This window comes from Macaca nemestrina, chromosome 12 (assembly GCF_043159975.1).
Source record: "Macaca nemestrina isolate mMacNem1 chromosome 12, mMacNem.hap1, whole genome shotgun sequence".
Classification (NCBI taxonomy): domain Eukaryota; kingdom Metazoa; phylum Chordata; class Mammalia; order Primates; family Cercopithecidae; genus Macaca; species Macaca nemestrina.
Genome location: NC_092136.1, coordinates 133,154,301 through 133,439,694, shown reverse-complemented (window position 1 = coordinate 133,439,694; position 285,394 = coordinate 133,154,301). Strand labels below are relative to the sequence as shown.

The 285,394-nt window shown below is 48.4% G+C and overlaps 3 protein-coding genes, 3 long non-coding RNA genes and 1 pseudogene across 21 annotated transcripts in view; 4 read left to right on the top strand and 3 right to left on the bottom strand.

Moving 5' to 3' along the window:
• Nucleotides 1-48,280: 48,280 nt before the first annotated feature.
• LOC139357631 (uncharacterized) lies at nucleotides 48,281-61,776 on the bottom strand. 2 transcript variants are annotated; one of them, XR_011611208.1, is made up of 4 exons: nucleotides 61,736-61,776; nucleotides 58,770-59,126; nucleotides 49,045-50,872; nucleotides 48,281-48,496 (listed from the first exon to the last, which is right to left on the bottom strand). It is a non-coding gene; the product is annotated as an uncharacterized lncRNA (long non-coding RNA). The 2 variants fall into 2 exon arrangements; XR_011611209.1 differs by lacking the exons at nucleotides 48,281-48,496; nucleotides 49,045-50,872 and adding an exon at nucleotides 55,682-56,395.
• A 19,866-nt stretch (nucleotides 61,777-81,642) lies between these two features.
• Nucleotides 81,643-147,599, top strand: LOC105476160 (immunoglobulin superfamily member 9B). 11 transcript variants are annotated; one of them, XR_011611202.1, is made up of 22 exons: nucleotides 81,643-81,904; nucleotides 92,611-92,808; nucleotides 94,507-94,653; nucleotides 100,512-100,663; nucleotides 100,970-101,087; nucleotides 102,266-102,407; nucleotides 102,698-102,843; nucleotides 105,441-105,583; nucleotides 105,874-106,014; nucleotides 106,100-106,216; nucleotides 106,465-106,615; nucleotides 107,783-107,906; nucleotides 110,470-110,645; nucleotides 111,608-111,834; nucleotides 112,670-112,754; nucleotides 114,859-115,020; nucleotides 116,010-116,055; nucleotides 116,772-118,427; nucleotides 125,984-126,105; nucleotides 142,080-142,237; nucleotides 142,566-142,600; nucleotides 142,918-147,599. XR_011611202.1 is itself a non-coding variant. In XM_071075856.1 (20 exons), the coding sequence occupies exons 1-19, from the start codon at nucleotides 81,841-81,843 to the stop codon at nucleotides 119,924-119,926; spliced, it is 4,041 nt and encodes a 1,346-aa protein (XP_070931957.1). In that variant the 5' UTR covers nucleotides 81,740-81,840; the 3' UTR covers nucleotides 125,984-126,105. The 11 variants fall into 11 exon arrangements, 6 of the variants coding, with proteins under 6 accessions (XP_070931957.1, XP_070931958.1, XP_011730127.1 ...); XR_011611204.1 differs by lacking the exons at nucleotides 142,080-142,237; nucleotides 142,566-142,600; nucleotides 142,918-147,599 and adding exons at nucleotides 119,881-119,926; nucleotides 124,196-124,618; nucleotides 128,964-128,981 and having other exon boundaries at nucleotides 81,740-81,904; nucleotides 124,963-126,105; XR_011611203.1 differs by lacking the exons at nucleotides 142,080-142,237; nucleotides 142,566-142,600; nucleotides 142,918-147,599 and adding exons at nucleotides 119,881-119,926; nucleotides 128,964-128,981 and having other exon boundaries at nucleotides 81,740-81,904; nucleotides 124,196-126,105.
• Nucleotides 143,317-172,921, bottom strand: LOC139357630 (uncharacterized). Its single transcript, XR_011611207.1, has 3 exons — nucleotides 172,602-172,921; nucleotides 158,013-158,075; nucleotides 143,317-143,454 (listed from the first exon to the last, which is right to left on the bottom strand). It is a non-coding gene; the product is annotated as an uncharacterized lncRNA (long non-coding RNA).
• LOC139357629 (calponin-2 pseudogene) lies at nucleotides 153,325-162,925 on the top strand (annotated as a pseudogene).
• A 6,796-nt stretch (nucleotides 172,922-179,717) lies between the features above and the next one.
• Nucleotides 179,718-184,878, top strand: LOC105476161 (spermatogenesis associated 19). 2 transcript variants are annotated; one of them, XM_011731833.2, is made up of 8 exons: nucleotides 179,718-179,735; nucleotides 179,997-180,137; nucleotides 180,316-180,372; nucleotides 180,866-180,997; nucleotides 181,169-181,260; nucleotides 182,940-183,006; nucleotides 183,397-183,472; nucleotides 184,698-184,878. In XM_011731833.2, the coding sequence occupies exons 2-8, from the start codon at nucleotides 180,060-180,062 to the stop codon at nucleotides 184,760-184,762; spliced, it is 567 nt and encodes a 188-aa protein (XP_011730135.1). In that variant the 5' UTR covers nucleotides 179,718-179,735; nucleotides 179,997-180,059; the 3' UTR covers nucleotides 184,763-184,878. The 2 variants fall into 2 exon arrangements, with proteins under 2 accessions (XP_011730135.1, XP_011730137.1); XM_011731835.2 differs by lacking the exon at nucleotides 179,718-179,735 and having other exon boundaries at nucleotides 179,993-180,137; nucleotides 182,940-183,017.
• A 6,419-nt stretch (nucleotides 184,879-191,297) lies between these two features.
• LOC105476165 (opioid binding protein/cell adhesion molecule like) overlaps nucleotides 191,298-285,394 on the top strand; it is a 1,438,816-nt gene continuing 1,344,719 nt past the window's right edge. For 3 of the 4 annotated variants that reach the window (XM_071076069.1, XM_071076066.1, XM_071076068.1), the window contains exons 1-2: nucleotides 191,298-191,447; nucleotides 204,585-204,679. The gene's annotated coding sequence lies outside the window, so the exon portion shown is untranslated. Of the gene's footprint in view, nucleotides 191,448-197,745; nucleotides 197,869-204,584; nucleotides 204,680-285,394 lie in introns of all 4 variants that reach the window. The other variant, XM_071076067.1, reaches the window with a different exon arrangement.
• LOC139357669 (uncharacterized) lies at nucleotides 238,202-273,212 on the bottom strand. The gene is made up of 5 exons (XR_011611288.1): nucleotides 273,129-273,212; nucleotides 268,702-268,768; nucleotides 260,210-260,374; nucleotides 259,729-259,896; nucleotides 238,202-238,339 (listed from the first exon to the last, which is right to left on the bottom strand). It is a non-coding gene; the product is annotated as an uncharacterized lncRNA (long non-coding RNA).

Below are 285,394 nucleotides of genomic sequence, written 5' to 3'. Positions count from 1 at the left end.
GGGCCTCCTCAGCACCTCCAGGCCAGAATTTGAATGTATTAGCGGCAATTGATCTGCTGGGGACTGAGGTTTCGGGTCTTCTGCGGAACTGGGAGGAGCGTGGATGGAGAAGGCGGTGCTGCACCGTGGCACAGGCTTGGCCGGGGCTGCCTGGCTCTGAGCAGGCTCTTGGGACGGCCCTGTGAGAACCCCACTGCAAGAAGAGCGCAGAAGCACCTGAGTTGGCGTCTCAGCAGGGACCCCCCCCAGGAAATGCCCTTCTACAGTTGGTGCTCAAGCCTCTTTACACACTTAGCCATCGCTATACACAGTCCACGCTACCCACACCCACAAGCTTATGCTCACGTGCACAGATTTTGTGTTTTTTTTTTTTTTTGAGACAGAGTTTCGCTCTTGTCGCCGAGGCTGGAGTGCAATGGCGCCATCTCAGCTCACCGCAACCTCCGCCTCCTGGGTTCAAGAGATTCTCCTCCCTCAGCCTCTCGAGTAGCTGGGATTACAGGAGCACGCCACCACACCTGGTTAATTTTTGTATTCTTAGTAGAGATGGAGTTTCACCACGTTGGTCAGGCTGGTCTCGAACTCCTGACCTCAAATGACTCGCCCACCTTGGCTTCCCAAAGTGCTGGGATTATAGGCATGAGCCACTGAGCTCGGCCTCACCTGCAGATTCTTGAATCTATGTGTATAATGCTTCTCTTACAGTCATCTGGCAAACATGTACAGACCCTGCTCACATTTCCACATAACCATCCTCGTCTTCCTTTTCTTTGTTTCTTTTCTTTTTTCTTTTTTTTTTTTTTTTTTGAGACAGAGTCTGACTCTGTCGCCCAGGCTGGAGTGCAATGGCCGGATCTCAGCTCACTGCAAGCTCTGCCTCTCGGGTTTAAGCCATTCTCCTGCCTCAGCCTCCCGAGTAGCTGGGACTACAGGCGCCCGCCACCTCACCCGGCTAGTTTTTTGTATTTTTTTAGTAGAGACGGGGTTTCACCGTGTTAGCCAGGATGGTCTCAATCTCTTGACCTCGTGATCCGCCCGTCTCGGCCTCCCAAAGTGCTGGGGTTACAGGCTTGAGCCACCGCGCCCGGCCCTCCTCTTCCTTTTCTATCCTTTGGGTCCGCGCATTTGCCATCCATACATGTTACCGGATACAGTTAGCTGACACATAATGATACACCTTTTCCTAGCACATCCATGTAAACACACACAATGGATCTACATAGGTACAGGCCTAAAAACAGAACACACATCCTACATGACATGTACACATGTGCACACAGAAACGACAGCCTTCACAGGGTCTGCATGTGCAGGCCATGCCCCGGTCCTAGGCACATAGGCCAGGCAACAGTCCACTTCATCACACAATTGCCTGCTCTCTTTTCCTCACTCCTTCCTCAAGCAGCTGTCCGTGGGGGAGAACCTCTGCCCCTAGCCACTACCGTGTCTCTTCATTCTGAGTTGAGCATGGGAAACCGTGTGATGTAGGGAAGGATGGTGATACCAGGCCTCTGGGAGTCTGGGCTGTCAGCTTAGCTGGCTTCATAACACACTATTTTGCTCATTTATTTTTGTATACCTTCACATGCCTTGTGAAGCCTTCCAGAAATAGATGTTCAAATCCTACCTCAGTTTCCTCATCCATAAAATGGATTAAAATACTATCTGCTTTATCTCCATTATGGCAATGTTATGGGAGTACAATTCAACATCTAAGAAAGCAGCCTGCAAAGTGTAATATGCATGATGCTGTAGGCTATCAGGGTGTGTCAAGAGCTGGCAAAGTCGGGGCAGCATTTTCCTGCTGTGAATCAGGCCTGTGCTGGTCAGTCTTGCTGAGACCCTAGACCAGGGCTTTATGATTCGCTGCAGGAATCTCACCCTCTCCTTTCCTCCGCCAGTGTCACCCTCATCCTCACTTTTGTCTGTCCCAGACATGTGGCTACAGAGCCAACAGCTTGGGGAGGGCTAAGAGGGCCTTAGCACTGAGCGGAGCATCTGCCCTGGGCACGTGGGCACACAGAGACTTGGCTCCCAGGCTTTTCTGAGCGCTTGCACCTGGGAAAGCTCCTCTCTGCTCCTGGGCACTGGGCCTGTGCCAAGCAGCTGAGTCCAAACAAGAGGCCCTGTGGTGTGGTGAGTTCCACAGACCGGCTGGGGCTGGTTCCTGCACGTGTATTACCCTGGGCAGGCACAGGGCTGTCGGAGGAAACCCCCAATAGCACCTACACATCTATGATGGCAGAGGAGGACCACATTTTTGCCTAGTCCGGAGACCTCAATGCTCCACGCCATGGTGGCTGGTACATGTGAGGGTAGCCCCGGAGGAGGGGAGGCAGGAAGCTGGGGCCAATGCCAGCATCGGAGGGAGGCCAGCAGTTGGCACGGGGCTGGCTTGTGTCCAGCAGGAGCATGTGAGAGGTGAAGGCGCCATTCTGCAGGAGGGCTGGCTGGCCTTGGGGCTTAGAACAGGCTCCAGTTCAGCGCAGAGCCTTTATTCCTTTAGCTTAGCATGAACAAACCCAGGGTGGTGCTTACCTCCCTCAGTTTTACTCCTCCCTGGAGTGGCATTCAGAGAAGAAATTCCACTGGGACGCCTGGTACTTGGTACTGCAGATGAACATTTCTGGACATGCTAGGTGAGGGGAGAGGCTGAGGCTGGGGTCCCAGGACCCTGGGTTCCTGTAAAACCTCAGGGCTCCTTGAAGTGAATGTGGGAACAAGCGTGGATGGGTGGAAGAGGGCCTATCCCCTGCCAGGCCCTGCTCTCTGCAGAGGTGACTCTGAGTGACCCCCTCCCTCCTCCAGCTCTGCAGCAGCTCCCGGTTTCCAGCAGGGCTGGCCAGGAAGCCGTGGCCAAGAGGGAGCTGGGAAGACAGGGCCCAGAAGTCAGACCAGTCGGGGGTGGAGCCTGCAAACTCTGCAAAGCTCTAGTCTGGCTCCACCCCTTCCCTGCCTGAAGCTCAAAAGGATGACATCACCCAGACTGAGGGCTCCAGCCTAGATGGGCTTCATTAGCAGGGAAAGCCGGCACCTGCGGGGCTCAAGGACTTCCCGGGTTTGCGGGAGGCAGTCCTCCGCTCCCCTTCTGAGTCTGGTTCAGCTTGAGGGGTCTCTGCTCTGAGACTTGGAGACAGCACCTGGCTATTCAGGCTTCCAGGTCTAGGGCGATGTTTCTTCTACCAGAGACCAATCTCTCGGGCACCAGCATAAGCACTCTTCCTTCCACCCTGCCAAGTGCTGCTTCTCCTTGCCAGCACTAGCTGCAGCTCCATTTCTCTGAGGCTCCGTGGAGAAGGATTAGATCACTGATTCTAACCAGGCAGAGTCAGCCCACAGCAAACCTAATGTCCCCCTCCCTGTGGGCTCATGTACCCTCCCCACCCCCCAAACCCTACTGGGTGCTTGTGTTGCCTGCTTGCAAAGCATATGCTTGGCTGCTTGCTTGGTGTCTGCTGTTTATCCGTCTCTTCCTACTGAACTTCTGTTTCTTCTTGGCCCATCTGGCTCTTGTGGTGCCTGTCTTTTGCTCGGATTGCGCCTGCAATCGACGCTGTACTCCCCACCCGCTTCCCCTCTACCCTCTTCCCTCTCAGGGCTTGCCTCTTGTCCACTTTGAGGCCACTGGCAGGCACCCCTGACCTTGGGTGTGGGACCAGGGAGGACTATCCCAGGCACAGTGGGGAGCCTGATGTCGGGGTGTCCCTGTAGTGTTCTGGGGATGTCCTTTGTGGAGGGGCTTGAGGGGGTGTGGAGGGCAGTGTGGGAGTTGCCTTTGGACTGGGGCGAAGGCTAGGTCCTGGTGGGAAACTCCCTCTCCCGGCCCTCTGAGCTTCTTGGGGTGGGGACACTGCTCACCCCAGACTGTTGCAGAGTGATGGGGAAATGGCCTGTGGGTAGCAGCTGGAGAGAATGAGGTCAAGGAAGCCCCAAGGCTCCTCTGACCCAAAACCCAGGGTCCACTCAGATCCTTTCCGCTCAGAGGAGGCTGTGGCAGTCTGGGGGCATGGGTGGCGGCAAGGGGCTGCCGATGCTGACATCCAGGCAACGGGGAGGAGAGGGGTCTGGGCACGGCAGCTGTGCCAGCAGCGCTGCCGGGGATTTGTCCCCACCCCACCTTGTCCTAGCCTCTTGGTGCTAGTTCCCACCCAGCCCAGACATTTCTCCCCCCTCGCCCCTCCCACAGCGTGCACACCCCTGCACATGCTCCCACCCGAGGAAGAGCGAAGCACACTGCAGAGGTTCACACTCACCCTCCAACGCAGCCTGCTTCCGGGCGTGATGTGGCAGCTCATGGCTTCCCTGGGATTCACGAGGCCCTGGGATGCAGACGGAGCAGGTGGGTGGAGCCTGGAGGAGGATGGAGGAGAAGAAGTGGAGCCCCCGTGGGGCAGGGTCGCCATTCGTCTGCCTCTCTGGACCAGGGTTGCTCCTCCAGGCTAAGGCTGGCTGCCCAGGAGGCTGTGCTGGGCCTGGAGTCAACAAGGATGCACGTGCTGGGGGCCATCAGCTGCTGCTCCCATATAAGCATCTGCTCCCACCAAACCCACAGGGCTTGGCTGCCAGGCCTTGCTGTGTGCCCACTCCGTGGCTCTGTTCTTTGTCTCTGTTGTTCCATCTGCCTGCTCCACCGGCTGCCTGGCTCAGCTCCTCTCGGCCTCTTTATTTCTCTCGGAATCTTCTTCCTGCTCCTCATGTCGCCTCATCCTTCTCCCTGTCTCTGTCCCTGGCACATTCATGCCCTGGTGTCCGAGACCTTCTTTCCTCCTCTGCCTTTATCAGTCATGCCTCTGTGTGCTTCTCTGCGTTCACCCCATGTTCATTCTCCTGCTCTCTCTCTTGCTTCCTCTCATGCATATTCAGTAGCTCCTTGAAAACCCACCTAGCTTATTCTGCGTGTTAAATGCCTAGATCTGCTTCAGGCGTGAGACTTTTTAGCCTCTAGCTCTAGGACGCCACCTCAGATCACAGTCTGTACTAATTGTGTAGAGGATGTTGGGGAGCCCACCTACCTTCCACCCAAGCGTGGCTCACTCTGCATGGTCTCCTCTTCTGACTTGAGACAAGGCAGCCCCGAGGTGCGTCAGGCCCACAGCATAAGCCATGGCGCATAGGAGGACGAGGACGAGGACAAGGATGAGGACGTCTCCCCTTAAAGATCCCAGGGCTTCAGTCCTGGAAATAAACATAGGATCCAAAATGTCTTCATCCTTTGGTGCTTTTACGGTCCTCTTACATCCGCTCTATTATCCCCTTACCACTCCGTGGGAGGGTATCAACGAAACAGCTGTGGTGTTCAGACTAGCAGGCACTCCACCAGTGCTGCCCAGCGTTTGAGGAACAGAGCTGGCATCAGAAACTTGGCTTCTGAATTTTCAACCCTTGTCTTTGGCAGGTGAATGGACAGAAAGAGTCTGGAAAAACGCAGAAAGTGGCAACTGAGGGACAAGAGGACTGAGAAGCAGAGCAGAGCCTGGGCTCAGCCCCCAGGGGAGGGTACAGAGATGAGGGAGATGCAGGAAGGCAGGAGAGGGCATGAGTGGCAGGCATCCGGCACCTTCCGCCACCTGTTTCCACCAGCTTTTAGTTCCATGCCGACCACCAGTGTTAGGAAGAGAGGACTGGCGTGCTTGCCCTCACAGGTGAACTCACGTGTGGTGTCACTCCCCAAGCCCCTGTGGCTTCTCCATCTCCGTTCTCCGCCCGGTTACCTGGCCTCATGGTCTCTTCTCTGCTTCCGTCTTCTCTCTCCTTCCCACCTGCAGGTCACCTGCCTACCTTTCCCCCTCATCCTTGGGGCCCAGTCCTTTCCTCTGCCCCAGTCCCCTCCCGTCTTTCCCGTCCACTGGCCTCTCATGCTCCCCGCCTGCCTCCTCCTAAGCCCCGCCTGGCATTTGTCTTCTCCCTGCCGAAGGAGCCAGTGTAGGCCCGAGGGAGCAGGGTGGTCACAGTTCTTCACAGCTCCTGACTGTGGTCTGAGCCCCCAGGGAGCTCCCACGCACCTCTCCCTTACGAACACTGGGGGCGCTGTAGGCTCGGCCCCCACCCCACGCATACCTGCCGCAGGCTGCTTTCCAGCCCTTGCAGACTCACGAGGGGCCTCATTCTGGGACACTTTGGCAGCTGTGGGGTCGACACACCTCCTCTTCTGCAGGGAGGGCTCCCGACACTTCCGTCCTCTACCTGCACAGCCAGCCTCCATTAACCACACCCCACAGCCAGACTGGAGACTCCACTTCTGTCTCCCTGACGTGGTTTTTCCTCCACCGCCAGCTGCTTCCTAGTTTTTACTTGAGGCTCCTGGGACATTGTCCTAATTTTGTCTTCATTTTTCTTTGTATTTGTCCAGGAAAAAAAAAAAAAAAAACAACCCTAAGAAACTCTTGAAACTACACTATGTGTTTTAAATCCTTGATCCCACCACAGAGGACTCTAACGTTGGCCTGGGCCACTTTGCCTGGTCCCCAGGTCAGGAGTGAACAGCAGGTGCCCTTGGCTCTCTTTTATCTGTTCTCCTTCCCCTTCTTTTGTGGAACCCCCTCTTGTGTCTGGAGCTCTGGGCTCTGTGAAGTAGAACGAGTCCAGGGGAGAGCTTGAGATGGGAGCCTCCCAGAACACCAGGTGCAGGGGATGTGACATGTTAGGGGAGCAGAGAACTCAGTGGGGAGAAGCAGTTTCTCCCTCTAATTTCATGTAGAAGCCGAAAGAGCTTGGTTAAGTCCCAGCTTAGTTCAGCTGGGTCCAGCTGTGAGGCTTTGGGCCCCTCACTAAATCTCCCTGAGCTTCAGGTTCTTATCTGTAAAGAAGGAGCAATAATAACCCTATCCCGCAGGATTGTTGAGAAGATTAAATGAGAAACTATGGGTGCAAGCCCTTCGTAAATTATAAAGAGCTCTAGAGAAGTTATTATTTGTGGAGCAGATGTGGAGTATTTAGGCATCGAGACTAAAGAAAGAGAGGATATGGCAAGCAGCATTTAGTCTCTAAGAGGTTTAGGAGGGAATTCTGAGAAAGAACTCAGGAGCATGAAGACCGCTCGAAGCCCAGGGGCCTCAGGAGAGGGGGAAGGCACAGCTCCACTGCCCCACGCCCTCCATCTGCTGTGAATGCCATCGTGTGCTTGTACAGACACTGCTGGCATGTTCCAGCCCTTGCACTGAGACTCTTGCGTTGGGGTACGGAAATGCAGGAGCCAGGTTGGCACATCCAGGTGCAAAGCTGAGGTTCCCACAGGAGAGGGCATATGAGTGGTGAGTCTGTGAATCGGAGTGCCGATGTCTGGAGCAGCTTGACTTCCTCCCTGGATGAGAAGACAGAAGACAGTCTCGCCACAGAAAGACACCAGAAACATGATGTAACTATAAAATTAACAACTGAGGTAGGTATAAGAAACTTTAAAACATTAAAAGGCATTAAAAAATCCTTTATATTTCCCCCCTGCATGAGGGCAGTGGGCTGCATTTAAAGCTCCCATCTGTGCTGGATCCTTGTGGAATTGTTACGTTCCTCTTGGACAGGGACCTTGTCATTTTGGATTACATTTCTGCACAGTGCCTTGCAGACACATCCACTTAATAGATATGACTTGACTGAGTGATTGGAAAAGAGCAGAAAAAAGAGACAGAGAAGTGAGAGGTGAGCTGTTTTTTGTAAGCCATTGTATCAGAGACTTGAGCATTCCAGCTTCAGTGCCGATTGGGGCACAATTTAAATTCAACTTCTTGCCTGAAAAGAAAAGAAGTCATAACACCAACAAACCCACTACCTTGTACTCTTTCCATTTTGGCGGGGTCTGGATAGGATAGAAACATTGGGCTGTCGGGGTTGGAAGGCATTGTCAGTAGGGGCAGGGATGTGGAATACATTTAAGGAAGTTCCAGAGCTCAGAGAAGCAATTTAGAGAATCTGAGTGGACTAGTTGGCCCAATTACTACAGAAGAGGAAACTGAGGCCCAGAAAGGCAAACTGTCATATACCAACCCACCTTGCTTGTTGGTGGCAGAAATGGGAACAGAATATAAGTCTTCTGACTCCTAATCCTGAGCCCTTCCAATTACTGCAAATTACCTCCCAAGAACTGATCTCAAAGAGGGGCGTAGCACCCAAACCAGGCTGAGCCTGGGTCTCCTTCTGGCCTAGAGAGGAAAAGTCAGATGGAGACAGAGAGCCCATCCCACAGAATGAGAATAGCCTCTAGGGGCATGTGCTTCCCCAACCCCACCTTCTCCACGATCCTGGCAAGGGCTGTGGATGTCAGAGCTTCCGCTGGGGACTTGGAGATCAGAGAGGAAAGTTTGGAGAGGGCTCACCCTGCACTGGGGCCAGGCTAGGGACCGAGACCCCCTCTGCAGGCTTTCCTGATGACTCCTCCTTGGCTCTTAGCGTCGGTGGGAACCCCACTGTCTCCTCTCCTGCCTGCCCTTGGAGGAAGACATGGGCTGACAGCCTTGTTCTGGCTTCTGGCTCTGACTCCTGCTCTCCTGCTTGGACTGAGCCAGGCGGGTGAGAAGAATGGGAAAAGAGAAATAAAAATAGCTGCAGGATGAAAGATGCCCATCTGTTGTGTGGGTGAGGGAGCCCTGAGGAGGAAGGTGGACTACTTGGACACCCAGCGAAGAGGCTGAATTGGGGATTCCTGACTTTAACAGGCCATGAGGAGCAGACAGTGTTGGGGAGGCCAGAGGGTAGAATAGAAATGATAGAGATGTTGGAGCTTAAGTTTGGGCTTAAGTGCTTTATGGGCTGATTCAAGTTACCTAACCTCTCTGAACTCAGTTCCTTACACCATAACATGGGGCGAAAACACTATCAACCCAATAGAGCTATTCTGAAGGCTACACAGATAAATGCACCAGAATTTCTGGAACACAGTAGGTGCTTCTAAGTGCTAGTTCCCGTTCTTTCCATTATTCTAGCTGGGCCTGTCACCCCCGTTTGCCCTCCAAGCTTCTGAGAGCAGAGCTGACCGAGCAGGTTCCAGGAGGCGCTTCCCTGCCTGTTTTGGCAGCAGAGGGTCCAGTGTGTGTTTTGAGGGGCTTCTTGGGAGTCACCACCGGGCACAGAGAACTCTGGGTCGCAGATGAGATCCTTCTGTTATCGTCATATGTTTTTAAAGCAGCTACGCAGAGTGATCACCATAGTAGATGTGGGGTTCTAAAGAAAGGCGGCTTCTTGAAGGACAGGTGTGGCAGGAAGTGCGGCTCGGGAGGGGCCCCACACTGAGGGGCTTGCTCTAGACTTGAGAGGCTGATAGGCCACATCCACACAGCCTCGGGCCCTTCTGCTGTCTGCTGGCACAACAGGAAGAGATGGGATTTGCAGGCAGACAGGCGCAAGTTCAAATCTCAGCTTTACCACTTTCTGCTGGATGTCTCCATACAAGGGGTTTGACCTCGAAGCCTCCATTTCCTCATCTGTGCAAAGAGGACAATGCTTCATACAAGTACTTAATCTCACTTTGAAGATGACGCTGAGATAGGTACAACGTTTAATCTCCACTCAGTAAATGGTCCCACGGACAGTCCTTTCAGATGGCAATAGTGTTAAACCTACAACCAGCTGGGTGGTCTTGAGCTGAAGGCAAGACCTTAACCTGCTTCATTCACCTCTGACTTCATCTGTCTTTTAGCTTTGTTTAAATTAGGCCCAGGAGGCCGGGCGCGGTGGCTCAAGCCTGTAATCCCAGCACTTTGGGAGGCCGAGACGGGCGGATCATGAGTTCAGGAGATCGAGACCATCCTGGCTAACACGGTGAAACCCCGTCTCTACTAAAATACAAAAAAAATTAGCCGGGCGAGGTGGCGGGCGCCTGTAGTCCCAGCTACTCGGGAGGCTGAGGCAGGAGAATGGCGTGAACCCGGGAGGCGGGGCTTGCAGTGAGCTGAGATCCGGCCACTGCACTCCAGCTTGGGCAACAGAGCTAGACTCCGTCTCAAAAAAAAAAAAAAAAAAAAAAAAAAAAAAAAAAAAAAATTAGGCCCAGGAGTCATTCACTCCCAATCTCTCACCCTTAGGAACCCTCCCATTCACTCCCAATCTCTCACCCTTAGGAAACCTCCCTGTCAGCCTGAGGAAAAATCCGGTTAGTTACCACATCTAGAAGTGACCAAGTGTCACCCGGCTGCTGGCTTACCTGGGACATAACCAGTACTTCTCCTTTCTAGGATGGCTCTTGGGCAAGTAGCTGAGGCTCACAGGAGGAGGCCTTTGGGAGAGACATGACCATCTCCATGTTCTGAGCTGCTTCTCCCACATCCAGGCCCTCTGTCCAGGAGCCGGCCCAGACCCCCTCCCTGGTCTCAGCACCCCCAGGGTGCCTGCTCAGCGTGGGGCACGTGACCCACCTTTTGCCCTTTGTGCTCCTTTGTCCACTCACCACAGACCCCTTCACACCTTGGTTAGCCACTTAGGGAGACAAAGCCCTAGCGCAGGCAGGGGAAGCTGTCCAGACCGAGATGAATGGCTCTGAAGCCTGCCGTTGCCATGGCAGCCAGCTGGGAACACCGTTTCCAGGGCCCAAGGCACTCAGACATGCATGGGGGGTGCTGCCCTGCTGGGTTGCTGCCCACTCTCCTGCCCCCACCCTGGCTTCTCAGCTCCCTTAGCAACAGCCGTTGCTGTTGCCACCACCGCTGCAGCTTCTGCCCTGGCCTGGGGCAGTGTGAGGGAAGCCAGGGTGGGGGGCTGGCGTAGGAGTGTGTGGGAGGGCAGAGCCTAGGTATGAAGTTGGAGAGGAAAAGGAAAGGAAAGACTCGGCAGTTTTCTCCATGACACTAGTGATAAGATTATAAGGATGTTTCCTAATTATACAGAAAAGAGGCTCATACACTTAGGCTCCAACGGGCCCCTTTGTGAACTTCTAAGAGCATGCCTGTGTACCCGGCTATATGTGGATTTTTCTGAAACAATGGTTTACAGTTTTTATCAGATTTTTCAAAGATGAGTAAGGTCCCCAATAGTTAAGAATCTTAATTACAGACATTTTGCTTTTTAGAATCAGAACGATCTCAGGGACTGGTTGGCCAGGCCGGTTTGAGAGATCTGCTTAGGAAGAGAAATGAGTATGACACAGGGTGGGGAGTGGGGCAGGTGGCTGTGGGGAGTGGGGCAGGTGGCTGTGGGGAGTGGGGCAGGTGGCATACTTCCCTGTGCCTGCCCTAACCCAGAGTCCCCAGGATCTAGCATCTGCCTTGCTGTGGACCTCTAGGACTAGGGGACGGGGAATCTTCCTCCTAACACGGTCCGTCCTTCGCAGCCCCCATCCTCTTGCAGCTTTGTCCTGGGAGCTGAGTGTGCTGTTAGCTCGTGCTCCCTCCATGCTGGGCCAGAGCTCGGTGTTTTATATACTCTGTCCTCGTGATCCCATCTAACCCCCACACGGCACTATGGGGAGGCTGTTTTCACCACTGCCATCGAAAAGACGAGAATATTGGAACAATAAGAAAACTTCTGTGACTTGTCCAAATTCGTGCCATTAGAAGTTGGAGAAGCCCCAGGCAGCTTAGAGGAGAGGTGAAGAGTTCAGCCCTGGGCAGAGTCAGGTGACAGCTGCAGTCCTTACTAGCTAGGGGACCCGGCCTCTACTCTCAAAGCTGCAAAATTAAGGATCCTGATAATTCCTGCCGCAGCGGACAGCGGTGGCAGTGAAATGAGTTGAAACTGTTTGGGAAGTGCATAGGACAGTGTCTACCACTAAATAAGAAGTGGAATTAGAGGAGCGTTCAGCCATGAGTCTGCCTCATTCTAAAGCTCATACAGAGAGGACTTTTGTGGGGGAGGGGTTCTGACCCTAATGCCAGAGCTGGGTTATGACGTAATAGTCATGCATTGCCACTTACTAATTGAGTGTGGGTGGGCTACGGTTTTCTTATCTCCAGGGAACACCACGTTCTGTAGAGGATGATTGTATAGTGAGCACTATTGATTATGTAAAGATCAAATGAAACAACGTCGGGAAAGTTCTTAGTAAACTGTGCCATATATACTACAGCAATGCACTCAGTACCCTGGCACTGAGGCCCGGCTCGTGCCCCACGGGGCTGTGTGCCCTTCTCTTGGCTGGCAGCTCAGGGCAGGGAGCCCAGTGTGATACCCGCTGAGGAGGGAGATGGCATAATGCCCTTGGGTGCCCATGTGCCCGGGTCAGCAGCCAAGAGCAGGATGCTTAGGAATTCCACTGAGGCAGCTGGGTCCCGGCTTCATTGGCAGGGGCAGAAGGGAGGCAGGTGTGAGGGAGGCCAGAGGGGGGCATGAGGAAAAGAGGTTGGGTGGGCCATGGAACACTCTCCAAGGGGTGTTACAGAGCCACGCCAAGTGTGTGTCACCCTTCTCTGTGAGGATGTGTGATTAGTGGAAATGAGAACAAGCTTTATTAGTCACTGCCTAGGAGAAACACCACGAGGAATGATCCAACCCGCTAATGAAGGGTGCACAGGCCTCCGTAGGCTGCTGGAAGGGAGGAGTTTCATGTCCTCTTTTCTTTTTGCCCCCAGAAGACTCATGTTGCTGAGAGCAGATGGTGAGGGGGAAGAGGGTGGGTCCTCATCCTTGAGTCACTTGCTGCCGGGGTACCTTTTTGGGGCTCTGGGAAGTACAGCAAGCATCTTGGACAGATAGGCAGCCTGTTTGCAGGGGGCGAGGGTCAGCCCGAGGAGGCGCCACTGGGAACGACGCGTGCCCAGTCAGAAGCTGTAATTGGAGGTGATTAATCTGTGGAGGGCAGCGTGGGGAGTCAGCGCTGACTCAGGACCCAGGCGAGCCGCTCCCCTCTCCCACTTCACCTGCCTCAGGCGGCAGAGGGAGGCTGCTTGGAAAGGCTAATGATTCAGAGGCCCTTAAAACAGAAGGATGAGCAGCTGAGGCTCCGATCAAAGATGTTTTAACCCTTCAATGGTCCAGTTGTAATGGGAAGAGGTTGAGGGTTTTCTCTGGGAGTCGGTTCCCTGGACACGCGAAGCACTTATTTTATTTATTTATTTTTTTGAGACAAAGTCTCACTCTGTAGCCCAGGCTGGAGTGCAGCGGTACAATCTCAGTTCACTGCAACATCTGCCTCCCAGGTTCAAGCAATTCTCATGCCTCAGCCTCCTGAGTAGCTGGGACTAGAGGCGTGCGCCACCACGCCCAGCTAATTTTTGTATTTTTAGTAGAGATGGGATTTTGCCATGTTGGCCAGGCTGGTCTCGAACGCCTGACCTCAGGGATCCACCCACCTCGGCGTCCCAAAGTGCTGAGATTACAGGTGTGAGTCGCTGTGCCCAGCCCCTCTCAACAAAGCCTTTCCAATGCACCCCATCAGAAGTGGGGGTCGGGAGCTCCTCCACTGCAGGATGCTAAGCCAACGCTTTCTAGCTAAGGGGACCTAGATTTCAGCCCCAAAAGGCCCTCCCCAGCTCTGACAAGCGGCTCAACCTCTCCAAGTCTGTACAATGAGGACAAAACTGCCTACTTCATGGGGACTCAAAGAGATAGTGTTTGTGAAATGTTAGCAGAGCTGGGACTAGACCTGGGATGGGAGCAACCAACGCCTCATCCTGGGAGAGGCCACACTGAGCATGTGTTTTAAAAGAAACTGTATTAACATTTTTCACCTTTCTTCTTTATTCCAAGAATAAGCAAGAAGACCTGAGGGTCAGAAGAGCCAGCGTGGGTCATGCATGGCTGTCACAAGGGACAGTAAGACGGGTGAAATGAAGATGCAAATCACCAAATACTATTTTACATATATGCACACACATACACAGGCAGTATAAAATTTTACACAATATACACAGCAAATATTTAATTAAAGAGACCGTTTTCTTATTGGCAACTGACCTTGCACCTTGGGGGAAGACGCCCAAGTACGCATACCTTGAAAACGCCCAGTGGCTTTTGAGGAGACCTCGGTGGCACTACTTTGTTTTGAGTGCAGGATCTTAGCAGAAGTCAGGACACAGTGGGCTTTTGGAGGAGCTGAGTCTGGAACAGTAAAGATGCACTAGTCCAGCGGCTTTTGTGTGGTCACTGTGGGGGAGGCAGAGTGGACTGCATCATGAGGCTGGGGCTAGATCTTGGATGGGTTCATCCAACCCAACACCATGCATGTGCCTTCAAAGAAGTTCTAGTTCTTTTTCAACCTTTTTCTACCTCAAAGGAGAAATAAGAACACTAGACCAGTAAGAAGAGTGAGGATTAGATTTTGCACAGTTGCCAGAATGTGAAGTCGAGATGATGGATATGAAATGCAAACGGGCAAAGTTAGGCATGTTCCTTCTTTATCCTGAAGGACGCGGAGCCAGAGGCTGCAGCACGCTCCCAGACAGAGCACAGCTCCCGGGTTCCCCAGCTTCTCTGAGGACCCACAGCTGGGGTGGTCCACACAGAGACTGGGATTCCGCCAGCCTCGCCCAGAGATGCTCCCTCTCCATTCTCGTGTTCTTGTTTGTTCTCTGCTGCCTGGTACCATGCCTGACCACCTGACCCTTCCAGGGACTCTTGCCACAAGCTGGCCTGTTCACCAGGTGCAAACAATTTATGCAGTGCTTCCTATCCATTCCCCAGCGTTTGTGGTGAAACTGGGAAATGCAGAGGTTATTTTTCTCAGGAGCATCCTGCAGCGGGTCTGGGATTCAGACCTGTCAAAATTCTCCCCTGCAGATACATCTGGAACATTCCGTTAGCAGCAGGAACTCTGACAATCAGGATGGTTTAACTGTCAGATTGGGGAGCCAGGTAACCAAGACCTTTGCCATGGAGATCATTAGAAATAAAACCCCAACTTTCACATCTCCCTAGAGGTATGTTCCTCCCTGGTGGGAGGAGCTGAAGGCCTATAAGCACCCATCTCAGCCCTAAGGAGCCCAGTTCTTCCAACATCCTTCAGCCTCTACCAGCTGCAGAACAATAAACAAACTCTGTCCTGGGATGCTTCCTGCACACTTAGCATTCGTGGGCTGCAGTCTCTTGCCATTTGATGTGTGGACAACAAAAATCAGCATATAGATTGAGCTGCCACTATACAGAAGGCAAAACGAAAAAGGAGAAGACAGTGTTTCATTATTTATTTATTTATTTATTTTGAGAAGGAGTTTTGTTCTTGTTGCCCAGGCTGGAGTGCAATGGTGCGATCTCGGCTCATTGAAACCTCCACCTCGCGGGTTCAAGCGATTCTCCTGCCTCAGCCTCCTGAGTAGCTGGGATTACAGGCACGCGCCACCACGCCTGGCTAATTTTGTATTTTTAGTAGAGATGGGGTTTCTCCATGTTGGTTAGGCTGGTCTCAAACTCCTGACCTCAGGTAATCCGCCCACCTCGGCCTCCCAAAGTGCTGGGGTTACAGGCATGAGCCACTGTGCCCGGCCAAGACAATGTTTTAGAGTCCAGTTGGCTTCTCTTAGGGAGAAGATCGCTTTTCAGAGGAGGGATTAGCCAGCTACCTCCGCCGCTTAGTGAAGGGGAGGGAAGAGTCTTACTAGTAGGTTTGATCAGAGAGTTCTCTTCCCCACCACCCCCAACATACACATAGGGGCAGAAAGGAAAGGGGAAGGAAGGACCCAGGTGGCCTCGGCTGCTAGCCTTGTTCTGTTTCCTCCCTGGACCCACTGGTCAGCAGGTGCTGAGCCCAAGATCTGTGCTCCTGGCTGAGGGATTTCCCCTGTACGTCCTCCATTTACAAATTTGGGTCTTGGTCCTCCTGCAATCCACCTACTTTGAATTCCTGGCACAACCAGATGTTTGCTGAGTCTTGTTAGTACAAGGCATTTACGATTCAGTGTCAGTCCCCGGTTGTGGGGGCGCAGAACCGCACTCGGCCAGGGGCTTGAGGGGCAGGTGACTGTGGAAGCATAGATTTAGGATATACCTTTGGGATTCCAGAATAGCAAACGGACTGAGATGAAATGGTTCATCAAAGATCTTGCTTGTTGGTAGAAGAGCAGGAATAAGACTCAGGCTGTCTAACTCCTATCTCTTCCTGTTGTGGCTGGAGCCTTCTCCAGGCAGGGAGCTCTGCTGACAGTAGGCTGCACAGCTCTGGTAACCGAATCCAATCCTGCCCCCACCCTTTGCTAGGAACCCCCTGCGTGGCTCCAGGGCCATACGCATTCTGGGTCTGGGGTAGCCCCTTGGCCTGGGGAACACACAGAGGGATGGTGGGCCCGTCACCCTGGGGCATGAAGCCTGGGGAAGCACCACCTTGCTTCTTGCCACAGCCGTTGTGATGGTCACAAAGTTCTGAAGGAAGTCGCAGAAGACAAACCAGTCATTTTCTCTCTGTCTCCTTGATTTCTCCTGCATCCAGGGTGGCTCCTGATTTTCCTGGTGACTTAGCGTTTCCTTACACTTGGACTCATCATTGTCACTACTCCCACCACTGATCCGGAACGTGTGGCCTCCCTCCCCCACCGCCACCGCCTCCAAGGGGCCTCCTCCACTCCACCTGTGGCTCCTTCCCATGTGCTGCACAGCTGTTCTCACCCCCATCAGAGGTGCTCTCCTAACCCCGCGGCGGAGGAGAGCATGGGAAGGCTCAGGGAAACTGGAAGCCTTGCTAGTTCCCAGGGGTGGGGGAGACATGCCTCAGCAGGCCAGACACCTGCTGCAAGGTGAGCAATTCTGTATCCGCCCAACGAACATCACTGTGCACCTGCCTGCCAGGGACTATGCCAGATGCCATGGCCTTGTCACTTAAAGCAGGGGCCCTGCCCTCAGAGGAATGCTCATGCAAGTGGGCACATCAGTGGCTTCACTACAATCTGATGGACCCATGTCAGCTGCAATGGTCCCAAGTACAGGAGCTTTAGGGAGGGAATGGAGCAAGGTCAAGTCAAGCAGGGGAGCAGGAAGCCCTTGGAGGTGGTGCCTGAGTGGGTGTTGGAGGGTGGCGAGGGATGAAGTGGGCAGCTAAGGTTGAGGGAAGGGCAGGAAGGAGGCCACCCGGTTTCCACCTGGGAGATCAAGAGGACAGCACGGGGCAGGTGCTGGGCTGCCTTGGATCTGTTAGAAATCTCCCCAGATGGATGGATGGGCTCTGAGGCAGCCGCCCTCTCTCTGGGATGAGCATGCTGTGGTGGAAAGAGTGATCCAACAAGGACAGTCAGAAGGCAGGTGTGGTCCTGGGCCCGCCATGAAAGAGTTTGATGACCTTGGCAAGCCGCTGACCCTAACCTCATGGAAAAAGAGATAATTGGACAAGATAACCTCTGACATCCCTTCCAGTTCCAAAACTATCCTCTCCCTTCCAAACACACAAGAAAACCAAACAAAAGTAAATATGGTTCATGGATGCCAAGACCTCCTCCTAGACAGTCAGATTCGGGGTTGGTCAAGGTGGTGGTGAGAGAACCTGCCCTATCCTGGTACGTGGAGTGAGTTGAGGGTGAAGAAAGCCCATTCCCCTTCCCCTCGGTCGGGTCAGGATTCCCCCCGCCTATGAGCAACAGGACATCAGGGCCAAAAATAAAAAAAAAATAAAATCGATTGCAATGCCAGTGGGAACTCTTCTTGTCACGATGTTTCACTCCAGCGCCTCCATTTCTATTATTATACCAAGTGATTTATTCCAAAAACATAAACCCAGCAGCAAAAGAGTAACCAGCTCCCCAGGGAGAGGTCCCTTCCTCTTCCTCCTGCCCTGCAAGCTGTTGCCTGGCTCAAGGTGCTTGCCTCTTGTCCAGCTTCAGCCCACTCTCCGTGGGAAGGGTTGCAGGCTGGGGGGAAGACAGCACCTCCGAGAGCTTCCCTGGGTCTGCCCAGCTACTTGGCCTTCACCAGCAGTATTCACTACAAGTTTCTACTCAAATTTCTTTGAAACCTGGGTCAACGTCTTTTTCTACTTCATGCTTTAGTTTTCTCATCTTTGAAATGGGGAGAAAAATTCTTGATGGTTTGTCCTTACAAGCCCAGGGAGGTGCCAAGACTTGGATTCTGGCCAGATGCTTGTTAGGTCAAAGCTATGCCAGCTGGGCGTGGTGGCACATGCCTGTGGTCCCAGCTACTCGGGAGGCTGAGGCAGGAGGATCGCTTGAGCCCAGGAGTTTCAGGTTACTGTGAGCTATGATTGCACCACTGCACTCCAGCCTAAGCAAAAAAGCTAGACCCTGTGTCTAAAGAAAAAGGAAAAACATAGAAAAATAAAAGCCGCCTTTTCCTCTGTTTGCTGGCATTCCCATCTGAATGCAGCTCTGAGCCAGGCCCCTTCCCCTGTGGGGCCAACATGACATTGTTTTGCTGACATTGCTTCCTAAATTGGGGCAGGGGAGAGCAGCTCATTCATGGAAGGCTCGAGGGTGACCTGACGTGTCCTTTGAAAACTGAAATCTTCGAGTTTTTAAAATCCTCCTAATAACCCATTTTGCTTGTCCTCTTCTGCCTGAAATGGAAATTGGTTAGAGTCCAGTGGAGCCTTGAGTCGGTGGAGGACGGGATGGATGGAGCACGCTCCCATGGCATCTGGGATAGTCACATCCTCCTGGACTCCAGGGGTACGTGTTGCTTGTGCAACTCCATCATTTGCCACTTAGCATATGCTATCTTATATTTTAGTGATTAAAAATATATAGCCCATCTCTATTTTCAGGCTTTAAAGGGAAAAAGTAGAATGATACACAGTAGCTTTCAACAAATGACCGGTTTTGTAATTGCTGCTGATTGTAACCCTAGCTACAGGATCTATGAGTCTATGTAGGAGTTAGTATTGGGAACTGTTGGAACAGAGGGGTCGGTCTGAAAGTCTCAGGCCAGCCTCCTCACAGACTCACAAGCAACAGGTTACATATTCTCTTTCAAATCCACTTTCCCGTCCCTAGAAAAATATGTATGTGTAAGTGGGAGACTTAATATCTTTTATCATTTGGTCTTCGTTCTAAGATGGGGAAACTGAGGTTGGGGAGGTTAAGCAGCTTGCCTCCGTCACTCAGTTGGAGGGACAGAGCCAGGGTTAGCATGCAGCCTGATTTTAAGGCTCATGTTCAGTCCACCACATCATAATGCTTCGTGAACGGAAAAGGCGATGATTTCCCGACAGCTTGTGAACTCCGTCGTGGATCAGCAGGCTGAGAAGGGAACTGCCCACAGTGACGCGGCCAGAAAGAGGCAGAGCTGGGCATGGGGCACCTGGCTCTGCTCTCCAGGCTGTCCCTTGTGCAGGCTGGGTAGCCCGCACACCCACCAGCATCTCAAAAGAGAGTTGTGTTCTCTTTTTGCCGAGTTCAAATGTGTGCAGAAGAATATGCCCAGCTCTGCAAACATGAAGCAGATATTCCAGCAAGAGGGCGGTCGGGCTTGTGTGGGTTTGAGAGCGGGGACTGGCTGCCCTGAGCTCCTGTTGCTGGCACGCCTCCTTCCCCCAGGAGGCAGGATGGTCACAGCCGTGCCATGTTGGCAATGAGGGTCCACTGGACTCCCTCTTGGGAGCAGCCATCGTGTAGCTAGAGGTGGGAAAGTAGAGGGGTTAAAGGCTGCCTTCTTTTGTCTCGCCAAAGGGAAATCCCTGTAAAGCAATAAAATTGTGATGAGCTTTGAAGAGGGCTTCTACCCACTACGAAGCCAGTCCTGAATTTTGATGCGATGTCACTTAGCACAGTTCCTTCCCACCAACTGTTTGCTCGACACCATGGAGCTAAATGGCAGAGCTGCCGAAATAACAGTTGAGAGAGAGAAGTAAGAGGCATTAGCAAGGGAAAAAGATTTTTTAAGCGAGGAAGGGAATGAGACAGCAACCAATGAAACAGACAGAAGCAAGATGTCTGTTCCAGGTGGCCAGAGGCAGACATGTCTTTCGTGTGACAGAGGAGTCTAGGATGCCAGCCATGCACTTGACAGAGGGCAATGATCATGACCGTCTGCGTTTGAGACTTCTCAGAAACATCCACTTCTTCCATCACGTTACCTTCTTATGAGAAGGGGCAGACATTAGCATCATTTTATATGTGAGAAATAGCAGAAAGTTTTCACACGTGAGCGCAAATACACATCTGGCACCTAACCACAATGCTTCCTGGCTCGGCTGTGCGGCTCTACCAGTGCCGCTGCATTTGAGAGAAGAAGATGCACTGGGTTTTCTGGACATTGGAGGGCAATGCCGACAGGTAGTTGGCACAAATATTTGAAACGGGAACGGCTGTGACAAGATCCTGCCACGCTGCAGTGCCACTCAACATCCATCACTGTGAGGGAGCAGGCGGGTCCACCGCCCTGTCACCTGCCTTGTGTGTAAGAAGGATACAGAAGATCTGGATGTGAGGACAGCAATAGGGTTGGCACCTCCCTGTTCACCTTGTGATTGGTCTAGGTGCATGAATAAATATGCAGGGATAGCTATGTATTTCTATGACATAATCTCCTTTCTTCTTTGGACAGGAGAGGTCTCCTCCAACAGTGGAGCTTTCTGAGAGTCTTGGTTCTCCTGCTATATTTTCTTCTCTCTCTCTCCCCTACAGCCCCACTCTCTCCATGCTCATCAAGTGAAAAGGTTTCCATTTAATTCAAGCAAGGGATTTTCTGTGAGCCTGCATCCTGCCAGGGACATCATCTATTCTTTTCTGTGGCATCAGAGGAGTCCAAGACTCTACCACAAGTAATTGAGAAAGTTGACCTGCCAGTGACTAGTGATGTAACTTTACAAATCCTGGGATTCACCATTTGGAATGACATTCTTCTCAAACTGGACAAGACCTCCAGTATCATACAATGTCAGAGCTTGAAAGCTAAGGACGTTCACTTCAGCTCCTTATTAAATAGAAGAGGAAACCGAGGTCCAGGAGTGCTGAGTGGCTTGCTACTTAGAGTCACTCCTTCCTCGATGCTCTTCCCATTACTCCAACTCATCTTTAGCTCACCCCACGCCACTGCTGGTATACTTGTGTTTGAGCTGTCTCTCTTCTTCCTAAACATCTTATCAGGGAAAGTGCTTTTAAGCCTGTATGGAGGAGATGACTAGCGTCTCTCAAGCCTTTAAGACAGAACATGACACCCCAACATCAACAAAGTTTTCTTTCCATCTAAATTTGCTGCTGTACTTCCTCAACTTTTTCAGTGAAGAGAGACAAAAGGGATCTCCATGCTTACTTATTTTTCCATAGGTGTCAAATGGGCAAATTTGCCCTCCCTGTGGTCCCGTTTCCCTCCTCTGGTGTAGCATTCTCTTGTTGAAGTTAAAGAATCACAACTTCCAAGCTCATAAGCCATGTGCTTAGAGTCCTAAAGTCAAATAGAGGTTAGTCCATTGGAGAACTGACACTTTGCTTAATGACCAAAAAAGTAATATCTTTAAGAGCCTTCCTTTTCATTTCATGCCAAAGTTATTGGGCTAGATCCAGCCTAGGTTTCTGGCACCAGGCATGCCAGAGAGCAAAACTGGGACAGAGAGCAAGACAGGGACCCTCTTGAGGGGGGCTGTAGGACAAAGGTACAGTGAGCAGATTTCAGGGGAGCTCCCCAGTTTTCTACCATTTTCTCAGTACATGCCCATAAGCATCTTGAAAAGCATTTGTGAAACTGCCAAGAAGCCAGGCTAAAAATACCCACAGAACAGTCTGGATCAAGGAGAAATGCAGAGCTGGGCATGAGGGCTCCATGGAAGGTGTGAGACTCAGTGCAGGAGCCAGACTGCAGCGCCCACCTCAGGCTCCTGCTCCAGGCAACGAAGCCATAATGGACTGGACATTGTTGGGGAGGAATGGATGCATCTGGGTTTAGACCTTTGTTTTATTTTTGAATTGGTCCAGTCCAACAATGCAGCAAGGGTGTCTAATGACACACTAAGGACACCTACCGTGTGCTCTTATAGTTCCAAGTCCAAGAACTCACCTGCTTCTTGGGAAAATAGCATTCTTTATGAATTTTTTTTCATACATCTAAGGAGAAAGTCATGTTTGAAAGATGAACCAGGCCGGACGCGGTGGCTCATGCCTGTAATCCCGCCAACGTGGGAGGATCACCTGAGGTTGGGAGTTCGAGACCAGCCTGACCAACATGGAGAAACCCCATCTCTACTAAAAATACAAAATTAGCCGGTCATGGTGGCTTATTGCATTATTAAAGATTAGCCATTAAGAATGAATACTTCTTCCTTAAATATTCCACACCCTTTTCTTTTTAACTTTATTTTAAAAAGTATTAATTTGATTGACAAAAATTGCATGTGTTTTTGATGTACAACATGATGGGGTTTTTTGTTCTGTTTTGTTTTTGAGATAGAGTCTTACTTTGTCGCCCAGGCTGGAGTGAAGCGGTGCAATCACGGCTCACTGCGACCTCTGCCTCCTGAGTAGCTGGGACGATAGGTATGCGCCACCATGCCCGGCTAATTTTTGTGCTTTTTTAGTAGAGATGGGGTTTTGCCATGTTCAAGTGATTCACCTGCCTCGGCCTCCCAAAGTGCTGGAATTACAGGCGTGAGCCATCACATCCGGCCTGTGATATTTTGATACATTATGGAATGGCTAAACAGAGCTAATTAACATACACATTACCTCATGTATTTATCATTGTGTGTTGTGAACACTTAAAATCTCTTAGCAACCCCCAAGGCTGCAGTGCATGGTTATTAACTGCAGTCCCCGTGTTGTGAGGCAGGCCCTGCGCTTGTTCCTCCTGCCTCACTGAGGTCTTGGACCCCTCGGCCAGCACCTCTCCAGTGTCCCCATGTGAGGTGTTCGGGGCTTTGCAGGGGCTCCCAGTGCCCTTTATAATGGCTGTAACCTGGCTCTATCCGCTTATGGTTCTCTGTGTATCCCATTTTTAGGCTCCTCCTTCTAACATTTAATCTAATCATGTGCCCCTGACAAATATTATCAATAGTCTGCTTTTTCCAGTGTTTTGTTCTTAGTTATCAGGAACATTTGACATCAGAACGCTCCTGCCTCTCTCCCAGGGCTGCCAGCAGCAGTTCCATCATGCTTAGGCTCTCGCTCTTAGGCAGGGTATACACTTCCTGGGGTGTTTCCAAACTTCTTTTTGAGACAGCACCTTGCTCTGTCACCCAGGCTGGAGTGCAGTGGAGCAATCATGGCTCACCACAGCCTTGAACTCCTGGGATCAAGCGATCCTCCCACCTCAGCTTCCCAAGTAGTTGGGACTACAGACGTGTGAAATCATGCCTGGCTAGTTTTTGTATTTTTTTGTAGAGACAGGATCTCACTATGTTGCCCAGGTTGCTCTCAAACTCCTAGGCTCAAGTGATCCTCCTGCCTTGGCCTCCCAAAGTGCAGGGATTACAGGCATGAGCCATAGCACCTGTCCTCGTTCATGTTTTTAAATAAAAATTATTGTTTGAGACAAAGACCTGTCTTTGAGGAATCAAGTCTAAAGACGGACAGCATGATATGGGCAACCATCCACAGGACACAGAAAACAAAGTTAAGAAAAGAAAAATGAGACATTCAGTACTTATATAATGCATAGATCAAGGTAAGTGTGTTTGTCACCCTGGTGTAATTTGGTTAATCTGTCCCTGGTTGTCCCCTCAGGAAACTCTTCTTCCCCTGAACCCTCAATTATTTTCCTAAGTCTGTTTCTTTTAGAGGACGGAAGGGCAGGCCTGCGTAACCTTCCGATGGCAGAACCGTGCGGCTGGCTGTGACTTCTGAAAGACGGATGGAGCCGGATGTCATGAGGTGACTTCAGAGAACTGAGTGTTATTGATAAACTTTTGGGCAGTTTGTCAAAAATGTGACAAACCTGTTCTCCTTTTGTTTGGCTTGGGTCCATTCGTATAGTTTTCATTTTGAGGACTCTATGGAAATAGCCTCTGTGGAGAGTGAATGTAGTTATTATAAAAAAGCCGAAACACAAGTTTACTTGGGGGTGCATACGCTTTGCTTTATCCAGAAACTCTGGGCTGCCTCACCTTCTCTGAGTGGAGAAATGGTAAATTCATTGGCGGCTGGAATCCAAGGAAGGGGAAGCAGAAATACTCTTCCCGCAGCCGGGACTGCCCTGTGGCCCCAGCACCCCATTCCTGTGAGGACTGAGGGCAGAGAGCCCTTGCTCCAGGGGCCTGGGTTCAACCACCACCTCGTCTTTGCAGAGCAGAGCTGCCTCCTCGTGTGAAGGAGCCGTCAGCTGGGCTGGGCAGTTCCTAAAGCCCCCGTGGGAGAGCGGCATTCAATCCGATCTCCAGCGCCTCATTGCTGGTGGGTTCTAAATCCCTGAGAGAGGGAAATCACGGTTTCTAGATCCACATTCCTTCGACTCTCTTTCCCAGGGTTGCTGGTCAGACCTGGTGCAGATCCCCCTGCACCGCTGGGCTCCACCCAACTCTGGCCTTGATGTTTTCTATAAATTCAGAAAAGGCCTGTGCCTCGACTTCCTGCAGTGGCGCCCCAACCTCATCTCACACTCAACTACGCTACCCTTGTACCTCAGCCATGTCAGGAATCACAGACCCTCGCTGGACATTTACCAGAGCAAGACTTTGTCCACAGCAGTGCTCCCCTGGGCTGCTGGTGTGGGTAGTATCTGGAGGAGACCCCTTTCGGAGGCAGTGAAGACCCCCACTTGTTTGTTTGTGCTTGTTTGTGCACAGTAGGTATTTAATAAATATCCGTTGCATGAATGAATGAGCAAACGGGCTCTCCCCACAGTAACAGAAGTGCCTCGGCGAAGATTGTACGCCTCCCTGAACTTGGCCAGAGAAGATGAATGGTTTAATTGAGGTGTTTATTTCAGCCACTGAGATATGCTTCTTTGGTGATCTCTGAGATTTATGTTCTTTTTCTTCTGAAAACTAAAAATAAACAAAAAATCCAAATACCCATGAAACGCGGACACTATACTAAGTGATCCCATCAACACTTTCTCATTGAATTTCTTCAGTCCCTTTGTCAAGGAGGCCTCATTTTCCTCCTCTTTACAGATAAGGAAACACCTCTCAGAGAACAGGCAGTGTATCCCACGCCCCTCAAATAGGAGGCAGAAGCAGGATTTGGACTCAGGCAATTCGAGGTTCTTCCCACTGTACGTGCCTGGCCCATCCTTTCCAGAGGCAGCCATACGGCTGAGATTCCGGGAAGGAGGCTATCTCCATAGGAAGCATGTGGGGCACCTAGGAACGATCTTAGGAGGGACAGGACCAGAGCCCAACACCATGGGGTTGAATATCATGCCAGGCAGAAACGATACTAAAAGCTAACATTCATTGAGCTGTTCACCATGCACCACACTCCTTCCGACAGAGCCCGTGGAGGCAGTACTAGATAATGACCCTCAGCTTACCAACGAGGAGTCCGAGACACAGGAACTTTAAGTAGCTTCCACAGGGTAAGTGGCAGAGTCAGAATTTGAACCCAGACAGAACTCAACCATGATGAAAGGCTGCTTATAATGTCGGAGGAATGGCTTCCAGAATTCACACACAATCTTAGTGTTCATGGTAAACTGAACACTAAAAGATGGGGCAAATTCTATGCCCCCATCCCTGAATCTGGGCATGTATGTGACTACTTTAACCAATGAATTATGGCTTCATTTATGAATTATGACTTCCAAAGCTAGGTCACAAAAAACAATGCAGCTTCTACCTTGCCCGCTGGGATACTCACTTCCAGAGGCTTGGGATCACCTGTTGTGAGGAAGCTCAGACCAAAGGCAGAGCCAGTAGCTCCAAGTGAGCTTTCAGCCAAAAGCCAGCAGCAACCACCAAGCACCTGAGCCAGCCTCTTGGAGACCCAGCTGGGCTGAGTCTTCACTGACTGCAGCTTCAGTCAACATCTGAATGCATCCTCGTGAGAGACCCTCAGTAAGAACTGCTTAGCTGAACCTGCCTTTCTTGTGGCTGTAAGTACAAGAAAATTGTTGTTTTAGGCCGGGCGCGGTGGCTCACGCCTGTAATCCCAGCACTTTGGGAGGCCGAGGTGGGCGGATCACAAGGTCAGGAGATCGAGACCATGGTGAAACCCCGTCTCTACTAAAAATAGAAAAAATTAGCCGGGCGCAGGGGCGGGCGCCTGTAGTCCCAGCTACTCGGGAGGCTGAGGCAGGAGAATGGCGTGAACCCGGGAGGTGGAGCTTGCAGTGAGCCGAGATTGCGCCACTGCACTCCAGCCTGGGCGACAGAGCGAGACTCCGTCTCAAAAAAAAAAAAAAAAAAAAAAAGAAAATTGTTGTTTTGAACCAGTAGATTGTAGGATAATATGAATGCTATGTAGCGATACATAACCAGAACAGCAGCTCACAGCCTCTGGGTCCGGTCTTCCTTCCTATAGTGCCTCACTATTTGAGTCCTAAGTTAAACAACAATACCACCATCACCACCACCACCACCATCACCACCACCACCACCACCAACTATTGCTACTACTAGGGGAACAAATTTTGGATATCTAGCGTGTGCCAAACACGTTCCCATGTTCATTGATTTAATCCTCATAAGAACCATCTACAATAGGTATCATCACACTTTAAAGATAGAATCACTGAATCTTAAAGAAGGAAAATAACTTTCTTGATGTAATTCCAGATTCATAGTACTTTCTGCCATCTCGAAGTTTAGGCTGAACTGATCGAGGTAACTAAGGGAAAGCAAGAAGCACAATTGCTACCACTCTGACTATCCACACCTACATTTTTTTTTTTTTTTTTTTTTTTTTTTTTTTTTTTTTTTGTTGAGACAGAGTCTCGCTTTGTCGCCCAGACTGGAGTGCAGTGGCCGGATCTCAGCTCACTGCAAGCTCCGCCTCCCGGGTTCACGGCCATTCTCCTGCCTCAGCCTCCCGAGTAGCTGGGACTACAGACGCCCGCCACCTCGCCCAGCTAGGTTTTTTTGTATTTTTTGGTAGAGACGGGGTTTCACCGTGTTAGCCAGGATGGTCTCGATCTCCTGACCTTGTGATCCACCCGTCTCGGCCTCCCAAAGTGCTGGGATTACAGGCTTGAGCCACCGCGCCCGGCCTTTTTTTTTTTTTTTTGAGACAGAGTCTTGCTCTGCTCTTCAGGCTGGAGTGCAGTGGCATGAATATGGCTCCCTGCAGACTTGAAATCCCGGGCTCAAGCAATCCTCCCATCTCAGACGCCTAAGAAGCTGAGACCACTGGTGCACACTACCATGCCTGGCTACTTAATTTTTTTTGTAGAGATAGGGTCTCACTATGTCGCCCAGGCTGGCCACAATCTCCTGGGCCTCAAGTGATCCTCTCGTCTTGGCCTCCCAAAGTGTAGGATTACAAGCGTGAGCCACTGCACCCAGTCAGTTACTGTTTTTATTGCTGAATATATGCTCAAACAAAAAAAAATGCACAATAAAAATGTACAGGTCAATGAATTATCATAGAGCAAATTCCTGTATATCTACCACCCAAGGTCAAGAAAACAACATCGCCAATACCCTAGTAGCTTCTCTCTCCACAACTGGCCCCAATCACCACCCCTCCCATTGCCCTGAAGGTGAACACGATCATTTCTCTTATGAAAACCAACATAGTTTTACTACCTAAACTTTCATTACTAAAAACTAGTAGTCTTGCCCTTTGTAAATTGTATATAAATGGATCACATGGTATGTATTCCTTGTGTTTACTTTCTTTTATTAGAGATTATGTTTAAAGGTTATGTTCTGAGATTTAGCCATGTTGTTCTGTAGAACTGTAGTTCATTAATTTTTATTGGTTATTCTACTATATGAATATACCACAATTTATTTGTTTCATTGGTGGTGGACATTTGGCTTGTTTTCAATCCTTTTCATTATACAAATCATGCTGCTGCTGTGAAATTCTAACATGTGTCCTTTGGGGGACAGGTGCATGCATTCTGTAGGGTATGTGTCTAGCAGTAAGGTTGTTAAGTCATGGGGGGTGCATTTGTTCAACTGTAATGGGTATTGACAGTCTTCTGTAGCGATTACACCATTTCCAGCTGCGACCGGGAACACAAGAGAGAGCCTGTTGCTCTGCAGCATTGGAACATGTTGTATTATCGGTCCTTTTTTTTTTTTTTTTTTTTTGAGACAGAGTCTCACTCTGTCGCCCAGGCTGGAGTGCAGTGGCACCATCTCATCTCATTGCAACCTCCGCCTCCCAGGTTTGATTACAGATGCCCCCCACCACACCCAGCTAATTTTTGCATTTTTAGTAGAGACAGGGTTTCACCGTGGTGGTCAGGCTGGTCTCGAACTCCTGACCTCAAGTGATCCGCCTGCCTCAGCCTCCCAAAGTGCTGGGATGACAGGCATGAGACATTGCCCCCATCTGTATTATCAGTTCTTTTAATTTTAGCTACTCTGATGGGTGTGTAGTGGTAACTCATTATAGTTTTAAGTTGCATTTTCTTGACCACTGAGAAATTCTCTTGTACTGAATGGCCATTTGGATATTCTCTGCTGTAAACTGCTTTTACAGGTTTTCTGTCAATTTTTCTTCTGGGGTATTTGCCTTTTTCTAAATACTCTAAGAAATGTATAATATTATTTACATATACATTCTCTAACATTTGTTTTATTAGAGTATATGTGTATACATAAGTTTGTGTATGTATGTGTACGTCTGTGTGTGTGTGTGTGTGTGTGTGTGTGTACTAAAGTCCTTTGTCAGGTAAAGATGCCTTGGCGTGGCCATGTGGATAGGGATTAGGGACTCAGATCTTCCTTTCCAATTAAAGGGGAAAATGTACAGATGCCTCTCTTTCTGAGCATGCGCTGGAAAAAGCAAAGAATGCATATTTGGGACAAGAAGGCTCTAAAACAGGGAACAATATGAACTCAGATTTGAAACAATTTATGCAAAACAACTAGACTAGAGCTAGGCACACTCTCGCAGCTCCTAGGAAGAGTAAGATGGTTCTGAGCCTGCGTTTGGATCTGTCTTGGATGTGGAGGCCACTGTAGAAGGGAAAGGACTTGGAGGTCGCGGGCTCTGCTGTGCCTTCTTTCTAGCTGTAGGGTAGTGATCAGAGGCAGGGAGGTTGGGAAGGGGTTGGGTGGCTTCTCCAGGCAGCTCAGAAGCTCCCGACTGCTGTGGAAGGTGAACTGTCTTTCTGCTGAGCCAAGGGCTCAGGAAATGCTGTTATCTCTGCCCTCAGTATTTGCATCTCAACTCACCCTTGGCAGCTCTGCTGTTTGCATAATGTGCCTTGGGACAGATCTGCTTCCTCCTTGCAGAGGTCCTGACACCTACCTTGAGTCCTGCAGTGTGTGGAGGCCGGTGGAGTGGTTCTCCTTCACTCTGCAGGTTTCTCTTGTCAGATGACGTCATTCTCACAGGCTACAAAGTCCCAGCTGCCTTCCAGCTCAGGGCCAGCGTGTCTCTGTCCTGTGTTCTCCCTAGATGGCCCCAGCCGGGTGGTTCTGAGCAGATCGGCCCTAATTTTATTATTCACCAGGTTAAACAGTGTCAGCAGAACCCGCCAACCTCTAAGATCAGGCTCACTTCCCAGAGTGCTGCAGGCCCAGGAGTCACATCAGCCCTGTCTGTCAGCGCAGCCTCAAAGCAGAGCAGCTCACCGATGGGCAGATTTCTGATGCCTTCCTCACCTTCCTTCCACTTTGTGTCTTCAGGGCCTAACAGAACAGGGAGAGGGGAGGTGGCTTCAGCTTCAACACTAGTCAGCCTCTCACAGGGCAGCGGGGACAGATAATCTCTGCTCAAGGGGCTAAATGGAGCTGCATTTACTTGGGGGCAGAGGCTGTGGGTACTCAGCACTAGCAAATACCCAGGAGGCACTCCCCCAAGGACATGCCTCAGGCAATGCAATGGAGCCTTAGGAAGCCACAGTTATCTGCCTGGTGCAAACCGGGAGCCTTGCAATGGTGCCTTATAGAATAACACTTGTCAACGTAACTGAGGCTCATTCTCTGATATTAGTATTATTGATTTAATTTTTGTTTTAAGAGACAGCGTCTTGCTCTGTCGCCCAGGCTGGAGTGCAGTGCTACGATCATAGCTCACTGGAAGCAGGAATCCCTGAGCTCAAGTGATCCTCTCACCTCAGCCTCCCAGAGTAGCTGGGACCACAGACATGTGCCACCAAGCATGGCTAATTTTTATATGTTTTGTAGAGACAGCGTTTTGCTATGTTGACCAGGTTGTTCTCCAACTCCTGAGCACCAGCGCTCTGCCTGCCTCAGCTTCCCAAAGTGCTAGGATTATAGGCATGAGCCACCACGCTTGGCCTTTCTGTCCAAATATGTGTGGTGGCCAACCCCCTGTATGGCCCCTGACCATTTTCGCCTCCTGGCGTCCCCATTCTTTGTAACCCCCTCCCGTACTGAGTGGACTTGGCCTGTGTGACCAATAGGAAATTGCAGAAGTAACAAAATGTGAATTCCAAAGACTGGGTCATAAAAGCCACTGCGGCTCATGCTGGCTTTCTCCTGGATCACTCTCTCTAGGGGAAGCCAGCTACCATGTCACGAGGCCACTCTAACATCCCCATGAGAGAGCACCACCAGGGGAGGAACGAGGCCTCCTGCCAGCAGCCAGAGCTGCCCTTCCAGGTGTGTGCATGGCCACCTTGGACGCAGATCCTCCAGCCCCGGTCAAACCTTCAGATGACTTCCGTCTCACCTACAGCCTCGAGAGGCTCCCTGAGCCAGAACCATCCAGCTGAGCTTATTCCTCCTCGAGTCTAGAAACTGTGTGAAATAATACATGTTTATTGTTTTAAGCTGCAAAGTTTTGGAGTGATTTGTTAAATAGCAATAGATAACTAACACGACGTGCTCTTCTGTTTCTCTAGGAGGTAGACTTCTTTCATTATGTTCTCTCCAATACCGTATTTTAATGTAGCCAAACCTGCTGATAAAGGAGAGTTCCCTCATCCTATCAACAGCAAATAAATGGACCAGGAACAGCGGCTCCCACCTGTAATCCCAGCACTTTGGGAGGCCAAGGTGGGCTGATCACTTGAGGTCAGGAGTTTGAGACCAGCCTGGCCACATGGTGAAACCCTGTCTCTATTAAAAACACAAAAATTAGATGGGTGTGGTGGCACATGCCTGTAATCCCAGCTACTCAGGAGGCTGAGGCTGGAGAATCACTTGAACCCAGGAGACAGAGGTTGCAGTGAGCTGAGATCATGCCACAACACTCCAGCCTGGGTGACATGGCGAGACCCTGTCTTAAACAAAACAAAACAAAACAAAAACGAAGAAATGTTCCTCTTGTTTACTCTGTGCTTAGCATAGTACTTGGTACATAGTAGGTCTCAGTATTAAAAAATATGGCACAATTGCCAGTGGAATCAACTGATTGAATTAAGCAGATTAAAAAATTTCAGGGTCTATGTCAAGTAGGGGGGAAAAGTATTACAGACAAACTTAAAACAAGCAGAATTCATTTATAGGCCTGCACACTGGCTCATGCCTGTAGTTCCAACACTTTAGGAGACCAAGGCAGAAGGATTGCTTGAGCTCAGGAGTTTGAGACCAACCCAGGCAATATAGCAAGACTCCATCTCTACAAAAAATAAAAAAATAATTAGCTAGGCATCATGTCTCATGCCTGTAATCCTGGCTATGTGGGAGGTCTGAGCACAGAATTTGAGGTTACAGTGAGCTATGGTTGCATCACTGCACCCCAGCCATACAACAAGAAACTAATTTCTATATCTTTCTGTGATTTAAGAGGCCAGGAGGAGTCAGATAGTAAAGTTCACCCTTTATTGCCAGAATCGTATTAAAAATAAATTTGTATTCACTAAATACATGCTAGTTGATGATGGCAGGACATGTTCAGAAGTACATTTGGCATCAGGGAACGGCCAATTAGAAATCAAAAAGTGCCATAAATGGTCTTTCAATTAAGTGGCTAGTCCCATGTATGACTGGGCCTGAATGCAGACCTTCAAAGTTTATTGCAGTGGGCCTGAAAATGGTATGGATGAGGTTAGCCTTGCAGGCGTACAGTCATGATATTTGGTTCTCAGCATGATTTGTCTGGTTGTGTTCTTTGGCTTCCATCACAAAGGGGAAGAAATTATAAGAAACAGGGAGTAGGCCAAGTGCGATGGCTCATGCCTGTAACCCCAGCACTTTGGGAGGCTGAGGTGGGCGGATCACCTGAGGTCAGCAGTTTGAGACCAGCCTGGCCAACATGGTGAAACCCTGTCTCCCTCCTTCTTTTTTTTTCTTTTTTTTTTGAGATGGAGTCTTCACTCTGTCGCCCAGGTTGGAGTGCAGTGGCCGGATCTCAGCTCACTGCAAGCTCCGCCTCCCGGGTTTAGGCCATTCTCCTGCCTCAGCCTCCTGAGTAGCTGGGACTACAGGCGCCTGCCACCTCGCCCGGCTGGTTTTTATTTTTATTTTTGTATTTTTTTAGTAGATCTAAAAATACAACTAAAAATACAAAAATTAGCTGGATGTGGTGGCGGGCACCTGTAATTCCAGCTACTTGGGAGGCTGAGGCAGGAGAATCACTTGAACCTGGGAGGTGGAGGTTGCAGTGAGCCAGGATTGTGGCACCACACTCCAGCCTGGGTGACAGAGCAAGACTCTGTCATAAAACAAACAAACAAACAAACAAACAAGAGACAGGGAGTAATAGCAGAATTCAACCTACGTCAAATGTTTTCCTGACATCATTGCAGTGAAACTTTTCAGCAGCCTTGTGAGCCAGGTGCTATTGTCCTTGTTCTACACAGGAGAAGCCTCAGTTGACGATTCCAAACAAGCTGCCCAAGTTCAGGAAGCGGGTCAATAACAAAACTATGATTTAAACGCAGGTTCATCAGATTCTTCTTTTTCTACTCCAGTCTTTCATAGACCCCGAGATCTGGAAGGTGGCTTTGGAATCCTCTGGACTAACTCCCCTCGAGAGCATCTCTAAGAGGTTAAGTCACTGATCAGAATAACTCCGCTATTAACGGTCTGAGCCCGATTGACTCAGGCGTTCTGGTTTGCTTTTCTTTTCACTTCACCTTCCGCGATGGTAGGGCTGACTTTGCTCATTCCCTCACAGCTCCAAGAAAATGAACTCAAAGTTTGTGTGAAGGCTGGTGATCGTTTAACAGAATTTTAATCCAGATATTTAGAGGAACATACACTGCACTGTGGAAAACGGGGTGAAGACAGTGGTCTGGCTTTCCTGCCTCGCTCCCCTCCCTGTCCTTTGTGCCAAGGGCATTTCTGTGAGGCTGACGATGAGGCTCACGTCCGGGGCTGCAAATCCAGCTCTGTCATCGTGCAGGTGCTGGAGACTGGGTGACATGTCTGGTGACTTCAGCAGTAACGAGAGACCCTTGCAGCAAATCGTGGCGAATTCTGTGCTTTTCTCTGATAATAGCACCAGTTTAATTATAATCCAGAAGTGTAAATTCCAGTTTGCTTTCATCTCCAGTATGTTTCGTTTCAAATGTGACTTTGCAGCTCCTTCTCTCTTTTTTTCTCTCTTCGTGCCATAAAATATTTGCATATTTGAATGTCAGATTTTCCAAGTGCTGGAAGCAACAGGCTTTGGTATGTTCTTGAGTTATTTTGTAAAGCAGCATCTGTCTCCTTTCAGCAGCCACCAGAGCTGAGAAGTGACCCAAGAGCGGCCTGGCAGGAAGAAAAAATGTGGGATCTAAGGGAGTTTCCTTATAATACCGAGCCCAGCAAAGCCTGGGGGTGGGGGCTTCGGTCCCAGGCAGCTTCCAAACAGATGTTTTCCCCGGCTGATTTTTTTTTTTTTTTTTTTTTAAGAAAGGCAGATTACCAAAAGAAACAAATACTGAATGATGACTACAGAATGTGTCTTTGGAACTTGCTAGACTAATTACTGAGGCTCCAAAATCACTTTAAAAGCAACACATTTTGTTTTGCAATATACATTCATCTTGCCAAATTTTTTTTTTTTTATAATTTCAATCAGAATCCACCTCAAACTGGATAGTTGATTGTGGTGGCAGTGGGGTTTGGAAGGAACACCCTCATTAAGACAGCAGTTTTCAAGGAATTTCCTGACTTTTTTCTGTCTATAGAATGACGTCAGGAAAATTCTCCTACAAAATATCTTCAGAGCTTTAAACAGCTTCCTTTTGAAATGATACCTTCTGTTTAAACAATTATAATAATAGCTGCTTGTTGTGTGCCAGATAACATTGAGTTTAATCCTTCAGTTCCCCTGTGTGGTCGGTATTTTTATCATCTACATTTATAGATGAATAAACTGAGGCTCAGGAAAGACACTTTTCCAAAGAACTGTGACCCAAGTGCGGATACTGGACTTGAATGGAAATTGTTTGTGTTTACTGTGTGGATTATGTCACTGTTCTTTGTAGAGGGACAAAGGCAGCGAGATCTGCCACTTTGATATCCTGATGTTCGAATGCTCAGGCCCTGACCTAGCTAAGTATCACATTTTTCAGGGAGCTTCCAGGTAATTTCCAGAGAATATGGTTTTCCAGTTAATATTCGATCAACAAAATAGGATTCCAGCTTAAATACAGAAACGTGACTGCATTGAAGTCACACCTGCTGGCGACATTTATTCATTTAACAAAAACACATCAGGCCCCTGCTGTGTGCTGTGGTCATCCCTGGGGATGTCATAGTGAGCCACAGAGCAGGTCTCTGTCCTTGACACTGTGGTGGCAGCAGCTTGGCTGGAAACCCCGAACATGACGTTGAGCCCTCTAAGCAGACCCAGGTCCTTTGGTTGATGCTTTCATATAGGTATCATCAGAAATACTCTTTTACCCCATTCGGTGGTACTCTGACAATCCAAACAAGTGACCTAGGTAACCCAGGCATACCTATGCTATTTCTCATTCACTCATCCATTTGAGAGTCATGCAATTCTTATTTATTTAGCACCTAGTATGTGCCACAGATGGTAATAAATCAGGTGCACTTCCTGCCCTCGTGGAGTCTAGAGGGGGCTGGCAGATACTGACGGATGAACACACAAACATCCAGTCACGACTGCAGCCAGTGCGAGGCAGGACAGAGTGGGAGCCATGGCAGAGTCCCAGTGAGCAGCGGCAGCTCAGGGAGCCTCTCAAGGGCATCTGGGCCTGGGGCCTGTTGGGCACTGTTGTGAGACTGTGCCCTGCACTAAGGGCTCACTCAGGGGGCATGATTGCCTGACGGGCTGCTGGCCCGTGAGATGGGGCCAGCCAGGTGCATGGCAGGGTGAGGAGCTCTCGGAGTAGGGGGCAGGAAGTGTGAAGACACTGAGAAATGAGAGATCCAGAACACGTGAGGCCTGAGGAGGTCAGGGAAGGCAGCAGAGGATGGCTTGGAGCAGGGCTCGTCGGCTACCAGACACTGGAACTTCAGTCTTGGCACACTGAGCGGCTGGGGAGGCTGCACGCGGGGTGGCATTCTTACAAGCAGTCACTGTGGCTCTGAATACCCACCTTTGCCCCTCTGGCCCTGCCCTGCCCTGACCCCCAGTCTCCCCATGACTTCTCTAAGCCTATTTCCTGATCTGTCAAACAGGGATTAATACCATCTGTCTCAAGGCTTTAAAAAATTTATTTTTAATTAGACAAGGTGACACATGTAAGTCCCTATGAGAACCTCTCTCATGTTCTCTGTGCATAGTAATAGCAATCGCCAGGATTTATGTGGCGTTTGCTGTGAGCCAGCGCTCTGTTAAGAGGTTGACCCATTTTCACTCATCTGTTCCTCAGGACGATTCTGCTACTACAAAGTGGTGTTATTAGGATTCCCACTTTACAGATGTAGCGAGCTGAGGCACGAAGTTGCATGCCAAGGCAACCCACCTGGTAAGAGGGGGAAGGGTGGGGCTTGGCAAGTGAGGATCGAGTTCCAGGGACACACTCTCCAGGTTGCCCTCAACGGTTGCATTTTCCGTTCTTTCGGGGCTGGTGGAGGCACTGCCAGGGGATGGCTGGAGAGTTTCGTAGAGCGTGGCAAATTTGAGAGAGGAGGCTGGTTTAGAATCACAAGGTCGCCCATCCTGGTGCTGAGCGCCTGCTCGCAGGACTCCGAAGAGCAACTCATCCTGGTGTGCTGAGAACTGTCTTGGTTTTAGTGCTGGACGTCCCAGGACGCCAGGATGGATGTGCCTTAGGAGGACCCTCGTGATGCCTGTCGCAGGCCTCCCACCAGCAGATCGCCTTGTCGCAAAGCCTTTTCTGGTAGATGTAGGGTAGCCCCCTATGCTCTTCAGGGCTTTGGAACGGGAAGAGCAGAAGTGCACAGGTGGATGTCATGGGACCTCATCTGTGTTCCTTGCAGCAGCTCAGCCCGTCTGCAATTTACCGTCAGCGCCGCTCCTCACCAAGCAAATACACACATTCATGGTCCTGAAAATAAATCCAGGAACCTCTAGCCTTGAAGACCCCTGCCAAGGGCGCCCCAGCTTCAGAGAGGTTGGTCCTGGGCGTGAACAGCAGCTGCCACTGCCCGGCTGTGGGCAGGTGGCTCAGGGAAGCATGCAGCGGCCATCTGCTGCCCCAGGGACTCTGCGGCTCCCTCTGCGGCTCCCTCTCCGACTCCTGGGAGGAAGGACAGGCTCCTCCGCCCCAGAGCAAGTTCTGTCCCCTGGGCTCTTCCTCTGCTGCCTGCAAGGCTGGATCATGTGTTCATGATGGAAACCACAGCTCAGATGCAGGGACAGAGTCGGAGGTGGGCACTCATCACTGTCCTGGCCATGGAGGCTGGACTGTCCCCCATCACATCACTGGAGGCGCGGCTCTGCACGGCGGGGTGGGCGTGGTAAGCAGAGGTCATTGTTGTCAGGGTTGGAGGCGGGACCCAGGAAGGAGCTCAGCCCGTGTGCACAGCATCTTGCATGACCCTCAAAAGTCTCCCAGGATGTGTTATTCCACTTCACAGATGAAACATGGGGTCCGCAGAGGTTAAGTGGTTTGCTCCAGACACACAGCGAGCTAGCAGCAGACCTGAAACTAGAAACAGGTCTCGCAATTCCCAGCCTGCGCCTCAGCTTTCCTGTGGGCCTCTGAGACTTCCCTCTACCCGAAGACCATGACACACCTTCATCCGCTGGTGACGTCTCCACTGTTGCAGAGTCTAGAGGTGGACCACGGTCTGCCAGTGTTTTGTCCGGAGAGACTGGCGTGGCTTGCCTGGGTCCCGCATCCTTGTTGCCCGGGCCCCGCCTCCTCTCTTCCCGCACTGGGTTCTGAGGGCTGCTGTCATGTAGGAGGAGCTCTAAGGTCCTCATCACCGACTCCGTGTCCATGGCCTGCCACTGCCGTCCTTCGCTGCCCCATCTCCAGGTGCCGTATCGTGGCAGGCCCTCTACTTTGAAAGAGAGTTGGCCGGGCATGGTGTCTCAGGCCGGGCGGCGGCTCACACCTGTAATCCCAGCACTTTGGGAGGCTGAGGTGGGCGGATCACCTGAGGTCAGGAGTTCGAGATCAGCCTGACCAACATGGCAAAACCCCGTCTCTAGTAAAAATACAAAAATTAGCTGGGCATGGTTGTGGGTGTCTGTAATCCCAGCTACGTGGGAGGCTGAGGCAGGAGAATCGCTTGAACCTGGGAGGCAGAGGATCGTGCCACTGCACTTCAGCCTGGGCGACAAGAGCAAAACTCTGTCTCAAAAAAAAAAAAATAAAAAGAGTCTTTCCTCCAGGGTTTCAAGATCACTGTCAGTGGTGAATGGTGTGAAAAATCTCTAATCATACCTTCTCGGAACTCCAGGGGCAGCTTTACCTCCCTCATTGTTTAAGGTTCCCTGTGTCAAGCCTCGTATCAAATGTCCTTGGAGGCAGGCCGGAGGGCACACGTGGAGGGAGAGAATGTGGTGCACCATCAGAGGCCAGGCCTGTGACTCCCGACGGTGGTCCCAGTACGGAAGGCAGAGTTGGCTCCGTCTCCGCACCAGCGTCCTGCCTTCCAGAGGTGGTCGCCTCCCACCCGTCCAGACTCACAATTGGCAGTCTTGCCCGGCTCCCACTTTCAGACTCAGAGCAGCCCCTGCTATGGGCCAGGCCAGGCAGTTCTCGTTTGGAAATGTTACTCAGGAAGCTGCAGATGCTGTCTTTTTTTTTTTTTTTTTTAATCATGCCTCCTAGTTAGCCACTTTCCTTTGGATAATAGATTTCTGGGGTCCTTTCCTGCTATTCCAAACATGTCCAGCATCCCAAACTGGAGTACGCAGACACAGACTTCCCTGATCTCCCTCACTTTGCATAGATGGGATAAATGGGGCCCAGTCCTCCTCGTCCCCCTTCCCACCTCAGTGTCTTGCTTCTATGGGGCTAATGAGGAAGGCAAGTGGGGAGAAGGCACTGGGGGCAGAAGGGACAGTGAATTTCCCAGAAGGAAGCCCAAAAGGAACTGTGAAATGAGATGAGGTGGGTATCCATCTCTATAGGCAAGGGCAGGACGTTGTCCCAGCGGCTCTCCCGCCCTCTGCCTCAGGGACCTCTGAGGTATCCGTCTCTATACACAAGGGCAGGACGTTGTCCCAGCGGCTCTCCCGCCCTCTGCCTCAGGGACCTCTGAGGTATCCATCTCTATACACAAGGGCAGGACGTTGTCCAGTGGCTCTCCCGCCCTCTGCCTCAGGGACCTCTGACATCTGGAGGCTGGGAGTAAGGAGAGTGCTTCCTGCTTTTGTTCCTGGAGACAAGCCTTCTCCTGACATCCAGCATCTGTTCAGCCCAGGAGGCTCTGCAATATTTAACAGACCCAAGCTCGGCAAGGAGGCACTTGAGTCGACATTTGGAAGATCACAGCTGCAGCCTGCGTGGGAAGGGGAGGACAAAGAGGGAGAGGTGGGTTGCAGTGCGCAGCGTGCAACCCTCTGCACCTCCGGCCCTCTCACCTCTTCACACGGCATTTGTTTCGTTCACTCAGCAACAATTCTGTGCCCCTTATACATGCCGGGTACTGCTCTAGGCCCTGGAGACAATGAGGAGAAGAAACTTCCTACCTTCATGGAGCTTATTTGCTAGTGGGGACCGCAGGTGATAAACAGATAGATGAAGTGCCAAGTAATGATAAGGAACATGTGTGTGTGTGTGTGTGTGTGTGTGCGCATAATTACATGCAGGGTAACTAGGGAAGGCTTCCTTGGGAAAGTTTTTTTTATATTTTAGCAGAGACCTGGATAAAGGGAGGAAGTACACCATATGGAACCTGGGGGAAGAGAATTCCAAGTGAAATGAGCAGCCAGTGGGGGTGGGAGCTGAGATGGGCCTGTGCTTGACACATTTAAGGGGGGCAGAGAAGCTGGTTAACTTGGGTGTCCTAAGGAAGGAGGAGAACAGGAAAGTTAGGTCCGAGCCAGGTGCAGTGGGTGGCTCACACCTGTAATCCCAGTACTTTGGGAGGCTGAGGTGGGAAGATAGCTTGATCCCAGGAGTTCAACACCAGCCTGGGCAAAGGAAGTTAAGTCCGAGAGATCACCTGCCAGGGCCAGATGACAGAGGGCTCTTTACTGTCTTGGCCGGGTGACGGCGAGCCATTGGAGGGATGGGGGCAGCGTGCGGCATTGTGAGTGTGTGCTTGTGGGAATCACCTAGCTGCCATGTGTGACCCTCCTCCCATGGGGGCAGCTGCTGCAGGGTGAGCACCGCTAGGAGATAATGCCTGGGAACATCCTTCTTAAATTCTCGAATGCTTTACCAGGTGTGTGATTGTGTCCCCCTCTCTGGGGACAGCTGTGTGGTGTGGTGGAAAGACGAGGGCGTGTGAAGACAGGAGAACAGTCCTGTGACCCTGGGCAATTGCTTCATTTTTCAATCCAGTCGCCAAATTTGTAAAATAGAGATTGTAGCGTACCCCACAACAAGCCTGTTGCGGGGATCAGGCAGGATGATGGGGGCGAAATTGCTTTGACGGTGTGAGGTGCACGCCAGGCCACAACTTTTAATAACCATCGAGGGGGCGGGCTTGCTTTGAGCTGTAGCCACCTCCCTTCACCCAGCCTTCGCCTCTGAGAGTGGCCCTTCCATTACAGTCTCTTCATTTGGACCAACCAAGATGATTTTTTTTCTGCCAGGATCCTGGCTGATAACAACTCTAATGAATATTCATCTATTTCCATGTTCGGGCATATGTTGAGGGCCCCTAACTCTAAATCCCCAGTTGTCTCTTCTTAAAGACCCAGACTGGCATGAAGTGTCGATTGCCTGTGGGTCTCGTGTTTTGGCACATTTGGGAGCAGAGGCAAGGACTCCTCTTTTTCAAAGGATCTTTTTTTTTTTTTTTTTTTTTTCCCCAGACAGGGTCTCGCTCTGTCACACAGGCTGGAGTGCGATGGTGCAGTCTCAGCTCACTGCAACCTTCACCTCCTGGGCTCAAGTGATCCTCCCACCTCAGCCTTCCAAGTACCTGAGACTACAGGTGCGTGCCACCATGCCTAGCTAATTTTTGTAGAGATGGCGTCTCACTATGTTACCCAGGCTGGTCTTGAACTCCTGAGCTCCAGCAATCCTCCCGCCTCGGCCTCCCAAAGTGCTGGGATTAGAGGTGTGAGCCACCGCACCCGGCCAGTTCACATCTCTTAGATTCCACGTAGGAGTGAGATCCTGTGGCATTTTCTCCCTGTGCCTGACTTATTTCACTTAGCATAATGTCCTCCAGGTTCATCCAGGCCATGCAAATACAGGATTTTCTTCATTTTAAGTCTGAATGCTATTCAGTTATGTTATATGCCACATTTCCTTTATCTACGTACCCACCGATGGACTCCTAGGTCGTTTCAAGTTGTGGCTGTGGTGAGCAGTGCTACGATGCACGTGGCGGGTCGGGGAGCATGTCTGTTTGACACACTGATTCATTTCCTTTGGGTAGACACCCAGCAGCAGGATTGCTGGATTGTATGGTAGTTCCATTTTTAATTTTTTGAGAATGTCTGTACAGTGTTCCATAAAGACTGTACTAATTCACATTCCCACCAGCAGTGCGCAAGGCCGGCCTCTCCTCCACTTCCTTGCCAGCACGTATCTTTCCCTTTGATAACAGCCATTCTGACAGGTGCGACTGGTGTCTCCTTGTGGTTTTGATTTGCATTTCCCTGATGATTAGTAATGGAGCATGTTTTCATGTGGCTATTAGCACTTGACAATTTCAAAACATGGTCACATACATTCTCTCAAACATGTGAATGAATATGGCCCTCACTAGGGGTGTTCAGATGGTTAATTTTATGTGTCAACTTGGCTGGGCCTCAGGGTTCCCAGCTGTTTGGTCGAACAATATTCTGGGTGTTTGTGTGAGGATGTGTTGGATGAGTTTAACGTTTTAGTTGGTGGACTTGGAGTAAAAGAAATTGTCCTTTAGAATATGGGCCGGCTTCATCCAATCAGCTGAAGGCCTAAATGCAGTAAAAGGCTGACCTCCCCTGAGCAAGAAGGAATTCTGACAGCCTTTGGACTTAAACCATGACATGGGCTCTTCCTTGGGTCTCCACCTGCTGGCCCACTCTACAAATTTTGGACTCGTCAGCCTCCATAATTACATAAGACAGTTCCTTAAATCCTGGTCTCTCTCTCTCTCTATATATATATATATGCACACACACACACACACTCTCTCTCTATATATATATACACACATTGTGTGTATATACATACAATGTATATATATACACAATCTATATCTATATATCTATATCTATCTATCTATACATCCATATTTTATTGACTCAGTTTGTCTGCAGAATCCTAACTAATACAGGTGGGTACTATCCCTATTTTACAGACAAAGAAATTGAGGCTCAGAAATGTGAGCTATGAAAAAGATACTTCTTCATAGCTAGTGAAGAGAACCAAATCCAATGCTTCCAGACTTTCAACCTCGCAGGCTTCCTTCACTGTCTGCTACCTTTGCTACCCCTCTGCTCTATAATCTTCAAGGATGTTTCACTGCTTAAGGCATCACACCCGAGCTCCTGTCCTTGGTGTTTAGGTGACGCACAGTGTGACTGCGTTTTCTCCTCTCCACTCAGGTATTTCTTCTCAGCCCCCCCGTGGCACCCACAAGGGAGAAGTACAGACCTCCTAGTGGTGGCAGAGTCCATTATCCAACCTGGAGAGAAACAGATCATTGCAGAGGCTAACGCTATAATTAAAGGTTAAAGGAATAAATCTACTGTGCAGATATGATGAAAAGAAGGCATCTTTTAGACTAGGTAGGGCTTTAAATGTAAACTCCAAGGTGCATGTTCCTGCAGCCTGGAGGGACTGGTGCATAAGTTCCTGACAGACGCCACGTGCCTCTGGTGACGGTGGTGCCCATGTTGCCACTCACCAGGGCTGCACTGTCTGGTGTGGTAGCCACTAGCATATCTGGCTCTTTACTTTTTTTTTTTTTTTTTTTTTTTTTGAGACGGAGTCTCGCTCTGTTGTCCAGGTTGGAGTGCAGTGGCGTGATCTTGGCTGCAACCTCCATCTCATGGGTTCAAGCAATTCTCCTGCCTCCCAAGTAGTTGGGATTATAGGCACATGCCACCATGCCTGGCTGATTTTGTATTTTTAGTAGAGACGGGCTTTCACTATGTTGGTCAGGCTAGTCTTGAACTTGTGACCTCAGGTGATTCACCCCTCTCAGCTTCCCAAAGTGCGGGGATTACAGACATGAGCCACCATGTCCTGCCTTTTACATTTAAATTAATGATGATGAAATAGAATTCAAACCTCAGTTCCTCAGGCACGTTAGCCACATCGTAAGTGCTCAAAGCCACCTCTGCTTGGCTAGTGGCTACCATATTGCATGTCTCCATTACTGCAGAAAGTCAAACTGGAAAGCACTGAAGTAGAGAAAGCAGTCCCAAGTGTGAATCCCAAAGCCCTTGGTAACAGCTGGTTAGTGACAGAGAGAGGACTATGACAGAGAAGGCTGAGGCGAGAGGAGGCTGACAGCCACAGACCCTTCCAGAAGGACAAAGAAAGGGTCCTCGTGGTTCATGGTGATTGTCTGCAATGCGTGGGGGCCAGAAAGAGTAGCCCCCGCTTCAGCTGGGAGGGGCGACCCAGGCCATGGCTCCAGCAGCCTGGGCTGCAGGCAGAAGTTCGGCTCTGCCCGCATACCCCTGGAGCCCCATCCCAGGAAGGCACAGTGGCAACACCACACTGAAGCTGCCACTTCAGTCTGAGGTCCAGGCGAACCTCCGCTCCCAGCTTCCAAGTGGTTTCAGCAAATATATTAGATATGCTTGATCAAAATGTGTAAATCAAATGAAAATACGTGATATTAGAAAGTTTGACTGCAATCTATACTGCAATTTGTATTATTGTAGTGTACTGCTTCTGCGAAAATAAGTTATAATAAAGCTTGCTTAACTTGAAGAAAAAACAAAACACTTATGGATTTGATACGATTTTGTTGAACAGAAGTCTTAAATTCTGAGGACACTTGGAAATCCCAGCAGCCAGCAGGGCCATTTGCAGAGATACACTGTGTTAGGAGAAAACAGTTGTCTGAATTTTCTGCTTTCTTGTATTTCTGCTTCATATTTTAAGAATTCCCTTTGAATAATTTCAACCTCGTATCAACTGATCTAAGAAAAAAATGTTCACACTTTGCAGAGACGGTTTAGTGATCAGATTAGCATCTCTAAAGCGGGGAGAGGGTGGCAGTGGTTCTTCTGACTCTGAAGGAGCCAGGGCAAGGCTGAGGCCGAGGGTGATGCCAGCTGGGACTGACACTCGGTGGTCCTTTCCTGCCTGGGGTGCTCCCTTCCAGACAGCAGCACGAAGGCGTGGCCTCAGGCAAAATTGTGAAACAAAAACTTTGTCTCAAGGACTTCCTTCCCCTCCTTCTTCCTCGATACCCTGTTCTGGCTTTTTCTCCTCAGGTATTTGATCTCCTAGGGTGATAAAACGGTAGTGTGGAAATACTAATGTTTTACTCCTCCCAGGTTGAGTATGAATAATAACATTTACATTTTTAACGCAAGGCTCGGGAGACAGCGCCAGAATCAAAGGCAGGAGCAGATATCTCGAGTCTCAGCAAGTGGGTGTTTACCTGTGGTGCCAGCCGGGCCAGCTCGCTGCCATTTCTGAATGCATTTTCTTTTCTTTCTTTTTTCAAATTTCTAATTTTTATTTTAAGTTCAGAGGTACATGGGCAGGATGTTCAGGTTTGTCACACAGGTAAAGGTGTGCCATGGAGGTTTGCAGCAGAGGTCATCGAATCACCCAGGGATGAAGCCCAGCATGCATTGGGATTCTTCCTGATACGCTCCCTCCCCCGACCCCACTGCCCTCCGACAGGCCCCAGTGTGTGCTGGCCCCTATGAGTCCATGCATCCTCCGAGTGCATTCTCTTCCCACAGCATCGGTTGTCTTGCTCAAGCCCACTGCTCTCTGCAGACAGCCTGTGAAGCCTGTTCCCAGATGTGCCATCAAACGCGAGATTTGCCAAGAAGCCCCAGAGCTTGACCCACCTGAAGTCCCATGGAGTCAGCAAGGAGACATTTGGGATCAAGTTGAAGGTCAGGCAGTTTTTGAAGCATTCTCCTTAAGACCAAGTCCTGGTCAGGGTGGGTCCGTCCTGAACCTGAGTGGGTTTGTGCCCGAGACAAGCTGGGATTCTGGAAGCTAAATCACAGGTGGTCTGGAGAGGGGGGGAGATGTGGGGAATGTTCCCACGTCCAGTGGCTGCTTCCTGTGCTGACAGCCACACTGATGACGTGCTCAGGGTGGCAAGGGTTGGGCAGAGGGGCCCAGCATGGGGCTAGCTGCAGAGCCCTGCTGGGGGGCTGCATACTCTCAGACTTCTAGATTCCGGAGACAGGACGTGGTAAGTGGGATGGGATCCCGGGAGGGTTGGGAGATGACAGGGCAAGGGCCGTGGGGCATGTCTCTGATTAAGCAGGCTGGAAGTTGAGAGGGGCCCAGCACCCTTGTGGACTGAGGCAGCAGCCTGGTCATAGGAATAATGTTTTGGTGACTGTGTTGGTGGCCAGCACTTTCCCCTAGGAATGCCAGAAGCCAAGGGGGGCTTTTGCCCAACAAATTCCAGAGACACCTCTCCCTGTAGTGGGAGGAGCTTGTTCTACCTTGCATCTTTCAGCGCCCAGCACAGCATCTGGCACATTGCAGGTTCCAAATCTAGGTCTAATAAACACTGACTAAACTCCTACTGTGTTCTGGGAATACGGGGGTGAGCAGCCCAGAGCTCCTGTCGTTGTGGGGCACACGCTCTGGTGGGGATAGAGAGACAACAGGGAAGCGGAGGCAGAGCACACTGCCCTTCCACAGGGGAAGGAGTGCTCTGCAGAAGGAAAGGCAGGTGGAATAAAGAGTGTCTTGGGGTGGGGGGACCCCTTTGGATCGAGTGATCAAGAAACACCTCTCTCAGGTGGTGCCGTCACAGCCGAGACCGGGTGGACAAGAAGGAACCAGCATTTAACCTTTGGCAGTGGGCAGGGGAGATTGCTCCAAGAGAGAAGACTGCCAGTGTGAAACATTTAGGCAGCAACCAGCTTGGTATGTTTAAGAAACAGAAAAGGAAGCCAGGGCTGCTTGTGTGGCTCTGGTGGTGGCCAGAGTAGAGGACAGGGACTTGGAAAGGTTGGCAGAGCCTCAATCCAGAATGTCCAAAAGGACAAGCATGGGTTTTAGGTGACCTTTGGTGTCTCGTACCCTCAACCCCAAATGTTGGTAGTGCCTCCTCTCCTAAACCATCTGACAACCCCCAAATCCCCCAACACGTTTCCATTTGACACACAGCCTGATGAAGACCACTGGAAGATCGCTGTATTGGGTTTTCCAGAGAAACAGAAGCAACAGCACGGGTGTGTGTGTGTGTGTGTGTGTGAGAGTGTGTGTCTGTGTCTGTCTGTGTGTTATTGGCTCATACAATTACGGAGGCTAAGTCTGAAGATCTGCAGTCAGCAAACTGCAGACCCAGAGGAGCTGACGGTGTAGTTCTCATCTGAAGACCAGCAGGCTTGAGACCCAGGAGAACCAATGTTTCTGTTCAAGTCTGAAGGCAGAGACAAGCTGCCATCCCAGTTTGAAGGCTGTCAGGCGGGAGGAATTCTCCTTCCTCGAGGGAGGGTCAAACTTCTTGTTCTACTTAGGTCTTCAGTGGGTTGGATGAGGCCAACCACACCGGGGAGGGCCATCTGCTTTACTCAGTCTACAGATTCACTGGCTCATCTCATCCAGAGACATGTTACAGGCACACCCAGAACAGTGCTTGGCCGAATATCTGGGCACGTGTGGCCCACACAAGTTGACAGGTAAAATCACCCACCACGACCGTGAGGAGTCTTCACCTGCTTCCTGTGGCCTCAGCTTGCTGGGCTGAGCTATGAGTGACTCCTGCAGAATCTAGCTGGGGACGGAGGAGGTGTCCCTAGGTATGAAGTGTTTGCATAATGCAGCTGTAAGATGATCAGCTTTGGGGCAGGTCGTAATATAGGAATCGGAATAATAAGAACTCTGTCTTGGAACCTTATAGTGCTTTGGGATTTGCAAAGCTCTTCCACACCCATGTCCTGGTTTTCCCTTCCCCGCAGTCCTGTGCCTTATTACTGCCATTCTACAGAGGAGAGGACAGGTGCGAAAGGGGTAAGAGGTTCGCCAAGGTTACACGCGTAGCCAGACACAGTCAGCTCTCCCCAGGTGATGGGGAGCTTGGGTGGGAAGAACAGTACGGCTGCAGAGTGTGGGCAGAGCTGCAGCGGGCGAGGGGACAGCCTGGTGTGCACCACAGGCAGGAGACAGCCAAGGACACAGCGTGGTGCCGCCTGGCCACAGTGACAAGCAGGGCTGTCACTTAGGCGTGGAGACGGCTGTGGCCAGTGGAGCCTGCTGGCAGTGGCAGCTGAGGTCAGAAACCCAGGGCTAGCAGGGATGCAGCCAGACGGTGGGTGAGGAGCAGCCAAATCTGTCACTCAGTCAAGGGCAGGCCTGATGCTTCGGGGAGGAGGTCAGAGAGGCTAGCGGGTGGCAGCCCCGGCTCCACGGCCCTGTCCTAGAGGCCCGCGCTGAGTGCTTGCCCACGGGACGCTGCTCCTGGGCCTTTCCTTACTGACCGTGGAGGGACAGAGAAGGCGGGTGAGCTCAGGACTGCTTCTTCTGCCGATGCATCTTTTGGCTGTCCATTGGCTAGGGTCTGAGTGGTTTCATACTGGAAGTCCTCCTTCCTAGCACTGTGCCCAGTGCATGGGAGACCCCTGATGCAGGTTTGTGGAGGGAAGGGACCAGAACACCCTACCGGAGGGCATGTGCCTGATGCCCGGTGGAAAGTATAGGAGGGAGAAGATGCCGACAGACACCAGTTGCCACCTCGGGGGCAGGTGAGCAGGGCCAGAGGCAGACAGCACTGTGAACCGAGGGCCCATGAGGACTCCCAGGAGCAGGGACAGCAGAGCAGGCCCGGGGGAGACTCCGGTAAACAGAGAAGAGGGGCCAGAGGGAAAAGAGGGAGAGCAGAGGAGGGACACACTCAGCAGGAGAGGTGGGCAGCACGAACCCGGCCTCGGGGCTGGGTAAGGGAGATGAGACGAGGCCAGAGCCGCAGAGCGGGACAAGGGGAGAGGTGGCTGCAGGAGTCCTGAGTGTCGGGCGAAGTCCTTGCCCAGGGAAACACAGTCACAGGGAGAATAAGGGATTCAGGAAATGATGGAAACAATGGGCTTTTCCCCTGCCTTATGTGGAGGCCCCAGGGTCTGACCTGGAGTGGGGACAGGGTTCCACTGGGCCTGTGTCTCATGGTGCTGAACCCACCGGTGCCCAGTGCCCGGGTGCTGGCGAGAGGGCTTCTCCCTCCACGGTCTCCTGTGCCCCAGACCCTGAAGCTCCCTTACTCCTGCCCTCTGGCGCTCTTTGCTCACCCTCAAATCTTCCTGATCCTCTGCTCACACGTGGGCACCCTCTTCTCCTTGCCAGTTTTGCTGACACCAGCTGCTCGGGGCCCCTCCCTGGGGCTGTCACTCTACCAGCCATTCTCGCTGACCTCAGACCTTTGAGCAAGACACAGGCGCTTTTCCTCCTTCGCAGTGCCTCGGTGCCCGTATTGGCTCACAGCTGACCCCCAGCCCTTGGGGCAGGTTTTTATTTTTTTCACTGCTGGAGAAATGCTTTCCTTTTAAATACCTGGAAGGACAAGCCTGCAGGAAATCTCAAGAGTATATAATATCTGACTCACGATGACATTTCGTTCTGTGGAAGCTCATGCTTAGAAATTGGAAGGCCTACCAAACCTTTGAAAGAAAGAACAGAAAGGAAAAACTATGTAACCTATACACATCTATATACACACAAATAAATATGTTTCCTTTGTATATGTATGTGTGTGCATGCATGTATATTTATATTTTTATATATACACATACACACACATATATATTCTAGGGTTCTACGTGAACTTCAACATCAAATATTTCAAGTAACTTTCAGCAAGAAACGAAACCTTTTTCTTGAAAGAGGAAGTTACGAATTGGTAGAGGACAAAGGAGATACACAGATTGTTTTAGAGTAACATGTTCTTTCCCCCACCCAGCTTTATGGAAGTGTAATTGGCAAATAAAAATTATATCTATTTAGGCATGATGCTTTGACAGTGTGTGCATTGTACAACGATCACACAGTCGAGCTGAGGAAGGTACACATCACCATCATCCCCTTTGGAGAATTTTGACCAAGGTACACACATAAAGGTGTCCAGACGCTTCCCGACGGCCCCAGTCACTACTCACTCTTCCTCCTGTAGACAGGGAAACGGAGGCTTAGACCGAGGGGGGACCGGTTGGGTCAGTTCAGTGGAGACTTGGCCCCCAGGTTATTCCTGGGGTTTTGAATATTAGGGTTGTGTGAGTGTATCAGTCAGAGCTATTCAGAGAAATAAACCAACAGGCTATGTGTATGTGTATGTTTATTTACATATATACGGAAATTTATTATGATCTCACATTTGTTATGAGCCTCACATCACTCTGCAGGCTGAGAAGCCCCACAGTGTGCTGTCTGCAAGATGGGGACCAGAAGGGCCCATGGTGTAATCCCAGTGTGAATGCGAAGGCCTGTGGACCAGGCGGAGCTGGGGAAGACGCAAGGAGATGTCCCAAGCAGGCAGGCAGGAAGGACGGACCCCCCTCTGCTGCCTTCACGTTCGACCCAGGCCCTCATTGAACAGGATGAGGCCCCCTACATTGGAGGGCAGTCTACTGCGTCCACTGATTCAAATGCGAATCCCAGAAATACCCTCAGGCACCCCCAGAAATAATGTTGAGTGTGGACGCAGCCCTCCCTCACCTGCACTGGTGGTGGGACTTCAGTCCTGCCTTCCTCTCCAGAGGAAACCTCCCAGCCTCGAGAGGACTTAGCTGCTGGCCCACTCAAAAGGACCTGCGGCTGGGCTGGGCAGAGTGGTGTGGTGGTGGCAGGTCTGCCTGGCAAGGGGTGCAGAGCAAGGACGGTCACCCCGGCCCTCGCTCACTTGCTGGGTCTCAGGCGTGAGGAGAGAGGTCTTACTTAGCTGCCTGTTGCTGGTGACCATGGCTGTTCTGTAAAGCAGGAGGATTAATCAAACACACCCTTCATCAGGGGGTCCTTATGGGCATTTCTCCCGATTCTAATGCTCAGTTTTTATTTTCTAAATAGACATTTACTACTCTTCCCTCTCTGTTATTTCTATGATAATAAAATAACATTGGGGCTGTGAACTTGAAGTACGTTTGAGCTCAGATAAGCTCATAAATAACAGAGAGAGTCACTCCGAAGGGGCTCACATACTGCCCCGCGCTGTTCGTTTCACGCCTGGTCCTATTTTAGCAAATCTCAAAGTGGAAAAGGTGTGATTGTATTCTGTCTTCTAAGGTAACATCAATAACATAGCAGACATTTTTCAAAGGATCCAAGTCATCTTTTACTATACTCTTTCCTTTAAAGGTGATGTTTCTTTCTGTCTGCAGGGCAGGGAAATTAAACCAGTAGCCTGGAGTTTCCCCCAACTTCTGAGTGTCGTTCAGTGCTTCAGGTTCACGTACACCTTGTGACGTGCCCTCCCAGGATGGAGAAGAGCTGGTTCCAGAGAACACACCGGGAGGTTTAGAGCACCCGCGGTGCCCCCTGCTAAAGGCCATTTGGTCCCGTGATTACCACTAATATTCCACTGTCTGCCGAGGGCAAGGCATCAGGCTAGGCGTGAAGCCTCCTTCCACCTCTGTGGCTGGCAAACATCCTCATTCCGTTTTGCTCCTTGCCTCCCCGGTCTCAGAAATCCTGAAGTGCGGAAAAGACAAAGCCCTCCCAGCCCTCTCTTCATTAATCCCACTCCTGGTGATGTGGAACGAGCCTGGACAGACCACCCGGTCCAATCTCCTGCTTCTGGGCTGCACAAACCAACGACAGAGCAAGCTCCCCTTGGTCTCATCTACTGACTGGCTTGCTCTCCCCTGCACATTAACAGCCAGCAAGAGAGGAAAGAAACTCTGGAAAGAACCCAAAGTGGCCATTAGATGATTGTTATTATGTTGGTGCCTGTTGCAATGATATACATCTGGGGTCTTAATAAAATCCAACATTTTTCCAATTAGCTCTTGCTTAATTAGCATCATGAATATTCAGCGTCCTCGTGCTCTTTTGAATGCCCCGCCCCGCCCAGCCTCTCCCAAGGAGGCTGCTCTGTCAGTGCACTGGTGACCCCTTTTGGGGTGGGGATGGAGACCCATGGAGCTCAGACTCCTCTCATCTTGCCTGGCCTCCTGGGAGGCTGGGATGGACTTAGGCCTGAGGCCACTGTTCTCACGACTGCCGGCCACCATCCAGGGGCCGAAGGGCTTGGCGGTCAGATCATCTCGTCTGAGATGCAGGACGCACAGATGCGCGGTGGATTTTCTGCACTTGCTGCGAAGGCTATGAGGATGATTTTGCTTCTGGAAAGGCCCACCCTGAGCACTAGAATATGGAACTCTTTCCACAGACTATGGGAGCAATTAGAAGTCTAGAGGTTTCCTCCCTCCCTTCTTCCTTCCTGCCTTCCTGCCTTCATCTCTTCCTTTTTTCCTCTTCTTCCTTTTTGAAAAAAGAAATTAGCAACAGAACCGTTCCTTCAAAGGCATCTTCCCTGGAGCCTCAGTAGCTGTAACAGATGGAAACAGCACAGTTCTAGCTCATCTGCAATTGAGGGTGTAAAACGCTCTGCTTCTCTACCCCACCCTCCCATCGGGTCACCTCTGGGACACCTTCTGAAAATCTAACGAACACAGTTTTAAAAACTTCCCTCCCACCCCCCAGGAAAGAAAATGAATGGCCAGGGAGGGGAGGTAAATCGCCCAAAATAGACAAGCTCATTAGAAGCGGAAGCCTCCCACCTGGGGCATTTCCCAGGCCACTAAATGGGGAGGCGAGACCGAAATGCAAGCTCCGGGCTCCCAGCCAGAGGGAAGGGGAAACTCCCGGCTGACGGCACAAACACCCATTTTGCGTCCCTCTCTCTACTCCTGATTGAGGGAGGAGAGGAGAGGAAAATGTTCATTCTTTGCCCTCCAAGCCTTTTTCCGGGCCTCTTCTCACCCTACCAAGGTTTGACTGTGTTGCACTGGCTATAATTTGGGCTTAGCTTGGAGGTAATTTCCTGGTGGTGTCTGCAGCTTCGTAATGCAGGCTGTCAAAATGATGTAGAGTTGTGCTCTGCCAGCCGCCTGGCTGACTTTATTCAGATACATCTAATGTGACAATTTTGTCAAAGCCTGTTTTACAGAGCTGTTTTGACTGGATGTGAATGTGGCCTTCCTCATCAGCCGATGCTGCAGCTGATCCCCCCATACCAGGAATGAGAGGATGATAATCTTTCTGTAGGTAAATGTTTCTGGCCTTGTCTCCCTTGTGTTGGGGTGAACTGGCCCACCACAGGGGTGGGTGGTGGGACAGTAGGCTGAGCCCGGCCCAGCCCGGCCACCCTGTCCTGCGCTGGCTGTAATGACAGCACCAGGGAGCCAGTCAGGCCCTCAGGCTCAAGAGCTGAGTGGAGAAGAGCAAGCTGCAAGCTGAGGGTGTGCGTGCGGAAAGAGGTGCAGGAGCTTGTGCTAATGAGGGTGAGCGGTGGGACCTCAGAGAAGCTACAGCAAGGGCACAGTCAGGAGAGGCCACGCGCTGGGCAGTGCAGTGAGTTAGGGAATCCCAGACTCTTGGGCTGAGAGGTCCCGTGCTCAGGCTGAGGGTCCTCCTGATAGCAAGCCTGGGAAGGAAGGGCGAGAACGGGCTCTGGGCTGACAGATGCCGGTCGGAATCCCGGACCCTCCCTGAGCCCCACTGGTTCATCTGCGAGTATTGATCCTTGTAGGGCAGCTGTGGGAATTAAACACGATATCATAAGAGCAGCAGGTCCCCCCCACCATCTTGCCCTCGATTCTGGGCAGGAAGGGCTGGAAGCCAGACGGTGAGATGTACGTGGAGGTAGACGACACAGTTTCCGGCAGCTTCTTACGCCCCTCATGCTCCATGGACTGTTTATAAACGCCCTTGCGAGATTTTTAAGCTCTGTGTGGGTGGGAGTTGGGAATTTATTATTTCATATATATTGCAAGGGCCTCACATATTTCTGCATATTCCTGTAGAATCCTTGGTACCTGATTTAGTATGAGAAAGTTCTCATGCTTGGTGTTTAATCAAGATTTTTATTTTTGCGACTTAAACCGATTTCTCTAACCATTGGATTTTGCTTCAGAGGGAAACAGAAAATGCAGGACTAGATACCTACTCTTTGAGTGTCTGCACACACCAGGCCTCCTCAGGTCGAGCCACATCAACCCCTTGAACTGAGGTGCAGCAGGAGTGAGCCGGCAAGCTCGGATGTGAGCTCACCTCTTCTACCGCCAAGGCTCAGGTCTGCCCGTCACACTGCTGCTACGGAGGTGTCACGTGTGCGAAGCCATCCCAGTTTTGGCACTGACAGACTAGCAGCTGACACCTGTACCTGGTCCTGAGAGGTGTGGAGGTGGGGGTGGCTGTGGGTTGGGGGGGTCTCCAAATTGTCTGCAGGCCACGTGTGCTCAGGCATGCAGGGGGTTGGGACTCTCCTTGCCTGGCTTTGGGACTTCCCACTTCATTTGCATCTCAAAATGTCACCTCTTTTCTTCAGCCGCTGGTTATTGATGTTTATTTTTAACTCGCATGTGATTAAGATGAATCAGAGCTGTCTCTGTCAGCTGCAGATGGGCCTAATTGGGGCGTTGGAGGTTCGGGCCTCTCTGTCCTCTTTGAGGGTCCTCCCTGTTTATGATAGTTGGAAGGCTGGGACACATCTGACTTCCTATCTCGCTCCCAGAACCTGCTGACGGAGCCCCAAGAGATTCTTTGAGCCTGTCTGAATACCCGTTTCTCCGGCCCCTACTTCCTTTGCACCCCTGGGAACATCTGTGCTGCCGAAGGCACTTTATTTGTCTTCATAAGACAAGAGTTAAAAATAAAAATCAATAATGACCAGATTACCAAGGGAAGATTAATTCCACTTTTGTAAATGCTAATGAGATTTGGAACCCTAGCCGGTGGAAGGAGCGCGGATTAGTGCCCTTCTGCTGCTTCCAGGAGAAGGGCTTGACGGGAGCGCTTGTGGGGGACTCGCATCCCTATCTCCTTAGCCCCTTGAGGCTGTGCCCCAGGACTAAGGCCTGAGCCCTGGTACCTCCTCCATGGCCCCCTCCAGGCTGTTGCTGGCAGAGTTTGGCCAGAATGCCAACTACCTGGGAGGAGAATGAAGGTGTGGAGTCAGGGCCTGGAGTCCTCCGCTGTGAGGCTGCAAGGGCACTGCAGTTCCCGTAGGGCTGGGGAAGCCTGTGGCGGGCTCTCCCCGCGCATCAGCCTGGGCCGGCTTCAGGGACCTCTCCCGGGCCTGGCTACCGAGAGCCGAGTCAGAGGCAGCGGTCCTGGGTGCCCTGAGATGTCGTCTCAGCCAGAAGGCACGGGGGCAGCACTGGGCGGCCTGGGCTTGGAGAAGCACATTCTGCCCCGAAATGCACCTTAAATAGTTGACTTTGCTCCGGCCAAGTCTGCCCAGCCTTTCCCTTCCAGTGCTTCCCCTGCTAGGTAGGCTTCCCTTCCGCGGCCCGCCAGGAGGCTAACACCCTTCAAGTCTTTGCACGAAGGTCCCCTTTTCAAAGAGGCTTCTCTGCCTCCTGCCCCCGCCGTTCCTAAGCACGGCCTCTTGCCCACATTTCTGACTCCTCTCCCTCTTCTCTATTTTCCCAGTAGCACCCCCCCTTGACACACCACACCACTTATTTAGTACATACATCCTTCACCACCCCTCTCCTCCCGCAAGAAGGGAAGCCCCATGAGGGCAAGAACTGCAGCCTGCTTTGTTCGCACGTGCATCCCAGTCCCCTAAAGTGAAAACACGGAGGACACTCAATCCTTTCTTACACAATGAAGGAAGAGGGACAGTCACTGTGTCTTCCCTTCTTTCTTTCTTGGCCCCCTCTGTGAGGAAGGTGCTAAGCTTTGATGAAGTAGACCCAGAGGGCAGGGGCGCAAACTGTGGTCCACCCACACCACAGGGCACAGTTCCAGAGAAAAGAGCACACGCGATGGCGAGAGGTAACGGCTTGGGTAGGCAACAGCTTGGGCAGATCTCAGACACTGTGCTGAGTGAAAGAAGCCAGTCTCAAAAGGTTGTGTACTGTAAGCTTCCATTTGTTTGCTATAGTAGAAAAGACAACATTATAGTGATAGAAAACAAATCGGTGATTGTAGGGGTTATGGACTGAGTGAGGGTTGGAGGATAAGGGGGGGGCAGCTTGAGGGAGTGTTTTGGGTGATGGAGCTGCTATGCATGCTGATTGAGTGGTGGCCACACGACTCTAGACACGGGGAGAAATTCACATGGTCTATAGGGCTACAGACCAACAGAAAAAAGCGTTAATTTTTCCATACAGTAATTTTAAAATAAATAAAAAACTATTTTAAAAAGGAAAGGGTGGAGTTTATGCAGATGCACAGGCTCCAGGATGGTCCCTAAGTGGAGTATCAGCCGCGCTTCTGGGAGAGGTGTCTACGCTGCGGAAGCGACTCCCCCGCCACCGTGATCAGCACAGGTGCGGCCCCGCGTTATGAATGGGAGCCGCGGATCAGTTTCTCTCTTTATGTACACACAGCAGATAGAATGCACCGGTGTCTGTGCTGTTTTAAAAGGACAGCATATTTTTAATACACAGCAATACATTTTAGCAGCCCATTTACTGCGATAAGAGGGAAATACACCCTGAATAGAATTTTCTTTGCAAATCCCTTTTCCTGGTCTCAGACCCAGTGATGGATTTCTTGCTGTTAATAGAATCCAGTCCTTTCACTGTCTTCTTCTTGTCGGTTCTACCGCTTTCGCTGTGCCCTCTGCCTCCCAATGGCTCCCATTCCACTCTAGGATTTGCAGTTCTCACTCACCATTGGGCCCAAGCTTTCCATTTAGCCTCAAAGCCAGACAGAGCAGGAGCAAGCGGCAGTTCACCCCAGTGAGAAACCTCTCCCTCCAGGATGCTGTGTGTGACGTGCCCTTTGGTGAAATGCAGCTGTGCCTGGGCGGACAGGCACTGGGAGAGCTTACCATACATTTCCTTTGCTATTGCTATGCGCTTATTTTTCTGCCCATTCAACCTACACGTGTGATCCAGTACCTTCTTTTTTTTTTTTTTTTTTTTTTGAGACGGAGTCTGGCTCTGTCGCCCAGGCTGGAGTGCAGTGGCCGGATCTCAGCTCACTGCAAGCTCCGCCTCCCGGGTTTACGCCATTCTCCTCCCTCAGCCTCCCGAGTAGCTGGGACTACAGGCGCCTGTCACCTCGCCCGGCTGTTTTTTTGTATTTTTTAGTAGAGACGGGGTTTCACGGTGTTCGCCAGGATGGTCTCGATCTCCTGACCTCGTGATCCGCCCTCGGCCTCCCAAAGTGCTGGGATTACAGGCTTGAGCCACCGCGCCCGGCACGATCTAGTACCTTCTAAGCGTTAGTCACTGCACTAAGGCTAGAATGAGCCACAGCTTGCCCTGCCTGCCCTGGGCTCACATCCAGGACCTTTCTCCTCCAAGTCAGACACCTGGGGGTGATCTGTCCCTGAATCCACCATCCACCCCGTCCAGCCATCCCCCTGGCCTTGGTATCCGCCTGAAACCTTCCTCTCATCTGCCCTCTCTTCCCTGTCCTCACTGCTTTGCCTTAGAAGGGGCTGGCAACACCTTGCCCCTGGACCACTGACCTGGACTCCTGCAGTGGCCTACGTTCCCTCTTCACAATCTGTCTCCAACTCACCCCAAACCATCGCCTGCTGATACCTGGGGACCCCTCCCTCACCACAGCCTGCCTTCTGGTCAGCACCCAGGAAGCCCCTGGAAACACGCACCGTGTGACCTGCTGTGTTACCAGCCCTTGTAACATCCCCGCACTCCCAGGGGTCACATGTCACCTTCTCTGACAAAGCTGCCGTCCCCGCCAGCCCCTGGGCAGAATTAAGCGTTCCTCTTCTGTGCCCTTGTTGTACTTTATTCGTATGAGTGCCCTTGTTGTACTTTATTCGTACGAGTGGTATACCGGCGATCATGCCATAACCATGGATAAGCTTACAGAGGGCAGGGCTGCATTTTATTTCTGTTGGCATTTCCAGCACCTGGCAGAGCACCTAGCAAGGAGAAGTACATTTAATGCACACCGGTTTGTTGTGCTGAATTGATTTCAATTTCCCCGATACCATCTTCTCTGAGGGTGTTGTGTGTGTGCAGTGTGAGGGGGGAGGGAAGGAAAGGCGAGGGGCAGAAACGAGGTCTCTCCATGGCTTTCTGGCCTGGAGCCAGCCCCATCCTCCCCTGCAGCAGGTCCGGCTTAAGCTCCCTGTCCTTAGGGAGGGGACTGGGTGTGGGCTTACTTCTTCCCCCTCCAACTTTCCTACTTCAGGTCCACAGTGGCTCAGGCACAGGAGGCCAGTGCTCCTTCCTGCCTCTCCCTCTCCTGGTGCATGGTCACCATGGCCTCCAATCTCTCTGGGGCAGGGGCGGGGGCGGGGGGAGCTCCCAGGGCCTGGCTGCAGATTGGTGCTGGGCTGCCGCAGGTCTCCTGGTAGCTTCCTCTCCAGGGAGTGCTGGGCTCCTGCCGCTGAGCTGGTGTGAGTAGAGAGACACCTTTCGCCTTTCCCACAGGCTTTCACATCCAAGTTGGATGTATTGGGAAGGAGAAGTCTGACAGCCCGGGGAGAAAATTTCTCTCATTTTTGTCAGGAAATTAGTGAATTCTCCTGAATCAGAGAGTTCTAAGAATTGGAGATTTCCTGCTTCTTCTCCCTTCATCCCCTCTCCTCACCCCCAATCCTACCTCAAGAGCCTGGCTGGGAGTGGGATGTGGGGAGCAGCTGCTGTTTCTGTGGCTGTTTGAATTTTTGAGAAATTAATTTTTGGTCTATTTATATTCCCCCCCCGCCGCCACCCGCCTGCACCCTTTTCCAAGAAAGCATCCAGGTCTTCTCTGTTCTCTTGCTTACGCAGACGAGACATGTTCCTCATAGACACGCCTTCTTCCTGGCTCTTGTTTTCTAAGGCTGGGCTCCTGGGAGGAATTGGGCTGGGGGGGGTGGAAGGGGAACTTCCAAGGGGATTGTTGGCAGTGGTGGGGATGGGGTGGAGGGTCTCGGGCTTGGGAGCAGGGGCAGGTCCTTCCCTCTGGTGAGAGGGTCTTTGTAGTCCTGTTTGCTCTGCCTCAAGGTTCTTTCCCCCAGGTATTTGCATGACTTCTTCACTTAAGCGAGGGGTTATTTCTCGAGATCTTCCTGACCAATCTATCTAAAATGGCAACCTTCATTAGTTTCCTTCACGTAACCTAATTGGTGTTTCTTCTTAGTACGATAGCTACCTAACATACGATATATGTATTTGATTATGGTTTATTATTATTTTTCCCACTCCTAGAATGTAAAAGTCCCAGATTTTTGCCCGTGTTGGTTCACTGCTCTATCCCCAGTGCCTACATCACTTAATGGCATCTTACGATGATGAATGTTATGTGTCAGCTTGGCTAGGCCATGGTACCCGGATATTTAGTCAAACATGAATCTGGATGTTACCGTGAAGGCACCTTTTAGATGAGATTAACATTTAAATTCGTCAACTTTGAGTAGAGCCCTCAGTAAGGTGGATGGGTCTCATCCAATCAGTTGAAGGCCTTAAGATAAAAAAGACTTGACCTCTCCTGAAGGAAAGAAAATTCTGATGGCCTTTGGACTTGAGCGGCAACATCAGCCGTTGCCTGGGTCTCCAGCCTGTTGGCATATGCTGAGGACTTTGGGCTTGCCAGCTCTAAACACAGGACCAATTCCTTAAAATCAATCTCTCTCTCTCCACCCTCTCGTACTTGTTCTGTTTATCTAGAGAACCGTAACTAGTAGAGCACCCAGTAAATATTTGTTGAAGGTCTGAATGAGGTGTGAGACCTCAGAAGAGAATGGCTTTCCTGAGTGTCTAAGAGACTGTATTGTAGACACTGGGACTCCCAAGACAGTCCTGATAGCTGTAGCATAACTTGCCTTTAAGGAATCATGGTGTGTGAGGTTTGAAGGTATCACAAATGGCCATCATAGACTTGGGGAGTAGAGGCTTTTCTCCCCACAGTGAATTTTTTCCCAGATCCTTGGGTGAGGTTGAGGTGGGGTAGAGAGGGGTTTTGGGTAACAATAATGACTTGGGGTCAATTTATTCAGATTTGAAGAAAATACAGTATTATGACATTTCTTGAATTCCCAAGTTTATGAGCTAAGTTTTATCTTTCCAAGTTTGGAACATGAGTTCTCCTGGCCATGACCACCAATTCCCTCTTCTCATCAGTAGTCATAATGTTTGACTGATAGCCCCTCTACTAGAAGCTTCATTCATTAATCCGTGAAACATTTCCTGAGCACCTGCTGTGTTCTAGGAACTACATTATTACTAGGGATATGTGTTAGTTATTTCTGCTCCAATGCTTATTGTCTTAAAACCTAGCAGTTTAAAGCAACCATCTCTATTTCTTACCTCTCATAGTGTGTATGAGTCAGGAATTCAGGAGTGGCTTGGCTGGGTGGTCCTGGCCTGGGGTCTCTCATGGGACTGTAATTGGATGTCCAGCCTGGGCTATCATCATCTGAAGGCTTGACTGAGGCTAGAGGCCCCTCTTCCTCACTCTCCGATGACAAACTAGGAGGCACAACAAAGCCCAGAAGAGAGGAAGGACCTGCTTCCAAGGAGGTTCACTCATGTGGCTGGCAGTTGATGCTGACACTTGGCTGGAGTCCTCAGTGAGGACCCTCCCCAGGGCTGCTGATGCATCCTCATGGCATAACAATGACTTCTCACCAAGTGAGTCATCCAGGAGACCAAGGCACAATGCCTCTGTGATAAAGCAATGGAAGTTACACATCATCACTTCCCTGTGATTCTATTGGTGAGTAACACAAGTCAGCCCTAGGGAAGGGGACTGTAGAAAAACATGTGAACATCAGGAGGCCTGGAGCACTGGGAGCCACAGGAGGCATGAATTATTTGTAGTGCTCATATCTTGCAAATACATTGTTGTGGCTTGGGCTCAGCATATGCCCACATCATCTCCAGGTGACCAGTTCTCCCGCCTAGGAGCCCTTTTGTTCCTCAGCATCATCACCATACCAGCCTCTGTTGGTACCTCTCATCATGGTACCCACTAATACTATTAAGTCTGGGCATTGTACCCCAAGTCTGGGCATATTCTATGCCCTGCTCATATTGTGGGTGAGCATATACAAATGACCTCATGCCACTGAAGGACTCCTAAAAAAATGAACAGGCCTATAAAGGCAAAGTATAAATCACCGGTGAGGGGTTTGACTCCTGAAACAGACACAGATACACAAAGTGGTATCGTCTGTGAAGCTCCATCAGCTCCGTGGCATGTTCCCTGGTTCCTTGGTCCTGATGTGAGACACTGCATTCATCTGTACTCCTTTCCTGCTAGACTCTGTTCCTGGGGTCAGGGAGTGAGGCTTCGTCCTCTGGGTCCTCTCTCTCTTTCTTCTAAAGCCAGTGCACCACTGAGGACTCAGACCACACCCTGAAGTGACTGGTTTGAACTGTCCTCACCAGATGGTCAAGGACCAAGGCCCTTCACTGCAGCAGCCCGAGGCCTGACAGCGTACCACTGTCGGGAGTGAAGTTCCGGGAGTTAGGAACTTTCCTGTTCACTTTGCTGAAAACAGCACTCGCCACATAAAGACTTAAATGCTATTGAATGAACCAATTCCCCAGGACCAAGTCAAGTTCACTCAGCACTTGGGGGAGTTCACAGGTCCCAGAGAGCCAAAGCCTGTCTCATTCTCCTGGACCCAAGAAAAACATCAGAACGACTTTCCTGTCCTCTGGGCTTTGTTTTGCCTCCTGGTTCTTTGCCGTCGGAGAGTGAGGAAGAGGGGCTAATGCATCACAAAGGTTTGTGGGTGCCAAACCCCGGCTTTAGATATCGTTAATTGGATGCGGACACAAGAAATGACCTCCTTTGAGTTTATCTGTAGGCAAGGGGGCCGAACCCAGGGCTGGCCCTGAGGGTGGGTTGGGGGTGCAGGTACAGGAGAGCCTGTGGTGCTGTGGGATCTGGGCGGGATCCTGTACAGCCTGGAGAGAGGAGTGGGGCGGAGTGCCTCATTAGCCTATGATTAATATATCATAATATAGTAATCACCAGGCAGAGCCATGTGAACACACCATTAGGCTGGAAATAACAGCCGCAGGAAACACCGTCTGAAGCCTCCCACGGCATCGCAGTTTGGCCTCTCATTCTGTGTTGGCTCAGGTGAGAGCTGGGGCCCCTGAGAGCCCTGGAAACACAGGCAGCTTCCTAACTGCTTCATGTAGGAAGCACTGCTCAGCTGAGGGACCACACCCAGCCTGGGACACCAGCTCCTGGGGAAGCTTCGGGCCTTCCCTGCCCATTATTCCCTCCCTCAGCTCATGCCTAAGTGGGAAGAGGCTGGATTTCCATGGGCTGAGGGCAAGGGTGGTTTGGGGCCACCTTGCAGGTCTGGTCCCTCTCCCTGGGGATTCTGTGCCTAGGACTGTCCTTTTCCCTACTGGTGGGCCGTCCGGACCTATGCGTGCCTGGTTGGGGCTCTACGCCTGCACAAGGAGGAAGTGCTTCTGCTTTCAATCCTGCTTTGAGGTGGCTCCCCTCCCCTCTCTGGTCAAGTGGGTATAGACCTGGAGACAAGAAAGAACAAAGGACACCTGCCTCTGGTCTTGACCAGAGGAGACGTTTGTGTCCAGGCTGCCCTCCAAGACCACTGTGGAGTTTTCAGCACAAACTTTAAGAGTGTGCTTTGACCTGCCTTTGTCCTCCCCACCACTATCTCTGCAGGAGAGCCACAGGGCCATGGAGGGGGACCAGAGCAAGTGGCACAGCCTGAATTCAGGTGTGCAGGGACTGGGGTCCCTGGCCAAGGTTTGCCTTCCACATTCACATAACTTATGCATAGGAACAGGAGAGCACCTGATGTTCTGGGGCATGTGCACCTCTGGAGGCAGGGAATGGGCAGTTTGACTCCGCACAACCCCAGAATTCATAAGGCTTTTGCGTTTCCAGTATGTAGCAATTGCTCAAGAGAGAAGGAAACAGTATTTCCGAGCAGCCTTTGGCGCAGAGCTGATGGTGTGTTTGCCATGCAAGGAGCAGCATCCCAAAGGTGAGTGGAGAGAGACGTCCCGGTGAACATAAAAGTAGTAAGGGTGGGGTTCAGCCCAAGAGGCTGACCAGGGCCAACCAGTTGGTTCAGGCAGACTATATGCTCGACTCTGCTCTGTCCCCCAACAACACCCCCATCGACATCTCCCTTAATTCCCTGGTGCTTGAGTCCCATCTTCCTGGCTAAGCCTATTTTCAGCAGTTTCTCACTGCAAGGAGAATGCTCCCAGCTCTACTGTAAAATGTGACCCTTTCTTTACTGCCCCAGCTCAGTGTTCACCATGCAAATACCTACCAATGTGGGTGTTGCTCGTACAGTAAATTAAGACAATGTACCACCCCAGCCTAGTAAGCAGGGAGCCACCAGTGTCATCTTCTCGGGACAGGAGGGGACGCCCAGCGGGGACTCCAGCTGGTGGCGTCTGGTGCAGGCTTTTCTGCTCTGGCATCTGATGTGTCCAGATATAGACAGGTTCTCTGGGACCTGTTGCTGTCACTTTTTCTTCTTGGCCAGGGGAAATATTTTCTTAGGCCAATTCCACCCTAAGAAGGATCACCACCTGCTCCATTAGGACAGGAAGAAAAGTCAGGGATAGGAAGCAGAAGGAAAAGTCGTGAGACTGAGCACAAGTTAAAAGAGGCTTGTGCAGAATTTTCCCAGAGTGCTTCTTTTGTTGGTTTGGTGATGCTGGCCCCCACTGAAGTCTATTGTAGGGGGTATAGAATTCACGATTTCTGGCTTACATGAAAACTGAGGCATCAGGTCACTGTGGCGTTGTCCCTCCTTGCCAAAGTACAAGGTATCCAGGTCACCTTGCAGGCTCTGGGGCTGTGTCTCCTCTCTCTGGGCAAGGCTGGCTTTGACCGGCTCTGCCCTTTCTTTCTGGGCTCAGGCGACACGTTCCCTGTTCACTGTGTCTTTACAGGGCTGCATTGCTCCCCTGACACAGCTGTTCCTGCCTGTCCTGGCTTCTGGGTGGAACAGCACCACCTTCTAGCTAGAGAGAAGGAGATCTCCCTACAGGCTGGTCACAAGAGGGGGTGCCAGAAGCTGTCACCTTCTGAGGAGGTACTCAGAAGATATGCAAAGCTTTCAGGCAGAGTGGGACATCTTCCCTGTGCCATGCCCTGGTGTCCATTGTCAGTACACAGGTCCCACCACACAGGGCAGAATTCACTGGCATCTAAACAACAGCTCTGTTTGTGGCAGGGTAAAAACGTGCCCTGCAGCTTTATGTCACTCTTTTAATAAGCTCATTATGAATCCCCAAACACCGCAAGCACAACCAGTTCTTTGTTGTGGCCATGTGCTGTCTTGCTGGGAATCAACCTGGCCCACCTCTGGCTTGGCTGGTGGGGAGAAAGGCAACTGGATTAGGAACCTGCTACCTTTCCCTTGACCCCATTCTGTCCAGTTCTTATTCTCTAGGAATCCTGCAGTGCATTTGCTGTGTTATACTTTTTGCAGTCGGTGCACCTCCCAGGTCTCCTTCCTGGGCTGCCACAGCCTGCCCTTCTGCCTCTCTCTGAGTGTGGGCTGCTGTTGCTCAGAGCTGCACCCTTTCTTGCAGGGAGATGCTGAGGAGGCCACGCCCCACACCAGGGTGACGAGCAGCCACGAGGGACTGGTGCAGGTTACAAAAGGCCAGCACTTTCCCCAACGTGGGACAAGTCTGTCGTGCCCGGGACTCTGGGGGTGGGCAGTTGGAAGAGATACTTCAGATGAAACCATGTTCTTTTCTTGGCTTCTTCCCCTGCCATTCTGCTTTCCTCTCTTCCTTAAGGCTCCTCCTAGGAGCCCTCCCTCCACAACTCCCTGGCACAGAATCCCCAATCTCAGACTTGGCATCTGGGGAACCCCACCCAAGACAAACAGCTTACTCTAGCGGTGAGTGTGTGTGTGTGTGAGTGTGTGAGAGTGTGCACGTGTGTGCGTTCAGGAAAGAAGAAATGCTGGGCTGGGAATCAGATGAATTCAATTCATTGAACACTTTCTATGAAGCATGGACCAGAGGCACTGAGGGAGGGCCAGGAAGACCCGCAGGGGAGAGCACATCCCCTGAGTCTGGAGGATGAGGGATAAAAGTGCAAAGAGGAAGAGGAGCGGTGGCAGTGAAGCAAAGCAACTGAGCCCTAGAGAGAGGGTTAGCCACCACCTGCATCTGGGGGGAGCACTGGAACTGGGCGGAGCTCAACCCAGCCTTTCTGAAGCCAGGGCTGCCCTACTCCCACTCACCTCGCTCCCTTGAGCTGGGCTGACTGGGTGAAGACTGGATACGGACCCCTCGCCCTGCCTATTGCCACCATATCAGGACACGGTGCACCTGCTTGCATGATGTCGCTGTGCCTGGCACAGCACCAGGTGAAATGGTTTGCATTCATTAAATGTCTGTTGAACGAAGTTGACACCATAACTGCTCTTACCCCAGCTTGCATCTTGTATGTCAAGGTTCAGTAAAGGAAAAAGTCCCCACTCTACGTAGTTCAAGCCAAAAGGGATTGCGTACAGGAATTTGGGAGCTTACACAATCATTGGAAGGGCAGAAGAAGCAGATTCAGGATTGAGGCTACTACAGTGACTCCCAGAACAACACAGAATTACTGAAGCCATGACTCAGAGGCACCATTGAGGGTATGCTCTTGGACGTCAGAGCTGCCACTGGCCCTAGAGAAGCCTCTGGAGACCTGCAGATGAGAGAAGAGACAGTGGATTTCAGGGAGCAGGCAGTCAGATGGAGAGGCTGTGCAGGCTAACATTCTGCATCTTGGAAAATGAAGCATGAACACTGGAAACTCCCGCAAGCCTGTTATGAGCTTGATAGCCACCAACAGCTAGGGCTGCAGGAAGAGCACCCCTCTCCCGTCGGTCTGCCAAATCTTCTGCAAGTGCACGCAATTGGTGGCATCTAATCCACACACAGAAACATAGTGCAAGGTGTTTTGGGAAATGCTTTCCAACCTTTTGGCACAGATGGTGGGGTGGTGGGAGTAAAATGGTGGATGAGAGAGCCGGCCACAGGGATCTTCCACAGGCTTCTCTCCATTACTCTGACCTGCAAGGGACCACCGAATGGCAAATTCCTCTCAGTCCACGCGGCTGTTACTGGTGGGGTATGGGGGCCCAGGGGTGGCGGGGCAGAGTTGATGGTCCTTAAACCCTCATGGATGGTTGGAAAAGCTCTGTGTGATAGAGGACAGGAAGCAGGTTACACAGAGCAGGTTCAGACCACGGACACATGGATGGTTGGAAAAGCTCTGTGTGATAGAGGACAGGAAGCAGGTTACACAGAGCAGGTTCAGACCACGGACACATGGATGGTTGGAAAAGCTCTGTGTGATAGAGGACAGGAAGCAGGTTACACAGAGCAGGTTCAGACCACGGACACATGGATGGTTGGAAAAGCTCTGTGTGATAGAGGACAGGAAGCAGGTTACACAGAGCAGGTTCAGACCACGGACACATGGATGGTTGGAAAAGCTCTGTGTGATAGAGGACAGGAAGCAGGTTACACAGAGCAGGTTCAGACCACGGACACATGGATGGTTGGAAAAGCTCTGTGTGATAGAGGACAGGAAGCAGGTTACACAGAGCAGGTTCAGACCACGGACACATGGATGGTTGGAAAAGCTCTGTGTGATAGAGGACAGGAAGCAGGTTACACAGAGCAGGTTCAGACCACGGACACATGGATGGTTGGAAAAGCTCTGTGTGATAGAGGACAGGAAGCAGGTTACACAGAGCAGGTTCAGACCACGGACACATGGATGGTTGGAAAAGCTCTGTGTGATAGAGGACAGGAAGCAGGTTACACAGAGCAGGTTCAGACCACGGACACATGGATGGTTGGAAAAGCTCTGTGTGATAGAGGACAGGAAGCAGGTTACACAGAGCAGGTTCAGACCACGGACATGGGGACAGAAACTTCGGCTTTACATGCCAGGCTTCTGATTCCAGTGATGGCGCCGAGGCCCGAGGTGTTGATGGGGAACGCACAGCACTGAAGATGTCCTCCCCAGATCGTACACATCTATCTTCGGCTGCTGTAAGCCTGCAAATGCAGCTTATCTGGGGGGAGGCGAAGGCCAAGAACTCACTAGGAATATTAGTAGTATATTAGTATAATAAAGGGAAATTAGTAGACAAAATTAGAGACAAAACTCACATAAGCCTTATTCCATAGATTGGCAGATATCTGACTTTTTCAAGATCTTCCTTTTGCATAGGGGAGGCCTCGGTGCCCTTCACCTTCTTTTGAGGGTCAGATCACTCCCAGGTCTCGCCCTCAGCCTCTGCAGAGCCTCGCACTGAGAACTATGAGTAGAAATGCCCAACAGTGGCCGTTCCTTCAGACAAGCTGCAGACCAACCGTTCGTTACTGAAATGGCTTTCCTTCTACTTCATGCCAACCAGTGAACATTCTGGGGAGGGAGATTTTACTCTATTTAGAGGGAATTTTAGAACTGTTCGGCAGAGAACCGGCTGCGTGATGAGAGGCCTCTGCTCCTCCGGTGTCCTTGGGTGCCATATGTTCGGTGTGAGGGACAGTCCCTTGCTGGGAATGTCATTAAGGAGAGTTGGGCACCAAGAGAATGTGGGCCGGAGGGACTCGAGGATCTCCCAGAGCTTTTCTCCTTCTGACGTTCTGTGTTTCTATGACTTAACCTGGAGATGTGCCTGGCAGGAAGCCATTGGCCATTGGCGGGGAGTAGAGAACTTGGCCATAAGGAAAGAGGCAGTGGAGTCTGAGGCCTTGGGTGTCTGCTTGGGCTGTATTGGATGGCCAGTCCTACTCTGTCTCCTCTCTCCTCTGTACTTGCCATTCATGTTTCCATTCTGTGCGGGAAGGGAGTGAGCTGGTGGCTGTCACTCTGTGTTGGCATCTGTAGGAACTGGCACCTCCTTTCCAATGGTTTGGGGCCTCAGGTGCAGACGCACTCCAAGCTCCTCTGAGGACTGAGGTGTAGAGAGAGCCCAGCTGAGTTATAATGGGCTTTGTCTGGTGGAGAAGCGGCTGGGCATTTCTCCAACACCCCAAAGGGATGAGGAGGCAGGGTCCATTGCAGGGGAGGGCACACCACAGGCCTCTGCAACAGTAGAGGAGTTTCTGCTTGGAGGTGTGTGTTGCAGGCGTGCCGGACCCCTCCCACCGTAACTGTTGGTGGGTGTGCTCACACGTGGAGCTAGGAGGGCAGCCGGGGAGGGGGCCGGGATGGGCTAGAATCCAGCTCCTCACAGGCCCATGCTTCCTGTGGGCCTCAGAGCATTCTCTTCTCTAGCCAATGGCATGTGTCCGTACCCCTGCGTATGAGCGGGCGTGTGTGCTTTTTGTGTACATGCATGTAGACTTGCATGAAAGTGTCCGTCTATATCAAGCTATGTATGTGTCTACATGTGGATACCGATATGTGGCCCGGTGCATTTTGTGTACATACTGATCCATGTACTTCTTGGGCAAGGGGATGAATGCATGTGTGTGCATGCGTGTGCACACATGTGTGCAGGTACATTCCAAGTTTGCACCAGCAGGTCTCTCGCCGGGCTTTGCCTTGAGCCATTGGTTCCTAGAGGGTGAGTTTGGGTTTGTCCTCCCTGCTCCAGGGTCGATGGCATTGATCCAAGAGGAGGGAAGAATCAATTGTAATTTGGTTGGAGGGCCTGGCGCCAGAGTGTGTGAAGAGTAATTAGAGGGAGACGAGCGATGCAGAGGGCTGGGCCCACTGCTCTTGGTAGGGGCTGCAGGCCTGTGGGCAGATGCGGGCAGCGTGGGTGGAGCAAAACCTCATTCGGCAGGTTCCGGGACTCTTCCTGCGAGTGCTTGACGCACCCCCACAGCCTCCTTTCCTCTCCTGGGCTCAGGACACGCTGAGAAAAGCCCACAGGGAGTGTCGGGGTGGCCACGCTGCTTGTCTGTTTGCTGGTCTACTGCGTGATGGGAACGGCGTCTCCTGACAGACACCATGTCTTTCACCACCAGGCATCTCTTACATGATAAAGAATCACACATCATTTATTCAACTTGCCTTTCAACAAATTTCCACCTTTCTTTTCTCCTTTGAACCTTATATCATAATCATAAGACGAGATAACAAGTATCAAGCCCATTTTGTGGCTACAGAAATGGAGGCACACGTGCAAGGTAACTTGCTAGTGTTCCCATAACGAGCGATTGGCAGAGCCTGGTTCACAGCCCAGGCCCAGCTCAGCCAGCACAGGGCTTCCTCTAGCAACAGGTCACAGAGCTTGTGTGTGTCTGAGGACACCTGGTCATCTGGAGAGAAGGTTGGTGGTTTGGAGGATGGTCCCTGCCCCTACAAGGACAGTGGCTCCCCAAGCTGTGCCTGAGCTCCAGGGGCTCTGCAGAGGCACCACTCTCAGGCCCTGCTTCCAGGCTCCGACTCAGCAGGTCTGGGGGCATCTGAGGTGAATTTCGGAAGCTGAGTTCTTATCATGTGCTCCAGGTGATCCTGACACCGGTGATCCATGAGCCTGGTTTGGGAGAACAGAAACAGCTTTAGGGAGTGGAAAGCAAAGAGATGTCAGGAAGCAGGTGGTACCAGCTCAGGGCAGGGGCTGCTACAGGGAAGCCTGAGTGCCTGACATCCCGCCTGCCTGAGGAGACAAGTGCGGCCGTCCCTGCTGTGAGTGAAGAGTGAAGAGTGAAGATGGAAGGACTGAATGACCGTTCTGAAAACCCGGGCTGTTCTGAGACTCCTTAAGACTTGTTCTGTGGGCTTTGGAAGAGAAGCAGCTGCATCTTTCTTAGGCAGTGGAGGGTCGGGGCGGGGCGGGGTGGGAGGGGTTGAGGTGGGGGCGCGGGTTCAGGAAACAGGAGGGGAACATGACAGGAGACAGAAAAGGAGTAAGAACAAAACAGAGAGCAGAGTGCTTGGGGCCTTCACTGACCGCTAATGGTGACAGATTCCCAGCCATTGCTGTTAAACGCCTGAGATCATTTGCCAGCGTGAGGAGCACAAGGAAAGGACTCTGTCCTAACAGATTCATCAGCAAGGAGGGGAAGGAAGGGGGACCAGCTCAGGGCTGGGAAGACTGCCTGGGATTCTGGGAAGAAAAGGAAGATTGGGACAGCGTAGGAGACGGGGCAGTGTGAGTGTCTGAAAGCCCCTCCGTCCCTGGCCAGTGACTGTTCTGCCCTGCACAGCATCCAACCAAGCACGAGAGGTATGGGGCTTCCAGAAAGATGGGGTTGTGCTTTTGTAAGTGAAATGATTCCATTCTGAGCATCAGAGAACCTTCTACAGAAAGTGGCAGATCATAGGATGAGGCTGATCGGGGACCTAGCAGTGTCCAGAGGTCTCCTTTGCCTAAAGTAATCTGCAAAGTAGTTCTCGGTCTCCACGTCCTATCCTTTGAAACATCAGAAGTACCTTCTTGAATCCACAGAACCCTCCTGACTGTCCTTCTGGGACCTGTCCTAGGATGACTCGGCTTAACACCGGTTCTCCTGGCATAGTGATTCTCAGAGAGGTCACAGACCTGGTGGCGGGTTTCACATGAGGGAAGGTGGTTGGGGGTGGTAATGCGAGGAGCAGAGGGATAAATGGACTGCATACAGCTTTAGGGGTTGGAAGAAGAGAGATGTCAGGTGAGACAAAGGTTATAATTAAGAGAAGGATTAGAAGGATTTTGGGGTGAGTTGAAATTATCTTCTTGATTTTCTAGAAACTATTTTGACCTCTTACCTAGTCATGGACTAAGGAGAGAGTCAAAAGCCATGCGAGGGTGCATATGGCTGCCCACCCCTCTTGGCCCATCTTCTACCCATTTCTCCTTTCTTGGTGTGATGCGCCAGTCCCAGATGGCACCCGTCCCCACCCGGTTTCCTGTATTCATTTCGGCTCTCATTCCTTGCACAATTACTCATACATGAGCCAGGCTAGGATGCATAACAATATACCCTAACATTCGTATAATGCTGTGCAGTCCTCAAGCTCCTTTTAGACCCATGACGTCATCGGATGCACACGGCCTGCCACGAAGGAGGTCACACTGTGTCATGGCTGAGAATACAGATTCTGGAGGCGGGCTGCCTGGGTTCCAATCCAGTTTCTACTCCTACCATTGGTGTGATCTTAGGCAAGTGCTTTCATTTATTCTTCTATACAGTGAGGATAGTAACAGATCATTCCATTTAATGTCATGAGGATTCAAGGATTTAATCTTTGTAAAGTGCTTAAAACAGGGCTTGGCATTCAGGAAGCTCAGTCCGTGTTAGTATTATTATTGTGATTATTCCAAGTTAGTAGACAGGAAACAGAGACTCAGATGGGGTGAGTGACCTGCCTAGGTCTCAGAAATTTGGCAAGACTGGGGCATGAACCCAGATATCCTGGCTCATGGTCCCGCAACATGGCAATGCTGTGTCACCAAGGAAATCAATATGTTTTGCACAGACTATTCATCTCTTGGCCTGGAAGTGCCTGGGGCTGGGAGCCAGAGTGGTTGTTAGCGACATTGACAGTGTTCTCTAGTACACGTCAGGCACAGTGCTGGGTGCTGTATGGTCTCCAGTCATTTGATCCTCCTGACAGCCCTGAGAGGTAGGTATTTTCAACCCCTGTTTATAAGACTCCTGGGTCAACAGGGTTGGACTTGAGTGTATCTGACTTAGCTGGTCTTCTGGATGCACGTAAGCGGCCTCTGGTGTCCCGCGCCTCTGAGAACTGCTCCGGGCTTCACCGTCCTGCTACGGAGGCGCTGTCCACAGTGCTGAGGGACTCGGCTGGACCACCACTGCCCCCAGCCTGGGGCACATGGGTGTGTTTGTAGAAGGCTCTCTGTTCATTCCCCTGCGCCCCTATCCTCAGACAAGGGGCTTTCTGATGCCACACGTCTCTCTGATCTCCAGAGGCTCAGAAACCGGGGTGCTTTACAGGATGAGAGTCACCTTTCTGCCCTGAACCTCTTTCTTTCCCTTTCTTGGGCGTGCGGGGCACTAAGGATCTACAGGTACAGCGCAGCATGTGTGTGAGTGCACACGCGTGCAGGTGCACACACAGCCGGTGTGCCGTTGCTGTATCTATATGTATCTCTAGGTTCTCTACCGGCCTGCGTGTATGTGAGAAAGTGTGTGGGTGGCAGGTCTCTATGGGGTGGCACAGCACCTGTCTGTGTGGGTGGTGTGCGAGTGTGTGTCCCTGGAGTGTGCGTGGTGTGGGGAGTGTGTGGAGGAGGCTAACGACTGTGATCTGTGGGGTGCTGACCATACTGCAGTTGTGAGGTCTAGTTTGCTTGACTTCATCTTTACCTTCTCCCTGAGTCTCCCTGCATGCAGCAGAATGTGCAGACACGCATGGACTTATGCACACACACACACGCGTGTGCAAACACACACACCTGTGTCCTCAAAGCTTTTCAAACCTCCTTCTTCCATATCCACGGACACACGGGTAGCGCCCTGCATTTTAGTGCAGCGCTCACATATGCATGCAGACACTGAGCCAGGTGCACACGGAACAGGAGCACACACACCCGGACCCCCAGCTGACCCCGCAGAAGGGGCTTGTTGCTCCCCTCCACTTTCCTGTCCCTGGTCTTCCGCTTCCCGTCTCCTCCAAGGGGCGGGATCCTGTCCTTTCTCTCTTCTCTCTTGGGAGTGGCTTTCTTTGGCCTGGTGGTCTTGCACAGCAAGGCGGAAACGCGGATTTGTCCTCCAGCTAGTCTTGGTTCCAGGGGCTCCCGTCGGCGCCACCTGCTGGCGGTCGTTCCCTAGAGCCTGTAGCGTGCGGGTGGGAGCCAGGTGCCCCAGAGGGCAGGACTGCGTGAAGCATGGGCAGCCTGGACGCTGGGCCCGGGGCAGGGGTGGAGAAGGTGGATTTCAGGCGGACAAGTCTCCTTGGGACCTGATTTAGGCAAGACGAGAAGGGTGTTCTGGGGACGTCTATGCCAGGAGTTCTGGTGTGGGAGAGCATGAGGCCCACCTGCACATGTGTTCACGTGTCCTACTTGCACACAGCCCACGTTAGCCTCGCGATGCGTGAGGATGTGGCACACACTTGCACACATGAGCAGCTCCAGAGGGAGCAGACGGTGTAGATAACATATGTGTGGTTATCTGAAGAGATTCTGCATGTGAGTGTGTGCACGGGAGGGTCCACATCGGTGTGTGGGCCTCTGTACATGTCATTTTGCATACGTGTGTGTGTTCCTACAAGGGCTGTGTGTGCAGCATGTTGCTTGTGTGTGTGTCTGCAGAAACACGTGGGTTTTAGTTGTGTTAACACACCATATGGTAAAAGCCTGGGCATTTCTGATTATGCCAAACCCTTCAACCTAGACACAGGTCTCTGAAAAATTGTCAACATTTTCTTCTACACTGCCAACTCCTGATCCCCCTAAGGGCACTGCCTGTCCTTCAGCTGATACTCAGCCTCCTCCCCTTCTCTTCCTTCATGCCCTTCTCTTCCTTCATGCCCTTCTCTAAATACCCATAATTCATGTTAGAGTCAGACTCGGTGGAATTCCGTGTACAGAGATTTCCCAGCTACCATCATCTCAGGGCCGAGGGCGGCTGAACCAGCCACTGACCCGTTCTTCTCTGCCAAGAGCAGCCCGTTGGCCTGGACGATGAATGGTGAACCATCCACCCCAGCCCCTCCTCACTCCCTGCTTTTTCACAGGGCTCATGCCTCAAAGAACCTCCACAAAGGGACGGCAGCCCAGGGCAGAGAAAGGCCCCTTCTCCCCACAGCAAATGCTCTTTTCAAACCAGCCTCCCTCTTGTTGGAATGTCGCAGAGGCTGCTCCGTGCCCCTCAATTAACCTTGGGAAGCTGCCAGGAGAGCAGCCCTCGCAGAGCCAGCCCCTCCATCCCCTTCTTCCCATATTCCCCCTTCCATCAGCTCATTGTCCGGGATTCCCCATGAGACTCTCTTTTCAGTGCCTCCACTGGCCACCTCCCACACTCCCCCTCCCCACTGCCCCAGGCTCCCCTGGCAGCTGTGCCCACCACCAAGGCCCAGGCTCTGCTTTTCCAAGTTGCTTTCCTAGAAAGGGAGTGGGGAGGGAGTCCAGCTTCCGAGCCCTCCCCAGTCAGGGCTCTGGATCAACTCTCCTTTCCCAAACAGATCCCGTTATTATGTTTATTCCTCCCACCCTGCCCCCAGGAACACACCCTTCTCATTCATACACACCAAATATCATTGACAGTTGGGCCTCCCTAGGTTGGGCAGTCCTCTCTATCCTCTATCTCATGTTTTCCCCTGGTCTTTAACCACCTAGAACAGACACTAGGCTGCAGACAAGGTCAGAGGTTAAGCACCATCCTCTAATTCTAGCCAGGGCCATTGCAGCCACATCCCACAGGGTAGAGGTCCGGCTGCACTCTCCTTGCTGGGCTTCTGGTAGACCTGTGCACAGCATCTCTTGAGCACTTGCTGTGGACTGGCCGCCATACTAACCTCTTCTGAGCAACCCTATTGTCTCTTAGCTGTACGTTCTGTGAGGGCAAGAACCATGTTTGTGTTACTTGTCTTGCACCTAGTAAAGTGCTCGGCTCCCAGTAGGTGCCTGGCACACGATGGTGGGTTCAGACAGCTGATTAAATGGTTGGACATTTGCAAAAAAAATGAGGCTTGGGCAGGTTATGCAACTTGCTTAAGGATGCACTGGTGGTGAGGAGAGGCAGGGACAGCACCCAGGTCCTCTGACTCGGAGTCCAGGAATCTCTCCTCTATGCCATATTTGCCTTGTGTCCAAGCACCATGGAAACTTGTTGCTGTGGTACCCTCTGCCATGGACGTGTTTTCCAAGAATAAATCCGGATCTGTCTCTAGGCTGTCCATACCACTCTGAAGCCCAGCGAGGGGAGGGACAGAGAGGAGAGGAGAGAAACAGAGAAGGAAGGGTTAGGAGAGAAGGCTGTGGAAAAGGGCGGGCAGAGGGCAGCAGGGGAGGGAGGGGTTAGGAGAGAAGGCTGTGGAAAAGGGCGGGCAGAGGGCAGCAGGGGAGGGAGGCAGGCTGATGTTTCCATCTGACCTCTGGCCTGTCTGGTCCCCAGCCCCTCTCTTCCTGTCCCCTGCACCTGCTGGGGCAATGTGCATGCCAAGGCTCCCGGCAAGGGTGGGGGCAGTGAGATAAAGCTGCATTGGGCATCTCCAGTAATACCACACAAGGCCCTTTTGTGTGGGTGTTGAGAGCTCAGTGTGGAGAGGTCCGGGAATGAGAGGTCTGGGGGTCGAATGGGTACAAGAATAGACCCCCTAGAGCCCTCCAGCTGTGGCTCCAGGGCCCAGTCTCCTCCCCCACCCCCAGCCTATCCAACTGTAGGCCCAAAGCAGAAGCCCAGGCTCCCCACACCCCTGCAAGGGCCTCTTTCCTCTCCCCAGCCCCCACTTCTGTGCCCTCAGCTTCAGTTTGGTTTTGACCAAGAGAGGTACTTTCTCCTTCTCCTCAGCCTTTCCTTCCACCCAGACCTGTTTCTCACTGCCTCCCTCCAAATTAACCTACAATTCGCCCCATTTGCCTATGCCTCCTTTCCACCTTTCTGAGTGGACCTATTTCCTCGTTCTGTTCTAAACACGGAAGCCTGTTCCTTGTGCCACACTGACCAGCCGGGCCACGTCCTTGCCACTTCTGCATGCTTGGCTGCCAGGCATCCTTAGGGAATGCCAACTTGGGGCTAGGTGCTGCACAGACCAGCCCCTTGACCTTAGCAAGTTTCAGAGCAGCAGCTTTCCTGGCTGGCAGTCTCTTATTCTTCCATCCCATCTCTCCCTCTCCTTTCTTGAAGACTGAGCTCAGACCTCACTTCCTTTACTCAGCCCTCACCATCTGCGCCATCTTCATTTTCTTTTCTTTTCTTTTTTTTTTAATTTTTGAGATGGAGTTTCCATCTTGTTGCCCAGGCTGGAGTACAATGGTGCAATCTCGGCTCACTGCCACCTCCACCTCCCAGGTTCAAGTGATTCTCCTGCCTCAACTTCCCGAGTAGCTAGGATTACAGGCGCCTGCCACCACGCCAGGCTGATTTTTTGTATTTTTTTTTAGAGGTGGGGTTTCACCATGTTGGCCAGGCTGGTCTCGAACTCCTGACCTCAGGTGATCCGTCTGCCTCGGTCTCCCAAAGTGCTGGGATGACAGGTGTGAGCCACTGTGCCATTGTCCTGTTCTACTGCAATTCAAGTCTGGGCCATCCTCACTCTTGAGACAGTGTAGACAGAGTTTAGTAAGTGCCATTCATGTGGTCAGCCTTGTTTTTCCATCCAGGTGCTGAGGTCCTGAGTGACTGAGACTGTGGCTGGTCACTTTGGTGTTCTCCGTAGGGCCCAGCACAGTGCTGACTGCAGGCTGGTGTCCAGGTGCTACTCATTCATTGTGGAATCCCTTCTGCTGGCGCTTCTTGAGCGTCGGCCCTGGGCCTGTCTGTTTCTGGCATTCTGGCATGGCTTGCTCCTTGGCTGACTCCTCAAAGCTTCTTGAGCCACTGCTCGAGTCCACCTTTTGGCAGTTTCAAGGTTGTCATTTGCCTGAGTCCAGGACTCCATGTGCCCCTGTGGAAGCGTCTATGCTGTACTAGAATGCCTTGGGGAGAAAGCCAGGTCCCATTTTCTTCCTGTATCATGTCACAGGGGCATGACATTGGGCTGTTGGAGAGTCTGTGACAAACTGCCCATTAGATTCTTCAGATCCTTCTCCCCTGGGCCTTAGTTCCCACTACCTTCTATGGTCCCTTTTCCAGATGGAGGAAGTAGAACTCAGACAAAGAGAATGACCCTCACCTTCGGGCTGCTGGGGCCAGAGCTGGATGGTGCAGTGGAGCCCTGATTCTAGTTATCTTCCAGACTTCTGGATGCCAAGAGTTTGAGTGAGGTTCGCTGCTGCCCGTCTGTCACTGTGCTTTGCAGCTGGGGCCTGTGGCCATGGACAGACAAGGGCATACTCAGGTGGGCCAGAGTAGCCCCAGGAGGCCTGAGAACAACATTTTTAATGATGCAGTCATTGGCAAGGTGAGGAATTGCAGAACAGTGAGGGTGACATGTTCCTGGGGGGCAGTTCACAAGCATGGCTATCTATATAGGGCTCCTGAGTTCTATGGGACAAATTTCATGCAGGTTGATGAACTTCCTTTCTGTAGTCCTACCTTAAGTCACACAACAATGAAATATGTCTTCTCTGAGATTGTTCAGAGCTGGCCTGGAACACCAAGAAGAAAGAGGAGAGGGATTAATAAGGCTGAGGGTGCTGTCCACCTAGCTTTCAAATAAACTTATCCTAAATTATAGGTCTACTTTCTACCTTGAGCAAGGACTCCTCCCTTCTCAGCTAGGCAAGAAATGAATACAGTTCAGCTAAAATTCTAGTTTCTTTATCATTAACTTCTACTACATTGCCACAAACAAATCTTTAAGAATTTGGACTTCGGGCTCAGCATGAGAGAATTCTGCTCTGTAGAGATGCATGTTTACACCTGTGCACACACAAACGACCAGGACAGGTTGTGAGAGAGTGTCATCTGCTGTCCACTTGCATATGTGGGCAGCAGTTGGCATACATGCTACCTCTGCCATATGCGTGGGATGGTGAGAGCACAGGGAAGCAACGTTAGGATGCATCCTTGCAATGCATGGGATTTGGGTTGACCCTCTTGCTGGGCTGTGGACTCATCTAGATGAAATACAAAATGACGCTATGGTGGTTGGAAAGGGTATCTTAAGCTAGGAAGGGCTAGATCACTCTCTGGGTCAGTTACCACCACCTAACCAAGCTGTGGCCTTCAGAGGAAATTGCACCTCAACAGAACTCTGGACATTGTAGCAATTTTTTAAAAAAATGCGATCTTATTCTATCGCCTGGCCTGGAGTAGAGCGGTGCAATCATAGCTCACTGCAGCCGAGAATTCCTGGGGTCAAACGATCCTCACACCTCAGCCTCCCAAGTAGCTGGGACGACAGGAGCATGCCACCGTGCTGGCTAATTTTTTAACTTTTTTTGTAGAGATGAGATCTTGCTTTGTTACCCAGGCTGGTCTTGATTTCCTGACTTCAAGCAATCCTCTTGCCTCAGCCACCCGAAGGGCTGGGATTAGAGGGGTGAGTCACCGTGCCCAACCTGGTAAATTTGACTCATAATGAAGTTTGCGTTTGAATAAGACAAAGTCTTCAGGAATTTATGTTGGGAGAGGGCAAGATGGATGGCTGCAATATCTACTTGGGTCCAGAAAAACAACTTAAGACCAGAGGCCACCCACCCAAGAGACAAGCAGGGAGCCAGGAGAGACGAACGCCATGTGAGGTGCTTGCAATGTTCTGGGAGGATTTTGAGCCTAGATGAAAAATTCTTATGGTGAGAGGGCTTGAGACCCTTGCAAAGCTTTTCTCTACTTCCCCTACATCAGATCTTAAGATTATATACTTATATTTTAGAAATGTAATTTTATTTATTTTATTCTCTCCTCCAAGTTCTTTTAAAATATGCTGACTGGTCTCTGGTATATTAAAAGAAAGCAAGGTGAAAGGATTTGCTTCACAAACAGGCTAGTCTTCTGCAAGGATGAAGGGCACATCTCTGACACCTGGGACTGGCAGCGGTAGCTTGAATCAAAGGGAGAAAACTCTGAGATCGGATACTATATGCCAAGCCCTTTTGTGTTGGTCAATTTTAGATGTTGACTAGGGTAAGGGCTGCCCAGATACCGCATAAAACCTTTCTGGGTGTGTCTGTGAGGGTGCTTCTGGAAGAGGTTGGCAACGGAATTGGGAGGCTGAGTTAAGATGGTCTGTCCTCACTAGTGCAGGCAGCCATCATCCTACCCTCCGTCAAGGCCCCACATAGAGCACCGAAGGCTGAGGGTGGGCAAATTGCTCTCCTCTGGAGCTGGGGTAGCTTCTCCTGTCCCTTGGACATCAGAATAGGTTCTCAGGTCTTTGGACACAGACTGAATTACACCACCAGCTCCTCTGGTTCTCCAGCATTCAGATGGCGTATCATTGGACTTCTCAGCCTCCATAATTGCATGTGCCAATTTCTATAATACATCCCATTATATCTCTATATGTATATTTGATATAAATATTGATGTCTATATCAACCCTATTAGTTATATTTTTTTCCGGAGAACTCTAATATATACCTTCCTTTCTAGTTATTTCTTCTAGCAGTCATTTTTTTTGCTTCAATTTTGAAGACTGTTTTCATTGCAAACTGTATCATCCAAAAACGGCTGCAACACTCTCTCCCATCCCATAAGTTCTTCTTAAAATGTGACGGGGGCCAGGTGCGGTGGCTCACGCCTGTAATCCTAGCACTTTGGGAGGCCGAGGTGGGTGGATCACGAGGTCAGGAGTTCGAGACCATCCTAGCCAATATGGTGAAACCCTGTCTCTACTAAAAATACAAAAATTAGCCGGGCGTGGTGGCGTGTGCCTGTAGTCCCAGCTACTCAGGAGGCTGAGGCAGAAGAATCGCTTGAACCTGGGAGGTGGAGGTTGCAGTGAGCCGAGATCACGCCACTGCACTCCAGCCTGGGTGACAGAGTGAGGTTCTGTCTCCAAAAAAAAAAAAAAAAGTAACAGGGACACTGTTCTATTGCGAGCTGGGGAACTGTGTCCTCTCCCTTTGAATTGGGGCAGGTTTTTGACCCTGATGGAAGTGACGCTATTTGTCTTCCAAGGCTAGGATATAAAGGGGAATATGCCTTTCACCTGGTTCTACTGGGACGCCAGCTTTTGGAACCTAGCCACCATGCCTTGAGGAAGCCCAGGCAGCCTGCAGAGAGGCCCACTTGAGGAAGAATCACAGCCCTTTGCTGGTAGCCCAGGCTAACAGCCAGCGTCAACCTATAGCCACGTGAGTGAGCCATCCTGGCCATCCTGAAAGAAGAAAGATCCACACCCCACTGGAGCTGATGCAACATGAAGTAGAGAAGAGCCGTCCTCACCTACCAGTGTCCAAATTGCAGATTCATGAGCAAATGAATGAGCCTTATTGCTTTAAGCCATGATATTTTGGGCTGGTTTTACATGGCGACAACTGATACAGTTCCGTATTTATGTAAACACTAAACATGCTCTTTGGTGTTTGTGTTGAGTAAATTGCTTTTATTTAGAGCTGGCTCTCCTTTTCACAAGCAGCTGTCCCAACAATTGTTCTACCCTGGATTCTGCAGTGAGGTCTGGAACCACTGAGGAAGGTGAGAAGTGACAGGCAAGTGAACTATTGTTTTTGAGTCCTCCTTGTTCAATGACTGTGAAGAGGGAATGAGGATAGTTTCCTCTTCTCCCACACTTGAAGCCTCTTTCAGCCCCTTTTCTCATATGTCCTCCAAAGGCCTCTGGGGATGTGTAGGTAGGTGGCTGCATGTGGCTTTTTTTCATAGACACACTGATGGGATTATTGTTTTGTATTTCCAACAAGTCAATGCCTCTTAAAAGACGACGACAGACACTCCCATATCTGATATACATAGCATCCCTGGATATATTACTGCATTTATTAGTGACATCGATGACATTCAGGTACACCTATGAACTGCTCAGGGAAGTGGCTCATGTTCCTCCCTCATGTCCCTCTTGGACATCTGGGGTCCATGCTCCCCTTGAACACTCAACTGGATGTGTCTACGCTAGGAAGGGGCAGCCATCCGTTCTGGGTCCAAAGCTCAGCCATATGCCAGGAGGAAAAGATTTGATCAGACTCACTCCCCACTGTAAGCTCATACAGTATATCTCTCTTTAGCTGATCTGAAACCCAGTTGAGATATGTCTAATGATGATGATGATGATGAACTTTTCCCTTTCTATCTTAATTTTCTTCCCCTTCCTCTCTGCCTTCATCCCTTGTTCCACCGTTGCCAGTAGAATTATCCAGAAGAAATTTATTCTCCTCTTTAGATAGATCTTTTAAACCCCTTCCCAACCCAATTCATGTTCTAAAGCTTGTTATGTGTTTTTTCTTTCCAATTTGACGGACACTTTTGTTGTTGTTGTTGTTGTCTGTTTTTTAACAGGGTCTCATTCTGTCACCCAGGCTGGAGTGCAGTGGCATGATTACAGCAGCCTAGAACTCCTGGGCTCAAGCAACACTACTGCTTCAGCCTCCTGAGTAGCTGAGACTACTGGCATGAGCCTCCACGCCCGTCATCCATTCTGATAGACAACTCTACTTTTTTTTAGCAGAAGCTACAACCCTGGGTAGGACAAATGGATGGCCAAAGAAAGCAGTCAAGATGGGTGGTGAGAGTGGCTCCATCTTCTTCCTTGCCCCACAAGCCCCTAGGAGAGGGTTTCTCTGAGACCTGTTGTTTCCCGCTCCATACCTAACAATGGTGAGGAATTGGGGCCAGCCTTTGCAGATCCAGCACTTTTCTCTAGGCCACAGTTAGCTGCTTAGAGGTTTTGGGAGGAGAAGGATCCAGTTATGACCAATTCTGCAAATGGATTCCAATATGTCTTTACAGTCCTGGGGCCCTGGGAAAGTGTGTAAGAGTGTGTGTGTGTGTGTGTGTGTGTTGGGGGTGGAGTTATTCCGGGTCATGCCACCTGGAAATCACTGCATCAATGAGACCTGGAGCAGCTCACTTAATTGTCCCCAGAAAGGCATCTTTGCCCAAGAAGATAACCAAAATCATGGCTCAGGGAGAGCTGGCCCCAGGTTATGCATCTTGAGTGTGTTTGCACGGGTGGAGGGGTGGGTAGGTAGAAGGTTATTCAAGAGTCCTGGTTCTCCACATCTATCCAGGCCCTCAACCTTTATTAATGTGCTCACTGACTGCTCTGTTGGGGGCCTCTTTCCGCCTCCGGGCTGGTGGTGAGCTAAGAGGCTTCCGGTGTCAGGGAAGGCTCCACCTTCGGTATTCAAGGCCACTTTCTGTGCATGTGTGTGCACCTGTGCGCACGCTTTCCCAGAAGCAAGTCTCTTTGCTGTTTTGGGAGCTTCATGTCCTGGAGCCAGGGCTTTGTGCTAATGAGTGCTTTGAGAGGATGAAATTCCTGAGCTCTGGCTCGCTGACCCTCTGCCTTCCTTCCTTGGCCAACAGCCCGTCCCAGGGAGCCGGTGTGATTCTTACCACTGCCTTCACTCCTTGAAAGAACAAACATCTTCACTGCAGCCTGTGAGCGCTGGTGTGAGGTGATTGTTTATAGTAGATGTTTCCATGACACTCATTTATTTCTTCTGCAAATACAACTGTATTGGGGGAGGGGACAGAGACAGGATAGGGTAGGGAGACTGGAACATATGAAGACCTTCCAGTTTCCTATTTACATTCCTCTGTAGGATGAGAAGCCCCTTCCCTTCCCCTGGGTCTCCACCATCCCAGACTCCTAAAGCGTCCCCCAAACCCATCTTGGTTTCGTGCGGTAGAGACGGGGCTGGGCTCCGAGTAAGGTGGGGAGGGGAGGAACCATGTGCGTGAGGAAGCAGCTTTTATCAGGAGAAGTGGGAAAAAGCCCCAACTTTGACTGCTCGGAGTCGGGATTCAGTAATGACGAGCAGCAGTGACCAGCACCGGGGGTGGAGTGTGTGTGCACGAGTGTTCCTGAGGGGTCTGTGGCACTTCGCAGCTGAGCCAATGACTCACTCTAAATCTGAGCGACTTTGAGAGGTCATTTTAGTCATCCCCCGGTCTGCATCACGTTTGGAGGGGGTGGTGCGCTGCTCTGGGGACGTGTCTGGGTGCGGAGGGAGTGGGGGTGGGGAGGCGGCGCGTGACCTCTTTGAAAAGATCTCCGGCGAAGGACGTTCCCCAGCTCTCCCGGGCCGCCGGCTCCTGGGTTTCCCCATCATAGAATCAGCATGGTCCTCTCGGGAACTGCTGTTTGCAGGATGGAAACCGGATGTTGGCTTCCATGAGTGGGCGGGGGCTCCACTTCCCTCAGACCTGTCCGGGGTAATTGCGACCCGTCAGGGTCCCGTTAGAAGCTACCATTTCCTTCACTCACCAGAAACTTGCCACGCAGTGTGAGCCGAGAGAGAAGCGAGCAGAGACGCTACACCGCCTTCTCCCCGGCAATGCGCATGATTCTGCGGCTCTGTGCTCGCCACACTTCAACGCACCTTGAAATGGGCTCGCCTCCTTCGCTCCGCGACGGGCGGACGGCTGAGCCAATCGGACCCCGGGATTGAGGGAGGCGCCCAATAGGCGGGCGGCGGGGGCGGTTCCGGAGGCCCGGCCCGGCTAGGCTTCACCGTGGACCTGGCTGCGCTCCGCCCGGGCGAGTAGTGCAGGTGCCGCTGCGCCGGGGCCGGGGAGGCGCGCGCCGAGCCGAGCGGAGCCTAGGAGGGATGGAGAGCTGGCCGCCCGGGCTGCAGGAGCACCGGCGCGGGGCGTAGGCGGCGCGAGGCGGGCGCGAGGCGGGCGCGAGGCGGGCGCTCGGGCGCGAGGCGCGTGCGGGCGCGGGAGCACTTTGCGATAGGATGAGGCTCCGGGCTGGCGCGGTAGTACTATGATTTGGTATGTGGCCACTTTCATAGCAAGTGTGATCGGCACCCGAGGGCTTGCGGCTCAAGGTGAGTTGAAGTGCGGCGTTTCTCCCCTGCCCCTCCCAGCGCCCTCGGCCCCTCGCGCTCGGCCCCCTCGGTTTCCCGGTTCCTCGGTCCCCCGGTTCCCCAGCTCCCCAGCGCGCCTTCCCGCGGGCGAGGCTCGGGCTCCGGCGCGGGCCAGGCGCGCCGGGGAGCATTGCCGGGGAGGGCCTGCGGGCCGTGGGCTGGAGGGGCGGGCGGGAAGGGGCCAGAGCCCACGGGCTGCCGGGCACTCGGGGAAAGGACGCAGTGGAACCCAGGTCGACTTCGCCCACCACGGGCCCCGCGGTGCACCCCGGCGCGCCGAGCCCGTCGCCTCCTACCCGGCGGCCGCCTCCCAGAGCTGCGGGAAACTCTAGCTGCGGGAGTTCGCGGTCTCCGGGCAGGCTGCAGCACGCTCGAGCCCCGCGCCGCGAGGAGCGCCTGCGGGGAGGCGCGACCCGGAGGATCCCTGGGACTCGCGGCGCACGAGTCTAAGGCCCCGGGTTCGCGGCCCTGCGGGCGCCCACCGTTTCGCTCGCGCCCCTCCTGCCCACACATCTTGGCAGCTGGAGGTTGGAGCCCCCTAACAGGGGCGCCTGGTGAGAGGAGGACTGATGAGGCCGGCTTCGAGGTGTGTCCGCTTTTGGCCAGACCCGGCCGGCGCCCGCGCCTCTCAGCCGCACCTGGGCCCAGGCCAGGCAAAAGTTCCCCGGGAGCGCGCCGCAGCCGCGCGGGCCCCACGCCGCCCTCCCCGGCTGCGAGGCAGAGCTGGATGGGGGCTGGAGGGAGGCGCGGGGGAGAGGGGTCCCCACGCTGTGAATCCGAGCGGAGGGGGATTTTCTCTTTCCGCTTTCCTGGGTCTGAGCTGGGGGAGACGCGAGGGGGAAACCGCCGAGTTGGGTGATGCGTGCGTGAGCGCGCGGGCTTTTGCTTTGGCGATGGGCAGAGCGACCTACAAGCCTCTGGGTGGCACCCCCGGCTCTCGGCCCTTGTATGGAAGTGGGAGCGGAGCCTGGAGGGAGCCGGGACTGTGAGCTCAGGGCTGTCAGCGCGCAGACACGACCCGGCTGCGGGCAAGTTCACCAAGCCCGAGGAGATGGCGGCGGGAGAGAACCCGCTGTGGGGGGAGTCAGCAGGCAGGACTCGCCGACGGAGCACCCTCTCCCAGCGGCGTGGGGCATCGGGTGGGCTGGAGGCGCCTCTCGCGGGGTCCCTCGTCACCGGTCTGTGCAGGGGGGAGTGCTTCAAGAAACTTTCTGGAATGGAATGAATATGTCGCCTCTGCTTCTGGGGAGGGTGGTGGTGTCTGAAAACAGAATGAGCAGAGGGCGAAGGGAAGGGTGATTACAGTGTTAACTGACATGTTGGTCCGGGCGGTTTTAAAACTCTTCGTTTGTCAGGTGGGAACACTGAGGCAAGGGTGATGGCGGAAGCTTACGGAACGCGGGGTGGATGTGAGGTGGGTCGGGCTGCGCTTGACAGTCTGCCTGTAGCCTCATCCTCTCCCCCATTTCCTTGCCGTCTTCCAATGCCCGCATCCTCCTCCCCTCCCGTTTTTGGTATGTTCCTGCTATGGGACTGTCCCTGAAAGCACAAAAGGATGAGCTGGGATCTTTGAATAGAACAGAGACGCTGAAGGAAGGCTCTGAAATAGCCTACAAACCTAAGTCAGGGTGGGCAATGGACTTCTTTGCAAGTTTAAGCCCAGAATAAAGGAAAATGAGTTTATACTGCAACAACACACAGAATCGCAAGATAGAAGGAAAGGCTTCCCAAAATTGAAGGTTGCCCGGCATGAAGGTTATGCCCTCTTTCAGGGTGCAGAGGGGTCCTTCTGTCTGGAATGGCTGGACATGTACCCCTGTCTGGAAGCAGAGGGTGACCTTACTGGTCTTGGGGTCTTTTTTAGCCTCAAGTGCTCTGTGTGTGGTTAGTTAAGGACCTAGGTCTAGAGCCATATGACTGGGATTTGAATTCTGGCTCTGCCACCTGCTGACCCTGTGACCTTGGGCAAATTCTCAACCTCTCTAAATGTCACTTGCCTCAATAGAAAATATGCTAACGGTATGCGCTTTTAGGGTTTTTAGGTGGACATGAGTGTTATAAGGAAACAAACAACTACCTGTTATATAGTATGTGCTCAGGAAATATTAACATCATTTTCTCAGTGTCCCTGGGATTCCAGGATCCTCCTCAATTTCTTTCCCTTGGGCCATTCAGGGCACTAGGAGCTGGGAATATGTTGCAGGGAAGTTCAGAAGGCTGCCCATGTCAGGAAGTAAGACCCCTTTCTGGGCTGACCTTGTCTGGGCAGAACCTCTTGTCCCTGGCATCCCAGGGACGTGCGCAGGGTGTGCAGGCCTCAAAGCTGCTCGGAAGTCCTTTGCAAGGTCTCCAAAGCTGGAATGTTGTCAGTGGCCAGAGGTTTATGGAAGGACACAGCCCGGGAGGTGAGAGCTTATAGCACACAGCCTCTGGAGGGAGCGGGTGGGTGCCCGCTCGTGTGAGCAGCACCAGCCAGTGTTCACATGCTAGTGAGGCTCCCTGCGAGAGCTCAGCTGTTCCCTGACTGGCAGAGGTGACTTCTGGGGAAGTCCCTCAGCAGGAGGGACTTTGAGATGCCACCCTTGGGAACTGGCCATAGCAGGGGCTGCTCCGGCAGAGGGGAAAAAGGGATGATGTTGTGTTGGGACCCAACTCCATCAGCCCTCGGGTGCGGCACAGAGGTTGGAATGGGCTCTTCCTTTTTTTTTTTTTTTTGAGACGGAGTCTTGCTCTGTAGCCCGGGCTGGAGTGCAGTGGCCAGATCTCAGCTCACTGCAAGCTCCGCCTCCCGGGTTTACGCCATTCTCCTGCCTCAGCCTCCGGAGTAGCTGGGACTACAGGCGCCCGCCACCTCGCCCGGCTAGTTTTTTGTATTTTTAGTAGAGACGGGGTTTCACTGTGTTCGCCAGGATGGTCTCGATCTCCTGACCTCGTGATCCGCCCGTCTCGGCCTCCCAAAGTGCTGGGATTACAGGCTTGAGCCACCGCGCCCGGCCGGGCTCTTCCTTTTGACTTTGAGTGTGTGTGCCTGGGAGGTGATTAAGGTCAGTGGACAGGTTGGGGGAGTTTGGAGAAGAGAGGGGCTGAAGTGGTACACAGAACCTGGAAGACGGTGATTGGTGTAGACTCAGTATCTCAGACGGCTGCTGAGCCCGCCCAGGGGAGTTCCTACTCTGTGGGAGGACCCTGGGCCGTGCTTAGCTGACTGTGGACCTTGGATAGGGGAGGCAAGTCTGGGACTTTCCTCCCACGCCTGCCTTCTCTGTCTGCCACAGATTCTGTGGTTGCATTATCCCTGACTACAGTGTCCCCAAATACAATGAGGTTCTGACTCAGATCCTGCTACTAGTTGGACCATTGCCCTCTACTTTCTACCTGGCCTTGACCTACCCTTCTTCCTTTTGGTAATGAAGATGGGAGGGTGGAGGTTTGGACTCAGAGGTTGCTATCAAGACCCCGTGGTGAGCCTATCAGCTAAGAAGGACTTAACTCAGGAAGTGGTCAGTGGATGGATGGATGTGTGTGTGTGTCCTCAGCACACATACGCTGGGGACAGGAGTGTGTCTGGCAGCCTGTGCCCTGGGGGATGTGAAAAGGGCTTGGCTGAGGGTAGTGGGAAAATCAGCTTTCAGCTGCGGGCCTGTGGCCCTGCACGTGCTGGTCTTGGAGTTGCAGGGTTCCAGACCTGGAATGGTTTCGTGTTTATGGCTCTGAGACAGAAAGCTGGGATCTGGTTACAAAAGAGCAGAGGCTGCCTGGCTGGAAGATTCTGAGCCCCAGCATCACTCTGGCCCTCACTCCAACCTCCTGTGCCTTTGCCCTCTCCCCGGCCCGGGTGCTGGCTTGTGTCTTCTTCCTTGGCCCTCTCTTCCTTAGCCCTGCTGGCTGCTCCCTGCTGGGTGCTTCAAGATGTGGGGGTGGGAGATAAGCTCTAAAGAGGGCTGGGCCTGAGGTTTGAGGTAGCCCTCTTCTCCACATCCTGTGGCCTTCTCAGGCTGGGGTGTAGGGTACTTAGGGAGCGGTCCCCTTCCACCTGCTTCCTAGAAGAGGTGAAGTAGCTTGTGTGAAGAGTGGATCTGAACGGTCAAAGGGCTGCAACTGTTGACAGCTTCCAGCTGTCCAGAAGTGTGTGTGTGCCCATGCATACGTGTGCACTTGTGTGTGTGCATACACACATGTTCCTATATGTGTGTACATATGTGTGCCCCTGCATGTGTGCATATATGTGCCCCTGTGTGTGTATGCATGCCAGCATGTATATGCATTGCATATGTGTGCACACCTGTATGTGTGTGCATGTGTGCCCATACGTGTGCATGCACATGCATGTATGCCTGTGTGCCCATACATGTGAAACCTGTATGTGTGCATGCTCACAAGTGCTTGAGTGCCTGTGTGTCTGTGTGCACGTGCGTGGAGTGGCAGGGTGGGGAGTTTAGTGTGCAGACACGAGGTGGGGGCCACTCCTCTCCGTGCTGCAGCCCTGAGAGCAGAGAGACCCTCGGAGCCAACTTCTTCCTTCGTATCCCCTCCCACTATGCCGAGGTGCCCTTGGTGCTGGAGTCTAGGCAGCACGGAGGTTATCAGGAGCCCAGGGCCTGTCTGTCTCCCTGAGGGTGTGGCTGTGGTCTCAGTTGCTCACTCCAGAGGACTCTGGGGTTGGACAGGCAGCTTATGCCCATTCCCCACAAGACGCTGCCCATGGGTGTGAGCCCAGTCTGCTGGAGGCAGCTGACCTATTTTTCTTGGGAATCTTCCTGCTTTTCTGTTCTCTCTTGCGTGAATAAGCAGGAGATGGGGCCTCCAAGAGGGCTCTGGAGAAAGAGTCCATGTGCGCCAGGGCTGGGAGGAGTCTCAGCCGGCCTGACTGTCCTTTCTGAGAAGGCCCCGCTCAGCCTGGCTTTCGGTCCCCCGTGGCCCCTTGCCTCCCTCCCAGTCGTGTATGCCACCGAGATGGAGCGGGGGCCTGTGACTTGCACACAGGCACAGACTGTATGAGGTGAGTCACTGTCTTCATTTTCTGGCTTCGGAGTAGGAATGTTGATGTTGCCCAGGGAGTAAACATGGGACTTCGGCTTCCCACGGACTTACTGCCTCTATCTGGCACCTTACCACGGAGCCCAGCCTCCTGGGGGCTGAGCCCACGGTGCCCTCAGTTGGCCAGACTGCCTGCTGGCTGCAGGGGTGCGTGTACCTGGGCCCTGCGAGTGCCAGGCAGGCCTCTGCCCAGGTAGGGAGGGGGCAGTGGGGGTGTGGCTTTGCCTCTGCTGAGGAGCCATTAAAGGAGTGGAGCTGAGATTGAATTACTGACTTCCTTCCTGCCAGTGGCTCCTGGGGAAAGGACTCTTGGAAATACAATCTAGCTGAGAGCAAATTAAGGTTGCTAATAGCATCCCGGCCTCACAGCTGCTGGGGGAACCCAACCGAGAAGGGTCAGGGCAGTGCGGCCCCTGCATAGGAAGGAGCCTGGTGACCTTGCACCTCCCCAGCGCCTCTCTCTCCTTAAGGAGCGGCTAGGGCTCCCTGACCCCTGGCTTCCGAACCGAGAGGTTTGGTGGCGAGTGGGGGCCGGGAGGGCTGTGAGGGCACTAAGGGGCGATCACTGAAGGGTGGAGACGCTCTGAGGTGCTGTCGGGTTTTGTGGGGGCTTTCCTGCAGGCAGAAGGGTGTCCAGAACAGCCTGTACCTGCTTGCCTTCCTGTAGCGAGAACAGGACGCTGTCGGCGTTTTGGGCCAGGTCTCTCCCCCGCCGCCTCGTCCTTTCTGGGTGTTCGCTGTGCTTTGGGTCCCGCCTTCCTCCTGCCTTCCTCTGGGCGTGTGCCTCCCACTTTGTGAGAGCCCCGGGTCTGCCGGCTTCCTGGAATTTCCTGGAGCCTCCTGGCTTGTCAGGGAGGAGGGGTTGGGGGACTATTGGGGGCTGTGCCTTTTTTGGACTCAGCAGGGATTATTTTTAGGCTGGCAGATGGAGGTGGCGGTGGCTGTCGCTGGTATTATTAGACAACAGGCCTGTGGTTTGGAAGTCTGGTGCCCAGAGGAGGAGGAGGAGGAGGAGGAGGAGGAGGCTGCAATAAGGACTTGTACTAATGAGCAACGGAGGCTGGTGCTGGCTCCATTCCCCACTTCCCCAGCCACCAGCCATACCTAGTGAGGGGTCTCAGAGTCTCAGGCAGAAGGCCGGGCTCCTCAGAGTGGGTCAGAGCCCACCCGGCTGCCTTCTGAGACAGGCCCACCCTATGGTCCTAGGCTTCAGGGTCTGGACTGGCAAAACCTGTCCTAAGTGTGGTATGGGAGTTGCCGACCTCTGGCTCAGGCCCTAAGAAAGGGAAAAGTGAGGGACTGGGTGAAAGGCCTTGGTCCCGGGGCCTGGGTCGGGCCAGGATGACCTTTGCGCCACCTGCTTTCTGAGAAGGACAGGGACCCCATCCGTGCATCAGGAACAGCTGGAACCGAGTAACTTTGGGTGAGCAGCGCAACTCCCCATTTGCTCATTTTTCAGTGGGAGACAGCAGTGCTTGTGTCAGGAGGCCATTGTGGGCAGGGATTGAGATTCCCTGCGTTCCCAGCACAGAGCCTACTGTGCAGCAGGCACTCACAGCGTGAGAGGCTTGCATGCCAGCTGATGCTCGCCCGGCCCTGCTCCTCACACCTTGCCCTGCACTCCTTCCTCTGTGTTTAGAGCAGTCCTGCTCTCAGGTACCCTCCTCCCCCCAGCCCTCCCCCGGCGGAGCAGCTCCAGGTTGTGAGTGCTGGGCATGGGCTGTGCCAGGCCCTGGATGCCTCATGGTTCTGCACAGGGGGTCCAACGGCAGCCCTGGACTCAGCCAGCCACTGGGTACCACCTGGCCCAGAGAGCGGGAGATTTGTACCCTGTGGGCTTCAAAAAGGTCAGCCAGACCTCCAGGGGCTACCTCATCTTTCCTTGCCCTCCTACTTTCTCTTCCCCGCCATAACTACTCCAAAGGGAGCTGGGCACACCCCCAAGATACAGATTTACTAGGTTCTGGGCACTGCTATTTCTGGCCTTCTCTAAAAAGAGTGAGACCTATGGCACCACATGGGTGCCTTTCACTGTACCCACCCCTGACAATGCCAGTTTTCCCCCTTTGAGGGAGGAGCCTGGTCCCTCTGGGCTGCTGTGATGGGAGAGGGGTTCAGCACGCTCCACTCTCCCCTTCCTCTCTTCCTCCTGTTCCTCCCCTTTCTCCCCTCTCTCTTCAGGAGCCAGCCCCTCCCCCTTCCACTCTCCGATCTGCCCCCACCCAGGCTCTGGGGTATTCTGACAGTCTGTGTCTGTATCCAGCTGGCCTGAACTCACCCTCCCAGGGATGGGCTCTGCACCTGGCCCTTCCTCCCCTCTCCTCTTTGCTCTCTTCTTTGCACCTCTTTCGCTCCTGGATGTGGGTTTGGTTTCCTCCTATATTTGGGTTTCTCTATCTCTCCTCCATCTTCCCTCTTTACTGCCAGCCTGATTACTTTTTTTCACATTGAGCTTTTCTGGAGAGAGTGTGTTATTAGACATACTTTGGCTCAGAAACGATCAGGCTTAGGGAGAAGTGCTTGTGGGTGATGGAGTGAGAGAACATGCCGTGCGTGTGTGTGTGCGTGCGCATGTGTGTGTGAAGGAGATGACAGAAAACCGATAAATATTTTAGGATCCAGAAAAGCAAGAGGGCTTGGACCGAGGGTGGAGGCCAGGACATGGGCGCCCACACCACTGCTTTATTCTGGGGAAGCTCCCTCTCATTTTGTCTTGCTTCTCCTCTTTGGGATGTGTCCTCTCTGCAGCTGCCTCTGCCTGGTTGAAAGGGTCTTTGGGAAGAGATGCTGGGAGGGGACTGCCTGCCTGCCTTGGGGGTAGGCCTTGGGTTGGGTGCTCAGCGCTTCGCCCAGGGGCTGGCTGGGGCTGGGGTGGGAGCCCAGCGCTGGGGAAGGTTTGAAGAGCCTGCCTCATTGCTATGCAGTGAGAATGAGGCAGGCTAGGCGCAAATGAGCAGCCTCACAGCGGGAACCCATGTCAAAGCCAACCCACCTCCTGGCGTTGTCCCCTAGAGCCCTTCACCTGGAAGCCAGCTCACCAGAGCAAAACTTCACTGTTGGAGGTGCCCGCTGTCCCCTTAGGCCTCTGTTCCTCCTGCCTGGGCCCTAGGGCCAAAGCTCTGGGGAGGAACCACCTTCTATTGCCCACTCTGCCCTCCTCTAGGTAACATGGCACCTGGGAATAACTCCCTCCTCTTCCCCTAGGCTCCTGTAGTTTCTTATCTCCTCACAGGTCTGTGCTGTAGACACACACACACACACACACACACACACACTGCTTCTCTGCAAGCTCACTGCGCTCATTATTCACCCATTCCTCTTGGTCCAGCATCTGCCTTTGTGGTCCTGGCTGCTGGGAGGCAGGCTCTCCTGCTGAGGGCCCCTGGGGCTGTGGGGGAGGCGAGGCTGCAGCTGGGCACTCTCCCTGCTTTCCCTGAGAGGCTGGGATGCAAACTTAGCCTGAAGCAAGGTTGGGGGTGGGGAACTGGGAAACCTGCTGGGGCCTCAGGCAGGTGAGTGCAGTGCTCTGCTCTGCTCCAAAAATACTCTGTGATCTTAGCTCTTTCTCTAGAAAACAGTGATGTCACCAGGAGCCAATCAGCTTCTGGAAGGGCTTGCCTCCTCCCTCTTCCGCAACTTGCAGGGGAGGGGGAGGGGGAGAACAAGACACACAGAGATGACATACAGACAGACACGGAGAGCCACAGACAGGGAAGTACACACATGCAGAGACAGAGCCCTTGCATACAGAGAAGCAGGCAGAACCCCTCCCCTTGCATGAGCCAACCAGAACACACACACACACACACACACACACACACACACACACACACACACACACAGGCTGGTAGACAGAAACAAGGAGAGAGATAGGCAGGTAGACACAGTCACCCACATAGAGCAAGAGCTAGAGAGAGACAGACAGAGACACAGAAAGACATGGAGAAGGAGCAGGAGCCAGAGAGAGATGGACAGATAGACACACACGCAGAGATGGAGCCAGCAAGACAAATAGGCAGCAGACAGACAGAAGGAGCCAGAGAGAGACAGACACACAGAGGAGCCAGCAAGGCAGACAGAGATCCAGAGAAGGAGCCAGAGAGAGACAGAGGAGCCAGTAAGACAGACAAACAGAGATCCAGAGATGCGAGAGAGAGAGAGAGAGAGAGAGAGAGAGAACAAACACACACAGAGGAACCCGGCATGTGTGTGCGTGTGCACAGACACACAGAGGTGGCCAGACACAGACATGAAGGGATAAGAGACAGCAAGGTGCACACAGGGGTCTGAGATGCAGAGAGAGTCAGACCCAGGCACCAGAATGGGGAATGGCAGGGACTGGTGCTGCCCTCCTCTGGGCATCCTCCCCTGCAGGAGTCCCAGCTGGCTCTCTGTCTGTAAGCTGCCGCTTCAGTACTGCAGCTGCTGTCCTAGGTGCTGCCCTGGAGAGTCGGGTGCCCGGCCTGGGACCAGAAGGGTCTGGGGCTGGGGAAAGCTGTGGTCAGTTGGGAGTAGGGGGTAGTACCAGGGAATGAAGGGGGTGAGGCTTCCCCTCAGGCATCCTTTTCCCTGGGACGTTGCTGGACAAGGTGACTTTGTGGCCTCCCTGGCCCTGCCTGGCAGTGGAGCCTGGCGTGGGAGGAGGGCTGCACGCCTTGTTTGGGCCCGGGAATGGTGCTGCGGCGCTTGGGGTGCGTGGCTCTTCCTCTCTGCAGCGTCCTCTGGCTTGCGGTGGGGTGGAGGCCGGGGTGGTCCTCCCTCCTGCTGCCTTGCTCGCCCCCTCTGCTGCCAGCCAGGGTGGGTGTGCCCTATCCCACCGTCTGATTTCGTTTTCCTCTGCCCAAGATGAGGATGGCCCTGGGATCTCCCTCCTCCATCCCCAGCATGCTGCTCTCCTAACGGTGATGTCTGGGGCTTGGGCCCTTCCCACTCCCCCTCTGCAGCAGGGCTGGCACACGCTGCTGGGCAGGGCTGGCACACGCTGCTGGGAGGAGGGGCCGGAGAGGCCGGCTCAGCCTGCGGGGCTTTCCTTCTGGTGTTGCCACGAGCAGCCTCAGCTGAGCGTGTTCGGGATTTCCCTGCTCCTGCATGGAGTACCCTTGTGTTGTGCCGTGCACATCAGGCTGAGCTGGGGGTGGGGTGGAGGAGGAAGGCTGGCTCTGTCGTTTCCCACCAGGCTGTAGTGGCAGGCGTCTTGGTGCAGAAAGAATGTTTCATGTGCACAGGCAGCCACAACTGGGCAGCGCTGTGGGCCTCCAGAGGGGGCCAGGCCCCTCACCTCCATGTCCTGGACTCCTTGTAATTTGTGCGGCGGGATGACGCCTACGGCTCTTTGAGACTGGGGAGGGAAGAGCTGGCGTGTAGGACTGAAGAGAATGGCTTCCCTCTCCTTTCCTCTCCCTTCCTTTCCCCCAAGTTGTGGATGTTTGGGGACCCCAGGACAGAGGGAGGTATGAGCAGCGAGGGGGAGAGAGATGGAAGGTGCACGTGAGACCCTCCTGGGAGGGCACGTTAGCCCATGGAGGGCAGCTGGTGGGAGGCGGGGCCACCCTGTGACACGGGCATGGGGCTGCTGGGGCAGGATCTCTTTGTCACCTGCTTTCTGTGTCCAACCTGGCTGTCCCCATCAGGCGCCCACGGCCTGCGAGAGGAGCCCGAGTTTGTGACGGCAAGAGCTGGGGAGAGCGTGGTCCTACGATGCGACGTGATCCACCCAGTGACGGGACAGCCCCCACCCTATGTCGTAGAGTGGTTCAAGTTCGGGGTCCCCATCCCTATCTTCATCAAGTTTGGCTACTACCCCCCGCACGTGGACCCTGAGTATGCAGGTAAGGTCTGGGCACCCTGTTTCCCGCACCTTCTCCATCTGGAGTCAGCTCCTCCATGGTTCCCCTCTGGCCCCTGCCTTTTCCTGACCACTCTTTATCTCAGTTTCCCCGTCTCTGCCTGGTTCCTCCCATCCTTTGTCCTCTGGTAGGTTCTAATTAAGCGGTGGGAGGAGAGGGAAGTGGAGGTGATGCAGGGTAAAGCCCTTCTAAACAGCCTAAAAACCCGCCTAGGGTGTGGAGAGGGCTGGGAGCCATAGGGGAAGCTGGAGAGGCCTGGGTGGGAGAGGGGATGGAGTGGACAGGAAGCTGAGTCAGGCAGCCCTGGGCCAGCGTGGCTTCCCTGCTTGGCTGCACCCACCCCTTCCCTCTTGGCTCTGAAGTCGGGGCTCCTTCCCATCCTGAATGTATGGATGAATCTTCGGCCCCCCACCATTTGCGGGTGCCTGGTCTCTGCTTCCTCTGTCATGCTGTCCTCTCCTCCTCCTGTGTCCTGCTTGGCAGTTACTCCTGCCACCAAAGGCCTCATGACTCACTGCCACTGCCTGCCCCCCAGCCTGCGGGAGAGGAGGGCGTGGGTGTGTGTGTGCGTGCGTGTGCGTGTCATTGAGCGAGCGTGTTGGGGTTGAAAGGAAGGGAGGAAGCAGGCAGGGCACTGCCTTCACTTTCATCTTTGCTGGTGGCTTCTGAGGTCTGCCCTGCCTTTCTCAGAATGCTTCCGTCCCTGTCTCTTTCGCTCCTGTGCCTATGTCTCATGCTCTCTTTTTGGCCAGGGATGGCTTTGAGAGTCTAGTTTTTAGGCAGATTGCCAGCGTCAGGACAAGGAGGAGAGCAGAGGTGCTGTGATATTGGCTGGGGTGAGGGGTGAGCTAAGAGTGGGGGAGGTGGGGGGCTGACCTTGAGGGCTGCTTCCCCCTGCCGGCGTCATGGAAGGGGCCTCTGCACCTCTGGCCTCCTCATTGCCGCATGTGAGACACAGATGGCTTCCTACTGGGCTGGGGGATTGGAGCTGAGGAAGGGTGCCTCCAGGATGTTTGCTCTGAGGGTCAACCCATTCCTTGTTCTCAGGCTTCTGGGCCCTGCCACCCTCATCTCCTGGGGTCACTGGGCTTTGGAAGGATACGTAGTCTCTCTGGCACTGACAGCAGGACCGGGAGGGGACCCTAGCATCCTGGTCCCCAGCCTGCCTTCCCTCTGCTCTAGAGAGGGAAGCTGGGTGAGCCAGTCCTGGGAACCCTACTGGGATAGGCATACTGCTCAACTGAATGGAGGTGCTCCCGGGTGCGCTGGAGACCCCCCACCCATCCTCTTCTGTTGGCACTTTTTCATTCTCTCTTTCTGTCTCTTTCATCTCTTCTCATCTCTGTATCCATCATGACTTACTTTTGTCCCAGGAGACCTCCAAAAGAATGAGAGTATTCTAAGGAACTGAGGCTGCTCTCAGTGCCAAGTGCATTGAGTTGCCTTACAGGCTGGGGCAGGGCCAGCTGGGGCGGGAGAGTGGCTCTGTGGCCAAGGTGCTAGGCCCTTTCCTTTGCCACCTGCTGCTGGAGGTGGGTCCAGCTGTTGTTCTGGGGCCCTGCCATAGGGAATGCTATGAAGATTGTGAGGGGTCCCCTGTCTTTAGCTGGGGCAGAGGGTGGGGAGCTGCTGGCCTTCCCTGATGGCCTGTGGGGCTTTTTGTCTGCTCTATTCCCCCAGGCCGGGCCAGTCTTCATGATAAGGCATCTCTGCGGCTGGAACAAGTTCGCTCTGAGGACCAGGGCTGGTACGAGTGCAAAGTGCTCATGCTGGACCAGCAGTATGACACCTTCCACAACGGCAGCTGGGTCCACCTCACCATCAACGGTGAGTGAGGGCTCCTTCCGGGGTGGGTCCACCTCACCATCAACGGTGAGTGAGGGCTCCTTCCGGGGTGGGTCCACCTCACCATCAGTGGTGCCTGAGGCTTGTTTCTGGGGTGGGCCTGGAGGACTGCCCCGAGGGCCTGCCCCAGGGGAAGCCCTTCTCCCAACCGCACCCCACCCCATGGCCCTCTCCTTGTTGCTGTGGTTCCATGAGACATCAGCTTGCTCCTGCAGTGTCCCTCTGCTATCTTCCCGAAACCTCTGCAGGCAGTGCAGGTGCCCTGGAGCAGCAGCTCCCTGCACATGCGGTGCTGTCAGAGTCCTTAGAGGGACGTGGGAAGCTGCTGCTTCAAATCAGAGGGCTGAAGCTTTAAGGTGGCAAAATTGGTCACTGCTGGGATTATTTCTCAGCCTTGGGAAGACCCTGCTACTCCAATTCTGGTGGAATTCCTGAGGTCTCAGAGTTAGTCTTTCTTTTTAGATTGATATTTTGGTTCTCTTTAACCACATTTGATTAGTATGTACCAAGGGTATAGTGTGTGTCCAGCTCTGCAGCTGACGATAGAGAAACACTGACAAACAGTCCCTGCTTGTGTGGGGTTTACCAGGTAGTAAAATGCAAGCATCCTGGGAAGAGTCACAGTTTTAATGGGCATCAGTTACTTACAACTCAGGTTAAATGACTTGTGCTGGAGAAGATGCTTTTCAAGGGTCTGGGTAAGGGCAAGGAAGCCCCAAGACCTTGCTGAGCTCCGGGAGTTGGGCTAGACGGGGGCCTGAGTCCCCGGCAGTGACAGCACTAGGGGCTGGGTCCTCGGGGTCTCCCTGGAGGGAGAGTCTCCTCTTTGTGTCCCTGGAAGGAGGTCCTCTGGAGGAGCTAGAAGACTGGAACCACGGAGAAAAGATGAAGAAGTGGTCCCCGTGGTGGGAGGGGAGCGGGTTTTAAAAAACGTTTCCTTTCGTTTTTTGGCCAAAAAATTAGTAATATATCCTTCATTATTCCATTGATGACAAAATTTGTATCTAGCCATCGTTGTGTTGCAGATACTGTACTAGTTATTGAGGCTTCAACAGCGTGGGTGCTTGGGTGTGCCACATACAGCTTACGGTCATTGAGACCGTAGATGCTGTGGTTAGAATAGAGAAATTGATGTTCCTGGCTAGGAAGCTTCTCTCAGTATTGATCTGCCCTGAAGGATGGCTCTGTCTGCCCTGCCTAGGGGGGCTGGGGCAGACCTGTATTCCTTTTGGGCCTGAGAACTTGTCTGGGGTCCTGGAAGAACAGAGTATGTTATGTTTTAGCAAGATCACTGGCTTTGGGGAAAGAAACCTTAAAGCTTGTGGCCCTAGGCTGGTGTGCGTCCAGCCTGCCTAGCCCAGCCCTCCTTGTGGGAGGTGGCTGGCTCCTGTCAATCAGTCCCAAGAGACTGATTGAAGCATATTTGAAATCTTTGGGGGGATTGTTCCGACCACCTGCCAAACTTTTGAGTCACCCCCTTTTGGTGCCAGCTGTTGCGTGAGCAAAGAATAGGAACCCAAGCAAAGTGTAATTAGAAAGGCAAATCTGCTGCTAAAATCTTGCCTCGATGAACACCAGGCTGAGGGTCCCCACATTGCTTCCCTTCTCTCCTGTGCTCTGTTCTGAATGGTGGGGTGAAACCATCTTGGGGCATTGCCTCCGTTCTTTTGCATATCCTGGTTGGCAGTGTTCATTTCAGGAATCTGAGACACCAGGCATTCAGTGGACGTGTGTATGACTGGAAAGTAGAATCTCACTTCAATTTTATGTTCTAGAGCGTATCTGTGTTAGTTTGCATGAGTGGGAGTGGGTTCTTTGGGAATTCATAATTGCTTTGAGTGGAATAAGCATGGAGCAAGACCTTTAAAAGATGAGGTTCATTTCATAGACCCACTGTGTGCTAGCTGTGTGCTCTGGGCAAGGTTACTTAACCTGTCGGACTTCCGGCTCCTCAGTGACAAAAGCAGTGACTACGATTTGCAGGGTTGTTGTGAGGACTAAGTGAAATGCTGGATCTTGCACAGTGTCTGGAGTGTTAATTACATGTGGGTAATTATGTGTGAGATGCTGGCCATCCTCCTTCTCAAGAGGAAACAAACAAAGTCAGATGAAAATCTAGTAGCAGGGATATCAGGCCGGAAGGTGTAGAGGACTTTGGTAGTTCTGCGAATCTACCAACAATTATCTATTCGAAACATAGTTTTGGACGTGCACTCTGTGGCAGGCTCTGGGAATACAGCAGGAGGCATGACCCTGTCCTGGGTCTTGAGGAGACTTCAAGAGACTGTCACATCCAGAGATTACTGCAATATGGCTTTGGGAGCACAAAGGAGGGAGAGCTTCTCTGAAGAAATGGCCTGTCTTCAGAGACCTGGCTAGGGAGGGAAGGTCGTCATGTGCAGGTGGAAAGTGGGGTAGGGTCCTCCAGGCAGAGGAGACAAGCGTGCTCGGAAGCCCAGAGCAGGAAGAGCGGCTCATTCAGGGAACGCGGGTAGGCTGCTCATAGGGAAGTGCTGGGCGGGAAAGCTGGGGATGGTGCACCATCTGCTCCAGGCTTGAGAACCAGGGCTGGCGATAAACGATGCTTTTCCATAATCAAGGCACCTACCTGCACACGGGCAGAACAGAACCAACCCTTCCGAGGTGAGAGATCTCCTTTCTCCTCTTCTGCCTTTCTCTTCTTCCCAAGTTCGAGGCTCCTTCCAGCATAAATAGTTCCGTTATTGAAGGAAGGAATCCAAGCACCAGCATTCCGTTGCTTTAAAACTAGAATGTTTAATGTCAGGCGTTTTCTGACAGGGATCACCTTTGTTAAATGAAAGGCCAGTGAACAATTAGAATTACAAATTGTCTCATTTTCCTTCTGTGTTTTCTTTGAAGACCAGTTGGGTGGAAACAGACCCAATTATTTCTTTATCACATATAAAATACCCCAAAAGCCTGAGCCAAGCCTTCCTTTAGGTTGGTGAATTACGTGGAGGAGAGGGCAGCCTATTACTAACCTGCACTATTAATTACAGGGCACTTGTAAAAAAGAATTAAGCCTGGAAATGCAGCTGGCAAGCTAACATCTAATTCAGTAAATAATTGAGAGTCAAACCATTATTTTCCTGAAAACTAGAAATTGTTCAACGTACTTTCCTGATTAGCACCTAAATAATAAAGTAATTATGTAGTTAGTAAGTAATTTGTCACTTCAGGATGTAAATTTAATTTATTATCTTTTCTTTTAAGCTTGGCACCAGGCGTAATAGAGGCAGTGTCTGTGTTAACTGTATTTCAAGGGGCAGGCTGGGCAGGGAGAGGCTGTGTCGGAGATGGACACACACTCTCAGTGGGAAGAGGCCTGCAAGTGAGGATCCCAGGACCCCTTTACAAGGACTTTGACTTTTTGCCATTATTTTTAGTATATTCTTAGGCACTGGATAAGAATTGATTTTTTTGAGGACGTGCGAGGCGTAAAATATTGCATGTGGTGACGTGTGCGAGGACGTGCGAGGCGTATGTTTTTGCATGTGAGGACGTGCGAGGACGTGCGAGGCGTATGTTTTTGCATGTGGTGACGTGTGCGAGGACGTGCGAGGCGTATGTTTTTGCTTGTGACGTGTGCGAGGACGTGCAAGGCGTATGTTTTTGCATGTGGTGACGTGTGCGAGGATGTGCGAGGCGTATGTTTTTGCATGTGATGACGTGTGCGAGGACGTGCGAGGCGTATGTTTTTGCATGTGGTGACGTGTGCGAGGACGTGCGAGGCGCATGTTTTTGCATGTGACGTGCGAGGACGTGCGAGGCGTATGTTTTTGCTTGTGATTACATGTGCGAGGACGTGCGAGGCGTATGTTTTTGCATGTGGTGATGTGTGCGAGGACGTGAGAGGCGAATGTTATTGCATGTGGTGACGTGTGCGAGGACGTGCGAGGCGTATGTTTTTGCATGTGGTGACGTGTGCGAGGACGTGCGAGGCGTATGTTTTTGCATGTGGTGACGTGTGCGAGGACGTGCGAGGCGTATGTTTTTGCATGTGATGATGTGTGCAGGGACGTGCGAGGCGCATGTTTTTGCTTGTGATAACGCGTGCTCCTGCATTCATTCAGTGGCCACCCCCTGTGTGCCCCTGATGTGCTTGCACTGAGCTGCAGGCTTCGGAGATGGGAGATGAAAGTGGTGTAACTATGGTCTTGCTCTTAAGAAGTGTTTTGTGTTTGCACTGGTGCTGGCCTGTAGGTCTGTGCATGTGTGAACACCACTCATTTGTTTGTTTCATTCTTTCATTCATTCGACAAATGTTTGCTGAGCCCTTGGCTACTACATCCAGGAACTATGCTAAAAGCTGGGCATGTGGTGACCTATATGCAAAACGGGGCTGCCCTTAAGGAGCCACCATCCTAATAAAGGGGACAGGTAAGAAACAGGTAAACACACAGAGAGAGAGAGACAGAGACTTGTAAGTGACATGTGCTTTGAAGGAAATGAAACAGCACCAGGGAGCAGAGAATGCTGGAAGTGCCATCTGAGATGGGATGGGCTGCCCAGGTCAGGCAGCATTTTAGCAAAGACTTGCATGAACCAAAGGAGGGAGATCCAGGTACGTAGTTCTGGGCAGGTAGAGCCGCACGTGCAAAGGGCCTGAGGTCAGAAGTTCTTGGCGCATTTGAGGAAGACAAAGACAGCCAGTGTGGTTAGAGTGCGCTGGGAGGGAGAGGAGGCTGGTGCTACAGGCAGGACCAGATCCTATAGCACCGTGACTAGTTCTCGGGGCAGGGCTGTGTGGGGAGGAGCGACTCCTCCCAAAGCTTCCCGTGAGTGTCTCAGCGGCTCCGGAAGAGATGATAGTGATGGCGGTGTTACTGGCAATTTGTACATTTTACAAGCTCCTTTTTACATGTTTATTCCTCACATCATTTCTGGAGGGTGGGGGATTTAGGTATTTAGGTAAGACCCAGAGAGGCCAAGTAACTTGTCAAGGCTACCAGAAGTGGCAGGCTAGTGCTTGAACTTGGGTTCTGAGCTTCACGTACCTTGAGATGAGCTCAGCTTGACCTGCGCCAGCCTAGTGCTGTGGGCCTCAGGGCCGGAGTTCAGAACTGGGGGCCTCCTTGCCATCTCAGAAGACTGTGGAACTGATAGTCCAAGGGGTTAAGATTGACCGGATTGCTTCTACAAGCAGCTCAGGCAAATGGGACTGAGTCTGTTAAAAGCCGATTATCCAAACAGGATGGAGTTTTAATCAAATCTCCAACGCAGGGGGGAAGATGACCTGGCATAATCAGAGGAAAATGAAGAAGGGAGTGGCCTTTGGGTGGGCTGTCCACCTTCACCCGTGGAAGCCAGAGAGGGAGGAAGCAGAATGATTTTCTCAGCAGAATCTGGGAAAATGTGGCTCCGCATAGCCTTGGCCTGCATCTGTGTTAGGCCTTGGTGGGGCTCAGACGGCAAGTGTCCTGGAAATGGGGGGCCTGGCTGAGCTGGGATTCAAGAAGTAGAAGCTCCTGAGTGTCATGGATCATCATAAAGGGAAAGACTGAAGGATGGTAGGAAAGCCTGAGGAGCTGGGAGCAGACAGTGTTTGAAGGGCCACCCTGGAGTAGATGCTCAGTAAACAGCGGTGAACTGGGAATAAGCTACAGTGCAGAATTTGGATCCCACCAGACTGAGTTTGGATGCACGTCTCCCTGCCAGTAATGGTGGTTCGCAGAACGTTTTGCCCATCCCCACCTTCCTTCCTTTGTCCTTGCGTTCCGCAGAGCTGCAGTGAGGGTGATGTGTGGGGCAGGCACTGTTGTTGCAGGGCAGTGACTTGGCTGATGGCGTGTCCTTCACCTTTGTGGTCTCCTTTGCAGCCCCTCCCACCTTTACAGAAACACCCCCCCAGTACATCGAGGCCAAGGAGGGTGGTAGTATCACCATGACCTGCACAGCTTTTGGGAACCCCAAGCCCATTGTCACCTGGCTCAAGGAGGGGACACTCCTCGGTGCTAATGGGAAATACCAGGTGAGTGTGGTTCTAGGTTGGGGCCGCTGAAGTCTGTTTTCCAGGGCAGCCTCCCACTGCAGCTGACCCCTGATGCTACGTGCACAAGCACAGAGGAGGCTGGAAAGCCATGGCCTGGCTCAACTGCAGGCGTCTCTGTGTCACTGGCGGGAGGTGGGCAAGGGGGCATCTGCCCTTCGTGTCCCCCAGATGCATGTGTCCCTGCGGTCATCTCCACCTTAGCATCTCTGACTGCATCTCCCTGTTGGAGGGTAGCAGCGGTGGGTGCGAGCGTGGGTGCTGAGCTCCATCTGTTTCTGGCCCCAGGTGAGTGATGGCAGCCTGACAGTGACATCGGTCAGTCGGGAGGACAGAGGTGCCTACACCTGTCGAGCGTATAGCATTCAGGGGGAGGCTGTCCACACCACCCACCTGCTTGTCCAAGGTAGGAGCCATTTCCTCCGCCTCTCCACTCCCGGACGCGTGCGGGGATGTCCAGCCTGGCTGAGCTACGAAGGGCATTTTCCCAGGGCTCATCTGGGGCTAGGTGGAGGTGCAGGTGGCCATGAGGACCTGTGTGGGGCCCCTGTGTGCCGCCTGCTATCCTGGTCAGAGCTCCCGCACTGGCTGCCTGGGAGAGGGCCAGGCCCACAGGCCGTGGCCGGGCACCACATGGCGTGGCAGAGAGGCCCCTGCTGTGTGGGTTTCTGGTTTCTCCTTCTGTTCAGATAGCATCTCTACCATATCTCCGCCTCCCTGGGAGAGGAGACCTCCCTCGGGTCGTCTATCCATTAGTGACGGCATCAATAAATAAAGATAGAAACTCAATCCAAGCCCCAGACGTTTAAATAACACAGTGGGCGTTTGGCAGAGCTGGGGTCTGTATAGTCAGCACAGGGAGATGCCAGTCTGCCCTGCCTGGAGCCTCAGAGTCCCCCAAGAGGGGCCAGGAACTGAGCAGGATGGGGCAGCGTCCAGGTCGGGGGGGTCTCCACCCTGTGCTGAGCTCGGCCCCCTGCTTAGCCTCCCCAGCCCTGCCTCCTGGAGGAACTCTGGGGTTGGGGGGTTGGTGGCGGCTGCATGCTCCTCCTGCCTATGAGTGTCGAGCAGCAGCCAGGGCCAGAGGTCCCTCAGCAGCCTGGATGGAAGCTGTTCCCTCTCAGGGGAGACTTGGCCACAGCTGCCCTCTCTGTGCAGCCAGCACCAGGACTGTTGGACTTTCACCCTCTGCTTACTCCTCAGCCCCTGCACCCCCAGCTGCCCTCTTGATTTCTGATTGGGGAGCAGCATACGGCCCTGACTCCTTGAGACTGGAGTATTCCTTGCTCTAGATTTGAAAAGAGTTGCCTTTCTCCCTGCTGCATCTCTGGCTTGGGCTCTGCTGGGAGAAGGCGGGCAGGAAAGGGGTGTGTGTGGCGGCTGGTCTGGGGAGCTAGGTGCAGGGGCAGGGGCAGTGGACAGGATGCCTGAGCACAGACAGCATCTGGAAGCGTCTCCATGACAGCCGCCCCCATTGCAGGGTTCAGGACACCCCTTACTGAGGCACTGAGGGCTCCCAGGAGGCCTGGGTGCTGCTGCCATCCCTGATCAGGCAAGGTGAGGTTTGTTCCCTGCTCTCCCCAGGGCCCCCTTTCATCGTCTCCCCTCCTGAGAACATCACCGTCAACATCTCCCAGGATGCTCTGCTCACCTGCCGGGCAGAGGCGTATCCGGGCAACCTCACCTACACCTGGTACTGGCAGGACGAGAACGTCTACTTTCAGAAGTGAGCGCCCTGCTCTGGCTTTTCAATGAGGTCGCCACCCTGGTCCCCACGGGCAGGGCCCCTGAGCAGAAATTGCATGGGCAGGCTGCCCACGGCTCCTGGAGCTGGGGGAGGTGGGCGATCTGGTTCGTGTGTCTCACATGCCAAGGCCAGGGTCTGCATGGAGGGGCCCTGGGGATGCCAGGGGCATGGGGTCTCCATGCCACATCTGGGGCAGTGATGGTGACTGTGTGTCTGTGGCAAGACCCCCTTCTGCTCACCCAAACCCCTGTCCCCGTGCCGCTTTGCAGTGACCTGAAGCTGAGGGTGCGCATCCTAATCGATGGGACCCTGATCATCTTCCGGGTGAAGCCGGAGGATGCCGGGAAGTACACCTGTGTGCCCAGCAACAGCCTGGGGCGCTCCCCCTCCGCCTCAGCGTACCTGACGGTGCAGTGTGAGTAGGGGTGTGGAGGAGCCTGGGTGGTGGGGCTTCCAGAAGGTTCTGGTGTTAGCCAGACTGTAGGCTGGAGGGTAGAAAAGACCAAGCATCATTTGGGGGTATGTGGGTGGAGGAACGAATGAGGGAAAAAGGAGGGACGGCTGGAGACGAGGCCGAGGCCCTGGCCAGTCGGGGTGGACCAGCTCCTACTTCGTTGGCCAGGCGTCGCTGTTCAACCAGTGCATCTCATCAGCTCAGTGCAGGCTGCACTCAGGAAGACACCTTCGAGCAGTTCCTTCTGAATGGCGTTCCTCGGGCTGAAGGCTGGCCTGCACCTCTGTGGCCAGAACCAATTGCTCTCTGATGCTCTTTTCTCAGGTGTCTTACGGAGCATAGCCCAGGTCCACGCAGGGTTAGGTTTCTCCTAGCCTTACTCCCTGCCTTTCCACACCGTGTCTATGTCGGGGGTGATGTGCTGCAGCTCCTATGCCCACTCACTCTGGCTTCTGCGGCCTCTCCTCTTGGGTGGCTGGAGATCCAGATGAATGAGCTGCTCCTCACCCAGATGTTCGAGGGCTTTTGTGCAAGTACCACCATTCAGCTTGCTGATCTTTAATACTGAGCAGCCAGTTGCTTTCCCGCCCCCTGGCAAGCTGAGCCCTGAGACAGAGAAGGATGAGTAATGAGGAGTAATGTCCTCCTTTTGATTTGTGGATGGCCCTGTCACTCAGGCAACAAAGGCTGGCATTGTTGCTGTAGACAACAGACTCTCCCTCATTTGCCGGCTGGTGTGGGCGGATTGCTCACACCCAGTGACAGGGAGTGGCAGGGGTGAGAAGTGTAACAGTCTGGAGATGAGACTGGGGTCAGTGTATGAGCTGAGGACAAGTGGAGAATGGCTGGTGGCCCTGGAGGTGGAGCTGGTCCGACTGCTGCCCAGAGCTGGATGTGGACGTTCCACTATTGGCTGCGCCTGCTGAGCCCCGTTGGACCCCTAACCTTGCAGTCTCACCCTTTCCTCTCTATGGAGTGCATCGCCTCTCTGCTTCTGCCGTCAGCCACTTAAAGGACTTTTGGTGTGCTGTATCCCCAGGCCCAAGCTTTAGAGAGCCGTGAGGCCCAGGACAACAGATCTCGCTCCCCAGACCTGCAGCGGGAAAAAGCGAGTCGAGAAGTTATTCATACGTGACTTAGGATGTGCCCAAGCTGTGCTGGGGTGGGCAAGAACTGCAGGAAGGAGAGACCCGTCCACCACAAAGGTGCGCCCTGTCCCTCTGTGCTGGACGCAGGCTGTGCCACCTGGCACGGAGGTGGCCATGGTGGGGCAGGAGGAGCCAACAGGAGGTGGCCTTTGGAAGACGAGCTGGCCAGGATGAAGGCCCCTCCTCGAAGCCATAGGCCATCTGTCTTTCTGGAGACATGTTTTGGTTTTCCCTGTCTCTCCCCAGCGCCAGCGTCACCACCCACTCCCCCTTGTCCTTTTTCACCTCCTTCCTGTCTTCAAAGAAAATCCAGGGGGTTGAGATTTACAGGTGGGTGAGACAAGGATTTTTATTTCTGCTAAAAAGCAGTGTTGAGAGTATTTCCCATTCATAAACCCTTTGAAAACCTTGGAGAAAAAAAAAAAAAACTCTACCATACAAAAGTAGGAAGCTATGTCTAAATATATAACTCGGCCTGGTATTTATGTAATGCTGTTCTCTGAAGAGCTCAAAATGCTTAAAAGATACCAGCTCATTCATCCTCACTGCCTTCCTAGTTCTGGATCCTTCTCCTCCGTAGCCCTCAGGGGAAATAGGGGAGTACTGAGAGGAGGTGACTCAGCCTGCATCACAAGAGGTGTGAGGTTCTTCTTGCTCCTCCAAGAGCCAGGGTCTTGCTCTGTCATCAAAGTTGGAGTGCAGTGGTGCCATCACGGCTTACTGCAGCCTCAAACTCTTGGGCTCAAGTGATCCCCCTGCCTCAACTTCCAGAGTAGCTGGGACCACAGGTGTGTGCCACCATGCCCAGATAATTCAAATTTTTTTTTTGGTAGAGTTGGAGTCTCACTAAATTGCCCAGGCTGGTCTTAAATTCCTAGCCTCAAGCAGTCCTCCCACCCCTGCCTCCAAAAGTGTTGAGATTACAGGTGTGGGCCACTGCACCTGGCCTGATTCTGCATTTCAACTGCAGAATCAGATGGGGAAACTGAATCTAAGGAAGGCTGGACAACCAGCAGAATGGGGAGGAAAAATATCCCCTTTGTGGTTAAGCCTATGATAGTGTTCTTCTTTTGGCTTAGGATGTAGAGAGGAGGTACTGCTTGTTGCTCAGAAGACTTTGGGATAAGGAGCTGTTGGGAAAGGGTGTGGGCAAATGCTGGCTTTGAGGCTCGGGGTCTAGGAACTGGGGGAAATGGGCACTGAGAGACCTCATTCAGTGGGTGAGGTCCATGGCAGAAGCATGATGGGCACTGAGGATGGGAGCAGGCTCAGACGTGCCTTTGAGTGCCTCCAGACATTCAGAACCGAAGTTCCGAGTACCTGGGCTGGTGCATGGGCTGCCTCCGGCCTGGATTCTCACCTTTCTTCCCTGTGTCTGTCTGCTTTCCCACCTGTGCTTCCTCTGTGCAGACCCAGCCCGTGTCCTCAACATGCCCCCTGTAATTTATGTGCCCGTGGGGATCCATGGCTACATCCGCTGCCCTGTGGATGCAGAACCACCAGCCACCGTGGTCAAGTGGAACAAGGACGGCCGCCCCCTGCAGGTCGAGAAGGTGCTAGAGAGATGCGTGTTGGGGGATGGAGTGAGGGCTCCCCCCAGTACTGTGATGCCACCTTGGGCTGTGGATTTCTGTCAGGACTCACCGCCCCTTCCAAAAGCCCTGGGCAAACAGAGAGCTGCTTCCGTAGGGGTCTCTGGTCTCTGGGGGTCTGTGGGTACCGCCCACCCCAGGCTGGAGCTGCATGCCATCCCACGTGCTGCCTGGCCCAGCTGGGACCCAGCCTGGGATGGAGCATGGAGTCTCTGACCAGCGTTCCCTGCTCTATCATCTGTGTCTGGCAGAACCTGGGTTGGACCCTGATGGAGGATGGCTCCATTCGAATTGAGGAGGCCACAGAGGAGGCTCTTGGCACTTACACCTGTGTGCCTTACAACACCCTGGGGACCATGGGCCAGTCTGCCCCTGCGAGGCTTGTCCTGAAGGTGAGGTCCTGGGGCTGTGACCGCCTCCATGAGCTGGGCCCCTGGATCCCCGGCCTCATGAGGGTGCCTGTGCTTTCCTCCCCAGGACCCCCCCTATTTCACGGTGCTACCAGGCTGGGAGTACAGGCAGGAGGCCGGCCGGGAGCTGCTTATCCCCTGCGCGGCCGCGGGGGACCCCTTTCCTGTCATCACGTGGAGAAAGGTAGCTGGGCCCTGGAGCTCCTGGGGCTGCGGGGAGGTGTGAGGACACAGCGAGCAGTTCTATTCTGGGCCTGCCCTGACCAGGCTGGATGCCGAGCAGTGAGCTGACCCTGAAGAGCAGCAGGCACTCAGGAGGAGGGGCAGCATGGGTGGGCTGGGGTCTCAGGCGCGTCCTTCCCATCCACTTCGGGCTTCTCTCCTCACCCCCATTTCTGTTCCTGCCCTCTTCCCTGCCCCTTGTTCACCAAGGTAGGGAAGCCCAGCAGAAGCAAGCACAGTGCCCTGCCCAGTGGGAGCCTGCAGTTCCGTGCCCTGAGTAAGGAGGACCACGGGGAGTGGGAATGTGTTGCCACCAACGTGGTCACGAGCATCACTGCCAGCACCCACCTCACCGTCATCGGTACGTGTCTGACAGGGCAGTGGGGCCAGAACAGGCTGGCTGGGGGTGGGGTGCTGGACGCTGGGGGCATCCCCTGGTGGCCACCGTACTCTTTGGGCATCCTTCCTAAGTCCGTCCAGCCCTGAGCCCCGAGTCTAGCACCTGCAACCTTTGCCCCTGTGGGCTCTGTCAGGGAAGGGCAGCATGGCTCCTGTCCTCGGGGAGGTCTTTTTGGGGACAGGCCTGATGTCCACAGCAGCCTACCTGGGAAAGAGGTGGCTGTGTGGCTGGAAGGGACTGCAGAGCCTTTAAGGGCCTTAGGGAAAGCTGGAGGACTGGAATGAGGGAGACGGGGACTGTGCAGCATCTCAGATGAGGGCAGAGCTGAGACCTGCAGGCCAGGCCTGGCGTGCGGAGGCTGGGCAGGAGGAGGTTGCTGGTGTTCTGTGTCTGGGCGTTCCTGTTTCTGATTGCCCAAGGCGCGTGTCCCAGGACCTTCGCCTGGACCCTCTCAGCCTGTCCTGGGTCCTGATGGCTACAATCACAGTCACAGGCAACGCCTTTTGAGCCTTTACCACCAGTTTTAGGTTCCGTTCTAAGTGGTCTGCACAGCTCGTCCTTCACAACTCGGGAGGTGCGAGCTGAGCTTTCCCTAGTGTATGTTCCTCGAAGCAGAGGTTGGCGTGACCCGAACGCTTTCTCCGGTGTCACATGGTTAAGAAGTAGTGGATCCGGGAATTGAAGCCAGGATGAGGCTCCTGACTGCTGTGCTGTGCTGCCCACACGCCGGCATTGGGGTGTCTCCTGAGGCCAGAGAACCTTAACAGGAGGGGACTCTGTGGCTGTGCCTGCGACCTTAGGAGTGTTTCTGTGCTTACCAGAGAAGCACACGATTTGGGCCAGGACGAGGAGGGCTCTGGTTTCTACTGGACCCATTCCTGATGCTATGTGATCTCCTAGTTGGACTAGACCGCACAGTGGGACAGACTTCCTGCTCCAACCCCACTAACCAGTAGGGTCAGGGGAGTCAGCACCTAAGAGCACCCCGTTGCCCCTATCCCTTCACTTGCAATATTGCGCTCCGCTGCCATGCGCTTCAGCCTCTCAGGTTCCCCACAGCGAGACGGTGGGCACCTAGCCACATGGCTGAGTTCTTTTCAGTCTGAGAGGTCTCCACTTGATCTCCAGGCACCAGCCCCCATGCCCCGGGCAGTGTCCGGGTCCAGGTCTCCATGACAACTGCCAACGTGTCCTGGGAACCAGGCTATGATGGAGGCTACGAGCAGACATTCTCAGTTTGGTACGGACCTCTGTGAGTCACCCCGGCATGCTTTGCTCTCTGCTTCTCCCCTCCCACATCTGCCTGCAGGCCATCCTGGGTGGGGGGAGGTAGGAGAAGGCTGCAGTTCCTGGCCCTGCATAGAGTGAGGTGGGTTGAGACAGTGATGAGGTCCTTGAGGGTGACGGGAGGGGTCTGAAGGGACTCTGGGCATGGCTGTGTCCCTGTGGCCTGAGGGGTCTGGGCCTCTCTGTGCCTTCTCCCTGCTCATCTACTGCCTCATTTTGTGTCCTGCTTCATCCTCTGGATTCCTCTGGATTCCTCTGGATTCCTCTGGAGCCTGGAAGAGACTTCTGCCCTTCAAGGGCTTTGTGAAATTGCCCAGCCTTAAGTGTAGAGTCTAGTTTTTAGAGCTTAAATTTTTTGTTGTATTTTTGTATTTGTAGTTTTTGTGGGTACATGGTACATATATTTATAGGTATGGGGTACATGAGATATTTTGATACAGGCAGGCAATGTGTAATAATCGCATCGAGGTAAAGGGGTATCCACCCCTCAAACATTTGTCCTCTGTGTTCCAACAATCCAGTTATACTCATAGTGATTGAAGAATGTATGATACATTATTGTTGATTGTAATCCTCTGTTGTGCTGGCAAATACCAGGTCTTACTGGTTCTTTCTCACTATGTTTTGTACGTGTTCACCCTCCCCACCTCCTGTGGTCTGGTTTTTATTCTGTCTCTTCCCCAGTGGCCACAGAAACTGGTGTGGAGAGGTGATGCTCACTTCCCGGCCTTGGGGTCAGCCCCTGCATTTTCTCCCTAGGACCATGTGTTTCTCGATTGTTTTCATTCCTCTGTTGTCAGTTTAGCCAGATGCAGTGATTTGAGATCTTTGCGCAAACCTTACGGTAGAGAGAGATCTCAAAAATGTGCCAAGCGGGGTGAGGGCAGGAGGCACAGGAGGGGAGGAGACAGAAGCCTGGCTGACTCCTCCCATCCCCCCAGGGCTGCCCCTCCCCACACTCCTGTCTGAGTCAAGAGTGGCAGCCACCTACCCTGCCCCGGGTGTGACAGCCTTGAGCTAGGAGGGTGAGCCCCTCAGTGCCTTCTTTTAGACCTGTCTCACCTGCACGTGTCTCTCCAGCCAAGCTAACTCGAGCCTGGGGAGGAGGAAAAGGCAGGTGCCAGAGGCAGCTCAGGGGGTTCAGGGAGACCCCTTTATCCACTTCTCAGCAGCAGGGGAAGTTGAGAGGGGAACCCGCCCTGTCTCCCATCACGGTGGTTCGGTGGCTACTTCTCAGACAGTGTCCTGGGTGTCTTGATTCTGAGTTGGAGAACTGCACCTAGATGATGGGAGTTGCAGCAGCTCACCTCCTATCCCTTTACTCTGTTCCTCCCGCAGCAGCGTGGGGGCCCTAACCAGCCTGCCCGGTGGCTGCTGCGAGACTGGTGCTGCTCAGTGCCTTGGTGGCCAGGGTGGGACATTTGGTGTGGCCAAGCTGTCATTGGAGATGCCTGGGTGGGAGGTCTGGACATCCGACGGGGGGCTCAGGCGTGGACTGGGGCTCCCCTGCTGCCTGCGGCGCTGCTCCACGCTGCTGTTCGTCTGCACTGCTTTTCCACACGTGGCTCCGCTGCTTTGTTGCCTGGGGCAGGGAAGGGCGGGGCCGAGGTGGGGATGTCTCCTTTCTTTCTGCCTGCCTCTAACTCTGTGTACTGACTCCGACGTTTGGCGCCGGCTTCTTTTTGTTCTGCTTTCTGCTGCCTCAGTTCACCCTCCTGGGTTAGTGAGCCAGGAGCCTGGGAGCGGGTCCTGGAGGGCACCCACCAGGTTACAGCTCAGGGCTGCAAGGAGAGGGCCAGTCCCACAGGACCATGTCTCCTCCTTGTGGTGACGTGGCGGCACTGCACCCATAGCCCACCGGCTTTGCTGGGAGTTGGGAGCTTGTGGAACAAGGGAACACCCTCGGCCCTGTCTTCCTACTCTCCATGCATAGTGTGACCTTCCTGATGTGACTTCCAACCCTTATGGCCTTAGGGATCCTGGCCCCACTGTGGGGAAACCCCTGGTCATTGTGGTCTTATACCCCGGACATCTCAGATGACTCAAGTCTGATTAGATGAATGAGCCCTGTGGGTTACCCGAGGCCCTACTTTGGCTGTCCCTGGGGGTGTGTGCAGCCAGGTCCCCCGGGCTCCTTCCCTCATTCCACCACTGTTGAACTGCTTCTCCCCACACCCCAGTGTCCTTACTGTCCCCAGGCAGAGCTTGTTCTTAGGGTTTTGACCAGGGTGGGATTCTGCTAGTGCAGCTGGTAATCAATTGGACCAGTGTGCTGAGCATGACTTGCACCTAAAGGCCCCTTTGGTAGAAAAGGTGCCAGCTGCGGTTGGTCACCCGGCATCAGGAGGATTGGCACAGTCAAAGCTGGGCAGGTCATCCACTCTGGGCCATGCCCTCTTCTTGCCCTTGAACCTGGGAACGCCAGGCCCACCAGTTCCTTCTCCCTGAGCACCCTGCATGCACCCTCTTCTCTCCAGTGTAACCCACCCCGCCCCTCGTCCCCTATCCTGTCTCTCTCTTTTGGCCAGGATGAAGCGGGCACAGTTTGGGCCCCATGACTGGCTGTCCTTGCCAGTGCCGCCAGGACCCAGCTGGTTGCTGGTGGATACCCTAGAGCCTGAGACAGCGTACCAGTTCAGCGTCCTGGCCCAGAACAAGCTGGGAACCAGCGCCTTCAGTGAGGTGGTCACTGTGAACACTTTAGGTGAGGGCCCGGGTGGGATGTTGGGAGCCGGGGTTGTAGAGGTGGTGGGGGCAGTGGCCCAGGCAGCTAGCAGTTGGTTTCCTGCGTGCCGGGTACCTTGCTGAGTGTTCCACGGAGCCATGCTGTCTGATCTCCCCGTGAGGATTTGTTGTGGCCTCTGTGGGGTTTGCTGGCCCCACATCAGAGTGCTGTTGGCCGAGTTCCTGTTGCTTTTTCAGATGGAAGAAAGACACTTAGAATTTTCTCTTTCCTTGTCAGGCCACGTGTTTGCCACTTCTGTGGCTTTCAGGGGAGATTGGGCATCCTCCCTCCTTGACAGCGCCTGCTGGTTCTTGCCTTTGGCCCCAGCCTCACTGGGCGGTAGGCATGTGGCTGCCTCCCACTGTGGAGTCTTCCCAGTCACCTTCCTGGAGGCAGTCTCATACTCCTCCTTGCCTGGCAACAGTTGTGTTTGCTCTGCTCTGGAGCCAGAGAAAGGGCCGCTGTGAACAGGCTTTTCCTAGGTGGTGTGGGTGGCCCGACTCCAGCCCCTTTCCCAGAATTCGCTCCTGAGCTTCCGCCAAGGTAGACAGCAGTCTGGGATGCTCACCTCCAGTCCTTGGCACCTCTGTGGGGCCTCATGTTGACCCCAAGCCCCGGCCAAGAAGGGAATGGAAGGAGCGACTGCTGTGCTGTGAGAAAGAAGATATCCCTAGCTCCCTGGAAGAGCACAGGAGATACTTTGATAACATTTAATTATTCCTCCTTCTCCATAGTTCCCATTTCTCTTCCCTTTCGCAGTACACGATTCCTTCATGTATGCTCTTTAGACGTACTCTGAAGACAGAACCCTGAAGCCCTGGGCCCCCAGGCCCTGACTCTGCTTCCCTCTGGGCCCTGACGTGTGCACGGGAATGTGGGAGTGTGGCAGCCGCCCTGGGCCTTGCTGATGCGCTATGGTTCTTCTCCCTCCCCTGCCGCAGCATTCCCTATTACAACTCCAGAACCCCTGGTGCTGGTCACCCCACCGAGGTGCCTCATAGCCAATCGGACTCAGCAGGGTGTGCTCCTGTCCTGGCTTCCGCCTGCCAACCACAGCTTTCCCATCGACCGCTACATCATGGAGTTCCGCGTCGGGGAGCGCTGGGAGATGCTGGACGATGCCATCCCCGGCACTGATGGAGAGTTCTTTGCCAAGGATCTGTCACAGGTGAGGGCCTTGCTCTTCCTTGCTGCTGCTTCCCAAATCCTGGAAGTGACAAGACTCCAGAGGCACTGGAAGCTTTGAGTGACCAACTTTGGGTGTGTGAGGCCAGTCACATACTGTACCTCCTCACCACTGGTCCTGGGTTCTCCCAGACTCGCTACCAAGGCCTGGACTCCTCAGATCATGATCCACAGGCTTGGGGCCAGCTCCGGGGCAGCAGGGACCTGTGTTCTATTGAGGGCCTCAGCACCGCCACAAACTGGGCAGGGCAGGCTGAGAGGCCAGCAGGCATAATCAGAGCACTGACCCCAGCCCCTTGCTAAGCCTAACCTGGGATGGGCAGAGAAATTCCAAGAAGAATTCTCTTCTAGGTTTGTCCAAGGAAGGACCCCATCTCCAATAATTTAGAGTCCCTGGAGGAAAGTGCATTATCCGTTTTTCCAGTAGCCCTGTTAAACTTGGATATCTAGCTGGGGAGAGGAAGCAGCTGGTTTCGTAAGATACAATCTCATCTATCTTTCTGTCTTCCTTCCTGGACACTTATTTATTAATAGTGGTTGCTGGAGTGGGCTCCCAGTGGCCCTGGAGAGCCTGTTGTACATATCTCTTCCCAGCGCTTTTGGTGACCTCACATTCGTAGCTTGAAGTCAGCCGTTGTAAGAGTGTTTACACCACAGCAATTGGCCAGTGCTACCATCACTTAGCATTAGACGCTTAGCAGTCCTCTCGTGCTTTGGGCACCCTGCCCTTTGCAAGGCTGTGTGCAGGATGAGTGTTTGTGGGGATAGTGGTCATCTCAGGTCCCTCGGCTGACTGGGTATTGTCCCTGGTGCTGTAGGACACGTGGTACGAGTTCCGGGTTCTGGCCGTCATGCAGGATCTGATCAGCGAGCCCAGCAACATCGCCGGCGTCTCCAGCACAGGTATTTTGGGTTGAGGGTGCTCTTGCAACTCTAGGGACGTAAGCCCCAGAGCTGCATGGGGGTCGTTTTGTGAAATAGCGACTCCACAAGGAGAGGCTGGATTGGAAACTAAGGAGGTGCCTGGTTGCAGCAGCTGTGTGAGTCGTAGCCTTTCTTAAGCCCACCAAACCCATATTTCCATGATGCGTGCTATTTCGTGAAGCTCAGAAGCTGAGTTTCTGACACTTGTATAAGACAGCCACAGAAATAAATTCAACTAATCGTCTCATTATAGTAGTCAAAAAGGACTTGATTGAAGTGCTATTTGCTGTACATTTTCAGTTTCCTCTTGTGGGGGAGGGGCTGTGAATCGGAGGAAACAACAGGTCAACCATGTTTATCGAATGCTTGTGATAGACTTCTTTCTAATTATGTGGGTTTTATTGGGAAAATTGTTGTTTGGTGTTTTCCTCCCTTCCTTCCTCTCTCTAGATTTTTAAGGCTAAACAAAGCCAACCCCCTAGCATTTTCTCCATTTATCTTTCTTTCTCTTGGCCGTGGTTCCATTTCTACACATCTTCTCTCCAGCTATAGTTCCTAAGACATAGCAGGGTTCCTCTGCCAGTGAAGGGGTGTCCTTGGTACGGAAAAAGGCTCTTGCTTATAAGCAAGTGATGGCATCATTTCCTCGGGCACTGCTCACCCAGAGACTCCTGGGAACAGGTGGCAGCAACCTCGTCTGAGGAGCTCATGCGGCAGGACTTGTAGAGTTGGGGAAGTGCTGGTGTGGACACACTGCAGGGAGCATGGGAGCAGGGGTGGGTGTGGAGTGCGATTTCTGCTTTATACATTAGGCACCAACGGGCTTTAAAAAAACAAAGTTGTGTCCTACAGGTAGCAGAACCCACAGTCCTTCATGACTTCTCTCCGGGGAATAGACCCAGAGTTGGAGGAACAGGGATGAGAGCTTGCAGCTAAGGCTGGAGCTGAAGAAGGGGTGTTGTGTGGGCCCACCCCTGACAATTCTCTGCTCAGTAGCTCTCTGCCAGTTCCTGGCAGGAAATGTGCCTCATCAGACCCTTCCACATGGGAGAAGGAGGAGGCAGCAGCCTCAGCATTCCCTGTATTAGGTCCCCCATTTCCAAAGGCTGTAGCTTTCATTTTCCCCTCAGACAATCAGCATCATCTGGATTATTTTTATCCATTATTACTATCAATGCAGCAATGAATTCTGGCCAAATACATTACAATCTATTGATTTTGCCTTTGCTGAACCTAAGCAGTGGCACTTACATAACTTTCCAATGAGTATAAGAAGGTAGGCTGGGGTCTGGTCTTGGCTCCGTCATAACGAGCTCTGTGGACTTGGGCAGGAAAGGAGGACGTTCAGTTCTTTACAGTGAAACAAGAGATTTGGCTCCATCTCTGCTGTCCATGCCAGCTCTAGGGTACTTCCGTACCTGAGATGACCAGGGTGCGAATCTTCAGGACATTGCATGCCTGTGCTAGAAGGGGTTAAATACATTTGGATCTGAATTTTGTAGTAATAATCCCTCTTCCTGCGGTAGTATTTTATCCTCAAGTTGCCTTCACACCTGGGCTCTCCTTTTGTAGAGACAGACAGCGTGGTGTGAGGCAGGAAATCCCAGACTGGGAGCAGGCAGCTGCATTCTGGTTTGGGCACTGATAGCAATATTCACATAAGCAGGTCTCTCCAACTCAGCGGATCAGAGCCCTTTCATTTAGAGAATGAGAACAGTATGTGTGCTCTGTGTACCTCATGGGGTTAACATGAGAAGAGCTGATAACGTGCGTGAAGGTACTTTGCAGAAGGCAGAACCCTAGATAAGTATAGATTACTCTTGAAGTCATCATCCCCATGGGGGTAGGCATAGATGTTTTCTTCTTTATACCCTCTGGAGAGATTGACTTCTGTAGTCTCTCCTATCTTCTTCCTCTTCGTGACACCATCCAGACCTCCTCAGTGCTAGAGTTCAGCTTGGAGCCTGAGCCTTGATACTGTCTGTTCTACAAAGGCAGGGTGAAACACTTGGGGACTGAAGGTCGGAGCAGGTGAGGTCCCGGGGAAGGATGGGCTCATGAGTGCTCCCCACCTTCCCTGCAGACATCTTCCCGCAGCCGGACCTGACCGAGGACGGGCTGGCGCGGCCTGTGCTGGCGGGAATCGTAGCTACCATCTGCTTCTTGGCAGCTGCCATCCTGTTCAGCACCCTGGCTGCCTGCTTTGTCAACAAGCAGCGCAAGCGTAAGCTCAAGCGCAAAAAAGGTGGGTGTCTGTCCCCTTCCCCTGCTCTCCCTGGTCCGGTTTCAAAAGCTCCCCATCAAGAGAGATGGACCAATTTTAGCATGCCCCCCCCCCTTGGAAATAGGGACGTTGAGATCTTGTGGGTAGAGCTGCCAGTGAGGCTTGATTTGAAGGTGGGAGTAAGAAGCAGGGGTGTCGGGGAGAGGCTGCTGGGGCCCAAGCTAACATGAAGGCAGGGGCCAAAGGTGCCCCCTGTGAGCAGCTCCTTCCCCGCGCGGCGGCGCTCCGGGGCCCTGTCAGCTCCTTCCCCGCGCGGCGGCGCTCCGGGGCCCTGTCAGCTCCTTCCCCGCGCGGCGGCGCTCCGGGGCCCTGTCAGCTCCTTCCCCGCGCGGCGGCGCTCCGGGGCCCTGTCAGCTCTTTCCCCGCGCGGCGGCGCTCCGGGGCCCTGTCAGCTCTTTCCCCGCGCGGCGGCGCTCCGGGGCCCTGTCAGCTCCTTCCCCGCGCGGCGGCGCTCCGGGGCCCTGTCAGCGGCGGCGCTCCGGGGCCCTGTCAGCTCCTTCCCCGCGCGGCGGCGCTCCGGGGCCCTGTCAGCGGCGGCGCTCCGGGGCCCTGTCAGCTCCTTCCCCGCGCGGCGGCGCTCCGGGGCCCTGTCAGCGGCGGCGCTCCGGGGCCCTGTCACCTCCTTCCCCGCGCGGCGGCGCTTCGGGGCCCTGTCAGCTCCTTCCCGGCGGCGCTGCGGGGCCCTGTCAGCTCCTTCCCCGCGCGGCGGCGCTCCGGGGCCCTGTCAGCTCCTTCCCCGCGCGGCGGCGCTCCGGGGCCCTGTCAGCTCCTTCCCCGCGCGGCGGCGCTCGGGGGCCCTGTCAGCTCCTTCCCCGCGCGGCGGCGCTGCGGGGCCCTGTCAGCTCCTTCCCCGCGCGGCGGTGCTCCCGCCCTGTCAGCTCCTGCGGATGAGCGTGCTGCGTGGTTGCTGGCTTGGCCTCAGCAGCCTCTCCCCTTCTCTTTCCTTCTAGACCCTCCACTCTCTATCACCCACTGCAGGAAGAGCCTGGAGTCTCCGTAAGTGTCTCTGATCCTGGGAGAACTGTGCTGTTCATGGCAGGGGGCACATAGGTAGACGGCTTGCCTCACCCAGCCCATCTCAGTGTTTCTAAGCCATTTCTTCTTGATTGCCCTGTGTGTTAATTGTAAGTTGTCCACACTGGTAGAGGGAGTGGCAGTGTAGATGATCCAAATTAGCCAGTAATCAGTTTCTCTTCAGCCTTGGAATGTATTTCTCTAGTGTTTTCCCACCCTAGCAGATTTGCCTCCTTAATATGTATTGCTTAAGTTGATATTAAAGTGAGCTTGCTTGCCTTGAAAAGGGGGGAATGAAGCTGGAGGTATGCTTAGAGCACACCAGAGAGGGGGCAGGCCAGCACAAAAGTGGAGAGGTGGGTGTTCACTGGAAAGATGGATGATGCGGTGGGGGCCAGGTGCGGTGGCTCACACCTGTAATCCTGGTGCTTTGGGAGGCTGAGGCGGGAGGATTGCTTGAGGCCGGGAGTTCAAGACCAGTCTGGGCAACATAGCAAGACCCCGTCTTTTAAAAATAAAAAAAGGATGCACATCCAGACAGTGGAGAGTTGACCAAAGCATTTCACACCACGATACGCAGCCAGTTTTCTTTAGCATGAGGATCCTGGGTGCTGGGTGGTTGCCAAGAGAGGGAAAGGAAGTCCTGGCCAGCACACTCCCCCACCTCATCCCCTCCTGGCTCTCACTCCTCCCTGCAGCTTGTCCTCTGGCAAGGTGAGCCCTGAGAGCATCCGCACGCTCCGGGCGCCGTCAGAATCCTCGGATGACCAGGGCCAGCCTGCGGCCAAGAGGATGCTGAGCCCCACCCGCGAGAAGGAGCTGTCGCTGTACAAGAAGACCAAGCGGGCCATCAGCAGCAAGAAGTACAGCGTGGCCAAAGCGGAGGCCGAGGCGGAGGCCACCACGCCCATCGAACTCATCAGCAGAGGCCCTGATGGCCGCTTCGTGATGGACCCTGCCGAAATGGAGCCCTCACTGAAGAGTAGGCGCATCGAGGGCTTCCCCTTCGCCGAGGAGACGGACATGTACCCCGAGTTCCGCCAGTCGGACGAGGAGAATGAGGACCCACTGGTGCCCACATCTGTGGCCGCCCTGAAGTCCCAGCTCACCCCTCTGTCATCCAGCCAGGAGTCCTACCTGCCACCACCAGCATACAGCCCTCGGTTCCAGCCCCGCGGGCTGGAGGGCCCCGGTGGCCTGGAAGGTCGGCTTCAGGCCACAGGCCAGGCCCGGCCCCCTGCCCCCCGGCCCTTCCACCACGGCCAGTATTATGGGTACCTCAGCAGCAGCAGCCCTGGGGAGGTGGAGCCGCCCCCATTCTACGTGCCAGAAGTGGGCAGCCCCCTGAGCTCCGTCATGTCATCCCCGCCCCTGCACACCGAGGGGCCCTTTGGCCACCCTACCATCCCCGAGGAGAATGGAGAGAATGCATCCAACAGCACGCTGCCCTTGACTCAGACACCTACAGGAGGGCGCTCCCCTGAGCCCTGGGGCCGGCCAGAATTCCCCTTCGGGGGGCTGGAGACCCCAGCAATGATGTTCCCCCACCAGCTGCCACCCTGTGATGTGCCCGAGAGTCTGCAGCCCAAGGCCGGCCTCCCCCGAGGACTGCCCCCCACCTCCCTGCAGGTGCCCGCAGCCTACCCGGGCATCCTGTCTCTGGAGGCACCAAAGGGTTGGGCAGGCAAGTCGCCTGGCAGGGGCCCTGTCCCAGCGCCCCCCGCCGCCAAGTGGCAGGACAGACCTATGCAACCTCTGGTAAGCCAAGGGCAGCTGCGACATACAAGCCAAGGCATGGGCATACCCGTGCTGCCTTACCCCGAGCCGGCTGAGCCGGGGGCGCACGGCGGCCCCAGCACATTTGGCCTGGACACCCGGTGGTATGAGCCCCAGCCCCGGCCCCGGCCCAGCCCCCGGCAGGCCAGGCGCGCCGAGCCCAGTTTACATCAAGTGGTGCTACAGCCCTCCCGGCTCTCACCTCTGACCCAAAGCCCCCTCAGCTCCCGCACTGGCTCCCCTGAGCTCGCCGCCCGTGCCCGGCCTCGCCCGGGCCTCCTGCAGCAGACAGAGATGTCAGAGATCACCCTGCAGCCTCCTGCTGCAGTCAGCTTTTCTCGAAAGTCCACACCATCCACGGGCTCCCCGACCCAGAGCAGCCGCAGCGGGAGTCCCAGCTACCGGCCCGCCATGGGCTTCACCACACTGGCCACAGGCTACCCTTCCCCTCCACCTGGCCCCGCCCCTGCTGGGCCTGGGGACAGCTTGGACGTGTTTGGACAGACGCCTTCCCCTCGAAGGATGGGGGAGGAACTGCTCCGACCAGAGCCCCCACCACCCACGTTACCTACTTCAGGGTGAGTGCGCTGCCTCTTCCACCATCCGCACCTGGTCAACTTCCTTCCCCACCCGCCTCGCCCTGCCCTCCACCCCGTCCATCCGCCCGGCGACAGGGCTTGTGTGGACATGCTGCACCAGCATCCCTCGGGAGAGGAGTTCTGGCCGCCGCGGCATTGGCAGGGTGCAGTCGCTGGGGTGGAGCGGGCCCACCTGCCCAGGTGCCCTGCCAGGAGCATGAGGCATCTTCTCCAGCAAGCCCTGAGCTCTCAGCGGGCGCACCACCTACCAGGGAGCAGCGGATCACAGCGAGTGCCCTTGCGGGGGTGGACCCCGTCCCTCTTGGAGTTGATGGCTCTCCGTGTCCCTGTGGTCCTGGCATCATGCGGTGGTCCTGGGGGTTGCCCACACACCTCGTGTCTAGCCTCCTTTTCTTCCCCGGCCCCTCCTCCTTGTTAAGCAGGACCCCGGAGCCTGACTTCTCCAGACCACCAGGCCAGGGGCCTCCTGTTTCCAAACTCCTGGCCCTTAGCAGCCCTAGTGAGCGCCGGACTCCAGCCCCCTCCTCAGCCTATCCTGGAGGCCCAGAGAAAAGTGTCAGGCCTTGTGATCATGTGCAGGACACGTCCCCCACCCCCACCTGTATACCTCGCAGGAAGCTGCAGAGACAGACAAGCTCCGGCTATCAGCCCGCCTGAGAGAGCACTCTCTAAACTGTAGCAGCTGGTATTCCAGGTACCAGAGCCTGGACACCTGTCTATGCCTCTTCTTCTCTCATCCTTCTCCCCTGCCGTCCCCCCTCCTCCTCCCCCTGCCCCTCCTTCCTTCTCCAGTCAGTCTTTCTCTCTGCCTATCTTCCTTCCTCACCATCGTCTTTGGGTTGACCCGACTTGCTCAGAAGAACTGGCCACGCCTCTGTAGTGCCCCTGGATACCCCGTCCCCCCGCCCTCTTCTCTCTCTCTTTCTCTCTCTGGCTCCGTCCTTTGGTCTCTCTTCTTGATGTAGCCGCCTGTGGAGGGAGCAGAGAGTTCCAGAGGAGGCTGGCCTGGTGGTAGGCAGGATGGGAGGTGGTCGAGGAGGAGGGAGCCCAGCGCCCTCCCCCTGCCCCGTCCCCCACCCTCCCTGGTACCTGGAAGTACAAGGTCACCTCCCAGCCCCAGCCCCACCGCGGGCTGCTCCGGGGCGGTGAAGGGGGTGCGGAGCTTAGGGCGCAGGGAGGTGGAGGAGCCGCAGCCGCCGCCTCTGTCTGCGCGGGAGGTGCCGCGGCAGCCCTGTCTCTGTGCTTTGTGCGCGCTCAGCTCATCTGCTTCCTTCCATCGTGTCTGGGTCTCTGTCTCTCTCCTCGTCCCTCCCCCGCGCTCCGGCCTCGCCTGTCCGGTGCTCGCTGTGCCCCCCCCTGCTTCCCTCTGGGTGTGCGTGGGCGGTGCCCCCCGGCCGGTGTTGATAACTGCTTTGTTTCTGATTGATCTCAGCTATCTGGGCAGTGTTGTCGAGACAAGCCTCTCCTCAGCTCAATAGGTAAGGGAGCTCCTCGGCTGGGCGGGCGGGGGCGGGCAGGCGGACGGGGCTTCGGCCGGGCCATTGCTTCCTGGACAGGGGATCCAAACCATGTCCCCTCACCGCCCCGTGGGGTGGCTGCTGCCGCTCCTCGATCCCCACGGCTTCTGGGTTCCCCACATCGAGCCACGCTCGGCACCGCCTAGCTGCAGCTTCTGCCCCCCATCCCCATGTCCAGCCCCTCTAGAGCCCCCTGCGGCTCTCCTCACTCCGACGCCTTGCCAGCCTGCTGCCAGTACACCCAGGGCCTCCCACAGAAGCCCTGGGGCCCTGCATGCACCCCGAAGGGGCCCAGAACGCCCGAGATCTGCTTTGCATCTCTGCACCCTTGGGGACCTCTGTGGGGCCCCTCTGGTATCCAGGAAGAACCTCCCGCACCCTATTCTCCCAGCAGCCCCAGGCAGAGCATCCCTTCTCCTGGGGTGGTTGGCCCCTCACCAGCTTCTTGGGATCTTCGTGGTATTAGGCTCTCTCGAGGAGCACAAGGTTGGGATGAGCCCCACTTCTTCCCTGACAGTGGGGTCCTCCGCAGGGTCAGGTCCCTGCAGTCATGCTGTAGGGAAAGGGTCTTGGGAGGACCCCCCCAAGGGGAGGGGGCAGGCTTCCCCTGGGCAGACAGGCATTGAGCTGGCAAGAAGTGAAACCCCCCAGGGACCAGCACTGTGTCCCTCCCTCTGCCCCTGCAGTCGACCTCTCCTTGAGTGTCCTTCCAGGTGGAAGCCAAAGGAACTTGGGCATTCAGGGAGCCTTTGAGTCCCTCACAGAGACTCAGGGCCACCCGAAGCTCGCTCCCTCTCACAGTAGCCTAACAAGGTGCTGCCTGTCGCCACGGACCCTCTGCCCCGTGCCTGGGCACACACAGGCATTGGGCACCTGCATGGGAGACAGCGAGCCTCCCGTCCAGGTGCTTCTGGCTTCCCAGGCGAGGAGACAGGTACCTTCCCCACCTAGAGATGTCAAGGGAGGCTCATTTTCCTAACCAGGGCTATAATTCTCATTCAGTCCGAAGAGTGGCCTCCATAAAGAGGACTGCCCTGACATTTCTTTACCATCTGTAGCTATAAAATTGTCAGCAGCCCAGAGGCCCCGGAATTGTGGGTGAGGCTGTCTGGCATAGGGTGAGTGTGAGGAGAGCTGTCCAGCGTTTACGAGCTCACCTGTTCCAGGGCCCTCTTGCGGCCATAGACCCATTGGTCTTCCACCTTCCCCATCTCCTTCCCTCTCCCAGCTGTGACTCCTCCATGGCCCCCGGAGGTGTGGGAGCCCTAGACTAGCTCTCACCCCAGCTCCTGGAAATTCCTAGACTCCGCTCTCATGTGTTACTTCCTCGCCCCTTCACTCAACTCCATTGACCCTCCCCTTTCCCAGTGTCCCCACTGTGCCAGATCCAAGAGAAGCCCACTCTCTTTTCACTGCTGTGGCAAACCCAGAAACCAGGGGCATCGATGAGGGACCATCGTTTCTCTCCCGGGCCTGGCCAGCATCCCCAGCCTAGGAGAAGGAGACCCTCCCCATCCTGAGTCAGCCCCTCAGTGCTGGGCTCTCCTGCCTGCTGGGAGCCTTCCCGGTACGGCTGCTGGGCCCTGGGGAGATGCAGGCTCTGTTCAGATGCTGTCTCCATGCTGCACCTTTGCATGCGTGCCCTCTCGGTCTTGCTTGGAGAAGTTGTGACAGCTCTTGTCCACGTGCGTTCTCGCTGTTTCTTTTCCCTTCAGTTCCTCTCCTGTTCCTTTGGCCCATATGTAGTTGTTGCCCCTGCCTCTCCTCTTTTCTCTCTCCCTTTTTTTCTCCTCTTCCCAACTCCCTTCTCAACATGGGGAGTTGTATTGTGTGGACCTGTCCTTTCTGTGGACTGTGGGGAGGCTGAGCCAATTCTTAGCTTCCGTCTGAGCCTAGTGATGCCCTGTCCTCACCTCTCCTTCCACTCGCTTTCCCGTTCAGGCTGTCACTGCAGGGAGGCAGGTGGGTCTGGAGCATGGAGTGGCCCCTGTCCTGGGTCAGCCGTAGGAAGGAGCCCTTTGGGAAACAAGCCTCTGTCAGGTTCTGAGGCAGAGCACTGGTCTGAGCCCGGCCCCACAGAAGGGTTCCATCTTGCAGTCAGTGGGGTGGGTTCAGACCTCCAGACTCCTGCAGTGGGCCCACCCTTTCCCTTGCTATGGCCCATCTGTGAGTGGCTTTCCTCTGCCTCCATCAGGGTATAATCAGGCAGGTGGTGTTTGCTCTCAGATGATTAGAAGAGGAAGAAAATGCCCATCAAGCCACTGATTCAGCCTGTTGGCCAGGGAACACCTGAACAGTGTCGTAATGGTCAGCTGATGGGCGCTGAGCTAAGGAAATATGCAGGGGGTTTTGACTTTCCCTGTCCTGAGGCCTCCACTTTGACGTGGCTGCATCTTTCCTCAGCTCTTCTGGGTAAGCTGAGAGCTAAGCAAATAAGACCTCCTGGGCTACCTGGTCGTGATTTGGGTTGCGTATGGATTTTTTGAAAAGAGAGAAAAAGTATTGGCTGGGTGTGGTGGCTCATGCCTATAATTCTAGCACTTTGGGAAGCCAAGGAGGGCAGATCTCTTGAGTCCAGGAGATCGACGCCAGCCTGGGCAACATAGTGAAGCCCTATCTCTACAAAAAAATACAAAAAATAGGTGGGCATAGTGGCACATGCCTATAGTCCCAGCTCCTTCGGGGGCTGAGGTGGAAAGATCATCTGAGATGGGGAGGTTGAGGCAGCAGTGAGATGAGATTGTGCCACTCCACTCCAGCCTGGGCAACAGAGACCCTGTCTCAAAAAAAAAAAAAAAAAAAAAAAAAAGAGAGAGAAGTAAGTTCCAGGCAATTGTTGGTAGTCCTGTACTGTAAAAATCCCCTCTGTGCCAAGGCTTTGAGGCTCTCATCTTACAGTAATCCCGTGACTTCCTGGAAGAAGAGGAGCCCCAGGGTTCGTAGTATTCCTGCATGCTTTAGAACAGTATAGACTGTTTGGGAAGAGAGCTGTGACCTTAAATTCTTGGAAAGCCCAGGACTGGCTTCTGGTGTAATGGGATCATCTATGGATCAAACTTAGATTTACCTGACAGCTGAATTCCAGGGATAGGATGGAGTTGCTTCACTGAAGCTTCCCATCTGAGACATTGGCACCAGGAGCTCCATGACCAAAGGGTCCCAGGTGGGGCTGGCATTGGCAGCAAACATGGTCACCTTTCCTAAAACAGGGAGGCAATTTGATTGCATAGGGCTTTACATGCAGTTCGTAAAGTCTGTTAGGTCATGTTCTATGCGTCTTTTCTGTACCATGTGCCAAAAATAGACTCGTTTTGCCTGCCCCGCTTCCTCCCTCCTGTTCTGCCAGACACTAGCTTTTGTTTTTTCCTCCTGCATTGGGTGAGGGTCTTGGTGTGTCCAGAGCCTTCTTTGTCCTGTGGCCATGCTTCCGTGCTGAGCCCAGAGCTAAACAGGTGGACAGCAGGTGTCCTGGAAGGGCTGGAGCTTGGCTGTTCCTCAAGGGAAAATCGGCTGCTTCTGGTTACTGGATCATTACTGTTTGGGAATTTTTGTCTGAAGATACAACTTAAGCAGGCTCCTCTACAGCCCTGGTCTGTCTTACCGGGCTGTTCCACCAAAGCACAGAATGTCAGTGCTAGCCTCAAGTACGTTGCAAGGCATATCTATTTCTCAGGTGTGGTGGGGATGCCATGCTTTTCTTCTTTGTAGCTGCTATACCTGTGTTGATTGGGAAGACGTTGGAAGGGCAGTTGAGAGGTGAGCCTAACGTTAAGAGTCTTGGCTCTGTCCCACGATGACTGGATTATTCGACAGGTTGCTTACCTCTCTAAACTTCAGTGTCTCCATCTGAAAAATGGGGGCATTGTAGTATTTACCTCTTAGGTTTGCTGTAGAGATTATAGGCAATTACTGTACAGCAGTGCCTGCTGTGGTAAGTGGTAAATCAATGCTAGATAAAAATGACAACAGTGATAAGATGTGGATTCTAACCATCGTATCACCCCTGGAAGTTTCACCTGGCTTGAAGAATCCCTAACAGTTTTCAGGGCACCCTGTACCCGTTTCTCTCGTGCTCCTGCAGTCTCCCTGGATGACGTTGGAGACTACTGTTCTTGCTGGTCATGTGCCTCCCTGACCACACGTTGCTCTCCCTGTGTGGTCCTCCTGAAGAGGCCGGCCAGGAGACAGAGATCGACTGAATAGGTGGATTCACATTGACTTTCCTTGTAGGCAGCATGAAGAAGCCTCAGTCAAGGATGAGAAGGGGTGAGGATGTGCCTTCCACACTGGCAAGGTGTGCTCCCTCCCGCCCGGGCACCTGCACCCTTTGTCTGCCTTCCCGCTTCCTTCCCAGCTGCTGCTGTGCTGTAGGATCTCTCTGGGTAGACTGGCATGTTGGGTCACTTCTTCACGAGAGGGCTGTGTGTGCCTGTGTGTGCACGTAAGGGACCCTGTGTGTCCTCCTCAGCTCTGCTGTCAGGGGCTATGGAAAGTCAAGAGGTTGATCCTGACCTAAACTTTTGAGGGAGCCTTTTGAAACTCTATGGACTAAAGTACTAGAGAACGATGACATCCCCCAGGAAGATAGAGGTCACTGCATTGCCAGTGCATGCAGGAAACCCCAGAGACCAGAGGCTTATCTTCATTTAGTGTGTAAGTCTCCTCTTCCTGCCTTGCTGCCAAGATATTTGATGTTTTGGAGAAGAGGCTGCAGGTTTCCTATCCCTGTTAACATTTTTTTAAACCTCAGACCTCTTGACCTTTGGGGTCTTCTTTTGCCCTCACAGCATTGTCTGTCCTACCTCTTTTAATCAGGACTTTCTAAAAACTGTTTGCGATGGAGATAGGGGAGGGAGTTGGGGGGTCCAGGAGAAGAGCGAGGCACGCCCATCCGCCGTAGCTCCAGAGCGTCCCTGCTTCTCTGATCGCGTGCTAATGCCAGTGCTGGTGGGAAGACAGAGTGACCTGTCTCTTTCTGTTTCCCCTTCATTCCTCAGGCTCCGAGTTGGGTTACTTTGAGAAGAAATGGCATTGAGAACATGTCTTTTAGGTTTTCCTCTTTTATGACTCTTGAAAGATTCTCTCCAATATGCATCGAGTGTCACAGACTGCCTGTCCTCTCAGCTCTTCTGGCTCCCTTGTGTACCTGGGCTGCTGCACGGGTGTGGCCAGACTGTGGAACCTGTCCTAACTGTGCAGTTGATCCACCAGGCAAGTGGCAATCAGGATGCAGGAAGAGAGGCCAGTACACTTCTGTTCCAACAACCCCGTTTCTCTGTCGAATCCTAAAATACAGAGGTTCACCACGTTCTTGTTACAGACAGTAAGGGCTCTGGGAGGCTACCAGATTTGGTTGTTCTGCCGTCATCTCCTGTCACCTTCTCCTGTTTTCTTACATGGCCGAGGAGAGCTGAGCCTCATCTGCAGAGTTGAGGAGACACTGCCCTGAAAATGTTGGTATATGACAAGAATTCGTTGCTGTAAGCTGCTGCTGTTCTGTGGGAATCTTGCAGCTGCAGGAGAAGAAGCTGGGGTCCGGGTTTCTCACTTAGCACCCCCTTTTCTGGAGATGGAGGATGGTTCACTGGGATGGGAGTTGCTTGCCCCCTGCTCTAATATGCCCTTTTACTTTCCATGCAAAGGTCTTGATTGTGGTGATTTCTAGGAACTCCAGACGTTGAGCCTACTTCTGTCTCTGACACTGAATACATCCCAGCTTGAGTTACATGGGAAGGGGCTTACTATTAAAGTCTCTCTCTCCCTTTGCTAGGGTCTGCTGATTGCTCTGCAGGTTGGCTTCCGTCCAAGGTGGGCCATGCTCCTGGAGCTTTCTACTGGGTTTTCTTCTTTCCAGGAGCAATAGAAAGGCGGTTATCATGGAGCCATCGTGGGCACCCTGGGCTCTGTGGGACTGAACTCTGTCCTTCTATGGGTCAGCTACTTGGCTTTCTTCCAGTCCCTCTTCCAAGCCTCACACATCCGGGAGCTGACCTGTGGCTCTCTGGTTGTCCTTTCCAGAACACTTCCACCTGCACCCGAGAACGCTGCTGCACCTGAGAGGCTGGAGGCTCTGAAATACCAACGGATAAAGAAGCCCAAAAAGTCATCCAAGGGCTCTTCGAAGTCAAAGAAACGATCCGGTAAATGATGGGCAGAGGGCTGCCCCACTTCTCCCACCTTGCCTTGCCATTGTCAGGAGGGTGACTGGGCTCAGGGTCCCAACCCTGGGCTTTCTCTAGAATTGAATCCACAAGCTTCTCTTGTCCTTTCTTTTTTAACACTATTTTTCAAGCAATACACAAACATGATTTTAAATACAAAATGAGAAAGATAAGCAGAATCTATCTGATTGCTCTCCCAATTTGTTTCCACTCACCTGGAGAACTGTCATTTTCAGCGTATGTGCCTTCAGAACCTTTTCTGTGCCTATAGCTTCAGAAAATGTATCCTATTGTTTTAGTGTGTTTTCAAACAACACAAATAGTACAGATATATTTTTCCACTCTGCCGTTCACCTTGCACGTAACTCTTTTTTTTTTTTTTTTTTTTTTTGAGACGGAGTCTCGCTGTGTCTCCCAGGCTGGAGTGCAGTGGCGTGATCTCGGCTCACTGCAAGCTCCGCCTCCCGGGTTCACACCATTCTCCCGCCTCAGCCTCCCGAGTAGCTAAGACTACAGGCGCCCACCACCACGCCCGGCTAGTTTTTTTTTTTTTTTTTGTATTTTTAGTAGAGACGGGGTTTCACCGTGTTAGCCAGGATAGTCTCGATCTCCTGACCTCGTGATCCACCCGCCTCGGCCTCCCAAAGTGCACGTAACTCTTATGTCCTTACTTACTTCCCCTCTATCATTTCAGGCCTTCTAGGAAACATAGGCATGACGGGGCCCCATGTGGAGCTCAGGGTACATTGCAGCCTGGGCCCAGCCTCTGCAGGTTGGCTGCACTCTTCTCAGTGAGATCGAGTGAAGGAAGCCTCCTTACCCCACAGAGAGGGCGCCTCTATCGAAGTATGTCCGATGTGTATCTTGCAGGGATAGGTAGCTTTTGAGTGCAGAATGAATTTAGCCCTCTTTAAGACTAGAAAATTATTTAATGTTTGTTAAAAACCCTCTTTTCATGAATGGTTTTAGGAGTGTTGTGGCAGGCTGTGAAGGAAGAATGCTGAACAGTTTCTTTACAGATCTTTGATAACTTGTACAGTAACTCTCCTTATAGATAGGATTATGGGAGAGTGTTATACAGAAATTCAGAGCCCCATGAATCTCTGGGAGACGGTGATCACTTATGATCACTTAGCCTTTGGCAGATAATAGTATCCTCTCGGTTTACAGATGGAAATACCGTGGCAGAGAAAAAGAAAATGATGTTTTTAGGGCTTGGGTTAGAAACTGGAGCTCAAAGCTGCATTTTCAACCAATTTAAGCCCATTCTTAACCCATTTAAGACCCATCAATATATATTTTATATATATGTATAACTTATGTATTTCTTTGTTGCAAAAAAAAAGTCACATCAGAGACCTGCATTGTCTCTTGTTCTGATGGCAGTGGTCCTGTTACCAGTTCTATGTTGGCATCTTCCAAATGTCTGTCTTTAGCCCAGGTCCCTTCCCTGAGGTCATGGCTCATCTTTCCAGTTGCCAGCTGAATGTGCACTTGGGTGTTTCATACGCCTTTACAATGTCTAAAGCAGAGTTATTGATCAGCCTCTCCAGGTCTGCTTCTCCTCAGCTCTTCCTCAGTTTAATCACTAGCACTGGTGCCCCCTGGGGTGTCAGGCCCTTTAATTCCCAGATTCTTCTCTTGCCTTCGCATCTCACGTCAAGCCCACTAGGTAATACCTGTTAGCTCAGCCTTTGCAACATATCCTGAATCTGGCCACTTTCCGTTGTCTCTATTGCTAACTCTATGTTCTGAGTCACTGTCTGTCCCACCTTGACTATTGCAGTACCTTGTGACTGGTGCTCCAGCCCCATCCTTGTACCTTGCACCACGGATTCCACACACAGCCACCACAGCAAGCTGTAGGACACGTAGCAGCATCCTCTCAGTCACGAACGCACACGTGCAGGCATGCGCGCGCACACACACACACTTCTTAAAACCTTCCAGAAGATTCCCGTCGTAACCAGAACAGATTTCAAGCTCCTAGATGCCCTGCCTGTCTTTCTTGCCTCACTCTTTTCCAACTGAGATGACCTCCCTTCTGTACTGGGGACACACCACATTTAGCCTTAACTTGGGGCTTGCACAAATGCCATTTCTTCTGTTGGGAATAGTAATTTTTCTTCAGATCTGTAGAAGGCTCATAATTTAAGACGCAATTCAAGTGTTAACCCTTTAAGGAGCGGAGTAGTGCCTCAGTTGACTCTATTTTATCTTTGTAGTATTTTCAGTAACTGCAAATTTTATTTCTGTACTTTTAAAGTCTTGACAGTTTGTCTCTTCCTCTGCACCCTAACATGGATGCATAGTCTTTGAAGATAGCAAAGGCATTCCTGCTTAATCTCCAGAAGGGCCATAAGACAGAGGAGAGGGCTGGGCACTCCAGGAAGGGTCAAGGCCTGACTGTTGCATGGAATTAAAATATTGTATAAAGTCAGTCATTGCTTGGGGCAGACGAGAAAGATGCCCTGAGTCCCAGCCTGTTCCTTCCCGATCCCCAGTCCCTAGAATGATGCCTAGTACTCAAGAGGCACTAAAATAAATATCTGTACACTGATGGAGAAAGAAATGAATGAGAAAGAAAATCCTCTCCATTCCACTTTCTTAACTCCTATTCCAGTGAAGGAGCAGGGTCAGGTTGCTGGTTGCCTTAGCGGAAAAGAAAGTGGTTTCTCTGCAGCAATTCGTTCTGGTCTCTCTAGACTCAGGTGATTCCTTTGTTTCAACATTAGAATCCCGGAACATATGCAGGTGGAAAAGGTGAGCGGGCTGCGTTCTTCCTTTTCATCCGCTTGCTTTTCTTCTCTTTTGCGTCCCTCTTCCTTCCTCCCTAGACGGTTCTGCCTCCCAGGCTCAGCAGCTTCCCAACTCTCAGGTTCTGTGGCCCGATGAAGCTGTCTGCCTCCGAAAGAAGAAGAGACATTCTCGTCCTGACCCCTTTGCCCGGCTCTCAGACTTGTGCCACCGCCAGCTTCCGGAAGACCAGACAGCGATTCTCAACAGTGTGGACCACGATGACCCAGGCCATGCCACTTTGCTGTGACTCCACCCCACCCTAGGTGTCCCCGGGGCGAGGTTGCTGGGCTCAGGCAGGGAGGGCCACCGTGTGGGGGTGTGTCCTCCTCCGCCTACCAAGGACGGCCCGGATCTTTGTCCTGCATGCCCCCTCTTTTGCCAGAGCGGGCGTCTCCCTCCAGATTCTGGCCACCTGTCTTCGGGACGGAGGGCGGGCAGACTTTCCACCTGTGGGTCGAGGTCAGGAAGTGGATTGGAGACTGGGCAGCACCTGTCTCCTCCCCTCCGCCCCCTGCTTCACTCGGTTGATTTTTCTCATCTCTTCCAATGTCCTTGGAAGTGAAGAGGAAAGCACGGCTTTTACTGCTCTCTGCTTCTGTTTCAGTTTTTCAAGTCCTGGAAGAAGGCTGGACTTAATGTCCGTCTTCCACACCCCCACATATGTATAGATATAGATACAGATGCATATGTCTGTAGTGTGTGGGTTTCTCTATGTGTGTGTGTATATATATATACATATATATGTACATCGAGGCAAAGTGCTGTTGCTCTCTGTGGTCAGTGGAGGCAGGAGGAGGAGGGCAGTGGTCAGCTGGGGTTTGCGATTAGCACTGGCTGCACATTGGCCAGGTGCTTGACATCTGTCTTGGGGGATTCTTTCTCCTGAAACAGGATCCACGCCTCTCAGCTGAATTCTCCATTTGTCTCCTACCTTCTCCCACCCAGAGTAGAAATGGGGCCTTGCTGTGATTACTGGCTGCCTTCTATGGGGGTTCAGCAATGAGTTACTGCAGAACTAAATTCAAGCCTTTATTTCTTGGTTCCTGGGTGAAGAAGGGGAGGCCAGGCACCCAGACCTGCATCTTTCTTCCTTCCAGCGCGGCTCACGCTGCAGAAGTAGAGGCTACTCAGCCATGGGGCTAAAGCAAGCCCCTGGTGCACAAATCCAGCTCATCCATCGGCACCCTTCCGCCCAGCCAGGCCATGAGCTCTGTGGCCAAAGGCTCCCCCACCGCAGAGCCACCTGTGCTAGCGCCAAGCTGCCGGCTCTATTTATACCGTCTCCGGCTCAGCACTCTGCAGTGCTGTTCCACAGCGGCTGATTGGATCCTCCTTTCCTTTTGTGGGAGCTAATTCTCCAGATTGATTAATTACCACTTGTGCGGAGCCGCCTGTGGCTTTCCCATACTCACCATGTGCTGCCTGCTGACTCTTCTCTGCCTTGGGGCCTTGCTCCTCCCGTGGACCTGAGCTCCAGGAGGATGGGCTCAGGTGAAGCTAGGGCGCCTCCGGCTGCTGGGGCCTGGGACGCTCTGGATCCCGCCCGCTTTGCCCAGTATCTATTCTGTGGCTGAGGCATAGGAATGAAGGCGGGAGGGGTGGTGAGTAGGGTCTGGGCACTGACTCTTCCTCTGCCAAAGTCTTGTCCTGGTTCAAACTCTTAGCATCCAGAAGCTTCATGAGGTCATCTTCCCACTAAGACGTCTCTCTGCCGGTAAGACATGGTGCTGCCCAAGGACAGGGCAGAAGGCCCCGAGGGCGGGCTGGAGGGCAGATCTGCCCCTGCCCCACTCTGTGCAGGAGCCCCACTTCTGGCTTGGCTTAGAATGAAGGTTCCTTGAAGTATTTCCTTCTTGGTGCTGCTGTCTTGGTGGGTTTGGGGGCGCCCACCTCTCCCGAGTCCCCTGCTTGGATGTGAGCCATGGCAGCACTGGACGGCTTCTGCTGGTCTCATGCAGCTGCCATGGGCTTGGCCCAGTGACCTCGCAGGATGAGGCCTTGGATGGCTGCTGTCTCTTCTTGGCATTTCCATCTTAGGGGATGGACTTCTTCTCTGCCACACAGGCCCTGGTCCTTCCTTTCACCCAGGGAGCTGAGGACCAGCTCCACCCTTGAGGTTGACTGTGCTAGTCACAGCACCGCAGTTCCTTTCTGAACACATCTGAAGGGGTCGTGGTGGGAGAGGCACAAGGGGCTTCTGAGACTAGGCCGGGCACCCTTGGGGTGGAACCTGGGCCTTCCAGTTGATGTGCTTCTCTGGGGCATTGGAATCTACTTGACCACTGAGCAACAGCTCTGCAAGGTGGAAGAGCACACAACTCTTTGGGTTCTTTTTTCCAGGTAGCACACCCTCTGCCCCCGTGCTGTGACATGCTGCTCACTCGGGCGTCTCTCCTGGGGGATGATGGGAGCCAGCTTACCTGAGGTGTTGGGGTGGGAGGTGGTGGCTCACCGCCAGCTGACATGCAGCCTTTGTACAGTGTGGGGTTTCTCTCCCAGAGGAGCTCAGGGGGCTCAGCCAGGCCCTGGGATGCACTGGGATGTGGGCATCAGGCTGTCAGCCTTCAGGATGAATTTGGCCAACTTTTCTGAGCAGCATCCTGAGAATTCCAGCCCTCAGTTTAGAAAAGAAGAGGAGATGATGAGGTAGAAAGCTTTGCTTCTTTTGGATGTCATGAGAGGCTGAGATGCTCAGGCTGTGGCTGTGCCTTCCAGGGCACCCCCGTGCTAACCAAGGTGCTGACTCCTTCTCTGCTTTCCTCTGGCAGTGCCCATGACCTCAGCACATAGACCCAACGCGGGGAGCCGTGCTTTTTGCTGGTCACTGAGTGGCCGCTGTGCTGTGGCTTCCCTGGCTAGGGCAAGGATGTCAGGTCTACCCATCTCTCAGTGGCCTGCCACTCATTCAGCTCCCATGAGGGCTTCCTCCTGTGACAGTGTCCTCGGAGGTCAGCAGCCCTCCTGCACCCCGTGGACAGCAATGGAAATTGGTGGAACACCCTCTCTCCATGGGATAGAGGGTGAAGATGTCACAGGCACAAGCTTAGGTGCCGGGTGTGGGCGTGTGTGACAGCGTGGTTGTGAACATGTGCGTGATGGAGCTATAGCCACCTCTAGGGACCAGTGTCCTTCATAGTCTGCTGTTGAACAATGGCAGTGACTACTGACCAGCTTCTTAGGACTTCTGCACTCACTCTGTGGGAGATCACGCTTTCCAAACTTCCCCTTTTACCATCTGGCAGCCTTGCAGTAGACACGGCTCAGATGCAAACCTGCTCCTGTGTCTCAGATGTCTGTCTGCCTCTTCAGGATTGTGGCTGAGAACGGTGGCTCTTGCAGTGTCAGGTGACCCACAGACCAGGTAGAGGGTGAAATGGTTCTTAGTGGGGCCTGGACGACTGCATTTGCGTGGGGAGAGAAGATGTACGACGAGGCAGAGAGGCGAAGCCTGTCTCGATTTGCTGGTGGGCTGCCGTGGGCTCCTTAGTGCTGAGCGGGGTCCTGTGCTGGATTATTGGGGTGGCTCTGGGCCCAGCATCCCAGAGTGGCACTGCCTGCAGCCAGCCTGCCTCTAAGCAGCTTCCCCCGAGAGACTGGGGGTAGGACAAGCCTTTTGAGATTCTACTTTCTTAGCAGGAAGGACGCCTTTTTCCCAGTGGGCTGACAGGGTCTGTGCCCTCCTTTGAGGTGGCCTAGTCCCACAGCCATGCGCTTGGGGGAAGACTGAAGCCGGGTGGATTGAGCCGAGTATTTCTTGATATTTTTCCTTGCTCTTTGTGTTTATTTTTGATTTGTGATCTAAAATATTTGGGGTTGAACTGATTTAATTTATTCCTCTGCCCTTTTTGTGCTGAGGAAACTGGGGTGAGGTTCAAATGTGAAATTTTCTGATTTTATTTGGGGTGGGGGACAAGGTTGACAAAACAGTAGCTTCCGGGGAGAAACAGATTTCACGGCGCCTCCGGCATCTTTGGCACTGCCCACGATCCAAATCTCCAGGGCTGAAGACTGCGTGGCTGGAATCTGTTTCTTCCCATTTTGTTAGCAAAAGCCTTTTCCAGGCTTGGGGGTGGGGTGGGGGAAGAATTGTACATAAAGTACATTTTATTAATATGTAGAGAAACCTAGGAAAAGAAAAGCTAATGGTTAATCTTGGGCTTGCTTTGCTTGCATGTAAAGGAGCTTTGAGGGCACTGCAGGGATGGCTGGGGAGCTGCAGGAAGGGGCAGACGGTGGAGCCGAGTGGGTCGTGGAAGGCCCCGTGAGTCCAGCCTCTGCAGCACTCTAGGAGTGGTGCACATTCCCACTGGGGCTTCTAACCCAGCCCTGCCTGGGTATCTTCTTCAGATAAAGTGGATCTGGTAGGCAGTGTGTAGAGCCCCATGTGGCTGTGTGTGTGGCTTTGGGGAGAGGGCCAAAGAGGTATCTTATTGGCCAGATCTAGGTTGACTAGGGTAATGAATGGGGCAGTGGTGTTTCAGGACGGGGAGTTGAAGAACTGGAGGGTGGAGGGGAGACCTATGTGTTTGCCAGGTGTTGGTGAGGCTGGAAGGGGCACAGAGGGTGAGGTCAGGCATGGGTTAGGATGGTGAGACCACCCCAGGGGACATCAAGCCTCAGCATCTCTTTGAGTCATGTGATAACTTAGTCACTTGTAGGGGTGCAGGGTACACACTGGAGGATCATCTCAAGATGACGAAGAATGATTGACTGGTGGGAGTCTGGCTGGGGAGTGGTGGCCGTGCAGGGCCTGTGGGAGGGGGATCTAGGCATCGGGGACAGATTGTGGGGTGGGGTCCTGCATGTGGACCCAGACTGGATCTTGGGAGAAGTTTTCCTTCTTAGCTAGACCTTCCTTGCTTCTTCTAGAATTAGCCTCTAACACTAAGTGCCCAAACCAAACGTGGACATCTTTATACCATATTTCAACTTCATTTGTTTTTGGGGGCTCCTCAGGCCCAAAGCTGAGAGACTTGTCTTGAGATGCCCATCCTATCACCAGCTCTTCATCAGTGGAGAAGGAAGCACCATTCTCGCGAGCATCACATGTTTATTTTCCTAAGTGCAGTGGTGGGTTGCCTCTCCGTCCACACAATCTGAAAATGTTCATGGGCCTTGGTGATGGTGATGGTGATAGAGAGGAGGAGCTGGAGCCTGATGTGCCTTCATCCCCCTTTCCTCTTGAGGTATAGAGGCTTCCTTCAGGCCATGACATTGCACAGTGGCTTCATGAGGCCTTCTGTTTACTTTCTCTTCTTTTGATAGGCTAAAGTCACTAGTCTGTGGTGGTGGGAGGGCAAAAGAGTTTCACCTGAAACTCTTGGCTTGACCAGCCATTCTTCTCTCTTAATGTCTCCAGCTCTGCTTCTTTTTAGATTAAGAGGCAGAATTAAAAATCTCTTCTTTAGAAGAAGTCAGTAAACCAAGGATCAAAGCCCAGATTGGATTTTTCGCACTCTTACCAGCTAGCTGTTTGGCTAGGGGGACCCGTCGCCACCCTTCCCTCAGACTGCGAGTGAATCCACACTGGTCCAGAGCCTTATTTCTGGGTTCCTGTCTGTACTCTCAAAACCTTCTTTTAGGAGCAAGTATAATAACCCCACCAGATGTTCTGTGTGTTGGGTTGCTGAGAAGGTGGAAGTTTTTTCCAACCTCATTTTAAGCTGTTAGAAAAACACTCAGTAGATTGAATTTGGTCCAAAGACACCACCATCCCCTGAGGGATCCCGTGTAGGATAAGGACAAATGAAGCGTCCATACAGGGGTCATTAATGGCTGCTCACATCTTAGAGAAGGAAGAGTCCGGGTATCTTGGTTGCCATATACTTTGGTGGAACAGTGGCCAGTCATTAAAATCACATGGGTGTTGTCTTCTGTGGCGTAGAAGACAGTAGTAGTAGTTAGGGTTTCAGACGAGAGCTGGTGAAAAGCTACTGGCTTTGGAGCCCTGGCTGGAAGAGCTAGATTGGACAGCTTTAGCCCCATGGCTCAAATGCTCAGCTCCTGTCCCTGGTCCTTGGTTGTCACCACGCCCATCGCCCTAGATGGGGACGTGAATGGCTGCCTGGGCCTGCCTTTCTTTCGGGTCTTGAAGAAATGTGCTCCACCAATCCTACCTCTCTGTGGCACTGGACTTCCTGGATTTATTTTGGGAACTAGGGCAGACTCTCCCTCGCCACCCCATATACACACTAGTTAGCTTCCCTTCCCTTCTTTTCCCTTCCCCACTTCTATGTGGCTCCAGAGATCTTGGACATGTGCATGGTTTACGATGGGGAGGTGGTGGGAGAGGCAGGGAATCCTGGAGGGCAGGGGGTTGGGCTGGGGAGGGGGATTTGCATTTTCGGCCTCAGAAATGCTGTGGGCATGCTTTTGGGCCACGTGTGGGGTTTTCACTTGAGCCATGGAAGGGGCGAATGCCCAGCCCTCCTCACGCTGGTGGTGGAACCTAGGGCTTTGGCCTCCTTTTGGCATAGGGGTCTATGAAGCTATATTTCTGGTGGAGGGGTTGGACCTCCTCACGGTCATCTTGCAGTTCTTGAAAGGGTAGTCGTCAGCCACTCTATCAATGAGGATTTATATGGCCTCCCATGAACGAGAGGTGTGCCATGGCTGATGGTGTCCTGGTGGGGCTGGAGAAAGGGGATCATCTCGTGTCCCTCTGCAGGCACCAGGTTGTTCCCCTGGTCTCTAACCCCAGCCAACTGTCTAGTCCAGTGTTTCTTTTCTGGATTCAGGAAGTAAGTGGGGGTGTATGTGTGTGTGTGTGGTGTGGTATGTGTGTGGTGTGTGTGATATGTGTGTGTGGTATGTGTGAGGTGTGCATGTCTGATGTGCGTGTGTGTGTGTGGTGTGTCTGTGTGGTGTGTGTATTGTGTGTGGTGTGTGTATTGTGTGTGGTGTGTGTGTCTCTGTGTGGTATGTGTTATGTGTATTGTGTGGTGTGTGGAGTGTGGGGTGTGGTATGGTGTGTCTATGATGTGCGTGTATGTGATGCAGTGTCTGGTGTGCATGTGTGTGATGCAGTGTGTGGGGTGTGTATGTGTGTGGTGTGTGGTTTGGTGTATGTGTTGTGTTGCGTGTGGTGTACGTGTGTGTGTGGTGTGGTGTGTCGTGTGGTGTCTGTGTGTGTTGCATGCGTGGTGTGTCTGTGGTGTGTTTAGTGTGCGTGTACTGTGTGTGTGTGTGGTGTGTGTGTGGTATGTGTTGTATGTATTGTGTGGTGTGTTATTGTGTATAGCTGTGTGTGTGGGGTGTGGTGTGTGGTATGGTGTGTGTATGTGGTGTGCGTGTGTGTGTGTGTGATGTCTGGTGTGCGTGTGTGTGATGTGTCTGTGTGGTGTGTGTGTGTTGTGCATGGTGTGTGTGTGGTGTGTGTTGTGTGTGGTGTGTGTGTTGTGTGTGTGGTGTGTTTGTTGTGTGTGTGGTGTGTGTGTTGTATGTGTGTGTGTTGTGTGTGTTGTGTGTGTGGTGTGTGTGTTGTGTGTGGTGTGTTTGTTGTGTGTGTTGTGTGTGTGGTGTGTTTGTGTGTGTGGTGTGTGTGTTGTATGTGTGTGTGTTGTGTGTGTTGTGTGTGTGGTGTGTGTGTTGTGTGTGTGGTGTGTCTGAGAGAGATTTGTACAGACATGCTGATTTGCCTGCGTAGCGTCAGGCCCAGGAGACCCTCCTTTGGTTGGCTCCTTTCTAGACAACTTCTGTTTGGGTAGGAGGGTCAAATTAGTAATGCACCATCTTTAATGTATTTTTTATGGAGACTGTACATAAAATTATATAAATCTCTAGAATTGGTTCTATTTTAAGGAGAGAGGGGAATGTATGTGGGGGTTAAGGATCAGATGCAATTGTGGAAAGTGGGAGCTTCGGGCGAGTGGTACTCATGGGGTATGGGGAGCGGGAGGGCAAGAGATGAGTGCCAGGCAAGATGCACAGGGGCCCGTGCCCTCTGCGCACGTATATAAATATAAAGAAAACCTAGATAAAGTCTATCTATATAGCTCTCTATCTATATGAAGTCATAGTTTGCTTTATTTTTGTACCTGTGCTTAGAGATGCTTTCAGCAGTGCTACCTTCCCAGGCAGTCTGGGATACGAGCTCATGCCTTGATGCCACCTCCTTCCCTGCTCTTCCTTTGATATTCTCTTTGTTCAGAGTTTCTTGGGTCTTTCTGATGGAAATGTATATATATATATATGAAAAGTTTGTAAAATAACAAAACAAATAACCCACCTGCAGGAAGGACAAGTGAGCTGAAGGTTGTGTGGAGCTGCAGGATCTGATAGCCCTAAAGAACCAGGACCCACATGTCTTTTGCCACTTGGGAGGGATGTTGACTTGAACTTCTTTGCAGAGGTGCTTAACAGGGCAAGGCTGAGGAGATGAGAACTGTGACTGGATCCCCCTGTGGCTGCGGGAAGGTACGCAGTTCCTCAGAGAGAATCTGGCTTCGCAGCATTAGAAAGGGGGTGGTTGAGACTACCTAGGGACCTACGGTGACACCTGTCTTGGTTTGTAGCACTGTAGCTCAGACAGCTCAGACAGCTCCTAGAGGGCATGGCGATGGGAGAGTTTGTGAGGCTGGCTGTGTGGGCTTGGTCTTGGAGAACACATGGCCTGTTTAGTGTCACTGCAGATTCTTAGAGCCAGTGTGAATGTGATATATAGTATAAATATGTCATCTATGTTTTTTTCAGTGATTTTTAATTGGAAAATAAAGTGCCATTGCAAATGGGATGGTCCAATCCTGGGACACTGAGTGGAGGATGGGGAGTGAGAGATTAACTTTGGGCAGGACTGGGAGAATAGGTCTTAGTGGAACCTTCCTTCTGGCCTCCAGCCGGGGACTTAGAAAACTGAACAATGTATTGGTAGAACTGGACCCACAGCGGGAGATTCTGGAGAGCAGGAGTTCACTTGTATCTGAGCAGGAAGCAGTGTGCCCTGAAGAATACCTCTTTGAGCAAATTCCAGACCTCACACACATGCAGGGGCCCTGCCTTGCAGCCTCAGCAAGCGTCTCCTGGGTGCTAGCTCCTTCCTGACTTGCCCGGAGCTCAGAGTGCTGTGTTTGAAGCTGGTGCTGGGCCAGATGGTGCAGGCAGCGAGGAGAGACTCAGGACTGCAACCTTTCGGCTCCTTATTCCTGCTCATCACTCAGAAAAGGGCAGTACTAACACCTTTCCTAACCAAGACGTGGCACTCCCTAAGAGCTCTTGTCTATAGAGTTCGGTCCCTAGAGGAAAGCAGATGGCTTCACTGTGCGAAGGGCTTGGTTGACAGTTTTGGTGTATTATGGGAAGAGTAGGTTCGGGTGAAGCTTGAGTCTAACTCTTGATCCTCGCATGGACCTATGAGGCCCTGCCATTCAGTCAGGCACTGTCCTTGGGTCCTCAGATTAACTGCTGAGAACACTTCCCACTTTCCGAGGATGCTGATGGGAAATGGGCTGTGTCCACACAGCCGGAAGGGCCCAGTGCTGGCGCCACTCGCAGTGTGTCCATCCTTGCCTTGACTGATCTTTCTTCCAGCCTCCTGCAGCTGAGTATTTCTTGTAAGATTTTTCAGGGGGCTTGGGCAAGAAGAAGAGCTGCAAATTCTGTTCCCTTCCCACCTTGAAGCCTTCCCAGGCCACCATGGTCTCTGCACGAGGGAGGCTTCCATCACCGTTCTTTTGGCTCCTAGACCCACCATCCCCTCTGTTTCCGTGGACTCTGCGTGACTTCTGGGCCACATGCCACCAGCAGAGTAAATCGCTCCAGCACCCCGGGCACGTCCTAGGGCTCACCCTCCCACCAGGGCCAGCCCAAGACTAGGTCCTCAGCAGCATCAAGGTCTGGGAGAGCCACTGGTCCGCATGTCACCATTCCATTCCTCAGCCTCCAACTGGACTCTCTGTTTTGGGGAGGGAAAGGGAAGATGGGGCTATGTACCTTGAAATTGTACAGTGTGGAGGGGATGTTAGTGCCTCCCTGTGACCTTTCTGCTCCACTGCTTAGCAAGATGAGGTAAGAGTGGGTGTCAGAGGGGACTTCCAGCTTCTCTGAAGAGCCAGCCCTTAAGGCACTTGGAGCAAAGGGCATTGAGATCAGCTTTATGTGGAGTAAGGAGGAGCCCTGGAAACCGCTTGTGGCATCAGTTGGTGGGACAGGTGGATGAGTGTGCTCTGATGGGGCCTCTACGGCCCACAGCCACTGCCAGGAGCCTGAGCTCTTCCCCATGCTTGGGACACATTCCTTGGTCCCCGCAGCAGAATGGACATTGAATTTTGGTGCCTTTCCCTTTTGGTAGAAGGTGGGGGTATCTGAGGAGTTGTTTCTGTCTTGCTACCTCTGTCTGCTGTACAGAGCAAGAGTTGGGAATAGGGAGATCTGTGAGAACCGCCCTCCCGTGGATCAGTGTGGGCCTGTCCCTCTTCCCCATTGTCACCAACCAACAGCTTGGGGAAGAGGCCTTGCCTTGGATTTTTGCTGCGCGCTTCCACTCCTCTTTGTGGTAGATGTTCATATCAACCCACTTTGAGCAGTTTGAAAGTAGGAGGCGGGGGAAGAAGCAAGCCTGCATAGCACACTTCCTGTCCGTAGGGGGTTGACTGTGGCATTGGAGGGTGGGGTCGCAGAGTCTGGGGACCGGGAGGAAGGTACTTGATGGGATAGTCTTGATTCTGGAACTTTAGACTGAGGTGTTAGAAAGGGGAATTGTTGGCTAGGGGAGAACAGCAGTTTAACGCTCCACTTGCTAAGTTGTATACATCAGTGTCAAAAGGTCTTGACCTCCCATTCAGATTTAATTTCCTAACTGCCATTTGTGGGGCTAGGGATAGAGGGCCCGGAAGGGGGCACTGTCACCAGTTGCTGCTGCTTTTCTGCAGCCACTGACGTGAAGGGACCACATCCTGCTTCATGTCAGCGACTCCTGCCCCTTGGTCTTCAGTTTTTTCTCTTCCCAGGAGGGACTTTGATCATGCGGGATAGAATTCTCCCATCGCACACTTGGAGGCAAGTTTTAGATGAGCTTCTTTCCTCCATTTCACCTGGTGGTCTGTGGACACACAGAGGGTGGGGGTGAGCAGGCAGTGTGGGTGGGGAGGGGCTCCTGATGCTACCTCCCCCAGATCCCTTACAAACTCTGTACCTCTTGGTGCGTGGCAGCCTCTTGCTGTAGTTCTTCTTTTCTGGATATGACTGTCAGTTTCGTCATGAGATTTCTTGCTCTCATTTCGAACTCTTTCTTTCTTCCACTTTCTTTGGGGGTGACCCCCGATCCATGCCAGGTCTTCCTGTGAAGACAACTCCAACCTCGTTTCCATTTCTTGAATGTTGAGTATTACAACATCACTGCGCTCGGGTGCTTCATGGTGCTGTTCTCGAAGAGGCCAGTTGGGCTGAATCTCCCTCCTCCCACTGGCTCCTGATATCTTGCTGTATTTTGTCTTCTTTCTGATTTTTCCCTTGGGGTTTGGGGTGGGTGACTTAGGGGCGGCTTTTGTGTTCTCCCTCTCTCTCTCTTTTCTGTATGTATGTATGGACTGGCTAAAGTGAGTTTGGGCAGCTGACTTTATGGTATGGGTTGGCTGACTTTTGTTCAGTGCTAAAGACAAACCAACAAATTGTACAGCTGCACACAGAACACCGTCGAGTGTGAACTTGAATGGCAACTAGAGGCTTACTTTTTGAACTTCAGGTATGTAACTCAAAAGTAAATAAAAACACTATTTTTTCAGTAAGCTTTTTTTTTTTTTTCTTCTAAAAGATGACTTAGAAATCAAACTATAAGAACATGAAATCGGTGCTGTACCAAAGCCTTATATGAACATATTCTACACTCTGTATAACCTGTGAGGAGCTCCCTGCTCTATCACCCTCTTCTCAAAAGCCTGGGAATGCCAGCGCGTGCCAAGCCTGGGGCTGGGTCTTGGGGACCTGTGGGCCAAGGGTACCCTGGGAAGCAAAAGATGATGGTGAGAATGGGACACCCTTCTGCTGCCTGAGCAGACTGCAAGGAAACCCGATGTGTGTGTGTGTGTATGTGATGGTGAGGATGGGACACCCTTCTGCCTGAGCGGACTGCAAGGAAACCCGATGTGTATGTGTGTGTGGGTGTGTGTGCGCGCGTGCACGCGTACCTGCATATATATGTGTGCGTACCTATGTGTGTGCGTGCGTGTACCTGCATATATGTGTGTGTGTACCTGTGTGTGCATGTGTGTGTGCACGCGAGAGAGTGAGAGCGAGAGAGCTCACAGGTGATCAATGCCAAAGTGAATGCACTAAGTACGAGCTTGAAGGGAGACCCGGTTGGCTCTGGGAGCGGGGCGGTGTAGGAATGAAGGGGGACGCTCTCTCCCGTTTCCTGCCTCCTTCCCTTCTTCTCCATCAGGGAGGGGAGGTGTGTTGGAAACAGCTACACTCTCAATCAGGTGCTTTTTTTTCCCTCAAAATCTCCAAACTCAAAGCACTTATAAGGGGCCCTTCCTAGGGGCAGGCACCCCCAGCCACCAAATCACAGATTTCCAAGAGTGGGAGGAGCTTTCCTCTCCCCAACCATTCCTTTGTTTCCTGGGGAAGAGGGTTCTTCCTGCAGGGCCCCTGGGCATCCTGCTCCTGGGCCTGGGCCTATAGACTGCCCTGCCCCTTCTTCCCAAACCACTGAGAAGACCCCACTGGAGATGACCCCAAAGCCACGCCTGCTCCACAGCCCTAAGCAATAATGCCTGCCCTGGCTACTGATGACGGTGATCCCTTTGGCCTTTGACTTGCCAGTTAAAAATGGAGTGACACCCCAGACTCAATTAGGAAGAGAACCTGCAGCCTGCCTCAGCTCAGGCTACCACGCCAGGCTCCACTCGCTGGTATTTTCAGGCTTGCTAAGTACTAACCAACTCATCCCCAGTAACACTGCATGTTCATATCCTGAATTAAAAAGCAAAATGAGCAAACAAGTGCATAAGCAAACGAGAAAAAAGAAGGCACATCAAATGACGAGATGTGCAGCCAGTGAAGGTACCCCGGGAGTGTTGCAAGTTAAACGGATGGAAAGATGTTTAGTATTTAATTGCTCCTCATGTAACATTACTCTGCTTCAGAAATGTTTTGTATTTTGATATAAATAAACATTTGCTAAAAAAAAGTTCATTTTCTAATTTTTTTTTTGTACCTAGGGAGTACTTCCTGATGTTGTCTCACCCCTGGCCCTAGGTCTCCCTAATCAACCCACTTTAAACTCACGACTCAACATGATTCTGAAAGGATTTGCGGCTGGGAGATGAAGAGGCTGTCTTTCGTTCATTGGACACACGTGTACTGAGGTGTACTGTGTGTGAGTCACTGTCCAATTTACTTGGGGTGCACGAGTGAACAGACCAGACAAGGCTTCTGCTCCTGGAGGGCTTTTATTCTGGTGGTAGGGAGAGAGAATGAGTTGTTATTGCACTGAGAAAATGACATCAAATGACCTAAGGCAAAAAAAAAAAAAAAAAGGAGCAGGGTAAGGGGCTGCTGATGTACAGAAGGAGGGAAGGGCTGCGGTTTAGAACACTATTTTAGAGTGCTCAGAGAGGGCCTCGGGGGGAGGCAGCCCTGGAGCAAAGGCAAAAAGGGAGTAGCTTGTCTGGTGAATGCACACAGATGTCTCCCTTACTTTGTAGGCGTTTCACGCTGGCTCTTCAATTATGCGATTAAGGTAATTTTTTGGTTGGACTCCATCTTTGTCTAAATGACCCCCCAGCCAGCAACTCCTGCTGGCCCTCAGCAAAATCTCATGCAAGAGTCGGGGTGTGATGGCCCCTCTGTCTCTGCCTTTCTTTTCCCCGAGAGGGAGGGATGGTCAGGCTTCAGCATCTCACTCTGTCTCCCCCAGGGTTGAGTTTGGGGACTTGACTTCCTGCCCTGACCTGTCCTTGTCCTCGTCCTCCCCTTCTCATGCTGGATGTAGGCAATGCTCCCCTTGTTCCCTAGCAACACCTACTAGGCTGCCTTCTCATTTTATTTGGGATTTAGGTAGAGATCGGATGCCAAAATATGATACTCCTCTTTATGCCAACGAAGAGAAGAAAACAGCCAAATGAACAAACCAGCAAACAGACAGAAATAGGCCCATCCATGAAAAAACCTCTGCCGTGTGAAATTCTCTAACAGCTGTGAGATGGGCCGTTGCACCAGACGGGCCCTGTGTCCACACAGCTTTCCTCTTCCTCAGTGATCTGCCTCTATTCTCTTTCCTCTCTAGTTTCCATTCGCTCTTTCCTCTGCTCTCCCCTGCTCTTAGCAGGCGATGATGAAAATCTTTTTGATGTCTCTTCTATATTTGGTCTTAATGTGTAAAAGCAGATGCACGGAGTGTCTTGCAGTCTCTTTCTTATGCATAGGTGAACGTGGCCAAAGTTGCCAACCCCATCCTGTGAGAGCCGGCTCTCGGCTCATCCACGAGGCTGTGCGCAGTGCAGTACTGCACTCCCAGCATGTCATCGGCGTTCCATGGGAGCAGCTGGCTGACCTCACAGTCCTTCTGTAACATTCGCAGGCTCTCTGGCAAAGCTAAATTTAAAAAAAAGCGAGAAAAAAATAATTTTGGTCGGGAGGACTGTCTCTGTTAAATTTAAGAGACTTTCGCCTCTTTTTAAGATGGGGCCTAAATTCGTGTGCTCCGTACTTGAAGAAATCCTTTCATTTTTATTTCATTTGATGCTCACGATAACCTCACAGGTTTAGTAAAATAGGTAAAAAGTGATTTATCTCTTTTTTGGTCAGAACCAATGAATGAGCCAATCGACGGCCCTTCACTTCTCCTTCGCTTCCAGTCTCTGCCTCCCTCTCTCCCTTCGTCCTTTCCTCCCCTCATCACTTCTCAAAGGCTTTAAGGCAGCGGGAAGTAGAAAATAAAAATGAGGCCCAGGACTTTCTCCCTTAGGCCTCCTTTCAGGTGAACATGACGCAGTCCCAGGACACCCATGTTCCCCAAGTGAGGTCATGTAGCGCCTTGAGTCTAGGAAACAGCACTTGGGAACCCTGCTGAGCAACGCCAGGACTTTTGTTAGTGGAAGTTTGGGTGAATGATGGTGCCAGAGAAAGGGTTAGGGGAGACCAGGTGACAGCAAACTTTCTGGGCTTTGTACACCTCGAGACCATGCTGGTTTCAGGGCCGAGGCTCTGCTGTTAGGTTTTGGGGAGAGACTGGGCTGGTCCTGGGGTACTCAGGGGTCTACATCATCATGCAGATGGTGTGCTGTAGGTAAACCAGCCAGTCTCCTGTGCCCCCAGCCTCCCTTTTTGGGCTGTTTTCCCCATTTCCATGGAACCCTTTTCTCTGTGGTCAGGGGCCTAGGAGCCATCTGTCTACAAACCTAGTGTTGAAGAAGAATTGCATGATGCCTTGGTTTATCAGTCGAGAGAGGTGGGCAGCACCCTGCAATTCCCATACTAGACTGATCACTGCTTTCGAGAAGCTGCTTTTGCCTGTGCTCCTCAGCCTTGGTGGAGAAATTGTCTGCATTCACAGTGGCTTGCCTTCATCCCCTACCCCTGGAAAAAGTCCTTGTCCTGCCTGTGCCATTAAGAAAGGGGTGACTGGCCGGGCGCGGTGGCTCATGCCTGTAATCCCAGCATTTTGGGAGGCCGAGGCGGGTGGATCATGAGGTCAGAAGATCGAGACCATCCTGGCTAACACAGTGAAATCTCATCTCTACTGAAAAAAAAAATTACAAAAAATTAGCCGGGCGTGGTGGCGGATGCCTGTAGTCCCAGCTACTCGGGAGGCTGAAACAGAATGGCGTGAACCCGGGAGGCGGAGCTTGCAGTGAGCCGAGATGGAGCCACTGCACTCCAGCCTGGGCGACAGAGTGAGACTCTGTCTCAAAAAAAAAAAAAAAAAAAAGGTCAGGGGGCGGACCCTGGGGAAATCCCTTGGCCTTTCTGAGGCAGCTACCGCGGGGAGGGAGCCAGCCTTTCTTGGCAGGAGACCACACGTTCTTCGTGTCTGCACAGACGCACAGGGTGCCTGTCCAGCTCTTCGGGGACTGCCTTGGCAGCACAGGCTGAGTGCAGGGGTCTGCAGCGCGGTGGCATCCTCCAAGGAGAAATGCCACTTTCTCCTTCTTGCAGGCAGCCCCCTCTCTATGCCAGATTATTATGGAGCATTATCTCACTTGGTTTTGAGGGAGAAGCACGCCCTTTCCACTCACATAACGAGGCGGAGGGAAACGCCTCTTAGCACTTCCAGGCACTCCTCAGAAGGCCAGTGACTGGACTTCAACCTTCCCTTTCATCTCCTTCCTGCCGCCATCCTGGTGTGCTGCTAGAGCCAGCTGTGCCGCCTCTTGTTCAGCTGTGCTGGAGGTAACCAGCGCTGCGTGACAGGGTAGGGTGCTTAGCTCCTGTGTGTCCTCAGTTTGGGGCCTTAATCGTCAAATGGCAACAGGAAGTATCCCTTCACACCTGAGGCCCCTTCATCCTATCATGGTTGTGGGCCTTCGCAGCGGCAGCTCCTTGACCTCAATAAAGCCTTTCACTGCGCTTCGTTTCACTGGCTCCTTGTGTGTCTGCCTCACTAGTGTGGAAGCCCCTTGGCAGTGGAGCCCCCATCAGTCCTGTTTGCTGTTGGAGCCTGAATGCCTACCACAAAAGAGAGACTTAATGTTTATGGACAGAACGAATGACTGGTCAGAAAAATGCCTATGATATTTGGCATTATTTAATTTGGAGGTCGTTGGTACCCTTGGGAGAGCACCTTCAGTGGTGTGATGGGAGCAGTGGCCAGTGGGGAGCTCACTGAGTGGGGACAGAGCCACTGGGGACTGTTATGCAGACAACACTTCAGACACCACGTGCTTTAAACTACAGTGTATTAACAGGGTATCTGAGGCATAGCAAGGCCCACACATCAGAAGGCAATTGTCACTGAAAGACAGTTTGTTACAGTTCCTGAGAGGAAGCAGCACACCACGCCACACCACGGGGCCACTTGGGGAAGCACCGGAGTCGGCCGGGAGACAGAGGACCCGGGAGCTGTGGGTGGGGGTCTTCACTGTGGTCTCCCTAGGAAGGAATGGGCGAAGCAGGGTGAGTGGGCTCAGGATTGTCTAGCTTCAATAGTGGTAGCGGGCTCTGGGGCACTGGTACCCTAGGTGTCTACTGCCTGGCCCTGGGTGATTAGGGCAGGAGACCTCGCAGGAGGTTGTGGGATGTGGGCTCTGGATTGGGTGGGTTTGTATTTAAAAGGGCATTTTGGGGTGAGTTAATGTCTCTAGGAATTGGCTAATCCTGGAAGGGGCAGTCCCTCCAGGGTCAGCAAGGCCTCAGATGTCAAAGCACCAGAAGACAGTTCATATACCACATCGCAACAGGGGAGAGAAAGGGGATGGCAGCTAGCAGAGTGTGGTCACAGGTGGGCATTGCCTGAGTTTTAGCTGGAAGGGATTAAAGCATGCTTCCATGCTTCTGGAATGATCCAACAGAAGAGACCAAAGATACCAGAGGGAAAGGCACTCAGGAAAGGAACAAGGTCCTTGGTAGAGAGCAGGGAGGAGCAGGACTGGCCTGCAGGGGAAGGTGCTGGGCAGCCAGGGGCCAGGAGGGCGCTCTCGCCGTAGCCTGCATTTCTTAGGAAGTGAGAAGCAGGGTATCAGGGGAAGGCAGAGGTGCCTTGGGGGTGGCAGAGCAAACCTGCAGAGAAGCAAGCCTGCTGGGGAAGCGCTGAGGATCACTGGCTGTGCAGAGTCAGTATGAGGCTGGTGATTATGAATGTGCGGTGGTTTATCCCGAGTCGTGGATTTTCTAGGAAAGTATGATGGAGAGAGTGGGACAAGGTAGTCGAGGGAGAGGGTGAAATAATACGAGAAACCATGGAATCCAAGGTTGGTGAGCACACGACACAGGATGAGATGCACAAATACAAATACAGTGATGGATCCAATGGATCCGAGACTTGATGACTGGCTTTTGTGTTGCAGTCAGTGTTGGGTTTCTCTGCTTGAAGAACAGGGGCTTGCAGGCAGATCCTGGTGCTTATAACTTACGGGAAGAGCATCTGGTAATGAGGTGCTTATAACTTACGGGAAGAGGCCCATGGTGTGACTGAAAGTGGTTGGCTCAGGTGGGGTAGAGAAGTTCACTGAAGACATGCTCAGAGAACGAAGAGCCCAGGGCAATGGGCAGATTCCCTGCAGGGAGGGTCCATTCCTGGTAAGAATGACCTGACTTGGAAAGAGGGGAAGATGGGGCAGGCGCTAATATTTTCAGCAAATGAGAGCATCTTGAGGATGGGGGATGTCAGCAGCGAGAGGGGAGTGGCCAACCCAAAAGGCGCCTGTCTCAGAGGAGCCGTGTGAGGAGGGGGAAACGGCCTGGACCCAGCAGAGAGGCCTGAGCAGCGTGAGGAGGGGAAACAGCCTGGACCCAGCAGAGAGGCCAGAGGAGCAGCGTGAGGACAGGAAACAGCCTGGACCGGGCAGAGAGGCCCGAGGAGCAGTGTGAGGAGGGGGGAGCAGCGTGAGGAGGGGAAACAGCCTGGACCCGGCAGAGAGGCCCGAGGAGCAGCGTGAGGAGGGGAAACAGCCTGGACCCGGCAGAGAGGCCCGGGGAGCAGTGTGAGGAGGGGGGAGCAGCGTGAGGAGGGGAAACGGCCTGGACCCGGCAGAGAGGCCCGAGGAGCAGCGTGAGGAGGGGCGAGCAGTGTGAGGAGGGGCGAGCAGTGTGAGGAGGGGGGAGCAGTGTGAGGAGGGGAAACGGCCTGGACCCAGCAGATAGGCCTGAGGAGTAGTGTGAGGAGGGGAAATGGCTTGGACCCGGCAGAGAGGCCCGAGGAGCAGCGTGAGGAGGGGAAACGGCCTGGACCCGGCAGAGAGGCCCGAGGAGCAGCGTGAGGAGGGGCGAGCAGTGTGAGGAGGGGGAAGCAGCCTGGACCCAGCAGAGAGGCCCAAGGAGCAGTGTGAGGAGAGGAAAGGCCTGGACCCGGCAGAGAGGCCCGGCTTTCCCACAGCCTACGTTCTGATGTAGGGCTCCAGCCAGTCACCCAGTCAATCAACAACCCAGTCACTGTGAAAGTGTCATGGGCATTACGCAGAGAACTGCGTAGGATTGTGTGGAGTGACGGGAGGGCTGCTTTCGGTTGGGTAGCTAGGGAAGATGGCTTCAAAGTCACATTTAAGCCTCACGTTGCTGAGAAGGGGCCAGTCGGACACAGCTCAGCAGAGAAGAGCTTTCCAGGCAGAAGTGCTGTTTCTGAAGACCTGAAGGTAGAAGTGGATTTGGTCTGTTTGAGCAACAGAGTGAGCCGTGAGTGGGAAGGGAAGGAGACAGCGGCGGAAGAGAAGGATGAGTGACAAACCAGGGCTCTGTAAAGCGGAGGGAGGGTTAGATTGCATTCTTCGGGTGCTGGGAAGTCACTGGAGAGTTTTAAGCTGGGCAAAGCCTTGATCTGATTTATTTATTAGAAATACCCCTCTGACAGCTGGTAGAGTGGACTATAGGAGGGTGAGAGCAGAGGGAACAGAGAAATGACAGTGCCATCCACAGTCCCAGATAAGTGTTTAGACCAGGACAGCCACAGCAGAGGCAGAGGGGAGGCCAGTTTGGATCTGTGTGGGAGGGAGGGGCGACAGCCTTGCTGAAAGGCTTGCCACGAGAGTGAAGAAAAGAGAGGAATCAAGAATGACCCCGGCTTTTAACCTGAGCAACTGAGAAAGAGGACTGAGGGAGGAGGAGGTATGAAAGGGGACAGATGTCAAGAGTTGTAAGGTCTGAAAGGGTCATTAAACTTCCCATTGGAGGTGTTGGGTCAGATGCCACTAGACGTGTGGGCCTGAGATTCCAGAGGGACCCTATCAGTGTAGATACAGGTTAGGGAATTGTCCTCGGAGAGGTGGTATTTAAATCCTAGAAGGGGAGGGTAGACAGAGAAGAGAACGGGTGCACACAAGCCGCTGAGTGTGGCGTAGAGGTAGGTAATTAATGGTGTGACAAAGCGGCCTCAGTGGCACGGTGGGGACAGAAGCCCCATGGGAGTGGGTTGATGAGAAAGTGGAGACAGTGACTATTGACAAATCTTGGGCTAGAAGGCAGAGGGGAAATTCTGATGGCACAGGGGCATGTGCTGATGGCTGAGTGGAAGTTTCCCAGGACATAATAGCTCTAGGGCTCAGGAGCACTGTGGGTGCCAAACTGTCCTATCCAGTTCCCCTCTACGGGATGGGTGTGCCCATCCCCTGGCTGCTTTGCATGTTGGTGGCCCATGGCTCACAGGTGCCTCCCACCCTGCTCATCCCTGGAGAGGTGCCCTTGACTGACATAGCCCCCCTGCCCAAGAAATGACAAGCTCCTCTGCCAGGAGTGACCCTCAGCCAATGGCTGGCACAGGGATACAAAAGGCCACCTGCTTGCCTTAAAGAGGGCGCCTGCTTGCCTTAAAGACGGGGCGTCTCTGTGTGCTCTCCAGGATCAGGCCACGGCTAGAGTTCACCTGATATGACATCCTTCATCACTTCTTTCCCCAATCCTGTCTCGCTTTCCTTCTTTAATTTTTTTCTTGGATATTTCCACAATAAAATACCCCCCACCCCATTGCCTGGCTTAGGCTTTGCACCTAGAGAACCCATTCTAAGACTGGATGCCAGGGGACTCTAAGGTTGGAACTCAGGAATTAGGTCACTCACCACTGGCTGGCAAAAGGACCCCATCATCGCGGCAGGTAGAGTATTAGCAGTTGCTGGTATGTGTTAGCAGTGCAGTTGCTAAGACTGTCACCTATTAGAACTGAGGCAAGGCACAGGCAAAAGGGATATACTGGTTCATAGACCATCTTATATTTGAGAGGTTCTGAAGAAAGACTACTGATAGGAACAGTGGGATGGAGTGGCCGAATGCCCTTGAGGCTTTGAAGAGAGGAAAGGCAGCACCAAGGGCAGCCAATCTCTAATTTAAAGCAAAGAAGAGTCAGCGTGCCTCCTTGGTGGCCTTAAAGAGACTCCCGTATGCAGCAGGAGGGCAGAACAAGCTGAAGACCAGACCCAGGCTTAATTGTTAGAGAAGCAGAATTCTGGAGCAGGCTGAATCTCAGGCCAGATGAGTCTCATATACCAAAGTCAGGGTGTAATAGGGAAGGACTGAGGCCCACCGTCTGGGATGGGAACAGAGAGAAATGTGTTGGAAGACTTTGAGCCTCCAGATTCCCCAAAACCTCTGGTTCTGCCAAAATGGCCTTTCCCCCTTTCTGGAAGACAGAAACCCCTTCTTGCTTGAAGAACACGCAGCTGCTTCAAATGAAGCAGGTATTCTACAAGAAGTTCGTGACTTCCTCAGCAGCTTTCCCATCCACAGATGCCCCATTTGTCCCTTCTTATCACTTAGACCAATAAGAGAGTCAAGGCTCAGCATATCCCCCTAGGCAAGCGTTGGGTCTGCTAAGAGAGGAGAGGGATTTCTTCAGTGAGCTGAAGGATCTGACTAGTGTGTGTGGGGGTGAATCCTGAGGGTGCTGGGCCAAGGGGGGCAGACTGGAAAGCCCTTCAGGGGAGAGTTTGTTAAGATGGGGGCACCCACCAGTGATACGGGTTTTAATAATCTTGCTAGGGCCCCATAAGGCAATCGTTATGGCTGCTGAGTGGTTCCTAGAGGCTTGCTGAGAGTGATGGCCCACATGAAATGAAACAGATGTGTCAGAACTCCCTTGCAGATCATGGCTAAAGGGATCCAAAGGCTTAGGGAAATGGGCTAGAATGGATCCACTCTAGAATACCAGAAGACCCACCGGCTGCCTGTGCTTTTTGATTGGGCTGGACGACGCTCCATTCACCAGGGAGATAAAGGATGGTTGGTGAGAGGGTCCCAGCATGGATGAGCAGCTCAGCACAGCTGTCCTCGGGAGGCCGAGGCTGAGCTTGAATGTGCTGATGCAGAGCGGGGTGTCTGCGGAAGCCTACAGAAGCTGTCATGATTTGTGGGGAATCGTGAGCAGCAGTCCTTCTGAAGCCCAGAATAAGAAAAGAAATGGCACCAGTGCCACCATGAAATATTGGGCTGAAAATCCAACTGATGTGGTTAAAAAGTAAATCCATAAAAGGTTAAAAGAAAGCAAAACAAAACATTGATTATCTTCAAGTAATATGAATATATATATACAGAAAATCTGTGAGACTCTATGGACAAACCATTGGAAATAGTAAGAGAACCAAGCAAGATTGCTGAACCCAAGGTGGAAGTTCTTTATACCAGCAACAAAACAACGTGTTTTAAAAGGCACCTTTATAATAGTGACGACAACAACAGAACAAGAGAAAACAATGGGCAAAATCTTTATCAGTTAAATGGCAAGATTTCATTGAGAGACAAGAGAAGGTCTAAAATCACATGGACCTCAGATTAAGACAAATGAGCATCCCTGTCTCCATGTGTCGGTCATTTCCCTGAGGGGTGGTCCCTTGAAGGACCTGGCTTTCTGTCAGGACTGACAGTTTTGTCTTACACGGGCCTGTGTGTTTGACACCTCTCCCCAGAGGCCAAGTCCCTGCTCTTTTCTTAGAGATTGGACCCTTCCCCTCTCGCCTACCTCTCTCTCTGTCAGATCAACTGGAGCATCAACCCATGCTTAGGACTCTGGTTTCCAATTCTTTCTTCGCTTTTGGCTAAAGAAGTTATAAACTCAGCTATGCATTCAGAGGCACGCTTGCCACATCCCATCCAGCATTCTAGATTTTATGGGCAGAGGCTTTTTAGGCTATCTGGTTGGCCTTGTTACCAACACTGAACACCTCCATCCTTTCTTTGTCTTTGTTCGAAGTATGCTGTTTTACTTTTCTAGATTGCATATTTGTAAAAATATTTTCCAATCTGATGGTGTCTGTTTTTCAGAGGATCATTCACATTGAGTGAACTGTTATAGTTTACACAGCATTCTACCTTATTCTGTATTTTTTATTCATTTTATTTTGTGGTTTCCCAATCATCCTTTCCCTTATTTTTGCTGGTTACTGTTTATTTTTCAGTTGTTATTTATTGCTTTTTAACCCCTTATTAAATTTGAGAGTTCAACTATCATTTTCCATTCCATTAATGATAATGTTCCATTTGTAAGTACTCAAATCCATATTTTCTTCATCACTATTAAATGATAACAAATGCCAACCTTTTCCTCTATCAAGACACTCAGTTATCTGACGGTTCTCTCCACCTTGCGCGTGGTGAAACGTTAGGACATTTTTACTTCCCGACTCTTCTCTTCCCCAACTTGAATGATGCATTTGGACATTTTTACTGATGTCTCTCCATCTTAATACCCAGGTTTTGCTGAGAGAGTTTCATACATTTATTCTAAGCTATTATTAGAATTTATCTTTCAGTACATAGGTCTCTTTTATTTAAGATCCTTATTTCTTGGATTACTTATTTTCAGATGCTAATTTTCAATATATATGTACTTATAGGCATATATAAAATATCTCTGAATGCATATAGGTACATACATATATGGATTTGTGTATATTTGTTGCTCACCACTTCCTTTTCTCCATCATCTTTTATTTGTGTTTGGATTTTTTTTTGAGAGTAAAGTCTTTCTTATATAGGTTCATAGGTGCTATAATCTCTGGACCATGCATTTCTACAAGTATCATTTTTGGCTTCTGGTGTCAACAGCATGGTAGCAGCAGCAGCAGGTGGTTTTTAACCCTCTTTCAAGGCATTAAGGTGAGACGAGTCTCAGCTGACTTGCTCAGCTCTTCTTCAGCTCCCTGGAGGTCAGAGAGAACAGGCACAGTCCCGTGGGCTATTATTATCTTCCCCTGGGGTTTACCTATCTCTGCACACTAAACTTTCTCCAGGAGCCACCAAGTGCCTCGTCTGGCCCTGGAACTTTTCCAACACATGTCCCTAAGCCAATGTGTTGCAGAGATTTAAAAAAAAAAAAAAAAAAAGGAGCCTCAGGTTAAATCATGAAAGTAGTAGAGATTACTTATGAGGACACAGAGCAAAGGGAATGGGCAGTGACTGAGAAGAGAATCCTGGGTTCACCAGTGTTTAAGGAGTAGGCAGAGAAAAGGGGGCCCAAGAAAGAGGAAGTGGTCAGTAAGGTCAAGTATAAGAGAAAGGTCACAGGCTGGGATGAAAATTGAGTTAACTTTTCATAGGAACTATACATTTCAATGACTCTGTCTCATTTACTAAATAAACAGGAAGGCCAATTTTCCCAGGGTTCCTTATTCTTACATTTCTCAGACTCCTTGGAGTATTTACATGAATTCCAGAATCGATCCTGGATATCTTCAATACTTGCTGGTAGGCATGGAAACTCAAGAGCCTGCATCCAGCCCAAAAGAGTCTGGGGTGGCGGACCTTGTGTCTCAGGATGTCTGCTGCTCCGGCTGCTGCTAGTGCCTGCGTGGGGACAGACCACGTGTCCAGAGGTGGAAGGATGTAAGTGCCAGTGCTGTGCTCTGTAGGCCACGGGGAAAACTACACACTGCTTACGTAAAGTCCTAGCTCTGTCTGTGTGCTTTTGTTTCCTTTCAGGACACCCAGTTTCTAGAATCTCAAAGGGTAGGGAGGCTCTCTCCATTTTCTTCCCGTCTGTCTCCATATAATTTTTTGGATTTGATTAGTTGAGTAGAGGGAATGACATCCAAGTCCTAAATGCAAATGGATGTTCCTGGGAGGGAAAGGGGACCAATGAATGACACCACATTGAATCAGTTGGGGTTTCAGCAGGAGACACATAATGGGAGGAAGATGTGTTTATAAAGGGATGTTTTCATAGGTGGGGGGGGGTGTAGGAAGACCATGTGAGTGGTGCAGGAACCCAGGGCAGTTAGTGGCTGGCCGTCAACCCCCTTAGGCCTGGAGGCAAGAAGTGAAGGAGAGGCTGCTATAATTGGGGAAGAGAAGAAGTCACATGGAGCGGGTCACCTTGAGAAGAGCAGTGACCAGAGCTACAGACAGCCCCAGATAACCTCACCAGTGTGGAGCCAAGGAAGCAGATACCTAGATCTTTTCCTTTTGCCCTTCAATCTCCTGCCAAGGATTTCCACAGGCTGAAGCCAACCAGCATCCAGAAGGCACAGGAGTGCATTGATATCGTCCAGATAATGGAAGAGAACAGGGAGGGAGGGCTAGAGAGTGGATATTGAGAGACAGAGGATAGCCGGCCCAAGTGTGATCTGCTTACAGAATGTATGACAGGTTGACGCTCAAATAACATGTTCTGTCACATAATATAAGAACCAAAAAATTGCATGTTAGACTGGCAGTTTAGAGCCCACTGGCAACCTTGTTGAAAACAAGTGTAGTAGAATAATCAGGAGAGGAAGCCAAATTGCAATGGACTGACTCACAAGGAAGATAGTGAATGATAAAGACCCTCCCAAGAAGCCTGAGATGATAGGGAGAAATCTAGATGAGCCAGATCTAGGAGACTGCAGGATGTAGCATATTGCAAAGATGCCCTCAGTTCTTTACCCCTTCCTGTATTCAAAGTCTTTGCCATACAACTTTCTAGTGTCTCCCCTCTCTACTCTGGACTTGATCAGGCTTGATCAGTGGGGTGTCAGCAGATGTTATACAAGCAAAGCCTTGAAATAAGGCCATGCTTTGGAGCTTGCTTTGTTGTGCTTGTGCCATTGGCATGAGAACATGCCTATGGTAGCCTGCTGGGAGAGCAGAGCCACATTGCTCTAATTGCTCCAATTGGAACCAGCCTATATGAGAAGCCAGTGTTGATCAGCTGATCCTCAGATATGTGGGCAAGCCCAGTCAAGATCAGGAGAGACGTCTAGCTGACACCCAGATGACGCCTGAGATGGAATCCCATGTTTCCAAGTGTTTATGATTTCAAGTTTTTATGAGTAATAAATACTTATTGTTATATGCCACAGGCATTTTGTAGTTAATTTTTAATACAGCATTATTGAGGCAATCAATAACTGATGCACAGGGTAAACTGATATTTTTATTAAATTCTCAAAGGATTGAATACTTAAGTGTAAAAATTGTACCCATATAAGTACTAGAAGAAAGCATGAGTAAATTCTTACATAATTTGGGGTGTGGGGAAAAAAATCTTTTCACTATGACTTAAAATCCAGATGCAATGTAAACAAATTAGTACATTGACTTCATAAAATCAGGAAAATTTGAGAGGGGGCAAGATGCCTGAATAGGAACAGTTCTGGTCTGCAGCTCCCAGTGAGTCCAACACAGAAGGCACGTGATTTCCGCATTTCCAACTGAGGTGCCTGATTCATCTCATTAGGACTGGTTAGACAGTGGTTGCAGCCTGCAGAGGGCGAGCAGAAGCAGGATGGGGCATTGCCTCACCTGGGAAACGCAAGGGGCTGGGGAACTCCCTCCTCTAGCCAAAGGAAACCATGAGGGACTGTGCAGTAAGGGACAGTGATATCTGGCCCAGATACTGTGCTTTCCCCATGGTTTTTGTAACCTGAAGGCCAGGAGATTCCCTCGGGCGCCTACACCACCAGGGCCCTAGGTTTCAAGCACAAAACTAGGTGGCCATTTGGGCAGACACTGAGCTAGCTGCAGGAGGTTTTTTTTGTTTTGTTTTTTGTTTTTGTTGCTGTTTTGTTTTTACCGCAGTGGTGCCTGGAGCCCCAGCAATACAGAACCATTCACTCCCCTGAAAGGGGACTGAAGCCAGGGAGCCAAGTGATCTTGCTCAGTGGGTCCCACCCCCACAGAGCCCAGCAAGCTAAGATCCACTGACTTGAAATTCTCACTGCCAGCACAGCAGTCTGAAGTTGACCTGGGATGCTCAAACTTGGTGTGGGGAGAAGCGTCCACCATTACTGAGGCTTCAGTAGGCGGTTTTCCTCTCACAGTGTAACAAAACCACTGGGAAGTTTTGACTGGGTGGAATCCACCACAGCACGACAAACCACTGTAGCCGGACTGCCTCTCTAGATTCCTCCTCCCTGGGCACGGCATATCTGAAAGAAATGCAGCAGCCCCAGCGGGGGCTTATAGATAAAACTCCTATCTCCCTAGAACAGAGCACCTGTGGGAAGGTTAGGCTGTAGGCACAGCTTCAGCACACTTAAAAGTTCCTGCCTGCTGACTGAAGAGAGCAGCGGATCTCCCAGCACAGCACTTGAGCTCTGCTAAGGGACAGACTGCCTTCTAAAGTGGGTCCCTGACCCCTGTGCACCTCCCAGCAGGGGTCGACAGACACCTCATACAGGAGAGCTCTGGCTGGCATCTGGTGGGTACCCCTCTGGATGAAGCTTCCAGAAGAAGGTGCAGGCAGCAATCTTTGCTGTTCTGCAGCCTCTGCTGGTGATATCTAGGCAATCAGGGTCTGGAGTGGACCTCCAGCAAACTCCAGCAGCCCTGCAGAAGAGAGGCCTGACTGTTAGAAGGAGAACTAACACACAGAAAGCAATAACATCAACATCACCAAAAAGGATGCCAACGCAAAAACACCATCCAAAGGTCACCAACATCAAAGACCAAAAGTAGATAAATCCACAAAGATGTGGAAAAACCAGCACAAAAATGCTGAAAATCCCCAAACACAAGAATGCCTCTTCTTCTCCAAAGGACCACAGCTCCTCGCCAGCAAAGGAACAAAACTGGATGGAGAATGCGTTTGATGAATTGACAGAAGTAGGCTTCAGAAGGCGAGTAATAACAAAATCCTCCAAGCTAAAGGAGCATGTTCTAACCCAGTATAAGGAAGCTAAGAACCTTGATAAAAGGTTACAGGAACTGCTAACGAGAACAACCGGTTTAGAGAAGAACATAAATGACCTGATGGAGCTGAAAAACACAGCATGAGAACTTTGTGAAGCATACACAAGAATCAATAGCCAATTGATCAAGTGGAAGAAAGGATATCAGAGATTGAAGATCAACTTAATGAAATAAAGTGTGAAGACAAGATTAGAGAAAAAAGAATGAAAACGAATGAACAAAGCCTCCAAGAAATATGGAACTGTGTGAAAAGACCAAACCTACGATTGATTGGTGTACCTGAAAGTGAGGGGGAGAATGGAACCAAGCTGGAAAACACACTTTAGGATATTATCCAGGAGAACTTCCTCAACCTAGCAAGACAGGCCAACATTCAAATTCAGGAAATACAGAGAACACTACTAAGATACTCTTTGAGAAGAGCAACCTCAAGACACACAATTGTCAAACTCAACAAGGTTGAGTGCTTAACCTGGAAATCTGAGTCCTTGAGCACATCTTTTCTTCCTCCCCACACTGTCCAGTGTGATTAGGAGATCCTGGTCAAAGTCATTATACTCCTTAGTCTGACAAAAATGTTCTGTTGTATCAAATATAGTCATGTGTTGCTTCAAGATGGGGAAATGTCCTGAGAAATGCATCATTAGATGGTTTCATCGTGTGATTATCAGAACATACTTACACACACGTAGATGGCATAGTCTATTACACACCTAGGCTGTATGGTAGAGCCTGTTGCTCCAAACTTGTACAGCATGTGACTGTACTGAATACTATAGGCAACTGTAACACAATGGTAAGTATTTGTGTATCTAAACATGTTTGATAGACAAAGTGCAGTAAAAATACAGTATTATGATCTTATGGGAGCCGAGCACAGTGGTTCACACCTATAATCTCAGAACTTTGGCAGGCCAAGGCAGGAGGATTACTTAAGCCCAGGAGTTTGAGACAAGCCTGGGCAATATACAAGACCTCACCTCAACAACAACAACAACAAATTGTTTTTTGTTGTTGTTGTTGTGGCATGTGGCATGTACCTGTGGTCTCAGCAACCCAGCAGGCTGAGGTGAGAGGATTGCTTGACCCCGGAAGGTCAAAGCTGCAGTGAGCTGTAATTGTGTCACTGCACTTTAGCCTGGGTGACAGAGCCAGACCCTGTCTTAAAAAGAAAAAACTTTATGGGAACATCATTGTAAGTGCAGTCCATTACTGACCGAAATGTTATTACTCAGTGCATGACTGCACAAGGTTACCAGAACCTTGCCGCTTATAAGTATTTGGTTAGGAGGAGCCAGTGGTTATATTGTGCCTATCTCTATTGCCACCTCATGTAATGAACTATCGATGCTCTTTTCACTACTGGAAAATGAATCCCAGAAATCTCAGAACCAATTCTGATAACTCACCCTTAAGATTCCGTTCTTCAAGAATCACTCTTAGCACCAAACATCTGTATTATTGAGGCTTTTCTGGAGAAACAGAAACAATAGGATATCCATATCATCTACATCTATGTTGACATCTTTATCTACTCTTATATCTATATTAACTTATCTGTCTATCCCAAAAGAGGTGAAAACCCTACTGAGCCTGGTGATAGCTGGTTGTCCAAGACAGAACTCAAGTTCAACCTTAAACTTACCCATGTGTGTATAGAGAGTAAAACATTTATTTTAGGGAATTAGGTCATGTGATTATGAGGGTTGGGAAGTCCAAATCTGCAGAGCAGGACACCAAGTTGGAAACCTAGGCAGAACTTCTATGTTGCATTCTTGAGGCAGAATTCATTATTCTTTGGAGAACCTTAGTTTTTTCTTGTAAAACCATTAACTGATTGGATAAAGCCCACCCACATTATGGAGGGTAATCTTCTTAAAGTCAGCTGACTGGAAATGTGAATCACATCCGAGAATACCTTCACAGTGATATCTAGACTAGCAGTTGACCAAACAACTGGCAACCATAGCATAGCCAAGATCAATGATCACAAAGAACAAGAGAAAAATGACTTATCACACACAAGGAACAATAATACAATTAATAACTTTCCATCAGAAACAATGAAGGCCAGAAAGTGGTGAAGTGACACTGATGCCATAAAAGTGATAAAACAACAACAAGAGTCAATCAAGAATTTTATATTCAGCAAACCTATTCTTTAAACAAAAGGTGACATATTTTTAAATAAATAACAATTGAAAAAAATGTATTGCTATCATGCTTGTGTTACAAAAAATATTAAAGAGATTTCTTTAGACTGAAGGGAATGAAACTTTATAGTAACTCAAATCCACATAAAGAAATGAAGAGTACTGGTAAAGTAAATATGAGCAAATAGAAAAATCTACGTAAACAACTAGACAGGAGATTAATAAGGAAATAGAGGTCTTGAACAACACTACGCCACTACGCACCAGTTGCACCTACTTGACATATGAAGAACATTCCGTTGAACAACAGCTGAAGCACATTTTTCTCAAGTGCACATAGAGCACTCTCCAGGGTAGACCATATTTTAGGCCACAAAGCAAATCTTAATACATTTAGAAAGATTGAAATCACACAAAATATCTTTTCTTATCACAACGAAATAAAACAAGAAAATAGCAGAAGGAAAACTGGAAAATCTACGAATATGTGGAAATTAAATAATGCATTCTTGAACACCAATGGGCTAACAGGAAATCACATGGAAAATTAGAAAATAATTGAGACATATAAAAATGAAAACACCATATTCCCAAACTTATGGGATGCAGTGAAAACAGTGCTAAGTGGAAAATTTATGGCTAGGAATGCTACATTAAAAAGAACAAAGATCCCAAATCAACAAACTAAATTTATACTTTAAGGAACTGGAAAAAGAAGAACAAACTAAATATAAAGCTAGGAGAAGAAAGGAAATAATAAATAAAGATTAGGGCAGAGATAAACAAAATAGAGAATAGGAAAATAATAGAGATAATCAACAAAACCAATAATAGGTTCTTAGAAAAGACTGACAAAATTGACAAACCTTTAGCTAGACTAAGAAAAAACAGAAAGGGGACTTAAATAACTAAAATCAGAAATAAAAGAGAGGACATTATGACCAATTTTATAAAAATAAAGAGGATTATAAGAGAATACTATGAACAACAAATTGGATAATCTAGATAAAATGGACTCTAGAAATATATAACCTACAAAGACTGAATCATGAAGAAATAGAAAATCTGACCAGACTTACAACTACTAAATAGAATGAGTCAATAATAAAAAAAATTCCCAACAAAGGAAATCTCAGGACCAGATGGCTTCACTGGCGAATTCTACCACACATTTAAAAAATTAACACCAATCCTCCTCAAATTCTTTGAAAAAGTTGAAGAGGAGGGAATACTTCCAAACCTATTCTTTTAGATGAGCATTGCCCTAAAATAACATATACTGAAGCCAGCCAAATACATTACAAGAAAAGAAATCTAGAGACCAGTGTCCCTGATAAATATTGATACAAAAATCCTCAACAAAATATAGCAAACCAAATTCAACAGCATACTAAAAAGATTATACACCATGACCATGTAGAATTTATTTCTAGAATGCAAGGATGTTTCAACATACAAAAATCAATCAATGTAATACATTGCACTAGTAGAATAAAGGAAATAAAAACACATGATCATCTCAATTGATGTGGAAAAAACATCTGACAAAATTAAACACTTCTGATGATAAAAACACTCAGTAAACTAGTAATAGAAGAAAACTACCTCAACATAATAAAGACCATATATAAAAAGCTTATAGCAAGCATCATGCTCTATGGTGAAAGACTGAAAGCTTTTCCTCTATGGTTAAGAAAAAGACAAGGACGTCTTGCTTTTGCCACTTTCATTTAATACAAAACTAGAGGCCTGGTGCGGTGGCTTAAGCCTGTAATCCCAGCACTTTGGGAGGCTGCTGCAGGCAGATCACTTGAGGTCAGGAGTTCTAGACCAGGCTGGCCAACATGGTGAAACCCCGTCTCTACAAAATATACAAAAATTATCCGGGCATGGTGGCAGACTGCTGTAATCCCAGCTACTTGGGAGGCTGAGGCAGGAGAATCATTTGAACTCAGGAGGTGGAAGCTTCAGTGAGCTGAGATCGCACCACTGCACTCTAGCCTGTGCAACAGAGCAAGAATCTATCTCAAACAACAACAACAACAACAACAACAACAACAACAGAACAAACCAACCTCCGCCTCCCACCAAAACCCAATATAATACTGGATGGAAGTTCTAGCCATTGCAATTAGGCAAGGAAAAAGGACATTCAAATTGGAAAAGAAGTGAAATCATCTGTGATTACAGATGGCATGATCTTACATGTAGAAAACCTAATGGTTTCACATACAAAAAGTACCTGTTAGAATTAATAAACAAATTCAGCAAAGTTGTAGGACACAAAAACAACATGTAAAATCAGTTACCTTCTATATACTAAAAATGAATAATCAGTAAAGGAAATTAATAATATAATTCCACTTAAAATAGCACCAAAAACACTTAAGAATAAACATATCCAAAGAGGCAAAGGCCTTATGATACAGTTTGGATAGTCGTCCCTGCCAAATCTCATGTTGAAATGTAATCCCCAGGGCTGGAGGTGGGGCCTGGTGGGAGGTGATTGGATCATGGGGGTGCATTTCTCATGAATGATTTAGCACCATCCCCTTGGAGCTGTTCTCGTGATAGTAAATGATTGCTTGTGAGATCTGGTTGTTTAAGAACTGTATGGCACCCTCCCCCACTCTCTCTCTTGCTCCTGCTCTGGCCATGTGATGTGCTTGCTACCGCTTGGCCTTCTACCAAGAGTAGAAGCTCATGAGGCCTCCCCAGAAACTGGGCAGATGCCAGAGCCATGCCTGTACAGCCTACACAACCATGAACCAATTAAACCTCTTCTGTTTATAAATTACCCAATCTCAAGTATTCCTTTATAGCAATGCAAGAATGGCCTAATACACCTTATATACTGAAAACTACAAGATATTGTGAAAGAAACTAAAGAGAACACATGTAAATGTGTTCACGGATTAGAATACTTAATATCATTAAGATATCAATACTTCCCTCAGTGACCTACAGTTTCAGTGTATTTTCTATAAAAATTCATTTTTTTTCTTTTTTTGCTGAAATAGAAAAATCCATCCTGAAATTTATAGGGAATCTCAAGAGACCCCAAATAGGCAAAGCAATCTTGAAAATGAAGAATTAAAGATGGAGGTTTCACACTTGGGGGTTTCAAACATCTTACAAGCTACAGTAATCAGAACAGTATGGTACTCGTATAAAGACAGACACATAGCCCATCTGGTCCGGTCCCGCCGCCGCGGCCGCCAGCCATGAACTCCACGCAGCTAAACAAAGGCCCCTCGTATGGCCTCTTGGCTGTGGTCACGAACCGGCTCCTGTCCAAATATGACCTCCAGAAGGAGGCAGAGCTCCGCAGCTGGATCGAGGGACTCGCTGGCCTCTCCACGGCCCCGAGTTGCAGAAGGGCCTGAAGGACTGGATTATCTTATGCACACTCATGAACAAGCTGCAGCCGGCCTCAGACCTCAAGATCAACCGCACCGTGCAGAACTGGCACCAGCCAGAAAACCTACGGCATGAACCCCGTGGACCTGTTTGAGGCCAGCGACCTGTTTGAGAGTGGGAACATGCTGCAGGTGCAGGTGTCTCTTCTCGCCCTGACAGGGAAGGCCAAGACTAAGGGGCTGCAGAGCGGGGCGGACAGTGGTGACAAGTACTCAGAGAAGCAGGAGTGGGACTTGACGACGCCACCATGAAGGCCGGCCAGTGCGTCATCGGGCTGCAAATGGGAACCCTCAAATGCACCAGCCAGTCCGGCATGACCGCGTACGGCGACAGGAGGCATCTCTACGGACCCCAAGAACCACATCCTTGCCCCCCCACGGACCACTCGACCATCAGCCTCCAGATGGGTGAAAACAAGTGCGCCAGCCAGGTGGGCACGATGGCTCCCGGGACCCGGCGGCACGTCTATGACACCAAGCTGGGAACCGACAAGTGTGACAACTCTTCCATGTCCCCGCAGACGGGCTACACACAGGACGCCAACCAGAGCTGCCAGGTCTTCGGCCTGGGCCGGCAGACATACAACCCCAAGTACTGCCCGCAAGGCACAGTGGCCGATGGGGCTCCCTCGGGTGCAGGCGACTGTCCCGGCCCTGGGGAGGCCCCTGAATATTCCCCTTACTACTAGGAGGACACCGGCTGCTGAGGCTCCCAGCATGCTCTCTCCCCACATTGTCTCCCCGTCTAGGTTTTTGGGTTTTTCTGTGTTTCCTTTCTTTCTTTCTTTCTTTCTTTTCTTTCCTTTCCTTTCCTCTCCCCTCCCCTCCCCTCCCCTCCCCTCCCCTCCCCTCCCCTCCCCTCCCCTCCCCTCCCCTCCCCTCCCCTCCCCTCCCCTCCCCTCCCCTCCCCTCCCCTCTCCTCTCCTTTCCTTTCTCCTCTTCAGTGCTGCCAATCAACCAAGCGTCTGTGAGTGGCGGCGTTGGATCAGGCAGCAGGGCTTTTTTCTCCTCTTGCCTTGGTTCCTTCGCAGGACTGAGCCACCAGGCTGTGGGGGAAGGGGTCAAGGCTCTATCCCAATGCGTGTAGGGTGAGGGTCCCTGTTGGCACGTTCAGGCTGTGGGCAGAACTGTGCTGGGAGAAGAGACCTGGGCATGGAGGGAACCGGTCCCGGAAAGTTTCCAGTTGCCTCGCCTCTTTCCCTCTTGTCAGCCGATCAGTTTGTGGTTTCTGTACCCGCAAAAGTTTCAGGAAGTATTTATCAAAGAAAACATATATATAGAGTTTTTTTTTTTCCAGAGGAATGGGGCGGGGACAGTGGAGAGGTGCTGGAAAATGAGTCCCTTGGGAGAGGGAGCCCAGCCACGATGCTAAATAGCTCAGGCTCCTGAGTGGCTGGATTTCCCTAGGACCCTCAGACCAACAGACCTCAGACCCATCTCATGGCCTGGTGGGGAAACTGAGGCCCGTACAAGGAAGTGGAATTATGAGTTGTTGGGGTCAAGCCTGAACCCCTATCCATGCTAATCTCCCCCCACCTCCCGCCCCTGCCACTGTGGCCTCAGTAGGTTTTTGTTGTTGTTGCAGGCTGGAGTGCAGTGGGGTGATCTCGGCTCACTGAACCTCCACCTCCTGGGCTCAAGGGATTCTTCTACTTCAGTCTCCCCAGTAGAGTGGCTGGGACTGCAGGTGCTCCACCGCGCCTGGCTAATTTTTGTATTTTTAGTAGAGATGGGGTTTCACCATGTTGGCCAGGCTGGTCTCGAACTCCTGACCTCAGGTGATCTGCCTGCCTCGGCCCCGCAAAGTATTGAGATTACAAGCATGAGCCACCGCGCCTGGCTCCTCAGTAGGTTTTAAGGGGCCCCAGCCCTTCTTTCCCCTTCCAGGCCTGACCAGCTATACTGCTCTGGTTCCCCGCCCCTCACACAGTCCACCAAGTACTGCACAGGAAACCCCACCCAGGGGCCCTGCACCATGAGATAATGAGAAATAAGGACTGTGGACCAAACGCAATAAAACTTCTGTTTGTAAGAAGACAAAGAAGAAGAAAAAAAAGACAGACATATAGACCAATGGAAAAGCATAGACAGCCCAGAAATAATCCCTCACATATATGGTCAAATAAATTTTGACAGTGGTCCAAGAGTATTTAATGGGGGAAAAACAGCTGTTTAAAAAAATAGTGTTGGAAAAACCGGGTATTTCTATGCAAAGAAATAAAGTTGACCCTTAACTTAAACCATATACAAAAATTAACTCAAAATGACTCAAAGACCTAACTGTAGGCACTAAAACTATAAAACTCTTAGAAGAAAGCACAGGGGGAAAGGTTCATGGCATTGAAATTGTTAATGATTTTTTTTTTTGGGTGCGGGGGTAAAACACCAAAAGCACAGGCTACAAGAAAAAACAGATAAATTGGATTACATCAAAATTCAAAACTTTTGTGCATCAAAGAACACTATTAGTAGATGGAAAAGGGACCCATGGAACGGGAGAAGATATTTGCAAATCATCTATCTGATTAGAGGTTCGTGTCCAGAATGTATAAAAAACTCTTACAACCCAACAACAACAACAACAACAAACCCAAATGACTTGATTAAAAAGTGGACAAAGAACTTCATAGACGGTTCTTTCAAGAAGATATACAAATGGATAATAAGCACATGGAAAGAAGCACAACATCACTAGTCATTAGTGAAAAGTATATCAAAACCACAATGAAATACTACCTTATACCCATTGGAATGGCTACTATATACATATTCAAAACAACAGAAAACAATAAATATTAGTGAGAATGTAGAGAAATTGGAACCCTTGCACACTGTTGGTAGAAATGTAAAATGGTGCAGCTGCTGTGGAAAACAGTATGGTGGTTCCTCAAACAGTTAAAAATGAGTCTGACTGCAGTGGCTCATGCCTGGAATCCCAGCACTTTGGGAGGCCAAGGCAGAAGGATCATTTGAGGCCCGGAGTTCAAGACCAGGAAGACATAGGAAGACATAGGAGACATAGGAAGACCCTGTCTCTACAAAATAATAATAATAAAAAAAACCCAGCTGGGTATGGTGGTGCACGCCTGTGGTCCCAGCTACTCAGGAGGCTGAGGTGGGAGGATCACTTGATCCCAGGAGGTTGAGGCTGCAGTGAGCTATGATCATGCCACTGCATTCTAGCCTGGGCAACTGCATGAGATCCTGTCGCTAAACAATATTTTTTTTAAATGAAATTATCATACGATTCAGAAATTCCACTTCTGGTTATATACCCAAAAGAACGGGAAGCAGGATCTTGAGGAGCTACATGTACAACTATGTTCATAGCAGCATTATCCACAAAGCCAAAAGGTGAAAGCAACCCACATGTTCATCAATGGATACATGGATTTTAAAAATGCGGTGTACACAATGGAATATAATTCAGCCTTAAAAATGGAAGGAAATTCTAAAATATGCTACTACGTGGATGAACTTTGAAGACATGCTAAGTAAAATAAGTCGGCCACAAAAAAAAAAAAAAACAAATACTGCAAGATTCTACTTATATAGAGTACCTAGAATAGTTAAACTCATAGTGAAAGAATGTAAAATCGTGTTGCTAGGAGCTGAGGGTAGAGAGAACGGGGAGTTATTGTTTAATGGTAGAATTTTAGTTTTATGAAATAAAAAGAGTCCTGGAAATGGATGATGGCAGTGGTTGCACAACAGTGTGAATGTGCTTAATAACACTGAGCTGTACATTTAAATATGGTTAATATGGGAAATTTCATGTTACGTTATTTTACCAGAGTTAAAAACAATAAAAAGAAGTCTATATAAATATATACTTCACTTCTTTTAACTTCTTTTATAAGATTACATAAAGCAATTATTATCACATTGTATTATTGGATTTACAACATAATATAGATTTAATACGTATGATAATTGTACAAAGGAAGCTGAGGGGATGAAGGTGTACTGGAACAGGGTTTCTATAGTTTACTAGAATGAAGTTATTTTGATGTAGACTGTAATTACTTTGATGTAGACTGTAATTAATTAAGATGTATGTTATAATCCCTAAATCTGCCACTACCAAAAGTGCAAATACACTGTTTAAAAAATCAAGAGGAATTAAATATTACACTAAAAGTATCTATTTGATACAAAAGAATATAATAAATAAAGAACAAGGAATAAAAAACTCATGAGACATATAGAAAACAAATAGTAAAATGGCAAATGTAAATTTAACCATATCAACAATAACATATGTGAATGGACTAAATAATCAAAAGGTGGAGATTGTTAGACTAGATGAAAAAAAGATCTTACTCTATGCTATCTATAAGAGGCATATTTTAGCTTCAAAGACACAAGAATTTAAAAATAAAAGGGGGAAAATATATGCCATGCAAACAATAACCATAAGAGAGCTGGAGTGGCTATATTAATAGCAAAATATATTTTAAGACAAAAATATTTCTAGAGACAAAATGATATTTCATAATGACAAAAGGAAGATATAACAATTGTAAATGTCTATACCTGAAACAAGAGAGCTGTCAAATATTTGAAGCGATAACTGACTGAATTGGAAGGAAAAATAAACCATTCAGCAAGTAAGAGACCTAAACACTTGACTTTCAATAACTGAAAGAAAAAGTAGACAGAAAATCATTAGATGAATAGAAGACTTGAACAACAGTATTGACCAGCTTCATCTGAGAGCGAGAGAACACTTGAATCAACCAATGACAGCGGAATACATATTCTTTTAAGTATACTTGAAATCTTCTCTAAGATAGATCATATGCTATACTATCAAATCTCAACAAATTTAAAAGAAATGAAATAAAAAAGTATATTCTCTGAACACAAAAGAATTAAATTAGACATCAACAGTGGGGAGAAATCTGGGAAATCTTCAAATATTTGTAAGTTAAACAACATTCAGGGATCCCTCCTTATCCTTGCTTTCACTTTCTGTGGTTTGACAGACAACTCAACTCAAATAGATCATATGCCTAAATGTAACAGCTATTATAAAATGATAAAACTCTTTTTTTTTTTTTTTTTTTTTTTTTTTGAGACGGAGTCTTGCTCTGGGCCCCAGGCTGGAGTGCAGTGGCCGGATCTCAGCTCACTGCAAGCTCCACCCCCCAGGTTCACGCCATTCTCGTGCCTCAGCCTCCCGAGTAGCTGGGACTACAGGCGCCCGCCACCACGCCCGGCTAGTTTTTTGTATTTTTTTAGTAGAGACGGGGTTTCACCGTGTTAGCCAGGATGGTCTCGATCTCCTGACCTCGTGATCCGCCCGTCTCGGCCTCCCAGAGTGCTGGGGTTACAGGCTTGAGCCACCGCGCCCGGCCTAAAGTGCTTCTTTTAAGTGAAAAGGTGAAAGTTCTCAGTAAGGAAAGATAAAAACTATATGCTAAGTTTGCTGAGATCTAAGGTGAGAATAATGAAGCTGTGATGAAAGAAAAAGAAATTCACCCTAGTTTTGCTGACACACCTCAAACTGCAGAAGCTATGGCCACAGTGCCTAAGTGCTTAGTTAAGATGATAAAGGCATTATATTTGTAGGTGGAAGACAGGACGTGTACTGATGGACAGGAATCGGATTTGGTACTATCAGCGGTTTGAGGCATCCATGGGGGTCTTGGAACATATTCCCTGCGGATAAGGGTATACTATTGTACTTCTAGATAACCCTTGGTAAAATAAGTCAATGTATTTTGGATTGAGTTTATAAGAATATGCAACTTACAGAATACAACTAAAGTTATGTTTAGAGGGAAATTTATGTCTAACACCCACATTAGAAAAAAAGGAAGACCTCAAATCAATAATCTAAACTTCCACCTAATGAACTAGAAAAAGAACAGCAAACTAAGCCCAACACAAACAAAAGTAAAGAAAGAAAAAACAAACAAGAATTAGGGACAATGAAATAGAAAACAGAAAAATAACAGAGGAAAAACAAATACGGAATTTCAATGTAAACCAAAGGTGGTCTTTGAAAAGACTTTTTAAAATTTCACACACCTGTACACAGGTTGAGCAAGGAAACCTAGAGAACATAACAAATTACCAAAATTAGGACTGAAAGACAGGACATGACCACCAACACTATAGATATTAAAAAGTTTCCGTGGAAATACTACAAATAACAAATTAGACAATCTAGGTGAGTTGAGCTGTAGCTTCAAAACAATGCCTATCAAAATTCCAGCAGGCTTTTTTTTGGTAGAAATTAGCAAAATGATCCTAAAATTTCCATGGAAATGCAAAGAAATTAGAATAGCCAGAAAAGTATTGGGAAAAAAGATTTATACTACTTGATCTCATTTTACTACCAAGGTATAATTATCAAGACAATGTGGTGATGGTGAAAGGATAAGCATAGCCCAATGAAGTAAAATTGAGAATGCACAAAAGAATAAACTCTCATGGTCAATTTAATTTTTAACAAAGGTGCCAAGGCAATTCAGTGGGGGTAAAAACCAGTCTTTTCTACAAATGGTGTTGGTATAATTATATGTTCATAAGAAAAAGCATATACAGATCTTTACCTACAGCATATCCACAAAAACAACTCAAATAGATCCTACGCCTAAATGTAACAGCTACTATAAAATGATAAAACTTTTAGAAGAAAACAAAATATTCTTCATGACCTTAGATTGAGCAGAGTTCTTAAATATGATGCCAAAACATATTTCATACTTGAAAAAATATTTGAATTCATCAAAATTAAAACATTTTGCCTTCAAAAGAAAACATTAGGAAATTGAAAGACAAGCAAGAGACTGGAGAAAGTACTTGCAAATCATAATCTGATAAAGGACTTGCATTCAGGATATATAAAGAACTCGATACTTAATAAAAAGAAGACAACTTAATTTTTTTAAAAAATAAATATTTGAATATTTTATCAACTTTTATATATAAAACATATATATGTTTTATGTGTATATATATCATATATATCAAAATCCTTACATATAATGATATATAAAAATCTTTACATATGTTATACGTACATAAAGATTTAGATATATATAAAACATACATAAGTTATATACATGTTGGTGTAATAGCTAACACCTATATATCTAATATATAGTTTATTAGCTATCTAATATATATCATATATATCAAAATCTTTATATATAAACATATATAGAAATCTTTATATATGTTATATGTATATAAAGATTTAGATATATAAAAAACATACATGCAAGTTATATATATGTTGGTGTAATATCTAATATGTAGTTTATTAGCTATCCAATGTAATATAAACAGATTATCAATATTATAAGCTATCAGAAAAATGCAAGTTAAGGCAGATGATATGCCTCTTTACACACCAACTAGAATGTCTATTATAAAAAAAATGTTGTGAGGATCTGAAGAAACTTCAGCCTTCATACCTTGCTGATAAAAATGTAAAATGTTACGGAAAAAAGTTTGACATTTCTTAAAAAGTTAAATGTATATCAAATATTTAAAGAGGAACTACTACTCATCCTTTTACAGACGCTTCCAAAAAACAGAAGAAAAAAGAAAGTATTCCAACTCATTCTATGAGGTTTAAAAAATAAAGAGGAATTGAATGGTACAAAACCCTGATACCAAAACCGGACAAGGACATCAGAAGAAAATAAATTATTGCCCAATATCTCTTATAGATGGAAATATTCTCAACAAATAATAGCAAACTGAATTCAGCACATATAAAAAGGATTGTACTTTATTACCAAGTGGGATTATCCCTGGAGTTGGTTTAACATTTGAAAATCAAAAACTAATGTAGTACACAATATTAATAGAGTAAAAGCCACAACCACATGGTTCACCTCAATAAATTCAGAAAAAGCATTGGACAAAATCCAATGCTTTTTGATTACTAAAACACTCCAAAAAGTGGGAATAAAAAGTGAACTTTATAAACCTGATAAAAAACATCTATGAAAAAATTCTCAACTAATACTATCCTTAATGGTGAAAGACCATACTTTTCTCCTAAAATCAGGAGCAAGAAAAAGATGTTTACTCTCTTCAGTTCTATTTAATAATGTATAGCCAGGACAATTAGGCAAGAAAAATAAATGAAAGGCATTCAGATTGGAAAGGAAGAAGGAAAATTATTTGCAGATGACCTGATCTTGTATATAAAAAATTTTAAGGAATTCACTAAAAAACTTTTACAAGAAATGAGTTCAACAAAGTTGTGGCATACAAGATTATTATTCAAAAATCCACTATACTTCTATACACTAGCAATGAAAAACCCAAAATGAAATTAAGAAAAAAATTCCACTTAAACTAGCACTAAAAAGATAAATTCCTAAGAATAATAACAAATGAAGTGTGAGACTTGCACACTGAAAACGACAAAACTTTGTTGTAAGAAATTTCGGATCTAAATAAATAGAAATAAATGTCTATGGATGGAAGACTTAATATTATCAAAAGGGCAGTACTCCCCAAATTGATGCATAAATCCCTATTAAAATGCCAGTAACTTTTTTTATATTCTAAAATTCATATGGAAATTCAAGGATCCCACAATAGCTAAAACAATCTTAAAAACGAACAAAGTTGGAGAACTGAAACTTTGTGGTATGTTAAAGCATACTACAAAGCTACAATAATCAAGACAGTGTGGTACTGGCATAAGGATAGACACAATGGTTAATTGAAAGTCCAGAAGTAAACTCTTACATTTATAATAAACTGATTTTTGACAAGGATGACAAGACAATTCAATGGATAAAGAATATTCTTTCTAATAAATGGTGTGGGGACAACTGGATATCCACATGCAAAAGAATGAAGTTGGGTCCTCTACCTTACACTATAGATAATAATTAACTAAAAATGAATCATAGACATAAACACAAGAGCTACAACTATTAAACTCTTTGAAGAAACATAGGATTAAATCTTTATGGTCACAGGCTGGGCAATGGTTTCTTAGATTTGACACCAAAAGCATAAGAAACAAAAATAAAGAGAGATAAATTGGGCTTCATAAAAAATTCAAAACTTCTGTGCTTAAAATAACATCATTAAGAAAGTGAAAAGGCAACCCACAGAATGGGAGAAACTATCTGTAATCATATATCTGATAAGACACTTGTACAAGGGATACATAAAAATTCTAACAACTCTACAATAAAAGATAAATAATCCAATTATAAAATGAAAAAGGACTTAAGTATATATTTATCCAAAGAAGAGATACAAATGACTAATAATCACATGAAAAGATACTCAGCATCATTAGTGATTAGAGAGAGACAAATCAAAACCACAATAAGATACCACTTCACACTCACTAGGATGGCTAAAATCAAAATGACAGGTAATAATGCTGGCAAGAATGTGGAGAGATCAAAACCCTCACACATTGATGATGGGAAAGTAAAATGATTCAGGCATTTAAAAAACATTTTAACAGTACCTCAAAATGTTAAACACAGGGTTACCATATGACCTGGGAATTCTACTGCTAGATATAAACCCAAGAGAATGAAAACATATGTCCATACAAAAACCTGTACACAAATGTTCACAGTAGCATTATTCATACCAAAACATAGAGACAATCCGAATGTCCATCAGCTGATGAATGGATAAACGAAATGTGATACATTCATATAATGGAATACTACACAAGGAATTAATTGCTGATATCTACTATAATGTGGATGACTCACAAAAATGTTATCTTCAGTTATGAAAGACCAGATATTGTATGATTCTATTCATATGAAATGTCCAGAATAAGCAAGTCTATAGAGACAAAGTAGATTGGTGGTGGCCTAATGCTGAGAGAGAGGGTTGGGGGAAAATAAGGGTTGACTACTAATGGGTACGGGGTTTTGTTTTTGGAGTGATAAAATTATTCTAAAATTAGGTCGAGGTGATGGTTGTACATCCATCCAGTGAATATACTAAAAACTACTGAATTGTATATTTTAAATGGGTGAATTTTATGGAATGTGAATTATGTCTCAATAAAGCTGTTAAGAAAAAGTAAAACATGTTAAGCATAAAGTCTAGTCCCAGGAATTTACCCAAGAGAAACAAAATATATTTCCATTCCACATATTTTTTCAAATGTTCATCACAGATCATGGTGGATGGGAGGAGGACTAGATTGTATTTCCAGACAGAGCAGCATGTGGAGGCTAGCATTACGAATTTTAGCTCCAGATTGACTGCAAGAACAAACAAGCTGTCGTGAGAGGACCCACAGACCCTCTGAAGCAAGTGGACTTCTCCTGCAGGACCCGGGAGACATCCCAAATACCGTGAGTGCCCCGACTGTGGAAGTGGGAAAGGGAGGCCCTCCTCTGCTGAACACACACCCCCACGGAGAAGCTCAAGGACTATTTGTGGGAGACGTTTCTGACTTTACCTGGAGCTGAGTCAACTTAGAGAGCGAGCCGAGCGAAACGCAGGGGTAGAGAAAGCAGCAGGAAGGCCCTGGGAGCTCGCTGGGTCCCCAAGCAGCCCATTCCTGCCTGGCACCGCAGGGATCGTTCAGGAGGGTGGCCAGAGGAGCAGGGAGTAGAACTCCACAGCGAGAAGGAATTCTCTAGCTGAACTTTGTAACAATTTGAACCGGGTGAGAAGCCTCCTGGTCGGAACATGGGGGCGGGCAAGAATCCCGCTTGCAGACTTCACAGCCGGAGAATAACTAAAGCCCTTTTCTTTCACAGCTGGGAGGCTTAAAGCCTCCGGCAAGTTTTCAAGCTCTATCGCCCTCCGACTGGAAAAAGACTGAGGGCTATTCGGAGGACACAGAGGGAGTGAGACTAGTCCTTCAGATTCTGTAGGAGCTGGGTGAGGCCTGTGACTGCTGGCTTTGCCCCACTTCCTGGACAACCTGCATGACTCAGCAGAGGCAGCCATAATCCTCCTAAGTACACAACTCTAGTTACCTGGGAATCTCACCCCCATCCCTACAGCACCTGTAATCCCAACTACTTGGAAGGCTGAGGCAGCAGAATTGCTTGAACCTGGGAGGTGGTGGTTGCAGTGAGCTGAGACCATGCCACTGCCCTCTACCCTGGGCAACAGAGTGACGCTCCTTCTCAAAAGTAAATAAATAACGAAAGAAGCACAAAGAACACCTGGGAAATTCATTGCAAAAAGATCTTTGCCTGGGCACACTGTCATCAGGTTATCCAAAATTAAGATGAAGAAAAGAATCCTAAGAGCTGTGAGACAGAAGCACCAGGTAACCTATAGAGGAAAACCTATCAGATTAACAGCAGATTTCTCAGCAGAAACCCTGTAAGCTAGAAGAAATTTGGGCCCCTATTTTCAGCTTCCTCAAACAAAACAATTATCAGCCAAGAATTTTGTATCTAGCAAAACTAAACATCATATTTGAAGGAAAGATTCAGTCATTTTTAGATAAACAAATGCTCAGAGAATTCTCCATTACCAAGCCACCACTACAAGAACTGCTAAAGGAACTCTAAATCTTTAAACAAATCCTGGAAACACATCAAAACAGAACCTCTTTAAAGCACAAATCACACAGGACCTATAAAACAAAATGCAAGTTAAAAAGCAAAAACAAAATGCAAAAAACAAAGCAAAGTACACAGGCAACAAAGAGCATGATGAATGCCCGGGTACCTCACATTTCAATACTAACTTTGAATGTAATGTGAATGGCCTAAATGCTCCACTTAAAGATACAGAACCACAGAATGGATAAGAACTCACCAACCATCTGCTGCCTTCAGGAGACTCACCTAACACATAAGGACTCACATAAACTTAAAGTAAAGGGGTGGAAAAAGGCATTTCATGCAAATGGACACCAAAAGCGAGCAGGAGTATCTGTATCAGACAAAACAAACTTTAAAGCAATAGAGTTAAAAGAGACAAAGAGGGACATTATTTAATGGTAAAAGGCCTTGTCCAACAGGAAAATATCACAACCCTAAACATATATGCACCTAACACTGGAGCTCCCAAATTTATAAAATGATTACTAATAGACCTAATAAATGAGATAGACAGCAACACAATAATAGTGGGGGACTTCAGTACTCCACTGACAGCACTAGACAGGTCATCAAGACAGAAAATCAATGAAGAAACAATGGATTTAAGCTATACCTTGGAACAAATGAACTTAACAGATATATACAGAATATTTCATCTAGCAACTGCAGAATACACATTCTATTCAACAGTACATGGAACTTTCTCCAAGATAGGCCATATGATAGGCCATAAAATGAGCCTCAATAATTTTAAGAAAATTGAAATTATATCAAGCACTCTCTGAGATCACAGTGGAATAAATCTGGAAATCAACTCCAAAAGGAACCCTCAGAACCATGCAAATATATGGAAATTAAATAACCTCCTTCTGAATGAGCATTGGGTCAAAAACGAATTCAAGATGGAAATTAAAAATGTCTTCAAATTGAATGACAATAATGAGACAATCTATCAAAACCTCTGGGATACAGCTGAGGCAGTGCTAAGAGGAAAGTTCATAGTCCTAAACGCCTACATCAAAAAGTCTGAAAGTGCACAAATAGACAATCTAAGGTCATACCTCAAGGAGCTAGAGAAACAAGAACAAACCAAACCCAAATATGGCAGAAGAAAGGATATAACCAAGATCAGAGCAGAACTAAATGAAATTGAAACAAACAAACAAAAAAATACAAAAGATAAATGAAACAAAAGCTGGTTCTTTGAAAAGATAAATACAATTTATTTATTTTTGAAAGCATAAATAAAATTGATAGATGATTTGGATTTATCTTTGAAAAGATAGATAAAATTTATAGACCATTTGGATTTTCTCTCTTCTTTTCTTGGACAAAACAAGATTAACCAAGAAAAGAAGAGAGAAAATCCAAATAACCTCACTAAGAAACGAAACAGGAAATATTACAACTGACACCACTGAAATACAAAAGATCATTCAAGGCGACTAGAACACCTTTATGCAGATAAACTAGAAACCCTAGAAGAGATGGATAAATTCCTGGAAAAATATAACCCTCATAGCTTAAATCAGGAAGAATTAGATAACCTGAACAGACCAATAACAAGCAGCAAGATCGAAACAGTAATTAAAAAATTACCAAAAAAAAAGTCCAGGACCAGATGGAGTCACAGCAGAATTCTACCAGACATTCAAAAAAAGAACTGGCACCAATCCTTTTGACACTATTCTACAAGATACAGAGAGAAAGAACCCTCCCTAATTCATTCTATGAAGCCAGTATCACCCTAATACCAAAACAAGGAAAGGACACAACCAAAAAAGAAAACTACACACTGATACCCTTGATGAACATAGATGCTAAAATCCTTAACAAAATACTAGCTAACAAAATCCAATAGCATATCAAAAAGGTAATCCACCATGATCAAGTGGGTTTCATACCAGGGATGCAGGGATGGTTTCACATAAGCAAGTCAATAAATGTGATCCACCACATAAACAGAACTAAAAATAAAAATCATATGATCATCTCAATAGATGCAGAAAAAGCATTTGACAAAATCCAGCATCCCTTTATGATTAAAATCCTCAGCAAAATAAGCATCCAAAGGACATACCCTAATGTAATAAAAGCCATCTATGACAAACCCACAGTCAATATAATACTGAATGGGGAAAAGTTGGAAGCATTCCCTCTGAGAACTGGAACAAGACAAGGATGCCCACTCTCACCACTCCTCTTCAACATAGTACTGGATGTCCTAGCCAGAGCAATCAGACAAGAGAAAGAAATAAAGGGCATCCAAATCGGTAAAGAGGAAGTCAAAGTGTCTCTGTTTGCTGATAAGATGACTGTTTACCTTGAAAACCCTAAGGACTCTTCCAGAAACCTCCTAGAACTGATAAAAGAATTTAACAGTTTCCAGATACAAAATGTACACAAATCAGTAGGTCTTCTATACACCAACAGTGACCAAGTGGAGAATCAAATCAAGAACTCAACCCCTTTTACAATAGTTGCAAAAAAATAAAATACTTAGGAATATACCTAACAAAGGAGTCAAAAGACCTCTACAAGGAAAACTACAAAACACTGCTGAAAGACATCATAGATGACACCTACAAATGAAAACACATCCATGCTCATAGATGAGTAGAATCAATATTGTGAAAAATGACCATACTGCCAAAAGCAATCTACGAATTCAATGAAATCTCCATTAAAATACTGCAATCATTCTTCATAGAGTTAGAAAAAACAATTCTAAAATTCAAATGGAACCAAAAAAGAGCCCACATAGCCAAAGCAAGACTAAGTAAAAAGAACAAATCTGGAGGAATCACACTACCTGATTTCAAACTATACAGTAAGGCCACAGTCACCAAAACCAGCATGGTACTGGTATAAAAATAGGCACATAGGCCAATGGAACAGAATAGGGAACCCAGAAATAAACCCAAATACTTACAGCCAACTGATCTTTGACAAAGCAAACAAAAACATAAAGTGGGGAAAGGATACCCTTTTCAACAAATGGCACTGGGATAATTGGCTAGCCACATGTAGGAGAATGAAATTGGATCCTCATCTCTCACCTTATACAAAACTCAACTCAAGATGGATTAAGGACTTAAATCTAAGAACTGAAACTATAAAAATTCTAGAGGATAACATTGGAAAAACCCTTCTAGATATTGGCTTAGGCAAGGATTTCATGACCAAGAACCCAAAAGCAAATGCAATAAAAACAAAGATAAATAGCTGGGATTTAATTAAATGAAAATGCTTTTGCAGGACAAAAGGAACAGTCAGCAGAATAAACAGACAACCCACAGAATGGGAGAAAAATCTTCACAATCTATACATCTGACAAAGGACTAATATCCAGAATCTACAACAAACTCAAACACTCAAAAAGTGGGCTAAGGACATGAATAGACAATTCTCAAAAGAAGACACACAAATGGCCCACAAGCATATGAAAAAATGCTCAACATCACTAATGCTCACGGAAATACAAATCAAAACCACAATTCAATACCACCTTACTCCTGCAATAATGGCCAGAACCAAAAAAATCAAAAAACAATAGATGTTGGCATGCATGCGGCCATCAGGGAGCACTTCTCCACTGCTGGTGGGAATGTAAACTAGCACAGCCACTATGGAAAACAGTGTGGAGATTCCTTAAAGAACTAAAAGAGGAACTACCATTTGATCCAGCAATCCTACTACTGGGTACCTACCCAGAGGAAAAAAGTCATTATTCAAAAAAGATACTTGCACATGCATATTTATAGCAGCACAATTCACAACTGCAAAATCGTGGAAGCAACCCAAATGCACATCAATCAATGGGTGGATAAAGAAACTGTGGTATATATACACGATGGAATCATAGCCATAAAAAGGAATAAATTAATAGCATTTGCAGTGAACTGGATGAGATTGGAGACTATTATTCTAAGAGAAGTAACTCAAGAATGAAAAACCAAACATTGCATGTTCTTGCTGATATGTGGGAGCTACGCTATGAGGATGCAAAGGCATAAGAATAATACAACGGACTTTGGGGACTTGGGGGGAAATGTGGGAGTGGTCGAGGGATAAAAGACTACAAATATGGTGCAGCGTACACTGCTTGGGTGATGGGTGCACCAGAATCTCAGAAGTCATCACTAAAGAACTTACTCATGTAACCAAACACCACCTGTACCCCAATAACTTATGGAAAAATAAAATTAAAAAATTAAACAACACCATCAACATGTTCATCACAGTGTTATTCATAGTAGACCCCAAATGGACACCATTTAAGGTACCTCAACTGGTGAATGGACAAATTGTAGTATGTCCATGCAGTGGAATACTACCCCATAATAAAAAGGAGTGAATTACTGACACATGCTACAAGGTATGTAGATGACTCTCCCAAACACGCTTGATGAAATAAGCCAGAGATAATATGGTATAATTCCATATGTATGAAATGTCCAGAAAAGGCACATCTCTAGAGATAGGAAGCAGATTGGTGGGACTGAGAATAGAAGCTGAGGTTGCCTGCAAATGGGCATGACAAACATTTTTGGGGTGATGGATATGTTCTATATTTGTATTGTTGTGATGGTTGCACAATTCTCTGAATCCACTAAAATTATTTAATTATACATTATGATGGGTAAATTTTATATTATTTAAATATATCACAATAAAATTGTGTACTCTAGAAACTAATGAAAATTTTACTTCTGAAGTGAGTTAGAACAAGGTTGAAGGTATAGGGGAAGAGATGGAATGTCCTTGAATATATCTGTTCATGTAGTTTTGATTTCTGAATCACATTAATATTTTAAATAGTCAAAAATAAAATTACATCAATAAGGATGAAAACATAAATTTTGGGGGATAGCCACAGAAACGGAGATGTTGACAATTAATTTCATCTGCTGTTTTACAATTTCCAGTCTTCCTTGGAGTTAGGTTGGGGCCATAGGACTAGTTCTAGACCAAAGGCTCTAAGTAGGAGCCTCTGAGCTGAAATGTCAAACACTGACCTGATTCCTCTCTGTGCTCTCTTCCCTGCTTTGGCAGTCATGGAGCTCATATCCTCTGAGTGTGGACCTGTGAGTCTCCACATGGCACACAATTGCTCTGAAATTACCCAACTTGCGCCAGAGCTTTTAAGAGTGAGAAATAAACATTTTTGATTTGGAGATTGGCTTGTTACCTCAGTCCTCAGCAGAGCCTAGCCTATTCTGACTATGCCAGGGATGGTATAAAATTGAGGCGAATTGTTGAGAGCGAAGAGGTGTAGTGGCTCTATCGGGGAATTGGAGAAAGTGATAAAAGGTTTTCTATAGTCCTGAGAAGAATAAACATGGGAAAACTTATGAAATATTAAGAGTTAGAAGAAAACTAGAGACACAACTTTATCCCTTTCAGTATAAGGCAAAGAAACTCAGACCAGAGGGACTAATGATTAGGTCAAGAGCACACAACAAGTTGTTGCAGGACAGGTTGTTACTGGTGGAGGGTGTTCAGGTTCTTGGCGTCTTGAACAAAGAAATGGACAAAACACACAAACAAAGGAAGGAAAGAATGAAGCAACAAAGGCAGAGATTTAATGAAAATAGAAGTACACTCCACAGGGTGGGAGCAGACTGGTTACAGAATTTTCTGGGGTTTAAATAACCTCTAGGGGTTTCCCATTGGTTATACTTGGTATATACCCTATGTAAATGAAGTAGTGGCTCATGATCAGTCTGATTGGTTGTGGAAAGTGACCAATCAGAGGCTGAAGTGAAGTTATAAAGTTATAACTCTATGCAAATAAAGACCTGGCCCACAACCAGCTTGATTGGTTGTGGAAGGGGACCAATCAGAGGTACTTTCAGTTTTTCATCTGCCATGCAGAAAAGGAGAGGGTTGCCAAGGGAGTAGGCTCTGGTTCTTTTGTTACTTGGGCATGGAAAGTTGGGGTTTTCCTTTTGATTCAGTTCTAGGAAGTCAGTGTGAACCGGCCTTAGGTTTCCTGCCTCCAGACTCTATCCTCCTGCCTCGAGGTGAGCTCCCAAATTAGTGCTTTCCCAAGAAAAGAATTCAAGGGTGAGCCAGTGGTGTTAGACAGCAATCTTTTATTCACTGGTTCTGCTCCTTGAAGCAGGGTAACTCATAAGCAGTGCACCCAGAGCCCGAAATGCAGGGGCTCTTGGCAACTGCATTTATACTCACATACCTCATTTTCAAAGGGAGGCCATTGTCACATCATCACGGGTCAACCAATCAGGTGGACACCTCCTTTCAATGACTTTCCTGTCCCATAGGAGTTCTCAGGCAGCTTCAATGGAAGGAGGGAGCCAAGAAGGGGCCCTGGTATACATTCAAAGATGATAATTACAACATGGATTGTGTATATTCTTGCTCGGAAAGGTGCAGGGCTTCCCTTCCTACCAATAACCAGTTCGGTAAGCAGCTTGGTGGTAGTCACATGGAATAATTTTTCATGTATCTTCTCCACCTCTGGGACCCTGCTGCACTTCAGAGAGCTATTACAAATAACTCTGAGTAACAGTTGTGGGGGGTGGGTGGGAGGAGCTGGGATTCTAGGTTTTCTGAGGTAACCAACTCGCTAATTTGTTCCAGGACATTGACGTTGTGGAAAGCGAGGCTGTGTCTGTACTACAGCATTGGTTGAAAAAAGTAAGTAAGATTTCTTTATGACTCAGGGTATCCAAAATCCTAGAGAGCTGGTCTCAGTGGGTGTGGGGATCTGGATTTCCTTCTTCATGGAACTGGAACTCAAGTTCATTGCCAGACACCCTTCCTAGATTTGAGTCTAATTTCTTCACATGTCCTGGAGGACACTGTGGCTTGTGTCCTGGTAGGAAACGTGTTAGCACCACCACTAATGCCGTCCTGCTTCTCAAGCATCCTGGCTTAAGGGTTTTAGCTGCATCCTTCCCAGCTCAAGGGTGTCTCAGGAATACCTTGGGATAGGGCCAGGTACTTAGGGAGTTCCAAGGACTTCACAGGAAAGAAGCTTATTGCAGGAACAGCGAGGTAAGGAGTGTATGTGTGTGGATATGCGGTGTGTGAGTTGTGATGGAGAATGAATAAAAGGGAAAGAAGAGGAGAAGAAGACCCAGGGTTGGAGGCAGAGTGACGTTTTCAGAGGGAATTCCTCACCTTTCAGACAGAAGAAGAGGCTTCTCAGGGCATAAAGGAAAAGCTGTCCATCAACTACCCTTCCCAGGGCGTAAGGGAGAAGATGTCCACGGACTCCCCTCCCACCCATGGCCAGGACGTCCATGTGACCAGAGACGTGGTAACTGAGAGTTTGAGATGTTGCATGGGAGTGGGGGTGAGGGAGAGGGGAGAGGCAGGAGGTGCACCGTAAATGACTCTGGGCAAGGGTGAGGCGTTTGTCTGGGCTCTGTGCCAGCCCAGTTGGGGGCCACACTGGGCAGGAATCACATGGACCCTCTGGATTTCCCAGGTGAAGCACCACCTCTCTAAGTCTGATATGTCGGCAAACCAGAGCCAAGAGGTCCTAGAGGAGAGAACACGAATCCAGTTCATAAGATGGAGGTAAGGCGTCCCATTTGCCCTGGGCGAAGGAGGGAGAGGGAGAGATACGCAAGCCCCTCTCTTCACGAGCCCGCAGATGCTCTTCTCTAGAGGTGTCATCTTTGGCTGACAAATTTCTCAGCCTTGCTTTGGGGTCTTAAGGGAATATTCTTGCTATCTTGAAAGCCCAGCTCATTTCTACATTTTTAAATGACTTGAGGGGTTGGAAAACTGGGCTTGCACTCCATTTCCTAAATGCTTCTGAATACATTTCAGACTTCTGTTATTTTTGCACTTGAGTTGCTCAGAAGTGGCTGCACTTTAAAGAGCTGAAAGAAAATAAGCTCTTCAAATGCAGAAGCCAAAGTTCTCATCTGCAACCGAGGTGTGTGGAGGCTTCCCAGCGCCCGAGGCTAGAATTCTGCGCTTGGTCATGGTGGCTTCGCCAGCCTCCCGGGTGTCTGCCAGCTCACAGCCATCCCCACTGCCTCTCTTGGCTCTGCAGATGCTGAGCCACGAGGCCCAGGGAGCTGGCCTGACGCCATCACTCTTCAGACAAAGGCTTTCCTATTTCCTTTCCTGCACCTGTGTTCACTGGGACTCTCTGAAGCACATCAGCTCCCCCTCCCAGGAGAGGGACTGAGGGCTTAGACTGGTCCTCCGGGAAACTGAAGGAGACCTCTCCCCTTCCTCCTCTCTTCTCCCTTTCCCTGTCGCATCAGCGGTGTTGATCGGTTGTATCAAGGAGGCTCCACTTCTCAAGAAATGGTTTCCATGTGCTTACCCCTTCTAGTGGCATCTGCCTTTTAAGAAGACTCAAATGCACAGTAATTACATAACCAAAAGGAATAACATGGTGGGATCTGAGAGGTCCCTGGGAAAGAGGTTTTTTGGATGGGAAGCCTTCTGAGGCCCCTAAAATCATAAATGTTGTTAATTATAATCCAGGCTTTCCTGTGCCCGACGTGGTTGTGCTATGGAATTGTGGACATCGTGCTCCTTGGTTTGGATAACACACACATCATCTTCCAATATTTTAAAAATCTTGGCTGTATAATAAAACTAGATTTAAGCTTTTGAGACAGGCTACAGGAATCAGTCAATTATCTACATATAATTTTTCCACTCTGGATTTCCTACAAAGATTTTAAACCAAAAGCCTCTGCCTATCTTCCCCCACAACCCACTGGTTTTGGTGTCCCCCTCTTATTTCAGTAAGTATGTAGTCCGGAAATATATATCCCTTTATGAAACGAGCAAAGAGGCTCCCCAGGAGACCCCACAACTTCCTCACTGTAGGCTTTCCTAGAAGCATCTCTGAACAGCAGTGGGTGTGGGGTGATGCAGGTCATCAAGAGCTGACGATAGGACAGGAATTCAGAAGACTGAATTCAGAAGGGTGAATTCCATGGCTCATGAGACCACTGCCTGCTGCCTTTAGAAAGGGCGCTCAACTCTGTGTCCCTGGCTCTCCCTGGGACAGTCTGCTACCTGTCCAGCATTACTGGGGGCTCAAGGGTACCTGGTTAGTAAAAAAAAGCTTTGTGCTCATGAGTCAAGAAGGGGGAGAGACCAGCTCAAAAGTTCATGGTGTCGGGGCAAGAGCCATTGTTTGCAGGATCCCAACTCTAGCAGTTCTCTATGCCTGTTAAGAAAGAAACTCAGATCCCATATGCCAATGCACGAATGGCCTTTTGCAGTCACACTCGTATCTTCCAAGTGCCAAGTGAGATGACAGAGGATATCATGCGAGATCGAATAGAGCAGGTGAGACGAAGGTAAGCTGTTTGGGACTGGTTGATTTGCGTTCCCAACTGGGGGCAGGTAGTGTGGGGGTGACTGCTGGGTTTCCCACCCACACCCACCAATGCTCTCTCTGGTACAACAACATCAAGAGCAGGGGCACACGGTTCCCAGGGCTTCGTCTTATCTTCTGTGCTCCACATGACAGGGCTTTGCCAGCCTCCCATGGTGTCTGCCAGTGCCCAGAAGGGCTCCAGGCTAAGGGCCTGTTCAGATGACTGTGCTCCCAGGCCCAGTGCGGCCACGGCCTAGGCATGGCCTGCCCTCCCACCCCAACCCCTGTGCCGTGGTCTGGGTAGCCTCTGCTATCAGGCAGCCTCCCTCCACCTGGCCCTTCTCCTCTGTCCCCTGCAGCATCTCCCGTCTTGCAGATGTCTCAGCTCAGGACTTCAGTATGAGACCCTCCTACTCAGACTGCTAAGAGCAACAGGTGAGAGAGCTGACGGATGAGGAACTGGGCAGAGAAGATGGTTATCCTGGGCAGTGGGAAGGGGCACTGCAGCAGGGAACTTGGTAAAGAGGCTTAGCCTTTCCCTACTGGGGAAGGGCCTGCACTCAGGGCCAGTAGAGGAGAGGAGGGCCGGCTGTCTTGGGCTCCCGCAACACCTCTCTTAAGTTTGTGGAAGCACTTGAAGTCAAGTTTCAGATTGGCTTCCTGACTTTGTGGTGTCAGAGAGCACTGCCTCTGCATCATTCATGGGCCTGGGCTTTCGTGTTTAGGAGGTTGTGGTGGAGCCTGCAATTTTGCATTTCTCAAAGTTTCTGGGCATTGTCACTGCTGGTCTGCTGACCTCACCTTGAGTCACAGATCGTAGTGTCGGGGTGAGGCTGTATAGGTTTTAGACCTGCCACCAACTTGTGAGGTGACTTTGGGTCCCATGGTCTCTTTCCTTGTGCTTGGCCCAGTGGTCACACAGGGGCTGTTTGTGAGGCCCTAGGAGGTGGAAGGCCAGTGGCAGGATAAACAACCACAGGAGCTCTCCAGGATGCAGCCCCTGAGCCTGTGGTGAACAGCTGCGCTGGCCATTCTGGGGCTAAGGGAGAGATTTAGGCACAGCGACCTCAGCATGCTTACGGGAAGGCTGCTGGAGAGCAGTACCAGCATTTATTGAGCACTTACTGTATGCCAGCTTCTGCACAAGGTAGTTTGTCAGGGTTTCTCATTTGATCCAAAAAACAATCTTAAGAGAGGGCATCATTTGTGTCCATTATACAGAAGGCAGAACTTAAGTCAAGCCCGGGAGCAGATGCTGGGTTCCAATTCAGCTCCACCATGGGCAAGTTACATAATGCCACTGTGCCTCAGTTTCTTTATTGCAACAGAGTATCTACTTCAGAGGGTTGTCTTGGGGGTGATAGTGTCTGGCACATGGTAAATGCCACATCAATTGTTTGCTCATATTACTAGAGGTGAAGAACAGGAAGTGCTGGGAGGGCACACAGTTCGCAGGGGCTTCTGAGCTGGAAGAAACAGACTCAGGCTTCAATTCCAGCTGCCTGATGAACCACTGTCTATTCTTCCATGGGTTTCTGCTCTCTAGATGGAGCTGTGGGAATGCGGAGAACAGTGGGGTTACAGGGAGTCATCAGCAGCCCTACCCCTTGGCCAACCACATCTCCCTGCTGTGTCCCCTGGGCATTTCTCTTCCTCCTAGGTGGAAGTCCTTCAGGGTCCAGCAGCAACCTGTATCAGAAGAACATCCTTCTCTGCTTGACCTGACGAAGGGCCAGACCTGGGCAGAAAGACTCCAGCAGGTGAGCTCTTCGTGCGACAGTGTCAGCACTGGAGTCTTCTTGCTGAACTGCGAATAAAGAGACGCGCTATTTAACAACTCACCCTGTTGCTGGTTGGGGTGCCGTGTCATTCATTTGTTCATTCATCAGACACTGAGTACCTCACAGGCCTGGCTCTGGGGACACTGACTTACAGCCTGAGGGAGACATACAGCAGCCATTCCAGCAATGGGACAATGGTAATATGGGTGCTACTGGAACATAAGAAGGAGTGCTCTGTGGCTGGGGCAGGGGGAACTTTTTGAGGGAAGTGTGCTGGTTTGTTTCAGACATTTATGTTATCTGTACTTATTCCTTCTCTAACTCTCTTCCTTTTTAATGTAGGTTTGGTTTCTGACCTATATTCTTTTCCTCCTCTTTGAAGAACTTCTTTTAATGTTTCTTACAAGGTAGCTATACTAGTGACAATTTCCCTCAATTTTGGATGGTTGGAGAAAGTCTTTATTTGTCCTTCTTTTGAAGGGCAATTTTGCAAGATACAGAATTCTAGGCTGGCAATCTTTTTTTTTCTTTCAAAACTTAAATATTTTACTCCACTCTCATCTTGCTTGTATGGTATCCAAGGAGAAGCTGGATATAATTCCTATCCTTGTTCCTCTATAGATAAGGTATTTTCGCTTTCAAGAAACTTTGTCTTTGATTTTCTGCAGTTTGAATGTGATATGACTAGGTGTAGTTATTATTTATTTATTTTTTTCGTTTATCTTGCTTGGTGTTCTCTGAGATTCCAGGATCTGTTGTTTGGTGTCTGTCATTAATTTTGGAAGATTCTCAACTATTATTCAAACTCTTTTTATTCTCCTTCTGGTCTTCCCATTACACATATGTTACACCTTTTGAGATTGTCACACAGTTTTTGCAAAATGTTTCACTTTTTTTTCCACTCTTTTCTTTTTCTCTTTGCCTTTCAGTTTGGGTAAATTCTACTGACATTTCTTGAAGCTCCAATTGTTTCCTCAGTCTTGTCTAGTCTACTGATGAGTCCTTCAAAGACATTCTTTATTCCTATATAGTGTTTTTGATTACTGGCATTTTCTTTAGACTTTTTTTCTTAGAGTTTCCATCTCTCTGTTTACATTACCCATCTGTTCTTGCATGTTGTCCACTTTCCCCATTAGAGCCTTTAGCATATTTATCATAGCTATTTTAAATTCCCAGTCTAATAATTCCAATATATCTGACTGGTTTCTATACTTGCTTTGTCCCATAAAGCTATGTATATATATTTTTAGCAAGCTCTGTAATTATTTTGGGGAAAGCAAGACATGATTTATCAGGAAAAGGAGCTGTGGTAAATAGGCCATTAGTGTGAGGCTGTATGTTTACCTGGCTAGGAGGCTATGTTTATGGTTTTGTAGTGTGTCAGAGGCTAAGGTTTCCTCTAGCATCCTTGTCTTCATCTTTCTTGTTGTCTTTGGCTTTCCCTAGAGGCTCCTTCTTAAATAGAGTCTGAGGCTTACAGTTATTCTGCTGTAATCCCCGGTTATTATATAATCCCCGGTTATTATATAATAATTTAACACAATATTCCCATATTATTGTGGTGATAAGTGTGTGGGAGGGGAAGTGTTCTATATTTGCAAGGTTAGTTCTCAGTGTTTAGTGAGCCTTTGCCTCTGGGCTGTGACCTTTATGTGTGATTCTCAGCTTCCCTCACTCACTGATCTTAGGAAAGACAGGAAGGCTTGAGGGGAGGATCTGGAGTTGGGCATTTCCCTTCTCCCAGGCTGGCTTGGCCCTGGCAAAATAGTTTCCCTTGAGGGTGGGCTCTTGTTAAGAACAGAATGCTCTGGACCTATTTAAAAATGGCTACTTTCCCCTTTCCCTTTGGGAAACATGAGGGGATTTTCTTCAGTTTTCATTGTGAGGAGCTAGTAGAGCTCCTGAAAGCAAAACTCATGAAAGTGTGGGGATCCCCCCAGTGACTGGGCCCTGGACGTTTTAGTAGTCAACCTTGTCCACACTTAGCCTCCAGCAATTTGTCAGTTACAGTTTAGGTAGTTTAGGTTTTCCTGCCCAGCACTGGCTCCTGTAGAGTTTTGTGTGCCTGGGCTTCTGTCCAGTAAGTTGTGATTCTCTGTATCCACCTTTCTACCTCTCCAGTCAGTGGTTTGCCTTCTAAGCTCAACTCTCTGAGGGATCTAAGAAGAGTTGCTGGTTTTCAGTTTATTCAGTTTTTCTTACTGTTAGGATGAGAGTGATGACTTCCGAGCTCTTTACATGTCAGACTAGAACCCAGAAGTCTTATTGAAGTATTTATCGAGTGTCCACGAGAATGACCACTGACGTTCACTGAGCACTTTCTATACGCCTGATCCTATCCAAGGCCTTGAAATGTATCCAAGCACTAAGCCAAGCAGGCTTTGGCATAGATGGTATTATTATTGTTAGAGAGGAGATAACACAAGGCCTAGATTAAGTACCTTGACCAGAGTCACTTTGGTGACTGGGGAGTGCTAGAATCCCAGCGTGGCTTTCTTGATCACTTTGTTATGCTGTATGTGGGCCCCAGGCCAGCCCTGGGAATACAGCAGTAAATTACGCCCACCCGGTCCCTGCCCTGGTAGAACTTTCATTTTGACAGGGGAGATGAATTTTACACAAACTCATCAGTTGTGAGTCACAATTTTCATAACTACTTGAAAGGTGAAGTCCTACATATAATGGGAACTTGCCTTCAGAGAAGAGAACCTAGATTTCTTTTTTATTTTAAAATCATCATCCCCCTTTTATGGATGAGGGACAGGCAGTTCAGAGAGGCTAAATAGCCTTCCTGATATCATCTAGCCATGAAATGGCAAGCCAGAGTTTGAATCCAAATGGTCTCATGCCAGAGCCAGTGTCCTTAACCCCTGCCCTCTCCAGCAGAGCTGGGTGAAGGATCACTTCGGTTTGTTGTTGGTGGTGAGCTTTACCCACCAGACACTGCACAAGGAAGGGAGAGAGGTTAAAGTTCCTCCCCTGCCGCACTTTTCCTAGGGGCCAGGACACCTGGACTTTCTCTCCCCACCACCTTTCCCTCCCAGCCTCCCTTTGCCTGAATGCCCCAGTAGGGTAGGCTGAGGGAATAGAGGATGAGTAGGAGGTAACCAGGCAGAGGGGCAGGAGAGCAGCCAGCCCTGGGCAGCGGCAAGTGAGAGGGCTCTGAGAAGGAAGAGAAGTCTGGCTTCATGGACACACCAAAAGGCTGTTCTAGCTAGATGGGAGACAGGGAGCGAGAAGGGGGACGGGGGAGGCTGTCAAGAGGCCAGGTGGGCCATGTGGCATGTGGAGAACTTGTTAAGGATCCCGCCTTATCCTAGCAGAGACAGGAAACAGGATATGCGGGAATGTTAAAGCAGAAAGTGATTTTACATGTGGAGACAGGCTGCGGCAAAGGATGGCAGCAGAGAGCCCAGGAAGGGTCCACTGGGCAGTTGCAGGTTTGTGTGAGATGGCAGTGACGACCTGGCGATACATGGCTCCTGGAGTGGGGAAGAAGAAAGGTCCTGGGGGTACAGTTGGGGGAGGGTGCCGCCATTAGCTCAGGTAGGTGGGCCTAAGTTGAGGAGATCAGTTCAACTTGGGTCCTGAGTTTGGGTCCCCATCGAATGTCCCAGTGGTGATGGACACAAAGGGCCCGGGTCCAGGGGAAGCTTGGAGAACACTGAAGGCAGAGAAGTGGCACAAGCCCAGGCTGCTGGAAAGGGGGTACTGCCTGCTTGGGAATGGCTACAGCCTGGATGTCAGTAGAGGAGAGGGGTGGAGAGGAGGTAAGCTGGCCTTCCTCAGAGCCCTCAGTGGGCTGTGCCCTTCCAAATGCTCACTCAGGCTACTTGGGAAGGCAGGGAGCAGTGCTTGGCTTGCCAGAGCCCATGGCGCTGCTGCAGGGAACACCTTTCTCGGAACCTGGTGGCCTTGGGAGGCAAGCAAAGGGAGGAAGCCCTCTCTCTCTTCACTATTGCAGCTGAGAGGCTGTTTCGCTAGAAACCACCAGATGGTGCCCTTTCCACGCAAAACGCACATTTCCTGAAGGTGACCTGGCCTTCCCTTTGAGTCAGCTCCTGCAGGCTGGGCCAGTAGAGATGTCAGCCGTTTGGGAAGCCTCTGAAGATGGAGCGCCTCTGAGTGTCTTCGTGTCGTCATGAATACAGTTCACATCCACACGCCTGAACTGTATAGCAGAGATTCATTCCAAGAACATTTGTGGAGCATTTATGCCCAGCACCGGGCCCGTGCTGTGAGTGTGAGGATACCCGGGTGAATATTCTGTTATGTTCTCAAGGAGTTCAAATGGGTGGAAGGGCTGACTGCAAACAAATAATGAAATATTGTGTGAAAATAAGCCAAAAGGGTATAAATGGTAGAGCACACAGAAGGGAGTGATTTTCTCTGCTTCAGAGAAAAAGTGTCAACTGATTCCCAGAGGCAGTGACGCTTGAGCAGAGTTTTGGAGGCTTTTGCCAGGCTCTGACAACCAAGGAGGGGTCCTCCAGGCAAAGGGAAAGTCCATGTTGCAAGGAATGAGGAAGGTTAGGGAACTGGGCCTGGCTGTCTGAATGTCTGGAATGCCGGTATGGTGGGTGGAGGTGTGGTGGGGGACATGGCAGGAGAAGAGGCTGGGAGGTGGGTCAGGTGCTGAGAGGTGACAGCTGGGTGCAAAATAACCCCACGAGACTGGCAGAGGACCCAGGGGAGGAAGGATGGAAGGAGTACCACGCTGGTCAGGTCCGGCTTCCCGGGGAGGGAAGATGGGCCCAGGAAAAGAGGGGGAACGCATGGCTTGCAGAAGATGCTAGAGGTCAAGAGCTGGGCAGGAATGGCTGAGTCACCCACAGGATCCCACTGTCTCTCTCTCCCCACATCTGAAGTTTGGGGAGAGAGGGACCCATATTAGTATTATAGCCACAGCTCCTTCAAACCTAGGGTGGAAATGAAATCATTAAGTGGCTCAAATGGAGTTTTGTTCTGTGCATGATTAACCCCAGGAGGGGAGTTTGGGAACAAATATGCCTCCTCTACCTGTATTACAGGGGGACTGAGCTACGGTAAATTAAAAGAAAATCACTGGCAAATTTGGGACCAGTCAACTGTGACCAAGCCATTTGTGTAGTTAAATGGAGCTGAAAGAGCTCATCAAGGTTTTGTGGGTCATGGATCCTTTGAGGGGAGGGGTGAAAGCTGGGGGTGGCAGGTGGGTGGGGAGCCAGTCCAGGAGGCCACAGGTGGAGGTCTATCAAGGGACTACTTGGTGGTGGTGGCAATGTGCGGTGCTGGCCTGACTTTGTCTTGCAGATCACTTCCTAACAGGACCTTGTTAATTCTGGACAGAGACAGGGGGCTCTCATGTGAGCCAGACTGGTACAGGCAGAGTCAAGCTCTGCAACACCAGGAGACAGGGAGGGTGTGCCCACGTCCACCAGGGCAGGCGGCCTGCTGCGTGGGTCACTGCAGGGAGCGATGCAAAGTGCTGCTCCATGAACCACACCCAATGTTGTGAAGACCAAGCCACTGTCCTGGGGTGTCCACTGCGAGGCGGGATGGGGCTCTGTCCCATCCTTAGGTGGGGGGTGACACACCCAGCCAAACCCGGACATGGAAACCGGGCGGGTGGTCTCAGATGCGGGAGAGGATGTCTGGCGGGGGCCAGCAGGGTAGGGGCAGGCGGAGGGCGGGGGTGGGCCGCGGGAGGAGTGGGGAGGGCAGGGACGCCCCGGGCTCCAGCGGGGCCTGAGACCCCGGATCAGGGCGCCGCGAGGCCGCGGAGTAGGGTGGCCCACGGGAGCCCAGGCCCTCTCGGGGCTCAGCGGCCAGCGCGGGCGAGGCGCCCACACCGCCAGCCGACTGCGACCATTTCACCCACCGGCCCGAGGGACCTCCGGCCCGGCGCCCAGAGGCTTCTGCGGCTTCTCCCCTCGCGGGCCGGCCTGGGGAGGACGCGGCACCACCCCTCCCCGAGGGACCGGGAACCTCGACAGGGGAGGCCACCCCGCCTCCGCCGAGCAGCCAGACACAGTGTTCGACATGTTTTCCAATTACTTGGCAGGCTCCGCAGCGATGCTCGAAATTCATTTTCCATCCTGAGAGGGGAAAAACAAAGGCAAGAGAAGGCAGCAGCTGCTCCCGGCGAGTTGGGAAACTTTGCCGCAGCCAGCCGAAACCGGGGCGGGGCACGGGGCGGCACGGGGTCCCCACCCTCCCACTCCTCCAACACCTCCCCTCCCCCAACTCCTCCCCGGCCCCTCCCCCAACTCCTCCCCGGCCCCTCCCCCAACTCCTCCCCGGCCCCTCCCCCAACTCCTCCCCGGCCCCTCCCCCGCCTCGCCCCTCCCCCTCGCCAGCCCCGCGCCCCTCCCCCTCCCCCCGCCCGGCCCCTCCCCCGCCTCGCCCGCGGCGCTCCCCTAACTGCGGCCCCGGGATCCTCCCGCCGCCCCTCCCCCCAGTCCAAGCTCCTCCCCCGCCCTTCTCTCCACCCCCAGCCTCGCATTCCCTCAGCCCCGCGCCCCGCTCCCAGCCCTGCGCCCGTCCCCGCCCGCTCCCGGAACCACTGCCCTCTCCCGCCCGCCTCCTTCTAGCTGATTCTGAGGGCCTCGGGACCACAACAAGGTCCGCAGCCCGAAGGTCCCCAGCAGGTGGGTTTGCTCAGGGTGGGGAGGACAGGGCAGGACTTCGCGGGGCGGGCTGTGAGTGGGGAAAGTCCACACCCTCAGCTGCGCCCCCAGCCCCCTGGGCACGGCTGCTCTCCGAGATCAGTTGCCCTCGGACCGTTATCTGCGGACCGTCGCCGCTGTAAGCGCCTCCTCCTTTATTGCCGTTTCCCGCTGCCCCAGACACAGTGCGTGACGTCGGTGCTCAGTAAATGTTTGTGGAAGGAATCAATGACTGGGGGGGCCTTCGCCGCCGTTTCTTAGTGCTCCCATCAGTTGTCTGCCTCCTCCGCCCTTCAGGGCCCTCGTTCTCTGTGTCTTCATAGGCACCCGTTTGTGGGCCAGCCTGGAGGTCCCGAAAATGAAGGCTGAGCGGGCCTTTCACGGGAAACCTGGTACGTGAGCAGGATTCCAGGGAAAAGGGCAGGTACAACAGTCTCTGCCTTATAAGGAGGAGGCGGGAAGGCTGAGTGAGCAGCTGCTTGTGGCGTGCTTTCAGCAAGGAGGATGTGCTTACTAGCAGTGTGTGTGCACATGTGCGCTTCTGGGAGGCAGTGTGACATAACTGCCAAGACGCTTCCACCTTCGAATTGCCAGGCCTGGGACCCTGGTTTTACCATTTGGCGGCTGTGAGATTTTGAGCAAATGGCTTAACCTCTCGGTGATTCTGTGTCCGGGGGTCCTGGTGAAGACCAAGTGAGATAGCATCCGGGTAGAGCGGCATCACATGTCCGCCACTTGGTAGACCCTCAGTACAGGGTAGCTGTGAGGATTCCTGTACCTGGGAAGAAGCACCAGCCATAGCACAGCCCTTTCCAGCACCAACGACTGCTGGCTGGTAGTCTTCACGTTTATAAAACACTCTCCTAAGCCTTTTGGAATGTAGGTCGGTGATCTAGTCCGTCCAGAAGGACACAGTCACTGCCCTCTAGGAGCTTATACTGGAAGGGAAAAGATTATGAGGGCCTCTAAAGATGCTGGGGAACCACAGACAAACACTTAGGAAAAATAAAAATATTAGGTGTGCATTTGGGAGCCAGTGTAGGAGGGGTGTGCTGTCAGAGATTCATGTTTGGTCAACGAGGGATCTGCACATTTTCAAAGGAGAATCAGAGTCTTAGCTCTATGGGCTTCAAAGAGGGGCTCCCCTGAGGACCTGCTGGACCCAGGACTCCTGGCATTCTGAGGGGGCTTCTCTGCCTCTTTGTGCCCACTGAGGGAAGGCTCACTGGGGCCTAGACTGGGAGGAGGGTGCTGTGGCATCCTATGGCCAGCAGGTGATGCTGTTGATCTAGTGGTGCAGGCTGCCGGGTTGTGATGGTGCCCTCCCACCCCCTACTCCTGCCCTAGCTGCTGATTGCTCATTTTCCACCAAGTGCCCTGTGCACAAGCTATCAGAACACCCCCATTAGCTCCTGCAGCCAACCCTGTGCTTGTTCTTCCAGTGGGGACAAGTTCCTCTACCTACCGTGGGCGGAACTGAGTACAGGATTTAGGAGTGAGCAGTGGACAGTAGACCTTCTATTCCATTATGAGGGAAGAGGTGCGATTGGGCTCTGGGTGCAGCGGGGACTGGTATTGACATCTGGGGAAGTGGGTTCACCTTGCCACACCACAAAGCCACAATTTGCGCCTGCACACCCCGCGGGGCTTCTTCAGTCAGTCAGGATGTCTTGCAGGAGGGATGGAACAGGGGACCCTAAGGGCAGGGGTGGACAAAAGAAGGAACAGCACCATGAATCAGTATCCCAGAGCTGTGGAACCCCCTTTCGGGACCCAGGTCCTGCATCTACTTCCTCAAAGGCTGCAGCAAAGTGGAGCTTCTCCAGCCTTCCTGGGTGTCGGACTCCCTTCCAGGAGGTACTTATTAAAGATGTGGACGACTGGATACAACCTTGATTCATTTGTCTTGTGGGTTTGGGATGGAACCCAGGAACCTGCATTTTTATCAGTTCCATCCCAGTGATTCTGAGACAGTTGTCCTCAGGCCAGGGTCGAGATGCACAAGGATAAAGCATGCTGTTTTTCTCAGTGGAAGAGAACTTGGCAACTCCACAACCAGCACCGGGAGAACATGCTGCCTACTTCAGCTGCCCTTCACCTGTTCCTTGGAACATCTTTTGCTAATACTTGTGACCACCCCCAGGTGGTCCTGCTTTGGTCCAGGAGAGTTAACAAAAAGGAGAGCTACAAAGAGACACAGCTATAGACAGTTTGGTTGAGCAGGTAGTGAGTGGGTAATCCCACCCAGCTTGAGCCCATTAAGCACCCCCTGCCCCAGTCCTGCATCCCTTGGCTTTAATCCAACCTTCTTTCTGAAGGGGTTGGTCCTGCATTCTACAGGGAACAGACAGCATGGGTGTGTGGTCTTTCCGTGAGCCTCATGGGACCATGTCACCACTCATATTGCAGAAATGTGCACACAGGGCATGTGTGCCTTTGCATGTGTGCACACACTTTACTCCCCTGGGCCTCAGGGTCAAATGATGCCTTGTGAAATGAAAGAAAAAGGTGCTTTTCTTTGAGTTTGCACCATTTGGCTCCCTTTCTCAGGGCTTGTGGCCAACAGTCTAGGGAGTTGTGTGGGCTATGGGAGGAGAAAGCAATGAGGGCCACAGGACCATGTTCATGCCACCCTGCCTTTGCTGAGCTGTGTAGCAATGCTTACGTCACTTAACTTCTCTAGACGTCGTGTTTTTCCATCTGCGAATTAATAATATCCTTCTCTCAGTGTTGGTTTTAGGTGAGGCACTGCATGCAAATCCGCAGCACCATCTCTGGGCAGGCTGGTGGTCATCCATGTTATCTATGCCTCCATCCCCTGCTGCACCCCTTTTCTCCAAAGAGAAGAGGTGAGTTATTCAGTGTGTCCAGCCTACCCCTCTAGAAAATGGGAAAGTTCGAGCCCCTCACCACCCAGAGTTGGTTTGAGCCAAAATTGTTGGGAGGAACTGGGGTTGGGAAGGGTGTTATGGTTTGATATTTTCACTGCCTCCTGCCTGGGGGTCTGGCCAAGACTGTGGTGTTAGACTGTTCTTTGTCCAGTCCTCTGAGGCCTGCCCGTTCTCCCATCCTCAGGTTGGGTTTGTGCCACAGATCCCAGGTGGGCCGACCTTGGGAACCACCCAATGCCTGGCATATAGCAGACACTCAATAAATGGTGTTGTCATTAAACCTTGGATTGGCTGGGTGGCCTTGGACGAGCCTGTTCATGTTTCTAACCTCACGGGTGAAATGGGAATGGTGATAGCACCTGCACGGCAGGGACAGAGCACCTGCACACACAGCTCCTAACAGTGTTCTGCACGTTTGTTAAGTGCCTCAATAAATGCTGCTGTGATCAGTACAACACCGGAGGGATCGTAGCTCGTTCTTCCCTCCTACTCTTGGGGGAATGTTTTAAAATAGAAAAACTGTGTTTCCATCGAGACATCCACCACCCAGAGCTTTGAAGGAGCAGGGAGAAGACTCAGAATGAATGTTGCTGATGAACAAACTTAAATTCCTGATGGGCAGAAATGTATCATTTCCTTTCCGCAACAGGGGAGGGAAAGCGACAGTGCAGGTGGAAGCCGCCTCCCTGCCAGGCCTCTGAATCTGAGACCCTCCCGCTTCCAACCCCAGGAGCCTCCAGCGTTTGCGTGGGTAGTTGGGTTTGGAATACGAACATACTCCCGTCCTCAGTAAGCCGCCAATGTGCAGGGGTTGGATGCACAGGAGTCTCTTCAGGCCGTACTCCTGAGAGTTATTTTAGATGACAAGATGACATCTCCGAGTTCACCTAATCCGTCCCAGACAGATGAGGCCCACGCTTCTGCAAAAGTCTATGGGTCCTGCCCCGTGGCCTCCTTCCTCCTAGGCTTCAAGTCTTCGGCTCTTCAGGCGGGAATGCCAGTCCACATGCCTTTTCACACTCAGCTCAAATGCCACATCCTCTGTGAAATGTGTCCCCTTTTATCCTGGGCCCCAGCTCCCCAGCAAGATTAAGTTCATTCCCACGTCTCACTGTCTATATATTTAGCATAATTTCTTTTTATGTTGTATTTAAAAATAGTTCCCCCTTCTTCCCTACCTCCCCACCCTCCTCCGCCAGCCATTTATGGGCCTGTCAGACTCACTGCATTTTAAGTACTTCAGGGCAAGATTTGGGTCTTGTCCATCTTCGTGGTCTCAATAAAGTTTGAACTGACTCAATGTAGCCTGAACCACGCCACTAAAAAGCCAGTCGATTTGCATGTTATGTTTTCAGACCTAGGTTGATGTGATACCCTACCTGCGTTCCTAATCCTTCCATCCTTCCAGGAACCACCCCTTCCACCTCCTCTCCCCCCCCTCTGTCTCTCGCATGTCTCTCTGTCTCTGTCTCTCTTGATGCCATCTCTCCGTCTCTTTCTGTCTCTACCTGCCTGATCTTCACGGGTCTCACCCTCAGCATCACAGTCCCCAGCAGTGGGCTGGCTCCAATTGCAAACAGTGTGTGTCCTTCCCTGGATGGAACTCTGTCATGGCTGGGAGAAGGGCCCTCTGAACGAACCCTGGCCACAGAAAGCATCTCTTGAAAGATCACTGTGGTGACGGTTCCTATAGTGATCAATAGCTTCAGGATGGAGCCTTTGGGGTTGTGGTGTATGCTTAGTACCGAACACAAAGGCCTTTCCAGGGGGCATGAAAACCAAGAGGAAGACCAGCAAGAGTAGCTTCGCAAGATCTCCTCCCCCATGTGGCGCTTTCTCTGTGTCCCTCTCTCTCTCATGTCTCTGTCTCTTTTGATGCCATCTCTCCATCTCTTTCTCTGCCTCTGTCTCTCGCTCTGCCATCCACAGGTCTCACCCTCAGCATCATGATCCCCATCAATGGGCTTGCTCTGTTGCTAAGAATAAGCCCTTCATGATCTGGGTACAAAAAGAGCAGGAACAGGCAAATCTGCCACTCACACAGCTGTGCTTGGCAAAGAGGGAGAAGAATTCCTTCAGACAAGAGCCCGCCCACCAGCTGCCCCTGGGGGACCTGGTGCACATGGGTCATTTGGCCATGGTCCCTTGAGTTTGGCAGCTCTGGCTTCCTCTGATTCTCCCACCTCAAGTTGCCCCAAAGTGTTCCGGGACACAAGTGTCTGTAGGGGAAATGGCTTCCTCAGTCACTGTAGGATGTATGTGACCGTGGGAGTCTTCTCTACATCATGGTCACCCTGGGTTGTATTTATTCAGAATTTAGATTTTCATATGGTAGAAAACATTGAACTTGAGGTCCCAGCTCTGTTACTTACTAAATGTGCAATCAAGTCAAGGATGTGTGACTTAATCTCTCTAAAACTCATTGAAAAAAATTATATAATGAACTATTGAATAAGCCAAGGAACATATATGCACTCTTATAAGCTCTGAAGGTATAGTGATGGGTAGGAGAACATCCCTGATCTCAGGTTCTAGTGGAGGGAGGGGCGCCACATTTAGAGAGAGCTGATCTAATAGATAGAAGGCCATGGTACTCTATGCTTTGTAGAACAGTAAAGCAGAGAGTGGAGAGGATGGCTGGCAGTTGCTTTTTTATAGAATGTGGTCACTGATGGCCTTAATGAGGAGGTGACATTTGGGGACGGGTCCCAATGAGATGAGGAAGTGAGCTGTAGATATCTAGGGAAGGGGGTTCCAGGCAGAGGGAACAGCACGTGCTAAGTCTTGAGGAACAGGTGGGCCTGGCCTGTCAAAGAATCAGCTGTCGTGGCTGCAGCAGAGGGAGCAAGGGAATAGAGGGGACGGGATGCCGCAGTACGACTTGAGTGATGTTAAGCCCCTAGGACAAGGCAATACAGCTGTGTGGAGAGTGAGGGCTGATTGCCCAGGAGGATCCATGGAGGAGTCTGGCCAGGAGATGCTGGTTGTGGGCTCCGATTAGGATTTCAGGTTGCCCTTTTCCCAAGATGGAAATTTAAAGCAGTGTCTAGGACATGATCGTCTTTGCATCTGAAAAGATCTCTTGTCAGTCTCTGTAATCCAGATTTCTCATCTGTAAAATGAAACGGTGCCTCCAGACCTCATCAGATAGTGTCAAGGTCAAATGACATGTTTGATAAGGGCCGTTTGAAGTTAGGGTGCACAATAGCAATGCAAGGTGCTATCACAATGATTAGGCCTCTCTTGAGTGTTGAATGGATTTCCATTTCTTCAGGCAAGCATCAGACAGCATTCTCAGAACTTGAAGAACACTCTCCTCATAGATTACCTCACTTGATCCTCACAGCCCATCCAGAGTGGTTGAAATTATTATTATTCCTATTCAACAGACTGGGAAATGGAGGCTCAGAGACTAGCGGGATGAATATACACAGTCAGCAAGTGCTGGCCTTCAACAGAAACCTTCTGATACAAATTCACTTCCAAAGAAGAGGATGGTACTGTCCGTGGAGGTAGGATATGTGGACGTCGGGGTATAGATTCAAAGCTGAATCAGATCTAAGCAGAAATGGATTTGTCGAGAGCTACTACTGTTATGGTCACACACACAGTCCCTGGAAATAATGCAGCATTATAGACTGCACAGATTAATACACAATAAAAGTTGCTGAAAATAGGCAGATGCTAGCTATAACACAGAAAGCTTAGGAAAATCAGGCGAAATCATATCATACCAGCTGATGGCAATTAAGTACAGATGACAAAAGAATGACATTAACACAGCTAAGATTTGAGAGCCTCACTGCAACTGTGATGGGGGCCCTGAGAAGGATTGGGGTGCATGGTGGGGAGGAATGCAGTGGTGGTACTTCCATCCACCAGGAAAAGCCCCCCATCTCCAACCTTTTTGTGAACAGCTCTTGAGAAGACAGAAGATCTATGACAAAGTGCCAACTGGTTCCAAGGGATTTCACCCTGAAACTGTGCTCCAACACCTTCCAGGAGTTCCGAGGGTTCTTTGAAAACTGCACGTCCCCAAGGCTCCGGCTTTGGGTCTGGAGTGTCAGAGGGTTGGGGAATTCTGCCGGTGTCTAGCACTTTGCAAACTTCCAGAAAGGGCTGGTTGCATATCAGGCTCAAATAGAGAAGTCTTGCATGGAGGCTGAGGGCTGCCTTCAAGTGACCTCTGTGGAAATGTCTTTCAAAAGACATTTCAGCCTCCATGCAAGACTCTCCTCTCTTTGAGCCGGAGATGCGACCAGCTCTTTCTGGAAGTTTGCAAAGAAAGGAGTTCTGCAGCCTTTATGATTTCTTCCTTCTCCAAACATTCTCTGCTGAAATGGAGACTCATTTATCCCTCTTGTTAATTCTTCATTTCCTGTCCTGGCTTCAGTAGTTCTCGGAAAACTCATTGATGCTGAGTTCGCATGTTTGTGGGAAACAGAGGTGAGACCAGAGTCAGGGTGAAGAGGAGGAGAAAGAGGAATAGGGAAGGGGACCGGCCGCCATCCACCCGGCTTCCTGGAACAGCAGTCCCAGGTCCACCGCAGTGGGGGTGGCGTCCCTGGTGTGCTTTTATCGGCATTATCATGCAATATTCCCCGGCCTGCTTTGTCTTTGTGTTGCATTTTATCAATACCACCAGCGGATCCTGCTGTCCCTTTCTGTGGGTTTATTAATATTGCCCTCTGATCTATGGGTAGCTGCCACACTTTGTATTCCAGCCCCATCCTGGCTTCTCCAAACTCAGACACCATATTTAATTAGATTTTCTCCCTGGCTCAGGCAAACAGAAATTGAACTCCCAGTATCTCTCTATTGCTCCAGAGCTCACGCCTGACAGAAGGAGACAGCTCTCTTTCCCTCTCTGGCTCTCTCTGCCTCATTCCTTCCGTCCCCACCGCTGACATTAATATTCCAAGACAAGCCCACTTCTAAGTTCAATCTTTGCCCCCAAACACTGAAATACACCCCCGTGTTACTCAGTGCCACTGAATAAGTCATGTGTGGGAGGATTCCGACGCTACAACTTTTTGCTCTTCCTCCGGACTTTGGGCTGGACCTGCCTGTGGGCGAGTGGTGTGGAGAGTAGGGGAGGTGGCAGGTGCGGTGCAGGGTGTCTCCAACTAGAGGCCAAGGGTGAGGGGCCTGAGAATATGGAGACACATTAAATGCCCTTTCAAGATGACAGCACCATCCTTGGAGTACTTTGTTGGAGGAGTTTTAAGAAAAAAACGCCTTTCGGTGTTACAGCCCTTTCATCTTTTTGGTGTTTGGGAAGAATTGGTCTTCGTTAAAGTTATGAAAACCAACCTCTAATTTCACTTTCTGTCAACTAAATGTGAGAGGAGAGCCCAGGGTTAAGAGGAGACCTGGAGGATGCAGGAAGGAGTCAGGAAGGAGGGTTGGCTCCTGTGCCCGGGGAAGTCCTGCCAGCAGGAGGGGCAGGCCCTTACCCCTCACCAGCACTGGGGCCTGGCCACAGAGCTGTGGGCAAAGGGGTCTTCAGGAAACTTTGTTTTAAAACTACTTTGTATCCCTTCTAGAAATTCACTTATTATATTTGAGACTCAGATTCCTCACTGGTTAAATGGGGATAATGGCAGCTGCCCTGAGGCCGGTTCCACAGAGGTGACCCTTGAAAAAATCTATGCGCATGACTCTGTTCCATAAACTGTGATTCTCCTCGTTAGGATTGGGCATTCCTGTTCTCAACTAAATCTTGATTTGTAATTACTATTGGGCAATATAAAAGAGAGGACAATAAAATAATTATTTGACTTTAAAATGATTTTTTTTAATGTTCTTTATCCAGGAAATTTGCAATTATAATTAGCTTACCTAGTCTGAGCACTTAAACAGACTGATATCAGAGGAGATTTAGGGTGACAAAAATTTTAAATAAAATAGGAAGGAAGGAGGGAAAGAAGGAAGGAAGAAGGGAGGAGGGAAGGAAGGAAGGAAGGAATGAAACACAAATAGGAAAACAGCAGAAAGGGTGGTTAACCCAGATTCCCTGGGTAATGTTTGAAATGGCTTCATACCAAGAAATAAAAATTCGCACATTTACTTTAAAGCATAGTGAATATTTGAGATATTTACATGTGAAGAGTGCTGAGCCCTCCTTAGAAGGCAGTGGGTCTGCATGCTTCATCCACCACCTTCAGGGCAGCAAGGAATGGCCTCCCCCGGACCCTGGGGCCATCCTTGTGCCCAGCCGTAGGCACCGGCTTCCAGAGCAGCTCCTGGTGGTTGTTGGGGAGGGGGCGCCTTTCTGTCCTGGTGGTCAAGGACAGTGCAGTGAGGGCACGTGAGGGGGCAGAGAGAAAACTCAGCACCAGGCTCTTCCACTGAGCAGATGGAGGGCATGTGGACGTGGCAATGGGTTGGCATGACGGGCTCTGGAGTTGGCCAGATATGCGTTGCCCTTCTGGCTGTGCTGCCTAGCAGTGTGACCTTGGGCAGGTTGTACATCACTCTGAGCCTCAGCTTTGTCATGTGCATCAAAGGGAAGACGCTGCTTGCTGTGAGGGGCCGTAGGATGCAGTGGAGCCATGCAGTTGGTGGAGGGAGGATGTCTGGCCCCCACCCTAGGGCTTCTGTGCCGTGAGTGCCTTTATCCTTCCCTTCTCTCTGAGAAGTGCCCAGTGACCCTCATTGGCAGGGCTGGGAGGACAGGTTGTGTCCCTGCTTAGATCCATTTCAGGGAGCCAGGTTTGCATTCTGACTCTGTGACATGACCCACTGGGGACCCTGGGGTAAGTGGGAACAAGAGAGGGTGAAGCTTTTGATTGCACAAGGCAGACACGAAGGTCCTCAAAGATGCCCTTGGCACAGGGGCTTCCTTCTCGCGAGCACACCATCACTCTCTCATTTCCTCAGATAAAAAGCTCACCTGTAGTCCACAGACGCCTCCCAATCAAGGGCAGGCAATTCTGGTCATTGGGAGGCATTGTCTGGAGGCCTGTCCACTCAGCCCTGGGCCCACACCACTGCTGCACCCCTGAGGAGGGGCAAGTTTGAAAGCCACACTTCTGGATTGGACTTCCCTTCTTCAGGGGAGTCCCCCAACCTGTTCTGGCCATAGGCTAGTTAATGGCAGGGCTGATTCTAGAACTGAATGCTGATCCAGGGCTTATCTTGTGACACTATGATGCCCCTTGACAGAGGAGCTCTTGCTGTCCCCAACTTTGATTCAGTCACTGCATATCCAGTTGTCCCTTGGTATCTGAGAAGGATTGGTTCCAGGATCCCCCTTGGATACCAAAATCCACAGATGCTCAAGTCTCTGATATAAAATGTGATAGTATTTGCAGATTACCTGTGTACATCCTCCTATATACTTTAAGTCATCTCTAGATTACTTATAATACTCAGTGCAATGCAAATACTATGGAAATAGTTATACTGTATTTTAGGATTTGTATTATTTTTACTGTTATATTGTTATTTTTAAAAAACATTTTTGATTCACAGTTAATTGAATCTGCAGATGTGAAACCTACAGATTCGGAGGGCTGCCTCTATTAGGTAAGGTAACACTGTCTGCTCTGAAATTTTGGTGACTTAGTAGCGTGGACATTTCTCTCTTGCCCGTGTAACAGTTTGGTGTGGCATTTCTGATCGGCAGGTGCGGTTCCATCCCATGATGGCTCAGACGCTTATGATTGTTCATTCCGTGGTCGCGTGAGCTCCTGGGCCTTGCTGCCTCTTTCTCTAGATGGTGGGAGGAGAAAGAGATCTGAGGGACTGCAGACACCTCTTAGAAGGCTTGACCTGGAAGAGGCACCCGTCACTGTGACTCATGCTCCATTGGCGAGCGCTGTCCTGTGAGGCCATGCTTCACTACAAGGGAGGACAGCCTTGCTGTGTGCCCAGAAAGGAGTAAAACAGAAAGCTGGGTGCTGGGGCACAGCTAGGAAACTATTGCTAGCCACCCTTCAGGTGGCCAAATATCTGTGTTGCTCTCTGTCCTGTGCAGATCATGCTCACACACCCTGGCCTCAAAGCGGCAGTCTTTGCCCTCAAGTCTCATGTAGCTTCTCAAGGTCTGGTGAGCTGCAAGCTAGCAAGGCAATTTATCTGCCCTCAGGATACAACTGGGATGCAAGGACGAGAAAGCTGGCCCGTGTCCATGGGTGACATGCCACATCCATGGATGGGGTGGAGTTTTGCTGGTGGACAATGTGAGGCGCTCTACCCTGGCAGTGGGGATGCTGCATGGTGAGACCTGCCTCCGCTTGCTGTGAGAGATGTCCTTGTCCATTGTCCTTCAGAGTCCCTGCCTACCCTCTAGGAGGCACTTCCTTATCCACCCACTCCGTGGTCACAGCTGACACCAACGGGCGCATCTGGGCATGTGTCTGCTTCTGATTAATGGACACTTTTTACTCACAGGCTCTTATAGGCCAGCAAACAGTTTCTTTGGTATTCAATTCCCTCAAAAACTTGGTAGGTTTCTCAACTATTTGCTTCCAGTCAGTTCCAAATACTAGTATCAGCAGCTAAAGTTCTTTCCAAGATCTCCTCCTCAAGTGTACTTAAATTCTTTCCTGCCCGGAGCCGTCCTCCCTCACACTTTAATGAGACATCAGAAACAGTAGGCTTGGAAGGTTTTGAGTTTGCTAGGCTGCCATAACCAAGTACCACAGATTGGCTGGCTTAAACAAAAGAAGTGAACTGTGTCTCAGTCCAGGGGACTAGAAGCCTAAGATCAAGGTGCCAGCGGGGGTGCTCCTGCCCAGGGCCAAGGGCCGGGAGGGAGATGCTGCTCCGTGCCTCTCTCCTAGCGTCTGGTGGTTTGCTGGCAATCTTTGGTGTTCCTTGGCTTCTCTATGTCACCTCCGCCTCTTCTTTCATCTTCGTGCCACGTTCTCCTTGTGTGTCTGCCTCTTTGTCCAAATCTCTCCTTTTTATAAGGACTCCGGTCATACTGGATAGGGGCCCATTCCACTCCAGTGTGACCGCATCTTTACAATTGCATCCGTGATGACCCTATTTCCAAATAAGGTCACATTCCGAGATATTGGGGGTCAGAACTTTAGCATACGATTACTTAGGGGACAGTGTTCACCCCATCATGGAAGAGAAGGAAGTGTCTTTAATTCGATCTTTGTTACAGGGCTGGGACCCTCTGCTTAACTGAAAATTATCAATGGGCCTTTGTTCTCAAAGCCCCTTTTATCTCTCTTCCAGCTCTTCAGTGCCCACATTTCTGAACTCTCTTCAAATATTTTTCCTAGAAGGAAAACCCATCCCCATTAGAAGGAAAGGAAAGGGGCATACGGTGAACACCTACTATGTGCCAGCGTCTGTCACATATCTTGTATCTCTTTTCTCATTTGGGGATTCTGTGAAATGAGGATGGATCATACAGGCCTGGGAGGAGAGAACTTTTCTGGGAATAACCTCTACACCCTGTGCCCACTCTCTAACCTTTTCAAGCCTTTGTTCTGATGTCAGCTTCTAGGCGAGCCTTCCCTGAACACTCCATTTAAAATTAGACTGCTCTGCATTTCTCGTCTCTCCTTTCCCTTGCCCCCATGGCATTCATCCTCACCACCTTCCAACCGAGTGTGCGATTTCCTAAGTTTTGAGTCATCGTCTGTCTCTCAGCACTGCTGGGCGTCACAAAGACGGCAGAGAGTTTGCCTGCTCTGTTTGCTGAAGTGTTCAGTGCCCAGAGCTGTGCCATGCAGGAAACTCAGGGCGCATTCAGTAGAGCCCTGTTGGGAGAATGGATTGTAGGTGTCTGGATCTTCCCTGCAAGACTGAGGCTAAAGGCAAGCAGCGGGGCTGTAGGAGCTGCAGTGAAGCAGATGGGCTTAGCACCCCCGGGGCTGGTTGGAGTCTCCGCCCGATGCTCTATCAACTGGGTAGCAGTTTATCTTTCTGTTCTTTAGTTTCCTCCTTGGAAAATGGGGCAATAACAGTACATCTCTCCCAGGGCTGTTGTGAGGATTAACAAGTAGCGCGCATGAAGGAACACTTGGCAGGGGCTGGGCATGCTGGAAGTGTTCAGTAAACGTGGTTTCTACTTGTTAAAGCCGTTGTTAATAACACCAATTTTCACAAAAGAAAGCCTCTCTGCTTTTTCCTGTGTCTTTTCACTGTTGATATATTTGACCCCTTATCTTAGAGGTCATGAAATGGTACCTCTGTAGGTAAGAAAGCACAGGATGGCTTTTGCTGTAAAACACTTCATTTTATTCCATTTCTTTCCTACCAGTTTCCTTGGACAGTCACGTGCGTGTGCAGCCGAGAGGACGCTGGACTCCAGGCAGCAGGTTCTGTCGACCCCACCTGGCTGGATCACCTCAGCCTGTGAGTCTTATGGGCCTCGGCCTGTTTATTCATGAAATAACAGGATTTCTTTCTCAGTAGAGTATTTGAAGAGAGTTCCAACATTTGGGGCGTTGAAGGGTTGGAATAGAGATGAAGCCGGAAGGGACTTGGAGGAACAAAGGCCCGTTGATAATTTTCAGTTAAACTGAGGGACCCCAGTGATGTGTAAGGCACCTTCAGTTCTCACTTCCCCTGATACTGCCGCCTATGGGTCAGTCTGGAATATTCCTTCACAGTCGCAGTTGCTGCAGTCTCTAGATTGCCTGTGCTGCCAAGCTTGCCACACCCACTCAGCTTCTGATGCCATTTAGGCTGGAAGTGCCTTTGGTCTTGCGAAAGTCTTTTCCTGAGCCATCTCTGACCTGCAGGATTAGCTTTGGTTCTCCAGCTTCACTGTGCAGTTCTCCTCCCGCAGGGACCTGGTGCCCAGCAGGCCTGCTCCTCCCCCATCCAGCAAGGCTGGAGCAGACAGGTGCAGCAAGAGGAGGAGTGAGGGAACGGGAGCACTGAGAGAGTGAAGTCACTAGCTAGTCCTACTGTCTCTGCATCTCTTTTCCAACAAGACCTCCTTCAGGGCCAGCAGAAATGGGACTAGATGGTTGCATTTTGAGTGTGTGTTTTATTAATGAAGGGCGAGACAGCAGAGGAGACCGTAATGATATCATAGTATGTCTGATCTAATTATGCTAATCGATTTTTATGGCTCATCAGAGGGAATCCCGATGGTCTTGTGTCACGAATTCCCCAGAGATCTGGATGGAGAGGCTGCTCCAAGACTTGGAGGGCTGTTGGGAGAACATCCCAAGACTTTTCAGAGTTGGGAAGCTTCTGTGGTTCCAGGCCACCATCTGTCCCATCCAGCGGAATGTCTGGGTGGTGGAGGGTGGGAGGGGGTGTTGCCCTCGGAATTGGGGAAAAACCTGCAAAGAGAATGGATCTGGGAGGGACCAGGAGTGGAGAGGTGGGGGCTGCCAGAGCTTGTGACTCCAGAAGGAGCAGCAGAGTCTCCCGGGTGGGTAGGCTGCTGAATGAGTTGTGTGTGTGGCTCCTGGCCTGCTCTGGTGACAGAAACTGCAGCCTCACTGCATATCAGAGTCCTGTGAAACAGGGGCCTTGCAGATTCATCCACCCTGCTGCCTCCTGCTGCCCTCTGCTCTTTTCCCACCCATAGACTTTCAAGCACACTTTTAACCCCACAGATTCCCCTGCTTTAGCCTGAGTATTACCCAGTTCCTGAGCTGTCTCTGACCTACAGGATTAGCTTTGGTTCTCCAGCTTCACTGTGCAGTTTCTCCCTGTGTCTTCAGTTCTTATCTCGCTTTCCTTCTGCCTAGCTCTCCTTCCTTCCCCCAGAACTGTGCCTATTTTCATGGCTGGTCTGGACTCCATTTGCAGGTGGGCAGGTAACATATTGGTTATTGAAGGCATCCTGGGAACCCCAAGACACAAATAATCCTCCTTTCACCTCGTGCCTGCCTAAAATTCCACATGTCGTTTATTTATTTGTTTTGGCTTAAACTGCAAGTTCTTGTACAGAGCCCACCTTTCCGGGGCATGTGAGGGAGGGTGTGTGGCGTGCTGTGCTATCACCCGTCTGCTGGGGGAATCATTTCCAACCCTTTCTTGAGGGGAGTTCTTGAGAGTGGTAGGGAGAATGGTGGCCACATTGTCATATTTTGACCAGCGCTGCCCAGAGCCATGTCTCCCGTGGTCACGTGTAGGACACACCAGTGTATCCCTCCGTCTTTGTGTAGCTGGGTCTGCCGACTCTGGGTTTAGGGCCTCTGGGCAGAGCACCAGCAGTCCCTGGCTGGCCTCTGGTCTTTCTGCTCCGCCAGAGGCCAAGCTTAGCAGGGAAGGGCTCATGTGCTGACTGGGTGGCCCAGAGTGCCTCCTTAGGGCTGGTGGCCTGAGTCTCAGAGGTTTGGGTGCAGGGGAGTAAGGACAACAGGGGTTGTCCTCCACACCCAGGGGAGCCATGGGTGTGGAGAAGGCAACCAGAGTCTGGCAGAAGCTAGTTTGTGAACATGAAGTGTATTCCTACTGGGGTCCTGGGCACTCTGGGCACTCTGCGTTGTTGAAGTGTGGGACTCAGAATTCATTGGTGAGAGCAGCCGCTGGCTGTATTAGTTTTCTATTGCTACCGTAACAAATGATCACAAACTTTGGACTTAAAACACAAATGTATCATCAGACAGTTCTGTAGCTCGGAAGTCCAGCTGAGTTACGGTCAAGGTGTCAGCAGGGCTGTGCTCCACTCTGGATTCACTTTCTGCATTCACTTGCCCTTTCCACCTTCTGGAGTTCCTTGACTCATGGACCCCTTCTTCTGTCTTCAAAGCTGGCAACCTTGCATCTCTCTGGCCACATCTTCCTTTCTGACCACAGCCCGGGAGGGTTTCTTTTCTTTTAAGGACTCATGTCATTAGATAGAGCCCATCTGGACAGACCAGGATAACTCAAAGTGCTTAACCTTACTTACAGCAGCAAAGTCCCTTTTGCCATGCTAGGTGACCTATGCACAGAGTCTGGGGGTTGGCACGTGGCTGTCTCTGCTGGCACACTATTCCGCATACCACCGTAGTAGTACCTAGACAAGCCTGAGCAAGACCCTAGGAATGAGCTGCTGGGAAGGCCTGGCTCTCACAGAGCAGGGACTCTGGGAAGGGGGCAGTTAGGGAAGAGACATTACTGTGGCCGGACTTTCAGCCTTGCTTTGGGCAGTGTGGAAGTGTGATGGCTAGATGCTCACAAACTCATTTCTTCTTCCCAGGGGCACAGCTGATGTAAACCTTCCTTACAGTTGTATGGGGCCACAGGACTGAGCTGTGGCCAGTGAAATGTGGGTTGAGGTAAGGCGTGCTACTTCCAGGCACTGACCGTATGATCCTCCACACTGGCAGGATGCACAAGACCCAGGGGAGGCTGCTGAGCGCTGGTGATGGAGAATCAGCCAGACAGAAGATGTCTGTGTGGGAGCTGTGACCTTCCCACATGTGTGGGACCACAACATGAATGACAAGACTCTATAGCGTTAAGGTGTTGAATGATGGGATTCTTAGCTACCGAAGTTAGTCTCCCCTGAATAATACAGATATTGATGCCAGAAGTGGGTGCTTCCATAATAAAAATGCCTGAAACATGGGATATTGGCTTAATATTCAGGCTGTGGGTGGTGAGGAGACACATCCAGAAGGCTGGAAGGCTGGCAAGTCCTGTGTTGCTGTGGCAAAGTGTTTGGTAGAACTTCACAGCGATGATCTGGAAGGGAGACCATGTGCCTGAGATTTTAGCACTAGGGGAAGTGTTTAGAAAATAGAACATTAGCAGTGTGTGTATATTTATGTGTGGTGGGCTTCTATTGTCCGCCTTTGGCAAAGTATCACAAGAAGAAGGAAGTTAGGAAAGAATGAGCTGATTTAAAAGAAATGTAAAAAAGGGAGTAAGAAGAATGCAACAGTGTGGTGCACCAAACATGTTCCAACCGTTATTGCTGTGTAACAAATTACCCTAAAACTTCGTGCATACGCCATGTCTTATGCTCCTGGCATCTGTGCGTCAGGAACTCCAGCAGGACACAGCAGGGACATCCTGCCTCTGCCTCACAGTGTTTGGGGCTCTGCTGCAAGACCCGAAGCTGGGGACTGGGGTTATCAGAAGGCTGGTTCACTCGTGTGTCTTGCGGCTGATTCTGGCTGTTGCCTGGAGACTCAGTGCCTGTCCACGTATACTTCTCCCTTTGGTCTCCCCATGTGGGTTCGTTTGAGCTTCCTCACAGCATGGCGGCTGGGTTGCCAGGCAGAAGTTGTATCACTTTACCCCCTGGCTTTAGCAGTCAGGCGGTGTCACCTCTGCCTCATGGCAGTTGTTGTTAGCAAGTCACTAAGGCCAGCCCGTATGCAGAGCAAGGGGAATCAGGCTCCACCTCATCATGGGCTGAGCGTCAAGGCTCTGGGAGAACACGTGACATTGGCAAGATCGCTATGGCCACGGCCAGTTTTGGGAAAATCCAGTCTACCACAGAGGGGTTGGAAAAGCTGCCTGCTTCCTTAACAGTAAGGAATGGGATAGAGAAACATTGAGACAGAGACCCATTAATGAGTTTCAATTGAAGAAAGTGATTTAGTCCTGTAGCAGAAAGTCAGATTGGGATGTAGCTGTCCCATTCAAGCCTACTGTTCCACATAGTCTCAAGACAGTCGCTGAGAACAAGAGAGGCGGGAGGGTAAGGGAGGAAACAACGAAATCAAGCACATTTTGTAATTATGTCTAGGAAAGAACCTTGAGAGTGTTTGCTTTGCAAATGGAGCTGTCTGGAAGCAGATGGATCAGACATAATTAAGTTTTTGAGTTCAAAAGGTCCAGTAGAGGACTGTAAGACCCTACAAGATAGGGGAGCCAGGGACGGAAGGAGTCCTGGTCTCTGAAGGACCCTCCTGACCCCCACACCCGTCCCCAGTCATCCCTACTGGTCCACAGTAGACTGGGATGCAAGCAAGAAATAAGCCTTTGGGGTGTCTGTAAATAGCAGTTAGTCTACCCTGACTAATACAGGCTGTTTTCCTGGCATATCCTTTGAAGGAACAGTAAATAACATTTGTAAGTGAGTCCACTTCTCTAATGGCCTGCGCACCAATTCCCTGCCTCTCCCACTCCCGCCAGCCATGGCTGATTACTTCAAGGGTGCACAGATGACATAAACCAAGCCAGTCGGATTATGGACCTTAGGCATTTGGAATTGGGAGTTTAGTAGGCTGGTGTTTTGCATTCAGGATGAGAGAAGCCCAGTGGAGCTGGTGGGCTGTGTGGCCACTGCCTGCTGCTACACACGGAAGCAGGGGCCTGGGCTGCAGAGAGAGCACTGCTGAGCAGACACAGTGAGAGGACACCGTGCCCTGGGCTGTCAGGGAGGTATCCTGGTGCTAGCCTGTGTCCCAGCTGTTGTTTCTTGGGTTCTATGAGGTCCCTGATTCACATGATGAATTCCCTCTGGCCAAATCTAGTTTTAGTGCGTTTCATTTATCACAAATAAGTGTTGATTGAGACACGAGCCACAAAGAAGAGTGATCATGATATTTTGGGTGGAAAGAGAAGGTTACAAACAGATTGTACGTTATGATTTTGAACTTGTGACAATAATTATTGTATAGATATATAAGAAACGTGGAGTAGACGCCAACGTATAAACAAGGGTTATCTCAGGAGGTGGAGGAGAGTATAGGTAATTAATATTGAATTTTTCCTTTTTGCTGAGAATGTATATTGCTTGTATTGCTAAAGTAATCAGAAAAAAATCAGGTTTCTTTTATATTGTAGATTTGGGGGTACATGTGCAGGTATGTTACAAGGGTATATTGTGTGATGTTGACGTTTAGGGTACAACAGAACTGTTTGCACAGGTACTGAGCATAGTACCCAATAGGGAGTTTTTCAACTATTGCCTCACTCCCTTCCCCTCCTCTAGTAGCTCCTAGTGTCTATTGTTTCCATCTTTCTGTCCATGAGTCCCCAGTGTCCAACTCCCACTTACAAGTGAGAACATGTGCTATTTGGTTTTCTGTTTCTGCATTAACTCACTTAAGACAATGGCCTCCAGCTGCATCCAAGTTGCTGCAAAGGACATGATTTCATTCTTTGTTATGGCTGCATAGTATTCCGTGGTGTATGTGTACCACATTTTCTTTATCCAGTCCACCACTGATGGGTGCTTACATTGATTCTGTGTCTTTGCTGTTGTGAACAGTGTTGTGATGAACATATGAGTCCATGTGTCTTTTTGGTAGAATGCTTATTTTTTTGTGGGGCGGGGAGTATATAACCAGTAATGTGATTGCTGGGTCAAAGGGTAATTCTAGGCTTAGTTCTTTGAGAAATCTCCAAACCCCTTTCCACCGTGGCAGGACTAATTTGCGTTCCCACTAATAGCATAGGAATGTTTTCTTTTCTCCACAACTTTGTCAGCATCTGTTGTTTTTGACTTTTTAATAATAGCTATTCTGACTGGTGTGAGATGGTGTCTCACTGTGGTTTTCATTTGCATTTTTCTGAAGATCAGTGATGCTGAGCATTTTTTCATATGTTTGCTGCTTGTATGTCTTTTTGTGAGAAGTGTCTGTTCATGTCCTTTGTCCACTTTTTAATGTTTTTTTGCGTGTTGAAAACCAGGTTTTTTTGTTTTGTTTTGTTTTTTTGATGGAGTCTTGCTCTGTTGCCAGGCTGGAGTGCAGCGACACGATCTAGGCTCACTGCAACCTCAGCCTCCGGGGTTCAAGCGATTCTTCTGCCTCAGCCTCCTGAGTAGCTGGGACTACAGGCCTGTGCTACTGCACCTGGCGAATTTTTGTATTTTTAGTGGAGACAGGGTTTCATTATATTGGCCAGGCTGGTCTCAAACTCCTGACTTTGTGATCTGCCAGCCTCGGCCTCCCAAATGAAAATCAGTTTTTAAACATATGACCTACCTGAAAAGGAAACTGAGGAACACAAAACAAATTGAAAAACAGTTGGCAGATTTCTGGTTGGCAGGCCTTCACTTGGGCATGTCTCCCCTTACAGAGGGGGCCTTGGGTTTCCCATTCTGTACCAGCTGTGAGCCTCATGTAGTGGCCCTCTGTCACTGTATTCTGCCACAGTTCAGCTGGGCTGCAGACTCTGGCTGTTAGGAAGGTAAAGACATTTGCCTTCTTAGGACTGGACCTCACTCCATCTGTGACAACTTGGTCTCTTGGCTACTCACTGTGGTCACCAAAGGTCATTTTGAAAAATCCGGGAGACTTCCCGGGCTTTTGTCTTCTCCAGCTCTCCCCCTTCCCTGGCCTCTTCCCATTTCCCTTCTTTTTTTATACTGCCAGCTCTGAACCCTGGACGTTCTGCTCTCTGGCCTGACTGGCTCTGCTGAAGGAGAGCTGGCTAGCCCTTAGGGCTGGCTTTTACCTTTGTGCCTTTTGAATTCTTTAGCTTTTGTTTCAGCCTTGTCCTGTCTGGCTTGGAGACATCTTCTTCCCAGGAGCCAGTTGGCTTGGATTTGTCTGATTTCCCAAAGCAGAGATGATTGGCCCAATTTGGCCCAGTGAACGTCCCCTCTCCTTCCTATCTTCCTCTTAGAGGCATGATCCTTCAGAGTGCTCAAAATCTCATTGCAAAAGCAGCATAGTTCAAACTCACAGCAAAAGGAAGACCCAGGCCATGAGCCTCTCCTGGCCAGCTCCCCGAACTCCCCGCCAGGCTCCTCTCCTGAAAGGACACGGGTAGTCTCCCGGCTTCAAAGGATTTAGGATGTCTGCCAAAATGGAATTGTCCCAGCTCTGTGCAAAATGCTGCTAGTTGAAAACTCCTATTTTGAAAATGCTGATGAAATTTTCATTTTATTGTTTGTTTTAATTATCATCCTCTTACTGCCTTGCAGCGATGTTCTCTCCCCCCTGCAGGAATGTTAGTGCAAACACAGCTGCATCCTTGGGCTCCTGCAGAAGGGCCTAGAAGGAGTGAAACAGACTGCAGGCAGGAAATGAGTGTGACCCCAGCTGTCTGCACGGGCCCTAGGTTTGGGAGTGTCTCCATTGTGAGAATGTACCAGCAACAGGAGTAGGTCCCCCTGTGGGACACTGTCACTGACCAGTACTCTTGGGGCCTCCCTGTCCCTTCTCAGAGATGACTGTCCTTGATGGGGAAGTAGAGATGTGCTTTCAGTCTTCTTTTTGGGAGACGGAAGATTTATTTAGGAAATCAGAAGTTGCTGCTAAGAAGGAATCTATAGTTGATAGTCACTGAAGCACACTTCGGAAATGACTCGGTTGCTTTAAATGATATCTGTGTTTACACCTGAGGCATTGTGAATTATTCATGAGGATGTTGCGTCACTTGCCAGTCAGGATAAGCAAATATGGCTTTCCGGTTCTTGTAGCCGTGTAGGTCCTAGTGACGCAGTGCCTCACCCGCGCAGGGCAGGCTTTTCAGATCTTCTGCCTGTCATAGAGACTTTGTGGAGAACACAGCAGCTCTCCCAAAACACAAATGTCATTGATAATAACAATCATGAGCCTAAAAACCTATAAACCAAAAGAAGTATTATTCCCACTCCTACCCCTATTCCCACCCCAGAGAACCAAGGCGCTAAGAAGTTAAGTGTTAGGTTTAACGTCACAGAATAGGAGAGTCTGGAGTAAAACTCAGGACTGGCTTCAAGACTCATGTTCCATTTTTCTCACACAGGCCTGAGTCAACCAAAAAGCACAACAGAACTCAACACAACAAAACACTTTGTTGCTGCTTGAAGGCTACAGATAGCTTTCTAACCCTGCACTGTGGGAGGTATTTCATCATCCAGTTTTTCAATTCCCCTTGGATTCACCTTTTTTAGATGCCTAGACTGTGACAATGTGAGGTGAGAAACCTCACTTAAGGGTGTACAAATCCTCCGAATATGTTGATACTTATTTTGATGTAATGGGATTTGGTGGGAGCTTTGCTAGGGAAATCCTGAGTTAGTGTGTACTGACGGCAGTCAGGAGTTTATGTGACAGCTGGAAAAGATATTGCTTAACCATCAGTATCAAGAAGGATTAGGACAACACCTTGGATTTTGTCGTGAGTGGCTGCCCTGTGGAATTAGGGTTCAACGTTCACCCTTATATTCATGAGGTCAGTCTCCTGTCCTTCTGACTCTCTTACTGCCAGTGCCCCGCCCATTCTCCTACTGCTGGGGAAGACACAATTACACATATACAGTTATATTTTCAGAGCACATAGGACTGTGTACTGAAGGCTTTCTTCTGCCTCTCTTTATGGATCCTTTGAAATTTCATTGTCTCATCAGAGGATCGAATTCAGTGAATGCTTTACAATTAGGTTTTTATGGATAAGAGATGGGAGAAGTACCAGTATCACAGTATCCAGTTGCAAATATCATTTATTAATCTGAGAAGGCAGAGGGATTTAGGGCTTTCTGAGTCAAACACTGAAAAGCTGAACACTTTCCGTCTTTAAAAGCTCAGGAACTGGGCCCACAGGCCAGCAGGATCACTTCCTTGCCGTGTAAATTCGTGTTTTAGCTGAAGGTCTCTCTCAGTGCAGGAAGAGGCCTTTGTCAAAAGCAGGCTCCGTATGGCAGCTGTCCCAGGCCTGGCCCCATTTCCTTCCCCCCAACTCCTCTTTTCTCGTGGTGGCTTTCTCGCTCTTTTTCTTGCTATGGGGCTGGGGTCTCTCAGGACTTATCAGGTGCACCCATTCACTGGGCTTCACTGTATGAGATGGGGCTCAGCTGGAGGCAGCAAGTGTAGGGGGAAGAAAGGGCTGATTGAATTTGCTTTGGGACCAGCTCCAAGTCCTGCAAGGCTTGCAAATGTTTAGGGGGTGATTTCCATATCACTCTAAAGTTGCTTGTCTTTCTCCCAAAGGGAAAGGCTGCTGCCAAAAGTGGAGGACTTAAAGCTGGAGGCCGCCCCAAAGACGGGGAAATGAAGAAAGCGCCGTTTCTGGAGCTCCCTGACGTGTGTGTGTGTGCGCGTGAGTGCACGTGTGCTGGTCTTTGGCTCCTTGTTAATTCCCTATAACAGATCACAGTGCCGAGGAGAAGCCAGGGCGTCTCTAGGCATTTGGCCAGCAGCAGGGGCACAGTGTGAGGCCTGGAAGGGAATTCTTGGAAGAAAATGGAATGCTGTAAAGTGGGAATCTTGGGTACTATGGGATGACAGGTGGGGCGGGGTGGCCACGAGTTTGGAGTGACTGTCCATGAAACGAAGCAGTTGAGGAAATTCAGCAGGAGGAGCCTGGATAGGTCTATTTACAGTTGGCTCTGCTGAAATCCCTTTAGGAAGTCACTTGCTGGCTTCGTCTCACATAGTTTCTAGGCTGTGGGTGGAGATCATGATCCTTTTGGAGCTCTCTGGTTCGTAATTCTGTGGAGGAGGAAGATACCAAGATGAATAAGCTGCTGTCCCTGCCTGTGAAGAGCTTGTGGCTGAGCGAGGGAGACAGGTGCAAGGCTTGGAGAAACTGTGATATCTGCCATGTCTGACTTGGTGGGAGGAAGAACACATGACTTCTGAGGTCCTTTCTAATTCTGAGGTTCTGGGTCTTCACAAAGCCACGTCAGTGAAGTCATTCATTTATTTCTTTGATGATGTAGAAGTTACATGTTAAGTATCTTTAATAAGCCAGGCCCTGGGGCTATACTGAGAAAAAAGACTGACATTCCTCTACAGATATGGAACTGAGAATTTTAACAGGTTTTGAGGAGGTGGTTACAAGAGCATTTGGTATAAGGAAGGATCAATATACATGACACCACACTCAGACGGAGCCTCCTCGGGGGTGCTCCGGGACAGTTTCTTAGAGCAAGTGACGTTTAATTCGTACCTGATGAGGATTGACTGGGGGAAATGGGACAAGAAGGTCTTTCCTCAGGGACATCTTCAGGGAGCAGAGAGCAGGGTGGCCGGAGAGGGAAAAGCTGGGGAGAAAGTGAAGACAGATTTAGACAGGAAGGGAAACAGAAGCCAATTACGTCTGGCTTTGCCCTGGATTATCTGTATCTTCAGAAAGGGGAAGCGATGAAAGCTTTGAGGAGGAAACCATGACTCCATTAGGTCAAAAGTCACTCGTCAGAGAGGTCTTTTCTGACTGCGTCCGTGGAAATTGTGTTTCCCTGATGAAGCAATCTCGAAGTACGCAGAGCTTTTCCTTCAGAACACTTCAGCTGACTTACCATAAAAATCTTTTTCATGTTTTTTATTTTAATGGCCATCTCTCCCCAACGCTAATGCAAGGATCACTGCGGCTTTCCTGGCCAGTCTCTGGCCAGTGCTCCTCCCACTGGCTGACCCCTTGTGGAGATGCAGTGGTGATGGCTGAACACGAATTGGGTTGGTGGTGGTTAAGGATTCCTCTACCTGAGTTGGGAATAGCTCTTTCAGAAGACCAGGTGAGAGGGAAACGCAGGTTGAAACAGGTGGGAGGCAGCAGTGACAAATGGAAAGATGCGGCAAAAACGGAGAAGCCCTCAGGGGGTAGAAGCCACAGGATGTTGCTGTAGGGTGGACGAGAGGAAAGGGAGGGGGATGATGCCTAGGGTTCTGGCTAGTGGATGAATAATGCTGCCATTTATTGAGAGAAGAGCTCTGGAAGAGGAGCCTCTAAGTGATTGGAGGGTGGAGAAGGTGAGTTCTGATCGGGGCCAGCTGCCCCCATGGCCAGCCTCAGGGTCACATTTGGCTCCTTTCATCTTGCACACCAGCAGTCTCCTCACAAGCTCTATAGCTGTCCCCCCCCGTCCCCATCCTCTGTACGAGGCTACTTTTCCATCTGGCTTTCCTATGTTCGTTGAGTTTGTTGTCCATGACAAGAATCCGATGTGAGCAATTATCTTTTTTTCAACTCTTCAGATGGTCACTCAAGAAGTAGTGTGGGAAAGACCACAGGAGACTGATTCAGCCTCATGCACATTCCTTATTTCTGTGCAGGCTTCTGTTCTAATTCCTGCCCACTTAAATTAGGTTGATGGACGGGGTGGGGAGGTATGTGTTTTATCCAAACCTTTCTTGAAATCCTGTCCTGCCCACAAACCCCTAAAAGGGATCCTTTTTTATTATACTTTCTCTCAGTCAAAGCAAATTGAATTAGAAGTAGGCATCTGACCCAAGGCCAGCAAACCCCACAGAGTTAGCAGGGGATAATCAGATACTCTCAGAAATTTGAGTGGAGACACGGAGATGTGGTCAGTGTAAGTTCTTGAGTTGAAAAGCCAAATAGACCAGGGGCCAGGGTGCTTTGAGGGCCCATGAAAATATAAGACCCATGGTGGAGAGATGAAATAAGGTAATCAGTTTATAGAAAGTAGACATTTGAGACCAACTGGAGGAAGGGAGAGAGGAGAACACTTTCCAGTTCTTGTGGGGTCCAGCTATATTCCCTTTCATGGGAGTGGAAGGACCTTACTCTTTTTCTCCTCACATGTCAACTGCGACCTTTAGAGAATGAGAATTTTGCCACTGCTCCCTGTAGCAGCAAGCTCAGGACAAAGCTTCTACTTTTTGTCTTTACTTATTTATATTTTTTTAATTTTAAAAGAATTATGGAATGTTGCAGATGTACAGACAAATAAAGAGAATAATAGAGCGAACTCATCAACTAGATTTACCAAATCTTAACATTTTCCCTTTGCCTATATTTCACTGAAGTTCCATATACTTCTCCTCAATCACATTCTTTTCTTTCTCTTTCTTAGGGGTACCACTGCTCAAATTTTGTTTCTTATTAAATATAATTTTCCATGTTTAACATGCCCATTGATGTTATAAAGTATTATTTTTCTTGCCACTCAACTTTATATAATTGGTTTTATTCTGCAAAAATGCCACGACATTTGTTTTCACTCAACATTATATATTTTAGATTTGTCCATGTTATTAACTGTAGGTTTAACCTTTTCTTTCTTTCTTTCTTTCTTTTTTTTTTTTTTTTTTGAGATGGAGTCTCGCTTTGTTGCTCAGGCTGGAATGCAGTGGTGCAATCTCGGCTCACTGCCACCTCCACCTCCTGGGTTCAAGCGATTTTCCTGCCTCAGCCTCCCGAGTGGCTGGGATTACAGGCACACACCACCACGCCCAGCTAATTTTTTTGTACTTTTAGTAGAGATAGGGTTTCACCATGTTGGCCAGGCTGGTCTCAAACTCCTGACCTCATGTGATCTGCCCACCTCAGTCTCCCAAAGTGCTGGGATTACAGACGTGAGCCACCATGCCTGGCCAGTTTAACCTTTTCATTTTCACTGCTGTGGAATATTCTGTTGCATGAATATGTCACAATTTATCCATTCTTCTGTGGATGGTCTTTTGGATTGTTTTCTGATTTTTTCAATTACAGAAAGTGTTGCAGTAAATCTTCTCATGCATGCCTCCCAAGACACACATGGGACTTCCCTAGGGAATGCACTTACAACTGCAGGTGCTAGATCTCAAGGCTGTACACATCTTCAACACAGCTAGATTTAGCCAAATTCCTTTCCAAAGTGGTTGTTCTAATTTTGCCTAGCTGCACATTCCAGTTGCTCCATATTCTCACCAACATTTGATATCACCAGGCTTTTTAATCTTTGCCAAAGATGGATGTGAAATAGTGGATCACTGTTGCACATTGCATTTCTATGATTAATAGTGGAGTTGGCCATGTTCTCAGACATTTCCCATTTTTGCTTTTTTTCTTATGAATTGCCTCTTGATTCCAGTTGCCAATTTTTCCATGGGTTTTTTTTTTTTTTTTCCTTTTGCTTCTTGAGTTGGGATTTTAATATATTCCGGATATAAATATTTTGTTAATTGTATGTCTTGCATATGCCTTTTTCTCATATGTGGTTCTTCTCAATTTGTGTGTGACAACTTTTGATGTTCATAGGATTTCCATTGTAATGTGAAGACTTCTTTATGGCTTGTGTTTTTTGTGTCTGATGCAGTCCTTCCTTCCTTACCCTGAGGTCATCTAGTGTCTTGAATTTTTCTCTGAAGGTTTTTAAAGATTTGCTTTTGTATTTAGTTTTAAAATCCATATGGAATATGTGGTGAGGAATATAATTTGTTTTTATCCCACACTTTACCGGGTGCCTTTTATCATCACTCTGTCATATACCAATTTTCATTATATTTTAGGTTCTATCTGTCAGCGCTCCGTTTTGTTTTACCTGTTTCTGCAGCAACACCACACTGTCTTGACTATTGCTTCATGATGTCTTAATATTTGATTTAATAATTACTTTCACTTTGTACTTCTTCAAAAGTTTTAGTCAATTTTTGATTTTCTCTCTCTATTGTAGAATTAACTCATAATTCTTGAAGATCCATGCTTGCTTTTGATTGTATTATAAATTATATTTATAGATGAATCGATTTACAAAAACTTAAGTTGAGAATTGAGTTTCATAATATTATCTTCCCACCTGTGAAAATGACATACCTCTTTCATCTGTGTCTTCTTTAATATGTTTCAATAAAATTTTATTATTTTAGGCAGAAATGTAATATATATCTTTTGTTATTATTATTCCTCTACACCATTAACATTTTTGTAGTCTTTCGTTATCTTTAAGAATTATTAAATATTTTAAAAATATCCTTGCTGGTATATAGAAACACAATTGATTTTTATAAATTCATTATGTCTATGACAAACTTTTTGAACTTTCTTATTGGTTCTGATTCTTTTCTAGTCATTAATTTTTTCTCAGGTTTTATTCTTTTTAAAAGTTTTCTTTGGGTGTTACCTTTTTTTTTAATCTTCTTGATACTTAGGTTTTTTTTTCAATCTTCATTTTCTGGTAAATGCATTTTAAAGCTATACATTTACCTCTGAATACAACTTTAGCTGTGTGTTACAAGATTTAATACATTGCATTTTTATTGTTCAATTCTAAATATTTTATTAGCAGTGACTTACTATATTCAAAAGATTATTAAAGAATGCACTGAAACTTCTAACATATGTATGTTTTGACTGTCTTGATTTATCTCTTTATTGCTAGTTTTCATTTAATTACAATTTGTTAAAAATCTGTTTTATAAGATATTTATACTTTAAAATTTTCAGAAATGTTCTCAGTGCTACTTCAAGTTCTATTTTTATGAAAGTTTCCTCTATGTTCTTTGTTGGCACAGCACTCTATATTTGTGTCTATTTGCTCAAACTTGCTTACTTTGTTGTTTGAATCTTCTGTAATGTCTTTTCAAAAAACAGTCTTATTTAGGCATAGTTGATATGCAAAAACCTCCTGCACATGTTTAATCTACACAATTTGATGACTTTGAACTTATTATGCATACATGCAAGATAGCATCACTGAATCAAGGTTGTAATATATCAATTACTTCCCCCAGTTTCCTTGTGTTCCTTTGGGTGCGTGTGTGGGGGTTGAAGGAGTCAAAAGCAGTTAACATTGTGGACTGGGTGTTAGGTGTCACTTTCACCAGATGAAAAGATCCCTAGAGACCTGTTAAAGCCCTCCTTTGGGTGCGTCTTGTTTTAAAAGCTAAAAACAGCTTAAAACCCAGCTAAATAAAAAAACTAAAAAGCTAAAAACAGATCTACTTTCTAAATAAATTTTTAAGTGCTCAATACTGTATTGTTAATTATAAGTGCTATGCTGTACAGAAGATTTCTAGAACTTACTTACTTTGTATATTTACTGTTCCTTTTGCATAACCAAAACTTTATAACTATTGAGTAAAACCTTTTCATTTCCACCTCCCTCCAGCCCCTGGTGACACCATTCTGTTCTCTGCTTCTATGTTTGACTATTTTAGATATCTCATATAAATAAAATCGTGCAGTTTTGTCCTTCTATGACTGGCTTAGTTTATGTAGCATAATTTTCTCTAGGTTCATCCATGTTGTCACAAATTGTAGGATTTCCTTCTTTTTTAAGACTGAATAATATTTCTTTGTATGTTTATACTTAATATCTTTATAAATTTAATTTACTTTATTTACTCATTTGGGAAACAAACATCCTAAAATCTCCAAGTATAATTGTAAAGTTGTCATTTCCTATGTGCAAATTTGTTGGTCTAAAAATATTTTGAGGCTCAATTATTATTTGCATCAAACAGCAGACTTGTTATGACATCCTGGTGAATTGTTTTGCTGATCACTATTCTGTGGCCCACTGTGGTAGACTCTGCATCATTGTTAAAATATTTATTCCCTGTGCTAAGAGAAGGTTGTATTTCCCTTCTCCTTGACATAAGTGTTAGTTGTGTGACTTGGTTTGGCGAGTGACATCTGAGTAGAAGTGAGAAGCATCACTTTCAAACAGAAGACTTAAGCACCGGGCGCGGTGGCTCAAGCCTGTAATCCCAGCACTTTGGGAGGCCGAGACGGGCGGATCACGAGGTCAGGAGATCGAGACCATCCTGGCTAACATGGTGAAACCCCGTCTCTACTAAAAACACAAGAAAATTAGCCGGGCGAGGTGGCGGGCGCCTGTAGTCCCAGCTACAGGCTGAGGCAGGAGAATGGCGTGAACCCGGGGAGGCGGAGCTTGCAGTGAGCGGAGATCGCGCCACTGCACTCCAGCCTGGGGCACAGAGCAAGACTCCGTCTCAAAAAAAAAAAAAAAAAAAAAAAAAAAAGAACCAGAAGTTGCTTCATAATATCTTTTTCTTTCTTCTTCCATGAGACAGTTTTTGTTTTAGATAGAGATGAACCCATCAGCTCAGGTCCAAGGGTCAACGTACGGTAAAGCAGAGCTTCCCCTCTCTGAGACAGGTGTGTTGCATGAGTAAGAAGCAAGTCACTGAGATCCTCTGGGTTGTTTGTTATTGCAGCTTAACCTAACCGATCATGACTAATATTTCCAATTCATTCCTACTAATGCCTTTGCCTTAAGGTCAGTTTTGTTTATCAGTTTTATAGCAGCTCCATTTTTCTTTGAAGTAGTATTTGCCTGGTATATCCTTTTCAATCTTGTTCCTTTCAGTTTCCCTTCAATTTCTGTGTGTCTCCCGTAAACCACATTTAGCTATATTTTGTTAGTGTTTTTTATTCCATTCTGGGATGCCCTTTCCATTTAAATTTATTGTTTTTACCAGTGTATTTCATCTGTCTTATTTTGTGATTTCTATTTATTATTCTTTTACTTTTGCCTTTTTCCTCCCATCATCTACAAATGGGTGTAGTGGGACAAATAGCCTTCAAAAAGATATGTCGTCTTCCTAATCTTCTGAATCTGTGAATCTTGCTTTATTTGGCAAAAGAACGTGATTGAGGATCTTGAGAGGAGAAGCTTGCTGTGTATGATCCAGGTGGACCTCATGTGCAATGACGCGTATCCTTACAAGAGGGGCACACACAAGAGGAGGTGGCTCTGTGACTGTGGAGTGGAGACTGGAATGAGGTAGGCCCAAGTCAGAGGATGCTGAGACTGCAGAGCGGAGACTGGAATGAGGTAGGCTCAAGTCAAAGAATGCTGACAGCCACCAAAGCTGCGAGAGACGAAGAACAAGTTCTCCCTTCAAGCCTCCAGAGAAAGTGTAACCCTGCCAATACCTTGATGTCGAACTTCTGGCCTCCAGAGATGTGAGAGAATTGGCTTCTGTTGTTTTAAGCTACACAGTTTGTGGTTATTTGTCAGAGCAGCCCCAGGAAACGAACACAACTAGCACTAATAGTGTTCTTATCCCACAGGGTTATCGTGAGGATTAAATGAGATAATGCAAGAAAGGGGTTATCAGGGCCTGGCCTGCATTAAGTGCTCAGTAGTTGTTAGCTGTAATTCTATTTATTATTTTCTGTTAGCTATTATTTTATTTATTATTATTATTATTATAGTTGTTAGCTGTTATTCTATTTACTATTATGAGTAAAAATAGGTTTCAGGTTCAGTTCTGTAGAAGAGCCTGAGACGGAGATTTTTATGCAAGGTATTTATCGAGGGGGTAAAACCTATAAGAGAATGAAGGAAGCAAGATAGGGAATATAGTAGGAAGGAATGATATTCGGCTTCCCCAGCACCAAATCTGTGTTAGCCAGGGTTCTCCAGAGACAGATCCAATAGGATATGTGTGTATGTGTGGGCAGACAGATAGATGAGAGACAGAGAGAGAGAGAGGTAGAGAGAGAAATTGAGAGAGAGAAAGAGAGAGAGAGAAATTGAGAGAGAGAGAGAGAGAGAGAGAGAGAGAAAGGAAAGTGGATTTATTAGGGAATTGGCTCACATGATTATGGTGGCTGACAAGGTCCATGACAGGTCATCATCTGCAGGCTGGAGACTCTAGGTTGGCTCAGTCCAAGTCTGAAGGCCTCAGAGCCAGGGCAGCTGATGGCGTAACTCAGTTCGAGGCCGAAAGCACTAGGACCTTGGGGGCCACTGGTGTCATGAGTTCTGGAGTCCAGAAACCAGTGCATTGGAGTTCTGATGTCCAATACAGCAGAAGAAAAGTCTGTTCCAGCTCCCAGAGAGTGAGAGAGCAGTTCACCTTCTGTGGTTGTTCTCTCTGGGCCCCCAGCTGATTGGATGGTACCTGCCAGCATTGAGGGCAGAGGATCCCCCCAGTCCACCTAGACTCACACTCCAGTCTCCTCTGGAAACACCTCAAGATGCACCCAAAGGAGGGCTTTGCCAGGTCTCTAGGGATTCCTTCATCTGGTCCTAGTGACACCTAACATCCAGCCCACACGTCCACCCCTTGACAACCTGGCACCCACACACACCTCCTCAAACCTTTCTTAATTCCCGAGTAAGACGATAGCAAGGCAGTAGTGCCACCTAACATGGTGAAACTATTCTTCATACAACTGAAAATGCGCCACTCTTTTCCCCAGAATTCAACTTTTAGGATTTCAACATTTGGGATTTTAATCTTTTGGGATTGTGATTTTCGGGATTTTAGATTTGGGGATGTTGCTCCTTCAGGATTTCAACATTTGAGACTATGCCATTTTGGATTGTGTCTTTTGGGATTATGATCGTCACCACAAGACAGGGCAAGGGGAGAGCCTGGCGCTTAGCTGTGAGGCCAAAGCTGGGGTCCAGCCTTGGCATGACCCAGTGGGGGTCTCTGAGCATAGCCAGCTTTGACCCACCTTCAGGCAACGGAGTCAAGCTTTTCCACTCTTGTATCGTTTAGTCATTGTGTGGGGCATTAGGGGATGGGGTGACCGACTGTGGGGTAACATGGCCCCTTGTCTTTCCAATGAGGCGGGTTATGGTCCCCCGGCTGGCAGCCTTGCTGGTGAATGAATGGCACTAGACCTTGGAGTCCGCCGTGCAGGCAGCCAGTTCTGGCTTAGTAAGTTCATGGAGCTCATTAAGTCCCATCAGTAGCTCCTCCTTTCTATGTGCAGGGAGCCTGTCCCCTGCAAGGCCTCAAGTCCACAACTATTTCGTTGCCCTCCTTCTGTGCTGCTCTTCTTGAATTCCCTGTTTCTGTTAGTGGGCACCACTATTCCCCCAGTGGTCCAGGCTGGAAGAATCAGAGTCACCTTAGCTTCCTTCTCTGACCTCATCTGCCTGATCTAGTCCACTGTGTGCAACCTTCCTCACCTGTCACCCCTTCTCCTTGCTGCCAGACATGGCCTAGCCTCTCGTTTCTGCTCTCCCGTCCTGTTGGCAATAGGTTCTATCAGGTCCCCCTGCCCCCTTCTCCTCTTTTCAGTTTTCCCCTTCTCTCACCCCCGTTCAATCTATCAGCAAAACCTTTCGGCTCCCTTTCAAGATAGCCCCAAACTGGCCAGCGCCCCTGGCCTCCGGGGACTTTGCCTCTCAGAGGCTGGACAGCAGCAGTGGGCCCACTCGCGCTCCCCTAGGATTCTTCACCTTAGCCTGACTGATCAGTCATTTCAGCACTCTGCCTTACTTGGAAATCTCCAGGAACCGCTTAGTGCATTTACAATGAAATCCAAACTATTTTCCCTGGCCCTCGAATTCCTAAGAGATCTGGCCCTGCCAACTTCTCTGACATCACTCTCTCTCTGGTCCTCTCTCTCACACCACTCTGTTGCACTGAAGCCTTGCCTTTGCTCACCTGTCACTCCATGTCCGGATTCCTTCCTATGCCCTTGCCTGGAAGGCTCCCCCAGGTCTCTGCATGGCTTGCCTCCTCCTAGAGTATGGGTCTTCACTCTAATATGTCTTGCTCAGAGAAGCCTTCTCTGACCCTTCAACTTAAAACCATTCTCCCCTAATTTCTATCACTCTCTCTTGCTTGATAGGTTTTCCTTTATGACACATCACTATCTGAAATTATCTTGTTTATTAATTTTTTTGTTTATTGTTGTCTCTTCCCTTAGAGTAAAAATATCATGAGGTCAGAGATTTCAGCTTGTATCCCCAGCAGCTTGAACTGTGCTTGGGTTACATACTGGGCTTTTAGTGGATAATGAAGGAGTAAATGGATAGTGTTGCCGAACTGACCTCCCGAGAGTGAAGCTTTGAGAGCGTCTGATCCGAAAAAAGGCTTTTCATTGTCCTTCAAGATCCTTCAAAATCTGGCCCAAACTTTCTTTATATTCTTATCTTGCTTACCCTCCTTCCTATCACTTGTAATCTATCTAAAGTGGGCTTTATTTTGTTTTCCACTTTCTCGCTTCTCTTTCTCACCTTGGGATTCTGTTCACATCAGTTTCTCTAACCAGCAAGCCATTCCCCTCGTATCCTCAGTTCCTCTTAAAATAACGTGGAGCCCATCATCTCCTCTTCTGTAACGGGGCCGCCTTTGCACATTCCCTTGCCTGGAGAAGCCCTTTGTTTACTCTGAATTTCCACGAGACTTGCACTCTTTTAGGCTGTAACTTGCAGCATTGTACCTAGTAATGGTAGAGTCATTCACTGTATCCTCAGTATCTAGCACCTGCCTCATTGTAGGCACACAATACATATTTGTTAAATGGATGAATATTATAGTTTTGTTATCTTTTTACACTGTAAATGTTGTGGAAGGGTCTATTTTACTTATCTGTGTAACCTCCCACAGCATCTAGCATGCTTGTTGAATGAGTGAATGAATGAAAGCTATTATTCCCAACTCCAGGTGTAGTTCAACTCAAATAATGAATAAATCTCCCAATTGTCTGGGCCATCTTTTGACATTCCTCCTCCCTTTGGGCACATTGTTTTGTTTACATCCCTATGATTGCTGTGTTCAGAATAGCAATACTAACAACTGATGATTGTAGTATGTGGAATTCTAAGACCATCTGCCAAGATTCCTAGCCGTTGGCATAACCATGTTTTCACCATTATTTAAAACATTAATCTAGGTATTTCTGTGCAAGGGATTTGCAGATATGTTTAAGGTATTGAATCAATTAACTTTAAGGTAGGGAGATTATTCCGGTGGGCTGGACCTAACCACTTGAGCCCTATAAAAGGAGAGAATTTTCTTTGCTCACAAAAAAAGTCAGAGACTTGAAGCATTAAGGAATTGGATGCACAAGTATTTCTCTGTTGCTAACTCTGAAGATGCAGGGGACCATGTGATAAGGGATGTGGGTGGCCTGTAGGCCCTGAGGGTGACCCCCACATGACAGCTAGCAAGGAAATGAGGACCACAGTCATACAACTTTAGAAAACTCAATTCTGCCACAGATGGGAACCATACCTGAGGCAACGCCTGAATTTCAGTCTGGTCAGATCCTGAGTGGAGAACCCAGCTATGCCATGCCCAGACTTCTCACCTACTAAAACTTTGTGATAATAAATCTATGTTGCTTTAAGTTGCTAAATGTGGCAATTTTTATGACACAACCATAGGAAATTGATACAGTGATGAGGACAAAGGCATAGAGAAACAACCTTCAAGAAGGACCTGAGGAAAGAAAGGGCAACAGCTGTCCCCAAGTTTTGCATCTCTGTCTCATGACTCTGATTCTTCAGCTCCGAGCTCCACAACATCTAACAACTACAGGTCTTGATTCTGTCCCTGGTCACTCAGGCACCCTCTAAGAAAGAGGATTGGGACATGATTAATGAATGAATGTCTTCTTTTTTGTCTGGCTTTTCCTTTTAGGCTTAGAATAGAGGCACATGCTCTTTTTCCACTGATCCCCCCTCTAATAAGCGTACCGACCTGAAACAATTGACCTTAAAAAATAAAAATAAGTAACCAGCCCCCAGAGCCCTTGCAGGCAGCATTAGCATTCTTCAGTCTCCCTGGGTTGTGTCCTGGGAGTCTCGGAGAAATGAATCTTATTATTAGTCTGATGCCAGTGACTGCTCCTGACAGCTCCCTCCTCCCTCCTGCAGCTGCCGAGCCCGCACAGGTGTCATGAAGCTGATGGCTCTTCTGGCGTGGGAGGGGGCGGGGGAAGGTGCATTGAGCCATCAGCTCCAAGCCCAGCGCAGGCTCCTAGGAAGCTTGACTCCCACTGGGGGCTTCCACATGTCAGAGGAGCCCCCAGATCTGTATCCCCTAGACTTTCTCAGGCAGATTTCCCTGGTAGAGTATAAGATAGGTCACTCAGAGGTCTTCAGCACCCCACCTTTTAGTCCTGAGATCTATCCTCCACACAGAGGCATGCATAGAGTGATGCATTTATTTTTTTAAATTGTGAACACGTGTGTAAACATAATCATGAAACAAACATTGTTAGCACCTCGGAAGGTCTCTCATTTTTCCCTTTCCAAACACAATCTCTTCCTCCTCACAGAGAGAGAAAATCACTATGCTGAAGTTCATGAAAATGACTTCCTTGCCTCTAAAAAAACCCTCGTTTTCATACCTGTGTATGCATCTCTAAGTGGGGATAGTCTTACTTTGCCTGTTTACAAACTTTATGGAAATGGAATGTGTGCCCTCTTTTGTATCTTGCTTGTCAACATTATATTTTTGAGATCTATCGTGTTATATTTTAGCTATAGTTTGCCCATTTTCATTGCTAATATTCCATTTTCTGAAGATACCACAATTTATTTATTCTTATCATGATAGTCATTTAATTTAGGTTGTTTTTAGCATTCGACTATTTAAGCTGCACTGCCATGTACATTCCGGTACACGTGCACCTATTTACACAGGCAGTGGTTTATCCAGGCCACGTGCAAGAGCATGGCGGTGGGTGGGTGTGGTGTGTATGTATCTCCAACCTTATGGAGTCACCCTGCTTTCCAAATTGAATTCAAATGCATCCCCCCAAAGAGCGGATTTAATTTTCTGATTCTCTACATTTTTGCCAGCCACAGGTATATTAGTTTTCTATTGCTGTATAGCAAATTGCCACAAGCTTTATGGCTTTAAACAACTTAGATGTATCACCTTACTGTTTGCCTGGGCCACAGTCTGGGCACAATTTAATGGGGTCCCTTCTTCAGGGTCTCCCCAGGCTGCACTCAAGGTATCAGCCTGGGCTGGGGTCTCATTTGAGTCTCAGGATTCTGTTTCCCCTGGCTGTTGGCAGAATTCAATTCCTTGCAGCTGTAAGACGCATGGACACTGCATCAGCAAGGCCAAGAGGAGCATGTGCCTCTCTGACGTTTTGCCACCTTCTAAAGGCCCCTTTGATTAGGTCAGGCCTACTCGGCATAAACTCTTTTTTGATTAAAAGTTGATGGATTGTTAATCTAATCACAGGACTGCTATCCTGTTCACAGGTTCTGCCCATGGTCAAGGGGAGGGGATTACACAGGACCTGTACATCATGGGGTGGGAATCCTGGAGACCTGAGAATTTTGCTGGCCACACTTGGTATTCTCAGATTGTTTAACTGTCAGCTACTGGATCATGTAAATTTTTGAATATTTGAATGTAAGCAATTTTTCATGTTTATTGATGACTTGCATTTGTCGAGGTGTTTATTTCATACGCTTTGCAGATATTTCTCTAACCTGATTGAGCAGTATTCTTCAGTAATAAAATGGTATCATAGATAACACTTATTGGGTGCTTATCCTTTGTCAGCCATTTACATGCATTACCTCCTTTAATATACTTAAAACACTCTGAGTAGGTTCTATTGATTTCTCCATTTCATAGATGAGGAAATTGAAGTTCCAAGGAGTTAGGCAACCTAACAAGGGCATGTGGTAGGGATGTCACCGGTTTGATCTTTGAACCAGCTCCGTCTGACTTCAGAGCCCATCCTCTTAAACTCTAAAGGAACCTAGCATAGCATGCTGATTCAAGGGATAAGGGGATTTGCTCCCTGCTATGATAGTCAGGCAAATGGTGTCTTATTTCTTTTATGACACAAATATTGCTCATATGAGTGAAAGACTGACCCTTTATGTTTTCTATGCTGCTATTACATGGATCTTCTCCAGGCTTCAAGTGCACATGTCTGACCCTACCCAAATCCTATGGGGCAAACTGGTACTCTGGCATCTAAATCCCCTCTCAGTCTGACCTCAAATTCCTTCCCCAGCCTCATTTCCCCAAACCCTCTTCCCTGGCCCTTGGAAATCACCAGAGTATACACAGCCCTGTGCTGTACTCAACCTTTGCCCCTAATTGGGAGCTCTAGGCCCCTGCTGTCCTCCCCATCCCCCGCCATTCTACTAATCTCTCAAGGCCCACTTCAATTTATATCTTGTGAATCAGTCACCTCTTAACCTCTCCCTCCTACAGAGATCTTTCCCTCCCATCTTATGAGTTCTCATAGCTTTTATAATTTTTACCCTTTGACACCTGGTCAGATCTGTCTTGATAATACTATTTAATTTTTTATGTGTCTCAATAAAATCACTTATTCATTGCTGATTAGTTATCTCTTGAATGATTTTCTGTCCTTATTTTACTTGAACTTTCCATAGCATCTTATCCTGGGAAATGAGGACTCATTCTGGAAATTTACTTCTCTATTGGTTTCTAGGACATCTTTTTCTCCTCATTTTCTTCCTACTTTGGACAGTCCTCTTTGTCCATGTCCTAAATGGTTGTTCTTTGGGATTCTGTCTGTGGCCATTTTCCTGGCTACTTCTCTGTGTCATAGCCCTGCTGCACTGCCATCCCATTGGACTCCATCTCCCACTGGACTCCCTGAGGTCAAGCACAGCGTCGGTCTTTATTGCATCCCCGGGGCCCAACCTGGACACCTGCAGAGCAGGTACCTTGCTTTATGCGGTTCATGAGTTTGCACAGTCTCTCTGATACTGCAGTGCATGTGGCAGGTGGTGCTTGTGGACGGCTGAGGTGGGACTCATGGTGAACGGATGCGGACAGAGGTACAATTCCTTCACATGGACATCCCCTTGGGAATTCCTCCTTTTTCCAGGGAGATTTATTTTATTTTTCCAATAATGATCCCAGAGCTCATCCAGGCCTGAGGGACTTGAAAACCCTGACCAGAACCCCTGGACCCCCCAGTCTCTGACTATAGGCTGAGGGTAGGGCGGTGTAAGCAGTTTGTCTCCCATACCCTGCACAGCTTGCACACTTACTGCCTTTCTCTGAGTCCTGGGGGCCTCGTTGCCTGGATCTCCACCCCCGACCCTGCTAACTTCCCTCAGAAGAAAGTAAAGGTTAACTGAGATCACGCAGCCAGGTGGATGCCTGGATTCACTTTCCCTGGGGCTAATTATGGAGCTACATTAGATAAAAGTCAACATATGTTGTAAAAGGCACTGTGTATCATTGCTTGACAGTTTCTAACAATGTGCTCATGTAACAGCTGTCAAAGGCAGTGCTAGAAAATGAGTAATATGTTGATTTATGTATATCAGATCTGTCCTCACGCTCTGTGATGGAGCGGACCAGGCAGGCTCAGCTCTGTGGGTGGAGACTGCAGGAGGGGTGGCCAAGCAAGGAAGGAAATTCCCTTAGCTTCAGAAGTGCCTGGAAGGGATGGCTGAAGCCTGAAGCAGCTGCCACTTGCTGAGGTCCTTTGCAGTAAAATTGCCTAGGGGACACCTGTTCCCTTTTTACAATAGAGAGAAAAGTAAAATTCATCTCCTCAGGAGCGGGGGCTGCTAAGGTAACCTCCTGTGCTGTCCTTGGCCTCTGGATGGGGCATAGGGTCACACCACGGAGGAACAGCCTACCCCATTTTACATGGTTTTTTTGAAAGGGAGTTTTTCTTAAAGTAACTGCTTTGAATTTTCTTTATAGTTAGGGCATTTAAAACAATTAATTAATTTAAAATATGTTTAATTGACAAAGATTGTATATATGTACAACATAATGATTTGATATATGAATACATGGTGTCCTGATTACCATAACCAAGTTAATTGACATATCCATCACTACCCTTGCTGAGTTCCAGCAGCTGTTTATCTCATGACTGAAGGTTTGTACCCTTTGACCAAAATCTTCCCATTTCCCCTACGCCCGCAGCCACTGATAGCCACCGTTCTACTCTCTGTTTCTATGAGTTTGACTTTTTAAGATTCTATGTGTGGTTGGGCATGGTGGCTCAATCCTAGCACTTTGGGAGGCCGAGGCGGGTGGATCGCCTGACGTCAGGAGTTCAAAACCAGCCTGGCCAACATGGTGAAACTCCGTCTCTACCAAAAATACAAAAAAATTAGCAGGGCGTGATGGTAGGCACCTGTAATCCCAGCTACTCAGGAGGCTGAGGCAGGAGAATCGCTTAAACTCGGGAGGCAGAGGTTGCAGTGAGTGGAGATTGTGCCACTGCACTCCAGCCTCGGTGACAGAGCGAGACTCCATCTCAAAAAACAAACAAAACAAAAGAAAAAAACACAAGATTCTACGTGTAAATGAGATAATATACGCTTTCTTTCTCGGGCTTATTTCACTTAGCATGATGTCATCTAGATTCAACCCCATTATTGAAAATGACAGGATTTCCTTCTTTTTATGACCAAATGGTATTCAATTGTGCATAGATATCACATTTTATTTATCCATCCATATGGCGATGGATACTTAGGTTGTTCCCATATTATCTTGGTGGTTGTGAGTGGTGCTGGAATGAACATGGGAGGGCAGGTATCTCTTCAACACACTGATTTCATTTCCTTTGGGTATAGACCCAGCGATGGTATTGCTGGATTGCATGGTAGTTCTACTTTTAACCTTTTGAGGACCCTCCGTGCAGTGTTCCTTAATGGCTGTACCCACCAACAGTGTGCCACGACTTTCTTTTCTTGACCTGCTTGCCACTGCTGATCTTTCTTCTTTTTGATAAGAGCTGTTCTCACAGGTATGAGGTGATATTTCATTGTGGGTTTTTATTTTTTTTTTTGGACAGCGTCTCACTTTGTCCCCCAGGCTAGAGTACAGTGGTGTGGTCTCAGCTCACTGCAACCTCACCTCAGTTTCAGCAATTTTCATGTCTCAGCCTCCTGAGTAGCTGGGATTACAGGCACACACCACCACACCCAGCTAGTTTTTATATTTTTAGTAGAGATGAGGAGGTTTCACCATGTTGGCCAGGCTCATCTCTATCTCCTGGCCTCCATCTGCCTTGTGTTGGGATTACAAGCATGAACCACCACACCCAACCCCATTATGGCTTTTTAATGACCAAACTCATTTTTTTAAATTTGTTTTGTATTTTTTCCCCAAATTATATTAAAAGAGGAAGTTAAACAAGTTTACTCTTGCATTTAAAAATCTCTCTGTTTTCTGTGTGTTTCTCTTGGGGCCATGCAAAGGGACTACTGGTCTCAGAGGATCTGATTATTACGTAGAAAGTCGCTTTGGTGTTGCTGTTGGAACCCCCACTGCATTCCAAATGTATCATGGGCTCCTCTCTTTGTCCTCATTTTTTTTTGCCTTTCCTATACCACAAGCTCAGTTATAGCTTCCCCCTCTTTAAATGGTAGGAAGTGACTTAGTAAGAGCATTAGGCTTGAAGCACAAAGCCAGCCCCTGAATACTAATGGAAAATTCAAACTCTTAAATAGTTACCACTAAACTTGTAGTTCAGTGGAGTCTTTCACTAAAAACCAAAACAAATAGTTCTGCTTACTTGTTGGTGTTTACTGGGACAAAAACAGAAACTCCCCTGGTACTTCCATAGCCTCCAGCACGGCGCCTCTGCGGGCGAGACGGGAGGGATCGCGGCGGGAGGGATCGTGGAGCGCACCTGGCTTTGTCTAAGGTGGGACTTGTGGTTGGTGAAGTAGCCTGGAGGGCTCTTAGTGGTGGGCCAGAGGGGAGAGCAAGCCTCCTTTCCCCTCCTGAGGCTAGTCTGTTCTCCGTCTGGTTGTGGCACTGATTGTGTTGATGCGGATGTGCTCTGGTTCCTCTGTTTACACATTCTGCTGCCACCGTGCTGGCCACATGCACCATGGAGGATGTCAGATGTCCCCCACTGCCATCCCATACCCAGGCCCTGGATGGCGCACCATGAGGCATGTCTGTATTAGGCAAATGCTCCTCTGACTCTATATCTGCTGACCTCCCAGGAGGCTTCCGGGTCATAACCAGGTATAACCAGACTCCCACCACTGAATCGATTTCTAGCAATCTAGGTAATGGAGAAAGCCACTTGCAGGTTCCCACTCTCATCACTAAGACACTGTGGGGACAGTTGGTTGTGTAACCAGTCAATGAAAGCTTTATGGGCACTGCACATTCATTAGCGAATCTTCAGAAAGAAGATTCACAACACACCAAGGGTAGTTAATGTAGCCGATTCAAAATTTTAATCTGCAAAAGCAGGTGTGCTGTGTCCAGAATAAGTGAGGAAGCGAACAGCAGTGAGCTAGCTGCTGCAGGGGCCACCTGAGCTTTCAGCCAGTGACCCGTATCTTTTCTTGGAGGGTGCATCCTTTGGGACAGCTGCATCTCTATTAACCCGACTACCAACAATGAGTAGAGAACTTGATTTATAGGTGGTGCGAAGACCATCTTAGCTGAAGAAATTTCAAGAGCAGTTGTGAAGAATTTATTGGGGCAGTCATGTAAAAATGTGTCTTTCTTTATTAGTGATCAGAAAAACATTTTAGATAAAAAGGTTCTATTACTTTAAGACAGAAAGGTAGTGTGGAGTAGTGAGAAGAACATGGAATTCAGACGCAAAGAGTTAAGGGTATTGGTTTATTAGCTGTGTGATTCTGAGCAAGTTAATCAGCATCTCAGAGGCTGAGCTTTTTTTCATCTGTAAAATGGAATAATCATAGCAGCCTTATGAAATTGTGGTAAAAATTAGATAATAAATATAAAAGTACTCTTTAAACTGAGTATACATTTATATTTGCTGTATTTCCTCACTTGTAAGACATATCCCCCCCATGTTTTAACATTTCTAAAATCAATATGTTTCTTATAATTGATATGTATATTCAATGTGGTTGTTCTTTCCTTTCCCCCTGGAGAGTTATTAAATTGATGGCATGTCTTGCAATCAATGGCTTCTTAGAGACATAAAAATATGGTAGTTCAATAAAATGAAAATAGTTTTATCTGGCTCTGGAGGTCAGATTTATTATTTTTCATTCGGGTGTTCAGAGTCATCTATTCATGTGGCATAGCTCCCATTTATTAAGTGCATTTCACTGTTTGCAACAAAACAGTACCTAATGCACATGGTTTTTTACAGAATTCCCATTTCCTCTTAATTATATTTGGTTTTGTAGTTGGAACAACACTGGTTTGTCAACATTACTGATTGGTGAGTTAAGCGATGGCGATGGTGGGGAACTGTATGTGTAGCAGAGGTGCCTCAGGATGGCGATGATGGGGAACTGTATGTGTAGCAGAGGAGCCTCAGGATGGCGATGGTGGGGAACTGTATGTGGAGCAGAGGTGCCTCAGGATGGCGATGGTGGGGAACTGCATGTGTAGCAGAGGTGCCTCAGGATGGCGATGGTGGGGAACTGCATGTGTAGCAGAGGTGCCTCAGGATGGCGATGGTGGGGAACTGTATGTGGAGCAGAGGTGCCTCAGGATGGCGATGGTGGGGAACCGTATGTGTAGCAGAGGTGCCTCAGGGATACGATCTCGCCATCATTACTGGGGAGGTCAGGGACAGACTCTTACCTGCTGGGTGCACCATCAACCCCAGTCTAGCACTTGCTTGACAAACTCTTAGAGACTCCAAAGAAAAAGCCCTATAAAGTGGAAAGTTTTATTGTTATTAAAAGATAAGATTACTTAGACACCAAAATGCAGTTTTCTTTCTTCTAGATTGATTTTTATTAACTTGAATGAAGACTCTTCTTTATACCTGATTGTGCCATTTTATTTTCAAATACACACACACTGTATTGACAATCTTATTCCCTCATTGAATTTTCTGCAGGTTTTTGTTGTCTTTTATGAGGCTATTCCAGTGAGGGAAAAAGTTAAATGGAATTTATCGCAATATATTTACCTGGCTAGGTTGTAACTATTTCTAAAATAAATAAAACTTTTAAGACAATAGAACTGAAAAAGTGCAGCTATCCATTGAAGGCTTCTCACCTCCCCTTGGGAGGAATAAAAATGCATCCCACTTACCGCATAGCTTTTTCTAGGGCCCCTTTTGTTTTTCCCAAATAACCATTGTCTAAATAGAGTGGCTTGTATGAGATTGTACACCCTGTGGGTGGTCCTATAAATATCCACTAGTAAAATGTATGTAAGGCACTGATCCATAGGTTTTTTTTAATTCAAAGATATCGTTTCACTGATAAAAGTTCAATTTTGATCTACTGGCTAGAGTCAATGCAGGCTGAAATCATGAACCTGAATTCTACCTCCTCCCATCCTTTCTGAACCTGAAAAAAATATTAACAACTTTGGCCCAAACTGAATCTGGGAAGACATGAAAATGAAGCAATAAATGCTGTTAGATGCCAAGTTCAGAATTCATCTGCTCCTGTTGAAGGCCTCGTGGTGTTTGCAATGCAAATCTCAGAGTCATGCCTTAATCATTACCGCAGGGAGACAATTAGGGTTAAAATATAGATTTCTAGATAACGAGAGCAAATAATAAAGAAATAAATACACAACACAAAAAGAGCTAATGTGCCTCGTTTATAGCAATACTTTCCTCAAGGAGGCTCAAAGGGATTTCTAGCTGGAGGATGGGCTTCCTGGATGTGAAAGAGACTCCAGGTTTTACGAAGGGAAGATGCGGATGGCCTCCCAGGACCTCGAGTTCAAGTTGAGGGCCCCTACAATCAAGGCAACTGAGTAGTTTTACATTTTATATTTTATACTCTGGAGGTTAAAAACACAGGCTCTCAAATCAGGCCCATGTTGAACTCTCAGCTCAGCCAATTAAAGCTCTATGACCTTGGGCAAATCATGAACCTTCTTTAAGAACTGAGACTTTAAGTTTCCTCGTCCAAAGGGCTCTCATTCTCGTTGGTGTGTTACAAGGACTAAATGAGATGATATGTATAAAACACTTAATGAAACGATCAATCTTACCTGTCATTATTATAAAAATTACTGGCCGAACCAATCAGGAGTTTATTTTCTTCTGAGAGACAACTTAGTGGAAGCCAGGCTTGCTGGCCGTTCTTCCTTTAGCCCTCCTCCCTGCTCAGAACGTCGTGTGATAGCTTGCTGCAGTCATGACTGTGTGTTTCGTGGGAGAAGGTGGACGGCTACGTCTGGGAGAGCATGGGAAGCTCCCCTCTGCCCCTGCTGTGGTGATGACAGACTCCTTAGGGGGTCCTCCATCAGTCAGTCCCCTCAGACAGAGCATTTCCCAGGGGCTGCAGCGCACGCAGCGTCATCGCTGGACCGGAATAATTCAGGAGCACGAGCTCTGGCCCTGGCAGGCCCCAGCCCGCCCTGCAGTGGTGCTTTTGCCACCCCGTCCTGCCTCCCTGGGCTTCAGCTTTGCTCCTGGGCTGCAGGAGCTGTGCCGGGCCAGTGGCTCTCAACTCTGGCTGTGCGTTACAGTCTCCACCTCAGCCCAACTCAGTTGGAATCTCTAGGGTGGGGTCTGGGGCTTCTCAAAAGCCTCCCAGGTAATTTTTTTCAATGTGCAGCTAGAACCGAGAGTCTCCAGACTAGCTCCGTGGTTCCCCAGCTGCGCTTGTCCGCAGCCGGGACAGCTGATGCCGAGGGCTCTGAGGCCTCACTTTAAACTGGGCTGCTGCTCTGGAGAGGGTACTGGTTTTCTGCTCAAGATTTTATGACAAGAAAGAGTTCTGCTGCTACAAAACACATCGAAAGCTTTGAAAATTGTTGGACTCAATTGTGTCTGCTGCTATTTGGCATTACTCATCATCTGAAACCTGATTTATTCTGGAAATTACTATTTCTTTTCATTTCTCATCATGGAGTCTAATAAATCCCCTTATATTTTAAGGGTTATCTTGAACATACCCCCGTAATAATAACAATGTAATGAAGTTTTGTTTTAATCACTATTAAAAGCATCAATATAATATGTTAACATTTAAAAATAAAAAGTCATATCCTGCTCTATGAATACGTCAGTAATTTACATAGACTGAATAAAAATTTGGAATTTATAACAGATGTCCTGTTATTTTCAGATGCCAACTGGAAATAAGGTTGTATTTACATATAAGCTATATATCCATATTTAAGTGAATATAAGTTACTTATCTTGTACTTTCAGCATCTGTGCATCTATTCATGTGTATATTCATTCACTTTTTTGCTTCAAGAATTACTCCCTATTGGAGGTTGGCTACAAGACTTTGTGCTATGGGAGGTGTGTGTGTGTGTGTGTGTGTGATAAATTTGGATATATGCTTATAAATACAGGAAAACATACACACTTGTATCAAGTATATGGCTATAGTTGTCAAAGATGCACATTTATTTCTAGATGCTATGGATTCGGTTTCCTGTTCACTGAATAAAAATAGTTTTCACAACTATTTTGGAAAAAAGTTTACAACGAATTTTACTCCTTCACTTGTGTAGTTCAAGATACCTGAAATATATTCGGTTAGAAAAAAAATAAAATCAGATGCAAGTACAGATATATGAGGGACATACCTGAAATAGTTAATATAATTAGAATGAACAATCACAAAATATGAAATAAGGACCCAATGTTTATAAATGCAGATGCCAACTAATGCAGAAAAACGTGTGTATAATGGGAAAGGAGAGAAAACAGTTGGGTTTCAGAGAAGCCCAGCTGTGTTTTTGGGAGAATTCGGATACATCACTATTTTTCGAACCTGGGGATGTTTTTAACTGATGCTGGGACCCATATCTCAGTCCCTACACTGGACCATCGGGGCGTGGAATCTCAGCGTCGGCGATGAACACTCTGATGCAGTCACAGTGGAAAACGACTGAACCTTCAGTGATGACTGGAGCTGGGGCACATTCCACACGGGAGTTAGGCCTAGATGTACATTATTTTTTGCAAGAAGCTGGCAAATTCTACAAGGAGTTTTGGTGTCATGGGAGGTTAGTTAGGTTATAATTGGCTCTAATTGGCTCTCCCCACCGCTGAACCATCGTCTGCCTAGAGCTGAGTGACACTCCAAAAGGGGAGAGATGTGCTCTGACCTTTGAAAACATCAAAGGAGTCACTTCCAGCACAGCTCTTATAGCCCAGTGCCCTGCAGCTCAGCAGGGCTAGGGCCGAGCCCAGCAAAACTGATAGGAAACAGCTCTTGCAGAGTAAGATTTTTATCTTTCCCCCTGGAACAGCAGTGCAGGCAGACTCTCAGAAAAAGGACTGGGGTGGGGAAGGAGGCAGAACCCCGACTTCCTAGCCAGCACCTGCTCGTTACCTGGTTTCACTACCACCCAGTATCTTTTGGGCTGCTAATTCCCCTTCTGATGGTGAAACAAAACTCTATACATGGGTGTGTTAGCGTGAATAGTAACCCTTAAAACATGAAGGGGTTTAATACTTATTACATACTAGGTAATCAGTCTTCAGCAGTTAACATACTTATAAGGCATCCAGGGCCTGATTTTACTCATGTCTCCAGTTTTATCTTTTACAGCTCCATACACCAAACACATGGAACCATTTCTCTTCCCTTAAATAAGCCTGTATTCACCTCTCTCTCTCTCTCTCTCTCTCTCTCTCTCTCTCTCTCTCTCATTATTATTATATTTTTTGGTCTCTATTCTCTGTGCAGTCAGCTCAGTGTGGACAGGGACTCTCATTACTTAATTAATCTCATAGCTCTCAGTAATGCAGTGCATTAGTCACGGTAGCAGGTGTTCAAATATTTGTTGAATGAGTCGAAAAGTATAATATGGCAAAGCCGTGAGATATTGCCTTAATTTCCCAGTGGTCTGTCATCCAAGTCAGAATGAGAAGATTGGAAGCCCACAAAGTGCTTATGTTCCAGGCGGTGACAGTCTGCTGTGGGAACAAACACAAGAGTAATGATGCATAGAGCCCAGGGCAGCAGGGGTGCAGAGGAAGTTTCTCTTTCTTTTCCAGGGGTACGTGTGGTAGGGAGCCAGCCTGGCAGAGGTGGACGGAGCGGCACAGCCGCTGTGAGACCCTGTGGATGGGGAATGGGTCAGGGCTTGCCTAAGGCCACTGGGGCCCCTGAGTGGCCAGAGGTGAGTAGACCCAGAAGGCCAGTGGTCTGTGTTTGAAGGAAAGTGCCAAGGATTAAAAAGGAGAACGATATATTTACATTAAATCAAGGTTATTGGAAGGAGCTAGGAGTGGACTAAAATAGGAAAGGTATGGTAAAGAGGCAGACACAAACAAGATCCGCTACTGCCAGAAGCAGCCTGGGACACTGGGTGTCGCTGTCGTGACATCCTTCGTGGGTGGGAGCACTGCATTCAAGGTTGGGCGGACTTCGTTCAGTCCCACCTCTGCCACCTATGAATTGCGGGCTCTTGGGTGGGACACTTTGCCTCTCTAAGCCTCTGAAAAATGGGGGTGTGATGCTTGCTGCAAGTACAGCTAAACTGAGCAGCAAGGACCCCTGAAGTCAGAGGAGGCAGAAGCTTTGAGCTAGGGCAGGCTCTTTGGCAGGTGGTCAGGAGACCTTGTCCGCTGCCTGGCCACCTCTTGGACCTTCCCCCTCCATGTGTGGCCTCCCCTCATGTTTGCAAGGAGGTCAGCAGCATCAACTGGTGGCAACGTGCTCCTTTTCTTTCTTTTTTTTTTTACGACCAACAGGACAAGGGGAGCAGCCTCTGTTCTCAGAATCCCTGAGCTGTGCTCCTCTGGAGTGTCACCCCCGGGCTGGAGGAGATGGCTGTGTTGGTTTCCTATTGCTGCTCTAACAGAGAGCGCAGACTCTGCAACTCAGAACCAGAGACTTCCACTGCCCCACAGCTCCAGAGACTGGAAGTGTGGGATCAAGGTGCTGGCTGGGCCCCCTTCCCTCAGGCAACGCTAGGGAAGGGTTTCTCCTGGCTTCCGGTGGTTCCTTGGGGTGTGTGGCTTACCTGCCCCTTGCCCTCCCCCCACACCCTGACCCCCATCTTCACAAGACCCTCTCCCTGTGAAGCTCTGTGTCCAAATTTCCCCTTTTTATTCGGCAACCAGTCATATGGGATTACGGCATATCCTAATTACCTCATTTTAACTTGATTAACCTCTGCAAAGACCCTGTCTCCAATGAAGGTCACATTCCGTGGTATTGGGTGTTAGGGCTTCAACATATCTTTTTGGAGGAAGACACAGTTCAACCCATAACCACAGTCCATCCCTGAACTCAACGCTGCAGAGGGAGAGACCTGGTTGGTTGGCTTAGGTCATCTGAGGGGGATGCATGTCGGGGAGTGGTTCGCAGGGCCCACACCCTCCTCACAGGTACTGGGAGAGTAACAGGAGCCCAGCACCTGGCACAGAGAGGGCTCTGGGAGTCTGGACTAGAGTCTACATATTAGCCATGTAACTTGGAGGAACATACTTATCCTCCCTAAACTTCAGCTGCAAAATGGAGATGATGCTCCATGCCTGGAAGGGTGGCTGCACCAACCCAGCAAGATGTCACTCCTGGAGGAAGTGCTCAATAAACGTGATTGTCACTGGGTGCCGCTGTTATGATTACTAAGTGCTCAATAAACGTGATTGTCACTGGGTGCTGCTGTTATGATTACTACTATAATACCTTGCTCTGACCATGGTTGAAGGATCTAAGTAGAGTCCTTAGAAGAGACAAGAGTGCCACCAGAAGACCTGGGGATGTGAGAGCCCTTGGCTTTGGAGACTTTGAAACTGAGGCTGTTGGAATGTTCAGGGGAAGATTTCTGGTAGTCAGCAAAGATACAGGCCTGAAGCTCTGGAGAACACTGGGGACCGATGGCTTTGTCACAAGGCAATTGCAGAACTATGCGTGTAAACCGGCTGACTTGGGACAGACTGAGAATAAGGTGAGAAGGAGGATGTGGTCCACACTCTGGGGTGCACCTGCACTTAGGCAGGGGGTGGCTGGAAAGGAACTCTATGGGGATCCAGAACCCCCGACAGCAACGTCTTATTTGAGGACACAAGATGTGAAAGGAAATGCTATAATTGAGTGGCAGGAGCTCCAGAGGAGGAGGGGGTCATTGAGCCAAGTCCCAGATCTAGTTTACATGTCCTCTGCCATGGCTTAATGGCTTTTGGGGAACAGAGAGAAGACTGACTCTGGAGAAAGGGAGCCAGGTGGCAGCGTTGTGGGAAGCAAGGCTCAAGTTGAGAGCTGAGCATTGGGTAGGAGCCTGGTGTTCTGGGAAATGAAAAGGGCAGAGGTGGAAGTGCGAAGGTCATCTTCTGGACTACAGTGGGTGATTGCAAGCTGGAGCCCAGTGTGGAGTTCAGTCAGGGCAGGATTCAGAAAAGAATGCCAGGTCAGGAACCCTTTATTGGATATCAGAGTCCTGGAGAGTAGAGGAAGCTCCTGCAGCCTTCAGCAGGGGTTAGGGTATCATGTCAAAGTTCTGCCCCAGCAGGCACCATTCAGGTAGAAGGTAACCCAGGCTTTGGGGGCTGAGGAAGCTGTGGTGGTTCTGGCCCACATGGATGCACTAATAGGCACAGAAAGCTAAAACTGTAGATGCACATTTGGGGCTGGGGGTGGAAATGATGACTCCTTAGGAGAAATATGCTATATAAATTCTAGGCATTTTTTCTGTAGTCTGGCCCAAGTTCAAGGCTCTGCAAATGTTTTAAACCAAAAAGAATTTTTTTCCAACCTTGTCAAAATACTTTGAATGGATAAAATGAATGCATACTCTAATTATTTAGTGGTTTCTTCTTAATTTGTGGGTCTAAGCATCATGCTTTTGTGATGCAGTCTGTGTTTATGGTTGGTTGACACATCCATTGTCTGCTCTACCATATAATCCCCTGGAAAAACAGGGATTGGCTCTATGTGAGTATACTTTTTATTGCTAGTAAAGTTCATGACTAAAGATAATTCTGCATGTTTCTTTTGGGGAGTACAAACTATTGAAAAGACATTCTTTCATTAATGGAAACTCTTTCCAGTGTGCAAGGCCATGACCAGGTACTAACATATTCATCTTCTGCAAGTGAAGACTGCAAGTGAGGGCAGTTGAGAAGTTGGCAGAAAACCCTTGGTTCCTGGTCTCCTGGCTGCACACACATGTCTTCTTTTAAGGCAGTCACTCCTAAATTTTGCTGCACATTGGAATCACCTAGACATTAAAAAAAGTCTCCAGACATTCTGATTTCATTGGTGGTATAATGGGCAACCTAAGCATCCTAGTTTTTACAAGCTTCCCAGATGATTCTGATGTGCACCAAAGTTTGGAAATCACTGTCATCAGGGCTACTCTCAGACAATTCAAATGAATAACATCATCATTGCATCTGTTAAAACACAAATAATAGAACACAGTATAAATCTCTATGATACTGGCTAATGAATCAGTGTCATAAGTGATTTACTGTGTTCCATACAATACTATAGACACTGTATGACAGTACTATAGAAACTGTATGACACTGTAAAATACTGTATGGAAGAGAATAAGTTGGTATTATCAATAGAATATAGAAAAGACTGAATAGCCTAGACTTAAGTATATAAATATTCAATGATATGCAGTAAAGGAAGACTCACGGATTGGTGAGGAAGGGATCTATTATTTAGTTAGAAATATTGCCTAGTTATTTTAAAATAATCATTGTAAATTGTTTAGATGTTAGGGGATTTGATAAATAACCTTCTCTACACTGCCCATGTTTAAAATGAGTTGAGAGATTAAGTCAGAAAGACAGAGGTCAATATATTACACTGATTACTTGCAGAGACTGGGTAGAGAATGTGGGTCTAGATGTGTTAGAAAACCAACTCGCTAATGCTTTGCACCTGGGCCAGAGAGACTTGCCCAGAAGGAGTCCCTGGCAGCACTAAACACTTCAGGTCTTCCCATGGGACCAACCCTCAAAGCCAAGGGCAGAGGGGCAGACTAGATGGGACTCCTGGTGGGAGTGCAGAGACAAAGAGGAAAGAGGAAGAGCCTAGCATTCTCTCTCATGCACAATCAGGTAAGTTGCTTGTCTCGTGTAAAAAACAAATAAGGAAGACAGCCCTCTACATGGAAGCTTGGAGGAATGGGGAGAGGGGGCTTGTGCCACCAAAGAGATCCTCTCTTTATACATGCACTAATTTCACATAGATTACTGAGTTAAATGTAAGAGAGTAAATCTTGTAAAAAACTAGAAGATATTTAGATGGCTGTTTTTCCGCCTTCCGAATGAGGATGGTTATTCTTAGCATTGGAATGTTAAAAAGAATCACAGAGGACTGGATCAATAACTTTGACTACATACAATTTTGGGGCTATGAGATTATTAAAGATTTTAAAAAATGAAGTTAATACAGGTTGGTGGGAGTACAAATTGAAGCAACCTCTCTGGATGTAAATTTTGCAATTTATTTTAAGAGCTTTAACATGTTCATATCTTTTGACTCAATAATTCCACTTTTAGAAACCTGAGAATGTAATCAATGGTAGGGTCAGAGATGTATATCCGAAGATGTTCATTCCAAGTTATTCATCGTGAAAAAATGGAAACACTTAAATACCCAACAATTCAAGGACTGTTAAGTAAGTGAGGGTGCCTCCCTGCTACAGGAGTGTTAGGTTTCCATTTTAAATGGAGCTTTTGAACACTTTTCAATGGGAAAATGTTTGCAAAAATTTAAAAAGTGCAGGGTATAAAAATAAATATATAATCCTAGTCGTGCAAAAAAATAAATTTTATTTTAGAAAATGTTGGAAGGAAATGCATCAAAATGTAAGTACTGATGAAGATTGTAGGTATTTTTGTTTAATTTTTGAAAAATAAAATTTCTGGTTTCTACATTTTTTTAGATAGATGTATTTTCTTTTAAAGTGGATATTCTCTGTTGAGATCTGAAATTCCTGGGGGCTTGAGCATTGAGCCTGCCAGTTTGGTAGCAAGGAAAAGAGAATGAAGATGACCTGGAAACAATGTGTGAATAGGAAGGGGGCGGGGCAGAGCTTCCCTACCCCAAGCTGAAACATCTAAGGGTGAAGACCACAGGCTGCTGGGAGTGGAGCAGGGTTCATGCCATCACCTCCTATGAGCAGATGTGTGGTGACAGAGATTTTGAAGGAATAGTTGGTACTTGCTCTTTTATTAATTTCTTAAAATAGGCAGTCAGCCGGGTAGATACACGCTCCATGAATCCTCCCAGGACTGATGGCAGCGAGGCCATGGTCCATGAAGTTTCTGGGGCGACAGCGCTCTGGGGAGAGATGTATGCGGCAGGCCAGAGCCAGGGAGCACCTTGGCTTTGTGCAGTCACAGGGCTGCTGGAATAAATCCAGGCACCTAATACTCCCCAACTTGCGCTGCAGCGCGAGCATCTGCTCTGCGTGGTCCTGCCCAGGCGCGCCTGCAGCTGCGCCCTAGCCCTGAGCCCAGCAGCGCCCGCTCTCTGCGCAGGGCACCCCCGCGGCTTTAAGTGGGACATCCAAAATAGCCCCCGTCTGTCGATCTCTCCACGGAAAGCCCGGTGCATTTGTATGGAAGTCTGCTTTGTAAAATTCCTAACTGTGATTTTGTCAAGGCTTGGAGACTTTGGCCTTGCACAGATTCAAATAGAACTTCCATTTCCTTCTGAGGAAGAGGAAAGACCAGACATGCAGTGAACAGCTGGCTGAGACCAGGACAAACCCATGTGGGGGAGCCCAGGTTTCCAACAATCATTCCATCAAAGTCAGGCTTTCCTCCAGCTCTTCTCCTTCTACCCCTCTTTAAAAAATGCCCCCTTTCCCTTAAGCCTAAATGCTTGAGAAAAGAAACAAACCAGAAAACAAAGGCGTTTTTCCTCGTATTGATACTTGATCTTGATGATTTGCTAGTTGAAATGTAGGAATATTGGGAAAAATTTTTTTAATCCTTTTTGAAAACATGCCATTTGTAAGAGTTTTGGAATTATTTATTTAAAAATAAACGTCCATAAACAACAGCTGAGGACAAGTGTGCTATCAGCTCCTCTCTTTGTATTAGGATCTCTGTATTTTCAGTGTAGCATGGAGCCCAGTTGTTATGGACGGCAACATTGACAGATCAGGGTGAGAAATGACTGACGGATTACTACCTTTTCCATATTTCTGTGGAACAGCATTGCCCCCTTTTCTGTAATGTATGCTGCTGAGTCCAGTCTAGTTTTAGTGTCTAAATTATTCAATAGTGCATGACATAATTGATGCAGGATTAGGAAGTCAGAACAACGTTCAGTGACAAGAGACATGGACAGCAAGGGTGAGGTGGAGATTTTTGCAATGTGCAGTGACGCTTCAGAAATATGTAATTACATAGTCAGCGGTACCCGGATGTTCCTCCCACTGTGCCTTTAACTGGGGTTTCTTCCTTCATTCTTGGCACAACAGTGGCTCTGTTGGCTTCATAGTTCTGCCTTGGAGGCAGGACCCTCTCTAGGCTATGGGAGTTTTCTGTAGAATTGGGACTAGGGTGGATTTGTGGCTAGAAAGGGGAAATGTTTCATGTCTCAATGTCTCATTTGCTTTTCCCCACTGACTCCAGCAGGCTCGCAGACCTAAATCAACTAGAGAACAGTAGGGAGGAGTGCAGGGAGAAGCAGCCAATCTGTTCCGGTGTCTGTCTCTCTGATCCTTGGAACAGGGAGACGGCGTCACCTCTGAGCCCAAGTGTTCTTGCATGTGGAAAGCGTCCTTTTAAAGCATTAGTTTTCAGCATTCTGTCAATTATGGCCTCCAAATCTGGCTGAGTAATTAAATGCCAGCTGACAGTAAATATCAAACTGCTTGGGAGCCGTAGCGAGAGATAGACAAGTGGATTCGGTGTGATTGCTTTGGTAATTTGCTTTTTAATCTTTAATACCAATTAAATGCAGGGGAGCTAAAGCCCATGCATTGCCCAGATGAGGCAGCTCATCAGCTGATGCCTTAAGCTGTCCAGTGTGGATTTCTTGGCTCTGGTGACTGCACAGGTCTTAGGAGGCAGGGAAGTTTGCCTGGCAGTGACTAGTGGACTCTATGCCATCAGCAGGCAGAGACGTCCCCTGCCCTCAATGGAGGGCCGCATGTCCTCAAAGGCATGCCCAGTAACCTCCCCTGTAGTTTCTCCTCAGTCGTCTCCAGCACCATTGTAGGTCTGGTTTAAGGCCCAATTTTTGTTTTTACCTTTTTGCTTTGTCAGGGAGGGGCAGAGAAGGAAGAGAAGCGATACTTATCGAGCACCTATCATGTGCAGTTATATAGGAGAGACTGCTCTTTGGTGACTCCTACCAAAACGCCATTACTAGCATGAGTGCAAGCCCACGGCCCCAAGATCACAGTGGTTCTCATCCAAAAATGACCCCTCACCAGGGGACATCTGACAATATATGGAGACATTTTGGTGGTCCCAGCTGGGACAGTGCTGCTACTTGCATTGAGTGGGGAGAGGCCAGGGTTGCCGCAGGGACCCTACAAGGCACAGCACAGCCCCCACACAACAAATAATTATCTGTCTCCAAATGTCCGTGGTGCTGAGGTTGAGGCACTTGCTCTAGAGCAAAAACAGAAACTTAAATGGAAAGCTATGAGAAAATTCCTGGGGTTATAGAGGATTTTTGAGCTCGTGGGTGGGGAAAGTAGACTTGGGGCAGACCAAGTCAGGCACAGTGATGGAAGATGAGAACCTATGGGGTTGGTTTTGCTTTCCCTCCATCATTACTTTAGAAAGTGCAAAGCCTGCCCTCATACCTATGGCAACTCAAGTTCTGGTTCAGGTGTTCCCCAGGAAAAATTGGTTGCAGGACAAAGGTCCTGTGCTGGTTAGGAACTGACAAAAGTAAGTGAGAACTCACATACATACCTCTTTTCATCTAACCCCCTTTCTACCCCCACTTCTCTACCCCCCGTGTATCTAAGTGTCTTGTTTTACTGCACTTTCTGGATGGATGAAAAGTAAAGTCTTGAACTAGGTAGCTGCTTTGTGGAGTGGAGGATGATTGGCTGCCATTCTCTGGTACCTGAAGTTCTCCCAACTAGGGTCTGTTCATCTGAGCGAATTAGGCTAATATTGACTCAGGTCCTGGCTTTCATTGTCTGACAGAGTAGCTGACAGTGCTAGGGAAAAGGGGCTTACTAGCAAATGTAATGAGACATTTGAGTGGTACAGCTATTTCAAAAGAAAAGTGGGATAGTGCATTACAGATTCCATCAGAAGCAGAAATATTAGAATGTCTAGACCAAGAGTTTAAAACAAGCCCAATAAACACACTAAATGAAAAAAAAGAAACCATAAAACAAGAATAAGAAAACATAAAATAAAAAAAGTAAACATTTGTATGTGAAATGTATAATAGTTGAATAAAGATGGGTTATTTAACAAAATGGATATAGCTGAGGAATTAATTCATAATCTGGAACACCAGCTTTTAGACATTTCTGAGGAACATGATAGAAAAAAATAAACAAAAAGCTAAAAGAGATGGAAAAGAGAAGCAGAAGAGTGCAAATCCTTCAATTAGAGTCTACAAAAACCAGCAATGTGGAGGAGATCAAAGGATATAAGAAATAAAAGTAGAAAACAGAAACTTTTGAGAGAAATAATACATACATATTTTCTGGAATGAAAAGAAATAAACAAAGACCTCAGATCCAAAGGGGACATATAGTGCCAAAGTGGAGAGATGAGGGAAAACCTCAAACCTTATTAATTGCAAAAGAGGAAATAAAAATTTCATAGTGAAGAACCTGGAAGATGCCATCTTACCTAAGTGTTACATCAACATCGTTTATCCCTGATAGGAGGCACTGAGTGGGGCGCAGCACCTCTCAATCTAAACATTAGACATCATCAGACAAAACCAAGTTGAAAACTTTCTACAAAACACCTGACTAGGGTTCTTCAAAAGTGTCAAGATCATGCAAGACAATGGAAGACTGAAGCACTGTGGCAGGCGCAAGGAGCTCATGAAGACAAGACATCTAGGTACAACGTGGGACCCAGGGTTGGAGCCAAAATACAAAATAGACATGAGGGGAAAATTAGTGATATGTGAATAATGTTTATAATTTAGTTAATAATGTCATACCATTGTTAATTTATTAGTTTTGTCAATTTACTGTATTTATGTAAGGTGCGAACACGAGGGAAAATGGGGGAAGGGAACAGGAAACTTTATCTTTTCAACTCTTCTGTTGCAAAGATTCTTTCAAAATAAAAAATAAAAAGCAAACAAACAAACAAAAGCAAACGCCAATTATCTCTAGCGCTGAAAAATTTGGTATCAAACTAATGATTGTATGGGAGTCCCAATGGCTCCACATCCTTGCCAGCACGTGATATAGATGTCTTTATAATTTTGGACATTCTAATATATGTGCAGTGGCATATCACTGTGGTCTTGATTAGCACTTGCTTAATGACTGGTGACTTTGGGCACTTGTCATATGCTTATTTGTCATTGACTTGATGAAGTATCTGTTCAGACCTTTTGTCTATTTTTTAAATTTGACGTTTTTTTTTTCTTGCGTGTTGAAAGTATTTAATATATTCTGGAAACAAATCAGTTATGTGCTTTACAAATATCATCTTGCACATTTTGTGTTAACATCCAAACTTCTAAAGGAAATCTAGGATAAGGTCTTTGTAAACTTGGGTTAGGCAAAAGATTTTCAGAAACAACACTGAAAGCGCAACCTATCAGATAAAACATTAATAAGTTGAACTTCATTGAAATTAAACTTTTCTAATATCTTTGCTTGGTCTTTGTATTAGGATAATGCTGGCTTCATCAAATAGGTTTGAAAATGTTTTCCTTTTCTGTTTTCTGGTAGAGGTTGTATAGAAATTTGTATAATTTCCTCCTTAAATATTTCATAGAATTTGCCGGTAAACCATATCAGCCTGGAGTTTTCTGTTTTGGAGGATTTTAACTACAATTTTAATTTCCTTCATAGGTATATGGCTATTCAGGGTAGCTATGTCTTCTTGAGTGAGTTTTGGTGGCCTGTGTCTTTCAAAGAATTGATTCATTTCATCCAAGATTTCAAATTTATTAACATGAAGTTGATACTAATATTTCTTCATTATCATTTTAATAACTAGAGGAGCAGTAGTGGTATCTCCTTTTTACTTCCCTAAACCACTGATTTTTGTCTTTTTCTCTTTTTCTTAATTGGGCAGTCTGACTAGAAGTGTATCACTTTTACTGCTTTTTTCCCTCTAAAATCCGGTTTGGAATTTTATTGATTTTTCTCTATTTTTTTCCCACTTTCCACCTTATTGATTTTTGCTCTTAACTGTATGATTTCCTTCTTTCTTTTTGCTTTGGGTCTAATTTGCTCTTCTTCAGGTGGAACCTTAGATTGCTAATGTGCGATCTTCATTCTTTTCCAATGTAAGCATTTAATGTTACGCATTTCCATCTAAGCACTGCCTTAGCTGCATCCTGCAAAACATGATATTCTGTGCTTTAATTTTCATTCAGCTTAAAAATATTTCTAAAACTTTCCTCGAGGCTTTCTCTCTTTTAGTAGTGTATTGCTTAATGTCCATATATTTAGATATTTTCCAAATATCTGTTACTGATTTCTAGTTTCATTCCTTTATAGCTTGAGCCTGTACTTAGTACAATTTCTATTCTTTTAATTCTGTTAAGGTTATTTTATGTCCAAGAATGTAGTGAATTTTGGTGAATGTCCCATGTAAATTTAAGAAGAATGTGCATTCTGTGTCAATTAGGTCAAATTTGGCCTAGAGTGTTGTTCAGAACTTTTATATCCTTAGTGGTTTTCTGTCTACTTGTTCTGTTAATTACTTGGAGAAGGCTGTTGAGGAGTTCAACTATAATTGTGAGGTTGGTTATTTCTATTTCAGTCATATAAGCTTTCACTCATATATTTTGAAGTTCTGTTACTTATTGCATACACAGGTAAGATTCTTATTTTTGAGAATGAAACCCTTCATCATTATGTCATGCCCTATTTATCCCTGATAATATTCCTTATTTGTAAATCTACTTTGTTTGATTAAAATAGCCCTCTAGTTTTCTTTTGGTTAGTGTCTGCATAGTGTGCAGTGAAGAGTTATCATAGTAGACCTAGGTTGCCATTCTTAGAAAGGCCTATGGCAAGGCTGACTCTTGACTGGGATCTCGGAACTTGGATTTCAGTGTATCCCCACCATTCCCTCACTGATAAGGGTAGCTCAGTGTGCAAACAATGCGGTTTGTGCTGAACATCTGATTTCCTTCTGGGAGTCTGGATTTTGCTATGTGTTAGGCAGAGAGTGCCAACATGACTCGCCCCCAGTAAAAGCTTTGAGTGCTGCGTCTCTCTTGGGCTTCCCTGGGTAGAAACACTGCACATGTATTGCTGCATTTTGAAACACTGCACAAGTATTGCTGCATTTTCTTTGTTATGGGAGGGACAAAGCATAAGGAAGCCTGCATATGGATTCCTTTAGACGTGTTTTCTTTTTCTTTTTCTTTTTTTTTTTTTGAGAGAGGAAGCCTTGCTCTGTTACCCAGGCTGGAGTGCAGTGGTGCGATCTTGGCTCACTGCAACCTCTGCTTCCTGGGTTAAAGCAATTATCTGCCATAGCCTCCTGAGTAGCTGGGATTACAGGTGCCTGCCACCATGCCTGGCTAATTTTTGTATTTCTTTTAGTAGAGACAGGGTTTCACCATCTTGGCCAGGCTGGTCTTGAACTCCTGACCTCATGATCTACCCACCTCAGCCTCCGAAAGTGCTGGAATTACAGGCATGAGCCATTGTGCCCAACCGTCCTCTGTCTTTTTCTTTGTAACATGGCTGTGTGTCCTTACTACCCACTGTAATAAACTTTAGCTGTGAGTATAACTATATGCTGAGTCCTGTGAGTCCATCTAGCAAATCTCAAGACATAGTGGTGATCTGAAGACCCCCAAATACTTCATTTATCATTTTCATCCTTTATTGTTGTTGCTTGAACATTGTTTTGTTTTAATTACACTTTTTATTTGGAGATAACTTACATTCAGTTGTAAGAAATAATACATAGAGGTCCCATGTACTCTCTTTCACATTACTCCTAATAGTGACATTGTGTTAGTCTGTTCTCACATTGCTATAAAGAACCACTTGAGACTGGTTAATATATAAAGAAAAGAGATTTAATTGAGTCATGGCTCTACAGACTGTACGGGAAGCACGGCTGAGGAGGCCGCAGGAAACTTACAGTCATGGCGAAGGTAAAGGGGAAGTAGGGACGTCCTGTGTGGCCGGAGTAGGAGGAAGAGAGTGAAGCAGGAGGTGCTACATACTTTTAAACAACCAAATCTTGTGAGAACACTCACTCACTGTTGTGAGAACAGCAAGGGAGAAATCAGCCCCCATGATCCAATCACCTCCCACCACACCCCTCCTCCAACATTGGGGATTGCAATTTGACATGAGATTTGGGCAGGGATACAGATCCAAACCCTATCAGGCATTTTGCAAACCATAGCACAATATCACATCCAGGATACTGATGTTGACACAGCCAAGACACAGAACAATTCTATCACCACAACAATCCCTCATGTTACTCTTTTGTAGCCACACCCACTTTCCTCCTGTACTCACCGTTTCCATTTCTATAATTTTTATCATTTCAAAATGTTGTAGAAATGGAACCATACAGCATCTGACGTTTTGAGATTGACGTTTTTTCACTCTGCATGGTGCCCTTTAGAGCCATACAAGTTGTTGTGTGTATTGACAGCATTTTCTTCATTTTCTTTTGTATTGCTGAGTAGTATTCCATCATATAGGTTGTACCACAGTTTGTTTAACCGTTCACCCAGAAGGACATCTGTTTCCAGATTTGGACTATTACAAAAAAAATTTCATAAGTAAGTCTTTTTGTGAATATAGTTTATTTATCTGAGATAAATGCCCAGGAGAGTAAATGCTGTTTCAAATGATAGTTGCACGCTTATTTTTCAAGGAACTGACAAACTTTTCCAGAATGGTTGTTCTATTTTACATTCTCACTAGCAATGAATATATGAATATTCTAGTTTCTCTGACTCCTCACTGGCATTTGGTTTTGTCCCAGTTTTTTATTTTTGCCATTCTGATAGGTGTGTGATAATAAATAATTATGCTTTATATTTGGATTTCCTGGATGGTTAATAATGCTGAATAGCTTTTGTGTGCTTATTTGCTATATCCTCTTCAGTGAATATAGCATGTCTACTGAATGAAATGTCTTTTCGTTTTTTTTGTGTCAATGATCTAATTTTATTGCTTCTTCACCGTTGAATTTTAATAAGAGTTTTTAAAATATATTCTAGATACTAGTCTCCTGTCAACTATGTGGTTTGCAGACATTTTCTCCCAGTCTATAGTTTGTCTTTTAACCAGTTAACAGGATCTTTTAGAAAGCAAATTTTTAATTTTGAGTAAGTCTAACTTAGCAATTTTTCCTTTTATAGACAATGGTTTTGGTGTTAAATTCGAGAACAATTTGCCTAGTTCTAGATTCCAAAAATTTTCTCCTTTCTTTCTTAAGATTTTATAGTTTTACATTTTATATTTAAGTCCATGATTATTTCAGTTAATTTTTGTAAAAGTGTGAGTCTTTGGTTGAGGTTCATCTTTTTATTGTCTGTGGGTGCTGTTGAGAAGGCTTTCTGCCATTGAATTGCTTTTGTACTTTTGCCAAAAAGCAGTTGAACATATTTGTGTGGGACAGTTTCTGGATTCTTTGCTCTGTTGCATTGATCTATGTGTCACATCAATGTGATTAGCACCAATACCACATAGTGGAGTACTGTAGCTATATAATAAGTCATAAATTAGAATGACCACTTTATTAGTCTTTTAAAAATTGTTTTAGCAATTCTAGTTCTTTTGCTTTTCAATTTAAATTTTAGGATAGTCTTGTTTACATTACAAAACATCTTGATAAAATTTTGATAGGTATTGTGTTAAATCTGTATATCATTTTGGGAAGAATTGACATAGTTGAGTATGCTGACTCTTAAAATCAATGAACATGGTATAACTCTCTATTTTTTAAAGATCTTCTTTGATATCTTTCATTGGTACTGTATCGTTTTCAGGGTGCAAGTTTGCATATATTTTGTTGCATTTATAACTAAGTCTTTATCTTTTTAAAAAGTAATTGTAATGATAATGCATTTTTAACTTCCGTGTCTCTGTTCATTGTTAATGTGTAGAATTACAGTGATTTCTGTGTATTATCTCATATCCTAAGATCTTGATGAACTCAAATGTTAGTTACAGGAACTTTTGTTTTAGATTCTTTGTGGTTTCTTACATAGACAGTCATATCATCTGCAAGTAGGGAAAATGTATTTTTTCTCTTATGATCTCTCTGCCTTTTATTTCCTTTCCATGACTTACTACACTAGCTAAAACTTCTAGCACACTTTTGAATAAGAGTGGGGAAAATAGGCATCCTTGCCTTGTTTCTGATATGAGGGGGAAAACCTTCAGTCTTTCACTATTACATACAATGCAATCTGTAGCTATCTTGTAGATACTCTTCAAAGAGTTGAGGGAATGTCCCTTTCTTTCTTTTTTTTTCTGAGCATTTTTATCATAAATGGTTGTTGAATTTTGAAAATCTTATTCGTCTTTTTTGGAAGACTTTCTTTTTGAGCAGTTTTAGTTTTATGGCAAAATTGAGAGGGAGTTACAGATATTTCCCATATGTCCTCTACCCCCATATATGCACAGCCTCCCCGACTATCAACATTCCCCATCAGAGTGATACATTGTTACAACTGATGCACCTATATTGACGTATCACTATGAACCAAAGCCCATAATTTACATTAGGGTTTGCTCTTGGTGTTGTAAATTCTGAGTTTAGACAAATGCATGACGACATATATTCATCATTATAGAATCATACAGAATGTTTTCGTTGCCCTAAAAATCATCTTGGTTTCACTCATTCACTCTCTTTCCTGCATCAAATCCTGGAAACCTCTGATCCTTTTATTGTCTCCATAGTTTTGCCTTTTCTAGAATGTCATATAGTCAGAATCACACAACATGTAGCCTTTTTAGATTGGTTTCTAATATGCATTCTAGTTTTCTCCATGCCTTTTCATAGCTTGATAGTTCATTTCTTTTTAGTGCTAAATAATATTCTATTGTCTGGATGTAACACAGTTTATTCATCCATTTACTTACTGCTTCACAGTTTTGAATTTTGACAAACACTTTTCTGCATCAATTGCTATGATTGTATAATTTTCCCTCTTTAGCCTGTTAATATGGTGGGTTGCATTTATTGATTTTGAGATATTGAACAAAACATGGATTTTGAAATTTTGAATATTGAATCCCTGGAATAAACCCCACTTGGACATGGTATATAGTTCTTTTTATATAGTGCTAAATCCTATTTGCTAATATTTTGTTAAGAATTTTTTTGTATCCATATTCATGAGGAATATCAGTCTGCAGTTTTATTTTTTTGTACCATCTTTGCCAGATTTTGGTATCAGAGTAATACTAGCTTCATAAAATGAATTGGGATGTGTTCTCTCATCTTCTATTTTCTGGAAGAGATAGTGTAGAATTGGTGTTAATTCTTGTTTAAACATTTGGTAGAACGTCCAAACCATCTGGTCCTAGAGATTTCTTTTTCGGGAACCTATAAATTATAAATTCAATTTCACTAATAGTTATCGGGCTATTCAAATTATCTGTGTCATATTAGGTGAATTGGGGTGGTTTGTGTTTTTGGAGGAATTGGTCCATTTTATCTAAGTTGTGAAATTTATATATGTAGCATTATTGATAATATTCTCTTACTATTTTTTTGATGTCTGCAGGGCCAGTGTTGATGTAACCTGTTTCATTCCCAATATGGTATCTTGTGTCTTCTCTGTCAATTTTATTGATTTTCAAAGAATCGGCTCTTAGTTTCATCGATTTTCTTCATTGGTTTTCTGTTTTCAACTTCATTGGTTCCTGCTCTTTATTGTTTTCTTTCTTCCACTTACTTTGGGTATTTTTGCTGTTTTCCATGTGAGGTGGTAATTTAGATTATTGATTTGAGACTTTTCCTCTTCTCTGACAAATGCATTTAGTGCTATAAATTTCACTCTTCACTCTGCTTTAACTATGCCCCACATTTTTTGATATGTTGTATTTTCATTTTCATTTGGTTAAATGTGTTTTTTAAATTTCCCTTGAGACATTCTTTTTGGCCTATGGGTTATTTGTAAGTGTGTTTTTTAGTTTCCAAATGCCTGAAGATATTCTTGTTCTCTTTCTATTATTGGTTTTTAGTTTTATTTCACTGTAACTGGAGAACACAATTTGTATGATATTTGAAAAGAATACATATTCTACTGTTGTGTGGAGTGTTCTATTAGGTTCTGTTGGTTATTGGTGTTGTCAAGTTCTTCTATATTGTTACTTATCTTCTCACTAGTTGTTCTATCAGTTGTTGAGAAAGGAGTGTTGAAGTCTCCAACTATAATTGTGAATCTGTCTATTTATCTTTTTACTTCTATCAGTTTTGCTGTACATATTTTGCAGCTCTGTCATTTGGTGCATACAGATTTAAGATTGCTTTTTTTTTTTTTTTTTTTCCAGTAAATTCATTCTTTTTTTTTTTTTTTTTTTGAGACGGAGTCTCGCTCTGTCGCCCAGGCTGGAGTGAGTGACGCGATCTCGGCTCACTGCAAGCTCTGCCTCCCGGGTTCACACCATTCTCCTGCCTCAGCCTCCCGAGTAGCTGGGACTACAGGCGCCTGCCACCACGGCTGGCTAATTTTTTCTAATTTTAGTAGAGACAGAGTTTCACCGTGTTAGCCAGGATGGTCTCAATCTCCTGACCTCATGATTCGCCTTCCTCAGCCTCCCAAAGTGCTGGGATTACAGGCGTGAGTCACTGTGCCCAGCCAGTAAATTCATTCTTTTATCAATATATAATGTCTCTTTCTGTCTCTCGTAATTTTTTTTGCTTAAGTCTACACTATCAAATATTAATCTAGCTCTCCTGATATCTTTTGATTAACATTTTTACTGTATAATGTTTTCCATCCTTTTTCTCTCAACTTGCCTATGTTGCTCCATTTAAGTGAGTTTCCTTTAAACTGCAAATAGTTGGATCATTAAAAAAAAATCACTCTGCCAATTTCTTTTCAATTGGTGTATTTAGACCATTTAGATTTAATGAAATTATTGACATGTTAGGGCTTAAGAATATTTTATTTTTTTGTTTTCTGTTTGTTTTCCCCTTTTTCATTTATTTGTTTTCTTTTCTCAGCTTTTTTTTGTGTTACTTAAGCATTTTTTGGAATTTTATTTTGAGTTATCTGTACTGTTTCTGAGTGTGTTTCAATGTATATTCTTTTTAGTGGTTTTTCTATGATTTATATTTTATTTTTTAAAAATTATTTATTTGTATTTCTTGTTGGTATATTATTGATGTACATATTTTTGAGGGTACACATAATATTTTGATACCTGTATACAGTGTGGAATGATCAATTCAGAGTAAAAATTCACATTTTATATACATGTAATTTACCACAATCTACTAGTGTTGCCATTTCATCATTCAAATTAAGTATACAAACTTTACCTCCTTTTATGTCCCTCTTCCTTCCTCATTTATAGTGCAATTGTCTCAATATTTCTTCTATGTATATTTAGAATGACATTAGTTGTGTGATAATTTTTCCTTCAACTATCAAACATAGTTAAGAAAACTCAAGAGAAAGAAAACCTATTTTATTTAACCATATATTTGTATACCATGTTCTTTCTTCCTTTCTGGTGTTCCAAGTTTCTTTCTTTTATCATTTCTTTGTGGTTTAGGAAACTTTTGTTAGCTGTTCTTTTAGGGTAGATCGTTTGACAAGTTTCTCTTAGATTTTCTACATTTGAGGGTGTCTTTATATCTTCATTCCTGAAAAGTAGTTTTACTGGGTATAGAACTCTGGGGTCACAGTTCTTTTCATTTAACACTTAAAATATTAAGCGTTAAATTTTAAGTGTTAAATAATACTTAAAATATTAAGTGTTAAGTGAAAATGCCACTTCTTTTTCTCTTTCATGGTTTCTGATGATAAATCCACTATCATTTAAGTTGTGGTTATTCACATAGTTATGGTGTCATTTTTTCAAAAATTTTCTTGGTCTTTTTTTTAAAAAAATCTTAATTATGCCATATTTTAGTTTAGAATACTTTGTATTTAAGCTGTTCGGTTTGCTCAGTTTTTTGAATCTGTGGGTTTATGTCTCTTGCCAGGTTTGAGAAATTTTCAGCCACTATTTATTTGAGTACTTTTAGCCTTAATTTATTTTTTTCAAACTTTAAATTATTTATGTATTTATTAATTTTAATTTTTAATGTATATGGATACATAACAGTTTATGGACTACATGTGATATTTTGATACAAGCATAAAATGTGTAATGATGAAATCTAGACAGTTGGGATTTTCACCACCTCAAACATTTGTTTTTTTCTTTGTGTTGAGAACATTCCAAATCTACTCTTCTAGCTATTTTGAGACAGATAGTAAGTTATTATTAACTATAGTCACCCTATTGTGATATTGAACACTAGATCTTATTACTTCTAACTGTATTTTTGTATCCATTAACCAATCCCTCTTTATCCCCATCTCCTTACTGCCTTTCCCAGACTTTGGTAACCACCATTCTATTCATCATCTCTATGAGACCAATTCATTTCAAGTATGTTTGTAATTGCATGTCAAAGCATTTTCTATTATTTCTGCCCTAAAATCTATGTCAGATGATTCGAACATCTCTGTCATCTCAATGTTGGCATCTATTGATCATCTTTTTTTTTCCCCCCAAACTCAATTGAGATTTCCCTGGTTCATGGTATGACTAGTTATTTTTAATTGAAACATTTTCATATGATATTATGAGACTCTGGATCATATTTAAATCTCTTTTAGCTGGCTTTTGCTGACACTGCTTTAAAAGGCAAAGGCAGCATTTCTACCTTATTACTGACAGGGAGAAGCAGAAGTCCAGGTTCCTCATTCAGCCTCTATTGGCACCCAGGGCAGGAGCTATTCTTTACGGCTGGGTGAGGGTGGGAGTTCCGGCTCCCAATGTGGTCTCCACTGACAGTGCAGTGGAGATGGTCTTGTTAATTCTGAGTGATAGGGAAGGTCCTGATGTTCCACTAGGCTTCCTCTGACACCACCCCAGCAGGAAGGTGGAGGAATGCCTTGTTACTGATGGGTTAGAGTAGAAGTCCAGGCTCTCTATACAGTCTCCACTGGAGGTGTGTGAGTGAGGGAGATTTTCTAAATGGCTGATGGAGATGAAGTTCTGGCTCCCTACTTGGCCTTTCCTGATACCACCTCAGCAGGGAAGTTGAAGTCCCTTGTACAGCCTGGTGAGCGTGGAAGTCTAGGCTCTTCAGGTGACTTTTGTTAGCATGTGTATGAATGCAGCTATAGCCTTCCCAGTGATGTTTGTTTGCAACAGAGTGGTTGTTGTTCAGAATTTTCTGTCTTGCTACCTCTTTCCTGGTCCTTTGTTTAAAGAGAGAGGGCTTTTGTTTGGGCTTATTTTATCTTTGGTATTTCTGGGTTGCCAACTTCTTCAACCCCAAGTCTGAACTATACAGGCATACCTGTAAGATATTGTGGGTTCAGTTGTACATCATTGTGGTAAAGCAAATATTTCAATAAAGCAAGTTACACAAGTTTTTGGCTTCTCGGGGCATGTACAAATTATCTTTATGCTATATTATAGTCTATTAAGTGTTCGATAGCATTGTGTCTAAAAAACAAAGTAGGGACCTTAATTAAAAAACATGTTGTTGCTAGAAAATGCAACTGATCATCTGAGCCTTCAGCATGTCATAATGTTTTTGCTGGAGGAGGACCTTGCCTTGTTGTTGGTGGCTGCTGACTGATCCAGGTGGTGGTTGCTAAAGGTTGGGGTGTCTGTGGCAAGTTAAAAAAATAAGACAACAATGAAGTTTGCCTCATCGATTGATTCTTCTTTTTGTGAAAGATTTTTCTGTAGTAGGAAATGCTGCTTAATAGCATTTGACCCCTGTAGAACTTCTTTCAAAATTAAAGTCAATCCTCTCAAACCCTGTCACTGTATCAACTAAATGTATGCAATATTCTAAATCTTTTGTTGTCATTTCGACAATGCTCACGTTATTTTCACCAGGAGCAGATTCCATCTCAAGAAACCACTTCCTTTGCTCATTGATAGAAAGCAACTCCTCATCTGTTCAAGTTTTATCATGAGATTGCAGCATTTCAGTCACATTTTCACCTCCACTTCTAATTCTAATTCTCTTGCCATTTCTACTGCATCTGCAGTGACTTCCTCTCCCAAAGTCTTGGAGGAAGTCATCCATGAGGGTTGGAATCAACTTCTTCTAAACTCATGATATTTTGACCTCTTTCCATGAATCACGAATGTTGTTAATGGTATCTAAAATGGTGACTTCTTTTCACATTTTAATTTATTTTGTCCAGAAGCATCAGAGGAATCACTATCTCTGGCAGCTATAGCCTTACTCTCTCTCTCTCTCTCTCTCTCTCTCTCTCTCTCTCTCTATATATATATATATATATATATATATATATATATATATTTTTTTTTTTTTTTTTTTTTTTTTTTTTGAGGCAGAGTCTCACTCTGTCACCAGGCTGGAGTGCAGTGACGTGATCTCGGCTCGCTGCAATGACTGCTGCTCGGGTTCAAGTGATTCTCCTGCCTTAGCATCCCAAATAGCTGGGACTGCAGGCACACACCACCATGTCCAGTAAAATATATTTCTTAAATAATAAGACTTATAAATCGAAATTACTCTTTGATCCATGGACTGCATTGTGTTAGCAGACATGAAAACAGTATTAATCTCCTTGTACATCTCCATCAGAGCTCTTGGGTGACTAGGTGCATTGTTAGTGAGCAGAAATATCTTGGAAGGAATTTTTTTTTTTTTTTTCCTGAGCAGGAGGTCTAAACAGTGGGCTTAAATTATTCAGCAAACCATGCTTTAAACAAAAATGTTGTCATCCACGCTTTCTTGTTCCATTTGTAGAGCACAGACAGAGTAGATTTAGGATTTTCAGAATGGTAAATTAGAATTGGCTTCAACTTGAAGTCACCAGCCTCATTAGCCCCTAACGAGAGAATCGGCCCGTCCTTTGAAGCTTTGAAGCCAGGCATGGGCTTTTCCTCTCCAGCTATAAAAGTCCTAGTTGGCATCTTTTTCTAATGTAAAGTTGTTTTGCCTTCACTGAAAATCTGTTGTTTAGTGTAGCCACCTTTGTAACTTACCTCAGCTGGATCTTCTGGATGACTTCCTGTAGCTTCGACACCGGTGCTTGTAACTTCACCTTGCACTTTTATGCTATGGAGACAGAGATAGCGCCTTTCCTTAACCCTCAGGTACCAAGCTATGCCACCTTCTAACTTTTCTTCTGCAGCTTCCTCACTTCTCTCGGCCTACAAAGAATTGAAGAGTTAGAGCCTTGCTTTGAATTATTATTAAAATAATAATAAATAATAATAATAATGAAGCTTGAGTTATTGTGAGAGTTACCAAAATGCGGCACAGAAACGTGAAATGAGCACATGCTGTTGGGAAAATGGTGCTGATAGACTTGCTTAAGGCACTGTTGCCAGAAACCCTCAGTTTAAAACAACAACAACAACAACAACAACAACAACAAAACCGTATCTGGAGAGTTTCAGAAAGTGTAACACAGTAAAATGAAGTATGCCTGTATGAGACAAAAGGAATACAATGGGAACTCACCATTGTGTTATTCCTTAGGACTTAAGGTACCTAAAGGTCTTCCTTCTTCTCTTTACACCTTTCAGTTTTCTTCTGTTTGCTTTGTATAGAACTCCAGGATATTTAATTATATGGCCAGCTCCCTATATCCACAGGTTCCACATCCACAGATTCAACCAACCACAGCTAAAAAAATTAGAAAAAAATTAACAATACAATATAAATTAGTAAAAATAAAAATACAGCATAAGAACTATTTACACAGCATTTACATTGTATTAGGTATTATGAGTAATCTAGAGATGACTTACAGTATGTGAGTATATTATATGCAAATATTACACCATTTTGTATAAGAGACTTGAGTGTATAAGAACTTTGATATCTGGGATGATGGAGTCGATCTCCTGCAGATACTGAGGGATGACTGTACTTAGCTGGAGGAATGAGGAAAGTACATTTACTTCATCTTCCCTGAAGCAGAAATCTCATACTTTTATTTTTTAACCTATCTTTGTCTTTATATTTGCTGTGGGTTCTTGCAGGTAGCATATTGTTGAGTGCTACCCACTCTCTTTCTGTAATCTAAGCTGGTAATGTCTGTCTTTTAACTGATATGTTATACCATTGTACTATTCACATATAACATGATGATTGATATATTTACACTTTATTTTACTACCTTGTTAGTATTTTTCTATTTGTTCCATCTATTCTTCTTTTTTTTTTTTTTTTTTTTTGAGACGGAGTCTCGCTCTGTCGCCGGGGCTGGAGCGCAGTGGCCGGATCTCAGCTCACTGCAAGCTCCGCCTCCCGGGTTTACGCCATTCTCCTGCCTCAGCCTCCTGTGTAGCTGGGACTACAGGCGCCCGCCACCTCGCCCGGCTAGTTTTTTGTATTTTTTAGTAGAGACGGGGTTTCACGGTGTTAGCCAGGATGGTCTCGATCTCCTGACCTCGTGATCCGCCCGTCTCGGCCTCCCAAAGTGCTGGGATTACAGGCTTGAGCCACCGCGCCCGGCCCTATTCTTCATTTTTTTCCCACTTTTTCTGCATACTCATGGAGTATAACCAGAATATACTCTTAAATAAAATTATATTACTTCATGTGTAGACTAAGGACCTTACAACCATGTATTCCCAATTTCTCCTTCCAATTTTTTATGCTATATAGCACATGGTATAAACATTCAATACATTGCTACTATTTTTGCTTTAGACCATTGGTTATCTTTTAGAGTAAATAAAAATAAGAAAATTTTAAGTTCTCTTAATAGTATTTTACTTTTATATATTCAATTTCTTGACCTTTTATTTCTTTGTGTAGATCTGAGTTTCTGTCCTGTGTTATATTCTTTTTGATTGAAAAACTTTCTTTAATATATCCTGCCATGTAGATCTGCTGGTAGTGAATTCCTGTTTTTGTTTGTCAGGAAAAATATTTCTCCTTAATTTTTGAAAGATATTTTCATTTGGCAGACAATTTTTACTTCTTTCAGTACTTTGAAAATGTTACTCCATTGTTTTCTAGCTTTCATAATATCTTAAGGAAAATGTGATATAATTTTTATCTTTATTCTATATAACGAGTCTTTTTTTCTCTGGCTGCCTTCAATATTTTATCTTTGTCTTTTGCTTTCTGCATTTGACTACTCTATGAATAGATGTGCTTTTTGTTTGTTTTCTTGTTTGTCTTGGCATTTATTCTGCTTGGTATTCTCTGAGTTTCTTAGATTAGAGGTTTGACATCTGTCATTAATCTTGGAAAATCCTTGATGATTATTTCTTCAAATATTTAACTGTCCCGTTATTGCTTTCTTTTCCATCTGCCATTCCAATTGCCTGTTTGTTAGGCCATTTGATTTGTTTCACAACTCTTGGATTTCCTATTCTGTTTTTCTCTTTGTATTTTGTCTGTGTGCTTCAGTTTGAGTAATTTTTTGAGATCCTCAATTTCCTTGCTTCTTTAGCTTGTTGACATTGTTAATAAGCCAGCTAAATGCATTTTTCATGTCTGTTACTACATTTTTCATTTCTAGCATTTTCATTTTGTTTTTTAAATAACTTTATTTCTCTGCTGATATTATCTACTAAGTCTTGTATCTGGTTTGCCTTTTTCTTTAAAGTCCCTATACTTATTTAAAATTCATTGTTGCATAGTCCCCACATATGTGTCATACTAGAGTCTGGTTCTGATGGTTATTTTTTCTTCAGGAGAGGGCAGTGTGTGTGTGTGCGCGTGTGTGTGTGTGTGTGTGTGTTTTGCCACTTTGCATGTGTTGTAATTTTTTGTTGGAAGACAGACATCTTGTGAAAGACATTAGACATAGAGGTAAATATTTTTCATACCTGAAAGAGACATATATTTTTCTTTCTGCTAAGTCTTTAGAATGGTTGTTTGAATTCACATAACTAGGAGTTGGGCTGGATTTGAGGTTGTTGTTAGGGCTGTGCTTAGTGAGTTATGGACTTCATATTTCCCTAGCAATATCTTGCGTTTAGGGTAGAGACTGGTTTTCCATGCGAGTATTTTCAATGCATGCTTCACCCTCCAGCCTAAGGTCTTCACTGTGCCTTGCACTGAAGAGAAGGTGTGTCTCCTGCAAGTTTTATTCCATGCTTGTTAGCCTAGCCATGGTAATGAGGGGGACACTCTTTTGTTCTGGTTGAGCTTCCATCTTTGGCAGGCACTGTGTCCCTGGGCCTCAAGGACTGGCCCTTTTCATGCTGGGTCTCTTCCCCATTGTGGTTCTCTTCACCTAGGGGTGGAGGAATGTTTTTATCCTGTTACCTTTCTCCAGTTACAATGGGTCTTCACCAGTGCCCTGAGGGTGACAATATTTGTTGCCCCACCCGTTAAGGCTTTTGTTCCAGAAAGGGGAAAGAGAATAAGGGAGGCTCTCAGGAGTCTCAGTCTTTTCTGTGTGTGCCCAGTAGAGTTTTTAAGAGAATTGTGTGGACTCCCCCAGTTCTTTCACCACCTACAGGCTTAATCATCTATCACCAGTACCCTCTTATCCTCCATCAACTTGCCAGTTCCTCTAGCTGAATTCTCCTTACTACTGTCCGAACGCCTCTTGTTAAGACAAATTAGTTTATGCCTCATATCTCTCCTGTAGGCATATCTCTGCTTAGATTTAGGACCTGTTGGTTTCTCTGTGAGCTCAGCACTCCAGTTGGTCCAAATCACAAACCTGATTGTTTCTCTTCATTTGTTGTTGTTGTCAAATTCGGTAGTCATCCTTTCCTGATCACTAGCTCTTTGATAGGAAAATGGAAGTGTGAAATAATATTTTTTAAAGCGTTTGAGTTTTTATTCTAGTTGTATTCGGCCAAATTGCTACTAAAATATGAGGACATAATAAAAATATTCTCAGATGTTTGTCACAGAGAGACATTTATCGAAAAGAGTTTTGGATAAAATATTTAAATACTAAAGAGAATAATCCAGAATATTTTATCAGTGTAAAAGAAGTAAAGGTAATAAAATACCTAAGTGTGTTGTCTTTAAAAAAGGAGAAATTTATTCATGGTGATATAGAATTAAATATGTAGAGTAATAGAAATATGATGGGTGTTGAGAGGATATCAAAGAATGTAAGTTCTATTTGGTTAGAGGAAAATAATATTTTTAGAAAAGTAAGAATAGATGGATAAATTCAGAAAAATGTAGAATAAACCAAAAAAGTAAATTATGTGGTGGAAATAGGTTCAAATATATAAATATAACAATAAGTGTGAATAGACTAAACTCATCATTTATAAAACAAATAAAAGGAAACATCCACATACAGGTATAGTTGTAGATTTTTTTCACCAATTCGAATATTTCTAGTGGAAAGTTCTCCTATTAACCAAACTTTATAGAACATACATACCTCCTAGTATAACATTTTTCGTTCAGTATTTTATGGGGAAATTTTATATTTATACCCATCAAATTCAACTCAAATCTTCGTAAAATGATTTTAATAAAAATAACAAGTTATTTTCTTAATACAATTGGTGGAATCATGTGTAGGGATTTTGAAAATCTTGACAAATGGTAGCAAGAAGAACATTCATTTTGGATGTTGCTGAAAGGCATCTCAGAGTTAGACTTAGCTGAGTAATTATCTGCCATTGTACACTTCAACTGACATGTTTCTCCAGTGTCTTTCATATTTAGCTTAGTGTTGCAAGATAAGTCCCCAGGAAAGTTGAGAAAATGTTGAAGGAAATTGTGGAACAGGAAGCAAAATGAATAAGAAAAATGATCAAATGGAGGGGGATATTACTGTGAATGAGGAAACGTTTTGTTAATAGCCATGTTGAGTTTTGATCATTGAGAAGGGATGTTTTAAATATTCTTTAACCTAACAAGTTTGTTACAGGCATATAGGCATTTTATTATGTATATTTATATTTTAGGAAATAGATCAGCTATTTTTGGTTGATGTGTAGTATATTATTGTAAAAACAAAATAATGCAGATTGCACTTCTGATACTTGTTTTTGTGTAGGATGCCTGATAGTCAGGAACAAATTGTTGAACCTAAATAGAAGTTGCCTATATATAAGGTAACATGCAAAGGTTGAAAACGAGAGGATTTAAGACTTTAAGGCATTTCTAAGGATGAAGAGGATCATTACCTGGTTAAAAAAAAATGTTCAGTTTATTAAAAGGATGTGTATACATTTAATAAAAGTTCTTTAAAATCTATGACGTAAAAATTGATAGAGCTACAGTAAGAAATTGATAAATCCACTTTCATAGTGGGAGATTTCTACATACCATTGTTCACAATTGATAGGTCAAATGGGTCAAAAGCAGCAAGTATATAAGAGATTTCAGCAACGCACTTAATGAGTTCTGAGTGGGACGCTTTGTTACTTTTGGTTATCTCACTGCCAAAGTGTAATTCCGCCCATTCTCCAATTTTCTGATGTATGAAGATTTTAACACTTCCTTATTTGATTAGGAAGCTCCTCCTTGCCTTGTGTCTTAATCTTTTTTTCCCGTGGTTTCCATCTGTTGGCTCTTTTTTTTTTTTTTTTGAGTCGGAGTCTTGCTCTGTGGCCCAGGCTGGAGTGCAGTCACAGGATCTCGGCTCACTGCAAGCTCCGCCTCCCGGGTTCCCGCCATTCTCCTGCCTCAGCCTCCCCAGTAGCTGCGACTACAGGCGCCCGCCACCTCGCCCCGCTAGTTTTTTGTATTTTTTAGTAGAGACGGGGTTTCACTGTGTTAGCCAGGACGGTCTCGATCTCCTGACCTTGTGATCCGCCCGCCTCGGCCTCCCAAAGTGCTGGGATTACAGGCGTGAGCCACCGCGCCCAGCCTCCATCTGTTGGTTTTAATTCTACTCCATTGGAGCCTATGGAAAAAGGCATCCCCATGCATGTGACGTGGGGCAATCTGTTGAGTTATGTTTTGTGTATGGTATGAGGCAAGGGTGTGAGTTCATTTTTGTGCATATCCAGTTGTGCCAGCACCATTTATTAAACAGACTATTCTTTCCTTACTGGATTCCCTTGGCACCTTTGTCAAAATCAGTTGACTGCAAGCACAAGGATTTATTTTTGGACTCTCAATTTTGTCCCACTGATCTATATTATTTCCCCCATGCCAGTACCATGCTGCCTTCATAACTGTGGCTTTATCATAAGTTTTGAAACCCAGAAGCATGAGTACTCCAAATTTGTCATTTAAAGAGACATCTTGTTTTGGATTTTGTATTTCCATATAAATACAAATTTTACAATCTGGGCCAGGCGTGGTGGCTCACGCCTGCAATCCCAGCACTTGGGAGGCCGAGGCGGGCAGATCACTTGAGGTCAGGAGTTCAAGACCAGCCTGGCCAAAAATGGCAAAACCCCCATCTCTGCTAAAAATACAAAAAAAAATTAGCTGAGTGTGGTGGTGCATCCTGTAGTCCCAGCTACTCCGGAGGCTGAGGCAGGAGAATCACTTAAACCCAGGAGGTGGAGGTTGCAGTGAGCCAAGATTGTGCCACTGCACTCCAGCCTGGGCAACAGAGTGAGACTCTGTCTCAAAAAAAAAAAAAAAAAAATTACAATCTGCTTGTTAATTTCTGAAAAAAAAAAAAAATGCTGCTGGCATCAGGGGTGGCTTGTTACACAGCAATGGATAACTGAGCAAGCATGTTTACTCACAGCCTTTTTCTCATGTACCAATGTCTCAGTCTTCCTCCCATGAGCTGCTTCAAAGCCACCATCTCTCACACAGTAGGCTTCTTTTCTTCTTTTCCTTTTTTTTTTTTTTTTGGACTCATGTGAAGTACTTCACCTTTTAATCTATTACATTATATATGATTAGATTTTGTTGGAAATTTGAGCTAGTCAGTCACCAGTTCTAACATCCATGTTTCTCTTGCATCTCTCGCCTGTAGGTCATTTACAATGTAAATAACCACACTTTTGTGTACCTTTATGTGAGAACTGAATAAAAATTGTTGGGCAGATCAGGAGAGAGCCTTGGACCCTGGTGGGAACCATAGAATCCAGTTGTCTCCAGGTGCTACTCTGTGGCTAGCCTCTCTAAAACAAGATTTGGAAATCGGAGAAAACTACTGAGAAACTTCAGGAAGAGTGAAGTTTTATGTGGGGGCAAAGCTGAGGTCTTCTGAGGGACTTTTTTTGTTTTTGCAAGTGCATAAGATTACTATTCCTTTTGAAGAAGAAAGAATGCAGGGATAAGATCCCTTCAGCTTCGCCTCACAAAAGATGACTTACGGCAAGATCTCCAGGCAAAAGAACACGTCTTTTTGGAAACATGCAGGACAGCTGAGTCACAGAATGTACTTCCTCAGTGAAAGCCGGGAGGGAAAGATCAAGATCACAATAGAAGAAAGGCTTCAGCCCACAGTGCTAGAAAAGCTGCCTGTGGAGGCTCAGGCAGTCTTTTTGCAGTTGAAATTATATTAAGGAAAAAAGAGATTCGAGGGAGAAAAATTGAACCACTAATAAATGAGAGGATGAATTAATGCTGACTCGCCACTGCCTGGGACTCCCAGCACACTTGGCAAATCAGTTCCCAGCAAGAAAACAAAGCTATGTGGACAATCAGGAAATAATGAAGACCTGGCGGGACTAGCAGCCGACAAAAATGAGCAAAAATGAGGTGGCGTTTGGGAAAGTGAGACGTGGAGAATCTGAATGGATGGAGAACTGGCTTGTTTCCTTTCTCTGCTTCCTTCCCCTCTCTGTCCAATAGGCCCTTCAGTGATGAGGGATTCTGGGGCATTATTGTCTCCTTGGGAGGGAGGCTGGTTGAATCCAGCTCTCAGGGCTGCACTAGCAGGTGTGGAGGAAGGCACCTGATGAGGAAGGTCTCAGGGGACAGGCGGGAACCCAGGCTTCTCCCTCACGCTGTGATCTTAAGGCAAGACGCCTGGGCATCCGCGTCTGCTGGAACACAGGCACACTGGACACCTGACCCATTTCCTGTTCCCCTTACCTGTGGTAACAGCATGCACCCACGCCTCCTTTGGGAGCTGACCCTTCCCCGTTCCTTGGGCTTCTAGTGGGGCTGCCCATTGGAGAACACTGTCTTGCTGAGTATAGGGGTAAACCTGTATGTAACCCAAGCCAGGCCAGCCTACGACAGTCTGTCTTAGACTGCAGGGACGATGAGGTGACAAAGGTCAGAGTTGAGCTGCCCAGGGCCACATCCGAGAAATGCCGTGATTCATCCTGGCCTTTCTGAGGCTTAGATGTCGATGGCTTTCAGTAGTTTAGTGAGGTTTGCCAGTGTTCGTCCTATAAATACATTTCTTCCTCTTAAGCTTGTTTCGTTGTTTGGTTGGGTTTTGTTTTGTTTTGTTTTGTTTTTTCTGAGGTGGAATCTCGCTCTGTTGCCCAGGCTGGAGTGCAGTGGCACAATCTCGGCTCACTGCAAGCTCCACCTCCCAGGTTCACGCCATTCTCCTGCCTCAGCCTCCTGAGTAGCTGGGACCACAGGCGCCGCCACCACATCCGGCTAATTTTTTGTATTTTTAGTAGAGACGGGGTTTCACCTTGTTAGCCAGGATGGTCTCGATCTCCTGACCTCGTGATCCGCCCGCCTTGGCCTCCCAAAGGGCTGGGATTACAGGCGTGAGCCACCGCGCCCGGCCTGGTTGGTTGTTTTTAACTGAAGAAGTCTATCCAGTATCAGGGGAGAGGACATCCCAGGGAGGCAGAGAGGAGCTTCGGGGAAGCGCAGAACCACTCTGCCGTGTCCTGCCGAGCAGCGTCAGCGCTTGCTGCCAGTGAGCGGGGAGCACACCCGTTCTCCAAGCCGCTGTTGAGGAATGTGGCCCCGCAAGACCCGGAGTGCGGGCTGTGCCCTCTGACCCCTACTTTCCTGTTTGCAGGACGGACTCCCCGTCTGTCTTCCAGGGGTATTTCTAGAGCAAAGAAGTGCTTTGATGATTTTGGAAGAATTACTGAAAATTAGCTCAAGATGGTATGAAAATCTGGGCCTAGCCCCTTCAGCCAGCCCTGGGGATCTCATAATATCTGATAGTGACTCACAGGAGAATGGCACTTCTTTGCATTTCTGATTCTGTCACACTCTTCCATATTGATTTCCCAGTCTGGTCTAGAAAGGAAGGAAAACACACAAAGACAAAAACACTTTGCAACTAATTAATTATTTTGCCAATTTGAGAGACAAGTAGGGAAAAAACTCCTTTAAAATCAAATAACAATAATTTTTAAAGGAAGCCAACCGACACATTTCCATAAAGCAAATATGTTGGACCTAGTTGGAGGCAGCAGGCTCATGAGAATGCTGAGACTTCTTCAAATTTGCATATATAGATTTTTAATAGAGGGTGAGGGAAACAAGTCAACACAAATAATTGTAACATTTTAATTGCATTTCTTCAGGGCTCTAACAGTTTTTAAAAAATAAACATATATAAGAGAAAGTCAGTGTTACTAAGTGGCAAAGATTCTGGTGGAACCAATTGGTTTTCTTGAACTACATGAGAGAAGAAGGTGCAGGTGTGGTTTACTTACCTCTGAATTGCAGAAATGCTAAGAATATGGGTCTGGTGTCAGAGTCCTGTGTGCAGAGAAAGTCACAGTTCCTCTTTGGTTCTGGAGCATTTTGTCGCTAACTCACTTGCCTAGTTGCTCACTCACTAGCATAGTGCAGGCCACTTAGTAGCGAGTTTAATAAATACTCTTTAATGGGAATCATTTGCTAATATGTTGGCAGAATCATCTTACACATTTCATGGCTCAAAAAATACCAGAGATGGAAGGGGCCCAGAGAATTCGGTGATACCTACAGATGGACAGCAATAAGGCTATAAAACATCTATATTCTCCCTGGGAGATCCTGCCTCATCTCTTGTACTACAAACTGGCTTGGAGTCACCATCGTTGTACAGTTGCCTTCAGGATCCTTCAGCTGTGGCTGGCCATTGAGTTTTTCTCCAGAAGTCACACTGAATAAAGAAATTCCTCCTCTTTTCACTCCTCTAGAGCTAACTAGAGCCACCCCTAGATTCAGAGGGATCTTTTCTTGTATTCTGGGTCAAACTATGGACCGTTGGATTCTAAGACCATATTTCTGGAAGGGACTTTCAAAAGTTGTTTTACTTTTTGTGTTTCACTGGAAGCCCAGTGGCTTTGAAGTAGCTCCAAAATCTTAGGCAAGTGAAGTCAAGCCCAGCTGGGCTCCCAGCCACCAGGTTCTTCCCTTCATTCTCAGCGAGGTGAGTTTGGTCCCCATGTGCAGGCCCAGCTAACTCCAAGAGCCAAATCTAATCCTGATCTAGGCTGGAGAGACGCTCGGGCCTTCTGAAAGGGTGGTTGTGGTTGGACATGGGGCCATCTGGCTGTCTGTCTGGACTTTGTGTGTTACCTCCACTTCTAGGAGCAAGGTCTTTTTCTAGCTCTTGTAGTTTCTCTCTGGCCTTTCTCTCTTTCCCAGATGGGAGTCTCAACTTTGCACCTAGGCAAGATATCAGTCGTTATGAGTCTGTTTCGTCCTTTGCAATGTGAGGATACTGCTGCTACTTCATTGCGCTATTGTGACTGCTGTCATTTAAGGTTAGTTGCCACGATAAAGAGCCTGGCATTGTCCAGAGGGAAGTGCTGAATGCACTGTGGAAATGACTTTTATCATTCCCTTGGCCCTTCTTAGGAGTGTGGCTCTACAGCTTCCTGCCGCTCTCCTCCCTGGAGCTGAGCTGGAACTCTGTTCCGGTTTCCAGTCTGGGTGTGGGGACTCGATCTTACTGGATAAAGCTCCCTGATGCCTGTGATATTGCCTCTCTGGGCTCTCTAGTATTGCCAGCTCTGATTTCCTGATCATTGTGTCATTCAGCTTTCAGGCCTCCCTTAGGCTGAATGCAGTGGCTCACGCCTGTAATCCCCACACTTTAGGAGGCTGAGGCGGGAGGATTTCTTGAACCCAGAAGTTTGAGGCTAGGGCAACATACCAAAAACAAACAAACAACAAACAACAAAGCCCACCACCACCACCAGCAACGACAAAACCACCGAAAACTCTACAAAAAAAAAAAGTAGAAAATGAATAAAGTGAAAAGTAGAAAGAAAAGTACTTCTAATTAATGGTGAAGATAAAAAAAAAAAAAAAAGGAAAAAAAAAAAAGAGAACAAAAAAGCCTTCTTGCCTCTGGTGTTGAATTCTTCCCTGTGACTGCTCGCCTGAACTGGGACTGATCTTGGCCTTTCCCTGGACACCTCTCTGGGGCCAGCTCCCTCCCCGAAGGCAGGCGTGAGGGCCTCCCACTGCCCAGCTAGGAATGCGCTGCTTTGACTTCTCAAGATTCTCAAGAAAAGATAAAGGAAAAGCTCACAGACCCAAACTGCTTTAGTGATACTCAGTATTATCCATGTCTACCCTATTCCCTGTCCGGCCTGCTCCCCTGAAGCCTCTCAAGCCTCAGAAGGGAGAAACATCTGTTTGCAAACCCCAACTCAGAACTGCCACCCACTAAATAAAAACAAATTCTGTGAAAATTGGGTGTGGTAAGAAAAGAAAGATGTGGAGTCCGCCAAAGGTCATTGAAGCCTGCTGTCTGATTTCCTGGTAGTGTGAGCATGAAAATTCATGAGGCAGAGGCAGCAGGGAGGAGAGGGAGAAGAGGTAGGGATTAAGAGAAAGAATGAGAGAAGAAAAGAACAGTGTTCAATTTTTTTCCAATGTATTCTTTTATTCTTAAATGCAGGAAAAGTTGCGGAACCTTACTTTCCTCCCTTTACAAATGCAATTCTGGTATTTATATATAGCGTTTACACGACAGCATTTTCCGTTTGTTCATCTGTTCCATATGTAGTTTGTGTTCCGGTTGTTTTCATATGTATATATTTTATCTTCCCAACTAGATGCCGAGTACTGTCCTTTGTGTCAAATGAAGTGTTCAACAAACGCTTGGCAATCAAGTGTCTGGGTTCACAACTCGCCTCCCGCTTACCACCTTTATCCTCTCTGACCCTCAGCGACTCCCTGTGTTCATCCTACTGCCCAAGTCCTGTTTCCCCAGCCTTCTTCTCTTACTCTGTCATCACCTGAAGTCCTCAAGTCCTGTTGTTTTTTTAACATGTTTCATATCTGTTACATTCTTATTGTTTCTGCCTCTGCCACCTTAGCTCCGGCTTTCACTTCATACCTGGATTATTGCAATGGTCTCCTTGCTGTTCTCTATTCTGCTACTCTCCTACCACTGCCTGTTTAGTCTCCTTGAAGGTAAGTTTACTGCCTTGTGGGCTCCTCTACCTAGAAGTGGTCCCTTGTTGCTCACCAGGTGAGTTCAGTCTGTCCCTGGTGTGGCTTTGCAGGAAGGTCTTCCCTGATGTCTGCGGCATGGCATCTCCCACTTGCTGGGTACGTTCCCCGTCTTCTCTAGCTATGTGGGGCTCCCTCTCCCCAGACCACACAGTGCTGTTCCCAGCCAGCCTGGGCTTGTGCTGCTGCTTTCCCTTCCCTGGCCTTTGTTGCTGTGGATTCCACCTCTCCACACTCAGGGCTCAACGAATGTCCTCTCGTCAAGAAGCCTAGTGCTGTGGTCTGTGTGTGTGTCCTCCTAAAATTCCTATGTTGAAATCTAATCACTCGAAATTTCTGTTGAAATCTAATCACCAGTTTTAGGAGGTGGGGCCACTGGGAGGTGATGAGGTCATGGGGGGCAGAGTCCTCATGAATGGATTTAGTGCCCTAACAAAAGGAAGCCCAGAGAGCTGCATAGCCCCTTCCACCATGTGAGGATGTGTCAAAAAGGCACTGTCTGTGAACCAGGAATCTAGCCCTCATCAGGCGCTAAATCTGCTGGCAACTTGATTTTGAACTTCCCAGCCTCCAGAACTGTGATGTAAATCTCTGTGGTTTGTGAACTACCCAGTTAATCATACTTTGTTAGAGCAGCTCACATGAACGAAGGATACCTAGTCAGTCATTCCAGGCCACAGAACCCTCTGATCTCTGGGATACATATTGTTCACATTGGGATTTGATCATATATTTTAACATATAGGTGTCCAATTGTTTCAGGTGTATTCTTATCATCCCAATGTAATGCTACAGCTTTTGTGAGCAGGGATCTAGCAGCACTGTCCAGCACCCTTGCTGGGAGATATATGAGGTGCTGGGCGCAGGGGCGAGTGAGCACACAGCTTGAGACACAGCTCATCTAGGGCCTAGATTTTGACCTCAGCAAGACCTAAAGTCAAGCTCTCCTCTGCTACTTAGTAGCAAGTTACGTACCTTTCAGACTCAGTTTCTTCAGCAGTAAAATGGAGATATTTATATAACATGATTCTTACAAAGATTAAATAGATCATATGTATTATGTTCTGAGCATGGTGCTTGACACACAGACGGTTAATAAATCATTTGCCTTCTGACAAACCATTTGTTCATTTCCCTTCTGATGACAACAGCTATTTTCATAGGTGGCTTCTACGATCAAATATTCCCTACTTACCATCTATACAGTATCATCTGATAAATACAGAGAGGAACACACAGAAAATCCCTGGTTCTTTCACTTTGACTTGGAACAGGGAGCACAGTCCTCCAGGGCTGGTCCACATGGAGCATGAGATCTGCCCATCAGCCGTTTGTGGCATCGTAGAGGCCCCATTCAGGTTGCAGTGCGGTCAGTTGGAAGAGTGTCTGGCCTCCTCATTACTTTCTTGTCTGCTTGCTCACATAGCGAGTGCTGTACGCACAGTAGGGCCATCATTGACACCTTCAGGTTGATTGGAGGCTTGCCATTGTGGTGGATTGAAGCCACCGAGAGAGCTGTGTGTGATGGGCTGGTGCAGACGTTGCCCAGCGGGAGAGGACTGGGGGCTGCCCGTGCCTGTACAGCCAGAGCTGCTGCGCCATCTGTTTTTGCCTCTCCCTGCTGCTGCTTCCTCCTGCCTTCACCCCATTCTGCCTGCCTCACTGCTCTAGCTCCATCCCCGAGGCCTCCTTCAGCCCAGGGCCCATTCCCAGGTCCCTGCATGACGTGGATAGGGAGGGAAGGGGCCGATAAGAGAGTGTGGACACGTGCGTGTGGAAGGAGGGTAAGGAGTGTGTGGAGTAGGGAGAGTAAGTGAGAAATGGGAGGGAGAAAGGAAGCGAGGCAGAGAGGGTGAGAAAGGCAGGAGGGGAAAGAGGGAGACAGAGATGGAGTAAGGGGGGCTGGGTGAGAAGGATGGGGGTGGAGAAAGTCTGTGTATGTGAGAGAGAAAGGGAGAGAGAAAAGAGAGAGGGAGAGAGAGCGGGAGAGTGAGAGAGGGAGAGAAAGGGAAAAGGGAGGAGGAGGGGGTAGAGAGGGAGAACTTTAACTGTACAAGCAAGAATTGCATCCAGCACTTGGAATTACAGGGCCAAGGCTGAGACTGAACCTGGGGTGTGGCAGGAGCTGCACTGAAGATGAGTCTGAAATTCCCAGAGCAGCGGAGGAAGCGGAAGCATCTGGGATGCAGTTATCTCTAGAAGCAGAAGGCATTTCTCTGAGTGCACAGGGCGTCTTACTTTCCGGGTCAGCACTGGGCGCTTTGTTCTTTCTTCTGGGACAGGAGATGGACAGATACCATCTGCGTGCTGCTCCCTGCCATCCTGGAATGGGGGTGGAGGGATGTGCTGATGGAGTCTCCTTGGAGCAGTGTCACTTTTAGGACAAAGGGCTCAGTCTCCAAAGAACTGCCACCCCCATCTTTTCCTGCAGAGCATGTTCCTACAGCTGCTGTCTCTGTAACTCTGGCCAGCGCGGGGTGTGGGGGGTGGTCCTACGAGGTGGAACCTTGGTCAGGGGGTTTCTGCCTGCCCCTCCTCCCTTCTGAAGGCTCTGTCCCTCTAAGACGGAGGAGCCCGTTGGATGCTTGGGGCGGCACTTCACTCGCCTCCTCATGAGGCTCCTTGGGAGGCAGGTGCCTGCTACTGCAGATTTCTAAAGCTGGACTGAAGCTGGGATCAGGGGAGCTGATGTCACTGAGATCACTGAGCTTGTCTTCCTCAGAGCTTTGAGGTTACCGTCCTCTCAACAGAGTTCTGTTTCCAGGAAACTATTAACCTGAGGTGGGTTCTGACTGAGAAAGACTCTGTGATTCTATTAAGTTGGTGCAAAAGTAATTGCCCTTACTTTCAATGGCAAAACCTGCAATTACTTTGGCACCAAACCAATACATCGATGAGCTAAGGATACACCTGGTGTGGTCTTCTGGGGAGAAGGGAGATGTGTGAGGTCACGTTTGTGTCTCTGGTAAATGTTGAGGTGAAGAAACTGAAGACTAACAGGAAGGAACTAGAGTCCCAAGTGTGAGAGGATGGCATGAGCACTGAGGACCAGGCTCCAGATCTGGGACTAAAAGCTACATTTAGCCACTGGGGTGTTCAGTGGCCTGGCCAGTCCTCTTCTCCTGAACCTTCTGTAGTTTTTTGCCCCATACCCCTTACTGTCAGTGCTAGAGACATTTGAATAATGAATTCTGTTTAAGACTGAAAACCTCGAAGTTCCATCTGTAACAAGACTCGAAATAATTACAGATGATGATTGCCTGGTACACTCAGCCAGAAAAAACAGAACAGCTTTTGGCCGCCAGCAATTACAAGCAGCACCGGCTTCAGCACAGACAGAACTTTTAAATGAATACATGAATACATTGCTGAAGATCAGAAGGCAAGAAAGGCTGTCAGAGCTGGGGTGGGGGTGGGGGAAATGAGTTGGCAAAAACGGAGTGACTTCACCACCGTGGGGAGGAGAGAAAAGGACGGGGAAGGGACAGGGAGAGGGAGAGAGAGAGATCTCCCCCAACTCTTCGCCCATTCAAATTTTAAACTATAAAATAGCAAAAAGAATTGACACGGAGTAGCATCCCCAGGAGTACCGTATTTTAAGGCTTTCTCCAGTTTGAACCCTTATCATGGGAGACCGTGAGATGAAGTGGCTTGTTTGTCATGGATATGGTTTGAAGTTACGGCACTTGGTGCTTTTCTTCTTGTGTGATGTGGGGGAAATAATATAAGTTTTTGAATCAGAGACACCTGGAGCTAAATGTTAGTTTTGCTACAATTGTTATCTGGTTTGGTCAGTTAGCTACTCTGAACCTCCATTTTCTCACCTGTGAATCCCACCTTCAGGTGTTCTCGTGGGGAATAACTAGGATAACGTCTGTAAAGCATCTTACGCTGCTGTCTGGAATAGAGAACGCCAGTGTGGGTCTCCAGCCACAGAGTCTCCTCCTGTCTCTGAAGGGTCCTCTACTTTCCCACTGGCTTTATCTCACATCTTCCATACTTTACTTCTTGCACTGGCTGAACCTATCCAATCTCGCCCATTGATTTAGAAGAACCGGGGTATTCAAGACTCAAAAAATCCTGGCTATTCATTTTGTTAGAGACTTTAAAAATTAAAGTGCAAAAATTATGAACCAAAATGGAGAGGCTAGGGCAATTTTGTGCAGGTTGACTGTGATTTTCCTGCCTGAGTCACACGTCTGCTCTTGATTGCTAATTTCAACCTAGATTAGGAGTGGAAGCCTGAAACTCTTGGGACCTTAACAGCTAGTAGATGAACCATCAAAGTCTTGGTAATCAGTCCATTGGAGTGAGGATTTTCAACCCGATTTGAAGACTGTTATTTCAGGGCACTTCAGCTTCTCACCAGCTTCTGACTCAAGCTTCCCACTCCCATCTGGGAGTTCAGGCAGGTTTGAAAGGGTGCTTCCTGTCCTTGTGAGGCTGGAGCCATCTGGGTGGGAGATCACAGACCAGATTTTAACATGAGAGAAGTTTGCAGATAGGCATTTAGAAGGAGCTAGCCTCTGTGCAAACCTTTTCTCTGATGGGCTCTAAGGAATTATCTCAGCTATACTTAGTCTGCAGAGTTAGCACCAAATGGACATTGCCGAAGTCCATGGTCTGTACCATCCAGAGTAGTGGCCAGAGGCGTGGCTGGGCCCACTCAAGCCATGGCTGGGGAGCCCCAAGACCACTGTGCCAGAATGTGGGTGCTGACACTTGAGGAAACCCCAGGCTGCAAATGCTGATGTCTTGCAGATGTCTCTCTGGAGACTTTGCCTTTAAGGTCCTAGATGGGAAGGGAAGCCTCAGAGACCTCTGAAATGCCTTTGGGGTGTTTCTTGATAATAACGTTTGCTTCTTTCTGTCTGTAGTCATCTCTTTTTGCAAACGGTCACTTGGCCATACCCTTGGTTTGCGCTCCTAAAGATGCCTTTCAGTCTTTGCATACCAGGGTGCAAATTTTCCAAATCTTTCCTCTTTGCTGCTCTTTTAATTATAAATGTTATCTTTCAATCTCTTGTTTCCTCTTGAATATTACTATATATAGTTAAAAGTAGCCACAAAGCTCCTTCAATATTTTGCTTCAATATTTATTCTGCCAGATATCTTAGTTCATTGCTTTTAAATTCTTACTCCCAGGCTGGGTGCTCATGCCTGTAATCCCAGTACTTTGGGAGGCCGAAGTAGGAGGATCACTTGAGCCCAGGAGTTCAAGACCAGCCTGAAAAACATGGCAAAACCCCATCTCTGCGAAAAATACAAAAAAGTTGGCTGTGCATGGTGGCATGCACCGGTAGTCCCAGCTACCTGGGAGGCTGAGGTGGGAGGATCACCTAAGCCCAGGAGGTCAAGGCTGCAGTGAGCTGTGATTGTGCCACTGTACTCCAGCCTGGTCAACACAGTGAAAAATATCTGCCTTCCATAAAGCTATGGGGCATGAACACAATTCAGCCAAGTTCTTTGCTAATTTATGACAATGATGACCTTTCCTCCAGTTTCCAATACCTTGTTTTTCATTTCCATCTGAAACCTCATCAGAATGACTTTTACTGTCTATATTTTTACCAACATTCTGATCACAACCACATAAGTAATCTTTAAGAAAATTTAGATTTTTCCTACAGCTTTTCTCTTCCTCTGAGCCATCACCAGAATCACCCTTAATGCTCTGTTTCTGAAAATACATGCTTTTTCTGGCGTTCACTTCGAAACTTTTCTAGCTTCTATTCATTACGCAGTTCTGAAGCTGTTTCTACATTTTCAGGTATTTGTTATTGCAACACCCCACTTCCAGTACCAATTTTCTGTTGTCATGCATTTTGTGCTACTATAACAGAATACCAAAGACTGGGTGATTTATAAAAGATATAATTTATTTTCTCACCATCCTGGAGGCTGGGAAGTTTGATATAGGTGCCGGTATCTGTAAGGGCTTTTTTTGCTGTGTCATAACATGGCAGAAGGTATCACACAGGTGAGAGAGAGAAAGAAGGGGATGGAACTCATACTTTTATAATGAATCCACTCCTTCAATAACAGCATTAATTTATTTATGAGGGGAGAGCCCTCATGACTTAATCACCTCTTAAAAGTCACCTCTCAATGTGGTTGCATTGGGGATTAAGTTTCTAACACATACATTTTTAGGGCCAGAGGCAGAATGCTATGGTTTGAATGTGTCCACTAAAGTTTATGTGTTGGAAAATTGATCCTCAGTGAAACAATATTGGGAGACTTTCAGGGTGATTAGGTTGGAGTGGGTTCATAACAAAAATGTGAGTTTATCCCCTACCCCGCTCTCCCACTCTCTCTCCCACACGATGCTTTCCACCATATTATGATGCAGCAAGAAGGCCCTCACAGATGTCAGTGCTTTGATCCTGGACTTCCCAGCCTCCAGAACTGTTTTTTAGAACCAGCTTTTTACAAAACTACTTTTTATAAATTACCCAGTCTGTGGTATTCTGTCATAGTGGCACAAAATGCACTAAGACGAGGGGGTTGGTGGGCAGAATGACTCCAGTTCTATGAGTGCTCACATTCTTTCTTGGAATTACTTAATATTGAGAGCTTGTTTTGTGGGTGGTGATGCATCCTCTTGATCACTCAGGCTCCTGTTCAGACCCCACCTCCTCTCTAAAGCTTTTGTAAAGCTCCTCAGTCAAGGCCAATCTTGAGTTCTGTGAAATTCTGTGTAAGAGTAAAGATATGACCTGAGTGCCAAGCGCCCTGTTTGTGCCTCTAGCTAACTGCCTTTAGCTGATTAAACCCTTTTAAGATCAAGTTTGTGTATAAATACATAAATAAATACTAATTATAATAGCTTGTGATGCTAAACAATTTGCTTAATTTCTCTGAGCCTCTGATTTGTTTTGCTTTGGTTTTAGAGATAGGGTTTCACTCTGTTGTCCAGGTTGGAGTGCAGTTGTGTGACTGTAGCTCACTACAGTCTTGACCTCCCAGGTTCAAGGGATCCTCCCATCTCAGCCTTCCAAGTAACTGGGACTACAGGTGCATGCCGGCTAATTGAAATAATTTTTTTTTTTGGTAGAGATGGGGGTCTTTCCATCTTGCCCAGGCTTGTCTTGAACTCCTGGGCTCAAGCAATCCTCATGTCTCTGCCTCCCAAAGTGTTAGGATTATAAATGTGAGCCACTGTGTCTGGCTTGAATTTGTATTAAAAAACTTATGCTGTTTAAAAAGTCAGCCTGATGTCATCAGTATTTATTCCCTTAATATCTACTACCTTGTGTTATTCATCTCTGTCTACCAACATATCCATTCTTTAGATAAACTTGAGGTTCTTTGAAGGTTGAAACTGTGTTATAGATATTCCACATTTATTGATTATTAAATAATCATTATTGAGCTTGTTTTGTGGCTACAAAGATGAATGATACCTTATTGCTACACTTTAGGAACTTGGGTTGGGGGCAGAGAGAGAGACAGAGATGAGAGAGAGAGAAAGAGACTTGCCTCTGAGAGACTGAGACTACTGAATAGAAAAAATTGGCTTCTATTTTTTCATGTTCCTATGACAGTATCTTCCATATGGTATGTGAATTTCTCAGTAAATACTTATGAATTGACTGATAAATAAGCCTAATTCCCTCATGGCAGCAAGTAATGTTATGAATTTTAAGTGGAATTAGTAACAAGTAGGGGATTTTTGGCTAAACTCAGTGGTGTGAACACATGGTTTTATCTCGGCTCCTCCCCCAAGGCCCACTGAAATGACAGTAAAGGATAAAATAGAAAGAAATATCAATAAATACACAAAAATATTAAGAAAAGAGGGAACAGCATTTGAGGAATGACCATAAATATTAGGAGATAGCAAACAGATGAAAGACAGGTAACTGCATTAAAATAGGCAAGCTAAAACCTAAGCTCATGTGTGTGCCTGTCTGTGCATGTGTGTGAGTGTGTGCATATGTGTGAATGTGCGTGTGTGTGTGTGTGTGTGTGTGAGAGTGATGAAGCAAGCAAAAAGCAAACTGAAACATCCTGGCCTTGCATTTGGCTGTGCTAAGTACCCCTGTGGCTGAAAAGAGAAGGCTTGATTGCTAGAAAGCACTAGACCCCAGATTGCCTCCCCAAGCCTGTGTCGCTGTGTGACTGCTCTGCCCCTACCAAGCAGAAACTGGAAGATTTGCACAGGGGAGGAGAGGACAGACATTGTTCTGAAAATAAAGAAGGCCTAAGGGAAAGTTTGTGTTTGAAAGAGTGACACTTCCAACCGTCTTTTCCTGTCCTGCTCTCTAAACCTGGCAAGCAATCCTTCCATGTCGGAGGTTGGGTCACTTATTTGAAAAAACAGACTGACATTAAAAAAAATATTTTTAGATACTGAGCATAGCCCAACCCAAATTAGGTCCACAGTTTTTGCAATCTGTGGTGAAGCCCACCATTGATAAGCTTAGCAGGCGGCATGGGCTAGGCTATGCTACAGTAACAAACAAGCCATTAGTGGTCCTGACTTGAGCCAAAGAACATTGATTTCTCATTTAAGCTACGTGCCATCATTGGTTTGCCGGACTTCTGCTCCAAGTACTCCTCATCCAGAGGCTCCAGTGAATGGAGCAGTCATTATCAGGCACGTAGGCCAGCATCATGGCAGAAGGAAATAGTGTGTGGTGGACTGCACAGTAATTGCCTAAGCAACTTTTGAATTTACTTATTTATCAATTTTGTTGAAATTGACAAATAAAAGTTGCATTTATTTATGGTGTCTGACATGATGTTTTGAAAGATGTACACATTGTGGAATGGCTGAAGAGAGCTAATTAATATGTCCATTCCCTCATAAACTTATTTCTTTGTGGTGGGAACACAAAATCTACTCTTGGTGGCTTTCAAGTATACAATACGTTGTGATTATCCATAGTTACCAACAGTACAATAGGCCTCTTGAATTTATTCCTCCTGTCTAACTAAAGTTTGTATCCTTTGACCACTACCTCTCCACTTCCCCCTCTCCCCCATCCCTGGGAACCACCATCCTACTCTCTGCTGCTGTGAGTTCAACTTTTTTAGATTCCACATATGAGTGAGATCATGCAGGATTTGTTTTTCTGTGCCTGGCTTATTTTGCTTGACATAACGTCCTCCAAGTTTATCCATGTTGTCACAAATGACGGGGTCTCTCTTTTTTCAAGGCTAAATAATACTCCATTGTGTTTATATGCCACATGTCTTTATTCATTCATATGCAATGGACACTTAGGTTGTTCCCATATTATCTTGGCAATTGTGAACATTGCTGCAATGAACATGGGAGGGCAGATACCTCTTTGACACACTGATTTCATTTCCTTTGGATATATACCCAGAAGTGGGATTGCTGGATCATATGGTAGTTCTATTTTTAATTTTCTGAGGAACCTCCATCCTGTTTTCCATAATGACTGTACTAATTTACATCCCCACCAACAGTGTTTGCACTGATTCTTACAGTTCCCCATGGAAGTGACACATATCATTCCCACACACTTTTCATTGGCCAAAGCAAGTCATATGGCCGTGACTAACTTTAAAGGTGGTAAGGGAGTGAAAATTCACCATGTGCCTGGAAGGAGAAAAACTGAGATATTTGTGAACTTGGACAACAGTCTTCCCATCTGGTCACCAAATATTCTGTTTACCCTCCTTTCCACATGCAAAGTATGGTTATCTCTTCCTGAGGTGGATTACTCTACTGTCTCATCTAGTTGGCATCAAACGCAACCTCTGGAGTTACATGATACCAATTTTAGGTCTATCTGTGGCTGCTAGCAATCTGGTAACCTAAGAACACACACACCACACACACCCCCCCACACCCACACACCCCCACATACACACACCCACACACACACCCACACACACCCACACACACCCACACACACCCACACACCCACACACACCCACACACACACCCACACACACCCACACACACCCCAAGAACACACACACCACACACACCCCCACACCCACACACCCCCACATACACACACACCCACACACACACCCACACACACCCACACACACCCACACACACCCACACACACACCCACACACACCCACACACACACCCACACACCCCCCACACACACCCCCCCACACACACCCACATACACACCCACACCCACCCACACACCCACATACACACACCCACATACACACACCCACACACCCACACACACAACCACGTACACACATACACACACCCACACACATACCCCACACCCACACACACCCACATACACCCACATCCACATCCACACACACCCACATACACACACACACACAGAGAAACAAAAAGTCAACTAACAAAATAAACAAGTTATTTCCTCCTTCCACACCCCTAATACATAATCATGAAACAAGGAGAGAACAACTCGGAAAGCCTCTTGTTCGGAGAGGCACAGGAAGGGAGTCCGGCAGCAGCGAGTGGTGGGTTTCACGGGCAGCCACGTTTAGGGCCCCCTGGTCCAAGAGAGGAAAATGTCCTTTAGTTGAGCCTTGACACCTTTTCCTGAATCTGTTTTCTTGTCTGTTGTTTTCTGTGGTCCCTTGGTCTGCCTTTTTCAACGTTCTCTCGTTCCCATTATCCTCCTTTCCTCATCTCAGGTGACGCTGGGAAACACGCCTTCCTTTAAAACTGAGCACACTGTCCAGCCCACCTCCTGTCCATAAACAATGGGAGCTCAGTGATCATTTTAAGTTTTAAAGAATCACAGCCCAGGTGGATAGTTTTTTTCAACATGAACCTCTCAAAAATGTGATTAGCTTATTATCTATTTGATTATACTCAGTCCCATGTGTTAATAGCTACATGCAGTTCTTCCATAGATAAACTTCTTAAATTTGATATATCTATATGTGTGTATACACACACACACACACTTACTTTTCTGCTTCTGAGCCTCTTCCCCTCTTAATTTAATTACGGGTACCTTGGAAAAACCTAATCAGCCTTTGGTGGGACAGCCACCCCTTCTACCTCTTCCCCGAAACATTTTTTCATTTGAAGGAATTTTCTGGATGACATGTCTTTCTTTTTTTTTTTGATGGACATCTTAGTCTATTTAGAAATTTTAGTATTGGGTATGATGGCCATGCTTTTGTGATTGTTAAAGATCAATTTATAATCATCTTGTAATGTTTTTCTCTTACGGCTTTCTCGGTTTTTTCTATTACTATGTAGCTTTAAGAGGTAGATGCTTTTTCCAACCATGAAAATAACCAAATTATTGATCTCTGTTCGTTTGCATCCCTGCTTGGATGCCTGCAAATTCTTTTCTAAGCTCATCATCATCTTTTGCTTTTGGCTTTATGTCAAATGTAACTATCATGAACAAAAGCACACTTCTCATACTCTGGTTTTCTAGACCTACAAGTTTATTTGGGTTTTGTATTAGGGTTCTCCAGAGGAACAGAACCCATAGATTTATTTTTATTTATTTATTTAATTTATTTATTTACTTTTAGGAGTTGGTTCACACAATTATGGAGGCTGAGAAGCCCAGACACTGGAGAGCTGAAGTTATAGATCCAGCCCAAATTCAGGCCTGAGAGGCAGGAGAGCTGTAAGTTCCAGTCCATGTTTAAGTCTGAAGGCAGGAGAAGACTAATGTCAAAGCCAGCCAGGCAGAGAAAACAATTTCTTTCTTGGTCAGCACATGATTCTATTTCAGATTGGATGAAGCCACCCATAGTGGGGAGGGCATCTGCTTTGCTCAGTCTAGAGATTCAAACGTTCGTCTCCTCCAGAGACACCTTTCCAGACACACCTAGAGTAATGTTTAGCCAAAAATCTGGGTGCCCCATGGCCTAGTCAAGTTGACACATAATATTAACCATCACATATATTTGTTTCCAAAGATAAGAGGTTGTATATTTGTCCCCTCCTAATCTCATATTAAAATGTGATTCCCAAAGTTAGAGATGCGGCCTGGTGGGAGGGGTTTGGGTCATGGGGTCAGATCCCTCGTGAATGGCTTCATGCTGTCCCTGTGGTAATGAGTGAGTTCTCGCTCTGTTTATGTGAGAGCTCATTGTTTAAAACAGTGTAATACCCCACCTCTCTCACTCTGCTTCTCCCTCACTCTGCTTCCTGTACAGCCTACAGAACTGTGAGCCAAATAAACCTCTTTTCTTTACAAATTATCCAGCCTCAGTTATTCCTTTATAGCTATACAAAACACAAGGTATCTTCAGTGAAAGTTTAACCAAATGTTCCCCATTGCTTAACATGAATCGCCATTGTGCTAGCCCCTGGTAGGTTTTCTTGCTGCCCACTGCCAAACCATGGAGCCAGTGGCACCGATTTCAGGTGTTTGATGTGGCACTTCTGTGTATTAGTTTCTGTATCATTCAGTATAGTATACATTGTGCTATAGTGACAAACAATTCTAAAATCTCAGTGGCTTATGCTAACAGGTTTATTTCTCAGTCATATCAACTGTCCCTTTCTTTTCTAAGTCATCTTTGCATCAAGACAAAAACTGATGTAGTTCCAATCTGGAGGTCTGCTGCTGCCACTGCAGAGTAACAGAGAATCTACATCCCTTCTGCTCACATGACACTGGTCAGAAGGAGTCATATGGCTGCAACTAACTTCAGTTGCCATTAATCCTATCATGTGCCTGGAAGGAGGAGAACCAAAATATGTGTGCACAGCCTGGATGATCCCCGTGCAATCTAGCTTAGGCACACAAAGCTTCTCATCACCTTTTTAGTGGCTTTCTCCTAAATGTGAATGGAGATCCAAGCATCATCAGTGCTATGGTTCAAATATGTCCACCAAAAGGCATGTGTGTGGAAATCCCCAATGCAACAGTGTTGGGAGATGGGGTCTAATGAGAGTAATTAGGTCATGAGAGCTCTGCTCTCATAAATGTATTAGTGCTATTATCATGGGAGTGGGTGTTATTGCAGGAGTGGGTTCCTTATAAAAGGATGAGTTTGACTCTCTTTTGTCTCTCTCTCTCCTGCACTCTTCCTTTTTTGCCTTTTGTCATGGGATGATATAGCAAGAAGGCCCTTGCCAGATGCCGCCCCCACAATCTCACATTTCCTAGCTTGCAGAACCAGAAGCCAAAATAAATTTCTGTTTATTATAAACTATCTAGTCTATAGTATTCTGTTATAGCAGCACAGAACAGACAAGACAGCCTGATACTTTATGAAAGCCCTAATATGAAAACCAGAGACCGATGCAAACCAAAGTTTAAAAAAGGAATGAGAGAATACATACAATGCAGGAAACAGAAGAGAACTTACAAAATAATCCTCTGATTGGTCTCAGAATAAAATATTGCATTCCTGAAAGAAGAATAGAATGCTATGAAAAGGAACAAGCAAAAAACAAGGAACAGCTCTTAACCATTGACCATATGATAAAAGAAATTTTAAAATTTACTGGAGAATTTGAAGAAGAAGTTGATAAAGCAGAACAAAATATCCAGTTGG

Bases quoted from the DNA above. Each gene is read 5' to 3' on its own strand.
- LOC105476160 (XM_011731825.3), top strand. From the start codon at position 81,841: ATGATTTGGTATGTGGCCACTTTCATAGCAAGTGTGATCGGCACCCGA. The intron at 116,056-116,771 runs GTAAGTGTCTCT...TCCTCCCTGCAG, and splicing joins AGGAAGAGCCTGGAGTCTCC to CTTGTCCTCTGGCAAGGTGA. The intron at 118,428-125,983 runs GTGAGTGCGCTG...TGTCCTTTCCAG, and splicing joins CCCACGTTACCTACTTCAGG to AACACTTCCACCTGCACCCG.
- LOC105476161 (XM_011731833.2), top strand. From the start codon at position 180,060: ATGATAATTACAACATGGATTGTGTATATTCTTGCTCGGAAAGGTGCA. The intron at 180,998-181,168 runs GTAACTGAGAGT...TGGATTTCCCAG, and splicing joins TCCATGTGACCAGAGACGTG to GTGAAGCACCACCTCTCTAA. The intron at 183,007-183,396 runs GTGAGACGAAGG...TGTCCCCTGCAG, and splicing joins TGCGAGATCGAATAGAGCAG to CATCTCCCGTCTTGCAGATG.